The following is a 217,049-nucleotide window of genomic DNA, read 5'->3' on the forward strand; positions in this document are numbered from 1 at the left end:
ATTCTTGCCTCCTGATTGAATTTTCCAAAATCCAAGGATGCTCAAGCCCCTTAAATGTTGTAGGGAATTCCCTGGTGGTCCAGTGGTTAAGACTCTACACCTTCACTGCCATGGGCCAGGGTTCGATCCCTGGTTGGAGAGCTAAGATCCCACAAGGTGCACAATGCAGCCAAAAAGTAAAATGGTGGGGGAGGTGGACTCCTCATAACCCTGTTTCCCAGGAAGATGGCAGAAAGGCTTGAGATTTGCTAGCTTCAGCCAGCAAGAAGCAGAGAGCCTGACCTCTTGACACCCAGTCCAGCACATACTGCCTTTGAAGCAAGATGGGAGAAGGTATATGAAACCCACTTGGACCAGGCCTGGGAGAGAGGTGGGAAAGGCCTGACAACCATGCTCTTCACCTGTACCAGGTCCCCTGCTGGTAGCAGGTTCACTCTGCCAGGCTGCGGCAAAGGCATTTTTACATCCAACAGCTCCGTGCTTTTCAGACGAGGCATGAGGAACTAACTGTCCGAAGTCATTCACGTGTTAGGGGGATCCGGGATGTGAACCCAGGCAGCAAGGCCACGGCTGAGGCCCCAGGAGAGGTGGTGAATAGCCCGGGGTCACACAGCCACAGAGCTAGAAGCTGCTGGTCCCCTTCCAGCTCAGCAAAAGCAATGACACCTGACTCCTAGCAAATTGGGGGTGGAGCAGAGGTGGAGCTAGGGAGACCCAGGTGGCCTCTCTCGAGAACCAGAGCACAGGCGGCAGATTGACCTGGAGCAGCATGAAGCAGAGCTGGGGACTGAAGCTGCTCATCCTGGGAGCCGTGGTCCTCACAGAGGGTGAGCCACCCGGGTTGGGGTGGGGGGTTACAGTGATGGCTTGGGGGCTGTCCTCTGCCGGAGCAGCCCCTGAAGCTGGGTGTGTGGGAGGGAGCCTGCCTGGGGGGTGACAGTCAGCCTGTGGCAACGTAACTGTCCGGGTGTGTGTCGGGGGTGAGGTATATGTGGCCGCCTGTGTCCAGATGGGTGTGATTTCCTTGGACTGGATTATAATCTGTCTGCAGGAACTGTGATTATGCCTGTGTGTGTACCCTGTGCCCTCGTTGGCCTCTTTCCTTCCATAATGGCGTTAGGCAAGTTCTGGGGCCCTTTGGTTTCAGTCTCCCCGTCTTTACATACACCCCATCTCTCCCATGTTCAATGGGTGTGTTTGTGTGTGCCTGTGATGGGGAAGAGGCAGGGCAGGGGACCCTCTGGTAGAGTCTCTGGAGGTTTCTAAAAAGACGGGGGAGGCTGAGTCGTCAGAAGAGGGGTGGGGTGAGTCTCAACTCTTGATGCCCTCCCCAACTTGGACATGACGCAGGCCTCTAATCCTTCCTCTTAGGCCTCCACAGCCCAGGGCACAATTAAGTTAATGCTCTCCACAGGCACAGGCTGCTCCCTGACTCAGCGGTGGGGGCAGGAGTTGGGGGTTCTGAAGCCTGGAGGAGGGTTGGCCTAGTCCCAAGCTGAACCCCAGGCCCTGCCACTCAATGCCCAGGAGTGCTGAGCACAGCTGAGAAAGGAGAATTAATGACTGAGTGTACACTCCGAATAGCTTCCAATAAAAGCTGTTTCTTGACCTCATATAAATATTTTCGTTCTGGGAGGGGCCGGTGAGGTAGCCACAGACAGAGTCATAGCAAAGACCCAGGCCAGTCCCCCCCAGACTGTCCCCTCCTCCAAGGCTAGGCTGGGCAGGTCCCCTCCCCCAAGGCTCACCCGCGTCTCTCTCCCCACAGGTCTTCAAGCAGCTCAGCGTGGTAAGTTCTGGGACTGTGGGGCCTGGGCCTTACTTGGGTCTGGGTCATGCTGGGGGTGAGGGCAGGCCAGGGGCCTGCTGTCAGCCTAATTCATGCCTCTCCACAGCATGTGGGCAGCGAGGCCCTGGTCCCCCTGAACCTCAGGAGGGCAACACAGTGCCTGGCGAGTGGCCGTGGCAGGCCAGCGTGAGGAGGCAGGGCGTCCACATTTGCAGCGGGTCGCTGGTGGCGGACACCTGGGTCCTCACGGCGGCCCACTGCTTTGAAAAGTGAGTCATGGCTGCAGTCAAAAGATTTCTGGCTTTGAGGTGGGTGATTTGTCCCCAGGCCCTGCAAGACTGAGCCCTACCCCTAGAGTAACAACTTACCATTTATTTAAAACGTGCCACATGCCGGAACACACTATCAAGTTAATGTCCAACTTTCGTGGTAGAAGTCTTACAAATGTGACAGCTGAGGTTGGGAGAATGGCCCTTGTTCAAAGCCACAGTTTTGTCCATCTGTCACCTCCTTGTGCTATCTCCTATGGTGTCACTGTCTGTTGGCACTCAATGTTTGGGTCTTGTCCCCTCTCCCCATTCCAGGGAGGCAATGACAGAACTGAGCTCCTGGTCAGTTGTCCTGGGTTCTCTGCAGCATGAAGGTCTGAGCCCAGGGGCTGAGGGGGTGGGGGTAGTGGCTCTGCAGCTGCCCAGGGCCTACAACCACTACAGCCAGGGCTCAGACCTGGCCCTGCTCCGACTCGCCCACCCTGTGGCCCACACACCCCTCTGCTTGCCCCGACCTACCCATCGCTTCCCCTTTGGGACTTCCTGCTGGGCCACTGGCTGGGATCAGGACACCAGTGATGGTAAGTGCTGGCGTGAAGCCCAGAGAGGTACTTGGCTTGCCCAGGGTCACACAGCCTCAGCTGCTAACTGTTCCCATTCCCAGTCTCCCTTGCTCCTCTGGGCCCAGACTTCAGCCCCAACCCCCTCTCTTGCCAGCTCCCAGGACCCTACGGAATCTGCGCCTGCGTCTAATCAGCCGCCCCACGTGTAACTGCCTCTACAACCGCCTGCACCAGCGGTCACTGGCCAGTCCAGCCCGGCCCGGGATGCTGTGTGGGGGTCCCCAGCCTGGGATGCAGGGGCCCTGTCAGGTCTGAGGAGGAGGATAGGGGAAGGGGACAGAAGGAGAGGGGGCCTGCCATAGGCTGGACACTCAGTTCACAGGGATGGATGGAAGGGTGGCCCACAGAGGGTGTCCACCCAGGGCTGGGGCTCAGATGCCTGTCTCTGACAACACTGCCCGCTCCAGGGAGATTCCGGGGGTCCCGTGCTGTGCCGCGAACCCGATGGACACTGGGTTCAAGCTGGGATCATCAGTTTTGCATCAAGCTGTGCCCGAGAAGACACTCCTGTGTTGCTGACCGATATGGCTGCTCACAGCTCCTGGCTGCAGGCTCGCGCTCAGGGGGCAGCCTTCCTAACCCAGAACCCAGAGACCAAGGAGATCAGTGATGAGGACAGCTGTGTAGGTATGAGCAGTAGGTGTCAGGAGCAGGATGCGGGGGAACCTCCCCCTGGGCTGCATGAGGACTTCTGGGCAGCAGGTGGGAGCCACAGTGGAATAAATTTCAGTTCAGAATAGAAAACTGGTTAACGAGGCATCCACACACTGCCACGGGCTAACAAGGGGATTTAAAGGACCCTTTCAGACCAGGATGGGAACAGCTCCATTTATGTCTGAGAGACACAGACACTTCAGAACTTTCTGCATTTGGGTTCAGGTAAGAGGAATTTCTGGTACCTGGCTGAAGGTCTGGGGGGTAAGATGCAAATTTCCAAGCAGGGACTCCACAAGATTGGAGAGGGCAGGGTTCCCACTCAGTGGGGCGGAAATTTTAGCGTTAAGTGACTAACATGCAAATGGCATGCAAAATAATTCCTGGGACAGAAGCTCTATCCTGATGGTAAGAGAAGCATCAGTGAGCCAGGAGTTCTGGGGCCATTCCAAGCCCAGAGGGGTACAGACAGGCGGGGTACAGGAATGATGAGCGGGCCACTCCCATGATGCTGGACCATCAGGGTTAAAAGCTTAGGCCCTGCGTTTTGAATCCCAAGTTGGCTAATTGCCTGTGGTTACTGAGCTAGAAAGTCACTGAACCTCTGGAATGTTGGTTACTTCAGTAATGAAAATAACAAAAATTCAGCTTAAAAGGATAATGTGAGGATATTCGATAGCACCCGGGAAGCTCTTAGCTCACGGCCTGGCATGCAGTCAGCGTTTAGAGAGGGCAGATGATGTAATGCATCTGTTTCAGCCTGTGGATCTCTGAGGAGAGAAGGCCCTCAGGCAGGAGCTCCCTCCCCGTGGCCCTGGGACGCCAGGCTGAAGCACCAAGGGAAGCTGGCTTGCGGTGGAGCCCTGGTGTCAGAGGAGGTCGTGCTGACTGCAGCCCACTGCTTCATTGGGTGAGCCCTGACCCCCTCACCCTTGTGCCCCAACTTCTGATGGTGGCTCTGCTACCAGTGCTGTCAATGCTGTCCTTGCACAGGCGCCAGACCCCAGAGGAATGGACAGTAGGCCTGGGGGTCGGACCAGAGGAGTCGGGCCTGAAGCAAGTCATCCTGCATGGGGCATATACCCACCCGGAGGGGGGCTATGATGTGGCTCTCCTGCTGTTGGCCCAGCCTGTAACCCTGGGCCCCAGCCTGCGGCCCCTCTGCCTGCCCTACTCGGACCATCGCCTGCCTGATGGGGAACGTGGCTGGGTCCTAGGGCTGGCCCGCCAAGGAGCAGGTGTGTGGACAGGAAAGGGCGCCCAGCAGCTGGGCATGCAGCCTGGGGGCTGAGGTAGCAGCTGGGTCTTCTCCCTCACCCTGCAGATACCAGCTCCCCTCAGACAGTGCCTGTAACCCTCCTGGGGCCCAGGGCCTGTAGCCGCCTACACACAGCCCTCGGGAGCAACAGCATTCTGCCAGGGATGGTGTGTACCAGTGTTGTGGGCGAGCCACCCAGCTGTGAGGTGAGCCACACTCCCCCTAACGTCACCCCACAGACCCCTCGCCCTCTACTCACAGCCTGACCTCTCACCTGTACTCAGCCTTTCTGCCAACTGGCTCCCAAAGAGCTAGACCCCTAGCCCCGGCCCCTCCTGCCCCATGCAGCCGCCTAGAGAGAAGAGGGAGTCAAAAACCAGTGTCCCCCAACCTGATCCCTTTCAGGGCCTGTCAGGGGCACCGTTGGTGCACGAAGTGAGGGGCACATGGTTCCTGGCTGGGTTGCACAGCTTCGGAGATGCCTGCCAAGGCCCCGCAAGACCTGCCGTCTTTGCGGCACTCCCCACCTACGAGAACTGGGTCAGCAGTTTGGACTGGCAGGTCTATTTCGCTGAGGAGCCTGAGCCTGAGCCTGAGCCCGAGCCGGAGCCCGAGCGTGGAAGCTGCGCAGCAAACATCAGTACGTGGCCCTGGGGCCTCCTGCCAACACCTGTCTCAGCAGACCCCTTCTCTGCTGGCCTGGAGCGTCCCCAGCCACCTCCAGCTGCAGCAGGTGGAGCTGTGGACGGAGTCATGGGGATTCAAGTACTGGCTCTTGTCATTGACTGGTTAGGAGCACATCTCTCAACCTGTGCAGCCCTCACTTTTCAAATCTGTCATAGGGGCTCAGGGGCACCTCCTTCCTCTTCCTTTGAGGGAGGGAGGGAAGCTGTGAGCTCGAGACCAACCCCACCCTCCTTCCTTTCCCTGACAGGCCAGCCAGCCAACTGTTGACAGGTGACTCTGGGACGCTGCAGTCACAGCAAGGCAACTCCCACGTAATTGCCTCTCTCCCATCCAGCCCCCCGTCTTTCCCAGGCAGGTCCAACAGTGCAAAGGGCTCTGGGAAGGAACCTGCCCTGAAAGCTCCACCCTGCAGGACAGGGAGATGTCGCTCGTGGATGCCCCCCACCCAGCTCTGCGGTCCAACACAGGCATCCCAAGCTTTTCCTACTCTTCATCCCTTCAGATCCAGTGACAGCAGCCAAGTACTTTGAAAATTTCTTTTTTTGGGGGGAGCAATTTTCCTGTTTTTTTAAACTTAAATAAATTGTTACAAAATAGACTTTAGAAAATAAGTTACAAATTGTAGTAAAAGGCTCCCCTTCCACAGGCAACATTTCCACCTGTGGAGGCACTCTCTGAATCTGCCTCTCCCTGGTGTTGGAATCTGGCTGGTAAGGGTGGCCCAGCATCATGGCCAAGCCGGGCACTAGGTTTCTTGGTGGGGCTGGTTATAGGAAAGAACCTGGTGACAAAAGCTGGGGCAAAGGAGGTCCCTCAAGGACAGGACAGAAGGAACATCTCACCCCCTCCTTGGGAAAGAAGCCAGATCTGGGTCCTCTTCGAAGAAGGAGAGGAGAAAAGAGCTGGGGACACCCAAACTACTCCTGAGCAAAATAAGGAGATCAAGCCTTTCCCTGCAACTCGCCCTGACCCACCCACCCCCACCCCCCTGCCCCATATTCTGATCTTTGGAGACTGGAACTTCAGAGGGAGAAGCTGAGGTCTGCAGGCCACTGGGGTGAAGGGTCCAGGAGTGGGGCCGTGGGGGTGGCTGGAGGAGGCAATGACAAGTCCCCTCTGCCCTCCGCTGGTGCCTTTGGGGTTCCTGGGGAGAGAGAGAGGAGGTGACTGAGGGGGCAAACCCCACACAGCATGTACCCTGCTCCCTACCCCGCAGGCCATACCCCACAGTCCTGTATGCGAATTCCCATTTTCCCAGACCTGGCTAATTAGCTCCTTGTACATTCCCTTGGGGTCCCAAGAAATCTTATCCTAAAAGCCACCTTGTCAGCACTCTCAGGGGAATCTCACCGCTGTCCCCACCTGCCCTGATGACCTCTGGTCAAGGGGATCATCTACTCTCTCAGGGACACCCATGCACTAGATGGAAGGGGTCTTGGGATAAGGGCTACGGGCCCCTAGAGCAGGTGGAGAGTGAGCCTGCGACTTGCAGAGAGAACCGGTCCTCCCATTCCTCCACAAGTCTGGGCGGAGGTGACTTTCCATGAAGATTCCCCTGATAAGAGGACAGGAGATAGGGGCTAATGACTGTTGTTGCCACAGCTGGGCCTGGCTTCAAAGAAACAATTATCTGTGACTCAGTCCTCCAGTTAAAGGTGTGCTGGCGGGGACGGGGGTGTGCAGGTGGAAAGGGTGGTTTGGTTGGATCCCAAAAAGGAAATGCACAGCAGAGAGGAGAAGGATGAATAAAGGGAAGAAGAGATGTGGACCAACATGGGTGGGCAAGGGCCAAGGGTCTAGTTTCCAAGAAAAGAGGAGGGGGAGCAGAGACAAGATATGCAGAGAGGGACAGGGCGCCAAGTGACCTGGTTTCCCCAAACCAGTTGGCGTGGAAGCCACAAAGCAGTCCAGTCCGGGGGTGCCTCATATGCCCCGTTCTTCATTCCCGGGATCCTGGACTACTCTAAGAAAGAGCAGAACTGAGACCATCTTTTCTCCAAAAATCACTTAACTGGCTGGATCAGAAGGATTTCCAGAGCTATCTATAATAGCCAGATGGTAGCTGGCTACCAGTCCTCCCCAAACAGAAAGACCATTCCTCTTTGGCTCTGGCACGCAGGGGAGCCCTAGCAGCTGCCTTTCCGACCCTGCCACCCCCCCCCCACTGCACCAACCCATGATGCTCCCTATATACCTGACTCAGGGGGTCAGGTCTCAGCAGCTCAAAAGCCAGCATCCTTGACCTAGGTTTCTCCCTATCCCAGCCTGGGCCGCCTCCTGGAATCCCCATGATCTCACACTCCTTGCTTTCCTGCCCACCATGGGGCCAGTGTTTACCCTCTACTGTGTGCCCACCTCCTCCAAGACCCTTCAGCCCTCTGCCCAAGCCTGTTGGTGCCCCCGTACCGGAGCTGGCCACCGTCCACTCTTCCTGGTGCTGCTGCTCATGCTGCAGGAAGCTGATGCGACGGCGGAAGTGGCGGGGACAGTGGGGGCAGGAGAAGGGCCCTTCCTGGGGCGCATGGACCCGCCCATGGCCCTCCAGCCGGGCCGCAGTCCGAAAGGCCTTGCCACAGATGCTGCAGCGATGGCGCTTGGGGTCCGTGTGGGTCCTGCCATGGTTCTTAAGGGACAGCAGGTTGGGAAGAAGTTTGGGACAGAGGGAGCATGGGTAGAGTCCCGTAGTGTGAGCCTTCTGGTGGTTCAACAGACTACCGGCATGGCGATAGGAACGCCCACACTGGGCACAGCGGAAGGGCCGCTCCTCGTGCAGAGCCACCGCAGACTCAACACCCTGGCCTCCATTAGCTCTCCCCTCATTCTCACCTGGGGCCATGGGGGGTTCTGATGGGGCTTTCCCTTGACCAGGGAGTTCCACCTCCTCCTCTTCAGCCCCTGCTTTGGGGCTTCTGGCCTCCACCTGGGGTGACACCTGACTGAGGCCCCTGGCATGAGTCTGCAGGTGGCTAGCAAGTTCATGGTAGGACTCAAAGGCCTCGCGACAGTCAGGGCAGGAGAAGGTCTGGGCAGCTATGTGGTTGCGGCTGTGGCTCTTAGTGGCCTCAGGATTCAACAACTCCTTGGAGCAGAGCAGGCAATAGTGACGGTCAGTCTTGTGGATGCTGTGGTGGTTCAAGGGGCCCTCTGACTGGCAGGAGATCTTGCCACAATGGCTACAGGAAAAGGAGTGGCTCTCTGGCTGGGGCTGAGGGCCACAGTCTCCACTGTCCCAGCTTTCCACCGGAGTCAGACTAGGTCCATTGGGCTGGGTGTTGCCAAGGGGACAAGGACTTCTGGGGACAGTGTTCCCTGACTCGTCTTTGGGCTTGGTCAGTACGTGACCCCCAGGAACCCAATCTCCATCATGATTCACCAGTCCCCGGTCTCCTTGCCACCCATCTGCTTCCCCCATACCCCAAGACGCTGGCTCTGTGGCTTCTAAACCCCCTGCCCTGATGGGGCTCTGACGCGGCTCTGCTGGCCTTGTGGCTCCATCCTCCAGCTGAGGTACCGACTCAGTACCACCCAATCTGTCCTCCAGTCCCTGGTCATCAGCCAGGTTCCCATGACCACCCTCTGTAACGTCTGGGCCTCCCTGACCACCTCTGGTCTCTTTCTCGTGCTCTCGCAGGTGCCGTTCTAGGGACCCCCGGCCAGGGAAGCCCCGACCGCAGAGGGCGCAGCGCACAGCTGCCCGCCGGGACAGCCCGGCCCGCCGCCGCCGGCTCTCTGAGTGCAGCCTCTGGTGGTCCCTCAGGGCCATGCGGTTGGAGTAGGTCTTGGGGCAGGTGGGACAGCTGTACTGGCCTGTTTCATGGCTGCGCCGGTGGTTCAGGAGGCTGCCCGCGTGGCGGTAGGTCCGCCCACACTGCCCGCAGCGAAAGGGCCGATCTTCCCTGGACAGTTTCCGGGAGCCCCCACCCCCACTGCGCTCCAGGTGGACCCGCTGGTGGCTGGCCAGCTGCTTCCGCAGGCGGAAAGCCTTCCCGCACTCAGCACAGCGGAAACGCCGGGGATCGGCGTGGATGCGCCGGTGGTTCTTGAGGGACATGAGGTTGGAGAAGCCTTTGGAGCAGGCCTGACAGCCGAAATGGCCGGTCTGGTGGCTCTGCCGGTGATTGATGAGGCTGCCGGCGTGCTTGTAGGAGCGGCCGCACACCTCGCAGCTGAAGGGCCGCTCACAGCTGGCTTCTGTCTGGCAGCCCTTCTCCGCTGTCTCCAACCTCGGCTCCATCTCCTCCCCCTTCACAGTCGTCTCCTCCCCCTTCACAGTCGTCTCCTCCCCCTTCACGGTCGTCTCCTCCCAGGCCTCTTCTTTCACTCTCGTCCCCTCCTCCAGGGGCTCCACTTTAAGTTCTTTCTGGAACCTCTCCACTTCGGCCTGCTCGAGGCCCTCCTCTGCCAGAATCTGGGCTTCACAACTGCCTTTTGCCTCTAGAACGGGCCCCACCTGGGGCTCCGAGCCTTTGCAGCGCGGGTGGTTTCGCAGGTGATTGCGGTAGGCAGCCAGGTTGGGGTAGCAGCGGGAGCAGACTGGGCAGACAAAGTCCCCGGTCTGGTGGATCTTGCGGTGGTTCACCAGGCTGCCCCCATGCCGATAGGTCTTGCCGCACTGGTTGCAGCGGAAGGGGCGGGGCTGGGTCTCCAGAGAATTTTCCTCACCCTGCCGGCAAAGGCTGTCAGCAAGTGTGGCACCTACACCCTCACGGGGCTTTGTGTCCCCACCCTCTGCAGGGAGAGAGGTCACCGTGCCCTCAAAGACACCATCTGCCACCACCACCGTGGCATCACCTGACTCTGCTGGGTGATGCATGAGACTGGGAACCTCCTCAGTGGTGTTCCCGGAATTCCGGCTTTGGTGGTGACGCTCCAGGCTCCCCAGATCATCGTAGGTCTGACCGCAGCAGCCACAAATGTGGCCATACCCAGCGCCATCCAGCGCTTCCACCTCCCGCTGCAGCTGATTCAGCAGCTCGGCTTCTGAGAGCTGCAGTGGGGGGCTGTGGGTAGAGACTGCCCCTGCAGCTCCTTCTTCCTCCCCCTCCTCTTCTGAGCCCTCAGTCATGCCAGAGTTGTGAGCCTGGCGCCGGTGAAGCCTGTAGCCAGCCCGCCCAGGGAAGATCATGCCACAGAGGCAACAGAGGAAAGGCTGGGTTGAGACGGCCTCCCCGGGCCCATGGTTCTGGAAGTGGCTGCGCAGGGCAGGCAGGGAGTCAAATTCCTTTGGGCAGAGGGAGCACTGATAGATGCCCGGTGGGTGGCAGGGCCGGTGGCTCAGCAGGCCGGTGGCGTGGGGGAAAGAATGTCCACAGTCAGAACACATGTGGGAGACTTCAGCCGGCCAGCCCGCAGAGCTGGCAGAGCGGGAAGGGGAGCTGGGCTGGCCAGGGGCTGGTTTCTGGTCTTCTTCCACCCCAGGGAGGCTATCACAGAAGCGAGTCCCATTGCTTTCCTCAGCGCCTGGGATGTCCACGTTGTCAAGCAAACAGGCCTCCATCCTTTCCAGTCCTTCCTCGGTGCCTTGGCTCTCTTTATCACCCTGGAAACAGGCCTCATTCCTCTCAAGCCCACAGTTGTCCCTTTCGGCTGCAGGCTGCAAACAGCTCCCACTGCTTTCCATGTTGCCTTCAACTCCACTCGGACTTGCCCTGGAAGAGTCTTGGGGACAGCCCAGGCCCTCACTGTCCGCTGGCTCTGGGGCCCAGTTCCCGTCTGATGGGGGTTTGGCTTCTCCCCCACTGCCGGCACTGCCAGCCCGCCTCCGGTGCCGCCTGCTCCGCCGTCGACTGTGGCGACGCAAGTGGTTCTTCATGGCAGCCATGGTGTGGAAATGCTTGGCACAGGCCCCACAACTGAAGTCTCCCGTTTGGTGGGTCTGCCGGTGGTTGATAAGGCTGCCTGAGTGGCGATAGCTCTTGCCACAGTCTCGGCAAGCAAACACCCGAGGAGGTGACTCCCTGGCCTCGGTCCTGCTCTGTGCCCCTTCCCCGTGGGTCTGCCTGTGATGTTCAAGGCTCTCAGAGTCTTCAAAGAGCATCCCACACATGCTACATATCTGTGGTGCGGTCCTATCTGCTGCTGGGGGGACAGCAGGGGCCCCCTCTTCATGTTTGCACCCAGGCCCTTGATCCGAAAGTAGAGTTGTCTCTGGCCCCACTGGGTCAGGTGGGAACTCCACCTTGAGGTGGCTGGGGGGACCCTCGGCCCCAGGGCCTGTGCTGCGGCGAGCAGCCTTGCAGTGTACCCGCACATGGTTGCGCAGGGCCATGAGGTTGGGGTACTTGCGGGGACAGAGAGAGCACTGATACTCTCCTGTCCGATGGCTGTGGCGGTGGTTCACTAGGCTCCCCCGGTGCCGGTAAGCCCGACCACACTCATTGCACTTATAGGGGCGGTGGTCTAAGCTGGTGGTGGGGGCCTCTGTTTCTTTGTGGGTGGACTCAGCCAGAGGCAGGGGAGCTGGCAGCACTACTGGCTGCCCATCCTCTCCGGCTCCTTGCCGGGGCCTGTGATGAGCCCGCACATGGTTTTTGAGGGCAGCTGCATTGAACAGCTGTTTCGAACAGATGGAGCAGGGGTAGACACCTGTCTGGTGGCTCTTGCGGTGGTTGATGAGGCTCCCAGCGTGGCGGTAGGTACGGCCACAGTCCCCACAGCGGAAAGGCCGGTACTCCTCCAGGCCAATGTCTTCCAGCTCCCCAGACGTGCTCAGCTCCCCTGAGCCATTCAGCATCTGTGTTCCAGGGAGCTGGTCCTGGCTGCTCTCATCTGTGTGCCCATTGGTGGTGGGCATCCCTTTCTCTTCCCATGGCCGCTCCTGACTTTCACCCTCATGGGACTGCTGGTGTTCCAGCAGCTCTCGGGGGAGCCGGAAGGCACGCGGGCAGTGGGGACACTGGTAAGGCCGGTACTGGGCATGGAGTCTGGAGTGATTCTTCAGAGCCATGAGATTAGAGAACTCCTTGAAGCAGATGGCACAAGGGTAGATGCCCAGGGTGTGACTCTGGCGGTGGTTGGTGAGGCTCCCAGCATGCTTGTAGGTCTTGCCACATTGACTACATTTGTACCGCCGCTCCTCCTCAGCAGGAAGGGACTGGGTGGGCTCCTGGCCCCCGGTAAAATTCACTACTGATTCAGCCAGATATTGTTCCAAATTGCTAAGGAGACTGCTGGCTGGGGTGGGGAGTGGAGTGTCTCTGGCAGAGTTGGTAGTGGGACCCCAGCCCTCTACACCCTCCTCAGGATCAGGCTGGCTTTCCCAGCCTTCTCTTTGTCTGGTGGGTGGATCGTCCCATGTGCCCAGAGTTGCCTTAGGGTCTGGCCCAGACTCACAGCCAGATGTCTCTTCAATATGTTTTTTCTGGTTTTCCCAGCCTTCCCCAGGGCCAAGCCTCTGGGCCCAGGAGTCAGTGGACACTGTATCCCCCTGGAGACATGGAGTGGCTTCCTTGGGGCGGGGAGGCCTGCGCCTCCGACGGCCTTCAGGAGCATGAGTCCTCATGTGGCTCTTGAGCGCCATGGGGTTGGTGAAGTCCTTGCCACAGGTGGTACAGGGGAAAAGGCCAGTCTCGTGGGTCCGGCGGTGATTGACCAGGCTCCCTGGGTGACGATAGCCCCGCCCACACTGCTGACAGCGGTAGGGCCGAGGGATGCTGTCAGCCTCGCTGCCCTGGCTGGAAGATGGATGGAGCAGTTCTCGGTGCCGTGACAATTCTGGGAGGCTAGGAAAGTGGCGCTGACAGTCAGAGCAGCTGAGTGAGGTGGGCATGTCCTCCATGGGGCAGTGTGGCAGAAACCTGGAGGTTCAGGAAGAGCAGGCAAATGGCAGCAGCATCTTTCTCTGATGGAGGGTCCAAGGCCTAGGAAAAGGGGCAGTGGTCAGAAGGAAGGCCTGAATTAACTTTGCCTCTTGATTTTGTGAGCAATAAGTTCACCACAGGTCACAGAGTTACCCCCAAGTATCAATGCCCAGAGACCTGCTCTCTACTAGGTCTATTCCGGAAATACCATTTAAAATTTCTCTGAATACAGGTTCCCCAAATATGAAAGCTCTCCTAGGCCTAACTCATCTCTAGAAGTATATATAAGGAAACTAACATCTAAAGTATTGCACCCCATCTCTAATCACATATTATCCTGTTTTCAGACCAAGTCCCAAAAGTCTTACTGTCCCTAACCCTCTGCTCTCTATAATTCTGAAACAAACAACCTATCTTATGTGACATCTTCAAAGGAAACTTGTACCCCTCCTAGGACCTTCAATAAGATAAGTCCAATCCTCCATCTTTCACCCCTCAGCTAAATAGAGTAGCTTAGAGGCACTGAAAGGGGCTTCCCTGGTGGCTCAGACAGTAAAGAATCTGCCTGCAATGCAGGAGACCCAGGTTCAATTCCTAGGTCAGGAAGATCCTTGGAGAAGGGAATGGCAACCCACTCCAGTATTCTTGCCTAGAGAATCCCATGCAGAGAAGTATGGTTGGCTACAGTCCATGGAGTCACAAAGTCGGAGAAAACTGAGCAACTCTCATAGAGGCACTGAAAAAGCAACCTCTTTCTCCAATAGACAGCCTAGGACCAAGAAGTGAGGTTAGAGACCTCCTACGAGAAAAGGGCTGATTTGTTCCCCCTTCTGCCCTATTCCTTTCAGGGTCACAAAATCTCCTTCCTGAAAGACTCTCTTGGGTTCCCCGGATTCCAAACCATCTTCCATCTTGGAAATTCCATCTCCTTTCTGGTACTTCACCAACCTTTTTCTTTCCCACTATTCATCACTTTTCTCTCTCCGCCCCTTCTCGTTTTTCCTTCTACCGTCTCTCCTAATATTGATGACAACAGCCACCCATACTAAGCATTACCAAGTGCTAGGCCCTGTGCTAAATAAAGAAAATTCGTTGTGTCACCGAGTTCTCACAACTCATTGCAATGCCTCTATTATTCCAGTTGACACACAAGGAAGCCCATTCACTCAATCTTCTTTCCAAAGCCCTTACTCCATAGCAGGCCCCCATGCCTCCTACATCACCTTGGCCTTCTCTGACTCGGACTCTTTCCCCCCGGAGGCCCCAATACAACTCCTATCTCCGACTTTAAACCTCCTCGCTGAACCTGCTCCCAGAATTCTCACTTCTCACAAAGCCCCTTCGCTCAAGAGTCTCCTCTCCGAATCAACTACCAAAGAGGTCCTCTCGCCTCATTCATCTCCTCAGCCAGTTTTCTCTTAGGACCCCTACCTCACACCGGTGGCCCCTTCTCGTTCCCGCCGCGGGTGAGTCCGTTGGGGACCGCGAACGGGAGTGCGCCTGCGCAATGGGACCCTCACCCTAACTGCAGCCGCGCGCCCCAAAGGGTGGTTGTGCGGGGGCTCTCTCGCTCCCACACACGCACACTCTGCAAGGGCTCAAGGAAGTGGAAGAGGAGGGAAAAAGGGAAAGGAGAGGGGGAAAAGGGAAGAGGTAGAGGAAAAAGGGCGCCGCTGGCACAAACCAGCCGTCTATCGCCCAGCTCCGCGGACACTTCCTATTGTTACTAGGAAACAGGAAGTGTCCTAGCCTCAAAAGCTTCCCCGCGAAACTTCCGCCATAAAAATGCTTCTGTCCGGCCTCCAAGCAGCGGTTATACACAGACACATTTCCGGTGATAGGAGAGAAGCAACTAACGCGCGACTCCGACCCCGCCCACGCAGGTCAAAGAACTCGTTGTTCTGCACTAACCTTAGCCACACTTCCGGGTAGATCCGCTAAAATCGTTCCGGTGCATATTGACTGAGCGAAGAAGAGGGGAAAAAAGCGTTCTGCAGCCCTGGCCTCAGTACTTGGGCGACACTGGTCGTGGGGCTCCCTGAAAAACTTCTCAAGCCAGATGGAGGGAGCGTCACTTACTGCTTTCTATTAAGGGAAATGTTGTGGACTATAAGCGGATTTAGTTACTACAATCTTGGGCATGGCCTTTCTGTCCTCCCACCTTCTAGTTCACGGTGATCTAGCGCCACGCTAGCAATAGTAGGTGCATCCCGTAAACCTATTCCCGTATCCCTTGTCATTAGCACCCAGAGAGACCCCTTGCAAGGTGTTTCTCCGCCACCTTCTCTTGGGGCTGCTCCGGCGAACTTTGTCTTCCTCCCTTGACGGGAAAGCTCTCTTCCACTTCCGCTCGCTGGCCCCGCCTCCTGTCCCTCCCCTTCTTTCCTCCCTCCCACCCCCCCCCCCGCTGGGTCCTAGCGCCTGCCCCTCCCTGGCAGAGTCCCGGGCTCTGTCGGTGAGAGGAGCTGCAGCTGACGCCACGGAGCCAGCCCAACTCTCTTCAGGTAGGAAACGCCGGCGGGAAGATGCAGAGATCCCCAGGCAGCCCCAGTGCAGACGTAACCCGAGCAGGCCTCAGTTTCCCTTTGGGTGCCTAGGGCGGATGGGGTTGGCCTGGCGCGAGCGGTGCGGGCGGGGCGGGAAGAGTGCGGCCCCGGGAGGGCGCGGGCGGGCTCCAGGCCCAGCGGGTCCTAGAACCCGCCGGCTGTCCCGGCGGGCCGGCAGCGGCAGACGCCTGGGCTTAGGCGGCACGGCTGCCCGCGTAGTGCCGTGCGGACCCTAGGGTCCTAGAGCCCGCCATGTTGCGGGCTTTTGTCCCAGGCTCGCAGCCCGCCTAGCACGGTCCCTGGTGCCGGCGGCCCCCCCGCCCCGGTCGAGGTCCTGGCCGCCCCTCCCGCGGTCCTAGAGAACGCCATTTTGCAGGCCTTTGTCCAGGGTCTGGCCTTCGGTCCATTCATTTGTTCTTTCTTTCATTCTTCGTTGACCTTTTTGCTGTGTTCTCCGAGGCCACGTTTTCCGAGGGCATTTCCTGAGAAGAGCCAGCCCAGGGCCCTGCCATGTGGGGTTGTCTGTCTGGCAGAGGCGCCGACACGTAGACAGTTGCAGGGAGCAAGAAGCGCAGGGTTTCCGCAGCTCTTGGCTCTAACGCCCTTAAAACTCCCACATGCCTTAGAGACCCCATTTTACTGATGAGGAAACTGAGGCCCAGAGCGCCGTGGCGCTTTTACCTCTACTGCCTGTTAAGACTTCCTGAGGACATTGGGGAAGCAGATATTTGAAGAATGCAAAAAGAGTTTTCCCACTGGAGAAAGCAGAGGGAACTGCATATGGAGATGGATTTAGGTGGGGAAGTTTGAGAATTGAGGCTGGAGCTGAGGTCGCTGTCTGGAGGGGCACATTGCCGCTAGAGGTGAGGCCGGAAAAGTGGGTTGGGATTACGTTGTGGATTGACCAGATTGGATGCCTAGAAGATTAGCTCTCATCTCTGCGTGGTTCACAGTTCCCCATCTGCCATCTCACCGGATCCCTCGTGGCCTGTGAGGCCTTTTGGTGACTACTTGTTTAGACATGGGGAGACTGAGATCTGAGAACATTAAAAAAGTGGCTCTTCACTGTCCCTGCCCGCAGGGTTCTAGCTTAAACTCGGAATTAAATCTCTGGATCCCTGGCGATAAGAGTCTGTTCAGGCAGCAAGAAGTCATCCCCTCCTAAATCCAGTAGTAAACAAAGATAAGGCTCCCACACCAGAGCAGTGAATCCACTGGGATATTTGGAACTTGTGAACTTGGAAAAGCAGAGAAATTCAGTACAAACTCCTGTTATGGGGAGGTGGAAGCTAGAGACCTGGGTTCAGATACTGTCTCAGAGGTTGATCTGTTCAGTTTGTTTTGGGGCACCAAGTATGGTTCTATTTGTAGAGGGTACAAAATAAAGGTACCTGGCTCTGTGCCAGCCTAAACGCTTGCGCTGGAGACAGAGAATTAACAACTGAACCATAAGATGTGTAAGTGCTGCTGCTGCTGCTAAGTCACTTCAGTCGTGTCCGATGCAAAGCAATAATCAGGGGACAGAGCAGAAGTTTGGGAGGCAGACCACCTGGCTTTGAGTATGGGCTGTTACCATGACTTATTACTTCCCTTCTGTGTCTGTAAAATGGCATCCAATCCTTGTCTGTAAAATGAGGGAAAATGGGGAAAACACTACTTAACATAGTCTGTTCAGTCTATAATAAGTCTGTTATATAACAGACTCTACCAAGTCTGACTGTAACCAAAACAAACAAACAAATGATAGCAGACTGGGGGCACAATGGGAGTTTATTTCTCATGGTTCTGCAGGTTTAGGTGTCCAAGACCAAGGTGCTGGCTGATTCAGATCCTGGTGAGACCTCCTTTCTAGGATTATATATGTGACCACCTTCTAAGTTCTCACATGACCCTTTCTTCCATGCCTGCACATATTCATTCATAACAAACTCCTAGGCAGTCGTGAAGCTTTGCTTGAGTAATACATATTAAATGCTTAGAATGATACCTGGCCCTTGGTAAATTTGCAAGAAATGCTATCCAGATAAACAGCATGAAGGAGATTTAAAGAAGAGGGGAACAAAGAGTGATTAGGGGATGCAGATAGCACTAAGAAAGGTGGTCAGGGACTTCCCTGGTGGTCTAGTGGCTAAGACTGTCCTCCCAATGCAGGGTACCCAGGTTCGATCCTTGGTCGGGGAACTAGATTATACATGCTGCAGCTAAGAGTTTGAATGCCACAACTAAAGATCCTGCATGCCACATATATCACCTGGTGCAGCCAAATAAACTTAAAAAAATTTTTTTTAAGTGTCAGGAAAACCCTCTTTAAGGAGGTGACAGGGAATTGAGACCCAAATGGAATCAAAGAGATAGCTACACAAAGATCCTTGGGGAATAGTGTTTCTAGCAGCGGACATGGTTTGTGTGAAGTCCCTGATATTGGAAGGAATTTAGGTCCTTGAGGGTGGAAAAGGGGGAACCTGTGTGGGTGGAGTCTAATGAGCCAAGGAGAGGGGAGTGGGAGATGGGATAGGCAGGAGTTAGGTAGTTCAGGGCCTTGCTGGCCATGGTCTTTATCTTGGGAGCCCTGGAAGGTCTCATGATTTGGCTAATAAACCTTAAGTAAATGAAGAATAGAGAAAGAGCCCAGTTCATTTCAGTTCAGTCGCTCAGTCGTGTCCAACTCTTTGTAACCCCATGGACTAAAGCCCGCCAGGCATCCCTGTCCATCACCAACTCCTGGAGTTTACTCAAACTCATGTCCATTGAGTTGGTGATGCCATCCAACCATCTCATCCTCTGTCGTCCCCTTCTCCTGCCTTCAATCCTTCCCAGCATCAGGGTCTTTTCAAATGAGTCAGCTCTTCGCATCAGGTGCGAAGAACAGTAGAGAAAGAGCCCAGCCCAGGGACCTGCAGATTTGGGTTTGAGTCTGGGCTCCTTGACTAGCTATGTGTCCTTGGGTAAGTTTTTTCACGTATGGAGGCCTTAATCTCCACATCTGAAAAAAAAAAAAAAAAAGTTAAAAATGCCTCTCTCCTGGAAGCTTCTGAAGATCCTTGGATGTGTCTTTGGTTCTTAAATGTTAAATATTAGTTGGGATGACCCAGAAAACATGTTTAGAATAGGTTTATGAATCCTACCCCATGTTCCCTGGATAATTATTCTCATGCAGAGAGCTCATAGAGTCATCACTGAAGGGAGTGGTGGGTGGAAGAGTCCTCTGTGAACAGGGAAGTGAGGAGCTGATGGTGGGGTTTCAGACAGGGCCTAGCCTACCTGGCCCTCCACTGTTGCTGGAGCTGATGTCTTCTGGGACCAGCCTGGTGCTCCCCTTCCATTTTCCCTGGGAAATGCCTTAGGACAGGTTTACCCCTCCAGTTACCTGGTTTCTGGCTCAGAGGGAGAGATTGAGGCTCAAAGCTCAGAACCCCCGGGTCAGCCCTCTGAGAGGGAGACAGAAACATAATGGGGGCTGGCTCTGGTCTCCAGGCAATTCTACAGGGATGTGAAAAGACCAGGGTGTAACCTGAGCTCAGAGTTCTGATCCCCACTGGGCTGGCCCAAGCAGCAGACAAGTCTGGGAGGGCCCAACAACCCAAGGCAAATTAAACACCTGGATTTCAAGTCTGCTGCATGAGTTATTAGGTACGTGATCATGGGTTAATCACTAACCTTGGAACCTCAGTTTTGTTTTTAATAAATTTTATTTATTTATTATTTTTGGCTGTGCTGGGTCTTTGTTGCTGTGCACTGGCTTTCTCCAGTTGCTGCAACTGGGGGCTACTCTAGTTGCGGTGCTTGGGCTTCTCATTGAGGTGGCTTCTCTTGTTGCGGGGCACAAGCTCAATAGCTGTGGCGCATGGGCTTAGTTGATCTGAGCATGTGGGATCTTCCCAGGCTGGGGATTGAATCCATGTCCCCTGCATTGGCAGGTGGATTCTTAACCGCTGGACCACAGGGAAGTCTAGAACCTGTTTATTCATCTGTAAAATGAGAATAAATAATCCTGATCTCAAAAAGCTATGAGAGAATAAGGTAGCACATGCAGCAAAGTGTCTGGCTCTGATAAGATTCAGTAATTGAGGGCAGTAATTATTATCTCATTCAGCCTTGCCCAACCCTGTGAAATAAGTCCTGTTATTACCTCCCTTTTTTCAGATGAGAAAAATCGACATCCTGGAGCAGGAAGTACATTGCTCGGGGTCAATGTACAGCTAGGAAGCGAGCAAGCTAAGATTCAAAGCCAGGCAGTTTGACTTCAGAGACTGCACTTAACCACAAAGCTGCATTGTTTCTCTGGGCCTCAATCCCTTATCTGAGAAAGAAGGGTAATGATGGAACTTATCTCCTGGTGCCCATGTGAAGTTCAAGTGAGTTAATGCATGTAAAGAGCTTAGGATATTGTCTGTTATTTAGCAGGCACTCTGTACATGTGAGCTGTTATTTTTATTAAGGAGACTGTCAGACTGTCCAGAGATGATCTGGAAGGGAGGTTGTGAGAGCCTCATCCAGGGATAAGCAGATCCCCTGAAAACTGTAGGTGGAATTCAGCCCTGGGGAAGGTGGGGCCTCAAGCCCTTAACTCACCTTCCAGTCCTAGGATTTAGTGGGAAAAGTATGAAAACCAAACTGGGGGTGGAACAGAGCTGTGTAGGATGGGGGCCAAAAACCAAAGGGAGATTCAGGGTGAGCTTCCTTGGGGAAGTAAGGCTCCAAAAGGAAGGATTGGTGAGATCCGTAACGGCTAGGAAGGACCTGGGAACTTGTGTGGTGTGATAGAAGCCATGGGAAGTTCCTGAGTAGGGGACTGAGCATTACATGGCACCTTAGGGAGAAGACTCTGGCTGCCTGTGCACACTAGACTGTGTATGCAGGGGACAGGAACGGAGGCAGGGCCGCTAGGCAGAAGGATGCTGATTCTAAAGATGCACCCCTTGCCACTCACCCTCAGGGGCTCCTGCGTCCTCCCTGGGTCATAAATTAAAGCCACCAATCCCTGAGGTATACAGATGAGGAAACAGGCCCAGAAAGGAGAATCCTGACCTCCCACCTCCCAGTCCACCTTCTGGGCACACCTGGCTCCCCTCCCCTCTCCATAGGTTTGTCCTCCCCACCCCACCCCTGCACCCTGGCTGCCCCCAGCAGCTGCTGCAAGCACTCCTTAAGTGGATCTGCTATAATCCTCTTCCCTTCATCCCCCAGGGAGGATGAGCTGGTGTTAAGACTAATGTAGCCATTAATCCTATTTCCTCCCAGCCATGATCCCCAGGAGCAGCTGGGTGGAGGGTGTCTGGACTCTGAATGGAAAAAGAAGGGGCTGTGGCTACAGCCGGGTGTCCCAGGAGGCCAGGCCAGAGCAGATACATTGAGTAGGAGACAGAGGCTTCTAGGTTCTGCTAGCAATGGTTCAAGCCGCTTGGAGAGTGACTGAGCTCCCCATTACCAGAGTTATGGGAGCAAGAACCAAAGGGCCATTCCAGAACAGAGGGTGGACCAGGATTCCTGTCTGGGGTGGAGTATGTTACAGCTGTGCAAGGCCAGAATTCTGTGCGAACAGTTGTTGCCTCTGAGAGCTAACCAACCAGAAGGGAAAGACAAAATACACATGCTGGGGACCTACCCTTCCAGACAGATGATGCCAATCACCACATTTAGCCTGCTGGCTCTGCCCTCCTCTGGACCCATGTCTGTCTTTCCTGAGCACTTAGAGACCTTCAGGCCAGACTCATATCTGGGTAGCCTCCATGCCTGCAGCCTGGCACAGGTCTTGGACGCTGAGGTCAACAACGTGAAGATGGTGAGATGGACCAAGCCTGGACCTTCTGGGAATGCCACAGGGCTTGGAGAAGCCCAGAAGCTGGGGAGAGAAGTGCCAGTGAACATTTGGATGATCCAAGCTGCCCCTCTCAGCTCCTCTGAGGTCACCTAGTCCAGCCCCTTTCATCAGTGAATGGACCAGAGGGGCAACAGGAGCACAGAGAGACAGAAAGGACATGCACCCGGGTGGGACATGCAGATTAAGTTAAGAGTTCCTTCTGAGGCCTCTGAGCTTTGGTGAGGAGAGAGCCCTTGGAGAATTCGGAAAGGGGTGTGGCGCCTAACTTTGCTTCTCTTGCAGAGAAGATCCGCCCATCGAGGCCATGGAGGTAGAGTCTCCGGAGGACCGGTCCCCAGCCCCCGGCTACAAGCGCTCTGGCCGCCGCTATAAGTGCCTGTCCTGTACCAAGACGTTTCCAAATGCACCCCGGGCAGCACGCCATGCTGCCACGCACGGGCCTGCCGACTGTACTGAGGAGATGGCCGAGGCGAAGCTGAAGCCAGAGACAGACCCCAAAGCGGAAGATGCCAGCGGGGACAAGGTGTCAGGTGCAGCGGCCAAGCCTCGGCCCTATGCGTGCCCGCTGTGCCCCAAGGCCTACAAAACAGCACCAGAGCTGCGCAGCCACGGGCGTAGCCACACGGGCGAGAAGCCCTTCCCTTGCCCCGAGTGCGGCCGCCGCTTCATGCAACCGGTGTGCCTGCGCGTGCACCTGGCCTCCCACGCTGGCGAGCTGCCCTTCCGCTGTGCACACTGCCCCAAGGCCTACGGCGCACTCTCCAAGCTAAAGATCCACCAGCGCGGTCACACGGGCGAGAGGCCCTACACCTGCGCCGACTGTGGCAAGAGCTTCGCCGACCCCTCGGTGTTCCGCAAGCACCGGCGCACGCACGCAGGCCTGCGACCCTACAGCTGCGAGCGCTGTGGCAAGGCCTATGCAGAGCTCAAGGACCTTCGCAACCACGAAAGGTGAGGGAGGTGGATTGGGTGGGGGCGGCTGGGGGTTGGGAAGAGTGCACCAATAGGGTAAAGGCATTGGGTCCCAGAGAGCTGAAGGAACCAATGGGAAGGTGAGTGAGGCGGGTCTCTGGGAGCTGGAGGGTGAATCTGGGATCTGACTGGCCTGGGTTCCTAGCGTGCAGGGAAGGGGACAGGGGCTTGAAGTTGGGCTGCTCCTGGGGTGTTTGGTCCAGTGCAAGAGGTGCGAGTCGGGGCCGGGTATGTTGCATGCAGTGATGGATCTGGAACCTACACCTGTCCTGAAGGCTTTTTACTCTGGGGTACCGCGCTGTGGCCCGCAGACCAAGGCCCCAGAGAGGTTCAGTTCAGTTCAGTTCAGTCGCTCAGTCGTGTCCGACTCTTTGCGACCCCATGAATCACACCACGCCAGGCCTCCCTGTTAGGGGGCCCTAACTTCACAGTCCAGACAGGCAGCGGGGATTAGGCGATGGGCTGCCACCTTCACACTGAGTCTCCGCACTCCCACAGGTCCCACACCGGCGAGCGCCCCTTCCTCTGCTCAGAGTGCGGGAAGAGCTTCTCCCGCTCTTCCTCGCTGACTTGCCACCAGCGCATCCACGCGGCGCAGAAGCCCTACCGCTGTCCAGCCTGTGGCAAGGGCTTTACGCAGCTCAGTTCCTACCAGAGCCACGAGCGCACGCACTCGGGCGAGAAGCCCTTCCTGTGCCCGCGCTGTGGCCGCATGTTCTCCGACCCCTCAAGCTTCCGGCGCCACCAGCGGGCACACGAGGGCGTGAAGCCCTACCGCTGCGAGAAGTGCGGCAAGGACTTTCGGCAGCCAGCCGACCTGGCCATGCATCGGCGGGTGCACACAGGCGACCGGCCGTTCAAGTGCCTGCAGTGTGACAAGACATTTGTGGCGTCCTGGGACCTCAAGCGGCACGCGCTGGTGCACTCGGGCCAGCGGCCATTCCGCTGCGAGGAGTGCGGGCGAGCCTTCGCCGAGCGAGCCAGCCTTACTAAGCACAGCCGGGTGCACTCGGGTGAGCGCCCCTTCCACTGCAATGCCTGCGGAAAGTCCTTCGTGGTCTCGTCCAGCCTGAGGAAGCACGAGCGGACCCATCGAAGCAGCGAGGCCACAGGGGCTCCCCCGCAACAGGAGCTGGTGGTGGGGCTGGCACTACCGGTCAGCATGGCTGGCGAGGGCCCAGCTGCCCCGGCATCAGGGGCGGCACTCGGAGACCCTCCAGCTGGGCTGCTGGGGCTGCCCCCGGAATCGGGTGGTGTGATGGCTACCCAGTGGCAAGTGGTGGGCATGACGGTGGAGCATGTGGAGTGCCAAGATCCAGGGGTTGGGGAGGCTCCTGGCCCCTTGGGGGCGGCAGGTGAGGTGGGGGGTGAGGAGGTGGATGAGAAACCACCCCAGTTCGTGTGCCGGGAGTGCAAGGAAACGTTCTCCACGCTGACATTGCTGCGACGGCATGAGCGCTCACACCCAGAGCTCCGGCCCTTCCCCTGCACCCAGTGCGGCAAGAGCTTCTCAGACCGGGCTGGGCTGCGCAAGCACAGCCGCACCCACAGCTCTGTGCGCCCCTACACCTGCCCCCACTGCCCCAAGGCCTTCTTGAGTGCCAGCGACTTGCGCAAGCATGAACGCACCCACCCTGTGCCCATTGGAACCCCCACGCCCCTCGAGCCCCTTGTGGCTTTGCTAGGAATGCCTGAAGAGGGACCAGCCTGAGGTCCAGGTCCCCTCTGCCACACTCCTGGGAACCCTGCCCCTATGAGGTGCTTCCCAAACCCCTCTTTGCCCCAGCTCACTCTTAGACTTCAGAACCATCTCTGCGCCCAGGCAGCTAGCTCATCTTCCTGACAGAGCTGGGGACAGTGGTGGCTGGTAGCAGTTGGTGGGAGACCTGGCTCCCTCCGAGCACCACTCATTAAAGCATTCACTTGACACTGGGTTGTCTTCTGTGTTCTGGTTGGGGGTAAGTAACAGGAGTTTGGGCACCTGATAAGGTTTAGTGGAGATCGCTGGACTGACAGGTTAGAAACTAGAAGGGTCTTTGGGTGCACTCTTTTTCCTCTAAATATGTTTTCAGAATATCTTGTGATGAAGGGTTCCACGGTCAAGTAAGTACCGGGAATTCCTGTACCTTCTTGGGAATTCTTGGTGATCAAAGTACATTAAAGTCATTGATAAGTCCTGCAATGAACAAATCTTTTAGCTTTCTTTAGCCCATACTTATTTAACCTTTTATTGAGAGTTCTACTTCTGTCTTTTTACATATAATAAACTGAGGCCAAAGTTATTATAGTTCCTGTAAATTACAATAACAGACTAGAAAATATACTTGAAGTCCCATTCTCAATAACAACAAAACCCATAAACTACAAAGGAATAAAGCTCACACAAAAAAAGATACAAATCCTACATGAAGAAAATGGTATCTATCCTGAAGGATATGAGATCAAACTGAATGAAGACATACCATGTACCTGAATGGAAAGATACTATTAAAAGCTGTTGATTCTCAGTTTAATCTTTAAGTTCATTGCCATTCAAAAGGATATTTTTAACAGAACTTGAAAATCCTAAATTCCTATGCAGTATATATATTTAAAAACAGTGAAGGTGATGTATTTGATACTAAAGTAATTTTTCAATGACCAAAAATGGAAAAACAAAAATGAGGCCCTACAGTATAAATTGGTACAGCCTCTTGGAAAGATGATTTGATGTTTATCAAAAGTTAAATGCTTTGTGATGTATGTGATCATTATGCTGTACACCTTAAACACAGTGCTGTATGTCATATCTCAGTAAAACTGGAAGAAGAGAAAAGAAGCAAGCAAACACATTTTTTAAAAAGTAAAAGGACTTCCCTGGTGGTCCAGTGGTTAAGACCCCTCACTTCCAATGCAGAAGGCATAGGTTTGATCCCTGATTGGAGAACTAAGATCCCACAAGCCATGCAGCACAGCCAAATAAAGAAAAAATGCATACACTTTTCGACTTAGCAAATATACCTCAAAGAATTTACACCACAAATATCTTTTTCCAATTCTGTGACAAAACTGAAAATGAAAGATTGTTCAGTGCAGCAAAATGTGTGATGACTGGGAACACCCTCTATGTCCATTACAAAGGACTAAAAGCCACTGTAAAATATATTATGCAACAGTTTTCAAAAAAATTAGGCTTATCAATCTATGTTGTTGAATAATATCCAAAAAAATGTCAAATGAAAAAGTGCAAAGCAGTATGGTTAGTATCCTCCCATTTGGGCTGAATGACTCATAAGTGCTCACATTCAAGTGCTATAGAGTATTTCCAGAAGGATACTCAGGAACTGATTCTGAACTATAAATTCCAAGTACTAGGGCCTTTCACAATTATGAGACAAAACAAAGCCAAAGGTCACAGTGAACCAGATCCTCCTTTCCACACTGTCACCTATAAACTTGGGGGCTACCAAGTTGGCAGCCCTAGGCAGTGTCTGGTGTTCAGCACCCCTCCCATGTGCTAGTAGCACCTGAAGCAGAAGTAGTAGGTATCACCTTAGTGTCTGTGACCTCACGTCCATTCTCCATAGCAGAACAAGGGAGCCACATGGCAACAGCAGGGACCAGGGTGTAATGGCTACAGAAAGAGGGCACCAGTTTGACCAAGGACACTCACTGGCCGTACTCACAACCAGAGCAGGATAAGCACTGTCCCCAGGCCTCCTTCCAGTCCAGGCTGGGATCAAAGTCTAAGGGTCCAGGAAAGAAACAGACATCAGATTGGGAGATTGAAAGTAGGAGAACTTTTGTTTACAACTGACTTGATTTTTGACCTCGAGCAAGATGATTTATCTTGGGGGTTGGGGTGGCACCTTTTAAAAATATACTCGTGTAAAGATACCATATGGGCTTCCTAGGTGGCACAGTGGTAAAAAATCATCTGTCAAACAGGAGACTCAAGAGATGCAGTTTCCATCCCTGGGTGGGGAAGATCCCCTGGAGAAGGAAATGGCAACCCACTCGAGCGTTTGTGCCTGGAAAATCCTGTGGACAGAGGAGACTGGCAGGCTCCAGTTCATGGGGTCACAAAGAGTATTGGGCACAACTGAGCGTGTGTACGTACACACACACACACATAACAAAGATACCATATACACTATGTGTACACATGTACACACATACACAAAGATACCATATACACTAATTGATAGATCTACCTGGCTATCTATCTACAATGAAGGATGGAGTGGGTTCCCTGAATGTTCAGAAGAGATCCACAACTCCTGCTCCCTTTCTGGGCCCAGACAATCCACCCATCCCTTGGTCCCCCTTCTCTGACACACCCAGCATCCTATACCCAAGTTCCTGCTCCCTGAGGACTCAGTCTGACTTTCAAAGAAATTAACAGTGTTATTAAAATTCATGGAGAAGGAAATGGCAATCCACTCCAGTATTCTTGCCTGGAAAAGCCCATGGATAGAGGAGCCTGGGGGGCTGCAGTCTATGGGGTTACATGACTGAGCATGCACACACTTGAGGAGAGTTCAGGGAGATGGGTTGGTAGCAATAAACTGGCAAAACTAAAAAAAAATTAATATACCCTACAATTAACCTGCCTGAAGTATATAATTCAGGGGTTTTTAGTATATTCACAGAGTTACGCAATCATCATGATCTAATTTTAGAGTATTTTCATACCCCCTAAAAGAAACTCCATACTCCATAGCTGTCACTTCCTATTGATCCCAAGCCCCCATTCCCTGACAATCCTTTACCCTCAGCTCTAGGCAATGGATAATTTGCTTTCAGTCTCTCTAGATTTGCCTGTTGTGGACATTTCATGTAAATGGAGTCATACAATATGTGGTCTTTTGTGACCAGTTCTTTTACTTAGTATAACTTTCTCAAGGCTCATCCATGTTGTACTGCTAGTTTGATCAGTTCTTCTTTCCTTCTTATTGTCAAATAATATTCCATCGTATGGATATACTACTCTGTTTATCCATTCATCAGCCGAAGGACATTTGGGTTTCCATTTTGGTCTATTATGAGTAACACTGCTGTGAACATTCATGTACAAGTTTTTGTGTGGACATCTTTTAAAATTCTCTGTGTATATATCTAGGGATAGAATTGCTGGATCATATGGTAACTCAATGTTTAACCATTTGAGCAACTGTCAGGCAGTTTTCCAAAGCGACTGCACCATTTTACATTCCCACCAAGGTATGAATGTTCCAATTTCTCCACATCTTCATCAACAGTTGTTATTATCTGTCTTTTTTATTACAGCCATCCTAGTAGGTGTAAATTCATGGTTTTGATGTGTATTTTCCTGGTGGAAAATGATGTTGAGGATCTCTTCATGCACTTATGGGGCATCTGTATATCATCTTTGGATAAATGTCTGTTCAAGTCCTTGGCCCATTGTTTTCACTGGATTGACTCTGTTGAGTGGTAAGACTTATGTATTCCAGATACAAGTTCTTTATGATTTGCAAAAATTCCTTTCCATTGGGTGTGTTGTCTTTTTACTTTCTTGATGGTACCCTTTGAAGCACATTTTTTATTTTGATGATGTCCAAATTGTCTATTCTTTTTCGTATTGCTTGTGCTTTGAGAGGGACTTCCCATGTGTCATTAGTGGTAAAGAACCCGCTTGCCAATGCAGGAGACTTCAAAGACATGGGTTCGATCCCCAGGTCGGGAAGATCCCCCAGAGGAGGGCACGGCAACCCACTCCAGCATTCTTGCCTGGAGAATCCCATGGACAGAGGTTATTGTCCGTGGGGTCATAAAGAGTCAGAGATGACTAAAGCCACTTAGCACCACGCACTCACGCACGTGTTTTGAAAGCCATATCTAATAGCCCATTTTCTAATTCAAGGTCATGAAGATTTATGCCTTTGTTTTCATCTTAGAGTCTTATAAACATTTACAAAGTTTATAACTTAGTTATAAATTTAAAAGTTTAAAATGCATAAAAGTTTTTTAAAATAAATTTTAAGTTTTTATAGCTGAAAGTTCTTCTGTTCAGATTTTTTATCCACTTTGAGTTAATTTTTGTATATGGTTTGAAGTAAAGGTCCAACTTCATTCTTCTGCATATGGATATCCAACTATCCCAGTTCCATTTGCTGAAAAGACTATTCTTTCTCCATTGAGTTGTCTTGACTTCCTTGTTGAAAGTAAACTGACTATAAATATGAGGGTTTATTTCTAGACTCTCAATTTTATTCCCTGGGTATATATCATTCTTTATGCCAGTATCACAGTTTTGCTTACTGTAGCTTGGTAGTAAAATTTTAAATCAGGACATGTGAGTCCTCCAACTTGTTCTTTTTTCAAAATTATTTTTGTTTTTCTAGATCCCTTACCTTTCCATATGAATTTTAGGATCAACTTGTCAACTTTTGCAAAAAAGAAAAGGAAACTGGCTGGGATTCTGATAGGGATTACATTGCCTCTGTAAATCAATTAGAGGAATATTGTCATCTTGACAATATCAAATCTTTTGACCCATGAACATTTGGGTGTTATACATTTTATTTAGATTTTAATTTCTCTCAACAGTGTTTTATAGTTTTCAAGAGTATAAGTCTTACATTTCTTTTGTTAAATTTATATAGAAGTATTTTTTCCTTTTGTTGCTATTGTAAATGGAATTGTTTTCTTTCTTTTTTGGATGTTCATTGCTAGTGATGAGAAATACAATAGATTTCTATACACTGTTCTTATATTCTGCAACCTTGCTGAGCCGGTTTATTAGCTCTTATCTTTTTGTATATATGAATTCCTAAGGACTTTTTATATACAAAATCATGTCATCTGTAAAATGAGGTTGTTTAGTTCTTCTTTTCCAATCTGGATGCCTTTTATTTATTTTTATTGTGTTTATTTTTACAGTGTTAAACAGATGTGATGGGAGCAGATATCTTGGGTCTGAGGAGGGGAAAACATCCAGTCTATCATCATTGAAGTATGATGTTAGCTGTGACTTTTTCATAGATGCCTTTTGATAATTAGCAAGTTAAGGGAATTCTCTCTTATTCCTAGTTTAAGTTTTTTTAAAAATCACAGTTGCCAGGTTTTGTCAAATGTATTTTCTGTGTCTATTGAGATAATCAAAAGGTTTTTGTCCTTTATTCTATTAATAGTCTTTATTATTACTATATTAACTGATTTTCAGATGTTAAACCAACCTTGCATTCTTCAGATAAATCTCACTTGTAGAGTCATTTTTATATATTGCTGGATTTTGTTTGCCAGTATTTTGTTGAGGACTTTTACATCTATGTTCATAAGAAATAGTGAGCTGAAGTTTTCTTTTCTTGTGATGTCTTTGTCCCCATTCTGTTATCTGGATAATTCCAGACAGTCTGACTTCTGGCCCTCAGTTTTCTTCTGTCCCAACTTCCTTTAATTCCCTGACTCTGCCAGGACTGTTTCAGGTAATGAATGCATCTTGGGAATGCAAAATCATAGCCCCCACTGCTAGGGCAATAGCTGACATCACTCCTTATCATGGATTGCAGTTATCATCCCCTCCCCAGCAAGTGCCTGGATAAATTAGAATTCCTCACAGGAGAAAACTCTAGCACCAGGGCCGGAGCAGGGGTAAGGGAAGGCAGCAGTCTTTGTAGGTAGGGCAGTGATTCTGGATTCAACCAAGGAAATTTGGTGACTTGTTCTCAGTTACTTATGCATAGCCCACTCTCAGGCTTCCCAAATGGTGCTAGTGGTAAAGAACCCACCTGCTAATGCAGGAGACTGTAACAGTCTCAGGTTTGATCCCTGGAGGAGAGCATGGCAACCCACTCCAGTATTCTTGCCTGGAGAATCCCGTGGACAGAGCAGCCTGTCAGGCTACAGTTCATAGGGTCTCAAAGAATCGGACACAACTGAAGCAACTTAGCACAGACACAGACAGCCCACTTCAACAAAAATCCCTCTCCCTGGAGCCTGCCTTCCATTCAAGTCCTATCCCAGTTCTGACTAATCTCTTACCTGTTCCTTACACTCAGCAGGCTCCAGCCATGCTGGCCTTCTGTTGATTTGTTTCTTCTCTGTCTTGGAACCTTTGCACTTGCTCTTTCCTGAGGATGGAACCCATCACCCTAGATTTGCCCATGATGTTTTCTGTTCTTTCATGTCTCAGCTCAAATCTTGCTGTTTCTACTGCTGCATAATAAATGACGACAAACTTAACATCTTAAAAACAACATCTATTTCTTACACTATGGTTCTGTAGGTTCAGAAGTCCAGGCTCTGACTGGGCTTCGACTTAGTGTCTCACAAGGCTGAAGTCAAGGTCTTGCCCAATGTGAGCTTTTATCTGGAGGCTCTGGCATAAATCCACTTCCAGACTCACCTGGGGGTATTAACAGAATTCAGTTCCATTTGGCTGTGGTACTGAGGTCCCTGTTTCTTTGTAGGCTGTCAGCCAGAGGTTTGTTCTCAGTTTCTATAGGCTGTCTATATTCCCTGGCTAGGAGCTCCTCCTTCTTCAAGGTCAGCAATGGTGCATTGAGTCCTCCTGCTTCAAATTTCTCTGACTTCTGTCTTCCTCTTCTGTAGCTAGCTGGAGAAGCTTCTCAGCTTTTAAGAGCTCATATGATTACATTTGGCCCATATGAATAATTCAGGACAATCTCTCTGTCTCAACTGATTGGTGAACTTAATTACATCTGCAAAGTCCTTTTTGGCACATAACATTCATAGAGATTAGGGCATGGAATCTTTGGGGGCCATTATTCTCCTTACCACAGTTCACCCTCTAGGCCTCAAAGGTGCACATCTGTCCCACAAGCAAAATGTATTTACTTCCTCCCAAGGTCCCTAAAAGTCTCATCCTATGGCAGCATCAAAACCAAACCAAAAGTCCCAAATCTCATTATCTAAATTAGATACAGATGAGGCTCTGGGTATAATCCATTCTGGAGCACAATTCCTTCCATCTGTGGACCTATGAATCTAAAAAAAAAACAAGTCATGGGAACTTCCATGGCAGTCCAGTGCTTAAGACTCTGTGCTTCCAATGCAGGGGCCTTAGATTAAATCCCTGATTGGGGAATGAAGATCCCACATGCTGCACCATGCCACCAAAAAAGAAAAAGAATGAAACAAGTCATGTACTCCAACATGCAAAGCTGGGACATGCATTTTTTGTTGTTTAGTCTCTAAGTTGTGTCCCACTCTTTTTCAACCCCATGGACTGTAGCCCGCCAGGCTCCTGTCCGTGAGACTTCCCAGACAAGAGTACTGGAGTGTGCTGCCATTTCCTTCTCCAGGGGATCTTCCTGACCCAGGGATTGAACCTGTGTCTCCTTCACTGTCAGGCAAATTCTTTACCACTGAGCCACCAGGGAAGCCCGGGACATGCATCAGGTAATAGTAATAGACATTCTGGTTAAAAAAGAGGGGAAATGGAAAGCAAAAAGGAGTCACTGATCCAAAGCAATTTCAAAAACCAGCTGAGTAAATTTCTTTAGCATTCCAGGCCTAAAAACAATTCGCCATGGTTTTATTCTGCCTTCTGAGCTGTCAGTTCTGCTCTTTGAATTAGTCACCTTCCCTAAGAAGCCATTCCTGACTATCTTTTAGAACAGCCCCTAAGAAGCCATTCCTGACTATCTTTTAGACCAGCCCCTGTAATTTTTGTCACAACACACTGATTAATTTTTTAATAACACATATCCTGGTTTGGGGATGTCTTGGCTATTTGTTTATTTTTAATATTTATTTGTTCATTTTATTTATTTGGCTGAGCTGGGTCTTAGTTGTGGCCCGAGGGACCTTCCTTGCATCATGCGGAATCTTTCTTTGCTGGAGATTAGCTCCAGAGCACATGGGCAGAGTACTTGTGGCTTGCAGGCTTAGTTGCTCTCAGGCAGGTAGAATTCTAGTTCCTTGATCAGGGATTGAACTCATGCCCCCGGCCTTGGAATTGCAGACTTAACCACTGGACCACCCAGGAAGTCCCACAAAGATGAGTTTTAATGAAACTTTGTGGCTTAAGGGTCTTGTCAGTTGCATCTTTCACTGGTTAAAAATCTGGATCAGGGAATTCCCTGGGACTCTTCACTCACACTGCAGGGAGCACAGCTTCAATCCCTGGTAGGGGAACTAAGATCTTGTATGCTGCACAGCACAGCCAAAAATGCATTTTTTTTTTAACCATTTGCCTGGAGTTTCTATATTCTCTTCCATTTCTGCTTAAAAAGTGCCCAATTATTTTCTGAGTCATCTTTCTTACAGTAACTTGTCAGATGCACCCAACAGCAACCAGGGCATGCTACTAATATTCTCTTTCCCCAATTTTTTGCCTAAATCTCTAAACTCAGTTGGACATTATTTGTACTCCTAGTTCTATTTCCAGCCTACAGTTTAAACAAATGCTTCACTATTACATAACACACATCACCATCTTTCCAACTTCCAATGCTAGTTTCCTCACCAGCCACTGTCCAGATCCAAAGTTAATGACACACAACTCAGGTTTTTCTTTTTATTGTAGCAACACCTCACTTCTGGGTACTAGTTCTGTAACAGCTGAACTAGACTTATGATAATGTGGTAAAAACCAAGCTCCAAATATCAGTAGCTCCCAGCAGAAGAAGTTTCTCATTTACATTACACCTCATTTTACAGGTGGGCTACAGCTCAGCTTCATGTCCTGTTAATTCTGGGTTCCAGGCTGAAGAAGTCTTCATCTGGCAATTGACAGGTTCGTGGCAGAGGAAAAAAAGATGGGAAGCTGCCAGACTAGTCATTGGTGCTTAAAGCTTCTACTTGGAAGTGGTGTCTTAATATCTACTCAGATTCCAAAGCATGTTATATAGCTAAGCCTATTGTAAGTGGGCATGAATGTATGATCCTCCTCACGTGAGGGGCCCAATAGGAAGAACAGCATATATTTGGAACAACAATGTAATCTACTACAGGGCTGTACCAGAAACATCAGTCATTGGGTTCATCCATTCTTCCTTCATACACACTGTGCTGATGCATTTTGTACCTTGCAACATCTCTCATACGTCTTGCCTATGCGCTAAATCACTTCAGTCATGTTCAACTCTCTGCAACCCTATGAACTGTAGTCCACCAGGTTCCTCTGTCCCTGGGATTCTCCAGGCATACACCTTGGTCAAGGGTAAAATCTTGACTCAAGGTAGACAATTCCCAAGTAGGTCAATGTAGCCTGACCTAAACCAATCAGGTCCCTTTTCTTAAGAATCTGAGCCATGAAGTATTCCGTGGGTGAGGAATAAGTGGAAAAGGCTGCAGCTGAAAGGTTGTGATACAAGATGGATTTGGAAAAGCCACAACTCACGCAGACCGTGTTCCTTAAAAATTGGGCTGACAGCACCCAAGCCAGGATTTCAGTGAAAAAACCTTCCCATGGCCCCACACTCAGGTTGGTTTCTCTCACAGAAGGGGTATACACAAGGGAACTTGTAAAACCTCCTGGGTGCACTTGCCTACTAGGTCTGCTCCAAACCTGCCACTCACCTGTTCAGAAACCTTCCATGGGTCCCCACAGCCCACCGGAAAAGTTCAAATTACTGAACCCGCCATCCGAGCCCTTGCTTGGCCGTCTAGCCAACTCTTCTGGGAAGTTGTGGATGGCGTCCTGAGACAAGTAAGCAGCCTTTCGGGGGTGGCGCTGTCCAGCACTGCCAAGCAGAAGGCACATGCTCTACGTGGACACCCAGCTGCGTAGACGTGGCAATCTCCGCGTGGGTTTGACAGTCTCTGTCAGATTCCGGTAGGCGCCACGGGTTGTCAACTTCAGCTGATTCTGAAGGCAGAAAAGTGAGAAAGTGGATAAAGACGACCAACAGGACAGGATTCCGCTGAAGAAGCAGGCCATAGGGGAAGAGATGGAGAGTGGAGAATCATGGAAGCCCAGAGTCCAAATCAGTCTTCCAAGGGGTCAGCATCCATCCGGTCTCGCACTTTCCCCGTTGGGTGGACATCTAGAGTGTTTGCACGCTGCTAAAAACGAGGGGGCTCTTCCTGCAGGCGTCTAGTTTCTTCTGTACACGGGACACAGGACCTCAAGCAGGACTAAAGCGTGGGTCCACTCCGGGTCTCTCTAGCAGCCGTTAAGTTCCGGCTGCTAGGGGGCGGGACCTGGACACGCCTTCTCGCGTGAGGTCCTGACCCCTACCCTCACGGGTCTCTCCCAGGCCAGCCCCCTTCCGCCTTATTAGGCGTTTTGATCACGCCCCTTGCGCTCTGTGATCCAATCGCTTTTCGGTGCGACTGCGGTCTTGCTCTGAGGCCCCGCCTACATCTAATTGCAGTTTAATTCCGGATGCTCACTCCTTCAGGACGCCCTGCGGACCAATCCTGATGCTCTTCAGGAACATTTAGGTCCGATGGCCAATCCGAAAGGTCCGTTTTCCAAGTGTCGGCCCAGCCACCCCCCCCTCAGCCACGCCCCGTACGCTCGGTACCAAGTGTACCCCTTGGACCTGGCGCAGGCCCCGCGCAACCGCCGCTTCCGGGCCACAGGGAGGCGCTGCAGGCGGGCGCCCAGCCTCGGTTGGAGGCGGGGCAGGTCGATTGCACGTCACTGCGGCCCAATCCCGCTCCCTGGTCCCTCCCCCAGCCCCGGTCCAGGAGCGGGGTCCGAGTCTGCACCAACTTCCACTGGTCCATCCCTTCCTTGGCTCGCTTCGCCCCGGCGCCCACGTGTGTACCCCATACTTGGCGCCCGAAGCAAGCGGTACAGCTGGGGAGCCAGGAGCAGCAGCGGCGACCAGTGGGATCTGGGATGGGATGGGACAAGGTGGCTGAACCCTGCCCCCAGACCTTGGTCAGGGGTCAGGCCCTGCCCCATTCCTATCAGGCTTCGGAGGCAGGAACCCTGAAACCAAGTGTCTGGGGACAGGCGCTACATCCAGCTCCAGAAACCAGGCTTGGAACTCTTAGAAATTTTGAACTGGAGTCGAACTCAGGTGAGTCATAGAAACTCGGCTCCTCGGCCTCCTCTACCCGCTTTAGCCACAAGACATGTGAGAAACAAGGTGTGGGCTGATTCAGAGTGCCTCCCTCTCTAATCTGAACTCTTATATAAAAGGCAATGCCACGCCAGGTGGGGAGAGGGAGCGGTGGGCGGGTGACTGGGAGATTGGCATTGACATATATACACTATTGTTTTGGGGTTTTGTTCAGTTGTTCAGTCGTGTCTAACTCTGCACCCCGTGGACTGCAGCGCCAGGCTTCCCTGTCACTATTGTTACACTTTTGTTACTATGTATAAAATAACTAAGAGAACCCACTGCATGGCTCAGGAAACCCTATTCTTTGCTCTGTGGTGACCTTAAACGGGAAGGAAATCCAAAACAGAGGAGATAAATGTATACATACAGCTGATTCACTTTGCTGTACAGTAAAACATTGTAAAGCAACTATATTCCAATAAAAATTAATTTAAAAAAAAAAATAAATAGGGACTTCCCTTGGTCCAGTGGTTAAGAATCTGCCTGCCAATGCAGGAAACACGGGTTCGATCCCTGGTCTGGGAAGATCCCACATGCTTGGGGGCAACTAAGCCCCAGAACCCTGGAGGCTGTGCTCCACAACAAGAGAAGCCCCAGATAGGAGAAGCCGGTGCGCCACAACTAGAGAGGAGCCCCTGCTCACGGCAACTCAAGAAAGTCTGAGAGCAGCAACAAAGACCCAGCACGGTCAAAAATAAGTCAATTAAATAAACAAAGACAAAGAAAAGAAAAGGCAGTGCTTTTTTCTGAGCACAAGGCCTGGCCTGTTGAACCCTCTGCCTGGCAGTCTCTTCACTGATTCTTTCCGTAACCAGCCATTGGACTCCTCGCTTCCCATTGGACTCAAATATGGCCATTTCTGAGACAGGCCCTTCCTTGTCCACTGTATCTGAAGGAACAGACGCAGTTCCTTTTTCACAGTGTCCCTTCTTCTTGGCCTCAGGAATGCCCATAAGTGCCACACACACATCCCTCTGGGTCCCAGCCTGGCCTGGTCCAGCCTCACTGTTTTGGGCTTAGGTCCTCACAATGCTCTTTCCCCAGGGACAGTACCGAGCTACATGTGGGTGTCATCTCCTCCAGGCCCCACCCATTCTCATGGGAGAGTAGAAGCATGCTGCCAGCTGGTGTGGTCACCTGAGACAGTCTGATTTGAGTCTGCCTGGGCTGGGTCTGTCCCCCAGGGTGGCAGGGAGGTGGGGAGGCTGGATACCTGAAGGCCCTGGACCAGACTTTTCAAGGACACGCGTGCACAGGGGAATCTCCAAGCTTTTTTTTAATTTCTTACAAAACCACATGTCTCTGCCAAACAGGACACTGCAGGCCTGCCTCCAGGCACTGTGACCCAGGAGGGAAGCCCCCATGGATGAGTGGCTGCTGACCCCAGAAGAACTGTCTGCCCCTCTGCACAAGGCCACTGTGAGGAAGGGGTCTGGCTGGAGGCTTTGTCCTGCCCACCCCCAGCTGCTGGGAGAGAAGGCAGACCCTGGGTCCCTGGTGCTCTTAGTGTCTGCAAGGGAAGGCAGGAGAAGAAGGTCTGAGAGGAGGAGAAAAGGCTAGGGTCGGGTATGGGGCAGGCCAGGGGGCGGGCCCACGGTGTCTCACCAAGAATATGCGGCGCTGTCAAACCAACGTGGAGATGACAATGATGACCACCAGAATGAGGACAGTGATGGACACACAGATGGCAATAAAGACTTTCTTCTGTGGGGGAGGAAACGGGGTGGGGGTGGTGGGTGTCCGGGAAACTCAGGAGTGGAGGGAGGGCCACCCAAGGGGAAGGGGAGGCGGGGGGAAGGGCGGAGGCTCACCTTGCGTGCCTTCTTCTGGTTCTCCAGGGCCACCTTGACATGTTCCTGCCCACGTTCCACATAGTCGGCTGAGCTCAGAATGTTCTTCTCAATTCGGTTGATCATCTCCCCCTGCTCGGAAGAGGAGGCGGTTCAGGCAGGAAGGAATGACTGGGGGCGGAAGGCCCAGCAGCTCCTCTGCCCACCCCAACCACAGAGGACTAAGGGACACTCCTAGCAGAAAATGGTGCACTAAGGAAGTGGTGGGGACAGGACCGCATCTGACAGAAGTCCACACACCTGGGGATGGCTTCCAGGCTCCCTCCTACTATATGCTCCCTTCTGTCCTGTGCCCTCGCCCCATACGATTTCCACACGCAGTGCCGGCTGGGAGCGGAGCACCTTGAATGGCTCATATGTTTTCACAGAGGGTGAACTTTTGTCCCCTCGCAAATCTGTCTGAAGTCCTTTGTTCTTTAGGCCTGTCCCCCAGCTGCTGGGAAGCCCTCCCTGTCGCTGCCTGCTCACGGTACCACCAGCCTTCAGATCCTGGACTCCTACAGAGTGAAATCTCTCCCCCAGGACTCCCAGCTGCAAAAGGGCACTGGGGTCAGCTCCTCCCAGATGGGGCTGGAAGCTCCCCTTATCATGAGATAAGGGCCAGGGGAAGAATACCATCACCCACCCAATCCTTGTCTACATTTTAGGAGGCAGGCCCCTCTAGGGGGCAACTGAAGAGCTATGAGGAGTATAAGAATGGATTTTGTTGCTGGAGGAGGAGCCAGGGTTGGGGCCATACATGGTGTGGGCTCCAGCTCAAGGGATGGGGTACAAGGTATACAGCAGTAATCATCTGAGTAGCTACTGAGAAGGATGAAATCTGGGAACACAGCTAAGGATGGAAGTAAGGGCCAGACTGGAGGGTAACAAAAGCCTCAGTGAAAGAGGCTAAGGGTGGAATCAGGCTGACAGTCATGACATGCTCTCACATCTGGGGACTGGATCGAGCTCAGCCAGCAGCCTCAGGCACCCACCTGCATCTCCACTTCAGTGGCCAAAAAAGTGAAAATCTCATGAAGTTCACGGATACTGCGCTCCAGCTGCTGGATCTCGCTGTGCCGGGCCGAGATCTCATTTAGGGCCTGTCGAGTCACTTGTGTGTCTTTCAGTATCTGCAGAGTGGACAGAAGCGATGGGACAGGTCACAAGGAAATCAGCAGCACATTTAGAAGTTCCTGTTCAGCTTCGGGGCAGCCCTCAGGCCCAGAACTGGGGACCAGGCCCTAATGAGGGATGCCAGGCAGACTAATATGTTCCCTTCTGGGCCTCAGGATTCCCTCCATGAAAAAGGGCCAGGAGGGCTTCCCTGGTGGCTCAGTGGTAAAGACTCTGCCTGCTAATGCATGAGACACCAGTTCGATCCCTGATGAGAGATGATCACACCTGCTGCGGAACAACTAAGCCCGTGTGCCACAACTACTGAGCCTGTGCTCTAGAGCCCCAGAACCACAACTGTCTGAGCCCACGGGCTGTAGGGCCTGTGCTCCACAACAAGAGAAGCCACTGCAAGGAGAAGCCCACGCACCGCGACTAGAGAATAGCCCCTGCTCGCTGCAACTAGAGAAAAGCCTGCACAGCAATGAAAACCCAGCACAGCTAAAAATAAATAAATAATTTTTTTTAAAAAAAGGGGTCAGGACTCAGAGAGGATGGGGGGCCCAGCAGAGGGAGGCTGGCGGCGACCACTCACATTGGACACAAACACCTCGCTCTGCCCGCTGTCCAGCATCTGCTCCAGCTCCTCGTCAGACACCATTCCAGCATTTGCTGTAAAGGAAAAGGCCAGGCTCAGAGCCGGTTGGGTCAGCTGACCCTGTGTGCCGGGCACCACAACTCACTGATCTTCAGCTGCCTCCGAATCCGCTCCACGTTCTTCTCCCGGTATTCAGACTGCATTAAGTTGCACTTGTTGATGAGCTCCACGAATTGCTGGGACAGGACCCCGTGCTAAGGAAGGAGAAGAGAAGCTGGGGACCCCTGGGAGGATCCCTGCCTGGTCTGGGCCTCAGCATCCCCTTGGGTACAATGAGCAAAGAGCATGAGCTCAGAGGTGCCTGTGGCCTTGACCTCCTTGAAAGGCTCCCTTGGTCTCTCAAAATAAAAGCCAAAGCCCTTCCCAGGGCCTACAAGGCCCTACAGGACCCACCCCTTCCCATACTCACTCTCTCATTTTACCTCCCCACACTGTTTCCCTCACTCCTTCCTTCCAACCACAGTGGGCTCCTGACTCCTCCCTGATCAGAACACAGCCCCATGTCAGGCCTTTACAGTTGTCATTTCTTTAGCCCAGAATGCTCAGGCCCCACAGAAGCCTGGAAGTCTTTGTTCCAATGTCACCTTCAAAAGTTTTCTCCACCTAGTTGGAACCTGCCTTCTCCTGCTGTTCTCAATCCCTCTTCTCTTTTCCCTTAATACTTCTATGTTCTACAATAATTGACTGATTTATTATGGTGACTATCTCTCCCCACTGGAATAAAATCTCCATGAGGATAGAAATCATTTGTTGACGGCTGTTTCCTAAACAGCTAGAAAAGGGTCTGGCACACAGTAGGCCCTCAAAGGATATTAGTGGAATGCTTGCTGAACACCAGCCTCCCTGCTTAGACTAAAGGTGTGCCAGGATACCTGGGGGTCAGCTGATTGCCCAGATTTTGCACTCAGCCTCTCACACAATGACCACCACAAGCCCCCCACCCCCCACTCCCTGGAAATGCCTTCCCTGCTTGTCCATTTTCCTGATGTCTAAAATCTGCTCATTCCTTGGAGTTCCTTTCTCCAAGACACATCTGCTGTCCTGGGTTCAGCTGCACCCTTTCAAGATGCCCAAATTGTGGGGGTAGGGGGGAGGGCAGCAGTTCTTGAGGCACTAGCCTACTGTGTTCCCCACTTTGTTTGGCAAAGTAATAAAGCTACTCTTTCCTTCTCTTCCATTAAAAAAAAAAAAAAATGATGCCCAAATTGTTCAATCTTCAATCTGGGGTCTTTGCTGAGTTCTGGGCCCACCTACTCCAATTCTGATCTCCAAGAACTCCAAACCATGCCTCTCTGGGCACCCAGAGGACACTGCTCAGACCATCTCAAATCTCCTTATTAAGATGATGATTCAGTGACCTTCCCCCTCCCAACACCAGGGAAGTTCCTCTTCCTGACTTCTTGAATTCTGTCCCTGGGGCAGAGGATGTCCCCATCACATGGGTAGGGAACCACCCAGTCACTTGACTGCACCCTCTTTTTCCCTGGGCAGAGCCATTAACTACCAAGTCCTACCTGAGTAATGTCTTTGTCATCTATGCAAGCTTAACTCCCCATCTTGGCTTCTAGAAAGTATATCTCCTACAGCCAAGCCCAGATCATGTCTGGGGTCTCAGCAACTTCTCACTGAATGGAGAAGAAGAAGGCAAGGTGTTATAATGGATTGGAAGTCAGGAGACCCAGGTTCTTGACCTTGGGGTGAATCCTTTTTTATCTCAGAGCCTCAGTTTCCTCATTTGGAAAATCATCAGGTTGGATTTAATGATCTCTAAGAGCCCTGCCTTCTTACATCTGCCATCTCATGATCTATTGAACACTTGCTGAAATGTCCTACTTCTGAGAATAATGAACCCACCTGGGTTTTTCTCATTCTTGTGTTGACGGAGTTATAATTCTCATCAGCTTCCTCCTTCTGGGGCTCTATGGCTGTGGAAAGACACAAGAGTATTGGTAGAGGAGGGGGTTTGACCTCTGGCTTCTGAAATTCATTTGGGGACTGGGACCCAGCCACCCAGCCATACAATAGAGAGAGATACAATATCTCCACAGGGCTTTTTTTTGAAATAAAATTCATCATAAAATGACTACTTCTGAGCCTCTGACAGGCAAAAGTATATTTTTCTTTGCAATAAATACATCAGAGAATTCCCACGTTTGGAGAAGGTTTCTAACAAAACCCACATCTTCCTGCCCAAAGAATACACACTGGGCAGCAAGAATTGCAGGAGAACAGATGATCCTTGCACAAGGATCCACCCCTGTGTGGGTCCTCTTACACCTGAATTTTTAGAAAATAAATGCATACTACAGTACTACACAATCCACAGTGGCATGAATCCACCCATGCAGAACGTGGGATGTGGAAGGCAGACTATACAGTTATATGTAGATAATGACCTGAAGGTGGGGGTGGCAACGCTAACCTCTGCCTTGGACAAAGGTCAAATGGAAATGGTTTCATTATAAATAAGGGAACCTGAGAGGCAGGCATATGCTGTGGAAAGAACTTTGGACTGGAAGCCAGGAGATGGAGATTCTAGACGTTGGCCTGCTGTGTGACCTGGATACATATCACTGCCCTCTCTGGACCACACACTCCCCAGATATATCAGGAGTTGGGCAGGATCAGAGGAAAGTATCTGGCTGAGGTCCTAGGAGCTCACCCTTCAGCTGCGCGCGGATATCCCTCCCTAGCTGTTTGATCTCGTCGCGCAGGTTCTGCAGGTCCTGCTTCATGCCTAAACAAGAGAAAGCCATGATGCCTAAATAGCAACCTCTACCTCAACAAATCTCCCTGGCCACCACCTGTGTCGAACTACAACCCCCATAAGCCCTCCGGTTGAGCATGCGTTCTGCACCCGGAGTTTCACTCACTCTCCTCGGGAAGGGGCGTGGCCAGGATGGTGACCTGCTGCTTCTCCAACTCTCGGACTTTATTCTCTAGCTTGACAATAGTCTGCCGAATTGTCCGAACCTGGGGACGATGACCGAGAGGGCTGAGGAAGATATAGGGGGTGCTCCAGGCTGCTCTGCTCCTCGGGCCCTCCAGCCCCCTCGTGAATCCAGGCCGAGACTCCAGCCTCTTACCTTCTGGAAGAACTCATCGTCCGGGCTCCCCAGCCGTGCAGTACCCGGGTGTACCACCAGCGCGACTCGCTCCTTGTCTTCATCGTCCGAGCTGTCATCCCCCTGCCAGGGCCGGGGTCACTGGCATCACTTCCTTGCTACTGCTCTCAACTCACGGGCTTCCGGGACTTTCCTTCCTAGCCCACAGTCATCCCTCCCGGCCCCGAGGACCAGGAGTCCTGCATTCCGGCAGACCCCATCCCGTCCACCCGTCCCCAACCCTGCTGCGCCAAATTCTCACCTGCCTCAGCTCGTGGGTCCTGTCCCGCATGGCGGCCCGAGATCCCTCTCGCCGGCGCCGGAGCCCGGCGGGCCTCAAGATTCTAAGTTTGGAACACCCGTACCCGACTCACACTCTGACACTCCCCTCCGCCCTCACCCTGCAGACCACAAACCCTCCCCCAAGAGTCGCTAGAGGCTCTGTCCCTGGCACCATTCACAGTTTCAAAGGGAAGGAGCCGAGCTCGGGGACCCCCAAGATTCCACAGGTTGGAATTCCCTTTTCTTTCCCCCCCCCCGCCCTCTCCTGTAGCCTCGGCCCCGCCCCCTCTGGAAAGACTGGAGCATGCGCACGGGATCGCGTCCCTTCCCCACCCCAGGGAAAGGCCGAGGTCGGAAGCCGCAGCGCCCCGAACGGAAGCGAAATTGCCAGGACGTGAGAACCCGCCCCCTTTGCCGGAACTATCGCATCTTCCAGCGGAAATCTAGTTGCCAAAAGGGGTGGGAATGCGTCATTGGTACGTGATCTGTGAGGCCCCCTCATCGCGCATCACCCGATAGTGCAAACCCCCCCGCGCGCGTCATGTGACCGGCCTGGTCCTAGCCTCTCAGACCACAGAACGTGACGCTTCGACCGTCACATGTCTCGGCCCTGTCATCTCCATCTGTGGAACACCTATCTCCCCACGACGTCCTCGGCACCCCGCGCCCGAGTTACCTCCCTTCAGAACCCCCGCGAGGCGGGGAGGGGACGCTGACTATCCCCAGAGACAGTGGGTGGTAGGACCCAGGCTGAATCTGGCTTTCTTTCTTTTGGGTCCGCGAGTGTGGGCAGACTGACGACTTAGAATTTGGAGCCGTCAACATCATGAGACCTTGAAATTCAGAAAAGAATAAGATCCAGCGTCAGAGAATTGCAGGGTTTTGTAGGCAGAGCATCTGGGGGTGGGAAGTGACCTCACCCGAGGCGGAACTCTCTTCTCCCGCATACTCCTGGCACAGTTTCTGACAGGTGGGCGGCTGGCTGGCGCCCGGCTTGAACACTGCAGTCCCGCTGCACTCACCACCTTTGAGCAGGGCATTTCAGGGCATCTTGGGCTAAGAAAAGAGTCTGTTACATTGAGCAGCATGTCACTTAGATAACCCCTAGACCCCCCACCTTGCACTGGGGTCTACCTTCTGGAACCCACAAAAATATTCCATATTATCGTGGCCTGTGAGTTACTAAAGTGAGGGCATGATTGTGGAGAGAGCAGCCTGGAGGGTTACATGGGATCACAAAGAGTCGGACACGACTGAGTGACTAACACACACAAACTGTAGCCCACCAGGCTCCTCTGTCCATACAAATTTCCAGGCAAGAATACCAGAGCGGGTTGCCATTTCCTCCTCCAGAGGATCTTCCCAACCCAGGGATCGAACCAGCATCTCTTGTGTCTCCTTCATTGGCAGGCAGATTCTTTACCACTGAACCAACTGGGAAACCCAGCACATGTTAGACCCTCAGTAAATATTTGTTGATAGAGTCTTAGCCTCTCATATAACTGAAGATGAAGCTTATGGTTCCATGGTCTTCGCTTTTATGCTTCAGGCTGTTGGTGACACTTCCCTAACCCTAACCCTGTAGACATTCATTCATTCAGTGGATATTTATTGTATGGGCCAGACACTGTTTTAGGGCCAGAGATATATCAAGGCAGACAAGAATGCCTTGCCCTTTTGGAACCCACCTTCTATAGAAAGATGCCCAAAGTCACTCAGTGAGTCTCAGAATAGCTGAGAGGAATATTAGTTCTCCTGGATCCCAGGATGTCAACAGCCTGGGTGTCTCTGCCAGGAATTCCACGCTGCTACTCCTCCAAAGTCTTTATTCCCCTTTTCATCTCCTGAGCCCCATTGTGCACCAGATCCTTGCCAACTCCTGCCCATCTCTCATGTCTTCACTTGGATCTGACATACCATGTATTTTGCTAATTTGCGTTGTCTATTGTCTGCCTCCACCCCTCCTCTCCACCCTACTAGAATGTAAGCTCCAAGAGGACAGGGATTTTCACCTTAATTATTCACTACCATGTCCCCAGCACCTGCAACACTGCCTGGCACATAGTAGCTGATTAATAAATACTTGTGAAGGAATGAATTTTTTTTAGCCATACCATGCAGCTTGAGGTATCTTAGTTCCTCAACCAAGGATGGAACCCAGATCCTTGGCAATGAAGCACGAAGTCCTGACCACTGGACTGCCAGGGAATTCACAATTTCTTTTGTTTTTTTAATTAATTTATTTGACTGTATCAGGTATTAGTTGCAGCACTCGAGCTCTTCATTGTGTCATGGAGGACCTTCTGTTGTGGTGGATGGACTTTCTAGTTGTAGCGTTAGGGCTTCTCTTCTGGTTGTTTGGAGGGCTCCAGAGTTTGCAGGCTCAGGAGTTGCCCCATGCGGGCTTAGTTGCCCCACAGCATGTGGGTTCTTAAGTCCCCAATCAGGGTTCAAACCTGTGTCCCCTGCATGGTAGGTGGATTCTTAACCACTCGACCACCAGGGAAGTCTGCCCAATTTTTTTTTAATTGACATTTACTTAGCATTTACTGTGTGCCAGGCACCAATATAAGTACTTAATAAAGATTTACTCATTTCATCTTTATGTATATTCTGTGAGATGGTACTATATTACTGTCCTCATTTTACAGAGGAGGCTAAGACACAGAGACTGTAAGTAACTTGCCCAAAGTTGCTGCTGCTGCTGCTAAGTCACTTCAGTCGTGTCTGACTCTGTGTGACCCCATAGACGGCCTCCTACCAGGCTCCCCCATCCCTGGGATTCTCCTGGCAAGAACACTGGAGTGGGTTGCCATTTCCTTCTCCAATGCATCAAAGTGAAAAGTGAAAGTGAAGTCACTCAGTCGTGTCCAACTCTCAGTGACCTCATGGACTGCAGCCTTCCAGGCTCCTCCATCCATGGGATTTTCCAGGCAAGAGTACTGGAGTTGGGTGCCATTGCCCAAAGTTACACACTAGCAAATATGAGAGCCAGGATTTGGAACCAGAGAGGAAGCTCCAGACTGTATGCTCTTAACCAGTACACTATGATCCAAGAAAAACACCAGCCAGGAGTGGCTCCCTGTATCCCACCCACCCTTGGGGGACTTGCTGCCACCTATTAATGCTCTACTTTGGATCATCTGGTGGGGAGGTGGGGGTCAATGGCAAGCCGAGTCTCTTCCCTTCCCCCGTCATAGGGTCTCTCTTCCACATCTGTTGGGTGGGAACAGACTGCTGGGGAGGTTGTTGGTCCTCCTCTCATTCCCTGTTTGCTGTCTTCCCAAGAACCAAGGACTTTCCTGGTGGCTCAGACAGTAAAGAATCTGCCTGCAATGCAGGAGGCTTGGGTTCGATCCCTGGGTTGGGAAGATCCCCTGCAGAAGGATATACCCAGTTCAGTGTTCTTGCTGGGAATAGTCCATGGACAGAGGAGCCTGGCGGGCTACAGTCCATGGGGTTGCAAAAAGTTGGACATGACTAAAGGACTAAGCACACATACACACAGAGAACCAAAGATATCCATGCATGGGTCACATAAAGGGCTTCTGTGTGCCCTGAAATGTCTCTGAGGCTGGTTTTGTGCCGAAACCCCAAGGGCTACAGAGATGAAATCCCCACCACTCTCTCCTCAAGACGTGTCTTGAGCCTGACCTTAATCATGCCCTAGAGTGCCACCTGGGAACCTCTTATCTCTCTTGGCTTTAATTAACATCCATATTTGACTCCCAAATCCATATCTCCAGCCCCCAATTTTCTCCGAAGCTCTAGACCTCTGAATCCACTTGCCTTTTGGACATCCCCTCCTAGAGTTCCATGAATGTCTTAAACTCACTATGTTCCAAACACCATGCATCATCTCCCCTGAGAATCTCCTAAATTAACTTCTTGTTCCTCCTGTTTCCTTTCCATGTGGATGACACCAGGTCACCTGTGCCATAACCTTGGCCTGGAACTTCATTCTGAAGATGATGCATCACACAGCTGGTTAGGATAACCCCCATAATGATGCTAGAAAAAAAAATGGACAGAATTCTTTAGAACTCAGAATGAGGAAGGCCTTCTAACTAAAAACTACAACTAAACTAAAACTACAACTAAAACTAAAACTTCTTCTAAATTTAGAAACTACACTCAACAGTTTATAATAACCTATAAGGAAAGAGAATCTGGAAAAAACAGACATATATGTATAATTGAATCACTTTGTTGTACAGCTGAAACTAATACAACATCGTAAATCAAACTTCAATTAAAAAATAAAAACACATGTGAAAGTGAAAGTCGCTCAGTCATGTCCGACTTTTTTTGACCCCATGGACTACACAGTCCATGGAATTCTGCAGGCCAGAATACTGGAGTGGGCAGCCTTTCCCTTCTTCAGGGGATCTTCCCAACCCAGGAATCGAACCCAGGTCTCCTATGTTGCAGGCAGATTCTTTACCAGCTAAGCCACAATGGATATAAAAAATTCAGAAAATGTAAAATAGAAGATTAATATATTTATATACATGAAAAAGTTTTACATGGCAAAAAAATGAAAGCACAATCAAAAGACAAATTGGGAAAATAATATTTGCAATTCTTATCATACACAAAGGGCTAATCTCCCTACTATTTAAAGAGCTCCATGTAATGATAAGAAAGACCAACAGTTCAATAAAAAACAATGACCAGAGAACATGACAGATCACAAAAAACGACAATAAAGACTTAAATATGCAGATGTTCATTTTTGCATTAAGAGAAGTGAAAATTAAGATAATACTGAGATATATTGCATTAGCAACATTTTTTTTTTCTTTTTTGGCCGGAATGCCGAAGTTTGTGGGATCCCAGTTCCCTAACCAGGAATGGTACCCATGCCCCATGCAGAAGAAGCACAGAGTCTTAACCACTGGACCGCCAGAGAAATCTAACAAAATTCATGTTTGGCAACCCAGTCTTTTGGCAAAACTATGGGGAAACAGGGACTTTCACTTGTTGATGGGGCCTGCAAAATGATACAACCTAGACCATATTTGTCAAAATTCTGAGTGCATATACTGTTTCTTTTCTTTAATATTTGTTTATTTGGCTGTGGTGGGTCTTCATTGGGGCATGAAAAATCTTTTCTTTGTGTCATGTGGGGTATAATTCCCTGACCAGGGATCAAACCTGGGCCCACTGCATTGCAAGTGCAGAGTCTTAGCCACCAGACCACCAGGGAAGTCCCCACATACTGTTTCTGAATTCAGAATGCGTGTATTGTTTCTCTAGATTCTAAGGACAGCCGGGTGGTTTTTCTGCTGGTCTCATCTTAGATTTCTCAAGTAGCAACAATCAACTTGAACCTTGGCTGGAGTTAGGGGGCCCATGATGACCTTTCTCACATTTACATGTCTGGGACCTAAGCTCTGATGGTCCAGTTGACCAACATGGCTGAACCACACACTCTCTCTCTGTGGTATTTCAACCTGGGTTTCTTCAGAGTATAGAGGCCTCAGAATTCCAAGAGGGTGCGAGTAGAAGCTGCAAGGTCTCTTGAAGCCCTGCTCAGAAGTTGCACACTACTGGCGCCATATTCTATTAGTCAAAGCAGGTTATAAGTCCATAAGGGCTGCAAAGGGTGAGGAAATGGAATTTTAAGCCACCAGATCTGCATATGTGTGAAATGACACATACATACATCAATACTATTCATTGGGTATTGTTTGCAATACATCAGAAACTTGTCCGTCAGTGGGTATGCAGCCATCAAAAAGAATGAAGGCATTCATTATGCATAAATGTGAAAACATTTCAAAACATGTTTTTAGTTAAAATGTTAGAATGAATGTATCATGCTACTGTTGTATAAGAGAAAAAGCATATGTGTGAGTGTGTGTGTGTGCATGTGCCTGTAGGTATTTTTCCTGTAACCTCATAAAGAAATCTTGGAATGTTGCATAAACCTAAAAAGGTGGCTCCTATGGGTGGTGAGTACAATTTTTAGAGTAAGAATTTTTACAGTAAAACTTTAATATAATTTAGATTTTTGAACCATGTGAAAGTATCATTTATTTTAAATAACTATATCAAAGAAAGCATGGTAAAGGGGTTCAGTTCAGTTCAGTTCAGTCGCTCAGTCGTGTCTGACTCTCCGCGACCCCATGAATCACAGCACGCCAGGCCTCCCTGTCCATCACCAACCCCCGGAGTACACTCAAATTCATGTCCACAGAGTCGGTGATGCCATCCAGCCATCTCATTCTCCGTCGTCCCCTTCTCCTCCTGCCCCCAACCTTTCCCAGCATCACAGTCTTTTCCAGTGAGTCAACTCGTCGCATGAGGTGGCCAAAGTATTGCAGTTTCAGCTTTAGCATCAGTCCCTCCAATGAACATCCAGGGTTGATCTCCTTTAGAATGGACTGGTTGGATCTCCTTGCAGTATAAGGGACTCTCAAGAGTCTTCTCCAACACCACAGTTCAAAAGCATCGATTCTTCGGCGATCAGCCTTCTTCACAGTCCAACTCTCACATCCATACATGACCACGGGAAAAACCATTGCCTTGACTAGACGGACCTTGGTTGGCAAAGTAATGTCTCTGCTTTTTAATATACTATCAAGGTTGGTCATAACTTTCCTTCCAAGGAGCAAGTGTCTTTTAATTTCATGGCTGCAATCAGCATCTGCAGTGATTTTGGAGCCCAAAAAATAAAGTCTGACACTGTTTCCACTGTTTTTCCATCTATTTCCCATGAAGTGATGGGACCAGATGCCATGATCTTTGTTTTCTGAATGTTGAGCTTCAAGCCAACCTTTTCACTCTCCTCTTTCACTTTCATCAAGAGGTTTTTGAGTTCCTCTTCACTTTCTGCCATAAGGGTAGTGTCATCTGCATATCTGAGGTTACCTGTGAGTAATTTTAAGCAAAGGAATATGTCTTATTAGCTTGGGCTGCTCTAACAAAGTACCATGTACTCGGTGGCTTAAACAATAGATATTTCTCACAACTGTGGAGGCTGGAAAGTCCACGGTCAAGGTGCCAACAGATTAAGTCCTTGGTAAGGGCTCTCTTCCTGGCTTGTACTCACTGTGTCTTCACATGGCAGAAACAGAAAGTTCTGCTTTCTCTTCCTTTGCTTATAAGGTCACTAATCCTATCAGAGGCTCCACTCTCATGACCTGATCTAAATCTGCTTACCTCCAAAAGGCCTCACCTCTTGCTACCATTACACTAGGAATTAGGGCTTCAACATATGAATTTGGGGAGTGGGGGGACACAGACATGCAGCCCACAATAGAATACCATGATCAAACTTTCATTTTATGGAGATATCCTCTGGTGGCAAGGTGTAAGGCCGTCACAGATGACTGTGCCAGTACACACTACACAAGGCACCCCACAAAAGGGCTAGCAACATGCAGACACCATTTATTCAAGATTTGAATATTTATTACAACAATTATCTGACAGAAGGAGATAGAGTGTTGTGAGGAAGGGACACCTTTTTCTAACTGCACAAGGGTGCAGTAAGTGTTGACTATTGCCTTCCCTGTGTGAAGGTTGATTGGGAGATCAGTTATGAGTCAGGCCCCAAATAGTGAGGCCTACACTGAAGCCTGGAGATAGGGATGGAACATTTACTAAAGAGACAGAATCCAGAGGGATTTCCCTGGTGGTCCAGTGGCCAAGATTCCAGGTTCCCAGTGCAGCAGAGCTGGGTTTGATCCCTGATCAGGGAACTAGGTCTCACATGCTGCAACTAGGACCCCAGTGCAGCCAAATAAATAAATAAAAATAAATATTTAAAAAAGAGAGCGACAGAATCCATCAGATTGAAGGGAAGGTGAGAGAGGAGGAGGGTCCTACATCACTCCTGAGTCTCTGGCTCTGGCTGAATGTGGAGGCAAGTTGGAGGGAATAAGAGAAATACCTTAAAATAAACTGCCATTATAAATCATAGCAACAAACTGTTAGGAAATGTAAAAACACCATTTGCAGAAATATACGATGCCTAAAAATAATCTTTTAAAAATATATTAATGGCCTTGGAACTTCCCTGGTGGTTCAGTGGTTTAAAAATTTGCCTTTAACAGAGGATGTGGGTTCGATCCCTGGTCTTGGAGCTCAGAGTCTACATGCCTCGAAGCAAAAACCAAAACATGAAATAGAAGCAATATTGTAACAAATTCAATAAAGACTTTAAAAATGGTCCACATCAAAAAAAGTCTTTTAAAAAAGAATATATTAAGGGCCTTTATGAGAGAAAATGTTTTAATTTTATTGAAAGACTTTAAAGAAGTCCTAAACTAATGGCTAGATATACCATGTACCAGGATAGGAGGAGACTCAATATTGTAATGCCATCAGTTCTCCCAAAATACATCTACAAAGTCAGTACCACGCTCTAGTCTCTACGGCATGATGTTGACTCTGGTTTTGATGGAGAGAAGGGCTAGAAAGAGCCCCCTGGGAGGCATTTGCCAGTTGATTAGAAGAATGTTTCAATACTCCACAATTTCTGCCTGGATTGAATCCCCGCTCCTGTCTCGAGTAAGTTACTTAAATTTTTTACTTCAGTTTCCTTATCTGTAGAAACAATATTAACAGTAACTCCAGATGGTTATCGTGAAGATTAAATGAATTAACACAAATGAAACACTTAAACAGGGACTTTCCTGGTGGTACAGCAGTGGTTAACACTCCACACTTCCAATGCAGGGAGCATGAGTATGATCCTTGGTCAGGGATGCACAGTGCGCCGAAAAAATTTAAAAACAAAACCACTTAAACTTAGCTTGACACACAATAAGGACTATGTAAGTGATCAACATTGTATTCACTTTCAGATTCAGGATGATTTGAACAGGTAGTGTAAATAGCACGTAGAGGGATGTGGACCAAATTCAGAGGCCTAATGAACACAAGGGCTTCCCCGGTGGCTCAGCAGTAAAGAATCCACCTGCAATGCAGGAGGTGCAGGAAATGCAGGTTCGATCCCTGGATCGAGAAGTTCTCCCAGAGTAGAGCATGGCAACCCACTCCAGCATTCTTGCCTGGAGAATCCCGTGGACAGAGGAGCCTGGTGGGCTACAGTCTATAGGGTCGCAAAGAGTCAGACACGACTGAAGAGACAGCACGCAGGCAATGAATACAACCTGAGCTCTGGATCTGAAGGGTGGAGGACCAGGGCGGGGCATACACCAGAATAGCAGTGCGCTTCCGCATCTGCTTGAGTTGAGATCTTTCAAATTTACAAATGGCTTCCATGCTCATTTTCTCAGTAAATCCTCATGTTGTGCCCAAAGGGTGAGGATTGGAGCCCATTTTACAGATCTGGAAAATAGGGCTTAGAGAAATTTGGTAACCAGCTCCATGTGGACAGGTCGATGTTTGTTTTGCCCTCCTCTGTGTCTTCAGCCACAGGGCACAGTCCCGGCACAAACAGCACTGCAAGTGAAAGTCACCCAGTCGTGTCCAACTCTTTGCGACCCCATGGACTATACAGTCCCTGGAACTCTCCAGGCCAGAACACTGGAGTGGGTAGCTGTTCCCTTCTCCAGGGGATCTTCCCAACTCAGGGATCGAACCCAGGTCTCCCACATTGCAGGTGGATTCTCTACCAGCTGCGCCACAGGGAAACCCAAGAATACTGGAGTGGGTAGCCTATCTCTTCTGCAGCGGATTTTCCTGATCCAGGAATCGAACTGGGGTCTCCTGCATTGCAGGCGGATTCTTTACCAACTGAGCTATCAGGGAAGCTCTTGACACAAACAGCAGGGGCTCAATAAATACTGGTTAATGTATGAATAGGTCAAATGGGTATTTCTTCTTCTGTTTCTGAGCAAGCAAGTGCATTATGTCCTATGCCAGGTACCATGGGAGACAGAGATTAATTGGATGGATTCCTTCAATATGAGGTACCCAGAGCCCAATGGGCTGATAAGTCTCTGAGTCTCCCTTGAAGGACAGGTGCTCTGGGAAGTAACTCAGGCCCATGGCAGAAATAAACCTTTTTTGTATTACATCATTCAGATTTGGGAGATGTTTGTGGTGTAGCATAAACTAGCCTTAGCCTTGATTATCTGATATACCATGGTTCCCAAACTTGACTGAAAATAAGAATTGCCAGAGGTCCATGCTAAAAACCCAGATCTACTGACAGAATTTCCAAGGAAGAGACCTGGTCATCTGTATATGTAACAAGCTGCTCTCCAGCTTCAGGAGGGTCAAGAAAGACTCCTACAGTTAAACTTGGAAGGAAGAGTAGGAATTAGAACTGGGGATGGGAGAGGGAAGGGTATTCCAAGAGTCAGGAATAACACGAAGAAAGGCATAGAAGTGGGGAGACATGGGGACCAGCTTGGGACTGGAATCAGGTACATGGGGGATGCTAAAGTGGAAAGTAAGGTGAGGAAGCCTGGATTTTATCTCATCAGCAATGGGGAACAGGGGAGGTTTTCAGAGCAGGGGGTGACCTGGTGACACTGATGCTCTGGAAAGGCCACTTAGGCAGAGAGGCTGGTGTGTGGTCCAGGCAACGCACCTCACAGGGTAACTGAGTAGACTTCAAGTGATCATGGATATGTTGAGGTCACAATCACTGACCCATGACGGAGACTATCATTGTCATCACACTGTGTGTGCCTGTGTCCATCCTTAGAGCAATAGGTTTGAGCTGTGCATATTTCATGCATTCACTCATTTAATCAATATTTATTTCTTTTTAAAATTTTTGACTGCACCACACAGCATGTGAGATCTTAGTTCTCCAACCAGGAATCAAACCTGCATTGTACACACCATTGTAAGTGCAGAGTCTTAACCACTGGACTGCCAAGAAAGTCCCTGGTGGGTTTTTTTTAATTTAATGAATATTTATTGAGCACCTACTATGTGCCAGGTGCCATAGTGTCATTAGAGAACCAGCAATGGACAACACAAGCAAAAATCCCTGTTTTGAAGACCTAAATAGGTATTTTTCCAACAAGGATACATAAAGGCCAACAGATACATGAAAAGGTGCTCAATGCTGCTAATCATCAGGGCAAATGCAAATCAACACCACCATGAGAAATCATCTCACACCACTCAGAATGGCTATCATCAAAAAAAAAAAAAATGACAGCTGTTGGTGAGGATATGGAGAAAAGGGAATCCTCATACACCATTGATAGGAATGTAAATTGTTGCAGCCACTAAGAAAAACATTATGAAGGTTTCTCAAAAAACTAAAAATAGAACTACCTTATGACCCAGCAATTCCACTCCCTGGTATATATATTTTAAAAAAAAGAAAAACTAATTTAAAAAGATATATGCACCCCAATGTTAATAGCAGCATTTTTAAAGTTATAGTTATGTTATAGTTACAGTTATATAGAAGCAACCTTAGTGCACTTCAACAAATGAACAAATAAGGAAGGTGTGGTATACACACACACAGACACACACACACACACACACAATGGAATACTACTCAGCCATAAAAAAGAAAAAATTTGTCATCTGCAACAATATGGATGGACTTGGAGGGTATTAGGCTAAGTAAAATAAGTCAGACAAAGAAAGATAAATACTGTATGATGTCACTTGTATGTAGAATCCAGAAAATACCACAAACTAGTGAATATAACAAAAAAGAAGCAGACTCACAGATACAGAGAACAAACTAGTGGTTACCAGTGGGGAGAGGGTAGGAGAGAAGCAGTATAGGTAAGAGGATTAAAAGATACAAACTCTTACGCATAAAATGACTGATCTATGAACATATATACCATAGCGAATATAGCCAATGTTTTATAATGACTACAAAAGGAATATAACCTTTAAAAATTGTGAAACACTATAGTGTACACCTATAAATTATACTGTATATCAATTATATTTCAACTTTTTAAAATCCTTGCTCATGGAACTTATTTCCATTGTCTTTGTGCTGGGATAACGGTGTGAGGGAATACGCTATTCATTCATCTCTCCATTCAGATTTTTAGTGAACATGTATCTGGCGCCTCACCTTGTGTTGACTGCTGGGGAGAAGCAGAAATGAGTCAGGCCCAGGCTAGTCTAAGGTGGAAGCGGACCCGGTCCACACCTCGTGAGGCTGTCTGCCTGGATGGCTGGGAGAGGCTGGAACTGGGCCTTGAAGGATAAAAGTCTGACTGTCAATGAAGGGACAAAACAGCATACCTGGCGGGGGAAGCCACACAGCCCAAGACTCCAAGGTGTCTGGGGTCCTTGGTGTCATTAAGGCCGGGGGTCCATGCAGCGGGGAACGAAGTAGTAAGAGAGATCAGATTGTGGGGATGGGGACCAAATGAGAGAGCAGCTCATTTGAGATTGAATGTAATCCGGGAAGCTGTGGGGGCAGTGACTCTGTTGGTGTTGGGGATTGATATTATCTCATTTATTAGGGGAGCACTTGCATCTGAGGACATGAAGGGAAAGGGTTGCAGGTGGGAAGAGCAGAAAGAAGGGTGTTCTTTTTTTTGGTCATGCTGCATGGGTTTACACTTCCCTGGTAGCTCAGCCGGTGAAGAATTCTCCTGCAATGTGGGAGACCTGGGTTGGGAAGATTCCCTGGAGAAGGGAAAGGCTACCCCCTCCAGTATTCTGGCCTGGAGAATTCCATGGACTGTATAGTCCATGGGGTCGCAAAGAGTCGGGCACGGCTGAACGACTTTCACGTTCACTTTGCACAATTTCCACAATCTTAGTTCCCCAATGAGGGATTGAACCCTGGCCCCTGGAAGTGAAAGTGCTGATCCCAACTACTGGACCACCAGGCAAGTCCCCAAGAAGAGGCTGTTCTTATGATCTGGATAAAAACCAGTGAGTACCTAGACTGACAAGGGCGGTGGGGATGGACGGAACCCAGGAGACAGCTCTGGATTTGACAGTGGAGGGAGGGGCTGGAATCTCGTGGTTTTACAGGAATGGGCTTTGTCATCAAAAGGTGCAGGCAAGGACTTCCCTGATGGTCCAGCGGTTTAAACTTTGCACTTCCAAAGCAGGGGGTGGGGGTCCAATCCCTGGTTGGGGAGCTAAGATTCCACATGCGGCACGTAGACAGAAAATAAAAATTTAAAATAAAAAAGTTGCAGGTAAGAGCCCCAGCCCCGCCCTTTGCTGTTATTTAAGCATTTCAAGCCTGCTTCCTGATGTGGACACTTGGGATAATGGCAGTAGCTGTTATGAGTTTGGGAGAATTATGGGGGCTCCTCAGTGGAGCTCCAGGGACTTGACAGATGCTTGGAACATGGCAGCATTCTTTGGATGGGGGAGGGAGCCAAGAAGAGCTTTCTATCTGCTTTGAGGGACTGAGATGCCCTCTTTGATGGCGAGAACAGGAAGGGGCTCATTGGGAGAAGGGGAGGCCACCACAGTCTTAGTGGTCAGTGCCAAAGCCGTGGCCTCACTCACAATAGTTATGGATCCCCACTTCTGAGACTGCAGTTTTGGTTTCTGTTCTTGGTGCTCACTCAGTGCTCAAGCACATAGTAGGTGCTGCCCTGAGGACCTGGCATGCAGGTATAGAGTGGATATTGTAGTCATGTCGGCCTGGCTGAACCTGGGGAGGTGAGGGGGTAAAGAAAGAAGAGACCCTGGGATGAGGCCCAGGAAATCCTGCTGCGGAGGGGAGGTGGAAGAAGCTGGGGGTCTGGATGGAGGCTGGGAAACAACCTTCAGAGTTTGGAGGGGAAGGCGTGGAAGGCAAGAGGCAGGTGGGAGCCAAGGAGGGCAGGCTGTCAAGAAGAGAGGGGTCCTCCGGGTCATGCATCACTGAAAGATCATGGAGGATAAGGCCTGGTGAGCAATTGATGGATCTGGCATAGAGGAGGTCACTGGGGACCTTTGAAAAAAGCAGGTTTGAGGCCTTTTGGTGGCCAAGGCCCCATTGCAGGGGTAGAGAAGTTGACGTGATGTTAAGACATGAAGTTGGAGAGGAAAGGTGGCCATGAATGAACAGGACTGGGTTCTTGGGGTTACCAGAAATCCCCTCCCAACAAGGACCAATTTTGTTTTGACGGAGCCACCTAAAGATAGGCCAGGTCTTCGGAGGTGGTGAGCTCCCTGTCCCTGAAGGTAGACAAGCAGAGCTCTGAGACCCACGCTGTGCGGGGACTCTCACACTTAGAGTGGGGAAGGTCGTGCAAAAAAAGAAAAACAAGCCCCATGTCCTTCTCAGCTAGGCTTGGCTGATTCCTTGCATCACAAAAGCCACCTAGAGGGTCACTTCCGCTATTTCTAGTGTCCTGAAGCTCCCCGCAGGGACACACACACAGAGGTGGTCGTGCCCAGACTCACAGGGATACTCCCAAACATAAAATATAAAATCTATCTGCATCTCTTGGTGTAAAGAGATCCACAGCATCGCTCCCCAGGCTGCTCCCTTAATTCATTCCCTGACCCCTTCTTTCTGCCATTCCAACCGCCACCCCCACCCCACACCAGCATCTCTGCGCCTCCAGCCGCATCTCCTGCCTCTCCGCATCTCTCCCTGCTTCTGTGGCTCTGCCCTTCCCCACCCCCCTCTAGGCCTCTCCCGCCTCCCTCCTGGGTCCCCCTCCCCGGACTACAACCCCCAGGCGCCCCCAGCCCCCGGCGCTGCGCATGCCCCCTGCTCCCCGCCCCCTCCTGGTTCCCCCCTCCCTCCCTTCCTCCTTACCTCCCTCCGCCCCCCTCCCCCGCGCTCCAGCTCTCCCGCATCCCTCCATCCGAGCCTGTGCCGCAGCCGCATCGCCACCGCAGCCCCGGCAGAGCCGAGCCCGGCCCAGGCCCCTGCCCCTGCCCGGCCCTCAGCCCGCCGCCCCCGACTCCGCCCCCGCTCGCGGGCCCCAGCCAGTGGCCCCGGTGCCCCCCCGGCGCCCCCAGACTCCGGCCTCCCGAACCGAGGCAGGAGGCAGGGAGCAGAAGCAGAGACAGGAGAACGAGAAGGAGGAGGAGGAGGAGGAGGAGCCGTCGCAGGATGAAGGATCGGACTCAGGAGCTGCGGAGTGTAAGCCTGGGGGTGGGGAGAATTGGGGGGGCGGGACCCCAATATTGGGGGACGCGTGGGGGTGGAGTGGGGGAGGTGCTGGGACGTGGGGCAAATGATGAGGCGGGAGGTTGGTGGCAGGGGTGCCCCAAGATGTGAAGGCACCTGCTGTCTCCAATGAACCTGCATTTTAGGGCCAGTGGCTAGAAGGGGTTGAGGCCATTAAGACACGCTGGGGGCAGGAGAGGTCTCAGGGACCCTGGACACCCCACGTCCCCAGGAGGGCCCTGGGGTCTCATATGAGGATGGGAGAGAGTAAGTGTGGGGAGAGAATGGAGGGTGCTGTCATCTGCTGGGCCGATTTGCTGAATGAAAGGAGGTGGGCAGTTCCTGGGCCAGGCTGAGCCTAGCGGGACCCAGATTTGGGGGCGGCCAGAGGGGAAGGACACAGGTTGGGACTGAGATGCTAACTGAGCAGTGAATGAAATGTGTGTGTGTGTTGCTCTCCATGGAGAGGGGGCACCTCTCAGAGATGAGGAGGGAAGGGGTGGCCTCAGAAGATGGCCAGAGGCCAGGGCCGGACAGAGAGTGATCCCAGAGGTGGGAGAAGGGGCTGCAGGGGAGACCGGAAGGAGGTTCCGTGCACAGGGCCCTGGAACTGGGTTGTGTGCCATGGACTGTGCCCCACTGTGGGGAACTGGGGCATCCTGAACGGTCAGGGGTGACTGACCTGGGCCCCCGGTCTGCAGGCCTGAAGAGGCTCCGCTCCAGGAGTCCGGCCAGGCAGTGAGTTGGATTTGGGTGACGGGGGAGGAGGGTGGCACTGGTGTCTGCAGTGAAAACTGCCATTTGGAAGAGGCTGGGGAGTGGGGGCTTGATAAGAGTGGTTTCTGGGACTGGGAGGAGGCTAGGGGCATTGGAGAAATGACCTGGGGCCCAAGGAGGCAGAGCTGACAGCCTGTGGTGGGCTCAAGGCCCGGGGGTTTATGCTAATAAAGTACTAGACCCAACTGATGTAGCCTGATGCACTTGACTAGGAGCCTATTGGCTGTTCCCCCTGGGTTATTATCCCATTTGACAGATGAGGAGATCGAGGTTTGTGATGGGTAGGAATTTGCCCAAGGTCACCAAGCAAGTGGATGGGAAGATCAGACAGGAATCTGGGTTTTCCGTCTGCCAAGTTGACATGTGTTTCTGCTTTTTTAGCCTTTGAAAGAGAAGTCTCAACACCGGGGGTAAAAAGCTCTGTCTTCGGAGGGCCCCCTGGGTTTGGGGATGGGGAACCAGGTTACAGGAAGACAAAAGGAAGGAGCTTGGAGGCAAGTGACTGTTGCCTCTAGGAGAAAAGGGTTGGCAGGTGGGATGGAAGGAGAAACTGGTGGTTGAGAGAGGGAATTTTGAAGGTTTGTTTTTTTTTTTTCCAATTAAACTTTGAGTTATACACTCAGTCATCAGGAAAATGGGAGTGATAAAAATAACCAACATTCATGTGCCAGACACCGTTCTAAGTGTTATATACATATTAACTCATTTTGATCCTTGTAGCAGTCCTAGAGATTGGTGCTAGCATTATCCGATTTTACAGATGAGGAAACTGAGGCCCAGCGGGGTTAAGTTACTTGACCAAAGTCACACATCTATTTAAAGGCAGGCTGGCTCCAGCACTGATGCTCTTAATTCCCCTTCTCTCCCCATTTTCATCCAAAGCAGGTTGCCATCCATAATCTCATTAGACCCTCACCTCATGAGGGTAAGGTAGGCAGACTGAGAGACTGCTTCATTTTATGGTGAAAAAAACTGAGGCCTAGAGTGGTTAAAACTTGCCCAAGGTCACACCACTAGCAAGTGAGGAGTCTGGATTTGAACCCAGCTTTGCTGTTGCCAAGACTGTGCCATGACTCCAAAACCCAGAGAGATGGAAAGCTGGTGGAGGTGAGGTGATAGTGGGATCATGGTGTGATTAGAGACGGGGAGGGGAGAGGCAAAGCAGGATGCAGTGAAGGCAGTGATGAGAGTTCTCACTGAGTGGGTCAGGGACCGCCTGCCCCAAGGGGAGGCATCCAGTTTGCTGGGGCTGCTGGGGGCAGCCGGTGGCGGAGGTGGGACAGGGGTGGAAGGGTGAAGGGGGCTGACTGAATGCTGATGGCTCTGGTTAGTCATGGCTCCAGGAAACTGGAGATTCGGGAGGGCACATGTGGGGTGGGAAAAAGCTTCCAGATGCAAGGAGTGTGGGGGTCTCCCGACCAGAATTGAGAATGAGGAGGCTGGAAGCCTGGAGAAACCAGGCAGGGTGTGGGAGGCCTTGGAAAGGGACCTCTGAGAGGCTGAGAGGAATCAGAAAGTCAGTAATAAGAGGGGAGGTCGCCTGGGGGGCCCTGATTGTCTTTTTCAAATAGCACTTTAAGAGGTCCCAAGGGGTTTATCACATAGCACTCAAGGGCACAGGTTTGGGAGTCAGACTATCTGGGTTCAAATCCTAGCTTTGCTACTCCTGTGTGACCTTGGGTAAGTTGCTTAACCTCTCTGGTCCCCAATTCCTTCATGAATGAATTGGGAGTAGCAATGGAACCTGCTTCGGAAGGCTATCCTGAGGATTGAAATTATGCCAGAGGCTCCTAGAAGGAAGCCTAGGCTCAGCATTGCTCCACGAGTGTATGTTATTCTGCAGCTGGTCTTGAGTCTCCCATCAGCCCCCTGGGGTAGGCAAGATGTGGCCCCTAATTTATTTTGGAGTACATCGAGGGCTAGAGCAGTAACCTGACTTGCCCAAGGTCATACAGCTGTTGATGGCAGAGCCAGGGTTGAACTAGGGTTTTCTGTTTCCACATCACCAGGCACCTTTGGTTGGCAACTGGGAGGTGCTGGGCTGGAGTGGAGGCTGCAGGAGGGAGTCAGTTAACTGGATGGGTGTCCCAGGATCCAAGGAGTGGGTCCAGGGATGGGCTGAAAAGGAGAGGAAGAGAGCAAGTGAGGTGGAGAGAAAGGTTACCGAGCGAAGCCACAGGGGGATGTGTTGTGGGCAGAGCCTGCGGAGGCAGTTCTGGAGTGGGAAGGCAGGGGTGGGGGTGGTTGGGGAGACTGGGAAATGGGGAAGGGGAGCCTGCAGTGAGGAATTTGAGGGCCCTAAGGGTGGGATAGGCACAGTAGATGCTTTAGAAGTGCAGACCTGATGCAGCAGAAGGAAAGAGTGGCCCCACATTCTCGATCAGGGACCAGGAGAACCCTGGGTGATGGGTTGATAGCCCCCAGCAGCACAGGGCTTGTTTCTGCTGTTCAGACACACAAGCTCACCCGGCTTGAGGGCCTTTGCACCTGCTGGTCCTTCTGTGTGAATGCTGTTCCTTCTGCCTGAACACTGTTCCCTCTGCCTTGAATTCAGTGTCCTCCAGGTTGTGCTGCAGTTGACTCCCTGGGCCTTAGCTTGGATGTCAAACCTCCCCCACGGCCATTTCTATCATACCTCCCACTTTATCTCCTTCCTGCTATGTGCCGGAGCCCAGTCTGAAATTTATCGTCTTGCTCCTTTTGCACGATCTCCCTCCCCTGGAATGCCAGCTCCCTGCAGGCAGGCCCCCTTCCTGGCTTGTCCTCTGCAGCACCCAGGAGAGAAGTGGACACTGATCAGACACATTTGTTAGATAAATGACAACTCTGTGGGGCAGAGGGAGAATGAAGGAGTTGGTGGGGAAGGCAGAGGAGAGAGGTAGGGGTGGGAAGGCTGGACTAGATGCTGGGATCGAGCAGAGGCCCGGGTCAGGGAGACAGATGGACCGAAGCAGGGGGTGCAGTGGAGAAAGGCTGGTGCCTCTAGATCAAAGGATGCGTGTGCCCCTGAGAAGCAGGTGTGAGCACATGTGCATTGTGTGTGTGTGGGCATGCATACGTGTTTATCCAAACACATACCCACTCTATGACTTCTTTTTAAATTTTTTTGGCTGCATCATGCGGCATGCAGGAATCTTAGTTCCCCAACCAAGGATCGAACCCGTGGCCCCTATAGTAGAAGCTCAGAGTCTTAACCACTGGACTGCCAGGGAAGTCCCCACTCCTTGACTTCTGTCACCCAGTTCCAGTCTCTTTCCACCTCTGGTTTAGTCACCCTCTTGTCTGTCTCCGTGCTGGACTCGCTGGCTCACACTGCCCCACTCCCTCTATCCACGCATATATGTTGTCGCCATGTCACTGACACACCCATGAGGGGCCCAAGTGTCTCTGATCAGGAAGGACTGAACCCAGAGGCTTGGATCTGATGTCCCCTGTCCCCAGGACAGTTCCAGAACATGCCCAGGGCTTCCACACTCTCCCATTTCATCCTCCTGAGCGCTTGAAGAGTTGGCAGGCAGTAAACAGCAGACTGCCAGGGTTCCAATCCAGGCCCCACTCTGTCTACTCCCCATCAGCTGTATGATCTTAGGCAAATTACTTAATCTCTCTCTGCCTCATTGGTCAAATGGGAATAAAAACAGTATCTACTTCATGGAGTGGCTGTAAGGATCAAATTCATTCAGACAAAGGACCTGTAACTGAGCCCAACGCCTCATTATTGACACCTATGTGTCTGATGTATATAATTCTTATCTTCATTTCGCACATGAGGAAACTGAGGCCTCAGTTGTCCATAAGGTGGATAAGGGCATGTGTGATCATCTTTTCTGAGGTATTCCAATTTGCCTGCAGCCTGTTTTCTTTTAGGCTGGTTAGCTTCTTCCAGAAATGTAGGCTGTGGTTATGAAGTATGCACACCTCAGAGCCAGGAGGGCCCACCCATCTCACAGATAAGCTGAGGCCCAGAGAGAGGCCGCGAATTGCCTGGAGTCACACAGCAAATTGAATGGAGGCTAGAACACCTGGCTTCCTGTCTGGGCTCTTCCTGCAGCCTGGCACCTCTTCCTGGTTTTCTGTCCCAGCCAGGGGAGTTCAGCAGTGCTGAGGACACAGCAGAGACAACTCTTTAGGGGCCAGGAAGAAACAGAGGGACAGGAGGGAAAGAGCCTGAGATTAAGTACCAGACAGTTTAGGGGCTAAATTCACTTCCGTTCACCTCTGACCTTATTTGCTGTGAAGTCTTAGGCAGGGTCAGGCAACCTCTCTGAGCCTGTTTCCTCATCTGTAACAGGGGAAAGTCAGTGGGTACCAACCAGCCCTCCCTGAGCAGTAATTATTTCTGGCAGAATCTGGCATTTTTTCCTTCCTGGTGGTCGGTCTCACTGCCTCCTCCAGCCCACCATTAAGGGAGGACTTGGGCTTCCCCAGTGGCTCAGATGGTAAAGAATCTGCCTGTAGTGCAGGAGACCTGAGTTCCATCCCTGGGGTGGGAAGATCCCCTGGAGAAGGGAATGGCAACCCACTCTAGTATTCTTGCCTGGAGAATCCCCATGGACAGAGGAGCCTGACGGGCTACAGTCCATGGGGTCATAAAGAGTCGGGCACGACCAAGCAACTACCACTTTTACTTTCTTGACTTTATTGCCATTCAGCAAATGCAAAGACTGAAGCTCAGAGGGAAGAAAGCGTGCAGCCCTCCAGCTGCTGACCTGGGCAAGCTCGTTCGCCTCTCTATGACTCAGTTTCCCCACCTATAAAAGGGGGCTATTCTTGCCTAGAAAATCCCATGGATGGAGCAGCCTGGTGGGCTGCAGTCTGTGGGGTCGCTAGGAGTCGGACACGACTGAGCGACTTCACTTTCACTTTTCACTTTCACACGTTGGAGAAGGAAATGGCAACCCACTCCAGTGTTCTTGCCTGGAGAATCCCAGGGACGGGGGAGCCTGGTGGGCTTCCCTCTATGGGGTCACACAGAGTCGGACACAACTGAAGTGACTTAGCAGCAACTTAGCAGCATTGTGAGAATGAAATGGATAAATAAAGGCAGTGTGCTTAGAACAGCATTTAGCACATCATCAAATGCTGTGTAAACATTTGCCATAACTGGGCTTCCCTGGTGGCTCAGATGGTAAAGAATCTGCCTGAAATGCAGGAGACTTGGGTTCCATCAGGAAGAATCCCTGGAGAAGGGAATGGCTCCCCATTCCAGTATTCTTGCCTGGAGAATCCCATGGACAGAGGAGTCTGGCAGGCTATAGTCCATGGGGTTGCGAAGAGTCGGGCATGACTGAGCGACTAACACTTTCATGAGCTTTCACTGGCCAATGGTCAACTGAAGAGTTTCAGTGAAGATTAAATGAGATAACAAGAATGCAAGACCAAGGCCAAAGGCGCTCTCAGATGCTGGTATTTTGCTAGGCTTTCAGGGCACAGAGCTTTGCCCAGATCGGGCCTTGTCAGGAGGGGACCCGAGAAGGGAACCCTGTGGTGGTGGAGAGGCCGGTAGGAGGCAGCGTGGCCTTGAGCAACAGAAGAGGCTCTGGGAGGAGGCATGTCTTAGATTTTGCCTCTGGCTTCCCAGCCCTTCAACCTGGGTGCCCTTGAGCAAGTCCATTTCCTCTTCCCCCTCTGCCCTCCTGTTCCCTCATCTGTGAAATGGGGACAGCTTTTTCGAGGGCTGTGGTGGTAAGGATCAGACGAGATTATAGATGGAGAAGTGTCTGGAAACTGGAGAGGATTTTAGCTCTCAGTTGCCTGTAATTATTGCACCAACTAAGTCATCCTTGGGCCCTGTACCTTTCCTCCTCTCTCAAGGGCAAGTAAACAGGCAGCCAAGGATGCCCCAGGGCAGAATCAAGGACCTGGCCCTGGGGACCACAGGAGAGAGGGAGAGAGATGCGACTTGAGGAAGTCTAAAGTCAGCATTGGGCTTCCCTGGTGGGGAACTAAGATGCACAGAAAGCCAGCATGGGAGGGGAAAAAGACAGAACAGGAAAGTTTCCAGACACCTGGGCCAGTGAGAAGCCTCATGACTTGTGGGGAGCCAGGCTACAGGCCAAGTGCTTGAAGGCAAAGAAGGAACATGCCTTCATGGGGCAGCCGGCTTTTTGAGGCTAGCACCTCATGGGAGGCCAGTGAGTCCTCAGCGATGAGCCAAGCAGCCCAGAGCCTCTTGGGGCCAAGGTCTGTGGGTGTGGTTCTGGGTCAGCTGGAGGCTTGAAGAGCCAGAAGTCCCCTCAGGGTCCCCAAGCCCCACCGGGTACCACCCTTCCTTCTGGGGGCAGCTGTGGGCCAAGAAGAGGAGCCCCCTTTCCCAGGAGATATTTGGAGATGAAATGGAAGTGCCGAGCCCATTCTCTGACATGGCGTGGGGAGGATCCCTGGGGACCATCTGAGCCAGGCTTCGGTGGAAAGCTGGGGTGCCTTTGAGGGGGTCTAGCCGGACGTCTCCATCGGGCTTTTCCTTGTGCTATTGGGGCTCTCTGATTCCAAGTTAACCGGCTATCTAGATCACATCTAGCCCCCATCTGGCTCTGTCTAGGTTCGATCTCAGCTGTCTGCGATCTGTCTGCGTGAGTCTGGTTGGGTCTGAGCTGTCTGGTTTCTGTCGGGTCCTGTCTGCAGTCTGCTGGGACCCTGTTGAGGTTCTGGGCGAGCTCTCCTTTTTCGATCTCATCTGGCAACATCCCCTGCTAGACACTTTTGGCTCCTGTCTTGATTTCATTCAGGCTCTGGTCGTGAGATTCTGTCTGAGTCTTAGCTCGTTTTTTTTTTTTCTGGAAATCAGGGTGAACTCTGTTTAAATTTCCATGGAGGCTGATTAGGGCTCCAGATGTAATTAAGTTTAATGGGCTCAGCTTTGGCCCTCAGATTTTCCCCAGCAGGGTCTTGAGTCGGGAGTGTGGAGCACTGGGGAGCCCTCCCTGCCCCCATTTCCTCCTTCCTAGATCTGAATGAACATGTGAACCTGAGGCTCAGAGAGGCTGGGAGCATGGCCCCAGGGGCCCTCCCCAGTGTCCCAGGGGGCATGGGGGTGGTGAGCTCTGCACGTCTGTGTGTCCACACATTCGGAAGAAAGCTCTGCTGTGGGCCCGTGTGCGGGTGATCGTCAGCACATCAGTGCAGCTCTGTGTGGGTGTCAGGGGGCCTATTTCTGTGTGCCTTGTGTGTCAGCCCTTCTGTCTATGTCACTGGCCTGTCTGGTGGCCGCGGTGGCGGTGTGGGAGGGTGAATCCCTTTGTGTCTCTGAGCCCTGGGGGTGGAGGGCTGAGCAGCTGCAGGTTGCAACTGGGAAATCCAAGCAAGGGAGAGTAGGTGGGTGTGAAGTTGGAAGAGGCTGGATGAAAGCAAGTGACTGCATGGAGGAAAGTCGGGGAGGGGTGAGAGTGGGTGGCAGGAGGAAGGTCGGGGTGCTCTCTGTGTCTTGCATCCAGCCCTCCCCGGGCCTGACTGTGCTTGCTTAACTTGATGCCCGCCGCTGGCAGTGAAGCGACCTTGCATAGGGGACATGGCTGGTCGCATTGGAGGCTGGAGGGGAAGAGAGGGGAACAAAGTGAAGCCTGGCGGCAGCGGCTAGAAACATATTAGAGGGGGATCAGGCTCCCAGGACTCCACGTTGGACCCCTTCTCGCGGCCCAGAGCCAGTTACTGCCAGGCTGACATTTGGCCGGTTGTTACAATATGGAAATGCTTCCACACTGGTTGGATAAAGCATCTGTCCAGAGCGCCACCCGCCTCCAGGGTGACAGCGCTCCCAGGACCACTTCTACCCCATAAGGGTGCCTTTGGCTAATTCCCTCCAAGGTGTCCTTTGGGTTGTCAGCTACCCGGCCTCCGGGACCCGGTGCCACAAGACACTGAGTATTTGTTATGACTTCTGGGCCCCCTTCATGTGACCCTTCCCAGGACCCCCACTCTGAGCCTAGAGCTCGGAGCATCAGGACTGCTCACAGACTCTGCCTGTCTTTGCCTCCCAGGCGAAAGACAGCGATGATGAGGAAGAAGTGGTCCATGTGGATCGAGATCACTTCATGGATGAGTTCTTTGAACAGGTAACAGAAGCTGACCCCCAGCCCACAACTGTCTTCTTCCTGGCCCCCCGCACCCCCATCCCTCTCCTTACTCCTCTATCCCCTTGGCCTTTTACCAACCCCTCTGGGTCTGGCCCATTTCCCTGAACCCTGATTGAGCCACCCCCCTCCCCCAAATCCCTTTGTCTGGCCCGACGACTTGGCTGGGTATAGCCAATTTGCTGCCCCAGGTGGAAGAGATCCGGGGATGCATTGAGAAGCTGTCAGAGGATGTGGAACAAGTGAAAAAACAGCACAGTGCCATCCTGGCCGCCCCCAACCCAGATGAGAGTAAGTGCTACTGCTGGGTTGTTGGGAGCTGAGGGCAGAAGGAGGCTGGGGTCCCACCCAAACGTCTCACCCATCCCTCTCTTCCCCTCACCTCCCCCTCAGAGACCAAACAGGAGCTGGAAGACCTCACTACAGACATCAAGAAGACGGCCAACAAGGTCCGATCCAAGTTGAAAGGTGAGGAATGCCATCCCCTGACCAAGTCTGCCTTCCATTGGACTAAACCATGACAAATGTCTACAAACTTCCAGGAGTCAAATTCCTAAACAGTGAGAAGGCATAAAATTCCAGATTTTCCAATTTGCTCCAGATTCCACAGAGAAAGATACAGATAGGACAGGGAAATGAGAGAGAGGAGGGTTTCTGTCCAAATTGCATCGGAGCTCTGCTGGTTCCATCAGCAGGAAGGTCTGCTGAGAAAATACAATCTTCCAGGTGGCTTTCGTTACACAGAGGCCTCATTTCTCCCGAACAGGTGCCGGACATAGCACTCAGCACCCAGTAGGTGGGCTCAGCAAATGCTTCTGAATTGGTATCCTTAGCTCAGGACAGATTGGACTGTGTGGCTGACACCAGGGGGCTGGCAAGCTTGCAGGAGGGACTTGCCAAATGCTCATGTATTCACTCTAATTTAAGGACTTGGGTGCTGGTAATAACCACCTTCCCCCAAAGCATTGTGGGTTGGGAACCTCCTTGTCTGTTGGTGCCAGGGGAATTCAGCAGCGTTACCATGATGTTAATTTGTATGCTCCAGGTAATTCAGCATCAGAAAACACTTGCCAAGCACTCCTCTGTCTGAGGCACGTTGCTGGGCTCTGGGGGAAAGGAGTCATGTCAGATGTCTGGCCCTGAGCGCAATGACCTTGGTCCAGGGAGATGAAGACAGGGACTCCGTGCCTTCCTGGATTCAACAGGAGGTCATATGTGAGCCTCTAGTGCTGATCTGTAAGCCTTTGCACTCAGGAGAGTGTGCTGGAAAGCAGAATGATCCAAACTGGGAGCTCACTGATTGCAAATCCAGACAGAGGGAGCCCACTTCCATCATTAACTCATTCTGGACAAGTACCCTACCCTCAGCTTCCTCATCAGTACAGTAAGAACTACTGAAGCGATTTCAAAGCTGGGTGGGAGGAAAGTTTGTTCATTTTTCTTTCTTTTTTTTGGGGGGGGTGGGGGTGGTAGCAAAATCTTTTTTTCCTAAGTGAAATCTTACCCCAAATTCCATTATATACAACACATAAATATCAGACTGTTCTGGCTGACCTGGGGTTGGGAGTCCCAGAGCCCTATACACCTGGCTTCCCATCACTCCCGGCAACAGCCCCCTCTGAGGTTCCTTCTCAGAAGCAGGGATCCATGGAACACAATTTAAAAATCCCTGTGCTCAGCGATTTCATTGAGCCGATGGAACTCTGACATTAACACACTCTATAAGACTATGACACGGGTTCAATCCCTGGGTTGGGAAGATCCCCTGGAGAAGGGTGTGGCAGCCCACTCCAGTATTCTTGCTTGGAAAATCACATGGACAGAGGAGCCTGGCAGGCTACGGTCCATAGGGGCTGCAAAGAGCTGAACATGACTAAAGCGACCTAGCACACATGAGACCATGAGGAGGGCTGTATGGTTTAGGACTTCAGAAACAGCCAAGAAAGAAGGTAGGAAAAGTAGCAGTGCCTTAGAGAAACTGACCTTTCAGAGCTCCAGAAAAAGAGATAGTCTTCTCCATCTTTCTCCAGCCCTGTGGTGCCATGACCTCTGGCTTTGTCTGTGACCTCGAATGAGTTGTTTTCTCCATCTCAATCTCAGTTTCTAGTCTGAAATCTGGACTGCTATCACTGAACTCCCAGGATTGCTGGAAGAAGTCATTGAGACCTTATTAAAGGATCCCTTCCTCCGGGATTTGGCCCCAGCCCCAAGTCTGACAATAGGATCCCAGTCTAGGGCTAGTGATTCCAACATTCTTCGGTGTGTGTTTCTGGACTTTTCCCATAGCAGCTGGAACAGAGATGTCACTTATTCACTGGCCCGCCATGGCTGGCAGGGGAGCATTGGGTTGCCATCCAGCCTCATACCTCCACCGCTGCCAGGAACAGCAAAGCAATGTTCTTAGGAATGGCCTGGAGGCTTTTCCCCATTTGAGAGGGCCTGTGTTTCATTCAGGCTGCATTTCCAGAGCCCAGCCGATTTTACTCACAAGCTCCTTTATAGAAAATCTGAATAAGTGTGGGGAGTGCATGATCTAGAAGCAGCAATCCCAGTTAATCTGTGTGCTTTTCCAGAACATCCTTTAGCAGTGGGGATTCCTGGGACAAGGATCATTTTCTAAGGCAGTGTGTGTGTGTGCTCAGTCGTGTCCGTCTCTTCCATCATATCCAATTCTTTGTGACCCTATGGACTGTAGCCCACCAGGCTCCTCTGTCCATGGAATTCTCCAGGCAAGAATACTGGAGTGGGTTGCCACGTCCTCATCCAGGGGATCTTCCTGACCCAGGGATTGAACTCACATCTCTTATGTCTCCTACATCTATAGGTGGGTTCTTTACCATTAGTTCCACCTGGGAAGGAGGAGAGCTATTTTCTCTGTTGGAACATCCATCTGCTTACCCTGGAATTTTCCAAGGAAAGGGCGGCCACTAGAACCTGACCCGCCTGAATCTCCTTGCAGTCCACCGGAAAAGTCCAACGATGGGTTCCTGACCCTTTGCTGAGGTTGCAAAAAGTGGAGAGTACCCTCCACTCCCATTCATACAGAGGATGTCGACTGGGAGGCTGGGCAGGAGTTACAGACTTTCAAAGACCCAGTCTCTCCATCAGAACAAATAGCCTCCCTCTGTCGGGTGACCAACTGACGCTCAGTCTCCCCTCCTACTTGCCTTCCAGGCCCCCTCAAACCTTGGTCCCTTTATCCGCCGGCCTCCTGCCTCGCCACCCTGCAGTCTTTACTGCCTGCCCTCGCCTGGGTGTGACATCTGTTCACAGGCCTGCGGCCTGCCTCAGGATGTCGACCCCTTCATATGTCCCAAGCCTCCGCCCCACACGCCCCGGGTCTCCCGCCCGCCCGTCACTGCGTCTTCTCTCCCACAGCGATCGAGCAAAGCATTGAACAGGAGGAGGGACTGAATCGTTCCTCCGCGGACCTGCGCATCCGCAAGACCCAGGTAGGAGGCAGCGGCCAGGCACGGTCAGGGTCAGGGCCAGGACCAAAGCAGAAGGGACTTGGCAGGGGAGGAGTCCAGGCTGGAGCTCTGCCTGTTGGGGCTGGGGCGGCCCAGAGCAGGCACAGGTACGGGGCGTGGCCGAGGAGGCGACTGGGCGGGGCGGGGCTACGGCGGAGGGCGGGACGCGCTCGGACTCCGTGCCCTCGCCTGGCCGCTGTGGTCGGTTTGGGCGTAGGATGGAGGCACTGGGGCTAAGGGACTGCGCTCTCGTGAGGGGTTGGGATCGTGGCACGAGCTGAAGAAAGGGCCATAGGCCTATCCAGTCCCTCCTGCCCACTCCATCCCTCCGCGGTCTCTGCTCCCTGCTTCCTAATGTGTCTGTACCCCCACCCCAGCACTCCACACTCTCCCGGAAGTTCGTGGAAGTAATGACTGAATATAACGCGACCCAGTCCAAGTACCGGGACCGCTGCAAGGACCGGATCCAGAGGCAGCTGGAGATCAGTGCGTGTGGCACCCCTACCCCCACCCTCCCACCCCCGCCGTCGCGTCCTCCTTCCAGGCAGGCCCTTCCCCTCAGTGGGCCTTAGGCCAAGTGGGAGGGTGGACTCCGGGGCCCCATCACCTTAGGCCCCCCGGCTGGCCCAGTCTCTGAACAGAGAGCCCTTTCTCCCCACAGCCGGAAGGACCACAACCAACGAAGAACTGGAAGACATGCTGGAGAGTGGAAAGTTGGCCATCTTCACGGACGATGTGAGCCCCGCGTAGGGGTGGGGTCTGTACTTGCAGAGCATTCATCATTCCTCCCCGGGCTTAGGCTGAACTCAAAGTCCTAAGTCCGCCCTGAAATCGCAAGCGTCGGGAAGGGAACTGGGGAATTCCACGGGGGCTGAGCAGAAAGGCACCCTCATAAAAATGGCAGACGGGAGTGGGCACTGTTGTAGGCACTGTACATATTTACATTTACCTACTAAACTGCTTTATTCCTCACCACAAGCCTTTGAGGCAGCTGCATTTCACACATGAAGAAATCTGACCCAAATTTAAACAAAGAGCTTAAATGACTTGCCGAGGTCACACAACTAGCGGCAGAGCGAGGATGCAGCCCAGTCATGACTCTTCAGCACCAGGATACACTCCTCCCTCGTGACACAGGTCACTTCACCCAGTGACTAATTTGCCTACGTTTTGAAGATTAAAAAAAAAACACTAGTTTTAGTTTTGCTGAAGCTTTGCCCTTGTCATCTTATATGTGAAATAGATGGACTTTCCCCAGCTGTACTCCTGCCACTGTAGTTCTTTCTCTTTCTTGCCTTTTGCCCCGACTGACAGGTTCTGACTCTCTTTCTGCTTCTGGTGGGTGGCAGAATGACTCTGGTTTAGGTTTCTAGACCAGGATTAAAGTCTGTTCACGATCGTCTAGCAGTTTTCAGCAAATTGTTATTTAGAGAATTGACTTTGTTAAATTAGCTTTGAGAAAATCGCTCATGGGCCAGTTAGCCTGGAGCCCTCCCAAACAGTTCTGCCCAGGATGTCTGTCAGTCTGCCTGAGAGTAGAGGGGAAACTGATGAGTGGTTCTCAGGATATAGAGCTAATCCCTGCCAATTGGCCCACCACCATTGCAGTGCAGGGTTGTCGGTACCTTGCCTGAAGGCTGAAAGGATGCAAATGGGCCCTAAAATAGTATTCATTTCTAGGGTCAGGGAAGGCTTCCTGGGGGAAGCGGCATTGAGCTGTGTGCCTTAAGAGACAAGGAGCATTTAGACACGGGAAGATGGGCAAACGACATTCCAGACAAAGAGGAGACTGAACAAAGTCAGGGAGAGTGTTCCAGTTGCCAAAGAGCCATTGGATGATGTGGGCTCTTATGATGTGGGGAGATAAGGACAGAAAGGAAGATGGGATCTTGACTGCTAAAGTAAAAGGTGTGTAGACTGTGGGTAGTGGGAAGCCCTGGAGGGTTTTAGAGCAGAAGAGTGGCTTTCTAAACAGTGAGTGGTTTGGAAAATGAGTGATGAGTGGTCTGGCTTTTGTGGGGAGGCGGTATACCTGATTGTGTTACCATGTCCACCATTGACCAGACGGTGGCCCCCAATCCTGGTGGGGGTCCCGGACCCCCATCTCCCTTCCTGGTGTGTGCTAGAGACTTTTTGAAAATACATTCATTTATTTGGTTGCGCTGGGTCTTTAGTTGTGGCACACAATCTTTCAGTTATGGCCTGTGGGATCTAGTTCCCTGACCAGGGATCAAACCTGGGACCCCTGCATTGGGAGCACAAAATCTTAGCCACTGGACCACTAGGGGAGTCCCCAAGTTTTAGTTTTTGTAATTTAACACATGTCTCTTTAGTGCTTTCTGTGTGCCAGGTACTATTCTAGTCAATATACACTCAATCTTCACACAGCCATGTGAGGCAGGCGCTGTTAGTATCAGTTTTCTAGGTGAGGAAACTGAAACTCCATGAAATTAAGCAGTTTATCCACAGTTACAGCTAGTAAGCACCAACCAGATTTGAACCCAGATGCTCTGACCGCAGAATCCAAGCTCTTCTGGGAGTGAAGGGGTTGCAGCTCCCCTGCCACCCCCCAAACTCACCCTTCCCGCCCCCATCACCCTAGATCAAAATGGACTCGCAGATGACAAAGCAGGCGCTGAACGAAATCGAGACGAGGCACAACGAGATCATCAAACTGGAAACCAGCATCCGTGAGCTGCATGACATGTTTGTGGACATGGCCATGCTGGTGGAGAGCCAGGTACTGCCTCGGGGAGCCTCGCCCGGGTCCCCCGGGGGTCCCCTCTTCCAGCTCCAGTTCCCACCCCATCCCATGCATGTCTCCCCCGCAGGGCGAAATGATTGACCGCATTGAGTACAATGTGGAACATTCTGTGGACTACGTGGAGCGAGCCGTGTCTGACACCAAGAAAGCTGTGAAATATCAGAGCAAGGCCCGGAGGGTGAGCGGGGCGGGTGGGCCTGTGGAGCTGGTGGGCCTGTGGAGCTGGTGGGCGGGACTGGGCTCAGGCTGGGGATGAGGTGAGTGATGAAATCCCGCGAGAGGCCTTATCTCGGGTTCTGACCTCTTCCTTTTTTTCTGTTTTCTCTCCCCTCTTCTTTTCCCTCACACCGTCCTCTGCATCCGTCTGTCGGTTTGTCTGTCTCTTTATCTCTGGGTCTCCCTATCTCCTCTCTCCCCCTCGGCCTTCCTGCCTGCAGAAGAAAATCATGATAATCATTTGCTGTGTGGTGCTGGGGGTGGTCTTGGCGTCATCCATTGGGGGGACGCTGGGCTTGTAGGCCCCCCCAACCCCATCCCTCCCAGACCTTTCCCCCACCACATCGGGAGCAATACCCCCACCGCCCCTTCACTCCATCCCCTGCTCCAGGCTCACCCTCAACACAGGCAGCCCCCCTTAACCTTACCGCCCGTCAGACCCTGGAGTCCCTGGACCTCCCCCGACCATGGACCACCCTCGTCCCCGCACGTAGATAGCAGCAGGCGTGATTACACATGCACACCAACATGCATGCCGCCGGCACATGCTCGAGACGTGTGGACACCCCAGCGTGTGTGTGTGTGTGTGTACGTGTGTGGCTGCGTGTACAAGCGCCCAATCACCCTTCTTGCCCCCCCACCTCAAGTCTATGTGTTGTCGGAGCTTCCCCCTTCATCTGGGTTGTTGTGCGGACTGTGACCAGGGGTGACACAGCAGCCCACTGAGCCCCACTCTTCTGTCTTCTGTAAACAGGGTTTTGTGTGTGTGTGTGTGTGTGTGTGGTCACAGATCCATGGATACACAGTTTGTGTCCGTGGAATTTTGTGTTTGAGTGTTTCGATCCAATGTAACAGCACCGCCTCCCTTGACATGCCCCCTCCCCCTGAGTCTGCTACAAATGGGGCCGGTTGTATGTGTGCAGAGGTTCACACTCATTCCCTGAGGATCCAGGTTGGCCCAAGTACACACAGGTCGTGGCAGACACCCCAGCATGGTGTGGAGCCAACCCTCCTGGCTTAGTCAGCCCCGGGGCTGGCCTGTGTCCTAGGGAACACGTGTGTGCATATGGGGTTCAGCCAAGGCGAGCAAGTGGACGCATACACGTGTTAGTCTAGCTTATCCTGTATATCTGTGTGCGTTTCCCCCGGCAAGTGATGTGAGAGACGTGTATGTGTGTGTGTGTGTGTGTGCGCGTGCACGTGTGCATATCTAGGCTGTGTCTAAAGTGTCAGTAGGTGTTTTCTTGAGATAGAGCCCTCTACATTTTGCATGGGACACCTGTTTTGGGTGGGCACAGAAGTCTATATTTCTACGCTATCTAGAGTACGTCTGCAAGTGTGTGTGCGTATGTGTGTGCAGAGGATTTCCACATAGCGTGTTTCTGCCCCCCTGTGTATGATACCCACATCCGTTCACCTGCAGGGACCTGTGCCCCGTCCAGTTTGTTGATCCAAGTTATTTGCTCGCTCCCTCTCTCCCCAGAGCTGCTGGCCGCTGTTGGGTGTGGCCACACAACATAGTTCCATCGATGTTGTGCAATGGCCGCTTCCTGCCCTGCGTGGTCCCCCCTGTGCACACAACCCACATGCTTATCTTTCTGTGTCACGTAGGCTTGGACATGTAGAAGCTGGGACACCTCAGTGTTCTCCTGCCTGCCGTGGCGATGAGGCCACACCCAGGCACACACACATGCACACAGGAGCCCGGTGCATGCTGACACCAGCGCGAAGCCTGTAGAGGTTGGCACCGGGGCACACGAATGTCTCCTGGAAAGGCTGTTGGTGGGAAATGCTACTGATCAGGGGAATGGCAGGGGCTGCCCCAGGCTCTCAGAATGAGAACGTTCTTGAGATTACCTCAGAACCGAAAAGAGGCTGGTGATGGTCCCTACTGCCCTGTCTGATGCGCTGGCCTTTGGGGTTTAAGGAACTGCTTATTTCAGATGCACTGGAGTGGGCTGAGTCATGGGACCCATTCCCTGGACTTGACTCCTGCTGCAGAGTCACCAATAACTATTGCCCCACAGGGTGAGTCTGAGAGGGGAACACGGGTCCGGGTTTGTGATGGTGAGGAAGGGGCCAGCTCCTCCCTTGCTGCGTAGACAACACATGCATGGGTGGATTTGTGCATTGGGTAGCAGGTTGGGGAGGGGTGCATGGGCAGAGAACAGTGTTCGAAGCCTCCCACTCCATTGGCCCGGGAACTCAGACCCACATAGACGGGACTGAACACACAAGTACAGGAATGCGCCCTGCCTTGGGGTCCAGCCTACATGTGCACAGGACGGAGGACTTTGGCGTGTGTACACGTGGTTTCCTGGAGGCCTTCTTCACGTGAAGCGTGTGTGCGTGAGAGAGACAATGCAGTTGTGACCTTCTGGAACGTAATACCCCACCCTGCCCCAGCCCCAGCTCAGATAGCCAATCCCCTCCCTACCTGGCTGGGCCCTGCCTGTGGGTATGGCCCATAGATACAGGGGACCCCTAAGGTGGGCTGTCCCCAGGAGGGGCGCCGGCCTGTCCATTCTCACAGTGCCCTTCGTCAGGACAGGAAGTTTGCCCCCGGATCTGACCGTAGCCCCCTTGCTCCCACTCAGGCTTCTTTGGGGACGTCAGAGCAGGCCCCATCATCCCCCACCCACCCTTTTTCCTTCCGGCCGCCCAGCCAGGATACCCTCTCAGCCCAGGTGTTTCCGGAATTCCCACGGCCTTGGAGCCACAGGGAGAAGGGTGGAGCCATGGCTGGAGAGATGCTGCTGCCTCCTTGAGTGGCATTAGGTCTGTAACTGCCCATCTCTGGGCCTCAGATGGACCAAAGGATCCCTGAGGGTCTGCTTCTCTAAGTCCCACCCACCACAGGATGTGTTTGCTTGTTGGCTGCTGTGTCTGTGCGTGTCCTGGAATTGTTGTCTGGGGGCTGGTGTCTCTTGCATGTTCTCAGACGAGTGTGTGCTGCCCACCTGCCCGCCAAGCCCCTACCACCATCAAGCCCCTGTGTGCCCCGTGGGTGGTCCCGGGCCTGGCCAGGGCTCACTGCTTCCCCTCCCCGCTTCTCCCTAGCCCTGCCTTTCACGAAGCACACTGCGTGTCCATCCCATGTGCCTGTGGGTTGATGCACGCTCTTGCCACGCCTCGAGCGCGTGTACATGATGTGTTCTATGCATTCACCCTGCCCCACCCCCAGCCTGCCCCGCAGAGGACAAGATGGGTGGCCCCCGGCTCCCTCCTCCCCCACCCGCCCCCCTTGCCTGCTGTGCAACCGTGTGCGTTGGCGTGTGTTTCTGTGTCGCTGGCGTGTCACGTGATGTAGCCGTGTTTGCTGATATGAGCCCCTGCCCCTTCTGTTTCTCCGTTGGTTTCTAGAGCTCTTTCCCTCTCCTCCCTGGAGGGGACAGGACTCCTGGGGCCTGGCTGGGGGCCCAGAGCCAGGCCATCCTCTCCTGTTAGCCCTCAGAGTCCCATTTCTCTCTATTGGTGACCAAGTTGCAAATGGATAAAATACAGGAAAATTCTGCCCCCCACCCCCGCCCTGCATGTCCTGTCCCCAGAGCCCCCCCCCACCCCCACCCCGGGCCGGGTCGGGCCCCGTGGGACGGGAGAAATAGCAACCAATCCAACAGCGGGCGTGCTGTGTGCTCACTTCCTTCTGTCCCCATACGGGACGGGCGCCGTGGGGGCGGGAGAGACATGGTGGGAGGTGGGGGGTGGTGCTGGCCGGCGGATGGGCACAGGCTCAGAGGAGTTTTAATCCAGGGCTTGGACAGGTATGCATTACTGGGGCAATCTCAGGCAGAGTAGGGGGCAAGAAGGGAAAAATACACAGACTTCCTCAGCCTTTATTGACGAGTATTAAAAGATAAATGTCTAAAGGTAATAAATGTTTAAAATCATGGGACTGTGACCCCCAAGCAGGGACCAAGGTGGTGGGAAGAATTAAGAGAGTGTCTTCACTCTGAAACCAGGCCTGAGGATCACGAAAGACATCCAAGGGCCAGCAATGAGGGCCTGCGGGACTTCTGCCCACTTTCTGCTCAGAAAGCCAGAAATGGGATGGCGTCGTTGAGAACATCAGGGCGATCAGATCCTCACTAAGCAGCCATGAGACCTGAGTTGAGGGTTAAGACACAGGCAGCCTGCCCCCAAACCCTGCCCTAGAACTTAGGGACATTAAGACACAGGCTCAAGGCTCCTGGATTCCAAGGTGGAGGGCTCTGGGACCGCCAGTCTGGCTATCAGCCCCCTCCGCTGGCTCAGCCTGCCCTCCCCACCAGGGTCTGAGGGCTTTGGGACCCGACGATGCCATGACATGCCAGGCTTCGGGCCCAGCTGCACCGTCCCTAGGCTGAGCCCTCCACGGTCTGCACCCAGCGGATGGTGCGGGTCCGGCTCTCCTCCCAGGAGAAGAGGGGCTCGTAGCCGAAATGGCGCCGAGCCTTGTCGGTGCTGACGGTGAAGGTGGTGTTGGCCATGGCCAGTGTGTAGGGGTTGAGCAGGGGTGCGTAGAGCAGCAGCGGCCGCAGCAGCCACTGCAGCAGGGCGTTGAGGGCGGCCAGGAGCACCAGCAGCCAGTAGGGTATCAGTGGGCGGGTGCCCACCAGTCGCAGTCCGCAGGGGCCCAGGAACTCCATGTTGAAATCCTCGTAGCTCTTGTAGGGTGAGTTGTCATAGCAGAAGTACACCTGGCCGCCCATGAGGGCAGCTCGGTGTTCGAGCTCCCGAGCCACCAGCACGTGCATCCAGGCCACGTTACCTGTGGGGGTGGGGGCGGGGGTGCCGAGGAGAGAATGGGGTGGGGGGGAATACATCCTTGAGTGCCCTGGTAACCACATAGATGCTGCTGTCTCCTGGGCCAGCGCATGAACAAGCCACCCTCTCCTTGGGTGTGCGTAGATACTGCCCACGTAACCACAGCCCTGTTGAAGGCTTCTTTCTTGCAGGCACCTTAGCCAGGTGCTCCCCCAGGCCAGCCTGTGTGGATGCAGTTCCTTCTTCTCTTGGTTCTGGGGAGATGCTCCACCTTCTTCTCTCCTAAGGAGGTGCTACCCCCAAAACTGCAACACTTTCAGCCTATGACTTGGTGTTTATGTCAGCCTTCCCCACTCACAAGGATGCTGTTTCCTCTATGGCCCTTTGAAGATGATGCCCACATATCAGAGTCTGCTCTGGCCCATGTATAAACCGTCCATTTTTAGCTAGAGTATATAACACCCCCCACCCCCAAGAACCACACGAGTCCTGCCCTGTTTTTTTTTTTAGCCTCCCCCACCACCCAGCCCGGGCCTCACCCACGTAGACCCGGCCATGTTCCACGGAGGCTGGAATGGCTCGGAAGAGCCGGCCCCCCAGGCGCAGGCCCTGGTGGTAGAAGTCCCTCATGATCTGGTGGCCTTCGCCGTAGATGCCAGTGGGACGCAGGGCACATGTCACTAGGGGCAACCCCCCCAGGACCTGGGGGCAAAAAAGGCATGCCCAGCTCAGACCAAGGATCTGGTGGTTTGTCCTCTGCCCTGATCCCTTCGGGTTGGAGAGGAAAGGAAACCAGGGCAGGATACAAAGGAGCCCACAGTGAGAAAAACAAAAACCAAACCAAACAAAAAAACCCAGGGGTTTCCCTGGAGGTCTAGTGGTTAAGACTCCACCCTTCCACTGCAGGGGGTGAGGGTTCAATTCCCTGGCTGGGGAAATAAGATGCCACATGCCATGCAGCGTGGCCAGAAGGAAGAAAAAAAAGCCCACAGGCTCTGGTTCTGCCCCTGCCAGGCAGCCCCATCTCCCACGTCTCATCTTTTCGAGTCTCACCTCCCTTCCATTGGCTTCCAGGACGAGCCGCTCAGCTAGGGCCTTGCTGCAAGGATAGGGATGTCGGTGTACGGCTTCATAGTGGGTGTTCTCATTGCCCCTAGTAGGGGGAGAGGAGATTCTTAATGCTGCGGGGAGGTGGGGCCCTGGAAGGACTGGGGGGACTTCGGCTCACCTGTAGAAGGGCTGGCCTTTGATGTTGGGCCCCACAACCTCCATGCTGCTTGTGTAGATCAGGAAGCGAGTTCCAGTCTGCACACAAGCCTCGATCACATTCTGTGTGCCTGAGGGAGGTAGCGGGCTGTGTGTCCAAACTGAAGCTTCCTCCCCATCCGCCTCTTCCCCTCCCCATCCCAACACTGGACGAGGACACGTGCCCGCCTTCCCCAGGCCTGAGGAGAACCACAGAGGTCAGTGAGGACCGGCCTGCCACCACAGGGGCACAAGGGGCAGATGGTCACAGGGTGATCACAGAGGTCAGGGTCAAAAAGGGAGCAGGGAACAAACAGCCAAGATCAGGCCATGGGCCAGGGAGTACTGAGGACACGGTCAGAACAGGTAGGGAGCAGCTCACCCTGGACGTTGACCTCGTGGATGGTCTCAGGACTGGTTTTCCCAAACACATCCACCAGCCCAGCTGTGTGGATGACCACGTGGGCTCCGGCCACGGCTGCTGCCACCTCATGGGCCTGGGTCACGTCCCCCTGGATTGCAGTCACCTGCACGGGCCCTGGGAGTGGGTAGGGGCAGCCGGAGGCAATGTCAGAGCTGAGACCATCAGCCAGTTTCTGGGCTCGGCCCACACCCTCGGGAGCCACATTTTCCTAATGACTCATTCATCCTATCCGCTCCCGCTGGAGAGACATAACAGGCATCATCTTTTCCGCCACTCAGAAGGGAGTCCACACCCTCCCCACCCTCTGCTGCCTCTCCCCCACCCCTTCCCCCAGTCACCTGTCTTCAGCTCCTCCAGCCAAGGACCCAGGTGTAGGTCAAAGATGCGCAGCTCACGGAGCCGGGGTTCCTGCTGCAGCAGCATTCGGACCACATGTTCCCCCAGGAAGCCACAGCCACCTGTGACCAGGTACACCAGCTCCTGGGTTTGGGCAGAGTCGGCCATACCTGGCTGGGGAAAGACACCCTGCCTCACCTGGGTGGCCTGCCACCAACTGCCCTAGCACGGGCTGCGCCTTTCCTCCTAGAAGGGGCCTCTGGCTCAGTTGCCTGGAGCGGTGATCCAGGGGCCGGAGCGTTTTCTAGAGGCTGTGGCTGTGGGTGCAAGTGGCCAGGCTACCTGCCCTCTGACCCTGCCAGCTGCAGTTCCCGAGATAAGGGGGCGGGCTTGGCACGAAGGAAGGGGTCAGGGTTTGAGGGAGAGGGAGAAGTTCGGGAGGCCAAAAACGAAGGGTGGTTGGCAGGGAGCTGGGGCAGCAGGTAGAGGAGGGCGGGAAGGGCGGAGCTGGGGGAAGGGACCTACCTGCAGCCAGAGTCCTAGGGCGCCCAAGCTAGGCACTGAGGCGGTCTTGTGTCTCCTGGGCCAGCGCCACACGGTCCCCTTCCGCTTGCTCCTCCTCCCTCCTGGCCCATTCCAGGAACAGAGACCAGCCCAGCCTCCACCTCTCCGCCCCCCAGCCTTGCCACAGGGCACCCTCTGGTGGCCACTCTGTGCTGCACGGGCTTCTGGTTCTAGCAGAGAGCTTGTGGAATGGGAATGGGGGGAGCAGAACCTGCTGGGTGGGTGCTGAGTAGGGGTTTTGGCGGCTGCAGAACAGGGCAGGCACGGTGACCTCACTGCCGGTGCATGACATCAGTGTTTCCCTCTTGGTGGACCTCCCGGGAGACCCGGAGCCCAGCAGCAGCTGTGGTTCTGGGAAGGGAAGGGAGGCCTGACCTTGGCCTGGCTCTGGCTGGCCTTGGCGGGGATTTCTGGATGGTTGGTCCAGCCTGTCAGGGGACCCGAAGTGATGGGGGCTGAGTCTGCAGATCTGGGCTCTGGCCCCAAAGCCCCTCTAGCCACCCCAAAGTGCAGGCCACCTGTCCCCCCACCATCTTCATTTGTCCCGCCCTCTGTCCTCAATCCCCATCCCACCCTACTCTTTCCCAAAGATACTGACCAAGCACTTTTGTACAATAAAGTTTAATCACAATTATAAAAATGTGGCGTCGGGTTTGCGCTATTAACATATGTACAGTCCAGCCCAACAGGAAGGGTCTGCCCCCCACCATCCTGGCCTGGCAAAGCCAGAGCTTCCAGACACCAGGTGGGAGGGTGACCCACGGGTCTGGCAGGAACAGATGAGGCAGGGTTCCAGGCACGGAGTCCCCAGGACTGGGGGCGCAGGGCCCCCTCCAGGGGGAGAACATGGCCACTGCCCCCTAGAGACCCCTAAATTGGGGAGGGGTGCACGCAGGGCACAGAGGGGGAGTCCCCATTAACACAAAGCATGGGGGCTGGGCGGCCCCCCAAGAACAGGATCTGTACAGGCCGGCACCCCAGGTTTCCACAGGAAACAGCTGCTGGCAGCTACAAAACATTTACAGCTTCTTCTCCGCAAAGAAAAAAAAATTGGGGGGGATGGGAGGGAGGGCAGGGGCAAGAGGGGTCCTGCAGAAGGTGCCTCAAGGGACTCAGGCCCCCTCGCGGGGCTCAGGGCCTCCAAGCCCGCATTCCAAGAGGGGGCAGGTGGGCCCCACTGAGCCCACTAAGGCTGGGAGCGCTGGGAGCTCAGGGCGGCGGGGGGGAATAAATAGGGGTGAGGGCACCAGTCCTGCCCCACCTCAGTTGAGGGAGCCGCGGCAGCTCTCTGTGCCGCAGAGACACGGGATCTTGTTGTCTTCCAGCGGGAACTTGTAGTCGTAGGTGATCTCTTCATCCACGCCAATCGGCTGCTTTGAGTAGATCACGATCTTTTTCTGGGACTCGATGGTGATCACCTTGGCATAGCAGTTGGGCTGCAGGCCGAGGGCAGCGTCAGTGGCTGCCGCACCGGCCCCGCCCCCCAGCTCCCGCCCTGTCTCCTCCCGCCGCCCCCTGCCCGGCCCCTGTCTGCGCACCGTGCAGCAGTGGTTGATGAACCTGGCCAGGTTGCCGCACTTGGTGGCGTCGATGATGGTGTCGTGGTCTACCCGGAACAGGTAGCTGCTGCCAATGCCCTCCTGCACGTAGCGCTTCTCCCGCATGTCGGCCACCATCTAACGGGACACGGGGTGATGGTCAGGGGGCTTCCCCTCAGCTTCCTGCCATGCCAGGCTGGACTCCACTGGCCCCTGCGATCAGGGTTCTGGACAGTCCCCCAGCTGCCAGCCTGGGAGCCACGCCAGCCCGTCGTGAGTCCACAGATCTCCCTCCAGCACCCGCTACCCCAAAGCGCTGACTCCTGACTTTGCTTCCAGGACTTCCTCTGATGAACACCTCCCAGTACCTTTGGCTGCTGTTATCACAGAGGCACCCAGAGGAAGGACCCTAGGGAAGTCGTCACTGGCCACAGGGCAGGAGAAGCAGCCACTGGCTCTTCCCGAAGCGGGGCGGGGATGGTCCTGCCTGGCCCATGGGGGAGCCCCCACAAACTCTCGAGAGCTGGGACAGTTCCTGAGATGACAGTGGTTATTTCATGGACTGAACCCTACTCATCTCTTCTCCCAGGACCCTCTTTCCACGTCGGGACCTATGGCTGGCTGCTGCTGTCCGTGTCAGGGCCCACATTCTCATGTGAGGAGAACTCCTTTCCCAGTAAACAGCCCGATAAACCCTCTGCACTCTCCCCTTGGGCAAACTCACTCTCTTCCAGGCCTTCGACAGCCAGTTAAGTGGGGGGGACTCCTCCCAAACTCCTATCTCCAGCCAAAATCCACCTCAGTGGAACTGCTGGGCGTCACCCATGAGACATCCCCCGGGCACTGTCCTGACCGGAGGCCTCTGACCACACACCCGCTCCTCCTCCTCGCTGGCAGCCTTTCCTACTCCCAGCTGCTAAAGGCAGTGCCCGGAGAAACCGTCTTGCCTCAGCCCTTGCCCTCATCTTCAGAACCAACTGGTTGCCTGGTTCTGCCAGCTACCTGAAACCCACTGCCTGTCCAGGCCACCCCTACCTTTGGCCCGGATCCCTGCAACAGCCCCACCCAGTTCTCTCTTCACACAGCAGTCAGATGGAGCTTACTAACCTCCAGATCCTCTCCTGCTTACTGTTTCATGGCAACTTTTCTCACCATCGGTTCAATCTCATTAACATGGCTCCCAAGCTCTGTGGCGTCTGGCCTCCACTGGCACCTCGGCCTCACTTTGCTGCCACTGGTCTAAGTTTTCCAAGTGACCTCCTGTGCTCCTAAGACCACCCTGCCTCCCGGCCTTTGCACATGCCTCCCACATCGGGGTGCATCCTTTCCTCTTGCTCAGGCCTGGGAATGCCTCAGCATCACTCAGCTTCCGCTATAAACATCGCCCCCACTGCCCTCGCCTCCCTGGACGCCTCCTTTCGTGTCAACCAAGCGCCATTCTCCACTGGAGTTACTTGCTCAGCGCCTGTCCTGCCCACTAAACCGTGAGGGCTTTAAGGGAGACGTAATATTCATCTTATTTCTTACTGGGTCACTAACATCTAGTTTACTAGCTGTTGTTGTTTAACTGCTCAGTCGTGTCTGACTCTTTGTGACCCCAGCCTGCCAGGCTCCTCTGTCCATGAGATTTCCCAGGCAAGAATACTGGAGTGGGTTGCCATTTCCTTCTCCAGGGGATCTTCCCAGTTCAGGGATGGAACCTACGTTTCCTGCACTGCAGGCAGATTCATTACTGCTGAGCCACCAGGGAAGCTAGTTTACTAGTACCCGTGACTAGATGTTGAAGGAAGGAAGCGGAACAAAACAGGCAGGTGTCACTGGCTAAGTCTGGGAGCCAGGTGAGAGCATGGGCTTTCACCCAAAGGCTGGGTGGTTCTCGTGTCAGGTCAGGGGCTGGAGCCTCACCTGGCGAATGTTCTGACCCACGTATTCGATAACCATCTCGTCAGCAGCGATGGGTTCCATGGCAAACAGTCCCCACTCATGGATCCGGCTCCGGCCGAATCGGAGCTTCTTCTTCCGGAACTAGAGGGCAGAAGGCAGATTGTGCCACTGGGCATCCCCTTCAACCTAGTCGCTGGCTGCTCCTCAGATCTCCAGGGCAGAAGTGTTCTGGCCACTCGTGCCCGGACCACCCCTAGGGATCTCCGTGATGCCACCTTCCCACAGTGCCCCTGCCCTCATCTCCCACTCCTCCCTCACCTTGAGCTGGTTTAACTTCAGCAGATCACTGTCCATGATGGCAGAAGTGCCAATGGCACTCAGCAGCCGCCGCTGCTCCGACCGGCGCTCCGAAAGCACGCGGTTAGTCCCCTGTGAGGAGCAGGCCGGGAAGGAGGTAAGTGATATGAGAACTCATGGAAAGAAGATGCTGCCACTGGGCAGGTGCCTGGGCAGAGCCTCACCTGAGTATCCGCTCCTTCCAGCTGCCGGGCTGAGACGGGGCACACGTCCAGGTACCGATCCTTCTCCTTCTTGCTGATGGGGTAGTAGCCTTCACTGCGGGCGGAGCCTGTCTGGTGCTCCCGGGGCCCGTCCTGGGGCCGCCGCTTACGTTTTGGAGTGCTCAGGTTGGTGAGTGCGGGGTGTCAAGGAAGAGAACGGGGTGCTTCCCAGTCAGATCCCTGGGGCTCTGCTCCCCTCTGTTCCGCCCCGCCAAGTCCCAGCCCATGGAAAGGGTGACTGACTGGCCTTAGCTGGAGGTCCTGAGCTTACTGTTAAGACAGAAGGACAGACAGAAATGTCTTAGACTCCACCTTTTCTGCCACCAAAACTTCAGAAGGCAGAAAACGGGCATGAAGCAGAGATAAACGGTGACTTGGTAGCCAGAGGAGAAATACCCAAGCTCAACGTGGCAGAGAACGGGACAGGGAAGGAGGTAACACAGACCCAGGAATGATCGCAGGACAGTGCCTGGCCAGCGACCCCAGGGAGGTCCCCACCGCCACCCCCAGGCCCGTCTCCCTGTCCCCAGGAGGCCAGACTCGGGCTCAGGATATTGGTGTGCTGCACCCAGTGGGTGTCGTTCAGCCAGTCGGCCCCGCTGGTCTGCTGCAGAAGCCGCTCGTACGTCAGCCGCAGGTAGCTCATGTCCTCCAAGTCCAGGCCCGAGTTCCAAATGTCATAGAGGATGGTCATCTGCTCAAACTCGCTGCGGGGATCGAAGGTGGGGGGCGGCGGCGGCGGGGGCGGCGGGGGCGGCCGCCGGCGCCGGGCGTGGGAGCGGAGGCTGCGCCGCCGGGTGGCGCCGTCGCCGTCGCTGCTGCTGCTGCTGCTGCTCTCGGATGACTCCGACTCCTCCTCCTCCTCCTCCTCCTCCCCGTCCTCCTGCTGCTGTGGCGGCTGCTTTGGCTCTTCCACCTCGGCCACCACCACCTCTGGGGCCTCAAGGACCTCGTCTGCCGGGGAGCTGAAGAGGGCCGCGGGGGCCGGAACGGGGTCCGAGGGCCGAGGGGCAGGCGTGGAGGGTGGTGGCGGGGGCGGCGGCGGTGGCCTGACGGCCAGGGCGTAGTTGTGCTCCAGGAGGATGTGGCTGAGCACGGGGCCCGGGCGCTCCGCCTCGTCCAGTGTCTCCGCGGCCTCCGAGTCGTCGGCGGTGGGCAGGGCGGGCAGGCCGCGCCGTGCTGGGGTCAGGGCCAGGTCAGCCAGCACGGCCAGGTCCACTTCCGTGGCCGGTTCAGCCTCCTCTTCCTCGGCGGAGCGGCCCCGGCCTCCAGCCCGGTTCCGCCCTCCGCGGGACACCTCCTCCGGCCAACTCTTGACCAGAGAGGCGTGGTCGAGGGGCAGGTTGCGAATGGTCCGCTCCACAGCCCGGGGGGCTTTGCGGGAGGCAGGGCCCGGAGACTTGATCTGTGGCGGGGCGGCGGGGGGAGGCTCTGGGGCCGGTGCCTCCTCCACCGCAGAGAAAGAGACGGTTTTCCGGCGTTTCTTAGGTGGGGGCAGGAGAGGGATGGGAGAGGAGGGCCGCTCGTCAGGGCGGGGTGTGGGGGCCGGGGGTCCAGCTGGTGGCTCTGGGGTAGGCTGGGGCGCACTGGGAGGAGGCTCCTCGGTGGAACCTGGGGAGGGAAGCAGAAAGAAGGGCGAGGGTCAGCTTCTCGGCCAATGTGATCAGATGGATTTGATGATGGAAATTCGCTGGGGGCAGGCAACCGGCCAGCCTCCCCTGGGAGTCCACACCCCAGCCGCCCTGGCTCCTCACCTTCCACCACACTCCAGCCTCTCCCACCTGCCATATCCTCATTAGGAGGGGTTCCCCTGATGGGATGGGATTTTGCATCTGCTCATTCCTACCTTCTGCAAACACTTCCTGAGCACTAACTCTGGGAAAGCCTTTGACTGTGTGGATCACAACAAACTGGAACATTCTTAAGAGATGGGAATAACAGACCACCTGACTTGCATGGGGTCGCGAAGAGTCGGACAAGACTGAGCGACTGAACTGAGCTGAACTGACTTGCCTCCTGAGAAATCTGTATGCAGGTCAGGAAGCAACAGTTAGAACTGGACATGAAACAACAGACTGGTTCCAAATCGGGAAAGGAGTACATCAAAGCTGTATACTGTCACCCTGCTTATTGATCTTATATGCAGAGTACATCATGAGAAATGCTGGGCTGGATGAAGCACAAGCTGGAATCAAGAAAGCTGGGAGAAATATCAACAACCTCAGATATGCAGATGACACCACCTTCATAGCAGAAAGAGAAGAACTAAAGAGCCTCTTGATGAAAGTGAAAGAGGAGAGTGAAAAAGTTGGCTTAAAACTCAATATTCAAAAAACGAAGATCATGGCATCTGGTCCCATCACTTCATGGCAAATAAATGGGCAAACAATAGAAACAGTGACAGACTTTATTTTCTGGGGCTCCAAAATCATTTGTGGATGGTGACTGCAGCCATGAAATTAAAAGATGCTTGCTCCTTGGAAAAAAAGTTATGACCAACCCAGATAGCATACTGAAAAGCAGAGACATTACTTTGCCAACAAAGGTCTGTATAGTCAAGGCTATGATTTTTCCAGTGGTCATGTACGGATGTGAGAGTTGGGCTATAAAGAAAGATGAGCGCTGAAGAATTGATGCTTTTGAACTGTGGTGTTGGAGAAGACTCTTGAGAGTCCCCTGGACTGCAAGGAGATCCAACCAGTCCATCCTAAAGAAAATCAGTCCTGAATATTCATTGGAAGGACTGATGCTAAAGCTGAAAGTCCAATACTTTGGCCACCTGATGGGAAGAACCGACTCACTGGAAAAGACCCTGATGCTGGGAAAGATTGAAGGCGGGAGGAGAAGGGGATGACAGAGGATGAGATGGTTGGATGGCATTACCAACTCAATGGACATGAGTTTGAGTAAACTCCAGGAGTTGGTGATGGACAGGGAGGCCTGGTGTGCTGAAATCCATGGGGTCGCAGAGTCAGACACGACTGAGCTACTGAACTGAAATGAACTATGGGAGGGCTTCCCTGGTGACTCAGATGGTAAAGTATCTGTCTGCAATGTGGGAGACCCAGGTTCGATCCCTGGGTCAGGAGGATCCCCTGGAGAAGGAAATGACAACCCAGTGTTCTTGTCTGGAAAATCCCATGGACGGAGGAGCCTGGTAAGATATGACTGAGCGACTTCACTTTTAACTATGTCAGGTATGAGGAAAAACCTCTGAAGCCCTTCTAGAATTTCTAGTCGAAGGAGACAATCACATAAAACACAGGGCAGCCCAAACTCTGAAGTGCAGGGTTGGCGCTCTGAGGAAACTTAACACTTGGACTCTAGTCTTCTTTTTTTTAACCAAGACTGATGGTGACAGAACCTCGTCCAACAATCAGACAGACATCAGACAACTTTTTTTGCCAGCTGCATTTTGTAACCAGGATGCAACTGCCCAGATCTGCCCAGAATTCAAGTATCCATTATTCTGACTACAAACAATATTCTTTGTTCTGTGAGATTAAAATATATACAATGTAAGAAACTGAATCTTGTATTAAAAGGCTTTATCAAATTGCACTGGCGTCTTACCCAATGAGAAAGGGGTCAGGAAGACCCCCCTCAAAGAGCTGAGGTGATACTTTATTTGGGCTTTTCCTTCACGTCAATGAAATTACACTTTTTTGGCTTTGGAAACCTTTTCTAAATGTACATATACAAATGTGTCTGCCGTTGCAAAAGTCAGGAAGGGCACCTTCAGGACTGGTGGAAGTTCCCACTGGAGGACACTGGGACAGAGACTCGGGCAGGCAGGGGTGGTAGGGTTGTGCCAAATGGGGTGGGGTTTTTGCTTTCTCTGTATTCTGATTTTTTTTTAACATGAGAGCTCATGTATTACTTGTGCAGGTTTTTAAAATAAACAGGCATTAACCTTCTCCACCCTGCAACTTCTTTGTCTAAAATAAAAATAGTAATACAATGTCACATGTCAATTACATACGTATAAAATAGAAAAACAAAGTTATATCAAAGGGAATTACAGCCATTCTCTTGTAATAACTTTTAATAATCTGTGAAAATACTAAATCACTATGCTGTATACCTGAAACTAATATAATATTGTAAGTTAAGTATACTTAAATTAAAAAATAAATACATTAAAAAAAGAAAAGAGGCTGAGAGTGGACTAAGGTCCTCAGGATGAGGGGTGAGTGAACGAGCAGGTGGTCCCGTCTCTCCTGGCTAACGGGACAGGAAACACATCCTCCTTCGGTGGGGACGCCCTGAGCTGCTGCTGTTCAGGCACAGCCCTCTCTCGGGGCTGTCCTGCAGACCTGACCCATCCCTGTGAGGCCAGTCCATGGCCTCGCCCTTTCATCCTAGGCTGTAGCCACTCAAAGAGGTATGGTCTTTCAGGCCCCTGGCCCTTTGCTCACATGGTTCCCTTTTTCAGAATACCTCACTCCTTTCACCCATCCAGAAAGCCTGCACACAGCTTTTGAATCCAGCGCAAGGCCACCACCGTTGGGAAGACTTACCCAGTTTCCTTAGGCAGTGCTAGTATCTTCCTCTCAGAACCAGAAGGCTGGTGGCTCTCAATTGCCAGCTTCAAATTTGCAGCACCAGATTAATAGCTGGAATTTTGTGCCAAGCACTAATCCAAGCCTTTCACTATAGTAAATACTCACTTCATTCTCCCAACAACCCAATGATGTGAGTACTATTATTAACCCCATCTTATAGATACAAAGTCAAGGAAGAGAGAGGTTGATAATCTGCCCAATCACACAGCTAGCAAAGGGCAGCACAAAGCCTGTGCCCCAGGGCAGCCTGGGATCTGAGTTTGGGATCTCATCTCCTGCTCCATGCCGCTCTGCACCTCCTGGCCTGCAACTCTGTGGTTGCACATCTGGCTCTACCATCCACAGAGCTCAAGGGCAGCCGGCACCAGGTCTGGCCTGAGCAGGCAGTGATCAACATGCCTCCACTGCCTCAACCAACATGCCCCCAGCCTCCTGGCTCTCGAGGCTCCAGACACCCCCGGGCTGTCAGCCAGGAGCAACCCACGCTCTGCAGCTAGCGAGGCCCTGGGGGCTGGTCTCCAGTCCCCTAGTTCCTACAAGTCCTCTCCTGTCTAATCCTTTCCTGTGCTCCAGGTCAGCCCTCTCCTCTGCCCCAACCTCCCACCCTAGCCTACTGTGCCCCCTGGCAGCCTGGTTCTGGAGAAAACCCAATCCCTCCCCCAACACAGCTTCTTCCAGCGACTTCCCTTCTGCTCTCCGTTCTGAAGGAAAGCTGGCCATGCCTTTCATAATTCTAGGAGACAACTTTCGGGGTACCTGCCCACTCGATACAACTCCCAGAAGCCACTGTTTCTATTGTATGACCTACTCCACTTCCTGCCCCCAGGCCGTCATTAACTGATGGCTGTGTGACCCAAGCCATCCCAACGAGAAACTTCCCGGGGGATAAGGATTCAAGATAGGAGGGGGTCTGTCTATGGGGCAGGCACATTCTGCTGGAATGGAGACGCAGAGGACGACCATGTACAGCAGAGAAGAATGTACCAGATGGGAAGACAAAGTCGAGATTTAAAGGTGTTCAGGCCCCTGGGATCCACCAGACCGGTCCTCTCCAGGCTCCGGCCATCAGACCACACTGGTCTCTATCTAGTCGTGTTCTTGGTAGCTCAGATTCTCCTACCATTCTCTAAAGGCCTCATCATCCTCTCCTCTCTCTCCTCTGCCATCTACCTACCTTGAGGGCTCTGACAGCCCACCTATTCGCCAGATTCTCCTGGTACTCATCCTCAGTTACCCTCCACCAGGCATACACCTGACCTCATCCCCCCCCACCTCAGACTGTGACTCTGACCCCTACCCTCTGACCACAGTTCTCCAGGTCCTTTCAGCTCACCCCGTCATATACCTGTTCAATTTCCCATCCTCTGTCACCCTCCAGCCCATCGCCTTCCCCCTATTTAACTTCCCTCTTGCTCGTTTCAGATCACAGGGGCCCTCGCTTTGTCCTCTCCTTTCACACTACTTTCTGAAGCCTTCCACTACCTCTACCTAACCTGGAATCCACCCAACCCATCTCTCCTCCTTCACCCCAACAGTCCAGGCTCCACCTGTGCTCCCTCACTCTCAGAAATGTCCTGCCTGGGACTTCCCTGGTAGTCTGGTGGCTAAGACTCTGTGCTGCCCAGACAGGGGGCCTGGATTCGATCCCTGATCAGGGAACTAGATCCCACATGCTGTAACTGAGTTCACATGCCACAACTAAAGATCCCTAGTGCTGCAATTAAGACCCAGCAGAGCCAAATAAATATACACACACACACACAAAGTAAAAAGAAATGTCCTGTCTTCCTACTCAAGAGAGGAAAAGGTGTCCTTCTGGCAAAGACCCACAGCCTGTCTCCCTGTTTACAGACAGATCTGCATCTGACCTACAGAGTCCATCCTCCGCCTCCCCAGGTGTGCCGCTCCAGCAAGTATTCCTCTCTCGGTCCCTCCACTTGCTCTCTCTTCCCTTCAATGTATGAACACACTCAAGTCTCACCTACTTTGAAAAACTAACCCTCCATCAACCCTGCACCTTCTTGCCATCTCTCCAATCCCAGCTGGGAAACCCTGACCATCTGACTAAGCCTCACACTCCTCATCTGTAAAATGGGAGGAGCAGGGATGATATGAGTAAATGAGAAAGTGATATTTGCAATGCACTAGGCCTAAAGCCTGGCACATGGGACCTACTTAAGAAACGCTCACTAACATTAGGCACCACCCCCCTCAACTCTCTTCTTCCACAAGCATAGCTTACCCTTACCAAAGAATGGTTATCTGTCACTTGCCCTCACTCCTTAACACCCTCTAACTTGAGCCACACTACTGAAATTGATAAGGTAAGGTAACCTTATCAATTTCATAAGCTGGTGACCTCCTAACTGACAAATCTAACACTCGCTTTTCCTTTTGAGGCCTTTCAAAAATACAGGCCACACTCTCCTTTTGATACCCTGAGCTTTCAGGTTTCCTTCCCAGCTCTCTGGTCATTCCTTTTCAGTCTCCGCTGGCTCCACTCTGCCCACTATCTCTTATAAAACAGTTAGACTCTGGCCCCTTTCTCTCATTCCACACATCCTTCCAAGGTATACACATGTATTCACACCCATACTTAAAATACCTATCGCATTTCCCACCTACTGTTTTCTAGAGTTTCAGATCTATTCTTTTTTAACATTTTATTTTATACTGGAGTATAGTTGATTAACAAGGTTGTGACAGTTTCAGGTGTAGAGTTTCAGATCTAATGATCCAACTGCCCACTGAATGTTACTACCTGGAGGTCCCAGAGGCACATGAAACTTAACCCCAATTAAATGCATCAGACTTCTCCCTAGTTCTGGTTTTCCTTTAGTTTCCTTTCCTGGTAAGTACTTTAACCGAGAGGTTCTAGCTCCTAACTTTCTCTCAAACCCTCCTCCCCACTTCCGCTCCCTGCACCGTCCTCACTGTAACCACCATGCTCTGGTTCAGGCCCTTCGCTCACCCGCATCCCTTCAAACCTTCTCAGGAGCTGTCCCACTTCCTTCTTCACCTCTTAGAAATCCTCCCACTTCTGCCAAAATGATCCTTCTGACATGCAGATCTGATCACATCCCGCTTTTTCTTCCTACCCTCCCAAAGAGTACTGCAATTAATACCCCCTGACCTGCGACCCCATCGGCTCCTCTGCCACCCAAGGACTTCAAGAGGCTGAAAGGTGTCTTAGGGTTAATCAGTGCCTTGATTCCTCCTCTCACGGGATCTGGACAAGAACAGAGTGCACCAATGCTGAAAGGTCTTCCTGTGCTCACCGCCTGTCTCAGATCACAAATTCCCAACAAGGTTCCAACGAGATTTCTGGAAGGCCACACACATCTCTTAGGCGGAACTTGAAAACTGAGTTAATTCCATCATGTTCAGTTCAGTTCACTTCAGTCGCTCAGTCATGTCCGACTCTTTGAGACCCCATGAATCACAGCACGCCAAGCCTCCCTGTCCATCACCAACTCCCGGAGTTTACTCAGACTCATGTCCATCGAGTCGGTGATGCCATCCAGCCATCTCATTCTCTGTCGTCCCCGTCTCCTCCCACCCCCAAGCCCTCCCAGTATCAGAGTCTCTTCCAGGGAGTCAACTCGTCGCATGAGGTGGCCAAAGTATTGGAGTTTCAGCTTTAGCATTAGTCCTTCCAATGAACACCCAGGATTGATCTCCTTGGAGTACAAGGGACTCTCAAGAGTCTTCTCCAGCACCACAGTTCAAAAGCATCAATTCTTCGGCGATCAGCTTTCTTCACAGTCCAACTTTCATATCCATACATGACCATGGGAAAAACCACAGCCTTGACTAGACGGATCGTTGTTGGCAAAGTAATGTCCCTGCTTTTTAATATGCTATCTAGGTTGATCATAACTTTCCTTCCAAGGAGTAAGTGTCTTTTAATTTCATGGCTGCAATCAGCATCTGCAGTGATTTTGGAGCCCAAAAAAATAAAGTCTGACACTGTTTCCACTGTTTCCCCATCTATTTCCCATGAAGTGGGAGCAACCCAAATTACCACCACTGCTTGCCTTACTGCAACAACCTCCTAATCTCCCTGCATACATTCTGGCCGCTCTCCAAGTTTTCTCTGCACTGCCTCTTTTCAAAACATGGATATAATCACGTCAGTCTTCTGATGGCATTCCACTGCCCTCAACATCAACCCCAAATTCCCAGCAAGGCTTATTCATTTTCCATGATTCAGCCCTTGTTCATCTCTTCAGTTTAGGCCACCCTAGCTCCCCCTTACTCTCACTCCCCAGGTTAGCTTTCCTTTTTATCTTTGAGCACACCATTTCCTCTGCCTCAGGGCCTTTGCACACGTTCTCCTGCCTGCCTTGGCTTGATTCTAGCCCAGTGGTGCTTCAGCAGGGAGAGTTCCTCACAGATGTGCTCAGGTTCTCAAAGTACTCACACTTTTCTTTCACGACTCTTACAGTCTGTAGGCACAGAGTTTCTTAAGTATTTTTTTAAGGAGAGACTAAACTGTCTCTTCCTACAGATGGTAAGTTTCATGAGGGTGAAAACAGGGCCTATTGGGCACACTATCCTATCCCTCGCCCCCATTCAGATAATTATCTGCTGCCTGAAGCAACAATTCACTCAGCAAGATATATTACACGTGTGATATAAAATGACAACTGAATGTACAAATCCACAAAGAAAAGCAAAGATAGAATTATTTTCTCAGTTCACGTTGGTAACAGTTATCATCTATCCAATCTGTCCATTTAAACCCAGGTATATAATACACATTAAGAAAGAGGCTTAAGAAAACATGAGAAGGAGAAATTTACTAAATTGGGAATTCTCTCTTTAACTTATTTGAAAAGAGACCATTCTGTTTTTAGTAGCCAAACACCTGGTTCGTCTCAGAAAACTGTTTCTGGCAGTGTGATCAAGCGTGTCAGGCCATAAATGTCTCCAAGGGAGGAGTGACAGGAGAAGGTGACTCCTAGCCAACTTTGCATGTTTTCCAACAAAGTCACACATGTGCATATAATTAATAAATGTCAACCCCAAGTTCCCATGAACACAGACACACACATGCACAAGGACTTCGACAAAAGCTCCCCACCACCTACCTGCAGGTCTCACAGGAGACTTCTCCTGCTCGGGGAGAGGTGTGGCTGGGGACTCTTCAACCCTTTCTGGCTCGGGCTCCTCTGCAGGTGCTGACAGGGGCGTGGGGACATCTCTGGGGGGCGATGATGCTGCGGGTATGGTTGCTGGCTGCTCCTCTTCCTCTTCTTCTTCCGAGGAGGACTCAGATGAGGAGGAGGACGAGGATGAAGACGAAGAGGATGAAGAAGACGAGGAGCTGGAGGAACTGCTGCTCTCAGAGTCCGATGCGCTATCATTCTCACCATCTGAGTCAGCATACAGAGAACATTTGGAGGACGAATCGCTTTCCTCGTCCTCGCCTGGAAATCCAGAAGGGGGAGTCAGGCGAGGTGAGAAGACCCCTCACTTAGTCAAGCTGTGGGTTCATTCACTGAGTCACTAGTAGGGATATGTGAGGCTCCATGCTAGCTGCTGGGGACTCCTACCCACAAGGAGTTGGAGAGGCACACAATTTGCCTACAGTGTGATAAATTCCAGTATGAAGGGTTGGTGGCAGGGGCGGGGGCACGGGGCAGGCAATGGGAAGGCCCGGATTCTGCCTGGTGGATCAAATCAGGGAAGGCATCCTTGTGAAGGAAATGCTGACATCAAGAAGAACAAGAAGTTCGACCAGCAGACCCAGGGGCTGAGTGGGGACATCACAGGTAAGAGAAGATGGTGCCCTTGGAAGAGACACAGAAGCGGTAAGACTGACAGGAACTGGTAACCACGTGAATGTGAAGGGGTCTGCACCCCTCACTCTTAGCAGATGACTTTGCCCTCTGCTCTCCTGAGAGGGAGGCTTTCAGACCATCGTCCTTACAATTCTGGCCTTTGAAATGGCATCACTTGGAGGCATCTCTTCACCATCAGCTATAAAAGAGCCCATCTTTCCCCCATGTCCTAAGACTGTTCCTCCCGATCTCATTAAACTAGTTCATTTTCTTCAAAGCAAGTCTCTCCACTGGAAGTGCTGCTATTTGTCCATTTGTTTGTCAAGTGCCTGCCTCCCCTCTGGCTGATCGCCAGCTTCAGAAAAGCAGGAACCACCTCTGCCTTGGTCACTGCTATGTCCCTAATACCTAGAACGGTGCCTGGCTCAGAACAGGGGCTCAGTATCTATTTTCTGAAGAAAGCAATGAAGAGAGAGACTGAACCATGTACCCAGGCCTCAATAAATGTGGAAGAACAGACACATGTTCAACTGAGGCACAGAGCTGGGTTCAATGACAGCAGCTGCAGGCGGGGAAGAAGCTGATAGAGCTTGGTGGCCCGGCTTTAAGGGAAGAGCAGTGCCCAAAGCAGGAAAGGCACAGTGTGGCAGCAGCAGGGGTAGGAGGAAAAGGCAGCCCCCTTATCTTGGGAAGAGAAATAGGCTGTGCTAGGTTGTCTTCATGAGACGGCCTGTTTCAGAGGAAAGCAGGAGGGAGTATTCTGGGTGATGTTTGCAGTGGACCAGGGGTTCCAAAGAATGAGGCTAAAAGGCAGCTGTTGTGGGGGAAGGCAAAGATGGCCAGACGATCCAGCGGGCAGGTTACACGGGCACGGAAAGGACTGGACGGGTGGTTGAATCTCTCCCTCCCCAGAATCCAACTGCACACCCTGGGCACTTACCGTCTGATGCTTCTGTCTCCTTCTTTGCAGCATCCATGGCTTCCTCACGCTCTTCGTCTTCTTCATCTTCCTCTTCATCCTCCTCATCCTTAGGGAAAGGGAAAACTGAGAATTAATAGGAGAAGGACAACTGGTCCTCTATAAAGCGTGGCCACCGGGGCTCCAGCGCAGAGAGAAACTGGCTATGGCGGCAGGAACTCAGAGTGCAGGCTCCTCACCTTCTCTGAGGAGGACTCCTGGGATGCCTCCTCCCCCTCGCTGTCCAGAGCAAAGGACTTGCGGTGTTTGCCCTGGGTCTTGCTTCGCTCTTCATCTCGTTTCGGGGGCTTGGTCACCGGACGGCCTGACTCTCCAACCTCCTTCTCTCGCTCAGCATCTAGGTCCAGAAGAGGGGTAGGTAGTGCAATTTACCACCAGCAGTTAACAGCCCCGTCTGGTGAAAGGAGCTCTTCACACACCACCACTGGCCTTTCTACAGTCCCCTAAAACAGACCTTGTTTTACAGACAAGAGGCTGAGGTTCAGCAAACACACAAACTGCAGAGTTCCTTCACAATTTACACAGTTTTAAACACACTGGACCCATTTTATCTTTCATCTTTTTCTGGGCTGGGTGAAAGAGGGAGGTGATTTATTTTAATATCTGGCCCAAGAAAGTCATACTAAAGTCAACAGGGAAGCAGATCAGATTCAGTAAGGAAGTTTCCCAGCCATGGAAGCCGACAAGCTATATAGCTCAGACTTAGACAGGCTGGTAAGAAGGGTACAAGCATGCTTCAGCATTAGATGGTAACTTTGGGTGGATAACCTGTCTAACTTCACATCTTAAGGAGCTACGTTAACTTTGTTTCAAACCTTCACTTGGCTTCTTGCCCTCAAGACACCTTCACCTCTTCCCCCCTGCCTCTTGCTTTCCTAGCAGAATCTACAGCCTGCCAGGCTCCTCTGTCTATGGAATTCTTCAGGCAAGAATGCTGGACTGGGTAGCCATTCCCTTCTTCAGGGAATCTTCCCGATCCAGGGATCAAACCCAGGTCTCCCACATTGTAGGCAGATTCTTTACCATCTGAGCCACCAGGGAAGGCCATCAGAATCTAAGCAGACCGTTTCTCCCTTTTTCCTTCACCTGGCCTACTCACCATCTTCATCTTCCTCAGCCGGAGTAGAAGGCCGGGGCCTCTTTTCCTCACTGGCCTCTGAAATTTCCGAAGGCTCTTTTCGCTTTACCTACAAGATGAAGAGAGAAAACCCAAACACTCATGGTTGCCAACCACCCTTATTTAAGGAAGGGAACCCCGCTTTCAGCTCTCTCCCCACCCAATCAGGCAAGATCATAATTTTAGGTACCTTGAAAGAAGGCAGCCGCAGGGCCCCTCGCAGTCCTGATCCAAAGGCGAAGGCTTCGATGCCGGTGGTACCACCACTCTTGGCCCAGTCTACGAGGGACAGCAGGCCTGGCTCTTTGAGCTTTGTCTTCTCTTTATCCTCCTCCTTGGCTTGCTGTTTAGCTGCATTCTGGAATGGCTGCAGGCAGAGAGGGACTGAGCCGCAGAACCCAGGCACTCCCTCCTGCCTCCTGCCTGAGAAATACTCCCAGGCCCCAGGAATACAGAAAGGCATCCACTCACTCCTCCATTTGACACACATCTACGCCACACTGCCCTCCACCAGCCCCTGTACAGGCATCTTCTCAAAAGTCCGCTCACTCCGTCTATCGATCTTACAAAGCTGCTGCTATTACTCCCACTCTACAAATGGAGACACTGCAGAGTGAAGCCCAGAGATTTAAGGGCTTCATCTACCGCAACGCAGTGGTGGAACCAGGACAAGACTCTTCTGACTCTTAAGACTCCTCCCTTTTCTACTGTTCTGTGTACCCTCCAACTCCCCTGTGCTCTGCTGTATGGACCACTGAGCACCTAGTCTCTCCACTCACCCTGACCACCTCTCTCTTCTGAGCTGTGTAGCCTGAAGAAGCCAGAGGTCTATTTCCATCAATGGAGCCCTGGTCTCTCCAGTCCCAGGCACTGGCCCTCACCTTGGCCTTCTCTTCCTTGCTCTCCCACCACTGGTCAAAGGCTCCAAAGGCCACGTTCTCCACCATCTTGCGGTTGAGGTCTCGCTGCATGATGCTCTTCATCTCCTGGACCAGGGTGGCCAGTACACGGCCCACGGTGCCTGCCGATGGTAGGGCCTTGCCCTCAGCTAGCTCTGCTTCCTCCCGGGGGGGCAGCCGGGCCTCTTCTCCTGAGACTGAGGAGGGCAGGGGCTCGGCTGCCATGGGCAAAGGCAGGTGGTAGGCCTCCCGAGAGTATGCCCCTCGGCCTTCTTGCCCTTGAGCGTACAGAGCATATGGTAGGCCGTAGGCTGCCTCTTGGTGCGGTGGGAATGGGAGGAAGGCCTCCCCAAAGGCCCCACCGGGGGGACCAGCTGAGGCTGCAGTCAATCCTTTGCCCTGCCGCAGCTGGTGGAGCCGAGTTAACATCTGGGTCTGCATCTGGAAGGACATGGGCATTCCTCCCCACTGAGCCCCGAGTCGATCCATGAGCTCTAAGGAGTTCACAAAGTCATAGATGTGGGGGGGTGGGGGAGGAGGAGGCGGGTACTCGGGAGGAGGCGGGCCGTCAGGTCGTGGAGGGAGGAGGTAGGCGGGCTGGTGGGGAGGATAACCAAGGGGAAGGGAAGCCAGGTAAGGAGGGGGTGGGGGAGGTGGCGGCGGAGGGGGCGGAGGTTGCTGGGGGGGTGTTGGGGCCGGAGGGGGTGAGCCGCCCCTGTCGTCATCGGAGATTTCCATGTCCTCTCCAGAAGAGCATGGAGAAGCCTGTGGGGCACAGAGGACGGGCACAGGAGGCTACCACCGGCTCCATGGACTCTTCCCCAAATCTCTGTTCTCTCGCCCAGTTCCCTTCCTTCTCCCTCTGGGCCCAAGCCTGCTCTCCCAGATCCCAGGAACTTCTGTGGGCAGACCCCAAACTCACCTGGTTCTGTCCATTGGCCTTGGGCGACTCCCGGGTAGCTCCTGGTTCCCCACTCCCTGTAGGTGCCACATCCTCAAAACTCGCTGGGGCTGGAGGGGGTGTGCAGGGCCCGTGACCAGACCCAGAAGGGGCCTCACTCCCTGTGTCCCGAGCCCCCGGGCCCGTGCTGCTGTTCTCTTCCTCCTCCTCGGTGTCAGAGGCCAGGAAGGAAAACTTGGAACGTTGCTCCTTCAACAACATCTCAATGCGGGAATCCAGGCTGCTGTGCTGAGCGAAGGGCACGCTCTCGTTGGTGGTCTCTGGGGCTGGGGAGCCGGAGCGGGCAGGTGAGGCTGGGCGCGGGGAGGTTCCAGCTTCTTCTCTCTCGGGGCTGGGCCCCCCGCCACCCCCTCCTCCACCAGGTTCTGGCGGCTCTGGGGGCGGAGCTTCGGAGGCAGGAGGCCGGTAGTCCTGGTCAGCAGGCCGGCTGGGCTCCGGGGGCAAGTACGAGGTGTAGGACGGGGTGAAGCGCTCAGCGGTATTTTCAGCAAAAGAGGCCCCGGGGGGCTCGTCCCGAGTTGCCCGGCGGGGTGGGTAGGAAGCATGGCGTTGGTAGCGATTCCAGCTTTCGTAATAGGCTGGGTAGTTGGAGTCGGAACCGCGAAAGTGAGAGGATGAGGAAGAGGAGGACGACGAAGAGGACGAAGACAACGAGGAGGAAGAAGAGGAGGCGGCGGCTGCGGTGGCCGCGGTGGTGGCGGAGATGGTGGCAGAGGTGGTCGTGGGGACCGAAGAGGTGGAGAAATGGCGGCGGGAGAAGGAATCTTGGTAGCTGTTCTCTGACCGCCGGGGCTTGAAGGAGGTTGAAGTGGTGCTGGAGGAAACGTGCAGCGGTTAGCGGAGTGCAGCTCTGTATGACCAAACCCCACTGCCCCGGCCATCAGTACCCAAAGCCCTTCTACACTGCCCCCAAAGGGAGATCTAATGGCTGTTGGGTTCCTAGCCACAGAGTAAATTCCCCGAGGACAGGGGTGTGTTGGCTGAATCCGCAAGGAACCAAGACCAATTATTCCCAACTCCCTCTTTGAGACTTTGGGTTTCTTCTTCCCAGGCAGCTCCCTGCATCTGAGGGTCTCAGAGGGGCTTTCCGCTGCACCTGCTGGAGTAGGCAGAGTCCTGAGAGTATGGGGTGCTGCCCCGAGACGTGTAGGGGGTTCCTTGGGAGGACTGAGGGGTGAACTGGCCGAAGGAAGATGGGGTGTCCTGTCGGCTGCTGGAGAAGCTTGTGTCTTGGGAGCAGGGGGTGCCATTGCCGGGAGTGCCCACCACAGCCGAGCCCGCCGGGAAGGCAGCTGTGTCTGACGAGGAGCGGCGGCGGGAGTCGGTCTGGGGGTGGGCAGAGAGTGCAGCAGAGAGAAACGAGAAGAGATCAAGCACCATTTGACAACATGACCTTCACCAAACCAAGAACCCCGATCCCCTGCTTTTGGAAAGCAGTGAGGCGTCCTTTCTTTGGCTCTTCCTATACTTTTAAAAGTGAAGTCCAGAACTGCCCAAAGGTTGCCCTTGGCGTCTAAGTATGGAGCCCGTGGGGCGAGGGCGTCGCCAACTATGAGCTTCTCACCGTCTCCGTGGCTGCACCAGAGCCTTGAAACTTCTCACTCAGGGCCTTGCCCCCAGTGGGCACCGTCTGAGGGGTGTAGGAGCCGTTGACTATCAGTTCATAGTATTTCATTCGTTGTTGACCTGGAGGGAAGAGAATGGGAACCAACAGAGTCAGATGGAGGAAACAACTACTTTCAGATTTTGTATTCCCACTTTCTCAGGCGTCAATTTCCTAAGATTTCCTGGAGTCTAGGGGCTTTAAGTTCTGCTACCTAGTCTCTACTTGGTAACTACTACAAACAACGTATCAAATGACCCTTAATAGTTTACAAAAATACTTCTAATGTCTGTTACTATGTTCAACAATCACCAGCAGAGAAAAGCATCCATAACTCTATTGTACAGACTTAAAGAAAACTGACCTGCACAGAGTGGTGAAACCTGAATTTAAACCCAGTCATCTCAAGCTGGACCCCACCATCCTCTTCATCCTATTAACTACAGCAGTACTGGCAGCCTGAAGGTTAAACTCAGCCCATCATTGTGATTTATCTGCCCTACACAATCCCTTAAAGTACTGGGAAGAGTGAGGGAGAAACCCACTAGTTTGGGACTTCCCCAGTGGTCCAGTGGCTAAGACTATGCACTCCCAAGGCAGGGGGCCCGGGTTTGATCCCTGGTCAAGCAATTAGATCCCACATGCTGCAACTAAGAATTTGCATGCCATAACTAAAGATCCTGCATGCTGCAACTAAGACTCGGGTACAGCCAAATAAATAAATATTTTAAACAAAAACAAAACCCAGAAATTTCACAGAAAAAACTAGATTTTTGGCTTAAAAAAGAATCGGCTAGTCTTCATCCCTATGTACAAATTGGCTAGTGTCGGCTAATGGCTAGCACCTTCAGATGCCACTAGACAGTTGCCACAGTTCCCACCCCTCCCTACCGCTACTTAGCACAGAAGTCCAGACTGCTCCACTTACCTAAGCTGCTGCTTCTTAGTCCCTCAGTCATGTCTGACTCTTTGGGACCCTATAGACTATAGTCCACCAGGCTCCTTTGCCCATGGAATTCCCCAGGCAGAACGCTGGAGTGGGTTGCCATTCCCTTCTCCAGGGGATCTTCCCAATCCAGGGATCAAAACCAGATCTCCCACACTGCAAGCAGATTCTTTACCATATGAACTACCAAGGAAGCCCATCACTCACCTATATATATCCCTAATCATCCATCTAAAATTTCAAAACCAAAAAAACTCAAAACCCAGTGTTTTTTAGAACTTGGTGCCAAAACCTGACCCGAGGTTATTTACGATCGTTTTTATTCATCCCACCCAGTGTGACTCTTCAGATAGTTTCTCACAAAATACAGTGATTCACTAAACCAGAGGCTGCTACCCCAACCCTGCCAGAGACAACACGCAAAAACCCGTATCTGTACCATAATCTCTCTATAAAATTCTGATGTGAGAAACACATGACCCAAGAGTTTCAGAGGAGAAATCATGGACCTGACTACTTGCCGGGCCCCAAGAGGCATTTGCGTGTACCATCTCCATCAGAGCCCAACCCTGGGCAGCAGGCAAGGGAGCCCTCACCTTTGATGTCGAGTTGGGCATGGATGATGTTGCCCATGACGGAGGTAAGGTGGAGGTTTTTGACTGTTTCCTTGGCTCCCCGAGTGCTGGTGAAGAGCACGCGGGCCAGGCCCAGGTGCTTGCGAGTACGGGGGTGGAGAAGGATCTCCACCTCTTCCACCTCACCATACTTTCGGCACATGTCCTTCAGGAAGGTCTCCCGCACGTTGTCATTCAGCCTTGCAAATGTCACTTCTTTCAGTGGGATCTGTCCGATATAGAACTCATCCAGCTGTGGAGGGGACAGGAGTTAAGTCTGGAGTCTCATTACTGATCACCACGCCTTGCCCCATTGGGAAACTTTAGCGAGATCCTTGAGGATGAGAAGGAGAGAATGGGGAAATCAAGAGGCAAGGGGATGGGGAAGGGGGTCCCAACAAAGGAAACATCTGTCCTGACCCCTCTCTTCCCTGAATTCTCTGCACAGAATGATGGCAAGAACCAGAAAAAGAAATGTACAAAGTGAGAACTAAACATTCATAGAAGGAACCAGTTATATGAAAATAATTCACTAGCTCAGCTTTCACTAACTGATTCCCAAGAATGGGGCACAAGGAATGCAAGACAGAGAAAAGAGACAGCTCCATGCAGAAAAGTAGACAGGACAGACACGCACAATCACATGACACAAGTGTCAACAAAGGGGAAGACACAGTGTTTGGGAGCCCAGAGAACAAAACCTTTGCTCAGAGAGGAGGCAGGAAAAAATTCATAAAGGTGGTGTCATTCATACTGGACTTTTCGGATAAACAGGAGTTCGCCATAATGACAGGACCTGTAGGGCACACGACTATAAACTAACTTGGCATCGCCTAGAAACTGCAAAGCGCACAGCACGAGAGAACATAGGTACGCACTATCGAGGTAGGAGATGAGGCTGGCCAGACTAGTCACCATACATGCCAATGCACAAAAAATGTGAACTTGCCAACAAAAATAAAATAAGATGACAGGAAAACCAAAGAGACAAAGGACAGCAATAAACGAAGAGAACAGAGGCAGGAAAACCAGGGAAAATGAACATAAGGCTCTGTATTAAAGGAATGGCAAGAGAAATAGAAAAACTAATGTAAAAAAAAAAAAAAGAGAGAAAGAGAGATGTCTTTAGAAAAAGAGTCAGCACAACTTGGTGACAGATTAAGGACAGAAGAATCATAGGATGACACCCAGGTTTCTAGCTTGTGCAGCTGAGTACACGGTGTTGCCATTCATCAGCAAAAGGAAAATGGAAAGAAAAGCAGGACAAAGGGGGTGAAGATAATTGTTTTACATCTCCTGAGCTTGAGATTTCTGTGGGGCCTACAGATGGAGCTGTCCCTCCATCAGGCAAATAAGTCTGGAGTTTCAAGAGATCTGGAAGTCATCGACACTTCAGTAATAGTCAGTATTGTAGATGGGAAAGACACTGTCCAGGAAAAGTATACAATGTGAAAAAAGAGGGATGCGGGAACCCCACAAGTGACTTATTAAAAAGGAAGAATAAAGAGTTAACAAAGGAGATTAAGAACCACCAGTTATCTAGAGCCAGTCCTCCAAGGACTGATGAGTATCCTGCCTGGACAGAGACATGGGAATCTTCTGAGGAAAAAACACAGAGTAAGAGACAGGAACAGAGGACTCCAGCGATGGAGTCCCTGGCACTGTCACTCCCCTTAACTGAGAAACTGGGGTAACATACAGGGTACGGTTTTGCTATGCACGGTCTAGAAGTACACAGTGATAGGTGTAACAGCTGGACCTGTCTTCACCCTTCAAAAAGTTAACACCCTTTTTGAGACACCTAACCTATACCTTTCTAGAAAATAAACACACCTCCTGTCCACAACAACTCCATCTCATGGCCTCAGAGATTATTAAATCTGTTATTAGATTCTTTCACTAGGAAAACCCCCTTTCCCTATGCTACATTAAGACTACACTACTAGGATGGATTCTCCACACCCTCCAAGGGCCACCACACCAGGAGACTAGCAGAAACGTACCTTAAACTTAGGGACTGGGAGGGAAAAGTCTCTGTTTTTGGACCTGACGTGGCAACGGGGGTCTTGGAGGTCCTCCACTGGTATATACTTTGAGTCCTAGGAAAATAAGCAGGAACAGACAGCTCAAGGTGAAACCACAGTGTTGATCTCTAGAGGCCCTCTGGAGACCCACGAGCAAAAGAGCTGGGTTCTGCTTGCCCACTTTAAAGAAGGCAGGTTCTAGGTTATGAGCAGAAGGAACAGAGGAGATCGGGTTTGAGTTCCCTAGATCTGGGGAAGGCCTGGGACACTCACGTTGACACTAAAGTGGATTCCATCGTATCTGTACACCTTTTGAGAAGGCCTGCGTAGGGCAGGGTCCAAGGCAGGATCCACGATGAGCTTGTAGTTCCGCCACTGGAAGCTTGGGGCCTTCTGCCCATCTCCCCCACCTTCCTGATCCATCTTTGCTCATTTACACTGCGAGGAAAGAGGGATAAGCAAAGGGGTTCACGACTTAGGCCCAACTCCCTTGCTGCCCCTCACTGACTAGCCCCGACTCCAGGTAACTCTCATCACCTCAGTTTCCATACCTCACTCACCATGACCCGAGGCTCCCCCAGATTTTCTCCCAAGTACCTTCTTTCACCATAACACTCCATCCTCTCTCCACCTCCCAACTCTCCCCTCTGGCCCCCAGGCCCATCTCGCGCCCCCTTACCTTCCCGTTCTCCCTAGCGCGCGCCCCACTTGGCCTCGGCGCAAGACCCCTCCCCCGCCCCCTGCAGGCCCCGCCCCCTCCCGCCTCCTCACCGGCCAGCGGCCCAGGCCAAGCCCGGCTCCCGCTCCCACACACCCGCTCCCGTCCCCGCGCCCCGATCCTCCGGCCAAGAAGTGGCACCTCTTCGGGGCGTTGGAAACACCGCGAGACCGAGCCCGAGACCCGGCTTCGGCCCCGAATCCGGGCGGGGGGTGGGGGAAACGCGCGCCGCTGCCCTCTCCTCCCGCCCCGGCGCGTTCTGCCCCCCCATCTCCGCGCACGCGCGGCGCGGCCCCACTCACCCGCTCGCGGCGAGCGGCTCCCCCTCCCCCCACCCCGCGCGGCACCTCAGCGGCGCGAGGCGGCGGCGGCGGCGGCGACAGCGCGAGACCCGGCCCCGCAGCGGTGGCGGCGGCGGCGGCGCCCCCCCACCACCACCTCCCCGGCGCGCGCACCAAACACCACCGCCACCTGCGCGAGGCCCAGCGGGCACAGCTTCTACATTCGCACTTTCGCCACGGGCGCCTCCGGGAGACCCACGGGGCCGAGGATAGCGGCTTCGCCTCGGCCGGCGGCCTATGAAGCTCAAGAGTTGCGGCCCAGTGAGCCTGGAGTTTGGCCGCATCCCCCGAAGAATGGACTTCACCACGACTATCCAGCTGCTCTGGCCTGGGGTCCTTGACGAATCGGCGGCGTTGAAAGCAGCGACTAATCCCAGAGGAAAAGGGGGCGGGGCGAAGGGGAGGCGGCCAGCCAGAGCTGGGGAGATTTGAGTGGCGCGTTGAACAGGCGCAGATTCGTCAGGCGGGCGGGGCGAATAGGTAGACGGGATGCGCGCTCCTTTGCTCCTCTTTCCTGCCCCTTCCTTAAGCGATCAAAGGTCTGAAAGGCTGCAGATTCGCCACAAGTCTTGGCCTCAGCTGTTGCCTCCTTTCACCAGCCTTGGTGGAGTCAAGAAAATAATGCCTGGTTAGCCAAGCCCTGTTGGCAGACTCGGCCACTTTTCCTGGATCTTTCTTACTAGCATAGCTCAGAGGACTGCTCAGTTCCGACCTGGGGGAAATGGTTACGGAGTCCGATGAGAATTTTCAGCCGAGTATGGAGGGGCCCGAGAAATTCGGAGGAGGAGCCGGCCTAGCGAATCTGCGAATTGTTTAGTGGGCGGGGCCAAGGCTCCGCGCACAGAGGGCGTGGTCAGCGTGCGGAGCCCGGCGTCGCCCGGACGCTTCCTGTAGGACCCTCGGAAACCGGGGCGGGCTGGGAGGGGCGCCCAGGAGATGGAAAAATACCACCACCAGCGGTGACTCAGGCTGTTTGGCGCCGCACGTAATGCATCTTCTTTGGGCAGCTCTTTAAGATGCCCATTTGACAGATGGGGGACACTGAGGCCGGCAGAGGGTGCCGCACTGCCTGTACTGGCCCGCCATTAGTGATGAAATCTTAGTCTGTGTCAAAGTTATGTGATAAGGGTGGGCCCTAAAGGATCTTGAACCGGTCCTGTAAAAAACGATAAATTAGGTCGTACTTGAACTAGGATAGGCTGGTCGATTTCCCAGGTTATCATGGTCCCAGTGCCCGCCGTTTTCAGTAGTGCAACCCTCTGCCCCTGCTCGCTTACTCAGTCCCGCCGCTCGAGGGCAGCACCAGCCCAGGCTTAAACCTGAGACTTGGGCTGAGGTCGCCCTGATGCTCGGGCGACCTTTTTCTTAGGCTTGGAAGCAGGTATCTTGGTCTCAGGGTAATGGCACTCGCAGACACTGCCAGAGCTGAGGGGATGCCCTAAGTTCCAGACTTTTTGATGTATGACCTTGGGCAAGTCACTAACTTCATAAAGCTTCAGATTTATGAAGAGCTTCAGAGGAAGCTCTGAAAATAGATGTTAATTACTGTTATGCAGAACTATTGTAGGCATTAAAACAGTGCAGGAAAGGCCCCTGAAGCCTGGTTCATGTAAATTCACAATTTTAAGGAATAGGAAAAGCGATTTGTCTAAAATCTCAACACCAAAAGAATCCTGGGAGAGACTTAGGACCCTTCACAAATTTAAGGAAAATAAGGCTGAAGAAATAAATTTACAATGGAAACAGGGGTAATGAAATCAGATTCTTTCTCTGGTCCTAGTTGAAAGATACTCTTTTTATCAAGCGAAAGATTCCCTTTGTGATAGTAAAGGTGGTATAAGTTTTCCCTGACTGGCTGTGTGGCTTTCGGAAAGATCCTCAACCTTCTTAGGTTGAGGCTTCCTTATCTCTGAAATAGTAGTCATAAAGACTTGTCTCTTGAGGTGATTGTTAAATCAGTTAAATAGGCTAAATAAGGTGACCTATGAGAAGCCCCTAGTACGTAGCAGTTACTCAAGAAACTTACACTGAAAGAAACTTATGTTGTTCAGTTGCTAAGTCGTGTCCAACTCTTTGCAACCCCATGGACTCCAGCATGCCATGCTTCCCTGTCCTTCACTATCCTGGAGTTTGTTCAAATTCATAACCGTTGAGTTGGTGATGCTATCTAACCATCTCATCCTCTGCTGCCCCTTCTCCTCTTGCCTTCAGTCTTTCCCAGCATCACAGTCTTTTCCACTGCCCTTCATGTCAGGTGGCCAAGAATTGGAGCTTCAGCATCAGTCCTTCCAATAAATAAATATTCAGGGTTGATTTCCTTAGGACTGATTGATTTGATCTACTTGAAGTCCAAGGGATTCTCGGGAATCTTCAGCACCACAATTTGAAGGCATCAATTCTTCAGCACTTAGCCTTCAACTCTTGCATCCATACGTGGCAACTGGAAAAACCATAGCTTTGACTATACGGACCTCTGTTGAAAAACTGATGACTCTACTTTTTAATATGCTGTCTAGGTTTGTCATAGCTTTCCTTCTAAAGAGCAAGTTTCTTTTAATTTCGTGGCTGCAGTCACTGTCCGCAGTGATTTTGGAGCCCAAGGAAAGAAAATCTATCAGTGTTTCCACTTTTCCTCCGTTTGCCATGAAGTGATGGGGCTGGATGTCATGATCTTAGTTTTTTGAATGTTGAGTTTTAAAACAGCTTTTTTGCTCCCATGCTCAATGGAAGAGATAGAGACCCTGGACTCAGTAACAAGATTGCAAAACCCTTTAGCCTAGCTCATTCTCCACATTCAGAAGCTACTGGGCCCTGTCAGCACTAGAAGGGAGTCAAGCCTGGAACCTTCTCTCCTCTACCCCTACCCTGCCCCCAGGGATACTTGCCTCCACTTGGCTCTTAAGAACAAGTCCCTGTTCCCGAGGAGGCCTCCTCTTCACTCCATTCACAGCCACAGCGACATGTGTAAAACACAATTTATTATACAAAACTAGGTGCATCAAAAATTCAGTGTCAGAATAGTTCTGTATTCTAAGGGCTATGGCATGGACCTTCTCCCTTATCACCTCAATCCTTGCTAGGGAGTCAGGCTGGGTGCATGGCCCCCCGGCCTTGGACCAGGAGAGTAGGAATCAGTTATAGAAGCATGAGTGTGTGTCTAGGGCAGTGGGGCAGGCATGTGAACCTCCTCCAAATAGGGAGGCTCTCCCTTGGAAAGGCTGGACCTGTGCCTGGGGGAGAAACACTCAAATCCCTCTCTACCCAAATGCCAAAGCGAGAGTGTGGAAATCAAAATCTGAGGATGGGGGAAAAGCTTAAAAAAAAAAAGCCAACATAAAACAGATTCTACAAAAGTAAAATAAGGATTGGCTGCCTTCTGGGGCAACTGGGTGGGCGTGTATTCCTCTGATGTTCTCATTCTGTATGGGGGCAAGTGGCTAAGAGCACCGAAGGTCTGACCAGGGTCTCCCGGCCTCCCCTCTACCTACCGCAGGAGCTTGGACCGAGGGCCTTCCACTTAACCCTCATGCTCCTCCCAGCCCCCTGGGTGTAGAGTAGAGCTTCCAAAACCCATGGGACAGACTAGACAGGGAGAATCCCTGGGAATGTGGGAGCTGCCCCAAGGTCCAGCCCAAAGGACCCTGAGGGCAGGAATCTGTTCTCCACCTGAGAGTGGCCACAGGAAGTGGCCACAGGATGGGGTCGGTAGGTCTGGGGCCTCCGACTGACCCCTTGGGGAGGCAGTGCTCTCGGCCTCGGGCTAACCCCAGCCTCACACAGCCTGGAGCTCCCCCTGCAGGCGACTCAGCTCCTCTAGCTCTTGCTTGTGGCGGTCGGTCTTGTGAGCCACCAAGGAGCGGTAGAAATGCAGGGCGAAGGCCACAAAGACCAGCCCTACCGGCACCATGATTGCCGTGGAGGCCATGGCGGCTTGCCAGCCTGGCCCATGGGCCGCACCACTGCCACACGCTTGCCGTGGGGGGCAGGCCTCAGGGGGCTCAGCCTGTGATGGGGCTACAGAAGCGGAGGACGGCTTGGAAGCTGGACTAAGGGAGGTGGCCACTGGTGGCAGAGTCTCAGGCAGCTGGGAGGCAGGTCCCATTGAGCCTGATGTGCCCGAGGGGGCCCCGATGGGCACAAACTTGACCCAGCCAACCAGGACAACTTCAGCCAGAAAAAGGAAGGTGCCCAAGGCAGTGGAGAAGCCCCAGGCCAGCTCCACGTAGCGGTGGAGTCGCTGGTGTGGAGACTGGTGGACAGAGTTGAGGTTGTGGATGTTGCTAACGGCTTCTATGTGAGGCAGCAGACAGGTGGAGACCATGAGTGCAAAGAGGTGCACAGCCACCAGCACGGTGGTGCAGGCACTGAAGGCCACCAGCAGGCCCGGCGGGTATTCATGGTTGCTCTCCAGCTGTACCTCAACCATGGCCACCTGTGGAGACAAGAAGGGATGGGTTGAGTGTCAGTAACCTCAACAGTAGACGGTTTTTATGCCTGTACATCACTGATGTATCCCTAAGACCTAGAACAGTGCTTGGTAGAAAGAAGGCCCCCATGCTGTAAGTGAATAAATGGACAACCTTGGCAAGGCTCTGTCCTGTTCCAGACCTTGGTTTCCCCTCCTGGGGGGAAACTAGAGGGTTGGATGGCATGTTTCTGACCATCTTATAACAGAGGGGCCCGGGACTGCCCTGATGGTCCAGTGGTTAAGAATCTGCCTTGCAGTGCAGGGGACATGGTTTCAATCCCTGGAGGAAGAACTAAGATGCTACATGCCTTGGAGCAACTAAGCCCACGAGCTGCAAATGGAGAGTTTGTGGGCAGCAATATGTCCAATGTACTGTAACTAAGACCCAATCCAGCCAAATGAATAAGTTTAAGATAATTTTTTAAAAGATGCACATCATTTTCACTTTAAAAAAATAAGGGTTAAAAAAAGCACAGATTCTGGAGTGGGGCTGCCTGGGTAACTGAAAATGTTCAGTTGTACAAACTGTGTAATCTTGAGCAAGTGGTTTAGTTCTCTCTGGGCCTCCCTTTCCTCACCTGGAAAATAGGGATGGATAACAGCGCCTACCTGCCTTATAGGGTTGTTGTGAAAATTTAATGATACGTTTAGAGATAAAGTGATAGGAACAGTGTGAGGTACATAGTATGCTCAAGTAAATGTTTGCTGTTATTATTAGAGTTAACACTGAAGTCCAAGGCCAGAGTTTGCAAACTGGCACACCACAACTCAAGCCAGCTTGCAAACATGTTTTGCTTGGCTCAGACAGTGCATTTTTTTTTTTTAAGAATTGTTGCCAACTTCTAAAACTCAAGAGATTTCATGTAAATATCCCTATTTCCAGATCCTCCTGGAAATTTGGAAGATCTGATTATACCAGGCCCATATTCTTGCATGGCAACTATCAGTCAGAGTCGAGTCATGGCTGCTCCCTTGCACAGGTGATGAGGGGCTCTTGAAAACCACAGTCCCCACCCAGCCAACTTGACATCCATACCACCTGTGTGGTCTTTGCACATATTTGAGTTGATGATCTTATTCTGCTGCTAAGTCACCTCAGTCGCGTCCGACCCTGTGTGACCCCACGGACGGAAGCCCACCAGGCTCCCCCTTCCCCGGGATTCTCCAGGCAAGAACACTGGAGTGGGTTGCCAAGATCTTATTCTAGGGTTGTATAAATTTGAATTCTAGAGCTCAACTGACTAAATTCAAATCCTGCCACTTACTTGCTGTGGAACCGTAGGCGGGTGTCTTAATGTTTCTGAACCTCAGTTTTCTCATTTATAAAATAGTCGTAGTACCTACTTTGTAGGATAATAGGAAGATGAGGATGCACATTAAAGCCTTAAGCATAGTGCCTGGTACTTAGTGACGGTTCAATGAAATTTATATAATGTTATTCTAACCCAGGTCACCTGAATTCCAGGATCAGCTTCTTTCCCCATGCCTGGTTCTTGCAGGATCCATTAGATTGCTCTGGGCTGGGGCAAGGAGGAAAGTGCAGAGCCAGGACGGTGGTAGTAGGAAGGCAAGGCTGAGTATTTTGGGAAATTGGGCCATGGCGGATGTTAGCAGTTTCTACAGACAGCAATCTGGGCCAGGCCTGGTCTTGGTTTCTCCTGGAGCCTGATTCAACCCTGCTCATCCCTGACAGGATGGGCTAGTCTGGTCCCTAGAACCTACTCATCTGGCCTCTTGATCCTGCAGAGAAGGTCCTGGCCCTTAAGCTGTCACCTCAGCAACCTGCAAGTTCAGCAGCAGGCAGGATTGTCTCCTTGGGAACATGCTGGACCATGGGGGTGGGGCACCTCAGCTGGGTCCCCAGGGCTGCTCTCCCTTCTCTGCAGTCTGTAAAGGTGAAGGGGAGCATTCCCTGTCCCGAGATGGCCCCACATTGGGCAGGGTGAGCTGGCCTGTGGATCCAGGACCCTCACATAGAAAACCATAGATCTAAGGATGACCCTTAGGGATAGAAATGTTCCCGCCAGTCATCCAAATACAGAGGCTGTGACACAGAAAGGGGCAGGGACTAACTCAAATCACCCAGGGCTGTGGCCCTTTTTATCCCCATCTTGATACCCCCGTTTCCGTGAGGACCCCTCTCCAGCCCATTTTCTCCTTTTGTCGGTCATGATGGTGGGATATCCTGGACAAACAGTCCAGCGACCCTGGGTCTCAGTTCCTCCTGTACCCTTCAGCTGCTGAGCGCTCTGGCAGGGCGGCTGCCCCACTCTGGGCCTCGGTTTCCATCAACAGGGAGTCTCAGCCATTCTGATGCGAGTCTTGCTCTGAAGTGCCTGGATCCAGGATCTGATGACAAGAATCAGCTCATCTTGCTTGGGGTGGCTCCCTGGCCAGCTACAGAGGGCGCACCCTTCCATGATCTCACAATTTCCCACTGGCCAGCGATGGGGGGCGGAGGCCTGTCCAGGGTCACACAGCTGGCCACAGGCAGGAAGGAGCCAGGATGTGTCTGCTGATGTCTCCTCACCCTGGGACCTCCCTCAGCCTGCTTCCTGTGAGGCCTCTGCTGGACCGTTAGCTGATTAGCATCTGCCCACACTTGGAGTTTATCATCTCCAGAATCGTGCTTCCTAGACAGCTTCCTTCCCAGAGACTCCTTCACAGGTATCTTCTCTTCTCAGAGCTTTCCCAGGCCACCACTAAGCACTGGTCATATCTGCTAGGGCCTGGCCGCCCTTCTGTTGGGTGACCACTCCATCCACTTTATTCTCACCCCCTGCATCCTTGAGGTCATCCTTCAGCCCCCAACCAGCTCGGATTTGCTGTTGAGCCTGTGGTGGGGACCTAGAAACCGCTTCTGCCATGTTCTGTCCCTTCTGGAGCTCTGCGCTCTGTCCTTGCATACATATCCCCTGTGATGTGTGTCCCCAGTCACGCGTTTAGGATTTGCTTATCCTCCTCGGGCCCAGTTTATGCTAGGAGCCACCCCCACATCCATTAAGAGAGACTTGTGTAGTCCCTTGGGACCTTGTTTGCGCCCCCAACTTTTCCCTTTGAAAGACCGTCTTTCCCACTCCTCCACCCTGTCTCCCTCAGGTACCTGCTCACCTTGCCTCCGACCCCGTTCCCCCCATGGGCTTCACCCCCACCCGGTGCACCCCTTCCCTCCCCTCACCATGGCGAAGCCCGAGAGCAGGGCAGACGTGCGGCTGGAGGCTTTGAGCTTGGCCCGGCTGAGGTAGAGGCGGCGCCAGCTGAGCGCCCGCAGCGAATGCTGACTGGCCCCCATGAGGTCCAGGTAGCCGCGGTGCACGAACTCCCGGTACGTGGCCGAGCCCGCGGGGCTCTCGGCCTCCGGGTTCAGCGGGGCCTGTTCACCCGGGTCCCCCTCGCCGCCCTTCATCCTGGGACCGCGGCACCAAGCGGGCTGGTCCGTCAAGGCGGGGCCGAGTCGCCTCTGGGGCCCCAGCAGGGCGGGTCCAGGTCTGGGGAAGGCCCCATGCCCCGGCGGGAGGAGCGGGGATGCGGGCGGCGAGCTCCCAGGAAGACGTGGCCCGGGTGGAGCAGGAAAAGCAGGCGACTGCGGGGAGCCCTAGGGGCTGAAGCCGAGGCCGAAACAGGAACTGGGGCGGAGGCGGAGCTGAGGCGGCCACATGATGGGGTGGAGCCGGGGGACCGTGGACAGAGATCCCAAGGGACCCCGAGACCCCAGTCCGCCTAGGATGTCCTCTGGATGCCTCAAACCCGCTGTGATGAACGCCAAGCCCCAGTGACTGGGAGTTCCAGATCCTGAACCACTCCAGGTACACCTGTACACCTCGAACTCCAGACTCCTAACCCTCACCTGAACAGTGAACTCAGGGGATGTGACCCCATCTCACCCTGAAGACTGCAAGAGGCCCTGCAGCCTCAATTTCTGGAGGCCCACTTAGACCTTAGGTCCCCCAGACCCATCCAAAGAACCCCGTCCTCCCAGACCCGCAAAGAATACTCGGGCCATCCCCCCTAACTCCCACCCCCGGCCTCCCCAACGCCGCAGACAACCACAGGTGAACTCGGCGGCCCCGGCTGGAAGATTTTGAGTTTTATAGCAAACCATATTGTACAGACCCGGGGCCCAGGGGCCCAGCCCGGCTGGGTCCCCCACTTATCCCTCGCTGGGCTGCCTCCTCCCCCTCCCCCAAGCGGCCCCATCCTCAAGCCTTCTCCGAATCCCCAGGACCCCCTCCCCTCCGGCCTTTGGTCCACCCAGTCCCTCCCCCCCAACCCGCGCACCTCCCTGTTACCTGAGGTATGTGGATATTCCCCCCTCCCCAACACGGTCCAGTCTGGCTCCCCAGGGAGACCCGGGCTGAGGGGCGGGACCTGGCCCCTGCCCCTCAAAGCCCCGCCCCCGCAGAGGAAGGGGCAGGGGAGGGCCAAGAGTCGTTACTAAGTTCCCATGGCAACTAAGAGGGGCCATTTCCAGCCTTAGCACTGGCTTTGGGAGGTGTCCATTGGCTGCTAATTCCATGGCAACCAGGAGTGGCAGTTCCCTGGGCAAATGGGATATAAGTTTCCATGACGATGAAAGAGTGGGAAGAGCCAAGCTGGAGGAATCCCATCTTCCCCATCACTGGGCTGGCCCACCACCCCCCACCCCCACCTCAAGGTCGGGGGGGTGGAGCTGCTCAATACAGTAAAGCAAGAGAGCCTGGGGTGGTCCAGTCCGAACTGGGTGGTCCACCAGTCCAGTCTCAGTCCAAGCTGGTGCCTTCCCCTTAAGCTCTGGCTCCCCCAGGTCCGAGGTTCCCCCGGTTCAAGTAACACTTCAGTACAGATGAATGTTCAAGTATAGAGCGGGGAGGCAGGTAGGGGGCTGGGGTACCCCTCACCACTCCCCAGGGCGCGCTGAACAGCGGGCAGGCCCGCGGGCCCCACTCCTCAAGATAGCTGCCATTGTCAGTGAGTTCAAGGAGTCAGGGTTGGGGAGAAGGAACTGAAATCCGGGTAGGGAGGAAGGAGAGGGGTGACCTCGAGGGGCTACTACCGCCCCCCCTGCACCTGCTCTTGCCCCCCGCCCCTCACTCAGCCCTGTTGCTTTCCCCTGGTTCCCCAAGTCCCCTCATCTCTGACACCTGGATCCCCAATTGCTCCTCTGATTTCCCTTTGTGGCCCCCCCACCCTACCCCCCCAACTCCAAGTATCTGGTCTTTGTTCCCTGAACCCCTGATGGTCTGCTCTCTGCCCGCCCCCCACCCCCCAGCCCATCCTCCACCTCCCCCAGCCCCCTGCTCCCAGCATCCTGTGTGCAGATACTCTCCCCATTCGCCCCCCCTCAAACTGCACCTCAACCCCCCTCCCACCAGCCCTTTGGCTCAGCGCCCCCCAGTACCTCTGACCCGCTTCCCCCAGGGGATGGACGATGAAGCAGGTGGAAGGGGTAGGGGATGGGAAGAAGAGACCCCCAGAGATATCAGTGCAGGGGGTAGAGAGTGGGGGAGGCTGGCTCGAGTCCCTGGGCAGGAACCCCAAGTCGTAAAACTCAGGAATCCCAAGTCATGAGGTGGGTGACCTGGCCTCCTGGCAGGGGTGACATGAAGGCCTGAGGTCCAGGCTCCTGATGAGTCCTGGGGGAGGGTGGGGGGCACCCAACTAGCTGTCCTTGAGAAGCAGCTTCTCTTCTGGGCAGCGGAAGGGGCCAGGGGGCCCGGCGGCTGCCAGCCGGGCACAAGCTTCCGGGGAGAGCTGGCGGCAGGAGCGCAGGTCGAGGCGGCGGAGGCGCGGGCAGCGGCGGAACAGCGGGAGGCAGTGGTCCGTGAGGCGGTGACAACCTGAGGGTGGGGCGATCGCAGCTGAGACCAGGTGAGCAGGGGCTCCGCCCGGACCCCAGGGCCCAGGAGGCTGGGAGGATGGAGAGATGAGGGACGGCGCCTACCGGCCAGATTGAGGTGTACCAGGGTCTCTCGGAGCGGGGAGGTGGGGGCCGTGAGAAGGTGGACACTGGGATCCCCCACGTGGGCGCAGTGGCTCAAGTCCAGGGCGCTCAGCTGGGGTGCATGGCGCAGCAGGAGCCGCAAGGAGGCGTCCGTCAGCTCCAGGCCGGCCAGGCGCAGCTCTGCTACCCCCTGCAGCCGCCCTCGGCTCTCCGTTTGCCCTGCGGTAGGCACAGAAGAGCTCACCACTGCGGGCCGCTCCCATCCCCACACCCGCTATGTCTCCACCCTCCTTCCTCACCACCCCCTGACCTGCTCCCACTCTAAGGGAACCTCGACTTGCGTTTTCTGCGTGGCTCCTGGCTTGCTCTTCTCCCCCAAACCCACACAAGCGGCCATCATTTCACCTGTCCACTGCTCACACTGCCTCCTCGGGGAGGCCTTCCACGATTACGCCATTCGGAACTCTTAACATTCCACGTACTTCTTCCCTGCACTTTCTCCTTTTTTACTCACTGAAGTATTTTTTTCTCTCCCACTAGAACAGCAGTCCCCAACCTTTTTTCGCACCAGGGGCTGGTTTCATGGAAGACAATTTTTCCACTGACAGGGCTGGGGGCGGGGGTGGGTGGGTGGGGGACCGTTCAAGTGGTAATGGGAGCGATGGGGAGCCATGGGGAGTGATATTGGGGGTTGGGGACCCTTGCACCAGAATGCCACTTCCAGGAAGGCAGGCATTTTTGCCTGTCTTGTTCTTGATCTATGCACAGGACCTGGGACATAGATGCCTGTCGATATGTCACTCATCCAACAAATGACATCCCCAACAGGACAGCCTCCTGTCCCAGCTCCTCACTTATCAAAAGACAGTGATTCTCACAGGGAGAAAGGGGGGCGGGGTGACAACTGGGAGATGGGGCGGCTTGACACAGATATACTACTGATACTATGTATCAAATATGTAAGATGGGAACCTACTGTATAGCTCATGGAAGACAGCGCTCTCTTGCTGCCTAAATGGGAAGGAAATCCCCCAAAAAAGGGATATATATTTGTATACATATAGCTGATTTACTTTGCTGTACAGCAGAAACACAACATTAAAGAGTAACTATACTCCGATAAAAATTAATTTAAAAAAAGAGCTGTTCTCAAATATATGAGACCACATCCCGCTTCTGCTGAAAACTCTCCAAGGGCACCTCACAGAAGTCTAATCTACTTGGGAGAACATTCGAGTTGCTACAAGGTCTCACTCTTGACTCAGCTCCAAATTCCTCTCCCTCCTTCAGAAACACTTGAGCCAAACTCCACAGGGGACCCTGCCCAAGGCCACCTGTGTTCAGTCCCCTGCCTGGCCAGGGTCCCTGGCTTTCCCGTCTGACCTCAGAGACTTCCCCTTCCTCCATCTCTGAGGTAGAAGAGCTCCCACCGTGGCTTCATCTCTGCCCCCAAAGCTTTCCTTTACATTGTATCTACCACGATCCTGCATTTCCATTTTTGTAACTATGCTTGAGCACGCACTGTAGGCCAGGCAGCGGCTAAGTGGCAGCCTGCCCCTAGCCCAGTGGCTCTCCAATTAGAGCGAGAGAAAGAAAAAAATGAGAGAGAGAGACAGACAGAGACTGACTTCTATATCTCCCTGGGCTGCTGGGTGAAACCAATCGCTGGCCCCGCCCCCAGGCAGTCTATCAAGTTCTTCTGGGAATTCCCTGGAGGTCCAGGTTAAGACTCGGTGCTTCTACTGCATGGGGCATAGGTTCAATCTCTGGGAAACTAAGATCCTGCATGCCACATGGCATGGTCAAAAAAAAATCCAGACAAAGGAAAAACCAAGTTCTCCAGCAACGCCGAGCTGCTGGTCCCGAGACCACACTTTAAGAACCACAGCCTCGGGAGACAAGTTTTCTGATCATCATTCCTGTTTACAGATGAAACACTCAGGCTTACATTCCCAAGCCAGCTACTCAAGATCACATGACTATGGATGAACAGAGCCAAGACACCAGGCCTTGTGACTCGGGAGTCCTAACTCTTAACCACAATGCTATCAGCTTTCCAGGTCCCGGCCTCACCCTGAAATAAATAAACTAGAACATACGACACCAAGTTAGGGAACTAGCCTGCACGAGTGTTTTATGGATCTGCAAAATGTCAACATTTTTCTTAATGACTGCTGCTACATAAGACGTGTGTGTTAGTCGCTCATTCCTGTCCAACCCCATGGGTTGTAACCTACCAGGCTGCCCTGTCCATGGAATTTTTCAGGCAAGAATACTGGAGAGGGTAGCCATTCCCTTCTCCAGGGGATCCTCCTGACTCAGGGATCAAACTCGGGTCTCCCACATTACGGGCAGATTCTTTACTACCTGAGCCACCAAGGATGCTACATAAAAGGCCATTTTTATAAAGAAATTTTGATATGGAGCTTTTCCCTGAAAAATAGTAAGATCTAGCATTACTGGGCTACCCCATTCACCCCACGACGATGCTGAAGCTGGGTGGCAAGGGGTACTCCCTAACATCCTGCACCAAGCTCACCACTTTTGTAACCTGCCAGGCCACCTCTGGGCACTTACTTGGCAAGCACTGAATTCTTTCCTTCTCTTTGAGGAGCTGAGAGCCTGGAGAGGGGAGATACCTGCTGATGCCCTCAACCTCAGGCCACAGCTAAAGGCCAACAGAGGGAAGCGGAGGAAAGAGAGGTCTCGTGTGGCTGGGGCAAGGCAAGTGGGCTCAAGGAGCATTTCACTGAGGTGGGCCTTCAGGGATTTATTTGAATGAGAAGGAATGGGGGAGGGAAGGGTAGCCAGGCAGAGAACAGCAGGGGCAGAAGCAAGCAAGTAAGAAAACTTGCAGTGTTGATCCAGGGACGCCACACGAGGACAGGAAGCCAAGGGGATAGAGGTGGGCGTACAGGACGTCCATGGTGCTCCAGCAGTTAAGCATCCGCCTGCTGATACAGGGGACATGGATTCGATCCCTGGTGCAGAAAGATCCCACATGCCAAGGAGCAACTGAGCCTGTGAGCCACTACTGAGCCCAAGCACCAAAACTACTGAAGCCCATGTGCCCTAGAGCCCCTGCTCTGCAACCAGAGAAGCCACCGCAATGAGAAGCCTGTGCATTGCAACAAAGGGTAGCTCCCGCTTGCTGCAAACAGAGAAAGCCCGAGTGAAGCCAACAAAAACCTAGTGTAGCCAAGGGGGAAAAAAAAAGTGGGTAGAGTCTCAAGGAGCATATTTGGCTTGGGGGGGCCTGGATGGCTCACCTTTGCGAGCTCCTGATAAAGGGGCTTAGACTGAAATCAATTCAAGCAGGAGAAGATGGAGTTGGTCTGAAGGGCAACCGGCACGTTCTCACCTCACGGAACACACTGTTCTCAACACTCAGTCCAGCTCCAGGAAGAGAGGGCCACGGGTGGGTGCTCAAATTTGGCCTGGCCTGTGTGACTTGCAGCTGTCACTCAAGCCCTCTGGGGCCTCACCCAGAAATCCTAGTTCCTTCTCTACTCCCCTTCCAAGACTGCTGTGAGGGGGATGGGGTGGTAAGAAGGGAGCCATGAAAGAGAACTACCAAAGCAAGGTGCTGGGGTGAATTGACAGTCCTTGACCTCATGGAGTTTAGGAACCTTGTAGGAGGAGACAGATTTTAACCAAACCATTTCACCACTGTACAGTGATATGCTAGGAGGGGACTGCTTTGTGGAAGAGGGACTCTCATCTCAATGGAGGAGGAGATCTTGGAGGGCTTCTAGGAGGAAGTGACATTGATGCTGAGGCCTAAAAAGCGATTGGGTATCAGGTGAAGGATGATAGAGCATTCTAGGCAAAGAGGAGTGGGCAAAGGCCCTGGGGCCGGAGGAAACGTGGCAAGGAGGCTGAGGTGGCTGAAATGTAAGGATAGCATAGGTCAGTGGGAGCCAGACCAGTGGCCTTATCGCTGTGGTAAAATACTGATCTGCATCCAAAGAGCACCATGGAAAACAGGAACGAGTGGAGAGCATGGGGTGACCTGGACAGACCTGATCTTCTGGGTGGTTACCCTGGCCTCACTATGGAGAACAGACTGGTGGGGACCAGAGAAAATGCTGAGTATTCCAGCTCCTGGCTAGAACTAGACAAAGAACCCCAGGCCTCAGCACTCCCACCTCACACCTCAATAGAACCCCCAAAGTGACCAGGTTGGTGCTTACCAGACCAGCCCCAGTTCCCAGCACCCCCTCTTTGCCAATATGGTTCCCAGTCCTTACAAAACTGCTTATTCCTTCACACTCCCTGGGAAAACCCTGTCTCTTTCAGGACTCAATTCAAATAGCACCTCCTTAAGGAGGGCTTTTCTCATCACCCTCCTTCCCCCCCATCCCCGCACCAACCACAGCCGTTACCACATCATGCCCTTCTATTCTGCATGACTGGGATTCACCAGGGTGGGGAATGGGGCTCACTCAGTTTGAGGTCTCCAAGGCCCTACCCAGGACCGGGCCCAGAGGCTATGTGCCATGAGGCTGACTTTACCTGGGGGCGGGGGCCAGGGCCTGAGCAGGGTGAAGAGATGGCTGGGGCTGAGTCAGGAAATGAAACCACCGCCTTCACACAACCGTGCAAGTCAGCTGGCTCCCTCATTTCTGCTCTGCTCCCTCAGAAAAGGCCTCATCCTTTCACTTCAGGGCAAGAGGATCCAGGGGCCAAGTCTACTGCTCAATCATATCTTTGCTGGGCCCACACATGAATTTTAAAAAGAATCCAAATTACGTGCCATCGTTTAAAAACCAGGATATTTCACAGAAGATCCTTTGTCTGGCTCTTCTTGACAAACAGAACTGACCAGCCACCCCAAGCCTGCATTCTTCCACAGCAGTCCCCCTGCTCCCCTGGGAGAAGTCTCCCCCAACAGTGCCCACCACACTTAAGAGATTTCGCTCACAATCCCCTGGCTTCTCCTAGAATTCTGTGTCATCCTCACACTGCATTTCATCCCCTAATTATCTTCCCCTCTGGAAGTCAGGGGCTACATCTTCCTTATCCCATCCCCTCAGCTCTGATCACGGGGCCCAGCACACAGCAGGAAAGTGAACGAATAAACATGGGCCAAGCAGGGCCTGTCTCCTCAACCTCACAAGCTCTATCCGTTCTTCAAACCCTTAAACACCCAGCAGGAGTCGGAAGAGACCGTGCAGGCCTCATCCCCCAGCCTGTCCAACCCCTCTTACAAAGTAGCCAAGAGAGGCCACACCTGGCTTGGTGTCTGGCGGAGGCAGCAGCAGCTCGCGGAGCTGGGAGTCTTTAACATCCTCGATCCAGCGGAGGTCCAGGAGCCGCAGGGCCGGCAGTGGGGCTGAGCCCAGGGCAGAGACAGAGAGCCAGGAGCAGCCAGAGAGCACCAGCTCCTGCAGGCCTGGGGGAGGGGAGAAGTCCCCGGAAACAGGTGCTAGGAGGGCTCCATCCCAGGTCTGTTCCCTTCCCTCACCCCGCCCCACCTCACCACCCGGCACTACCTTGCAGTCGGTTCAGAAGCCACATAAGCTGCTTCTTGGAGACACCTGTCCAGCTGAGGTCCAGGGCTCGAGGCTGGCGGCGAACCACACCACTAAGCATGGGCGGGGTCAGTGACTTCCTCCTGCTCAGGTCCATTCGAGGCCACAGACGCTTGTCGTAGCACCTGTTGGCCACAAGGGGGAGACAGAGACATCAGTCCTCCCTCAGCTCACAGCTTCAGGGAACCCACAATCCCCACCCTGGTTCACCCCAGCTCTCTCCTGGTCCATACCAAACAGCAGGGGTGGGCAGGAAGCCCCAGGACTCAGGCCAAGAACACTGGGTTTGGGGTTCAATTCTATCACTAATTGGATGTGAGATCTTTGGCAAGCCCATCCCTCTCCCTGGGCCTCAGGCCTTGTTTTTAACACAAAAGATGATGATCAACAGGTGGGCCTTGCCCACGAGGTGGTTATAAGATCAAATGGGGTTACTACAGTTAGTGGACCTTACACGGACTTCCCTGGTGATCCAGTGGTTAAGAATCTGCCTTCCAACGCAGGGGACATGGGTTTGATCCTTGGTTGGGGCACTAAGATCCCACATGCCATGAGGCAACTAACCCCATGTACTGCCACTAGAGAGCTGGCACGGAGCACCTGGATAAGCTGCGTGCTGCGACTACTGAGGCTGTGTGCTCTAGAGTCTGAGCATCACAACTAAAGAAGGCCTCGCCCTGCAATGAAGATCTAGCCCAGCCAAAAAAAAAAAAAGAAAATCTGTAGTGAGTGGGCCTAAAGCTTCCAAAGCATTGTGTCAAAGACACACACACTCTACACACTGTATTTGATGGAGACGCAAAGAGATCCAGCAGCAGCCCCCATCCTCTGCCTTGGGCTTCTCACCAGTTATGGTGGCTGTGGGTACTTCTCAACCTCTACTACGTGATCTCTACGTGATCCGCGTCTGCTCATCCTGAGGACCAGCTGCCCAGGGCTTGACTTACTAGTCTGTGATTACTGTGAGCCTCCAGCCAGAATGGAGACTTCACAAAGGCAGCCCTGGCTTCTTCCCCTCCGCACCCCCCAGTGCCCAGCACTGGGCCAGGTGCATAGGTTACCTGCTGTACATCTGTTGCATGAATGGGTGATGCCAAGCCGAGTGTGAACCACCCAAAGCTCCCACGGAGCACCCCCACCACACATTTCATTTAGGGCTTCCCAGTGATTCACTCAATGTTTATGGAAGGCCTAGTAGGTCCCAGGTGTTGAAACTACAAAGATGAATGAGGCCTGCATAAAGTGAAACGGGCTGGTCTCCAGCAACTCTGACAGCCTGGATGAGACCAGCATGCAGGGAACTGGAGAAGGGCTTCCCAAACTGACGTTACCAGGGAACCCTTCCCCATCTCTGCCAAAGTCATCTACTAATACACTGTAGTATTGGGTTGGCCAAAAAGTTCATTCTGGTTTCCCCGCACCCGTAAGCTGTTATGGAAAATCGAACAAATTTTTTTTTGGCCAACCCCATACACTAAAGTTCCTCGAGATGCAGTTTGAAAAGTTTCTTTCAGGACAGTAGTTCAAAGCCATGTCAGAAAGTTCCCACTGGGCGAGATGAACTGTATCAGAAGCAGCAGGGGTGGGGAGGGGAACCAGGAAGCTGTCTCTTATCTCTCTCCCAGCCCCGCTTCTGGAGGCTTTCCCATCAGGAAGCCCTGGGCTGGGGCAGAGATGCCCAAACTCCTGTCATTCAGTATCCACTTATCTGCAGAACGTAAATTTAAATCCATTCTTAAAACCAGTATTTGCACTGAAAAACAGTATTGTTTCACATACATATGTTACACTTAGACATAAACATCATAAAACAGACCAGGATTATTAAATTCTAGCTAGGTGTTAGCAATGGCAAGCCACTCCAGTACTATTGCCTAGAAAATCCCATGGATGGAGGAGCCTGATAGGCTGCAGTCCGTGGGGTCGCTAAGGGTCGGACATGACTGAGCGATTTCACTTTCACTTTTCACTTTCACACATTGGAGAAGGAAATGGCAACCCACTCCAGTGTTCTTGCCTGGAGAATCCCAGGGATGGGGGAGCCTGGTGGGCTTCCGTCTATGGGGTCGCACAGAGTCGGACACGACTGAAGTGACTTAGCAGCAGCAGCAGCAGCTAGGTGTTACTATGGCTTTTGGCTGCCATCTAAAGACTATTTTTATTAAACAGGGAGATAAGTATTAGGAAGGTTGTCAACTGTTAAAGAATCCGCTGGCCAATGCAGGAGATGTATGAGACACAGGTTTGATGCCTGGGTCAGGAAGATGCCCTGGAGGAGGAAATGGCAACCCACTCCAGTATTCTTGCCTGGAGAATCCCATGGACCTTCCACTCAGTGAAATCACGTTCCATCCAAAATTTCTCTCTGCTGACTCTGACCCAGTCCTGAGTTCCAGTTCAACTGTCACCACCAACTTGAAGCCCTTCTGGATCTTACTTGGCTAGTAGGGAACCCTTCCCCCCCGGGGGCACACACAGGCCACCAGCTGTATCTGTATACTGCAATCCACAAGAGCCAGACCAAACCACCTGCTTACCAACAGGCACCTGCTATCTGGTGCCAACCCATTTTGGCACATGTTTGTCTTTGATGGAATTGCCAACCAATCCAGATCCCTCAGGGCTCAGCTCCAGTGCTTCCTCTTCCAGGAAGTCTCTCCTGATTTTTCTTGGCTGCAGTTAACTAGTCCCTTTGCCCTTGGATGACCAGAACACTGGGTTTAAATCTCAGAGCGGCAGCTAACAGTCACCGAGGGCCGCCTACTGATACTAAGTGTCGAGACACCAAACGGTGAGGAAACGGGGGAGGCAGCCGAGTCTTACAGTAACTGGGACAAGGGACATGATAAGAACCGGTGAGAAACTGGGACGGGGAGGTTCCCGGGGAGGCAATGCCAGATCTGAGACTTGAAGGAAGGCAACAGTTGGGGCTTCCCTAGCAGTCCAGTGGTTAGGACTGCGCTTTCACTGCAGAGGGCACAGGTTTGATACCTGGTCAGGGAACTAAGATCCTGCATGCTGCAGAGCAGTAGTTAATTCTATCGAGGGGAGGAGGAAGAAGATTTGAGTTCAGCTAAGGAAGAACCAGTGTCCTGGCCAAGAACACAGAAAAAAAAAAAAAAAACAGGAGAGCTCTGAGAACCTTAGGCAGTAGGAACAAAAGGCGATTCATCATCTCACCTGAACAATGAGGATGACGAAGATGATGACTCCAGCATGAATACCTCATGTTCACCCATGAAAACCCATGCTCACCCAGGGTTTACTATGATCTACGCATTACACACGTAACCTCACAACAGCCCTAGAAGGTGAATACTATAATCACCATCTCCTTTTGAGAGGTCAGGAAAATGAGGTCCAGGGAGGTTAGGAGACTGATTTCAAGGTCCCACTTCGATTACATGGTAGCAGAGCCAGGTGGCAGAGCAAGCTGGTCTGGATCGAGAGCTCCAACATGGAGAAGAGGCAGGGGTGAGGCTACGGAGGAGGGCCAGCCCAGGGAGGCTGGCATGCCAGGCTGGATTAACATGCGCACAGAGCTCCGAGGCGCGGAATGTGAGCAGTGGGGATTGAAGCCCCAGCTCTGCCGCCTCTGTGCTCGGAGTGACCTTAGGCAGTCACTTGCTCTCTCTGGGCCTTCATTTTCCAAACCATAAAATGGCATAAAAGCAGCACTGATTTCACAGGTTTGCTGCAAAAATGAAGGGAGAGTAAATTAACTCTAGTTTCATTTTTTTAAAACAGTGATTTAAAATAATTAAACGAAAGATGTTTAAAAAAAAAGGGAGACACGATGCAGAGGAAGTGTTTAGTGCAATCACTGTTCTTGTCCAAATGTCCAACAGGACCATGGAAGTTTATGGTGAGGGTGACAGGGGGCCATAGACAGGTTCTTCCTAGACTAGTGTATGCGTGCTTAGTCACGAAGTTGTGTCTGACTCTTTGCGACCCTATGAACCAGGTTCTTCTGTCCATGGAATTTTCCAGGGAAGAATACTGGAGCAGGCTGCCATTTCCTTCTCCTGGGGATCTTCCTGATCTAGGGAATCGAACCCACATCTCCTGCACTGGTAGGCACATTCTTTACCACTGAGTCACCTGGGAAGCCCTCTTCCTAGACTAGAGAATGACACTTAGGTAAGAGATTGAAAGAAGGCCAAGGCCAAGGCATCCATCCATCACCCAGGGGAGGCTGAGCCTGATGGCCAAATGCCCCACCCCACTCCCTTCCCTCTTGACTCCAAACACACCTGACCAACTCAGCCCACCTCCAAAGTTGAGTCCAAAACCTCCCAGAGTCTCCCTCTTGCAGAGGCCCCAGAGGGGCTCTTGCAGAGCTAGACCAGCCAAAACTGCTACCTGTAAGGACTTCACAGCTTCCCAGGCTCCAACCCAAGCCACTTCTTCCTTATCAGCTCTCTGGGCTCCTTGCTTGCACTGAGGTCCTTCCATCCATCCATCAGTGTTTAGTCCCAAGTCCAGTTGCCTTGACCAGGAAGTGTAGTCCCTTCTTTGCTCATTTCCAGCAAAGTCTCCACCCTCTTCCCTGGGACTCTGCAACTCCCCTAGGCCTCTCCTCCCCCACCATCCTCCCCTGACCTGGGCAGATCACTGTGCCTCCCATTTCCAAGAGAAGATGGAAGCCATCCTATGGGAAAGCCTGCAACTTCCTGCTCTCCCACCTATAAATTTCTATCCAGCTCCACCATCGCTGCCTCTTTTTCACACTCCATCTTGATTTCCTCACTTTCATACATTTGACAAGTGTTTTTTCAGGACCTCCTATATGCCGGGTATCCTTGAAACCAGGGACATGGCAGAGAACAAACAGATCAAGTCCAACCTCAATTCCAGGCGACCTGGCTCCAGTGCCCTCACCCCCACACAGCACAGCATAAGGTAGCCAGGCCTCCTTGCAGCAAAGTCCAACTGACACTTCTGGTCCTTGGTCTCCCGTGACCTCTCACCAACCCAACCCTGTTCTCTCCTCAATCTCCCCTTCGGGACACACTCCGTTCCCAATCCATCCCCTCCAAGTCTCTTGCTGTTCTTTCTCTAACTCACAAGTGCTGACAATCTTGATTTCTGCCCTCTTCCTTGAAGTTGCTATCTATAGGTTAAAAACTCCCGAACTTGGATCTTGCTTTTTAGCAACAGACCTGTACCTCCAGGTGCTCTCCTGTTAGTTCCTGATGGGCCCAAAGGCCTTTCAGACCAAACCTGGCAAATGTGAGCACTTGGCTTGACCCGGGAACCTGCCTCTGCTAAGTATTCCCAAGCCTGTGCCATGATCTTGCTGTCCATCCAGGCTCATGGACCAGAAACCCAGTTGCATGACACCCTACTGCCTCCACATCCATTTAGTCACCAAACCCAAGTCAGCCTGCTTCCTAAGAAGTTCTCAACTCCAGCCTCTCCTCTTCATCCCCACAGGCCCTGCCTCTGTGCCCAGGTTGACAGAGCCTCTGGACTAGTCCCACTGTGGCCCCCTCAGGCCCTACCCTCATTCTGCTCATCCAAAACCACCATTCTGTTGAGCATTTAGCACCCTTTACCGATTGTGCTAAGTATTTTCCAAGAATCACCTCATTTCATCCCTACTAAGTATTGACATGAACCCAGACTACAGATAAGAAAACTGAGGCCCTGATAGGTATAGCAATCCACCCATGGCCACTCATCCAAGAAGTACAGGAGTCACAGGTGAGAAACCCATGGGGACTAGACTCCTAGGCCCAAGCAGAAAACCACCATCCAGTCCAGCTTCTAGGCTTCGTTCACCTGCCGTCACGAGTCTTCCTTTGAGACAGAAACTGGGTCTTCATCAGTTCTGGGTCCCATGTACCAAGCACAAGGCTGGCCCTGACCAAGAGGCCTTGGCAAATGTTTCTCCAGTGACTACTAGAGGTGGAGGAGGTGATCCCAGCAACTGCTGTAACTACTTGTTTCTATTATGTTGCAGGTTGACTGAAAACTCTTCAAGGGCACAGCTCTGAGCTCCCAGAATGTTACAAGTCTGTGCTTTCAGTAAATATTTGTAGCTGAACCAGTGATAATGAGCTGCTGAGGTACTAAGATGTTTCCATTTCCTAGGTGCTGTCCTCAATTCTTTATTGTATCAGCTCACAAAAACACTCATGAAGCAAATGCCTTGGTTCCTGTTTTAACAGATGGAGAAACTGATGCACAGAGAAGGAACTAGCCTGAGAGCACACAGCTCAGCAGAGCAAGATTCGACTCTGAAGGACTTTTCCTGGGGGTCGAGGTTCAAACCCTGGTCAGAGAACTAGATCCCACATGCCCCAGATAAGAGCTCACAACTAAAATCTGGCGAAGCCAAACAAACAAACAAAAGCATTAAAAAAAAAAAAAAAAGATTCAACTATGGGTAATTTATCTCCAGAGCCTGCCTTCCCCTCCTCGTACCTCTGCAGCCTCCACAGACCAGCAAGTGTGAACAAGTACACTGGAATCCTAAGGAAAAGGACTGGGGTTTAAGGTCAGCCACTGATGGCACTGTGACTTCAAGTGTCCCTCACGACCTCCCCTCACAGGGCTGTTAGTATGCGGAACATATCAACTACTGTGTGGACATCCCAACAGGATGCCTGGACCACAGGAAGGGTCTGGGAAAAAACCTGGATTCATTCACTTAATAAAATGTGTTTTGAGCACCTACATTACCCTTTGGGCTTCCTTGGTAGCTCAGACAGGAAAGAATCTGCCTGCAATCTGAGACACGGGGGTTCAGTCACTGGGTTGGGAAGATCCCCTGGAGAATGAAATGGCAACCCACTCCAATTTTCTTGCCTGGAGAATTCTATGGACAGGAGCCTGGCGGGCTATAGTCCATCGGATTAGCAAAGAGTCGGACACAACTGAGCGACTAACACACATTCCTTTTTGTCCTGTGCTGAGAACATGAAGGTAAAACAGATACGGTATTTGCCCCAAATACTTACCTGGGAGCATGAAGACGAATGAAGGCTTGTCAACATGCAGAAAGCCTCTGTGTGCTCTTCTGGGGTGTGGGGGGAGTGTTGGAAGAGTTTAGTGGAGAGATGGGGGTGGGGATTGTCAGGGACAGGACCGAAGAGTAAGATGATCAGGAGTTGGAGAGGCTGACCCACATTCCTATAGAAACAAGACTCAGGAAGCAGTGGGGAGATGGGAGGAGGGTAAGTGGAGCAGGGGCTGCTCAGCAAAGGGCTTTCTGCTTTTTTGGTTGTGCCACATGGCTTGCAGAATCTTAGTTCCCCAACCAGGGATTGAACTCATGCCCTCTGCAGTGAGAAGTGAGGAAGCCCCATAAAGGGCTTCCTTAGGTGTGCATGCATGTGTGCTCAGTCGCTTCAGTCGTGTCCCACTCTCTGTGACCCCAGACTGTAGCCCACCAGGCTCCTCCATCCATGGGATTCTCCGGGCAAGAATACTGGAGTGGGTAGCCACGCCCTCTTCCAGGGGATCTTCCCCATCCAGGGATCTAACTTGAGTCTCCTTAGGCTCCTGCCCTGGCAGGCAGATTCTTTACTGCTGAGCCACCTGGGAAGCCCCTTCTTATGCGTTAGTGGGATCAGTAATGAGACTGTCCTCAGAGGAGACAGGTAAAAAGCAAGTGAGAGGATGTGGGTACCGCAGTCAGCACTACACTTGGCACATATTGAACACTCGTAAGTAACAATTTTAAGGAGAAAGGTTCTGGAGCGAGAAGGACTAGGTTCAAATTCCTGGTTCTACCGTTTCCTCTCCACATGACCTTGACCTCAGCTTCCTCTGAAGAGGAGGATAACAATACCCATCTCGCAGAGTTGTTGTGAGGGTTCAGTGAGCAAATAAATCACAAGCAGCCTGCGCACAGTCAATACAGAAGTACCAACTACAGTATGTGCATCCTACAGAAGCATCATCAGTGCAAGCACCCGGCCCAGACAGGCTCAGGGACCTGCTGCAGGTCACCCAGCAACCGAGGAGTATGTGAGCAATGGAACCCAGGCCTGTCCAGGCCACTCACCAGCGGCTCCAAGTCCGGCACACTCGCATGCAAATGCATAGCTCTCGGGGCCCAAGGTGCTGGAAGACACGAAGCCAGGCGGCGCGGGGCAGGGGGTGGTCGGATCCAGCAGCCAAAGGCAGCGTGTCGGGCTCCGGGCTTCGAGGCGGGGGCCGCACCACGTGCCGCTCCAGCTGCGGGGGCCGGGGCGGGGGCGCGGGGCCCAGGGGCCAGCTGAGGAGGGGCCCCCCACTGCCAGGGCGCACAGCCCGCCGCCCCCCGCGGTTCTCCTTCTCGCCCGAGCTGCCCCGGGCTGGCCGTCGCCCATTCCGGGCCTCTCCAGGAGCCTCATCCTCACTCAGCGATGTGCCTGACGAGTCGGAGTCCGAGTCGGAGTCCGAGGAGGAGGAGGATGTGTCGGGCACCCGCTCCAGCAGCTGGCACATCCGCTTGAAGCGCTCGAGCTTCTCCCGCTGGGGTGACGGGGAAGGCACCGCCGGGCCCTCAGCAGAGGCCAAAGGCGGCTTTGGTTTCTGCAGGGAGAGATGGAAGCTGTTCTAGGGCCTGGCACCTGCCTTCCCACCCCCCGACCCCCAAGGAGTCACGGGGGGGATGAATAGCTGGAGGGACGGTCCCGAGTTCCTGCCCTGGGGGGCCTCAGTCAAGTTATGCCCCTCTCTGGACTTATCACTTTCCTTATCTGTCACAGGAAGGTGCTGATGCAAAGAATTCAAAGACTTATGTGTCTCGACAGCTTATGAGTTTCCCAAAGCAGTGAGGTGTGGAGAACAGTTACAGATCTAGTTTTGCATATTGACCTGGCTATCAATTTTCTCTGTGACCTTGGGAAGCCCCTTTCTCATCATCTACAACACAGAAAGCTGGACCAAACAACTTCCAGCGTCTCTGCAATGAGATGAGAGTAACAAGGATCATCCAGCCCTGGGCGGAGCCTCCCACCCTCGCTGACTCATGACATCCTCACAGCTCCGGGATGCAGTGGCAACTTGGGCCACTCTTTCCAGATATGAGGAAACATAGGCTCTGAAAGATTATGGAACTTGCCCAAGGTGACAAACTGACAAATGGCAGAAGAAGAATTTGAACGCAGTCAAGCAGACTCTGGCATTTGATGTGTTAGTGCAAAGTGACAGCTAAATGCGAGCTTTGCTGTGTGACCTTGGACAAGTCTTCAAACCTCTCTGGGCCTTACTTCCCTCAAATCTACTTACATTGCAGTTTACAAAACTCATTTAATGTCATTAAACAGCTTTGTGGCATAGACCAGGTAAAGGAAGTGGTATCATTTCTATTTCACTGACGAGGAAACTCAAGCCCAGAGCAGCTGATAAGTCGCCAAGACCAATCAGCAAGTCAATAGTTGAACAGGGATTTGAACTCAGTTCTTTCCCCTTAAAGGTTTGGAAAGATGAGGCAAATGGGTCAAATGATACCCCAAGGTTTCCTGGCAAGTCCAGGGCTCTTGTGACCTGGCCCCAACCCACTCTTCCCCTCTACTCTTCCCAGGGGCCCAACTGCCTGCCCATTGTGGCCAAGTGGAGCTGGGTTAGGACAAGGTAGGCAGGAAAGGACAGATTTCTGTCTCCAGGATAGAGGGTGGGGCAAAGGAAAGTGGGAAGGGGAGGGAGGAGGTCCCCGGCACACCTCCCAGTTCTCGGGAGGGAGCCCAGGGTGGCAGGACGAGAAAGCCTGGCTCGGATTCAGAACCCTGGGGGGCAGAAGGCCGGGGCCGCCTGGGTCCGATCCTCGGAGGAGGCAGGCGTCTCCACCCACCTTCTTCAGGTGCCTCTCTCGGCCTCCTTTCACCTACCAGGGCAAGAAGGAGACAGGGGGCAAGGGAGAAACGCCATTAGCCCCTGGTTGTCCACAAAACTAAGATCTATGCTCGCCTCTTAAGACTACAAATCCCAGAAGCCCCCACCTCAGGGAGAACTCTGAGCATGCTCATCGGGTAACCAGTGTCTTGGCTCACTGAGCATGCTCTCATCTCCTCTTTCTTCCCCCTCAGGCCCTTTCCAGCCCCTCCTTCCTCCTCTGCAGCAGCTAATTTGAGCATGCTCTCTCCCTCCTCCCTAAAGCACCCAAAGCTTCCCAGTCCAGCGCCAGTAGCTTCTCACCTGTACCTGTCCTCCACACTGAACATGCGCCATCCTCCCACCTGAAACTCTGAACTACATCTGCCAACAACCCCTGGGGGAAACCCATGAAGCTGCATGTCCCAGGTTCCCCCCAAAAGAAACAGGACTACAGCTCCCCAAATCCCTTAGGCTGGATCGAGTGAGCATGCTCTCTGGCTCACCTTTTTCCTTGGGGTAGGGGGCTCATTCCCTGCCTCCCTCTCCTTTCTTTTGGGGGGCCCAGGAACGTCCTCTGGGGGGGGCCCAGCAGGTAAGGGACCTTTGCGCCTGGGTGGAGGTGGTGGAAGTGGCGGCTCCTCCGTCAGCTTCCATCCACTCCCCAGGCTGGCACCCTCCTCGCCGTTGTCAGCCCTGCGGCGGCCTGGTCCCTCACCTGAATCCTGGGGAGATGAAAGCTGGGGGTGAGGTTCTGCACCAACCCCCGACCTCCTGCCTACCCAGAGCCTGGCACCCACCCAAGCCTCTACCTTGCTGGTCCGGCCTTCCTGGGTGCAGCGAGGGCACTCCCAGCAGTTGGGGATCTCTGCATTGATGACACCCTCAGCCTTCCCCATCTGCAGACAGAGGCAGGGAGTGGATGTCAGGTGTCAAAAAACTCAAGAGGCATCCTACCCCAGCTCCTTACTCCCCGACAGTCCGAGCCCCACCCCGGCCTCCAGGGTCGCCAGGACCATCACCTTCAGGCAGCCAGGGTGGACGATCTCGTTGCAGATTGTACACTCCATGAGGCTCAAACCAAATTTCTCTTCCTCTCCCTCCACTGTGTCCTCCTTCCCAGCCTCCCCACATAAGAGGCATACAGCTGTGTGTGGGAGCACGGGCTGTCGGGAGAAAGGGGTTGTCAGGGACCCCAAAAGCAAGCCACAGGAGAAAGACCGTTCTTTCTGGGGACCCTGGCAAGCTGTTAGATAAGGTTTAGAACCCAGGGGGGCAAGCTGGGTCAAATCCTGAATTTGGTCCTTTTTGGCAGTATGACCTTGAATTGATTTTATGCCCTTATGTCTCAGTTTCTCCATCTGTCAAATGGGGCTAGGAAGTTTTTCCTTGCAGGACTGTCATAAAAATGAGGTAATGCAGAAAAGGTAATTGATACACAATTGTTACTGTTGATGGCTGCATCTGCATCCAGGGCCTGGGTGACCTGATGTAGCTGGCTTTGGGAAAGGAGAGAAGACTATAGGCCAAGGTGACAGTAATACTCAGAGAGAGCTGGAGGGAACATGGCAAGAGCTTGGGGTGAGTCTGAGTATGCTCAATGAGCCATACGGGGGTTGCCCAGGACCCCACAATGAACCTGGTTTTGGCAAGACACTGGGAACACTAAGGGCAGTTGGCTGATCTTAGGGAAGGGAGAGCAGCTCTCAGACAATATGACTTTAGGAAAAAGATCGGGGTAATACTGAGTCATATCAAGAAGGTTGTGAGGCAGGCTCAGGGAAGCAGCAGGTGGGGAAGGAGAAAAGTGAGGCAAGGGTCAGGGGACAAAGGAAAAACAGGGAGGGGCTGTGGGGCAAAGAGACCAACCAGGAAAGGGTGACTGCAGGGAAAAAGGGAGGTGGTGGCACAAGGGGAACACAGGACGCAGCTGATCCTACGGCTACTGGGAAAGGACCACTCTTGGGAGCCCTGGGGAGCACTAAGGATGAGGAAGGCGGGCACAACCCCACAGTTCTTGGATACCTACTGTGTGCTGTGCCTGGCAGCAGGTACATTCTTATCCATGCTGTTTGACCTTTACAACTCAGCAAAGGAAACATTTCACAGAGGAGGTACCTTGAGGGTCACAGTGATTTGCTCAAGGTCACACAGTGGGTAAGACTAGCTTCAAATCCGAGACCACTCTCACAGGTAAAAAGGAGGCCAAAGAAGGCAAAGACCCATTCCTGGCTCCGGGAAGGGGTCCAAGGGGACCCGAGCTTTCTGTGGGTCTCTGCCTCTGAAAGCTGGGAAAGAGCTGAAGGTAGGGAGTGGGAGGGATTCTTCTGTGTACCCTAACATTGGCCCCAGCTTGAAGCTGAGGACAGAAATGGGCCTGGAGGATGAGAACCAGCCAGTGAATGAATGAGCGAACCTATGCCAACTTTACAGGACCCTCGATGGAGTCACCCCCAGCCCCCCAGATAGGTGCTGAGGTCAGCTGGGGAAGGGTGCCCCCCTGCAGCGGGGGCAGAACTCACGGCAGTGCACTGCCGCAGCAGGCACGACTGCTTCATGCGCCCGGGCCCCCCGAACTTCTTCATGTCTCGGCAGAAGTGGCAGTCCCCGCACTCAGTTCGCACACAGGCCCGGCAGCGGCGGCAGCGGGTTCGGCGTCGGCGCGCTCCGGCCCCCGGCCCCCGGCTGCTCGACGACATTGGGGGCGTCAGCAACGCCGAGGGCTGTGGGTGGAGGGTGGCAAGGTCAGGAGGGCCCACAGGGACCCTGGCCGGCAGGACTCCTGGCAGCTTTTCCCCCACTCCTAGGCAGCCAGAGCTTGGCTTCCTACCCAAGGAGACAAGGAACAAGTAGGTGCCCCTCCTGCGGGGGATCAGGGGAACCCCACTCCCTCTAGGCAAGGCCACCCTCTTCCTGAAGCAGCTCACTTGGCTCCTCTGGGAGCCCTGAGAACTAGCTTCCTGACCTCACTCCTACTCTAACACTTCTTCCATACTCCCGCGGCCGACCCAGGGAGGACGAAGGGACACCGAGAGGGACAAGGGCCTTTCCACGGACACTCCACGGACATCCTTGTCTGTGGAGTCACCTGAGACAGGTCCCAACTCTTCCCCTGTTCTCCAAATGTGCTCCATCCCCGGCTCTCCCCAAGCTGAAACACCCCAAATTTACCTCCCAGATCCAACTCCCAGACCTCTCTCTTTTCTCTTAGAAGCTGCTAACTCCCAACTCCTCTTCCCCTAAAGCCTAGATTTCCTCCTCAGATTCAATGGGAACCTGCTCACCCAATCTAACCCCGAAAGATGCACCGCGTTGCCCAACTTTCCAGCGCTCACAGACCTTCTTTGAGACGCTGCTTCAGAACCCCTCTGTCGCCCCAAACTTCAACTCTGTTTCCCACAGAGCTCCCTCTGCTCCAACACAGCCTCCTTATGGGTCTCTCAGGTCAAGCTGGGCAATCTCCCAGATTCCCTGGGATTCTAGAATCTAGCCTGACATCTCCACAGAACTCAAGATGGGCTCATGTGCACCACCCCCCGCCTCCCAGCTTCCCAAGCTGCTTTCCATCCCTAATTGTCTGGAATCCCTTGGGCTCCTCTTCCCAGGCAAACCAGATCCTCCAAGATCCCACACAGATTCAGCAGGATTGGAGAGTCTCTTCATATCCAGAGTCTTACCCCAGCTTCCCCCTTTCCAGACCCATCCATGGGGGGAAAGGAGCGCTCCAGCGCTCCAGGGGAGGGGCCGTGGAGGGCTGCAACTGCAGGCGGGGATGGGGGTCTGCAAGGGGAAGCAAGGGCTACGAAGGAAGGCCAGTTCTCCACGATTGAGAGCTAACAGGAAAGAGGGCTGGAGATGAGGAGTTGGAGCAAAGAGGGGGAGGCTGGGGGCGGGCAAGGTAGAGAGAGGCCGGGCTGAGGATGAATGGGACTGGGAGCTGCCCAGGTCTGGGGGTGAGGAGGAGCCGCATGAACCCACCTCACACGTGTCCCGGGAGCCATCTCTCCCTTCTCGGCAGCTCCCGGCGGGTCGGCGGCCATCGGCGGCGGGGGGGCCGGGCGGCGCGGGGCGCGGAACGCTCAGAACGCCGGGGTCCACGGCCCCCCGAGGGCGCTCGGCCCCTCCCTCCGGCGGAGGCCGGGACGGCGGCGAGTGCAGATGGGGGGCGCCGGGGGCGAGGCCCTCCCACGGGCTGCGGCGCGGCCCTTCCAGGGGGAGGTCCTGCTCTGGGGGGCTCAGTCCCTCAGCCCCCCCAGGCCAACGGGGGCTCCTCGGGCGCAGGGTGCACAGCTTCTGCCCGGGCCCCACTCAGTCCGGGGGTCCGAGTCCCAGCTCCCCTCCCCCCACCCCACCCCGCCTCTCCCCAGCGCCCCCGGCCCTTTAACTGGCCCCTTCCCGATGCCCACTGCCCAGGGGTCCAGGGTCAGGCCTGGGACCCCCACCGTTTTCGGGATTCAAGCCCCGCCCACCGCCGGTTCCCGGGGAGGGGGGGGTCCCTGTAACCTTCCCCCCTCCCCTGGGCCTGCCCCTGGTCTGCGGCCCCCTGCGCTACCGCTACGGGGCGAGCAGAGGGGGGTGAAGGAAGCTGCTGGGCCCCGCCCCCCCAGCCTGCGCGCGCCCCCGCCCTCTCCCCCTCCCCCCAGCGCGCGACCCTCGGGAGATAGAGATTTAAATAAAATTTGAATAAATCCCCTTCCTCAAGCTGAAGGATGGAAGGAAAGGATAGAAGGGCACAGGAAAAGGGGGAGGGGGCAATAGGCGTGCCTCAGCCCCCCTGGTCCCCCGGCCCCGCGCTGCTTCGGCCCGGGGCCCTGGCCGCCTCTCTCATCCCTCCTGAGCTCCTTCCTCCTTCCTCCTCTCTTCCCCCTCCCCTCCCCTCCCCTCCCTCCTTCTTCCCTCCTCCTCCTCCTCTTTACTCCCTCCTTCTCCCAGAGGAACCCCGCCCCCTGCCCTCTCCTTCCCCCACCACCTCCACTTTTCAGGACTAACATGCGCAGGGCACGACGGACGTAGTAGTCCTGACGACCCGGGTACTACCATAGGATCAATGGGAAGCTGGGGTCAGCGAGAACTACAAAAAAGATGGCGGAGGACGTGCCCACCCGGGAGTGGAGGATGCCGGGAATTATAGTCCGGTTGCCCCAAGGCTCAGGGTTGCAGAGCCTAGAGGCGTGGGAACGATGACTACAAACAAGATGGCCTTCTACGCCGGCCCGACCTCCTTCCCAGGCACTCACACGCCCTCCTGTCCACAACCCTCCGCGTCTGTGGTACCTGACGGGAGTCGCAGTCCATCTGCTGCCTTCCCGCTGCCATTTCTACTCTTCAGGAACAATGGAAAGGTGAAAAGGAACAAGGACTACAAACAAGATGGTGGAAGAGGGGCGGACACCTGACTAGTAGTCCATCTTACGAGGTGCGATGGGAATAGTAGTTTCCTAGCCTTCTAGAGTTCCTTAAGAATGGTAGCACCAAGAGGATAAGGAGACTACCATAAAAATGGCAGGCAACCTATTTCTCGCGATCGCCTCACTCTACCACCTTGGCACTTCGCCCGCCTGTAATATCGAAATTCCCCTCCTGTTGGCGCAAAGCTTGACGGGAGTTGCAGTCTTCCCGGCTCCCTTCTATTATCTTCGATCAGACAATGGAAGGGGAAAGGGGCGGGGTCTACCAGCAAAGATGGCCGCTGGAGGAAAGGGGAGACAGTGACCTGGGACTTGTAGTTCATTCGCTAAGGCTACTCCTTGTGGAAACAGGAGAAAGGACTACAATAAGGATGGCGGCCTAGCGCATCCTCTGCGCCAGTGCCTGCTGGGGGATGTAGTCCCTTCCTTAGCTCAACAGAGAAAGGACGTGGGCTGTTGAAATGTGCATCACCGCCCACAGTCCAAATTGAGAGCGGACGGAAACGGAGAGTCTCTTTGCTTCTCTCCTCGCCACCCGCTTCTGACGACCTTCTCGGAAATGCAGTTTCATGCCTTCACTCGCTAGTGGAGGGGAAGAATTTCTGTTGCCAGTGGGGATCAATGCGGGTAAAGGAGAAAAGACGTACGAGAGATACAGGAATCTATAATATCCGCCTCCCCACCCCCGTGTGGCGAGGACTTCATCTTTCAGGGGAAGGCTCTTAACTGTCAGGCTGTTGTCCCTTGGAAAGCTTCGGCGCCTCACACCTGATGCTTGTTCCCCCGAATCTCAGAGAATCAGTAGCTTCCTAATCGGGAGAGCCCCAAGGAAAAGGCTCTGGAGTTATACAAAATCCCCACCTGTCCTTGGGAAGTCACCAAACCGCGATTTTTCTCATCTGAAAAATGGGGATAACGATACCTACCTCGAAGCAGAGTGTTATGACAATGTTCACGAAAATGCCCAGCTTCAGGGCCTGACACAGGGTACGTGTTGGTAGTTTCTTTCTCGAGGGCCCTTCCAGCCCAGCTGTTTTGGGATCCCAGGTGTCCGTCATGCCGGAAGGAGTTAGCTCCTGTGAGAAGAAAACTGTACCAGGGAGTCTACCCCATCTTGAGCTGCACCCCCTCCTCCCCCGCCCCACATCTGGGTCCTTCGGTGTCCACTACCGATTACTGCCTCCAGGGGGCGCCCATTCTGCGTTTGACTGAGGTCCGACAACCTGATCAGATTCCTCAACCTGAAGTTGTGGGCGCTGCCAATTGCCCAACCAGCCTTGGAGGCAACCCGCCCCCTTGCAGCGCCCCACTCCCCCTCCGCGCTGGACACGTCAGCTGCCAAGGCAAACGGGCCTGCTTCCTACCACTGCACCTTCTTACCTGCCTTCTTAATCTTCCTCCTCTGCCTGCAAAACTATTCACTTTTGACCCCTGTGGTTCCAGGGCCCTGCGGAAGATGAGGTGAGTGTGGTTTTTCTGGCAGGGAATTGAACGCAGGCTGGCTGGTGTGATGTGAAGTCCTAAATTTGCAGGGACTGGCCTCAGGCTGAACTGAGAGGCTGCTTCTAGCTCACAGGGTATTTAGGAAATCCTGCCTGCCGGAAGATTGTTTCCTCTTCGGCCTCACTGCTTGAGTTTGGGCTTGCATGATTCCCCAGGGATTTTTCTGGAGCCAGTCCCTCTACCGATTAGGTTCTTCCCTTCCACCCTCTCACCCCTGCACCCTGTTTACTGTTCCTCTGTCAGGTTTGTGTACCAAAGAAACCTTCATGTGTGTCATTCCCAGATGAGATTCATTGACTCTTCCCCTAGATACAAGCTTTAGGAAGAGTATGTCTCTTCTGTGCTTTCAGCATCTCATTTGATCCTCAAATAATCCTGTTTACAATCTCATTTTATCGATGAGGAAACTGGGAATAACAGTGATAAGGCTCGCCTTCAGTGCTTCTCTGGGGGTCTGTCTAGCGGTAAAGAATTTGCCTGCTAGTGCTAGAGACCCGGGTTTGAACCCTGGTGTGGGAAGATCCCACGTAATGCAGAGAAACAAAGCCCGAGGGCCACAACTACCGAGCCCAGGACCTAGAGCCTGTGCTCCCTTACCAAAAGAAGCTACCCCAACGAGAAGCCTGCACAGCCCAACAAAGAGTAGCCCGCACCACAACTGGAGAAACCCTGCATGCAGCAAAAAAGACCCAGCACAGCCAAAAATAAATAATACATAAAAAATGAATAAAGTTTAGAAAGGAATATAGGATTATAAAGAAAAATAGTATCATAAAATATATATATATTTAAAACAGCTAGGATTCCCAAGGCCTCAGAGCCCACCTTCAGAACTATAGCATCTACCAGTTGATCATGACCAGCCTTTGTGTGTTAAGTTTGGCAGAGCAACCACACATTTCTTTCACTTGGAATCCAGCAACACTGAGTGTGCATTCTTTGTTTCCTTGAACAAGTAACAGCTGGTGCAGAATTGTGGCAGCCCCTCTGGGATAAGACAAGTACTCGCTAGATCCACACCGTCTCCATCCAGCATGCTTCAGTCCTAGTAGACACACTACTGGCCCCACTTCATTAACTGAGACCCGAACATAAGTCTACTGAAGGTCAAGGCCATTTCTTACACTCTATAGAGCAGCTCAGGGTCAGATGGTGTGCCTGCACTTCTAGCTTGCTAGATAGAGTGATGGCTGAGTGTGACTGCATACAGAGATAGAGGAGAACTTTTGCTTTTCACTTTGTAACCTACTCTGCAGTTTGACATTTTTACCATGAGCAGATATTATTTGTATATACTTAAAACAGGCTTCCCCCATGGCTCAAGGGTAAAGAATCTGCCTATTATGCAGGAGACACGGGTTCGACCCCTGGTTGGGCATGATCTGCTGGAGGAGGGCATGACAACCCACTCCAGTATTCCTGCCTAGAGAATCCCAGGGACTGAGGAGCCTGGCAGGCTACAGTCCATATGGTCGAAAGGAGGCGGACACGATTGAAACCACTGAGCCGGCCTACTTAAAATATGAGTTGCAAATCCTATCATCCAGCCACGGTGACGTTAAAATATAAAAACAGCGGTCAGACCTTCTCAGCCATAAGTGAACTCAGGGTTTCCAGCATCCACAAGTCCCTTTCCATTTGCACAAAAAATTTCTGTCTCTGTCCACCTTATTTACACATTTTGTCTAAGAACAGCTGCTGAAAAGGGATGGAGGGCTCCTGCCGGCTCTCAGAACTATCCACAACCTTGGATTGAGCTCACTGAATTCAGGAGCTGGAGCATTCCATTGATCTTGAGGTTCCTTTTCAGCAGTGGGCACTCTTTTAGAAGGTCCAGATCTCTCCTGGATTCGTGGAGAAGGTCAAAGCATCTGTATCAATCAGAGTAGGTGAAATTAAGGTGCAGTGACAAAGAACACACAAGTTTGGGCGGCTTACAGCAACTAAGGTCTGTTTTGGGCTCAAGCTGTGTGTCTAGTGTTGGTCAGTGGGGAGAGGTCTGCTCATTCTAGTTACCCAGGGATAAAGGCCAAGAGAAGAGGCTCCCTCTGGATATGAGCTTCCATAATCACCATCCAATCACTGATGAATAGAGGGAGAAGGACTTGGTGAAACATGGCCTGGCTTCTATAGCTACTGCCCAGAAGTGACACAGGACAGTTGTGCTCACGTTGTATTGACTAATCCGTAGCTTTCCCTAATTTCAAAGTGGGCAGAGACAGGAACTCTTTCCACTTTCTTCTTTGAAGGGAAAGAACTAGAATGCCTGTGAGTGTGTGCTAAATCACTTCTGTCATGTCCGAGTCTTTGCAACCCTATGGACTTAGCCTGTCAGGCTCCTCTGTCCATGGGATTCTCCAGGCAAGAATGGAGAATGGGTTGCCATGTCCTCCTCCAGGGGATCTTTCCAACCCAGGGATCAAATCCACATCTCTTACGTCCCCTGCATTGGCAGTCGATTCTTTACCACTGGCACTCCCTGGCAATGCCTGTAACCTGCCCTAATGACAAACAGCTTTCTGTGGCTCCTAGTGGAAGGGACAGTCCTCATGTATAGGATTATCTGGGCAAGCGCCCACAATAAGACATGCCCTGAGGGAGCTCTTTTGTGGGTCACATGGGACACTACACAGAAGGCAGAGAGGAGGGCCCTTCCTGGTGGTCCATTGGTTAAGAATTGGCCTTCCCATGCAGGTGAAGTGGTTGGATTGGGATACTAAGATCCCATATGCCACAGGGCACTAAGTTCACACTCTAACTACTCAGCCCATGTGCTTCAGCTAGAGAGAAGCCCGAGCATTGCAATGCAAGAGCCTGCGTGTCACAACTAAGACCCCAAGCAGCCAAAAAATAAATAATTTTTTTTTTAAAGCAGAGCAGAGTTTAATTTACACTGAAATACGGTGGGCGAGTGAAGAAATTGCCTCTGCAAGAAGTTGACACTCACCCCTGCAATTAGTAATCACTGAAAACAAGGCTCCACAGAAGATGCCAGGGTCTGGTTAATGAAAGTTCGGGAAGTAACACACCCAACTGTGGGTGTGGCTTCAAATGGTCACAGAACACTTCAGTAGACCTCACTGTCCAGTGTCCCTGGAGGGTCTGATGTCAACAATAGCTGAGTTTCTACTGTCAGTGGGTGTTGCCAATATAAACTTCTCCCCAGACCTCTGCAAATTGATCCCATAGATACTATCACGTTTCTTTTCAGAGCTGTACCCTTCTAATCAGGCTTCCCAGAAGGCACTAGTGGTAAGGAACCCTCCTGCCAATGCAGGAGACTTTGGGTGCTCAGGTTCCATCTCTGGGTGGGCAGAATTCCCTGGAGGAGGGCATGGTAGTCCACTCTAGTATTTTTGCCTGGAGAATCCCATGGACAGAGGAGCCTGGTGGCCTGCAGTCCATAGGGTCACAAGGAGTCGGTCTACTGAAACAACTAAGCACGGACTGAAGGAACTCAGCACACTCGCGTGCACACTTCTCATTGGGAGCTGGGATGGATGCTCTAAGTGTGTTCCTGCAGCAGGGGCTTGGAACATTGTGAAAGCGTCTCTCTTTTCTAAAGGCATTTGAAATCGTCAATGCGGTGATTTTCTTTCTGACCGTGCTGGCTCTTTGTTGCTGCATGTGGGTTTTCCCAAGTTGGGCCACTCTTCCTTGAGGTGCTCTGGCTTCTCCTTGTGGTGGCTTCTCTTGTTGTGGAGCACAGGCTGTAGGGCCCATGGGCTTCAGCAGTGGTGGCACACAGGCTCAGTTGCCCCTCAACATGTGGGATCTTCCCGGGGCAGGAATTGAACCCATGTCTCCTGCATCGGCAGACAGTTTCTTAACCACTTGACCACCAAGGAAGTTCCCTTTTTGACCCTTCTGAACATAGAACCAGACAAATGACAGGGCTACCTTTGCAAAGAAACCCCACACTGTTATAAAGAAATGATCTTCAAAATCTTCTGGAAAATTTGGTTGAGGACCAGCACTGCTAGATCAAATAAATGGGTATTAAGCACCTCCTGTGTGTCAAACCCTATGGTAGGCAGCTGTGTTGTGCTGTGCTTAGTTGCTCAGTCCTGTTCAACTCCTTGAGACCCCACGGACTGTCGCCCACCAGACTGCTCTGCCGGTGGGTATTCTCCAGTCAAGACTACTAGAGTGGGTTGCTGTTTCCTCCTCCGGGGGATCTTCCCAACCTAGGGATGGAACCCAGGTCTCCCGAATCGCAGGCTGATTCTTTACTGTCTGAGCCACCAGGGAAGCCCCATGCTAGGCAGCTATGATGCAAAATTCCTGACCTAATCCAGAGTGAGCTGGGAGCCTCAGGCCTTTGTCCATTTAGAGATGAGCATTTGAGATTTAGTCTTCCAAAAATCTAGGATATGTAAAACCGTGGCCTCCTGCACACTGCATTCTTCCAAATTCTTCCAAATATTCCTCTTCCCAAGCTCCATGGAAAACTCAATCCTCATGGAATTCTTCCAGCAGCTGCTACTAGGCCTCCTGCCTTCATTCCCCACCTGGAATGTGCTTAGCTTCACCCCACCCCAGGCCCAGAATGCGTGAATGCTAAGTCACTTGAGTCATGTCAGACCCTTTGCGACTCTATGGACTGTAGCCCACCAGGCTCCTCTGTCTATAGGATTTTCCAGGCAAGAATACTGGAGTGGGTTGCCATGCCTTCCTCCAGGCGATCACCCCACCCAAGGATGGAAGCCACATCTCTCATATCTCCTGCGTTGGCAGGCGGGTTCTTCACCACTAGCACCATCTGGGGAGCCCAGGGCAGCCCCCTAAACTCTTACTGTTCATACACAGATAGTAGGAAGCCCTGAGGGCTTAGATTTCAGCTGCCTAAAGCTCTTTCTTCCATTAGAATGATATGAATTCCACTTGATTTGGTTAAGCAAGGGTCAGTCCAACTCTTACATCTGTACATAACTACTGGAAAAATGATAGCATTGACTATACTGACTAGTCAGCAAAGCGATGTCTTTGCTTTTTAATATGCTGCCTAGGATTGTCATAGTTTTCCTTCCAAGGAAGAGGCATCTTTTAATTTCATAGCTGCAGTCACCATCCACAGTGATTTTGGAGCCCGAGAAAATGAAATCTGTCACTGCTCCCACTTTTTCCCTTTCTACTTGCCATCAAGTGATGGGACCGTTCGCCTTGATCTTAGTGTCTTGAGTGTTGAGTTTTAAGCAAGTTTTTTCGCTGTCCACTTTCATCCTCATCAAGAGGCTCTTTAGTTCCTCTTCATTTTCTGCCAGTAGGGTGGTATTATCTGCTTATCTGAGGTTTGTGATATTTCTCCTGGCAATATTGATTCCAGCTTGGGGGTCATCCAGCCTGCGTTTTGCATGATGTACTCTGCATAAAGTTAAATAAACAGAGTAACAGTACGTAGCTTTATTGTGCTCCTTTCCCAATTTTGAACCAGTCGGTTGTTCCTTATTGAGCCTCATACAGGTTTCTCAGGAAACAGGTAACTTGGTCTGGTATTCCCATCTCTAAGAATTTTGCATGGTTTGCTGTGGTGCACACAGTCAAAGGCTCTCCAGTAATCAATGAAGCCAAAATAGATGTTTTTTCCTGGAATTCCCTTGCTTTCTCTATGATCCAGCTAATGTTGGCAATTTGATCTCTAGTTCCTCTGCCTTTTCTAAACCCAGCTTATACATCTGGAAGTTCTCAGTTCATATCCCGCTAAAGCCTTGCTTGAAGGATTTTGAGCATAACTTTGCTAGCACGTGAAATGAGTGCAATTGTGCTGTAATCTGAAAATTCTTTGGCACTGCCCTTCTTTGGGATGGGAATGAAAACTGACCCTTTCCAGTCCTGGGGCCACTGCTGAGTTTTCCAAATTTGCTGACGTATTGAGTGCAGCACTTTAACAGCATCATCTTTTAGGATTTTAAATAGCTCCAGCTAGAATTCTGTCACCTCCGCTGCTTTGTTCATAGGCATGCTTCCTAAGGCCCACTTGACTTCCCTCTTCAGGATGTCTGGCTCTAGGTTAGTGGCCACATGATGGTGGTTACCCGGGTCATTAAGACCTTTTCTGTAGTTCGTCCGTGTATTCTTGCCACCTCGTGTTAATCTCTTCTGCTTCTGTTAGGTCCTTACCATTTCTGTCCTTTCTCGTGCCCATCTTTGCATGAAATGTTCCCCTGATCTCTCCAGTTTTCTTGAAGAGGTCTCTATAGTCTTTCCTGTTCTATTGTTTTCTGATTTCTTTGCATTGTTCATTTGAGAAGGCCTTCTTTTCTCTTCTTACTGTCCTCTGGAACTCTGCAATCAGTTGGGCATATCTTTCCTTCTCTTCTCCCTTTGCTTTCCACCTCTCTTCTTTCCTCAGCTGTTTGTAAAGCCTCCTCAGACAAGCACTTTGCCTTATTGCATTTCTTTTTCTTTGGGATGGTTTTGGTCACTGCCTCTTGTACAATGTTAGAAAGCTCTGTCCATAGTTCTTCAGGCAGTCTGTCTACCGGATCTTAATTTCTTGAGTCTATTCATCACCTTCACTGTATAATCACTGATAGCTCAGTTGGTAAAGAATCTGCCTGCAGTGCGGGAGACCTGGGTTCAATCCCTGGGTTGCGAAATCCCTGGAGAAGGGAATGGCTACCCATTCCAGTATTATTCCATGGACTGTATAGTCTATGGGGTCACAAACAGTTGAACCCATTGAGAGACTTTGACTTTGACTGTGTGATCATAGGGATTTGATTTCGGTCACACCTGAATGGCCTAGTGGTTTCCCCTACTTTCTTTAAGTCTGCATTTTGCAATAAGGAGCCAATGATCTGAGCCACAGTCAGCTCTGGGACTTTTTTGACTGACTCTCTAGAGCACCTCCATTTTTGGCTGAGAAGAACACAATTGATCTCATTTCAGCATTGACCATCTGGTGATGTCCATGTGCAGAGTTGTCGCTTGTGTTGTTGGAAGAGATTGTTTGCTATGACCAGTGTGTTCTCTTGACAAAAGTCTGTTAGCTTTGCCCTGCTTCATTTTGTACTCCAAGGCCAAACTTGCCTGTTACTCCAGATATCTTTTGACTTCCTACTTTTCTTTCCAATTCCCCATGATGAAAATGATATCTTTACATCTGTTTTTTTTTCTCTTTTGGTGTTAGTCCTAGAAAGTCTTTCAGGCCTTTATAGAACAGTCAAGTTCACCTTCTTTGGCATTAGTGGTTGGGGCATCTTTGCTAAGTTGCTTCAGTGGTGTCCTACTGTTTTTGACCCTACGGATGGCAGCCTACTGGACTCCTCCATCCATGGGATTCTGCAGGCAAGAATACTGGAGAAGGTTGCTGTGCCTTACTCTCGGGGATCTTCCTGACCCAGGGATCAAATCCACATCTCTGAAGTTTCCTGCATTGGCAGGTGGGATCATTACCGCTAGTGGCTCCTTAGGACCTGTGGAATGTCTGAGTGGGAATCAGGAATCTATATTTGTAAGAGTAACCCAGGAGATTCTTTTTTCCACGGAAATCTGGAATGAGACTCAGTGTGGAGATCTGGCCTTACCTTGGTGCGGGGCCTTGTGGGGCTCCTGGACACAAGGTCTTTGTGTCTTGTGTCTTCCCTATTTTTGTTTGTTTTTTAAAATCTTTATTTACTTGGCTGCACTGGGATGAAGCATGTGGGATCTGGTTCCCTGACCAGGGATCAAACCCGGGCACCCTGCACTGGGACCATGGGGTCCCAGCCACTGGACCACGAGGGAAGTCCCCTCCTCTATTTCTTTGATTATAGGAAACAGCCTTCATTCAGGCTCCATGGCCTTCCCTGAGTTCTAATGGGCAGACTCAAGCAGTTGTTCATTAGGGAAAGACAGGGATGCAAAACCAGGGAGAAGCCAAGAAAATTAAGAGTAGCCTGGGGCCAAGAGCCTGATTCCCCATCAAGGGATGCACACAATATCTTTGAGCTATTGTGCAGATACCCAAAACCCCTCTAGGTGGGAGAATTTGATGGTTAACAATGGTATCCTGCCCACAAGCTTGTAATCACCTGACCAGTTGGACCTGAAGTTTGAGAACATGGACCCCTACTGACCTCACCACCAACCCATCAGAAGAACGTTCATGCTGTGGATGTCTGGCTAATAGAATATCATAAAAAATAAAAGAAATAAAGAAAAAGAATGTTACAAGTTGATCATGCCCTCTCTGAACAATTGCTATAAAACTTTTCACTATCTTTCCCAAATGGGGGACAGATGGTTTGGAGGGCATGAACCACTGTGCCTCGCTTTGCCTGGCAAAGCAATAAAGCCCTCCTTTTCTACTTTACCCAGAACTCTGTCTCTGAGAGTTTTTTCGGCACTGGTGTACAAAGAAGCTGAGCTTTCAGCATCCTCTCTAGCTTTGGGGCATTGTGTATCATCACCTCTTAGAAACTCAATTTTCTCACCTGTATGAGATGATTCTTACTGTATTTTTTAAATGGTGTTTATTTATTTATTTATTCATGGCTGTGAGAGCGTAGTTCCTCCTCAGCATGTGGAATCTTCCTGGACTAGGGATTGAACCCAAGTCCCCTGCACTGGCAGGTGGATTCTTATCCACTGCACCACCAGGAAGTCCCCTCCTTTTTATTTTTTCTTGTCTTTTTGTTGTTGCTATTAGGTTGACTAAGCTCATTACATTTTTAGATATTAATCCCCATGATATACGGTTTTCAAACTTTTCCCTTCCTTTCCACAGGCTGTCTTTTCATTTTGTGAATTGCTTCTTCTGCTGTGCGGAAGCTTTTGAGTTTAATGTCGTCCAAGATGGACATTCTGGATCAAGTGACTGGGGAAATGTTCTCAGAAGGAGAATAGGGTAATCAAGGTACGTCAGTGATAAAAAGATGGGCAAGAGTGTGGTCTCAACTGACCACATTGGATCTAGAGAAAGTTCTGGAGCCAAAATTGTATCACCAAGTTAATTTCACCACTGGGCAAATTCTTCCAGGAGGAGAGGTACTGGACAGTTCTCCAGAGGCGGGGGACATGGAGGATGGGTGTACTGTTGGGAAAGCATCTGGGAGGGGCCCCAACAATGTCCTACAGTCCACTTTGGCCCTGTTCAGATCGCCTTGCTTCTCTACTAAGTTCTCTTCGTCCCAGTACAACTTCCCCAGGATTCTGCTTGATGACAATTTCTGGGTAAACTTAGGAAAGGAGGATTAGTTCTAGAGACACAACTCATATCTCTCACCTCTCTCCTCTACAGCCACTCATTGTAGCCCAGCCCTTCCCCTCTGCTCCTGGCTTCAGCTAGTGTTTCTCTGTCTGGGGGACTGAGCCTGGCCCTTATTCCTGAATGGTCTGAGTCCCTAGTTAGCATGCTTTATGAGCCAGTGACAATGGTACTTACTCACTTACAAATAAAACTTAGCATGGGGGCTGCCCTTGTGGTCTAGTGGTTAAGAATCTATCTAGCAATGCAGGGGACACCAGTTCAATCCGTGGTCCAAAAAGATCCCACATGCCTCGGAGCACCTAAGTCCAAGAGCCACAACTCCTGAGTCCATGTGCAGCCACCACTGAAGCCTGCACTCCTAGAGCCTGTGCTCTTCAACAAGAGCAGCCACTGCGATGAGAGCCCACAAACCTCCACAGGAAAATAGCCCCCGCTCTCTGAAACTAGAGAAAGTCCCCCCACAGCAATGAAGACCTAGCACAGCCAAAAATAACAAATAATAATAAATAAATACCATTGTGAAAACAAAAACAACACCTCAGCATGGGGAGCGGGAGATATTGCAGGGGATCACCTGAATGCTAAGCATATGCCTGCTGTCCCCATTACATAGCGGTGGTCCACTTTCTGTTCTGACCATAGACTGTTACCCTCTGCCCATCCATGCTGTTAGGGAAGCACACTGACCGAAAACGCCTACCCTAGCCAGATACCACAGTAACCGTTTGCGTGAGTCATTTTACAACAGGAAGTCCTAGAAAGGAAGATGGAACTAACAAGCAGCCACCAACCGGAAGAGTTCAGGAAAGGTCAGAAGGAGATGCCATGCATTCTAGCACCTCCCAGAATCCTTCTTACTGGCATCCATCTTGGCTGAGCTGTGCATGCACCACCAGGAAGGGTTTTGAATCAGAGTCATTGGCCAAAGAAAATCTGGAAACTAATCCCATCACCACAAACCCGAGACTGGGAGCCACGAGGCAGATCATTTCTCCTGGGTTATATTTCACTTCTGCTCTCTGCCTGGGTGCCCCTTCCCAATACTGTCTATCGCTTCGTCAACTTGTGTGTCTCCTTGGATAAATCATTCCCGAATGTTAGACAAGAGCCACTCTTGTTCCTGGAAGGAGTCCCCCTTCCTGCGACAGTATGGCATGTCCTTGTGTTGCCCGCTGGTCTATTGGCAGGAGGAGACCCAAGTGACCAGGTGGCAGATGTACCTCAAAATTTGGTGGGATTCTGGCTGTGTTCCCTGGTAGAACGGTCCCTCCCCAATCTAGGAATTAAACTCTGTTGACTCACAGGACCTAAAGTAGGGAGACTGTGAGCACATATTCCCCAAGGAGGTCACTGGGGATAATGCAAAGTGGGTGTTTTTTTTGGTCTGAGCCTCATAACTTCTGGGATCTCAGTTCCCCGACCAGGGATTGAACCTGGGCCACAGTAACAAAAGCCCCAAATCCCAACTACTAGACCAGCAGGAAGCTTCCACTTCTCATTATGAAGCTGACACCCCAGTTTCCCATCTGTGCTCTTCCACTTCCTCTGGCCCTCCTCATCAAGCCCAGAGCTGCCCCGGAAGCAGAGGTGAAACTTAGCTGGATTCCAGGGGGTGCCACGCACCAGACTGGGACGGGTTAGAACCTGGACACCGAGCAGAGCTGACTCTGTGCCTCCCGTTCTCACTGTGGTGTCCAACAATGTGTCCTCCGAATGGGACACCAAAGGAATGATGGGGTGACAGGGACCAGCTCAGACATCGGAGCCTGTCCTGAGCCCAAGGCCTCTACAGTTTATCTGGTGTTATCTTGACAAGTCACTGAACCTCATCTGTAGAAGTGGGAATAACAACCATAAGACCTACTTCCCTGGGTCATGACAAGGGTTAAATGGGATAATATCTATGTATCAAGAGACCAGTGAGATAATAGAGGCTAAAATTTGGGAGTCCTTTCCTTCCTCCGCACCTCATCTATGAAATGTAGTCCCCTGTCAGTTTCCTGAAGCGAACCTGGGGGACAAGACTGTGGAAAGTCTCACAGATTGGAAAGTGTCAGGCCCGGAGGCTAGAGATGGTGATAAGTGCAAAGAGCTCTGACTTTGGAGACCAATTCAATCCTAGCTGTGTGACCCAGAACTAATCATGTAACCCTGCTGTGCCTCAGTTTTCCTCATCTGGGAAATGAGGAAACAGGGAGAGCCACTCCATGGGGTTTTGTAAAGGATATGTTATTTTATGGAAAGAGCTTAGACCAGGCCATCAGTCAGAGCTCAATGTTAGTGATGGGACTTCCCTGGTGGTCCAGTAATGAGGACTCCGTGCTCTCACTGCCGAGGTCCTGGGTTCAATCCCTGGTCAGAGAACTAAGATTCCATAAGCCATGTGGCACAGCTGGAGAAGAAAAAACAAGTATTAGAGATGATGATGATGAAAGTGGTTGAGCCACAAGACTGTGCCTTCCAGGAAGGCAGGATGCTATTGGGACTTGTTCACCCCCATCCAGTCTCTGTAACAGTGCTGCAAAGGCTCACAGATTCAGTGAATGGAGTAAACTCTGCTGCTCCTTCTGATGGTCCCTGCCTTGGGCCGCCATGCAGCACTGCTCGGTTGGCCCATCACTCTATCAAGACAAGGCACTGACAAAGGCATTCCTGGAAAGCAGGTGCAGACCAGACTCCTTGGCCTGGTTTTGCAGAGTCCCCCAGTTGGAACCAGTATGTTCCTGCCTTCCTTTCCCCATTGCTCTTGGAGGTGTTTCCTTTCCGGTTGGCCTGCCGCTGGAGCTATGGAGAACACCCTGCCTCCTGTCGTGGGGCGAGAGAGACCAAGAGGTGGAGAACGACAGTGCCTGGTGATCAGTGAGTGGACAAGGGGAGGTTGGGGCCTCTGGGAGCCCTGAAGGGGCAGAGGAGACAGAGAAAGCTTCCCTGAGAGGGGAAACCCAAGTTGAAGGTTAAAATATGAGAAGGACTGTCAAGTGATGGAGGAGCTGGCTCACTCTCTATGCAGGGAGAGTCACAAGTGAGGGTTGTGCTGAGCAGGCATGCAAAGTAGGACACAGGGGTGATGCAGAAGGTAGGGGAAAGCACGAAGCAAGGCTCAAGGCTGCACAGGGACTAGGGGACTAAGGCCTTAAAAGCCAGACTACAGAGTTGGGGTTCTGTTTGAGGGCGGTGGGGAGGCAAGGAAAGGTAAGGGGGTGGTGGGAGGGGGCAAGGTGACCCTTGCTCTTTCCTATCCTGTCATATGTCACCAACAAGTCATCTCTTTGCTCTATCTAACAGCTTTGTTTGTCCCTGAAACCTGCCAAGGATATTCCCAAACTCAGGGCCTTTGCACTGGCTTTTCTCTTTGCCTGGAGAGGTAGGCATGAAGATTTGCTTGACATGGGGCTTAACATTGCAGTCAGAGGCTCTGGCTTGAATTCCTGTTTATTTGTTCTAAATGGGCCTCATGATGGAACCTGCTCGCTGACATTGGGTCATGATTGAGCATCCTGGTGGACAGACAGAACAGACCTCTTGGGAACACTGTTGCCAAAATCTCAGCTCTCTGTGCACCAATCCCAAACAGAAATATGGAGACAGGCTGATGGAGGCGAAAGAAAGAGTGGCTTTATAACTGTGCCAGGCACAGCAGGCTAGTGCCTGAAGAGCTGTGCTGCATCCCCTCCCTGGAGAGTAGGGAAAGCGTCCATAGGCAGACAGGAGTATGTGATAAGGATCAAGGCAGTAACAGTCTTGTATTTGTTCTCCTGCAGTTTCAAAACGATGGGGACAAGATTAGGGTGTTTGCAGGTCCTAGAAGGTCTGTCTTCATCTTAATAAGCATCTGCCTCACCTGCTGCTTCTCCTTTGATAAACAACTGTCCTGCCTTTTGGGCTTCCCTCATAGCTCAGTTGGTAAAGAATCCGCCTGCAATGCAGGAGACCCTGTTTCAATTCCTGGGTTGGGAAGATCCCCTAAAGAAAGGATAGGACATCCACTCCAGTATTCTTGGGCTTCCCTGGTGGCTCAGCTGGTAAAGAATCCTCCTGCAATGTGGGAGACCTGGTTTGGATCCCTGGGTTGTGAAGATTCCCTGGAGAAGGGAAAGGCTACCCACTCCAGTATTCTGGCCTGGAGAATTCCATACACTGTATAGTCCATAGGGTCGAAATGAGTCAGACACGAGTGAGTGACTTTCACTTACTTACTCTGCCCTTTGGAACTCAGAGAAGGTCATGGAGGCCGGAGGCCTGCCTACAAGGAACGGTGGACAAAAAGATCTCTGCACCCTGGAGTCCCACAGGGCCCTGCTTGGCATTAACATTAGTGTGGTTGGTGGGAATTGGGCTCCAAGCCCGAGATAGTGGGACACTGAGGCTTAGGCCATTGGTTGGAGGCATTAGGTTGGAGGCAAGGAGCTCAAACGAGTCAAACCTAAAGGGGATCAGTCCTGAATACTCACTGGAAGGACTGATGCTGAAGCTGAAACTCCAATACTTTGGCCACCTGATGGGAAGAATGGACTCATTGGACAAGACCCTGATGCTGGGAAAGATTGAAGGCAGGAGGAGAATTGGATGATAGAGGATGAAATGCCTGGAAGGCATCACCAACTCAATGGGCATGAATTTGAGCAAGCTCTGGGAGCTGGTGATGAACAGGGAAGCCTGGTGTGCTGCAATCCATGGGGTCCCAAAGAGTCAGACATGAGTGAGTGACTGAACTGAACTGGAGGCATTACGTACCATTGCAGCAACTCTTGAGGGGCTCAGGAGGGGGTCTCATAGCAGAGGTCGAGGCAGTTGGTGGGTGAAGTCAGTGAGACCGTAAGACGCCAATACAATTTTTCTGGTCTTCAGACAAGGAAACAAACTGAGGCTCAGCGAGGTTTAAGTAACTTGCCTAAGCTACTGATGGACAAAGGTAGGATTTGTACCCAAGTCTGAAAGAAAAGTGAGTTCTAGTCGCTCAGTTGTGTCAGACTCTTTGGGACCCCATGGACTGTAGCCCCCCAGGCTCCACTGACCATGGAGTTCTCCAGACAAGAATACTGGAATGGGGTGCCAGGCCCTCCTCCAGGGGATCTTCTCCACCCAGGGACTGCTGACTCTTAAATTGCTAGGATTTCCCAGGCATCAGCTTCTGGTGAGACTGGAACAGAGATGGAGAAATGTGGGCTACAGGGCGGGGCAGGACAAGGCGGCAGAGCTTCTGACATCTGCCAAGACATGTGCCTTGGAAAAGCAGAACTGGGCCTGGAAGAGGCGTGAGTTGCTTCACTGTGAAGGGCCCCTGAAGGGTCCAGAGAGAAAGGGAAGTCCCCAAGAGGAGTAGGAGATGGTGGGGTTGGGTCAGGGTGAGCCTGCCCTCTGAGGTGAGGCTCAGCCCCACGTACACTGCCCACAAGTGAATAGCACGAGATCGCGTGTCTGGCTCCCTCCTCCCCTCCTGCCCTCCTCTTCTTCTTCCTCCTCCTCCTCCACTACCTGGCCTGGCCCACGGCTCAGTGCTCCCACTCAATGGGCCTAGTCTAATCCTCTGACATCACCGCCTGCCCAACACAGGCCCTCCCTGGCAGCCTTGACAGCCCCCAGGCTCAGGGACCCAATTTAGGACCTCCCACCTCAGAACTTTTTCTTCCCTCAACCTCTTCCCTCCTTCAGCTCACAGTTCAGATTGGGGACACCCTAGAGTCAGTCCCAAACTAGGGGGGCAGGAGCCTATGATCCCTCCTGGCCTTGCTGTGTGACTCCGGGTAAGTAGCTGCCCCTCTCTGGGCCTCAGTCTTCTTATCTAAATCTCCTCTACCCTCAGTTAATCACATCAACCTGATTTGGCTTCCTCTCAGCACCTTGTAGCTTTAGGAATTTTTTTTTTTTCATGAGCTCTCATGTTGGTTGTTGGGGAACCACTGGACTGTGTGGCCCTGATTATTCACATCAGTGCCAACTGGCAAGATAGGCTCCATCCACAGCTGCTGACTAAGGTCTCCATGGGTGAATGAATGGACAGATGTGGCTCCTGCCTTATGGTGGGGCTCTGGATATGACTGTGTGTTCATAAGCGCGGACACATGTGCACTCCTGTGTTTGGTGCTCCCTGGCAGGGTGTGTGGTGTAACACAGTGTGGGCATGTCCACTAGGGTGTCAGCTCCACAAGGGCAGGGATTTGGGTCTGACTTGTTCCCTGCTCTGTCCCAGCTCTATCTGGAACAGGGACAGCACATGGCTCGAGTCAATGCATCCTTGCCTGTACAAACGTATGAAATGCATGCACACATCGGGTGTGGATCCAAGTGCCAACCTGTGCGTAAGGCACAGTATAGTGTTAGTCACTTGGTCACGGCTATCTCCGAAACCCCATGGACTGTAACCCATCAGGCTCCTCTGTCCCTGGAATTTCCAGGCAAGAATACTGGAGTGAGTAGCCATTCTCTTCTCCAGGGGATCTTCCCCACCCAGGATCGAACCTGAGTTTCCTACATTGCAGGCAGATTCTTTACCGTCTGAGCCACCAGGGAAGCCCAAGACATGTAAATGGTGATGCCAAAAGCTCAGCTTCTCTGTACAGTCATGTCGGATCAAACCTCAGAGGCAAAGATTGGTGTGATGTAGAAAAGGAGAGCTTTATTGCCTTGCCAGGCAAAGGGGGATAAAGCAGGCTTATGCTCTCAAAACCATATCCCCCTTGGGGAAGATACTGAGAAGTTTTCTAGTACAAGAGGATATGATCGGCTCGTGAACATTTTCCTGATGCAATGGTGGTGTCAGGTAGAAAGTAACATATTCAACCTTCAGATCCAACTGGTCTGGGGTCTACATGTTTGAGGGCAGCATACCACAACTTCTACCTCCCCGGAGGGCATTTCAGTACCTGCAAAATGCTTCAAAGATATTGTTGTGTATATCTCTTGATCTGGGAATCAGCACCTTGCCCTAAGGCTGCTCTTGATGTTATTTCTCCCTGGTTTTGCAACCCCTCCCTTCCCTAATGAACAGCTAATTAACAGCTGCCCACATCAATTCAGGGAAGATCATGAAGGCTGAATGAAGGCTGCTACCCTCAATATCAAAGAGATGGATGGTGTGTGGGTGCTTCCCTGGTGGCTCAGTGGTAAAGAATCCACCTGCCAATGAGGGAGACATGGGTTCACTTCTTCATCTGGGAAGATCCCACATGCCCCAGAGCAACTAAGTCTGTGCCACAACTACTGAACCCTGACTCTAGAGCCCGAGTTCTAGAGGAACAAGAGAAGCCACCGCAATGAGAAGCCTGTGCCCTGCATGAAGAGTAGCCCCCACTCGCTGCAACTAGAGAAAATGCACTCACAGCCACAAAGATCCAACACAGACAAAAATAAAATTATATTAAAGATAAATTTTTAAAAACTCTTGAAAAAAAAGAAATGAAGGACATAAAGGCCTTGAGACAAGGAGCCCCACAGGGCACCGCACGGTATCACATGCTCCCGTGTCTTAAGGGTGTGGGTGATGTTTCTTACACACCACCCCCTGTCCCTTTTCCAAACTCCTCCAGAGCCAGGGCCCAATGCCTGGGTCCCGGTGGGGCGGAGCAGGGGGCCGCCTCCTTCGGGAAACTGGATCCCAGGACGTGCAGAACGGCAGGGAGCAGGGCGGCCCCTTTGTCCCCCCGGATAATCCCCTCCCTGACTGGCTCCATTTCTCCAAGCAGCCGGAGTTAAAGTCTGATTTGGGGGTCTGTAGGGGACTAGGGTGTCACCTCAATGCCCCCTTCCCTAGTTGTCGCCTGCCTCAGGGGCTTCTGCACCTCCCCCCACAACCCCCAAGGTATGACTTTCCCTCCCTCATGGGTGGCCCGAGGGCTCAGACCCAAGTATAAAGCCACCTGAGGGGCAAGAGGACAGGTGTCGCAGAACCACCGAGAAACTGCAGAGAGGAAGGATCCAGGAGAGACCATGGGTTATCATCTGTTGGGTGAGTGAGGGAGACAGGGCTGGATGGTCCTGAGACCAGGAGGGAGGGGGTACTGCCTGGGCCCTCTGGCCCATCTGACTCAGGTGCCTGGCTGCTCTTGCATCTGCTGGGAACCTCCAAAGTCCTACACACAGAAGACTTCATTCATCCTTCATTCATTCGAGACATACTTCTCGAGTGCCTATTAGGTGCATGGTAGTAGTCTAAGTGGGCTTCCCAGGTGGCGCTAGTGATAAAGAACCTGCCTGCAATGCAGGAACCTGAAGAGTCCTGGGTTTGATCTTTGAGTGGAAAGATCCCCTGGAGGAGGGGCAACCCACTCCAGTATTCTTGCCTGGAGAATCTCATGAACAGAGGCTCCTGGTCGGCTACAGTCCACGGGGTAGCAAAGAGTTGGACACAACTGAAGTGACTAAGCACACACTCGCAGTAGTAGTAGTGGGGTTATTGTTGCTGTTTAGTTGCTAAGTCGTGTCCAACTCTTTTGTGACCCCATGGACTGTAGACCTCCAGGGCCCTCTGTCCATGGTATTCCCAGACAAGAATACTGGAGTGGGTTGCCATTTCCATCTCCAGGTGAACTTCCCCATTCAGAGATCACAGCCACGTTTCCCGCATTGGCAGGCAGATTCTTTAGCACTGAGCTGTCAGGGAAACCCAAGCACTGGGGACACGGCAGTAAAGAAACAGACAAAAAATGAGATTTCTTTCTGCAGAAAGACAGTATATGCGATCATAAGTAAATTATCATGCCAGTATGACTTCCCAGGTAATGCTAGTGGTAAAGAATCTGCCTGCCAATGTAGAAGACATGAGAAATGGATTTGATCCCTGGGTCGGGAAGAACCCCTGGAGAAGGAAATGGCAACCCACTCCAATATTATTGCTTGGAAAATTCCATGGACAGAGGAGCCTGACGGGCTACAGTCCATGGGGTCGCAAAGAGTGGGACACGACTGAACACCCACATAGATGTGATAGAATTTGAATGCAGATCCAAGTTTGTTGAATGAATGAATGAACAGTGCTTCACCTCAGGCCTCCCTTAAGTTCTGAACTTCTAGGAGTTCATGTAGACAGGGGAGCTAAGGAAGCCATCCTGGTCTGCTTCTCATCTTCATCACTGCTGCTGGTCTTAATTTTCTTTGTTTTCTTTTTTAATTTGGCTATACCAGGTCTTAGTTGGGGCAGGTGGGATCTAGTTCCCTGACCAGAGATTGAACCTGAGTGCCCTACATTGGCAGTGCAGTCTTAGGCCTTGGACGTCCAGGGACAACCCCAGAGGGGCATTTGAGTTGAGCTCTGAAGAATCAGAAGGAGAAGCCCTGGGTGGGTTTGGAAGGTGGTCCTGGCAGCAAAGTCTGAGTAGGGGATGCTGCAGAAAAGAGGGGCCAAGCCTTGTAGCCCCAGTGAGGACTTTGATAGTCACTGTGTTAGGTGGGAGCCATGGGAAGGTTTGGACAAAGGAGGAATCCAGCTGGATTGAAGAGCTTCCAGGTGGCAGAGGGAGACAAGGGTGGAGGCAGAGACAGCAGCGGGGAGAGAAATAGCTTCTAGATACATCTTTCACTTATTTATGGCTGTGCTGGGTCTTCGTTTCTGTGCTCAAGTTTTCTCTAGTTGCAGTGAGTGGGGGATGCTTTCGAGCTGAGGTGCGTGGACTTCTCATTGCAGTGGTTTCTCCTGTTGCAGGCTCTAGGCACACAGGCTTCAGTAGTTGTGGCTCCAGAACTCTAGGGCACAGGCTCAGTGGTTGTGCAAGGGCTTAACGGTTGCTTCATACTGTGTGGGATCTTCCCAAACCAAGGATCAAACATGTGTCTCCTGCATTGGCAGGTGGATTCTTGACTGCTGACCCAGCAGGGAAATCCACATGTTTTAAAACTTTAAATTGAAAATATCAGATAGGTACAGGGAGATGTGCACAAGTCCTAAGTATATAGCTCAGTGAGCTTTCACAGAGGCTAGGTATACATGTCATGAGTGCTTGGATGCAGAAACACAGTCCGAGGGAGTTCCCTGGTGGTCTGGGGTTAGGATTTTAGGCTTTCACTGCCCAGGGTCAATCCCTGGTCAGGGAGCTGAGATCCTGCAAGCTTCACAGTGTGACCAAAAACAAACACAAAAACCCAGACCTCGTGGCCACCTTTAAGGTCAGAGCCAACAGGATTTAGTGTGGGCTGAACATAGGGAGAAGGAGAGAGTGAGACATACAAGAGGACCCCGTGACTTTGACGTGAGCACCTGGAAGAATGGACATGGACTTTTCTGAGATGGGGAAGGCCAGGGAAGGAGGGGAACGGGGCAACTAGGGCTGAGCAGTGGATGTTATGATTTGAGATGCTTATTAACATCCAAGGGAAAACGTCAAGTGGGAAGTTGAATACATGGGTCTGGAGGTGAGGGGAATTTTTTCTTTCTTTTTAATATTTATTTATATAAAATTACATTTAAAAAGAAATAAATAAAAATTTATCTTATTTGGCTGTGCTCGTTCTTAGTCTTTGTAGCATACAAATTCTCAGTTGTGGCATGTGGGATTAGTTCCCTGACCAGGGATTGAACCTGGGGCGTCCTGCATTGGGAACTCAGAGTCTTTAGCCACTGGACCGTCTGAGAAGTCCCAGGGGAATATTCTGGTCTAGAAGTACTCTGCTTACAGGGTGATTGTGCCCTGAGTTGCACACACAAGACCGTTGTGAGCCACAAGGGTTGTATCCATATGAGGGGCTGTTATGATGAATGAGTGAATCAGCAGTGAGGTCAGGGACTTGGTGCTGACCTCTGATTTCTTCCTGCCAGCCCCCCTCTGCCTGCTGGCCCTGCTGCTGCCACCTCTCAGTTTGGGAGCCCCCGTGTCCACAGCTGAGTCTATCAAGCAAGCCTATAACCTGGCGCTCGACATGCAGATGCAGACTTCAACCCTACTGCAGACTTACGTGAGTGACAGGGCATGAGCAGGGGCTGAGGGGAGGAGGCTGTCACCCTCCTGGCCCAGCCCTGGGGAAGGGAGGCAGAATGAGGCTGGAAGAAGGTTCCTCCATGGTCCTGGGGTACAGGGGCTCTGCCAGCTAGAGACACGCTCACAGGAATGATGTCACTGATGGCTGGGTGACCTTAGGCCGGTCATTCCTTCTCTCCCTGTCTTAGCTTCCTCATCTGCCAAATGGGATGGTGATGGTGCCTTGACTGACCTCTCAAGAACGTTAGAAAATTCAAAGGAAGCACCTAGGGGCAAGATTTTTACAGGCTCATGAGTCTTTCCATAATCACCTCTGCCCTCTGCTTTCCTGAGCCTGTGCCATGCTGGGAGATTTAGGCTCATTATATTAGTGGCTCCTCAGATAGCTCTGAGAGTGAGAATAATGACCCATTTTTACACATAAGAGAACTGAGGGGGCTTTTTCAAATTTTTTAAAATTTTTAAGTATTTTTATAATTGTATTTATTTTTGGCTGTGCTGGATCGTTTTTTTTTTTAGTTTGGGCTCTTCTCTAGTTTCGGAGAAGGAAATGGCAACCTATTCCCGTACTCCTGCCTGGAAATTCCCATGGAAGGAGGAGCCTGTTAGGTTATAGTCCATGGGGTTGCAAAGAGTTGGACACAACTGAGCGACTTCACTTCACTCACTTCAACTTGATCACTGGAGAAGGAAATGGCAACCCACTGCAGTATTCTTGCCTGGAGAATCCCATTGTCAGTGGAGCCTGGCGGGCCATGATCCATGGGGTCGCAGAGCCTCAGACACCACTAAAGTGACTGAGCACTGAGCACTTCTCGAGTTTTAGCGAGTGGAGGCTCTGTCTGGCTGTGGTGTGCAGGCTTCTCGTTGCGGCCACTTCCCAAGATGCTGAGCACAGGCTCAGGGCTCGCAAGGCTTCAGTAGCTGTGGCATGTGGGCTCTGTAGTTGCGACTCCCTGGCTCAGGAGCGCAAGCTCAGTAGTTGTGGCGCAAGGGCTTAGTTGATCTAGGGCATGTGGGACCTTCCTGGATCAGGAACCCGTGTCTCCTGCATTGGCAGGAGGATTCTTATCCACCGAGCCACCAGGGAAGCCCTCTCTTTGATTTTTTAATGTGGACCATGATTTAAAGTCCTTCTTGAGTTTGCTACCATACCGCTTCTCTTTTATCCTTTGGGATTTTGGGCTGCGAGGCATGTGAGATCTTAGCTCTTCAATCAGGGATTGAACCCGCACCCCCTGCATTGGAGGGCAGAGTCTTAACCACTGGACCATGAGGGAAAGGCCAGGAAAATGAGCTTTAGAGGGGGGAATAATTTACCTGAGGTCACAAAACTGTCTGCAAGTTCAAAGCAGCAGCCTGCTGGCTGGGTCTGACCCACAGATATTTTGTTTAGGCCATGAGATGCTTGTTCAAATTTTGAACATGAAAACCTGTCAAAAACAGGCACAGGGGTCCTGTTGGCCTCCACTCACTGTGTCCCAGCCCCAACCCATCTGCTTCTTCTCCAGGTGATGTGATCTCCCTGGCCTCTGGAGGCCCTGGAATTTGTGACTCTTCCACTGTACTATATTCTAGGTCCACGTGAAGTTACCTAACCTAGTTTCGTTTTTCTTCTTTAAAATCTAGTTTCTTTCTTTTGGACTGTGCTGGGTCCTTGTGGCTCTGCACAGGCTTTCTGTAATTGTAGCGAGCGGGGGTTCCTCTCCTTGCGGTGCTTGGGCTTCTCACTGCGGTGGCTCTAGGAGTGAGGGCTCAGGAGTTGTGGTCCCTGGGCTTCGCTGCCCCATGGAATGGGGGATCTTTCTGGAGCAGGGATCAAACCCACGTCCCCTGCTTTGGGAGGCAGATTCTTAACCACTGAACCCCCAGGGAAGTCCCTTCCTCTAATTTCTAGTCTCATATCTGCCACCATCCTCTGGGTAGCTTTGAGGACCCCGAGACTCCCCATTGGTGAAATCGGGAGGTAGGCCTAGGTCATCCATCAATGACAGAATTTAGCAGTGTGCACTAAACTTCTGTGGGTCTACGTTTGTGGAGGTGAGAAATTTAATGGAGAAGGCATTAACTAAATAATACTATAATTCAATTCAAAATTAATAATTGCATATTAATGATTATTTAAAAGTGAACAAATATTAACCACTGCAGAATGTGAATAAAAAGGAAATACGGCTTTAACCACATTGTCCATGATATATTTAGCTTGAAACTACTGTAATAAGAAACATCATCATTGTCTTCATGATATTAATATAAAGATGTCATTAGTGAATGATATTAATGCCCTAATCGTATGCCAAGTGCTAAGTGCTTTATGTCTATTACATCTTATCATCTTCACCATTACAGCGCCATGTGTTACTGAAGCTGTGATTCAAAGTTGCACAAGTTGTATGAGAAGGAGGCAGAACTGAAGCCTAACAGAAGTGGGGCTCTGTGCTAGAAGATCTCATCAACTCCCCGAGGCAGGGAATGGCCACTCCCCCTAGGAAGAGGCCAGGCTCCTGGAAGGCAGATGGGAATTCAGGGGCACCCTAGGGCAGCGTCTGGGTCCCCTCACGCTTATCTACCTCTGTCTCTCATGCAGCTCCAGCACCAAGGCTCTCCCTTTAATGATCCCAGATTCTCATCCTCTGGACTCTCGCTCACAACCCTGCCTCCAACCGACATGCCCTTCGAGATCTGGCATGGCCTGGAAGATGGAGTACGTCTGAGCCTCACCCAGGAGGCCTTCTGGTCCTTCAGCCAGCATCTCCAGCTTGCGGAGACTGACCAGATGGCCCTGCACCCTGACGATTTCATCTTGCTGTCTCAGCTTGAGGAAGCAAGACTCAAGGCCAAAGGCCTGGCGGGCAACTTGGCTGGCATCATGACTGCCCTGGACCTGCCCACCCCCCCAGCAAACAGCCCCCTTGGTACTGTCCCCTTAGGTGACTCGGCCTTCCAGAGGAAGTGTCGAGGGTATGTAATAATCCGGGACTACGGCTTTTGGACAGACCGAGCTGTGACTTTCTTGGGTGAGCTCAAGACCAAATACTCTGAATAGAGGAGGTGGGGACTTCTTGTTAGAGGCTGCAACCCTTTCCCTTTCACAGCTGATTCTTTCCTTTTTTTTTCCTCACAAGGGATTCTTTTTTGCCTTGCTTCTTGGCTAGAAAGGAGACATGATGTCTAGCAGGGCTTCTGTACCTCGTATTTGGGAACATTTCCTGGGGACCAGGCCTCTTGTCCTTATGCCTGGGTCTTCCTGCCCAGGGCCTGTGGCCTCCCTTCCAGATCTGGGTGGGACTCCATGGACAGCATCTCATGAATTCCCCTTCCAGTGGGACTGGTTGCTCACTTCCTGGGTGGAAAGAAATACCTCTTTGAAGAGGCTTCCCTTACAGTCCATGGGGTCACAAAGAGTCGGACGTGCTGAGTGACTAACACTTTCCACTTTCACTTCCCACTCTACAGAGGGAGTATAGTTGGTCCCCTTCCTGTCATTTAGGGGAGGTCCAGGGACTGCCTTCTTGTGTTTGTCTACCTCACTTCCTCTATGAAGATATGGACTTTCTGAGCAACGAGGCCTACCTTTTCCCTGGAGTTCATTTCCTCCTCTAGACTACCTCTCAGACTGTGGCCACTGCTCCAACTTCCCATCTTAAGGTGCTTCACTTCCTATTCAATGGATGTCTGACTCTTGAAAAGCTAAGGAGCCGAGTCACCTGTTTCTTGCTCAGGACACATCCAATTTGGGATGACAGATGGCATCCCTGGCCTGGGGCTCTCCTGAACCTTCTGTTTATAGTGTGGCTTTTGGGGATGGCTGGGGGGACCAGGCCATACCCCAAGGATCTTATTCTCCTTAAATGTGTCTCCCCATTTTCAATGACTATATATACTGGTAAATTCAATGTTCTTCTAAACATTTTATTTACAACAAATTAATTTATTTTCTTAAATAAAACTCTTCAAAGGGGTGAGATTTTGCTTTTTTTTGTCTCCATAAACCTGACTTGAGGAGAAGGGAGGGTGTAGGATTAGGGCAGAGGGAGGGGAAGGGGTGGAGGGCATCAAAGGGAGAGGGTGCAGGGCCACAAGGGGTGTGATGGGGGACGGGGAGAGCAGCATGTGAGTGACCCTGGGGGAAGGTGGCTGAAATTTGTCTGGAGCAGCCCTTCCACCACAGGGCCAACAGGCATGTTCCTGGCCAGGAACGACAGAGAGAAGGACAGAGGCAAACAGAGTGACAGCTGTCCCTTCCTTGAGATGAGGTGGAGATAAACACAGGCTCACAGGGGGCCAAGAGGAAACAAGAGACGGGAAGCCAAAGAGATGCTCAGAGAGGCAGACGCAAGCGATGGAGAAAACTCGGGGGAAGCAAGGACATGACAGATAAGGGAATTCGTAGAGGGAGACAAGGAGGACACAGAGAGAAAAGAGATGGAGAAGCATACAAAACAGTCGGAGGACGCAGAGACGCTGACAGAGATGGGGAGAGATGGAGACGGCCAGGGAGGAGAGCGCGAGCTGGGCCGCGCGCCCGGCGCTCAGGCCGGGCCCCCGGTCGCCAGCTGGCCCAGGTCGGCCTCCGTGCGGCTCACCCACTCGAGGTAGAGGCCGCACACACGGAACCCCAGCACCTTGGCCGGGAAGACGCCCGCGGAGGCAGTGGCGGCGGCGACGGCCGCGGCCGCGGGTTCGGGCCTTGGCCCGCGGCTCTCGGCCCCCAGCGCGGCCAGCACGGCCTCCACCGCAGCGCCCAGAGCCCGGCCCTGGCGCGCCGCGTCCTCCAAGCGCCGCAGCAGGCGCAGCGCGCGCGGGTTCAGCTCGGCCTGGAGGCGGCGCACGACGTCCAGCAGCGGCGGCAGCGTGGCCAGCGCCGCCGCGTCCAGCCGCAGGCGCTCGGGCACTGGCAGGCCAGCATGGCCTGGGGCCGGGTCGCTCAGATCGGCCACCGGCGGCCGCGGGGGCGAGAAGCCGGGCAGCCCGAAGGGGTCTCCCTGGTGCTGCACCTGCGGAGACGAGGCAGTCAGGGCGGCTCCTCGGCTGGGAACTCAGCCCTCCACCCCTCTCCTGGGGCCTCGTTGTCCCCTGCCTCACAAGTGATACACTGCCAACAGGACAGCTGTGTTTGAGAGAATACAAAACAACAAAACCACCGTGGACTTTACACAAGGGCCTGTTTTCTCATCTCCTCCATAGAGATTATAAACGTATCCACTTCTTAAGGTAGTTATATCCGTGCTGTGAGGCTTAAGGCAGGTCCTGACTCATTGGAAAAGCACACACAAAAAAATGTTACCTCTTTTATTAATGCTGTCTTACAGACCCAGGTTCAAATCCTGTTCTCCACCACTCACTAGCTGTGCAGTCGGATGCAAAACCCTTTCCTTCTCTGAGCCTCAATGGTCTCTTCTATAAGACGAGGGACAGTTCTCCATCCTTCCTTCCTACCAGAGACCTCTTGAGAATCACAGAAGATAGTGCAGGGGCCAAGGCCATTCCACTCCCTTCCCCATCTTCCCCCACTTCTCCACCTGCTTAACACACAGCCAGGACTCCATGAGTAACTGTCATGAGAATGAACAAACGAAACGATAAAGGTGTTCTGTAATTTGTAAAGATGCTATAACAATACCATTTATCCTTTGCTAACGTGTTGCTTCTGGTTCAGGCACTGTGTCTCCTGATTTAAACACACTATTCCTAATCTTCCCAATAATGGATGTATTGACAATGGTGATGATTTCATAAATGAGGATACTCAGGCTGACCTGTCCCAGGTCATGGATCTAGGAAGGGGCAGAAGCTGGAAGCTGAACCAAGGTTGGTAGGACTACAAACCTAGTTTTATTATCCTACTATTGTTGTCATAATTATTAAGTTATTATTTCTAATGTTATCATCACTGCCCAAGGTCACCAGTTGGCAGGCTTGTAGCCTATCTGATTCAAAACTATAGGCTCCCTCCACTACACCAGAGTAATCTGGGGAACCACCTTGTTTCCTTGGTCAGGGTTCTCTGGTCAACCAAAGGTGTTGGCAAACCCTCCTCCTCTATAAAGTGCCCTCTTGGAATGGCATTCCCCTGCCCTAGATTGAAATGGCCCGTCTGTATAACACAGATAGAAGAGTTCATCATTCCTCTTATTCAACTGCCTCCTTTGTCACCTGGGGAGATCCAGGCTTACAGAGGTGATATGACAAGATCACACAGAGCCTAGAACCTAGGTTTTCTGACTCTCAGGCCAAACTTCCCTTCACTCTCTCAGGTTGCCTCTGTCTTAAAGCACCAAGGAGGGACCTCTATGGAGGGACATTTGAGGCATAGAGAAAGTCCTTCCACAATTTGCTGGATGATGACCAATGGCCAGTTACTGACCCCTCTTGGGAGCCCCAATTTCTGCAGTTGTGAAGAGAGGTTGAGAAAATGAATGGTCAAGGGCCCCTTAACCTATTCTTCCCCATTTCCCAGGCCCCTGGTACCCGCACCCCCAATCCCACTCACATATTCCTGGAGAAGCTGCTCAGCATATTTGGTGAGGAGGCGGGCAAGGCTGTGTGTCTGTTGGATCTTGGCCTCCAAGTGGGGAAGGGGTGAGGCTGAGGAGTCAGCCTGGGGGTCCTCTGGTGGGAAAAGCAGGGGAGGAATGAGAGCACCCCAACCCCTTGCTTCTTGACCACTTCTTCCAGGCTTGCTCTTCCTGAACCCAGAGGCTCCACTCTGAATTCTCCAATTTTTAAGCCAGGCAGTCTCTGTCCCATTCCAACTGAGGGAGAATAGGGCACCAGACATTTGCCAAACGGTTGTTCCACCTGAAATGCACTCCCTGTCCCCAAACCATTGTTGAAATCCTATTAAAGCCAAATTCACTTACAGCTTCATCAGTGTAGCCTCCAGATACACTCCTTTAAATTAACTTTTTCTTTCTACTAAGGGCCATTAGTTCATACTTCCAAGGTTCTAATAATGGTTCCTTTATCTAGAAGAATCTGCCTCAGCCTGGGAGCCCTTGGAGGACAGGGCTCACATGTCTCTGTACCTCAGTGATTGTCGGTGGAATTCAGCATCATCAAAGCACAGAACTTCAAATTGAAACGAGACTTTAAGCCCATTTTACAGATTAGGAGACTGATGTCCCATTCCTTCCCGGACGGCCCTACAGTGCAAGACCGTGGGCGGGGCACTGGGCCCCATCAGTGAATCAGTAACCCGCCTTAACCATCACAAATTAGAGGTTGGCGCTCCGGGAGGAAGACTACATTTCCCGAGATGCCTAGCGCGCATGCCCAGGGCATACTGGGGAGTGTAGTCCTGGCCCGGCAACTTCCGCTCCGCCCCCGCCAGAGTTTGCCCCGCGGGTCCCTATCCTTAACAGACTCAACTTTCGTCTCTTGTTGTCACTCACCGACCCCTGTGGCCCAAAGACTTCCTCCCCTAACTTTACCCCTCTCTGTGGCTCCCAGTTCTGATTCTTTGCCGATACTCAGGATCCCGGCGTCCTGCTCCAGCCACGACCCCAGTCCTCCCCCAGGGTGTACTCGAACCGGTGATCTATCTCCTGAGCCCAAGTCTCTGAAGGCACAGCCCCAAGCCTCCTCTAAACTCTGGCCCTTGCCCCTTCCCACAGCTCACCCACAACTCACCCGCTCGTTACCTGACACCGCTGCCCTGTTCTCCCCCGCTCAGGCCGCTCCCTTCCCCGACTTAGGGGTGGCGGTGACCCGGACCCCAGCTTCCAGCCCTTCTGACCCCTGATCCCCGCGGGCGCTCAGCATCCGACCCTTCAGCCCCTTACCCAGACTGCCCTCCCTCCGGCTCATGCTGGCCCCTGGCTGATCCTGGTTGCCTCCACGCCCCCCTTACGAGGGGGGAGAAGGGGGAAAAGAGTAGGGGCGTGGCCCGGGCGTAGCCAATCAGGGCTCAGACCCCAACAATCTACCCCCCCCACACACACCCCCTACCCCACCCCCGCCGTCCCAGGCCGGATTCCTTGGCCCTTAGCTCACCTCTCTGCTCACTCGGCCTAGTCGCGAAGGGGACCTGAGGAGGGCAGCAGGTTGTCTGAAGGGTGGACTCGGGACCTCAAGCTTGGGGTGCCCGGGTCTTGGAGGCAGCCCTGAGGTCCGATGGGAGGAGAAGGCTCAGGCTCCGATCTTCGGCCCAGGCTGCTTTTTGGAGAAATCTTGTTGGAGGGGGGAGGCGAGGGAGAGGGTAGGAGAGGGCGCAGCTGGCAGGACAGGAATGTGCTGGCCCTTCCTCTTGTCTGGGGGAGGGGATAGCCTGGTGCTTGAGAGGCCAAGGTGGGGGCCCTCAGGCTTAGACCACACCTGCCAGGACATACACTCCTGGCCTGTTTCAGATGCCTTCTGCCCTTGCTTTCACAGTCACACCTACTAGGGGAACACTTGTCGCACTTGACCAGACCCAGTAAGAGAACTTCTGACATAGCCGCATCTCCTGAAGGGTTCTCAAACAGAAACAAGCTTAAAAAGACAGGTACAGGGAGTCATACCCAAAGGTCAACCCACTAACCTGATGCAGAAAAATGCTATAGGGTCGTCTTTATACATTTACTTATCCCCACACGTGGTTCCCAAGAACCCACTCTGTCTGATGATCCATTCTTGGTCTCTGGGCCCCTAAGGAGCTCACAATCTGATGGGGTGTAGGGTTTGTGAATGAAGAAATTGGGAAGGAGACCTGTGAGTGTGGGAGTATATTGCCATGAGGAGACAATTACCAGAATAAAGGAAGAAAGGGATGAACTGGCAGAGGACATAGCAGGTGAGGCCATCACACTTATTAACAGAGACTGTTATTGGGTATTTACTGTGTGCAAGGCATTGTTCTAAGAGTTATACACATATTAACTCATTCCCATGTTGTAGTTGAGGAAATAGAGATATGACTTCTCCAAGGTCACTGGACAAGCAGAAGTAGAATTTTACCCCAGCAGTTTGGCTCCAGAAATGTTGACATAACCACCTTCCTATACCTTAATCCCTCTGAACATAGTCACTGGAAAACACACACAGTAGCCACACCCTTGAAATACACACACATAGCAACACAAATTTAGCATGTCTGCTGATAAACACAGCTTCAAACAAAATCAACTAAGACATACTCATATTAAGTAAACTTTTCATTCAAGTAGGGAAAAGTGCACATCATCATAAGGGTACAGCTCAACGAATTTTCCAAGAGTAAACATGCCCTGGGAATCAGCACCAGATTAAGAAACAGAGCATGACCCGTTCCCAGAACCCCCGCTCTTAGCCCCTCCCAGTCCCATGGGTGACCGCCCTCCTGATTTCTCACGCCATTAATTAATGTTGTCGGTTCTGAACTTTATGTAAACGAAATCATACAAAGTGTACTTCTGTATCCTACTCCTTTCATGAGACTTGTCTCTGTTGTTGGGGGTAGCAGGACCTCAGCCTTCTTGCAGGGTCCTCCATGGTGTAAACAGGCTACAATTCACTTTCCACTCCCCTGTCGATGGGTTGTTTCCAGTCTGAGGCTATTACAAAGATATGAACATTCCAGTACCGGCCCCTTGGTGCTCATACCCACGCATTTCTGTTGGCTGTTAACGACCTAGGAGTGGAACTGTTGGATCATAGTTTCGCTGAAAAACCGCCAGCTTTTCGAAGTAGTATCTCTACCAATTTACACTCCCCCGGAAATATGAGGGATCTAGTTGCTCTGCTTCCTCGCCTCCGCTTGGTAGGTTTCGTCGTTTTCATTTTAGCTGTTCTGGTGGGTGAAGAATCAGTTATATGCAATGTCAGGCACGCAATTGGCACTCAGTTAATAGACTGTTGAATGAATGGATGAAGGGGTAGTAGAACAGTGTAGAACCTGATAGTCTGGCGAGGGAGAGAGACAAACACACACAGCGTCCCAGGGACGTCCCCACGCGCAGCGGTCTCACACGGGACACTGACCCTCTCGCGCCCCCTGGCGCCCACGTGGCTTGAACGCACTGCCGCAGCCCCGCCGCGCGCGTCCAGTCGCCCAGCTCCCCCCAACCTGCCTCTCGGCGGCGGGCAGGGGGCGCTGCGCGTCCGGGTGCCCCGAGGGGGCGGGCCCGGTTGGGGCGGGGCCGACTTCCAGGCCTGGGCTCTGGCCGCCCGCGCCGCCCGGCCGCTCCGGGGACTGGCCGGGGCGGGGCGCGGCGGCAGGAAGCGGGGCGGGGACTCGCGGAGGCGTTGGGGGAGCGAGGGAGGGCGCGACCAACTCCCGGAGGGACGACGGGCCGAGAGAGCGGCGCCCCGGCCTGGCGCCGAGCCTGAGCCCGCCGGACGGGAGGCGGCCCAGCCGCGGGCTCGGCCTGGGCCCCAGCCCCGCCAGCATGGCCGGCCGGACCGTGCGGGCCGAGACCCGGAGCCGGGCCAAGGATGACATCAAGAAGGTGATGGCGACCATCGAGAAGGTCCGGAGATGGTGAGCGCTGCCCCGGGGCCAGGGACGGGACCCGGTGGGCCACTCCTCCCCCAGATAAGTCTACCCCCGCTTCGCCAGCTGTGGCCCCCAGCTGTTAGGTGTGCCGCCCAGCTGCGCGCCGGAGCTGCGGGGCTCTATCTGCCTTCTGGCTACACCCTGGGGTCTACAAAGCGTGTTCCCCAGTTCTGCCCTCCCGAAGCTGGAGCCCCCGTTTATGCCCCGCCCCCTGAAGCTTTGACACTCCTCCCGCGAGTGTGCCCGGGGATCTTCATTGCTAAGGTCCCCAGCCGGCCTCAGAGTCCGAGCTCTCCATGTGTATACCCCAGGGGTCTGCAGAACCGCGACCCCAAGTCACACTCTCTCTAGAAGCATCCATCCCACCCCCATCTGTGCTCTCGGGTCTGCAGGGTTTCTCTGTGTCCTCTTAGCAAAAGTGTCCCTCCCATCAGGGCATCACCCCCACATCTCGGGGTATCCCCAGATGTGTCCCGCTCCCGGGATGGCCCTCCGCTCAGGCCTCTCTGACCCAATCCTCCCACCGTCCCACAGGGAGAAGCGCTGGGTGACTGTGGGCGACACTTCCCTTCGTATCTTCAAGTGGGTGCCAGTGGTGGACCCGCAGGAGGAGGTGAGCAAGTTCCCCGCTCCCCCCAACCCACCCGCGTCCCAGGCCCTTCTTCTGTGTAACCTCAGGCAAGCCCCTCCCCACCCTGGCCTCCACCTCCAGTCTCCACTCTGAGCTGAAATGCAGGAGCACAGACAGATGTTAACAATTAATAGCAACTCCGCCTCTTCCCCTCCCCCCCACCAGACCTCGGTCCCCCGCCGCCCCCACCTCCCCTGTTCAAAACCTAACCCAGCAAGCACAACCTGTCATCTCATGCAGGGCCTTCCGCTTTCTCTCTGCCTCAGTTTCTTTATTTGCACAGTGGGGGCTTGGCCAGTGCTAACCAGAAAGCTGCCCCTCTGACCCTAAGCCCTCTAACCCCCAGGAGCGCCGGAGGGCAGGTGGAGGGGCAGAGAGATCCCGAGGCCGGGAGCGGAGGGGCAGGGGCGCCAGTCCCCGAGGGGGCGGCCCTCTCATCCTGCTGGATCTCAATGGTAGGTAGGGATGCCGGGATGTGGAGGGCTGTGGGCATTAAGGGAAGGGACTGGGGCCTCAGGCCCAACCCTTTCGGCTTTTTTCCCCCACAGATGAGAACAGTAACCAGAGTTTCCATTCGGAAGGCTCCCTGCAGAAGGGCACGGAGCCCAGCCCTGGAGGCACCCCCCAGCCCAGCCGCCCTGTGTCACCTGCTGGACCACCGGAAGGGGTCCCAGAGGATGCTCAGCCCCCACAGCTGGGCCAGGAGAGAGGTAGGACCAGGTGCCTCCCAGGAGCCCTGTCTTCTGAGCCTTCTCCCCTCCAAAGTGGAAGCCACCATCTTGCCCCTCTGCCAGCCCTTCCTCCTAAGTTGCCTCCCTGAGTTCTGTGGAGTCACCACCCTTCCTCTAGGGACTGTCTGTCTCCTTCTCTGGCTTGTTAGCTTCTGTGGATAGCTTATCACTGTCTGAGATTTTCATGTAGATTTAGCTTTGTACTAGTTAGATAGCTTTCTTTCCCACCTCATGTCAGCTTCCTGACTGTTGGGCCCGTGTTGACCTTGTTCACTGGTATTATCCTTAGAACACCATGGAACACATAGAAGGTGCTCAATAAGTATTTGCTGGACCTTCCCTGGTGGCTCAGTCCATTGGGTCTCAAAGAGTCAGACATGACCGGGTGACTGAACAACAACAGCCCTGGTAGCTCAGCTGGTGAAGAATCCGTCTCCAATGCAGGAGACCCTGGTTCGATTCCTGGGTTGGGAAGATCCCCTGGAGGAGGAAATGACAACCCACTCCAGTATTCTTGCCAGGATAATCTCCTGGACAGACCGGTGGGCTACAGTCCATGGGATCCCAAAGAATTGGACATGACTGAACATGCATGCATGATAAAATAATTGTGATAATCATGAGTGATTAATAATAAGTGATAATATAACTGCTAATATTTACTGAGCTAAGCACTTTCCATGTTTTATCTCATTTAATCCTCACTACAACCCTATGAGGGTTATGATCTCTATTTATAGATGAGAAACCAAAACTCAGAGAGGTTAAGTAAGTTACCTAAGCACACACAGCCAATGAGCTAGGATCTTGGGCATGAGTCCTCCTTATGTATCTTCCCCTAGAGTCAGTCTCCTGTCTGGTCAGATTCACTTCCCCCGTGTGTTTCCCTTCCCCTGCCTCCCCAGCCCTGTCATCTCTCCCACCCATACCTGACTCCAGCCTCTGGGATCTCCCCTCCTCCAGTTGTACCCCACTGAGCACAAGTTTGACAAGGTTCTTTTCCTGCTGCAAAGCCTTCAGTGACTCCCTATGACCGTTGACTCCTCAACCTGGCACTCTGGGCCCTTCATGAACTGTCCCCCTGCTGACCTCATTGTTCCCATCCAAGAACACCCTGATTTGGGCCCATGTTCCATGTCTAGATCATACCACACACTTGTACCTTTACTAATATAAAAACAATAATTCGCATTTATCGAGCACTCGCTATGTGCCAGGCCCTGTGCTAATGGCTTTTCCCGTCTCATTTAATCCTTACAACAGTCTTGTGTGGTAATTGCTACGCATGTGGTGTAGTCACTCAGTTGTGTCTAACTCATTTCGACCCTTTAGACTTTAGCCCACCAGGCTCCTCTGTCCATGGGGATTCTCCAGGCAAGAATACTGGAATGGGTTGCCATGTCCTCCTCCAGGGGATCTTCCCCACCCAGGAATTGAACCAGCATCTCCTGTGCCTCCTGCTTTACAAGCAGATTATTTACCCGCTAAGCCATCAGGGAACCCAGTCATTACTATAATCATCCCCATTTTACAGACAGGAAAACAGGCTTAGAGAAATAAAGTTATTTGTCCAAGGTCAGAATTTGAACCCAGACAGTCCAACCCCGGGATTCCCAGGTGGTTCAGTGGTAAAGAACCTACCTGCCAATGCAGGAGACATAAAGAGACGTGGGTTTGATCCCTGAGTCAGGAAGATCCCCTGGATAGGGGCATGGCAGCCCACTCCAGTATTCTTGCCTGGAGAATCCCGTGGACAGAGGAACCTGGCGGGCTACAGTCCATAGGGTTGCACTAAGTCAGACACGAGTAAAGTGACTTAGCACCCACGAACACACGCATGGAGTCCAACACCCAGATCTGTGCTTGCCAAGCTTCTGTTGCCTCTACCTGAAATGTACTCCAGCTCCCCATTTGTCTACCTGATCAAATCTACTCACCTGTCAAGATCCCACCTACATGTCCTTCCTGTGTTTTCTTTCTGGGTTGCAGCCAGGGATCTGGCTCCCCACTCAGTGCTCCCACAGCCCACAGGGTTATGTGACTCGTGGGTTTCCCTCCTGGTCTCTGCAGTGGCTCAGGGAACATCTGTTAATTTCATGTTTCAGATCCTGGGGGCATACCTGCGGGCAGCACGGATGAACCCCCCATGTTGACCAAGGAGGAGCCTGTTCCAGAATTGTTGGAGGCTGAGGTGAGACTGGCCACCTGGACTCCCAGGTCGTGGAGGGAATGGGGAGCTGTGGGGTTGCTAAAAGCTTGAGGGCTGCACTCTTGAGGTCAAGGTGGGAAATGTAGGCCTTGGATACAGCTAAAGGCTGGGTTCTTGGGACTGAAAAGAAAAGGGTGTTTTAGAAACAAAATCCTGCAGGCTGGATGGGGGCTGACTTGAGACCATTAAAAACCTGAAAAGATCGTGGTGCACCTTCAAGTTTTTTTTTTTAATCCTAAGTATGTAATTTAGCTTTAAAAAGTCTCCCGCGAACTTCTGACTTTTCCTCCAGGGACTACTGTGTGATACGTTTTCCAGAATTACCAACTTCTTTCCCTCAAACAGTGTTGTTGTTTCCGGCGCCTTACTTAGTCTACTTCCCACGTGGCGCTAGCGGTAAGGAACCCACCTGCGAATGCAGGAGACATAAGAGATGTGGGTTCGATCCCTGAGTCGGGAAGATCCCCTGGAGGAGGGCATGGCAACCCACTCCAGTATTCCTGCCTGGAGAACCCCATGGACAGAGGAGCCTGGTGGGCTATATAGTCCATAGGGTTGCACAGAGTCGGACACAACTGAAGTGACTTAGCACACACAAACTTTGCGTCCTGGGGCCCCAGCCCTGGGCTATACTCCTGAGTCCGGGAAGGTAGTGGAGTGGAGGCTTTGGAGAAGGCAGGGCTAGGAGCCTGCACTCCTGGGTTGGGGTGGAGCTCACGCCTGTCCACCCTTCCTCTCCAGGCCCCTGAAGCTTACCCCGTCTTTGAGCCCGTGCCATCTGTCCCCGAGGCAGCCCAGGGTGATCCCGAGGACTCGGAGGGCGCCCCCCCACTCAAGCGCATCTACCCAAATGCCCCAGACCCCTGAGAAGCCGGCCTGCCTGTCCTGTTGCCCCCGGGGTCCCTTTGGCTTTTTACAAATAAAGACCCTTTTGTAATTTTGTGTCATGTCGTTTCCCCGTCAGGGCTGGGGAGGGTCTTTGAAGACAGTTTTGTCTCACGCTCCAATTCTCAGAGGGAGTCACTGAGGCTCTAAGGGGATCTACCTATAGCTACACCCTGAGTCAGACATGGAAGGGGGGTTCGAGCCAGGACCCTGCCTCCCCCACCCTCTCTCCACTCTGTCTTGTCCCTCTTACCTTTGACCCTGCCTTTGGCTGTACCACTCTTGGGAATTCCCAGGACCCCTTTTCTTCCTGCTCAGTCCTTCGCGGGCCCAGCAATTACTAAAGCTCTGGGCTGCTAGGCCTGTGATTCCCATTCACACACAGGAACGTGGAGGCCCAGCGGGATTTTGGGGCCTGCGATGACCCAACCTGTTCCCTGCCCCCAGGAAGCTACAGTCTGGTGCCTCCCTGCTTCTGGTCAGCCATTCCTCCAGTGGACCCCTGCCCACACTCCTAGTGGAATCTTCCTTATCCTCATCTCAACTGCCACCTCTTCCAGGAAGCCTTCTCTGACTGCAGGCTTAGTGAGTTTCTCCCACCGTTTGGGCCCCCACACCACCACCCCGTGTGTTTCTCTCCCTTTGTCTCAGTATTGATCAGGGTGTTGGGGGATGGTGGGTTTGTGCATCTGTCTCATCCACTAGGCTGTGGGCTGCTGAGAGCAGAACTTGGTCCCAGCCATGCCTAGCAGCACACTTGGCATAGAACAGTCATAGTAGCTATTTGATGAATGAATGAGCTGAGGCTCTCCAGGAAGACTTCTCTGAGGAGGTGGCACGTGAGCTGGACTCTGAGCCATGCACCTCAGCATGGTATATCTGAAGTCAGAAGTCCTGGCTCTGTTACTCACTAGACCTATGGTTCTATGCTGGGCTCCTTTCCCTCTCTGAGCTGTACTTTGTTCATCTGAGCAATGGGGACAATAGCTAGGACTCATCTGCTGCAGTAGTTTGTGGAAACCTTCAGATAACATAAGAAACCTTCACTCTATGCCTGCCAAAGAGTCAAGAGTCCTATTTTTAACAAAGGAAGAGACTGAGGTTCAGAGAAGACCACATTGAAACTTTAAAGAACTTTTTAAAAACTTTAGGGGTATTTCCTGATAGCAGCTGCAGTAGTAATAATATTTGAGCCCGGCTGGCCAGGGGAGCCAGGTGTGCAGTGATGTAGTATATTCATTTTTTGTTGTTGCCTAACAAATTATCACAATTTTAGTGGCTTAAAACAACACAGATTTATTACCTTAGCATTCTGGAGGACAGATTTCCAAAATTACTCTCAGTGGGTTAAAATAAAAGTGTCAGCAGGGGCTCGTTCCTTCCAGGGCCTGTAGGGGGGAATGTGTGTGCTTGCCTTTTCCGGCTTCTGCAGTCCACCTGCAAGTCTTGTGGCCCCTGCCTCCATCTTCAAATCCATCAGCAAGAGTAGCATCCTCCAAACTCCCTTTCTCTCTCTGCTTCCATTGTCACCTTTTCTTCTCTGACTCTCCTGCCTCCCTCTATTAAAGACTCTGGTGATTACTTTGAACCTACTGGATAATCTAGGATAATCTTCCCATCTCAAGATTCTTAATTTAATCACATCAGCAGAATCTTATTTGCCATGTAAAGTAACACCGTCACAGGTTCCAGAGATAGGGCATGGATATCTTCGGAGGGCCATGATTCAGCCCAGCACACGTGGTAATAATCTCAACCGTTTTGGGGGTGTGTGAGTCATCTCATGTATCACCCCATGGGGTAACGAGACTGCTCTGTAAAGTGCTTTGTATGGATTAGTACAGTATTAAGGCCCAGAATTCAGGCTCTGGGTTTGAATCTCAGCCTTTCCATTCATTCTCTCTGTGACCTTGAGCAAGCGACTTAACCTCTCTGTGCCTCAGTTGTTCTATCTGTACAATGGAGATAATGGTAACAGCAGCCTGGTGAGATGATTGTGAGGATTAAATGAAGGGGTACCTGGAGAGAGAGAGTTCTTGGCTTGGTCCACAGTAAGTGCTCAACAAATGGCTTTTAGTTTTCCCTGTTACCCCGTTCTATAGATGAGGATGCTCAGCAGTAGGGGTAGAGGGCAGAGACTCACTTACCAGTGAGACTGGGAAAGAAGTTACTTCCAAGTAGCCTGGAAAGGCTAAAGTTTGAGTCTCCCCCATTCCTATCGCTCTCCTGGCCCAAGGCCTCAGGCTCTGGGCATCTGTCGCTTGGCCCAAGCCTGCCCACACCCTTTCTGTAGTCTACTCTGTAACTACTCTGTAACTTTAAAAGCCACCTCTTCCATAGCCACACCCCTGCCCATCACCTTGCCATGCCCTCCCTGCCCCCTCCCCACATCCAAACTCTCTTTTTGGAAATTCTTCACCCTTGGCTCTTGGGCCCTAGCCTCCAGTGCCCCACCATTCTTTTCCTCTGTATCATTCTCTCCTTTTCTGAACCCCTAAAATATCCCTCATGAACATTTTCTGACCTAGCTCTTTTCTTCATGAAAACTCTCCTTGCTAGGTTCTACCTACTCCTTGAATTAAGGTTCCCAAGTTTCTGTCTTCAAGTTGTGCCCCCACCTCCAGACTCAGGGCCACATGCCTTCAAGGCATCTCCCCTGGGATGCCCCGCAGGTCCTCAGCCTCATCCTCCTCCCAACCTGATCCCAGCATGCCCCACTGGGATTCCCCAGAAATGGCCCACAATCCCAGGAGCTGGCTAAGGTGGGAGCACCCAGAAGTCAGAGTCAGCATTCGATGAGGCCCTCTGTCTCATGAAGTCCCTGTTCTAAATGATCTTCCCACCTTCTGGCCCTTTCTTTGGGGTCCCGGTGTTTTGCTGGTGCTTCTCAGTGAGTTTCTCTGCTTTGCTCTTGCCCATCACCCATCCGTTGTCCACCCAGCTGCTAATTATAGCAACATGTATTTATTGTGCACTTACTGTTTGCCTGGCACTATTCTAGGCCCTGGGGATACAGCATAGACTTAATGGAAAATAAATCTTTGCCTTCATGGACCTAATCTTCAGTAAATTAGATCTTATGTAGAAAATTATAAGTACTTTAGAAAAAATAGAGTAAGGGAGGCGGGGAAAGAGGAGACTGCAATTGTGAAATCGGAAATTCAGGGGAGGCCTTATGGAGGAGATATTTGATGAAAAGTTTGAAGGAAGGAAGGGGGAGAGCTTTGTGCTTACCTGGGTGAAGAATATTCCAGAAAGAGGGAATAGCCAGTACAAAGGCCCTGAGGGGGCACATGGCTATAAATAAGATCAGTGCGTCTGGGGTAGAGGGATGGGAGGAGAGGGGGTGGGAAGTGAGGTCAAGTCAGGTAGGGCCACAGAGGCAAGTCAGGCACATAACGTGTCATTCAAACTTTGAGGATAAAAGGAGATGTATTGAGTTTGACAAAAAGTTTGTTTGAGTTTTTCCATAATGTTACAGATTATGAACCTTACCCAAATGAATTTTTTGGCCAACCCAGTATTAACCAGTTATACCCAGATAACAGATGAAATCTGGGATAACTAGAGTGTAAGGTCATCCTCTTTGGAGGCCATTGTGAGGACCTGGCTTTCACTGTCGGTAAGATGAAAAACCATTGAAGGGGTGTGAGCAGGGCAGTAACATGATCAGATTTAGACGATTTTTTCTTCCTCAATATTTTATTGTATAGAGTTTTAAAGTTTACAGCACAATTGGAAGAATTGTACAGGTAACACTGATAACACCTGCCACCTAGATGCTCTTACATTTTACTGTTTGCTGAACCACATATCCTTAGCCACCCATCCATCCATCTTTCTTATTTTCTTTATACATTTCAAAATAAGCTGCACAAAATGGTATACCTCCCTCTCAACACTTCAGCATATATGTCAATTAGAGTCCAGTGTTGACTAGAGTCCAGGTTTTGCTTTTCCTTTGAGGCAAGCTGTCCATATAGCAAAATGCACAGGTGTTAACTGTGTTTCAGTGTGTTTCAACAAATATATAATCTGCAAGCCCTTATCAACGACATCACTGTCTCCCCCTGGAAAGAAAGTTGGCTCTTCCTTGTCCCCAACTCCCTAGAGGCAGCACTGTTCTAATTTTGTTTTTGATTAGGTTAACCTGTTCTTGAACTTCACATGCATGGAATCTTATAGTAGTCACTCCTTGGTGTCTGTTTTCTTTCATTCAGCATAATGTTTTTGAGAGTCGTCCACACTGTTGCTTGGATCAGTGGTTTATTCCTTCCTATTGCTGGGTTATAGGCTGTACACTTGGCTTTGACCGGGAGTACCCTGCCAGGTAGAGAGCAGATGGTTCCAAGTCCTCTCGCTGTTTCTAGCTCCCTGTACAAGTATGTCAAGGCTGGTGCTCAGAGCCCTGGATAAGGGCATCACAGAAAGATGGATAGCCTTTCCTCAGGGCCCTTTCTAGAATATCTGGGGGCATCAGTCCCCAGATAGAACTATATCAGAGGTAGAATCTAGGGTGACCAAGCATTCTGGTTTGCCCAGGACTTTCCCCTATGTTAGCCCTTCAAGTGCCATTCCCAGGAATCCCTCAGTACTTGGCAAGCTGGGATGGTTGGTCACCCTAGCAGGATCCCACCACTGCCCCTTGAGCCCCTGGCCCTTTGTCACTACACACTACACGTCCTTCCTTCTAAGGACTTATTTTCATTATACTCCAAACTGTTCTGTTGCTCCCTAGCTCTAAAACTTCACATGGCTCCCCATGGCTTTGTCTGGCAACCCAAAGGATATCCTCAGCCTACACCAGTGGTTCTCAAACTTTATTGCACATTGGAACCACCTGGGAACTTTTGATGCCTAGCTTCTAGCTCCAGGCATTTTCAGTGGTATAGGGCACGACTTGGGCATCAGCTCCTCAGGTGATGCTAATATCCTGCAAAGTTTGGGAACCAGTGGCCTGTGGCTAGGACTTCCTTGACTTACATGGTATTGAATGTGTTGCCAGCACTTAAAATCAAGTGATTTCATATAAAAATCTGGACTCCCGGCCTCCTTTGACAAAGCAGATGCTCCGAGACTTAGAGTCTGCTGACAGGGTCATCACCCAGGGGAAGAGGGCTGGCTGCCCATGGAGGCAGAGCATGTGTTCTTTAGTCTCTGCAGCCCACATCACCCTTCCACGCCTTGCTCTGCTTGTTCATGTTCACTTGCATGGCCAGCAGGCCAGTCTGAACTCTTCAGCCTGGTCCGTGCTCACCTCCTAGCCTCTTCATTTCTTCTTCCAGGGTGCTTACCTCATTCCTGACCTGCCACATGGGCCTCGTGGTGCTCTTTCCCACCTACCTTTGCCCATGCAGTTCTCCCACCAAACTCCTTATCGTGGCAGACCAGGCCCTGCTCAATTTGGCCCCAGCCCATCTCTCTCGCTTGGGCTTCCCTGGTGGCTCAGCTGGTAAAGAATCCACCTGCAATGTGGAAGACCTGGGTTCGATCCCTGGGTTGGGGCGATCCCCTGGAGAAGGAACGGCTACCCATTCCAGTATTCTGGCCTGGAGAATTCCATGGACTCTATAGTCCATGGGGTCCCAAAGAGCTGGACACAACTGAGCGACTTTCACTCACTCACCTCTCTCACCCCTCTGCCTGAGCTCTCTACCATCTGACCCATAAACACAGAGAAGATGACCAAGCTAGTTCCCATCTTAGCCCTTGCTCTTCCCTCTGCCAGAGAAACCCTTCTCTTCCTCCTCTTCTCTTTCTTTCTGGCCAATACCTACCTATCTTTCAGGCCTTGGCTTAGCACTCACCTCCTTCAGGGAGGTTCTTTGATCCTCAGACTAGGTCAGGTTCTGGGTTAGTCACCATACTTCCTCTTTGGCTTGACATCTCACTTCCTGTGCTAAGTAAGGCCATGTTGTTCCTTTCTGTTCAGGGCCTTCTGTAGTGATTGGTAAGTAGTAGCGTTTGTTAGTGATCAGTGAATGAAAGACCATCTCCCTTTCTCCATTGGCAAATCCTATTCCTTTTCCTGTTACATTTCTACTACAGCATTCAACTCTGTTCTCTTGGAGACCCATAACTTTACTGAGATCAAATGATCCATTGAGTTTTAGCTCAAGTCCTTCTCACAGTGGGCTCAGAGGGTCCCAAACTCATCCTGTGGTTGTTTGCCCAGTTTCAGAATGCATATCTGGAATTGGCATACTCAGCCATGAGTGGACTCTCCATGTCAGTTGAAGGCAGGGCTGTAACTGGTTGGTGACCCCCAGGTCCCAGCACAGGGCAGGTGCAAGGGCAGAGCACAGTAACTTACTCTGTTCTCTTGTATTTGTCTGTTGGCAATGACTTTTCTGCCTGTCCCCTCCTCCGTTGCTCCAGTCAGCTCTGGGATGCAGCTGTGGTGATGTGAAGGGTTCAGGACACAGAATAGGAATGGAGGTATTCCAGATTCAGGTGATTTGTACCGTGTGATCTTGGGCAAGTCATTTCCCTATCTAGACCTTAGTTGTCTCATCTGAAACGTGGAGCCAATGTCATCTTTTCCATATACAGTAAGTCCCCTACATGAGAACCTTCAAGTTGCGAACTTTCTACAGTGCAAACGTGTTCGTACGTCCAGTCACGTAAGTTAGTTCACGTGTCTGGTTGTACACTGTCACGTGCATCTTCTACAAGTGGTTGTGCTTTTGTGTACTTTACTGTACAGTACTATACAGAGTACAGTAGAACAGAATCTTTATTCCAAGCCCAGGAGGCCCAGAAGCAAGTGTAAAAGCAGCAGCAGTGTAGCTGCTAAGAAGCACCAAGTGATAACAATGGAAACAACAGTGAAAATAATTGAGAGAGTGGAGCGAAGTGAAAACATGGTAGATGTCACTCATTCTTGAAACATGAATCATTCAACCGTCAGCAGGATTCCAAAGAACAAGGACAAGATCATGGAACGTGTGAAGTGAAGTCTGCTGTGCCGATGATGTCAACAATAATGTCGAAGAAGCCTGGACAATTGATGGGGGAGATGGAGAAACTTCTCAGAGTGTGGATGCAGGATCAGCATCAGTGTCAAATCCCGCTCAGCTTAATGCTGATTCAAGAGAAAGCTAAAAAGCCTTTATGAAGCCTTGAAGAAGAAACAGGGCGAAGAATCAGAGGGTGCATCTTTAATGCCAGCCATGGTTCAAGGCTGCAGTCAACCTTCACAACAGAAAAGTGACGAGGCCACGAGTGCAGATAGGGTAGCTGCCTGGGAACTTCCTGGAACCCTTTGAGAAATTATTGTATTGTACTGTACTGTACTAATGAAGACCTGATGGAATTGAAGGCCCAGAGGAAGGACGAAGAGAGACAAGAGGAAGAAGAAATAACAGAAGAACTGAAGCTATTCACGATGCTGGAAATGACAAGATGATTTTATTTGAGGAGGCAGTTTTAGTTTTTGAGGCATAGGACCTGAACGTAGAATGGTACATGAATGTTGTTCAGGATGCTATCCAGCACTACTGGATCATCTATAATGAGAGAAAAAGAGCTACTACCCAGTCCATCACTGGATTGTTTTTTTTTCAAGAGGGTAGATAGAATTGAATCCAGCAAGGAACCAGAACCTGTGCCATCAGCATCAGGCGTGAGTGGAACTGCAGCTTGCTCTCCGTCTCCTGTTGCTGACGATCCTTCAGTTCCACCATCTCCCACCTCGTCTCCTTCCTCCAGTCAGTAACTCTTCCTGCCTGTTCACTGGATGCCACCCCTGGATGCCAGCTGCTGTACTGTACTTTTCAAGGTACTGTACTCTAAGATTAAAAATGTTTTGTTTACTTTATTGTATTTGTTTTTTATGTATTATGTGTGTGAAAAGTATAAAAAAACCTGTTACAGTACAGTACTACTGTAGCTGATTGTGTTAGTTGGGTTCCTAGGCTAACTTTGTTGGACTTAGGAACAAATTGGAGTTATGAATGAGCTCTCCTAAGGAACTGGTTGGTATGTAGGGGACTTACTATATATATACCAGGAGCAGAATGAACCAAGTGCAGATCATGTACCCTGAGAATCTATATAGAAACCAAATTTTTGTAAAGTGAATATTTCGAACCTTTAAGTTTTAAAATCACTGGAAGGATTGCGAGCACTCTAGGAAATTTAAGAAATGCAATGTCAAAGAAAAGAAAGTGAAAGTCTGCTGTATCGATAATAACCTCAGCTGAGGTTTTACTGCACCTATTTTAAGATATGGTGAGGGAACTGGAGCGAGGCGGTTGGAATCAATGAACATAGCCCTAAATGGGGCACCGGGGCTCTGGTTCAGCTGCCGGGTGACTTCAGTCGCCTTGTCTGTAGAATTGGATCCACAGGCCGTGCTCCCCTCACTGCCTTTGGTGAAGCTTCCTGGAAACAAAGGAGGGCAGCATGCCTTCCAAACGGCCGACAGCCAGGAAAGCGCGCCGCGGCGTCGCAAGGGTTAAGGGCACAGAGCGCAGAGCCCGGCATCCTAGAGAGGCCGCGGGCGGACTTCCGGCGCCGGCGCGCTGGGCGCGGTTTCTCCCTGGGTTGCGAGGAACCAGCGAAGGTGTGTGTGTGGCCGGTGCTCTGTCCAAGCTGCGGCAGATCATGGTCACCGAGGCCAAACCGTGCCGATGTGTCCCCTTCCTCCGAGTTCCTGACCAGCATCTTCTCCCGGGGGCAGCATGTGAGGCACTCTGGGCCTTTAGTCTCAATGGCTGTAATGCCGGCATGAGGATCCCGGGACTAGCCGATCACAGTCGGTTTTTTCTAATTACTTACCCCCAGAGAAACTACTTTGGAGAAGGAAATGGCAACCCACCCCAGTGTTCTTGCCTTAAGAATCCCAGGGACAGGGGAGCCTGGTAGGAGGCCGTCTATGGGGTCGCACAGAGTCGGACACGACTGAAGTGACTTAGCAGCAGCAGGAAAACTACTATATCCCCATTATCCTCAGCCCAGCATATTTCCCCTTCTTACTACAACTTTGGGAACATGTTCTCATTTTACAAGTAAGAAAAGTGAGGTTCAGGGCGATTTTCTCCACAGTCATGATGCACGACGGTGGCGGAGTAGGGAGGATATAAACCAGTCAGCTTTAGAACATTTTTATCACCCTCAAACCATACCCATTAGCAATCATCCCATTCTCCTTCAGCCCTAGACTATCACTAATCTATTATATGTTCTGTTTATATAGATTTGCCTATTCTGGACATTTCATATAAGGCCTTTTATGACTGGGATAATCCCCTTTCTTTTTACGACTTGACTGGCAGATCTGTTTGGGGAAATATTAACTAATATTGAGTGTTTACAACTAGAATCTTTTCATAAAGGGGCAAAAGCTTACCACAGGGAGATGATGGGGGGTGGTACTCACAGATCTGTCTGAGTTAAGTAATAGCGAGTTATAATAGTGGTCCTGGTTTAGGTATCTTTGCATCCTTTACCTCATGGAGAAAAAATAAAATTTAGCAGCTTTCTCTCTTAAAAAAAAATGTATATACACACACACACACACACATATATATATTTACTTATTTGGCTGCTCCAGGTCTTAATTGTGGCACTTGGGATCTTAGGTCTTCGTTGCCACATGTAGGACCTTTAGTTGTAGCATGTGGGCTCTAGTTCCCTGACCAGGGATCAAACCCCAGCCCCCTGCATTGGGATTGCGGAGTCTTAGCCACTGGACTGCCAGGGAAGTCCCACAGCATATACCATACAATCTGCACACTTAAAATAGACAGTTCAGTGGTTCTTTATGTTCAGAGTTGTGCAGTTCTCACCACAGTCAGCTTTAGAACATTTTTATCACCCTCAAACCATACCCATTAGCAATCATCCCATTCTCCTTCAGCCCTAGACTATCACTAATCTATTATATGTTCTGTTTATATAGATTTGCCTATTCTGGACATTTCATATAAGGCCTTTTATGACTGGGATAATCCCCTTTCTTAAAGTCCAGGCCTTGAGCTCAGAGCTTTGGCCTATAACCATAGCCAGTGAGAATTAGATACCATCATTTTGACATTGTTGTATTTATTTTTTACCACCTTAGGGTAAGTTCCTGTTTGTGGTAGTGTCCTTCTTGAATAAATGTGTTTTCATTTTGAAAGTTATTTTTAAATGACAAGATTAAGCAAATAGTAGAAATGGTGTATGAATGTCTGAAGGTTGGGAAGATGGGATGTGAATGAAGTTTGGAAAACACTAGATTATCTGATTTGAGGCTTTCCAGGATATAGTTGGAAAACCACCCTATTATTCCATTTCACTCTCCTAACAATTTCTCAGAAGAAGTGCATCATTTTACTGATGAAACAGGTATAGCAAAGTTAACTATGGTAACTTGTCCAAGGTCACACAGCTAGTGACAGAACCTAGATTTAACCCACAGTCTAATTCCAACCAGCTTTTAACCAAATTTGAAAGTAAAACTGGGGGTGAGAAATGGACTAGCAGACTTGAGAGAGGACCCTAGCCACTAGACCAAAACGTGGGGACCAGGCTGGTTAAGTTGTTTTGGGTACACCTTCAAAGTACGTGTGTACTCAGTCGTGTCTGACTCTTTGGGGCTGCATGGATGGTAGCTTGTCAGGCTCCTCTGTCCATGGAGTTTTCCAGGCAAGAATACTGGAGTGGGTTGCCATTTCCTACTCCAGGGGATCTTTCCAACCCAGGGAGTAAACCCACATCTCTTGCATATCCTGCATTGGCAGGCAGATTCTTTACCACTGCACCAGCTGGGAAGCCCCTTCAAACAAATAATCAATTATTAAAACACACACACACTGTAATTTTTGACTCTAAGCAGAAATTCCATCTGAGGCAATGTTGGGATTTTGTTCCTCTCTCAAGGGCACACAAGAATCCAAGAAGTGTTGCCTGGAGAACTAGAGTGGCATGTGTGTTTTGGTGCCAGGGAGAGTCTAATTCCATGGTGGGATAAATTCCAGTTAAGGAATTCAAGACCTTGTACTAGAGAGGTGTCCCCCTAATTCACATGGCAGCTGCATCTGCAGTTTCTTCTAAGTAAAGTCCCTTCTGTGCAAATGCTGTGACAGCCCACTTTCCTCTCTAATCCCTGATGGGCCCAGGAGTTAGCATCTGAACCCAACTTGCCATAGCAGTGCAGGAGACATGGGTTCAATCCCTGGTTATGGGAACTAAGATCCTGCAAACCACGTGGCACAGCCAATATAATAGAAAAATAAAAACTTTTTTAAAAAGAGAAGCTGAACCGGAAAAGTTCAAAAGGAAAAACCAGGGAATGAAATATTCATAGAGGGCTTTGAAAAGCTCTGACACATTCGTGGGTATCCCTAGAAGGTCACAAGCATGTATAGAAAAGACCTGAGAAGACCCTAAACTCTCACCTCTAGCTGACTTTAATGCTCTGTGCAAGCAAGAAGTGGAAGTTAAAGCAGTGTTGCACACATACACACAGTCCCTCAGAAAAGACTAGGAAATTTACTAGTTGAAGGCATTAGTTGTCCAATCATTAGCTGACCACTAAGCAAGTTAATTGAGCACAGACTTTAGTGACCATGCACAAAGAGTACAGTCTTTACAGAATTAACCTAGAAAAGTTCATAAATAGCAGCAAGAGCAACAACAAACCCTGAGGAGGGGTAGAATCTGACTTTTGGAGTTGCCACATTATAATATTTAAGATGTCACTGTTGGGAATTCTCTGACAGTCAGTGGTTAGGATTTCATGCTTTCACTGCTGAGGGCCTGGGTTCAATCTCTGGTTGAAGAGTTAAAATCCCACAAGACACATAGTGCAGCCAAAAAAAGAGATGTCAGTTTCAAAAACAACAAAATAATTATGAGACACATACATACATACACAGCAAATAGAAATAGAAGTTCTGGAGCTTAACAATACAAAAATACAACTGAAATGAAAGATTCAGTGAACAGGGCTCTGTAGCAGATTTGACTTGGCAGAAGAATCAACACAATTGAAGACAGGTCAATTGAGGTTACTCAGTCTGAGGAACAGAAAGAAAAAAGAATGAAAAAAAAAATAGTGTCCCCAGAGACCTATGGGATATCATCAGGTGTACTAATAAACACATAATGAGAGTCCTAGAAGGAGAGACGAGAACTGTGTAGAAAGAGTATTTGAAGAAATAATTTTCCCAAATTTGATTTTTTAAAAAATTAATCTACACAGCCACAAAGCTCAAAGTAGGATAAACTGAAAGAGACTCACATCTAGACACATCATAATCAAACTATCAAAAGACAGAATACTAAAAGCAGCAAGAGAAAAAGCAAATTATCATGCACAAGGAATCTTCCATAAGATTAACAGCTAACTTCCTATCAGAAACTATGGAGGCCAGAAAACAGTGAGATAACATATGCAAAGTGCTGAAAGAATAAAACTGTCAACCAAGAAATCTATACCCAGCAAAACAATCCTTAAAAAAAAAAATGAAATTAAGACATTCCCAGATCAACAAAAATGGAGAGAATCTGTTCCTAGCAGAGTTACCCTACAAGAAATAGAGAGGCAATCCTTTAGGCTGAAATGGAAGGACTAGACAGTAACTCAAATCCACATGAGAAAATAAAGAATATCAGTAAAGGAAACTATGTAAGTACATGAAAAAGATAGTATAAATACATTTTGTTTATAATTTTATATGTTTTAAAGACAACTGCAAAATGCAATAATTGTAAAGTGGGGTTTATGGGCTTATAATAAATAAAGATGTAATCTGTTTGGCGATAATAGCACAAAGTAGGCATAAGAGAAGGGAGCTATAGAGGAGCAGCTTTTTACATACTACTGAAATTAAGTTGGCATTACCGTGAAATAGATTGCTTTAAGTAGAGATGTTAATTGTAATCCTCAAGGAAACCACTGAAAAAGTAACTCAAAAGAATAGACTAAAAAAAACAAGGGAATTAAAATGGAATACTAGAAAATATTTAACACAAAAAGAAAGCAGCAGTGGAAAAACAAGAACAAAAAGTGAAAGGCATATAGATAACAAGTAGCAAAATGACATGTAAATCCTATCTATGAACAATTACATTAAGTTTAAATAAACGCTGCAGTCAAAGAGATTTGGCAGATTTTTTAAAATCTTAAAAAGCCCAATATGATCCAACTATATGATGTCTTTATAATCAATGACATAAATAGGTTGAAACTAAAAAGAAAAAGATATACAAGAGTAACTATAAGAGATGTGGAGTGGCTATGCTAATTACTAGACAAAACAGAATTCAAAACAAAACTTGTTACTAGAGACAAGATATTTTATTATAATAAAAAGGTTGACCTATCTAGAAGACATAATAATTATAAATATATAGGTGCCAAAAAACAGAACCCCAAAATACCTGAAACAAAAACTGACAAAACTGAGGGAAGAAATAGACAATTCAATAATAATTGAAGACTTCAATACTGTAGTTTTGACAATGGATAAAATAACTAGACAGAAGATCAGAAAGGAAACAAATCCAACAATAGTGGAGTAGGCTTCCTATCTATTTCATTCCTAGGAACTATGATCAAGTACCATTGCCAAAGACCTCTGCTAGCCAAGAAATCAGATTGCCTGGTAGTCCCCACTGCCCTTTACAATTGATGTGTCTACCTTGTCTGGATCCCCTCATGTGTGTATTAGTTGCTCAATCGTATCTGACTCTTTGCAACCCCATGGACTGTAGCCCAACAGGCTCCTCTATCCATGGAATTCTCCAGGCAAGAATACTGGAGTGGGTAGCCATTTCCTTCTGCAACAGATCTTCCTGACTCAGGGTTCGAACCCAGGTTTTCTGTATTGCTGGCAGGTTCTTTATGGTCTGAGCCACAGAAAAGCCCAGATCCCATCATACCCACTGATATTAGGGAGCCACTCCTCAAATAGTGATATCCTCTATAGTCATACCTGGCCTACAAAAGAGAATAATCACGTAAAGCATGGAGGTGCTCCCTTCAATGTTTTAGCAAAGAAATTGTCTTCTGGGTCCTCTCACTGAATACAGTTGACAGATTGCACATGATTAGTCGGTCACACTAAGCCTTCCCTGGTGGCTCAGAGGTTAAAGCATCTGCCCCCAATGTGGGAGACCCGGGTTCGATCCCTGGGTCGGGAAGATACCCTGGAGAAGGAAATGGTAACCCACTCCAGTATTCTTGCCTGGAGAATCCCATGGACGGAGAAACCTGGTAGGCTACAGTCCACGGGGTCTCAAAGAGTCGGACACGACTGAGCGATGGAACGGAACGGAAGCCTTTAGATTCTCTCTTCTATGTGATACCAGGAACACTGTAGCATCTTGACCTCACTAAGTGTAGACTGCTATTAGGTCCAAAATTCAGTTAGCTAACTAACTAATTTCTTAGTGCCAACTTCTTAGCACATTAAATCTTTAGTAAATATACCCATAAATGAATGTGGCTCTAGCTAGATTTATAATCTACCCTCATTGCTCTAACACCCTTAAAACCCATTCTCACACACTTCTTAGGTTTCTGTCAACATATTAGCAATGTATTACAATTCTTCCAATGTATAAGATGTTCCTTCCTGTATCATAATGTGTACCTGTTTCCCTGGAATATGTTGAGATTTTACCCTAGTTAAAGGCTTAAAACTCAACATTCAAAAAACAAAGATCATGGCATCTGGTCCCATCAATTCATGACAAATAGTTGGGGAAACAATGAGAGACTTTATTTCGGGGGGGCTCCAAAATCACTGCAGATGGTGACTGCAGCCATGCAATTTAAAAGATGCTTCCCCCTTGGAAGAAAAGCTATGACCAACCTAGACAGCAGAAACATTACTTTGCCAACAAAGGTCCATCTAGTCAAAGCTATGGTTTTTCCAGTAGTCATGTGTGGATGTGAAAGTTGAACTATAAAGAAAGCTGAGTGCTGAAGAATTAATGCTTTTGAACTGTAGTGTTGGAGAAGACTCTTAAGAGTCCCTTGGACTGCAAGGAGATCAAACCAGTCAATCCTAAAGGAAATCAATCCTGAATATTCACTGGAAGGACTGATGCTGAAGCTCCAATACTTTGGCCACCAGATGCAAAGAACTGACTCCTTGGAAAAGACCACGATGCTGGGAAAGATTGAAGGCAGGAGAAGGAGATGACGGAGGATGAGATGGTTGAATGGCCTCATCAACTCGATGGACATGAGTTTGAGCAAGTTCTGGGAGATGGTGATGGACGGGGAAGCCTGGCATGCTGCAGTCCATGGGGTTGCAACGAGTCGGACATGACTGAACGACTGAGCTGAACTGAAAGACTTATAGGCAGCAGGGGAGATGAATTTTGAGTGGAATGAGCACCCCTTTTCAAGGCATTTGCCCCAGGTAAAGTTATCACAGGGTTTTCAAACAGAAAAGTTAGTTTCATCAGACACAGGAGAGCAAGCTACTTCCAATGGCCAAAGAGACTCAGAATGACTTGGGAGTTCAATATTGTTTCCTTTGTCTGATTCTAACCAGATGCACTCTAAAGGAGATAATCCTGGGTGTTCATTGGAAGGACTGATGCTAAAGCTGAAACTGCAATACTTTGGCCACCTCATGCGACGAGTTGACTCACTGGAAAAGACTCTGATGCTGGGAAAGGTTGGGGGCGGGAGGAGAAGGGGACAACAGAGAATGAGATGGCTGGATGGCATCACCAACTCTGTGGACATGAGTTTTGAGTGAACTCCAGGAGTTGGTGATGGACAGGGAGGCCTGGCGTGCTGTGATTCATGGGGTCGCGGAGAGTCGGACACGACTGGGCGACTGAACTGAACTGAACTGAACCAGATGCACCCTTCCAAATTTCTGCACCCTATTCTTTTCTGATTGATGCCCTAGATTTCCCATAACAAATTTTTTAAGACAGTGAATTCAGTTGTCATTTTCTGTCTCTAATCACTCAAGTGAACTGCAAAGAATCCATCTTACCACAAGGTTGAGAGTTATTACAACTGCCATCGGAGCCAGAAGCAGCAGCCAGTTGAACTCCCAAGGCATATGCTTTAGTTGGCACCCCATCACAGTCAGCCACAGGTGATAGTTTGATTAACTGTGATGCAACAGCCTAGTGTGGTTTATTAGCATCCCATTTCCCACTGACTAGAGCTCAGCACTCAAGGTTGTGACCATATCACTGCAAAATCCCATCTCTATGGGTCTTTCTCCTAGGAGCACTCCCAAAACCAATTTTTGTATCAGTCAGGGTCCAACCAGGAGGCAGAAGCCACCATGGGAAATTTTAACATAAAGAACTATTGATAGGAATAATAGCTAACAAGGGCTAAAGAGAATTCTAAAGAATACAGAATTAGATACTAAGATCAGCTACTATCCCCAGGACTGATGTAGAGAACCCGAGAAAGATCCCTTTCCCACCAGGCTGAGATCAAAAATTGAAAGGACCTGGCAGACAAATTGCTGACAGCCTTACCTATGTGACTTCCTGGAAATCGGCCCTCTGGGGTGTCAGGTGAAGCTGCTAATCATGAAGTATTGCTAGAACCAAGATCGCAGGAGGTGTTCTCTACAGGAGCCTGGTGCTGTAAAGCTTTATCAGTACAGGGATCAGCACACTGGAAAGTCACACCACTGTGGAGTCACATGGTAGAGAATATACACTCAGTGAGAGCCAGGTGCTAGAGAGAGCAGCACTGATAAAGGAATAAGCACCGTCAACATTAGAGAAAGTGAGCTTGGTAAGAACACAGTGCTGGAGGAAATCAGACTGCTCCCGTTGTCGTGTTGGAAGAAGCATTCTCTGCAGATCAGTGTGAGAGAAAGCTGTGTCAGGGTCAGGACTGGTGGTGTACAAAAGTAGTCCAAGCGCTGAGTCCAGTCACTGCAAAGGCAGCATGTGGTCTGGGGTCAGTGGTGTCCGCACGGGGGTAGAGAGGTAAGGCAATGTGGTTGCAAGTTGGGAGCTGTGAGCTCATCAAAGGACTCCTCACTGTCACCTCTAAGGCAGGGAACCCCTGGATGTGCCCATGCAAAACTGTGCAACAGGAGCAAGAAAAAACCCTCAACAGTACCAGAATCAGGAAAAGCATCTCCTTCCTCTTTCAATGTCCCTCCAGCGCCCTCTACTGACAAAGCTTAATATCGTGTTCACTGCAAGGAGAACCGCGTACATAGTCCAGTTCAGTATCTCAGAGCAAATACTAAAGCGTGAATTTGGAGCTGAGAGGCAGTAACTTGAAAACTGTTCATAATGGCAGAATCCCCACATAGTCTCTCTGAACCACAGACTGGGGACCAATATAGCAAGACAGGCTAAGTGAAAGTCCCACTTGCTACAAAGACAACAAACCAGTAAAAACACCACATCCCTGGCAGAAGTGCAGAGATTCATGCCAAAGAATTGAAAGAAGCAGGGGTAGTGAGACATATCACATACCCATTTAACCTGCCAGTCTGGCCTGTTCAGAAGTCAGATGGAGAATAACTGTGGACCAGCATGAACTGAATCAGGTGATGATTCCAATTGCAGCTGCTGTCCCAGATTTAGCACTTTCCCCCTGGTATTTGGTAATTGACTAGTGACTTGGCTTTTTCTCCATACCAAGATGCAAGGTCCATCAGAGCAGTTTCCTTTTTAGCTGGCAACGCCACTGTATATCTTCAGGATTCTCTAGGGATCTGTCAATTCTGATCTGCGGTAATATAGTCTACAAAGATCTCAATAATCTTAACATCCCACAGACCACCACACTGGCCCACTATATTGAGAACATTATTGGATCTGATGAGCAGCAAGTAACAAGTACCTTAATTGTCCTAATAAGACATATGCCGACTAGAAGGTGGGAGATAAATGCCCTCGAAAGACTCGGGGTACTTCCCTGGTGGTTCAGTGGTTGAGAATCCACCTGCTAATGCAGGGGACATGAGTTCAATCCCTGGTCCGGGCAAATTCGACATGCTGCAGGGCAACTAGGCCCCTGTACCACAAGCAGTGAAGGCTGTGCTCTGGAGTCCATGCTCAAAACGAGAAGCCACTACAGTGAGGAGCCCTTGCACCACAACTAGAGGGTAGCCCCCGCTCGTCACAACTAGAGAACGCCCATGTGCAGTAACGAAGGCCCAGCACAGCCAAAAAAAAAGATTCAGGGGACTGTCACTCCAGTGAAGTTTCTGGAGATTCAGTGGCCTAGAGTATGTAAAGATATCTCCTCCAAGGTGACAGACCAGTTGCTCCTCACACAACCTGTTCCCCTTCAAAGAGGAACAGTGCTTGGTAGGCATGTATGGATTTTGGAGGCAATGTAGCTCGTCAGTAAAGCCCCCTGGGAGGTGCCAGTTTTGAGTAGAGAGCAGGGCAAGAGAAGGTTCTGTAACACTTTCAAGGCGCCCTATCTCTGTACCTATGATCCAGCAAAGCCGGTGACATTCCAGCAAGCACCAAGAACAGAATCAAAGCACAGACTCCCAGGATTTTCGATAAGTTGTAGGCTCTTTCCTATAGACAACTGTTCTATTTTTCAGAAACAGTCTCTGAGGAGTTCTTTGGTGCTCCAGTGGTTGAGAATCAGCCTTGCTATGAGGGGGTGCAGGTTCAATCCCTGGTCAAGGTAACTAAGATCCCACATGCAGCAGAGCTACTGAGCCCACGCACTCTGGAGCCCATGTGCCATAACTCAAGAGTCTGTTGCACAGCACCTGATGCAGACAAATAAATATCTTTAAAAATCTGTAGCTTAAGGGACTTCCAGGTGGTCCAGTGGTAAGACTCCAAGCTCCCAATGCAGGGGACCTAGGCTCGATCCCTGGTCAGGGAACTAGATCTAAAACCCAGAGCAAATAAATAACTATTTTTTTTAAATCTATAACTTAAAAAAGAAACAGTCTCTGGCTTGCTCTTGGGACATGATAGGAACTAAACACGTAGCCAGCAGATATTGGGTGACCAAGCAACCTGAGCTACTCATCCGGAAAAGGTGTTGTCTGACCAACCCAACTGTGAGGTTGGGTGTACACAGCAGCAATCTCTCATCACCTGAGGTAAGAGACCAAGCTTGGAAAGGTCCAGAAGTTACGAGCCATTTACAGGAGCAGGTGGTTTCTGTTGCATGGTCTTCTCTCCCTCCATCACTGGCTGTGCCTTTCTGGGGTGTCCCTTACACCCAGCTGACTGAGGAAGAAAAGACTCAAGCCTGTTTACAGGTGACCCTCACTGATAGGCTGTTATGAGCTGTCAGACAGCCACAGCTCTCGCCACCAACTGGGTGAACCTGAAGGACGCTGGTGAAGAAAAATCCTCACAGTGGACAGAACTTTGAGCAGTGTCTTTGGTTCTTCACTATGTCTGGTGGGTGAAATGACCACAAGTAGGGACCTGTATTAATTGATGGACGGTTGCTAAAGTTTGGCTTGTCAGGAACTTGAACAGAATTGGAAGATGGGTGACAAGAAATTTGAGTCCTTATAGCCCTTCTATTTTTTGCATCGGGTTTTAATTTGCAGCATGTGGGTGCTTTGTTGCAGCATGGGGAATCTAGTTCCCTGACCAGGGATTGAACCTGGGACCCCTTCATTGGGAGCATGAGTCTTAACTATTGGACCACCAGAGAAGTCCATTATAGCCCTTCTTTTAACAATCTTCCTCAGTTTTACTTCAGTTGGAGCCATTTCATTCAGGGGTCCTGCTTTGTCTTCTCTCGTCTGGTTTCTTAGTCCTCCTCAATGGGTTGTTAGCTTCTTTTTAGTTGTTCATGAGTTTATTTTCTTTGACCACTCAGAACAACATTTTAGCTTCTCTCAAACAGCTGCTGCTGCTAAGTCCCTCCAGTCGTGTCCGACTCTGTGCGACCCCATAGATGGCAGCCCAGGAGGCTCCCCCGTCCCTGGGATTCTCCAGGCAAGAACACTGGAGTGGGTTGCCATTTCCTTCTCCAAGGCATGAAAGTGAAAAGTGAAAGTGAAGTCGCTCAGTCGTGTCCCACTCTTCGCGACCCCATGGACTGCAGCCCACCAGGCTCCTCCATCCATGGGATTTTCCAGGCAAGAGTCTTGGAGTGGGGTGCCATTGCCTTCTCCGCTCTCCAACAGAGGCAAGGAGTATATAGAAGAGAGCAGTGTTCTCCTGAATAGGCCAGGATATTAGTTTGCTTGGGCTGCCATAACAAAGTACCACAGACTGGTGACTGAAACCACAGAAATTTGTTTTCTCACAGCTTTATGTATTTATTGGTGATGCAGCAAGGCATGTGGGATCTTAGTTCCCCAACCAGGCATCAAACCCGTGCCCCATGCAGTAGAGACTTATCCACTGGACTACCAGGGAAGTCTCCAATTTTCTCACAATTCTAGGGGCCAGAAGCTGGAGATCTAAGTGTCAGCAGGGTTGGTTTCTCCTAAGCCCCTCTTCTTGTAGATGGCCACCTTCTCCCTGTGTCCTTGCATGACCTTCCTTCTGTGTGTCTGTGTCTTAATCTCCTCTTTAAAAAAGATGAATTTGTTTGGTTTATTTATTATTTGGCCATACCATGTGCATGTGGGATCTTAGTTCCCTGATCCGGGATCAAACCCATGGCCCCTGCAGTGAAAACAGGGAGTCTTAAAACCACTGGACCACCAGGGAAGTCACTTAATCTCCTCTTCTCATAAGGATACCAGTCATGTTGGATTAGGGCCCTCCTTAATGACCTTATTTTAACTTCATTACCTCTTAAAAGACCCTATCTCCCAACAGATTCACATTCTGAAGTAGCAGGTGTTAGGATTTCAGCACATGAATTTGAGGGGGGGGTGCACAATTCAGCCCTTAGGAACCAGTACTGAACACATTTGAAGACCCTTATCCTGCTGCTAAGACATAAAGAGGAAACCTCACTGACAGGGCTCCTCGAGTGCCGGCAGCCATCTTGTCCAGTCAGTCTACCTCTACAGCTCCCTTCCAGGTCCTCAGAGGTGAGCAGACTAGAGAGGCTCTTCCGGGGCTGTATGTCAGGTGGAAAAGAAGGACCCCCCTATGACGCCCCTCTTCCTGAGTTCTAGGCCATGTTACTAAACCCCAGAATTCATGATTTATCCATCAACCGTCACTGGTAGCACAGGACAATGACAGGCCTTCCCTTGTAAAACCTGGTATGTAGAGGAGTAAAGCAGAACTCCCAAGTGGAAAAACATCAAGAAACTGGAATATAGATACATTTCTCTTTCCTAAAGTGAAAGTGGCTCAGTCACGTCTGACTCTTTGCAACCCCATGGACTCAGGCCAGAATACTGGAGTGGGTAGCCTTTCCCTTCTCCAGGAGATCTTCCCAACCCAGGGATCAAACCCAGGTCTCCCACGTTGCAGGTGGATTCTTTACCAGCTGAGCCACAAGGGAAGCTCTTTCCTAAGAAAGGTGGGAAAGAGGGAGTCCTTGAAAGGATTCCCACCTCTTTAGTCAGGCTCTTTTTTTATTTTAAGATTTTTGTTTGTTTGTTTTATGTGGAGCATTTTTCAAGTCTTCATTGAATTTATTACAATACTGCTTCTGGTTTATGTTTTGGTTTCTTGGCCTCCAGGCTTGTGGGATCTTAGCTTCCCCACTAGGGATTGAACTGCACCCCCTGCGTTGGAAGGCAAAGTCTTAACCACTAGGCCACCAGGGAAGTCCCTCTGGCCAGGTTCTTTCATGAAACCAAGTGTATTCATTTTCCCTTGCTCTGTAACAAATGAGCCCAAACTTAGAGTTTAAAGTGAGACTCATTTATTATCTCACATTTTTGTTGATCAGAGACTATGGGCTTGGCTGGGTTATCAGCTTAGGGTTTCATAAAGTGAAAGTGGCTCAGTCGTGTCCGACTCTTTGCGACCCCATGGACTATACAGTCCATGGAATTCTCCAGGCCAGAATATTAGAGTGGATAGCCTTTACCCTTCTCCAGGAGATCTTCCCGACCCAGGGATCAAACCAGGGTCTCCTGCATTGCAGGCAGATTCTTTACCAACTGAACTATCAGGGAAGCCTAGGGTCTCATAAGGCCCAAGTCAAGTTGCTGATTGAGGTGGGCTCTTACCTAGAAGCTGTGGGGACAAATCCACTTGCATGTGAGTTCCATTTGTTGGCCAAATTCAGTTCCTTACAGTATAGGATGTCTCCATGCTGGCTGTTGGAGTGGAGGGTGGGTGTCAGCTCTTTCAGAGGCCACCACAGGGAATTCCTTGGTGGTCCAATGGTTAGGACTCCGTGCTTCCATTGTATGGGGCCTAGGTTGGATCCTTGGGCAGGGAGCTAAGATCCCACAGGGACAAAAAAAGGCCACTGCATTCCTCATCACACAGGCCCCTTTGTCAGCAAGCCAGCAAGGGTTCCAGTTCTCCTAATGCTTCACATCTCAGACTTCCTCTTCCGCCACCTGCTGGAGAAAACTCTCTTAAACAGCTACCTGATTGGTTGATAATCTCCATATCTTAACCTCAGCTGACTTGGATCTTTAATTACACCTCCAAAAAATCCCTTCACAGCAGTACCTAGATTAGCGTTTGATTGAAGAACCAAGGGGCAGGAATTTTAGAGGCTTATCTTTAGAATTCTGCCTACCAGACAGGAATCCCCATCTTGGCCTTGAGAGAAAACCGTCCCCCTCTGCCAGGGGCTTCTTCGACCCTTGTTGTTTAGTCGCTAAGTAGGCATATTCTTTACCACTGAGCCACCTGGGAAGCCCTCTTAGATCCTAGCCTGGCACCAAAGATAAGAAATTGTGGGCCATGTGCTCCTCTGGAGAGACCAGTCAGCTCCTCAGCTGGTTCATAAATTCTTAGCAACTTGGTGTGAATTAGAAAAAGGTGCCCTTTCCTTATACAGATCTCTGTTCATCACAATGTGAGTGGCACCCCGCAAGAGTTACGCAGTGCGCAACATGTCCTGCTATGAGCAGTGGCCCTAATCCCAGGGGGATCAGATACACTGCACTTCCCAACCACTTGCCCACACTAGCTGTTGTCTATAGAGATATTTTTTCCCCGGAACACTTCTTTCTGACATTCTTCATTGTTTTTTTTTTTTTTAATTTTTATTTATTTAATTTTTGGCTGCACTGGGTCTTTGTAGTTGTTCGAGGACTTTCTCTAGTTGTGGTGCATGGGCTTCTCGTTGCGGTAATTTCTCTTGTTGCAGAACACAGGCTCTAGGGCACACAGGCTTAGTTGCTCTGCGGCAGGTGGGATCTTCCCGGACCAGAGATCAAACCTGTGTCCCCTGCATCTGCAGGCAGATTCCCAACAACCAGGGAAGTTCCACTGGCTTATTTTTTATCTGTTGATGATTTGGGGAAAATACAAAATAAAATGGTCATCAGTTGACCTGAATAGGGTGATGAATTAGTACTCAGGAAAAAAAAAGTGTTATCCACTGGTTGGATCTAAACTGTTTGGTCATATCTAAGTAAATAGCCAAGAACTTCCAAGGAACAAACCCTGAAGTCAGCAAATATTAAGGTAAAAACAGAAGCCACTGTTACTCAGAGCCCATATCTATATACATATATATAAATATAGATTGGATATATAAACACAACATGCACACACACACACACACTCATATATACACATAACCTCATTTAACCTTCACAGGAACCCTATCAGTTAGGCATTACATTATTATCCCCACCAGACAGACAAGAAAACTGAGGCCTGGTTACTTGCCCAAGATTAAGGATGAAAAGAAGCTGAGTCAGAACTCAGATCTATGCCATCTGATTGATGCAAAGCCCATGCTCCTAACCACTTAGTGGAAATTAGCTGAGTGTCTGTGCCCTGGATTGAGGCCTTTGCTCTCTGCCTCTTGCATCAAAGCCAGGGTTACTCTCTGGTGAGCCCAGTGGCCCAATCTGGGACAGGGAAGAGGCCAGGCGGAATGTCTTAGTTATATTCATAGGAAGGGTTTCCTAGGTGACTCAGTGGTAAAAAAAAATTCCTGCTGCTAACTCAGGAGATGTGGGTTCAATTCCTGCATCAGGAAGATTCCCTGGAGAAGGAAATGGCAACCCATTCCAGTATTCTTGCCTAGAGAATCCCATGGACAGAGGATCATGGCAGGCTGCCATCCACGGGGTGGCAAAAAGTCAGACACAACTGAAGCAACTTAGCATGCATGCACATATGTATTCATAGGGATGACCTATATGGAAAAGGGTGGTAGTGAGTAGTTTGTGGCTACAAGAGGGAGATGGCCAGTGGGGCTTGGAAGGAGGAAAGTTTGTCTTGTTCACCAGGGTATCTCCCACGCCTGACACCTTGTTGGCCCACAGTTCGTGTTTGCTGAATGACTGAATAGCCACCTGTAACAGCGTGCCTGTGATAGATCCTCGTTGTGCTCTGTCTCTGGCGTCTGCTCCTGCTACCAACCTCTTCCCTTTCCAATAAATTAGCACCTGAACTGGATCTGAAAGGATCCTAGATTGCAGGCCCATGGCAAGTGTTTTATCTACATTTTCTCCTTTAAAGTGAAGTAAGAACCAGGAAGTTCCCTGGTGCCCTAGTAGTTAGGATTCCAGGCTTTCACTGGTGTGGCCCAGGGTTCAGTCCCTGGTTGGGGAACAAGCTGCGTGATGAGATTACTTCATATTTCAGGAGGCTTCTGGGCTGGCAGAAATATTTTAATGCTTTAATGCTCAATTTTAAAGTATATTAAATACTTTAATGCTCAATTTATTAGACTCCATTAAACAAAAAAGGAAAAAACTGAAAGCCATTTTTTATGGGGGATTTAGGCTTTGATTATAAATTTAACCAATTAAATTATCTTAGCTAATTTAAACTGCAAATACAAATTCAGTAGTCAAAAGATTCTTTTGATTACTTCATATGCTTTCAGTTCAGTTCAGTTCAGTCGCTCAGTCGTGTCCGACTCTTTGCGACCCCATGAATCACAGCACGCCAGGCCTCCCTGTCCATCGCCAACTCCTGGAGTTCATTCAAACTCATGTCCATCGAGTCAGTGATGCCATCCAGCCATCTCATTCTCTGTCGTCTCCTTCTCCTCCTGCCCCCAATCCTTCCCAGCATCAGAGTCTTTTCCAGTGAGTCAACTCTTTGCATGCTTTAAGGATACACAAATACAATAACAACAGAATTTATTAAAACCCATCATCAGGGCTTCCCTGGTGGTCCAGTGGTTAGGAGTCTGCCAGCCAATGCAGGGGTCATGGGTTTGATCTCTGGTCCAGAAGGATCTCACATGCCACTTGCCTAAAAATTCCACCATCAAATCGGGTTATAAAAGGGCTAAGACTATGGATTTAACTTTTTCTTGTCCTTATTCTGACACCTTCTTGAGGTTCCAGTTTTATACCTTTCTAGAGTTTCAGTAATTCTATCAGTTATTATTTTTATACCTTCTTGGAGTTTGGGTAATCCTACTTGATCCAAAAGAAAAAGGCAACTGTCTCAGAATCAGCTAAGGCTGCAAGTTCCAGTCAGACATAGGACCAGGCTACACTGTTCTAAAGAGGCAAACCTGAGCTGACCATTCATTAGCCCCAGCACCTGTTCACGGTAAAGATTTTCCTGTTACTTGTGGAGCTTCTTGGGCTTCCCTGATGGCTCAGACAGTAAAGAATCCGTCTGCAGTATAGGAGACCCAGGTTCCATCTCTGGGCCAGAAGATCCCCTGGAGAAGGGAATGGCAATCCATTCCAGTATTCTTGCCTGGAAAGTTCCATAGATAGAGGAGCCTGGCAGGCTACAGTCCATGGGGTCCTGAAGAGTCAGACATGACTGAGCGATTAAGCAAGCAACCATGTACAGGGAGCTTTTAAGTCCCTCCTTTCCTCCATCCCTCTCTTCTTCCCTCCCTTTCTATCTTCCTTCCTCTCTGTTTTGTATGCTTAAAAAAAAAAAAAAAAACTTTTCATATGGAGATTTTTTTTTTTTTTCTTTTTGGAGATTTGTGTAGAATCTTACTTCCCTGACCAGGACTCGAACCCAGGCCCTTGGCAGTGAAATTGCAGAGTGCTAACCATTGGACAAACAGGGAATTACCCTTTACAGGTTTATATTGATCTTTCCAGTTTAACAAAGGGGTGCCAGGCCCTGCCTTTCTGAAGGCCTGTGATTCCCAAGATGCTTCCCAAACTATTATCCCCACCTGATTGCTGGACAAACTGAGGCTTTGTAAAAAGTTATGTAACTTGCCTAAAATCACACTGCAAATAAGTGTAGAGCTGCCCAGTTCTATCCGATTTTAGAAACAGCTCCCACAGGACCTGGCCTCACCTTCTGCCCGCTGTCAGAAATGGGTCATTTACAGACTGTCCACCAAGTTACCCGATTTAGGGCTCCCAAGGCAGGGTCTTCCTAGTCTCAGGTGGGCTGCGGAGAAAACAACAGATTCTTCTTTCCTCCCTGCAGGATTCGGGAGTGAGGGTGACCAGGAGAGCCCTTCAGGAGAAAGGCCTGAAAACAGAGCCTCTCAGGCGGCTTCTTCCCAGGAGAGGCCTCCGGACAAACGCCCGGCCCAGTTCTGCGGGGCCGCCGCAGCCGCCGCCGGAGCCCAGAGCTCCGGGGGGAGGAAGCAAGGCCCCGAGGGCACCCCGGACGATCCCCCAAGGGAAGGGGAGGTGAGCCGGCTCCCCAGGCAAGGCGAGGCCCTGAGGCTTCCCTTGGCCGCCCCAAGATCCAGCCACCCACCCGCTCCCCACGAGGGTGCAGAGAGCTTCCCAGCTCCACAGCCACCGTGGGATCATCGGGGGCGCGCGGCCCCAGCCTGCCCCGAACCTAAGGTCACAGCACCCATCTGGCTCGCCACCGACACCCGCACAGAGCAGGATCAACGGCCCCCCAAGTGCGGGAAAGGCTCCGGGCACAATCTGACCCCGTCGAGCGCCTGAGGACACATCGCAGCAGCCGGAGTGCAAGCGGGGCGCCGGGCCTCCACCCGGGGAAGGGCAGCCCGGGACATGGCCCCTCTGCCCCCGAGGCCGCGTGCGGAGACCCTGCGCCACATGCGCTCCCCACTCGCTCCCTCCGGCTTCCCCGGAGGCCAAGCTACCGGGTGGGTTCATCCATCACCTGACGACCTGCAGCAAGACCTCCCCGCAGGGCCAGCCTCCCCGCAGGCCCGTGTGGATAGGAGGAAACCGACCTGGGCGGGCGGGGAGCGCCCAAAGCTTCTGGCACAGTCCCAGCGGACCAGAAAATCCCCACCTGGAGAAGGCCCAGGGCGAGGGAGCCCTTGGAGAGGCTCGCTCGCTGCACTGCTGGGCCTGTACTAGGCAATGTCAACATCTCCGGTTGATTGAGGGCTTACCCCGTGCCAGGCCTTGCGATTTATGGGAATTATCTCATTCAATCCTCACCACATCCCTGGGCCATTGGTGTTCTCATTATCAGCATTTTACAGAAGGAGAAACTGAGTCTCAGAGAGGTTAAAGCACCAGCTCAAAGTCACACAGCCAGAATGTGGCCTAACCAGCATTCGGACCCAGGTCTGCCTGCCTGACCGCACAGCCAGACTGAGGGCACCGCTTCTCCTGCTGGCACATGAGTGAGGGGTGCCGGTTTGACAGGACATCTGCTTGTGAAGCATCCATTTTTCTCCTGGTGATTATATAAAACACTTTTTATACTAAAGTGAGGAGATGCTCACCGGAATAGAAGTGAACATTTGCACCAGCAATTGAGATGCAACTTGTGACATCATGGGAATTTTATGCCAAGTCCAACGCTTCAAGCTCAGCCCCTGGCTACCTGAGGTGCCCTCTTCTCAGATCTCCGCCTTCAGAGGGATGGTGATCAGGGAAGCTCTGCCCCTGCACCAGCTCCTGGATGGAACCTTCCTGGAGGCCAAGGAAGATGGCCTTTCCCCAGTTTTTCATCCCATTGAGTTGCTTAAGGACATTTCATCCAGTTTCTCTGGCCTAAAGTTTCCAAATTCCTGACAGATACCAATCTAGGATTGGGGATTGGAAACCTGGAAAGCTTAGGAACTCCTGAAATCATATCATTCTGTGTATTTCCTAACTTTCTATATCTTTTTTTAATAAATAAGAAATATACTTTTAGTAGCAGTTCCAAAGAATTATAGGCTATAGCAAATATTCAAAACCAGGAAAGTACCAGGGAACATTATGGGTAGGGTTAGGATAACAAAATGTTTTAAACCTTCAACAAGATCAACTGCACTACACAGAATCATGTGTTGAAATTGCCAATTTAAAGACTCGTGTCTAAAACTTTTTCTCAGCACATCATTCATAGGATTTGTATAGGATATACAATACATTTAAACACTTTAAATATTTACTTTAATTTGTGAGAATGTCTCACTGATAACAACAGATGGGCCATGAATACCTTTTTTGGTTTGTTTGTTTGTTTTTAGTGACTTGTGGGATCCTACTTCCCTTGCCAGAGATCAAACCCAGACCCACGGCAGTGAATGCGTGGAGTCCTAACTACTGGGCTGCCAGGGAATTCTGACAAATATGTTTTAATATGGCAACAGCTACCAAAAAAAAAAAGTCATTAGACTGTGACCCGTTCTCTCCTATGTACTCCCATCCTAAGTTCCAGATGTCTACCTTAACCTTGGACTCTGTCAGAGTTTCCTTCTCATGCTTTCTCCTTGACATCAGTGGAGTTCTTCAAACCAGGAATGCCTCAATGTTTATTGTTAAGCATTTGTTCTCACGTGATTGGGAAGGACTTCGGCATCAAAATACTCTTCTAAGCTGAGCGGGACTGGCAAGGCAGATCTGCTGCAGAAATAATTATCTCGTATACGGTAAAGTCCACTCATGAAGCTTCACCCTTTCAGGAGCCTTAGGGCCAGAAAAGCCAGTTATGGATTCCAGCTCTGCCTGTTCCTGGCTGTGAGACCTTGGACAAGTCACTTTACCTCTCTGAACTTTGATCTAATGGATAGAACGATACCTGGGAGATAATGCACTTGCTTTGTGAGGCAGTACTGAAGATGGAGGGTTATCAATGTGGCTTTGGAGTCAAACAGGCTGAGGTTTGAATCCATTATTTACTACCTCTTTGATCCGGGGCAAGGTCTAACCACTCTGAGCCCCATTTTTTCTCTTCTGTAAAATGGCAAAAAAAAAAACTGATGGAGCCCATTTCATAGGATTTTGGTGAGTTTCAATGAGATCATCTAAGAAAACACTTCACACAGAGCATGGTATGCTGTGAATGCTTGATACGTGTGGATCGGTGTAGTTATTATCTGCTGTATCTACCTCACAGGGCAGTTGTGAGGATGAAAGGGAGGTTATGGTGTGGAAGTGCTTTCTAAGCTGTGAAATGGTCATCCACTTGCCTTTCCTTCAGAGCTGAGATGACCAGAAGCTACTGGCAGACCTCAGTGGTTTCTCCCAGGAAGTAGCCTGAGAATATCTACCTGTACCCACAGAAGGTAGCTGTGTTGAGGAGGCAGTATCACCATGGTTACCTGAAAAAGAAAGTTTAGTTGCAATCAGGTAGGCAAACTCCAGCGTCATCTGATAGGGATTTGGAGGGAAAGCCAGTTTTCAGAAGGAGGCTTTGGAAAGAGGACAGTATTAAACAGAGCCTACCCACCTTAGGTTTGTTTAATAGGGATCAAATCAAGAGATGGGGACATGTAATAGAAAGTGGTGAGGGGGCTATTTGACCATTGTCTGAAGCCCTATTATTGGCTGAACTTAAGAAACAATCCTATTAGCCAGAACCAGCCACCCGCTCCTGCTGTGTCTGTACTTTCATTCATTCCTAGACAGTAGAACAAACATGGATCAAAGGGCTCTCCAAAGATGATCTTGGGAAATTCTGAGGGCAGCCCCATAAAGTAAATACTAGCATGAGTCCTGTTCTGAAGCTGAGGGCCCGGAGTCTGGGAAAGTTAAGTCTGTCGCCCAAAGTCACACAGCCATTGTGGAGTCAGGATTCAGACAGTCCGAACCCCTAGCCTCCACCAGGCTTCCTCAGCTCACCAGGTGCCAGATGCTGAACTTGAACACGAAGAAGGAAACACAGATGTATGGGATTCAGTGCCTCAAGGGGCCTCCTCTCGCCTTCTGTGACTACTCTCACGATATTATGCCTATTTTTCTGGACACTGTTTCTTTGTTTCCAGAGATGTTTTCCTCTGCTTAGCCCTTAAGTCCAGGTTCTCTGGGCCTCATCCTTGGACTCTTTTTCTTTTGTACAGAACTGTGAGAGATCTTAAAGTCCACAGCTTCAACTGCCAATCATATCTTCTATTTTTTTTTTTTAATTCTTTGGCTTTTCCCTGACCAAGGATCGAACCTGGGCCCTCGGCAATGAAAGCGCAGAGTCCTAACCACTGGACCACCAGGGAATTCCTCATCTCTCCTTCTACTCTAGACTGCCCCTCTGAGCACCAGCCCAATGTAGCCAACTGCCTCCTTGATATCCTCTCTGATGTTCCAGGCTCCCAACTGAATTACCATGTCGCTCCTCCTGAGTTCCCCTTCCTTCTTACCATGGCCTCCTAATCTCAAACACTGTTGTGGGGGTGAAGAACCCCAGAAGCCTTCCCAGACAAAGCCTCTTGAGTCAGTTCTTGGGGCTAGAGAGAGACTGTGAGGTATGTTCTCTGAGAGCTGCCAATGGTTTGGGGGTGAACTCAGAGGGTGGATTGCATCATTTAATCAACTGTCTGCTAGTGCCCGGCAGTTGGCAGGGTCTAGTAATGGAAGTGAGGATACATTCATGAATGAAACAGACAGGATCCCTAGCTTCAGGGAACTCTCAGGCCACTAGAGAAGATGGACCTCACGCAATCCTCCCCAAATACAGACTCTTACAAACTGTGGCAATTATCATGAAGAAAACGTTCAGTGTGCTATGAAAGAACTTGGTAACTCTGTACTGGGTTGGAGGGTGGGGAGCTCAAAGGCCATTTTGAGAAAGGGACAATTACCGTATTCCTGAGAATTGAGTTGAGGGAACAGAATTCCATTTAGAAGTAACAGTAGGGCGCTGTACACAGACCCAGAGGTGGGCACGAATTTGATGCATTGGGAAAACTGAAAGGCAACTCACGTCTGTGGGGCTGAGTATGCTGGGACATGGGGCCAACACAAGACTGGCCTGGCTGACTGGGGATGGTGGCAGGTGCCTTGTGGGCCATGCAAGGAGGCTGGATGTCTTGGTTTAACTTTTTATTTGGAAATAATTTTGAAGTTACAGAAAAGTACGAAGCGCATCTGTATGTCCTTTACTCCAAACTTCTGTTAAAATTACTGGCTCTCTATATACAGTATATACGTGGGACTCTTATTCGGAACTAGTTGAGAATCAGTTGCATACACCTTGTTCCTTTACCCTGGTTGTTGTTGTTGTTTAGTCACTAAGTCTCGTCCGACTCTTTTGTGACCCCATGGACTGTAGCCCACCAGGCTTCTCTGTCCATGGGATTTCCCAGGCAAGAATACTGGAGTGGGTTGCTGTTTCCTTCTCCAGGGGATCTTCCCAACCCAGGGATGGAACCCAAGTTTCCTGCACTGCAGGCGGATTCTTTACCTCTGAGCCACCAGGGAAGCCCTCCTTTACCCTTAAATACTTAGTGTTTCCTGCCTCCATGCAGTCAAGTTATCCACTTCACTAAATTTCACATCGATGCAATATGGAATCTCATTTACCATCCACTTTGTCGATGGTCTCAATACTGTCTTTGATGTAGAATTTTCCCCTGTAGTCCAGAATCCAGGTTAGAAACGATGTATTAAATTGTCATCTCTCTTTAGTCTCCTTTAATCTGGAATAGTAGCCTTTGTCTTTTTTTTACCTTTAAAAATTCTTTTTTATTTAATTGAAGGATAATTGCTTTACAATATTGTGTTGGTTTCGGCCATATAGCAACATGAATCAGCCATAGGTATGTATATGTTCCCTCCCTCTTGAACCTCCCTCCCACCTCTAAGCCTTGTCTTTTATGACATTGACATAGTAGTGGAAAAATGCAGTCTTCCCTTTTAAGAGAATGTTCCTCATTTGAGCGTTGTCTACTGTTTCTTCATGATCATACATGGGTTAAGAATTCCTGGCTGGAAGACTGCATAAATGTTGTTGTTTCCTTCTCGGTGCAACAACAAGAAGTATACAATGTCTGTCTGCTCCTCCTTAGTGATTTTAATTTTGTCCTATTTCTCCAATCTCTAGTTGAAAAAATTTCCCTTGTAACTGATAAGCCGTCAGGGAGATACATGACTACCATATTGTTGTTGTTTTAGTTGCTAAGTCGTGTCCAACTCTTGCGACCCCATGGACCAGGCTCCTCTGTCCATGGGATTTCCCAAGCAAGAATACTGGAATGGGTTGCCATTCTCCAGGGGATCTTCCTGACCCAGGGATCAAACTCATGTCTCCTTCACTGGCAGGCAGATTCCTTATGACTGAGCCACTTGGGAAGCCTACATGACTACCACGCTGATGTCCTATTCCCTGGATTATTAAATAGTTGAAATTGACTATCTCTTTCTGATTCTTACCTGAATCAGATCAATCTTTATCACGATGGTTACAAAATGGTAATGTCAACTCCAGGGCTCCTTTCACTTGACATTTCTCTGCCTGCTTATTTAATATTTATTGTCAGTAAGGACTTTAAGATTTATCTTATTTTCCAATAATGTTACAGTTATAAGCCTTACTTATCTTGGTGCTCAGATTGCCCCAGATTTGGCCTGTGGGAGCCCCTTAAAACTAGAAGCCTGGTTGTTATCTCCACTTCACTGGGGTAGCGTGCTTCTGTTTACACAGATGACCACCTTTGAGTGTGTGACTGTGTGTTGTATGGGCTCAGACGTAGGGAGACCCTGTGGAGGAGTTCTTGTGTGATCCAGGAGGGAGATATGGCTTAGACTGGGGCGGTAACATACCAGATGGATAGAAAGAATAGAAGGATGTTTGAGAAACTTCGGTGGTAGAATCCACAGGACTTAGTGGGGTGGGGGTGGGGTGAATGTGTGAGCCATCAGAGAAAGAGGAGTCAGGAGTGACCGAAGCAGCTGAGTGGATGGTGGAGTTTACTGATGCGGGGAAGACAAGCTGCGTAAGGGGGTCAGGTGGGAAGGGTGTTTTAGACAGTCGAGTTTGAGATGTGCTTGACATCTAAGTGAGGATGTCAGTAGACGATGGCTTATACTGTTCTGAAGCTGACATGAGCAGTCCAGACCAGAAGAAAATCTGGCACTGCTACAGATGGATGATCTCTGAATCCATGGTCCTGGATGAAATGCTGTGAGAGGGAAACGTGGAGGAGAGAGAGGGGCCAGCCCAGGGAATCCTGAGGGAGTTTGCTGTTGGGGGGCCTGGAGGGGTGCACAGCTGGAGATGGCAGTGGACGAGTCCGTGGCATCAGATCCCATGGAGGCTGGAATGTGAGGCCATATCCTGAAGGTTCCTGGGAAGCATTGAAAGGTTCCAAGTAGGGGATTGAGTGTTCCAAGAGCCAAGTGAGGGTGAGGGAGGGTCGTGACTGTAGCTAACACTGTGGTTCTTTCTGAAGTTAATCGGCTTCTCTTTTGCCCCTGGAGCTCACTCATATGGAGACCTGTGCCTGAAGGCCCTCTCCTTGTCCATCTGGGCACAAACAAGATGATCAAAACATCTGCCCAGCTGCTCTGAGCAACCCCCGGGTAACGTGACGGCAAACTCCCATCTCCTTGCCTCATTTTGGCTGGAGAGTTTCTTGCTGGGGGTTGAGGGTGGGGGTGAACCTTTTGAGCCAGGCGCAGCGTAAAATGTGCAGGGGATGGTCTCCGAGGTTTGTGGGAGTCTGCTTTGAGCTTAGTATGGTCTCTGTCACCTAGTCAAGCTGCCCATTTAAACCGATGTGTTGTCCCCTCCCCACCCCCGCACATGCAGGGGAAGGTGGGTTGGGCCAGGAAGAACATCTCAGTGCATCGTCTTCTTACCAGGGGTGGTGCTGTGAGGAGGACCTGCAGTTCTGCCTAGATGGTGTTGGCTGCCCATTTGGATGGAGACACAGACAACCAAAGGTGGACATTTCAAGAGACCAGAGGGAGGGGCAGGTGCCCTGGAAGCCCAGAAATGGCAAGATTGTTTCTGGTTGGAGAAGTCAGGAAAGGTCCGCCTGGGGATGATGGTGTTTTGAATTGGGCCTTGAGGATAGAGGATTATGCAGTGAAAAAGAGGAAATAAGAAAAAAAAAGTCCCACATCCTCATGTTTTATTGACATTGTCAGTACAGTCATTATTGGTTGCCTAAATATCCCAGCAGGCAGATCCTCCTTTGTTAGTTCTCTGACCATGGGAATAATTCATTCCAGGCCTCATGACATAGACTTGGGGCCTGTGATGGGGCAACGAGGGAAGCAGAAGCACCTTGGGACCAAATGCAACTCGGGAATCCGTGCTTGAGCCCCCCTGCTCACGCTTCCATTCAGCCAAGGACCCACCACATCCCAGGCCCTGAGGATATGACGATGAGGAGGACATGCTCCTGTTCTGAAGATCTCACATCTGCTAGAAAGGGGGTCTCAGGTGGAGAGAATTTACTGTAGAGCATGTGTAGATGCCACCAGAGAGGCACAGCACGTAGGAGCTGCAGTGCTGACACAGGAGCTGAGACCTTGGGAGTATATGAGCATGCCAGGTGGAGCAGGAAGGGGGATGTTCAAGGGCACAGGTCAGAGGACCAAGTTCATGTGGAGCACCAAGGTGCTTCCCTGTCCACAGGCCAGAAGGTACATCTCTCCTCCTCTTAGGCTTCTGGGCATTCTTTTTTTTCTATTTCAAATATTTCCCATTTGGAGAGTAGGGGAGTATTTTATACTCTTCAGAGATCTCAACTTGCATGCTTAATTCATTCGTTATTTCTCTTTTTTTGACACTAAAAGCATTGACTGCTACTAATTTCGCCTCTGCAGGTAGCTTTGACTGTATCCTTTTATTATGATTATCATTATCCCAAAATAGTTTGCTTTTTATCTTTGATTTACTTCTTGTCCTAAGGGTAATTTGAGATGTTATTTATGGTTTTCAGTTTCTGAGTGGTGTGTTTTATATTACTGTTAGTTGTACTGCATTTTGATCCAAGACTGACTTCTAGAATTTCCACTTTTCAAAATTCACCAAAATATTCTCTGTAGTTTAATATTTATTGAAGTTTGTCACTGTCCATAATACTTGAAGGTACACTATTTGTTTTCAAGGTCAAAATTTCATATGTTCCTATCTTTTTATGTCCTTATTTATTTTTTGATTATTTGTTCAGAAAACGTGTTAGACTATTTCCAATAAAATCATTTTTCATGTTTCTTCTTGTATTACTAAATATTTTATTGAATGGATCTTTGTTGTTATTTAAACACAGAAGAAATTGAGCCCCTTCACTGTGAAATACACCTTATATTTTTAAATTTTTTATTGAAGTATAGTTGATTTACTATGTTGTAGAACTATACCTTTTAAAAAGTTATTTATTTCTTTCTGGCTGTTCTGAGTCTTTGCTGCTGCACTCAGGCCTTCTCTAGTTGCAGTGAGCAGGGGCTACTCTAATTGTGGTGTGTTGGTTTCTTGTCTTAGCGGCTTCTCTTTTTGTGGAACAGAGGCTCTAGGGCTCACGGGCTTCAGTAGTTGCAACATATGGGCTTAGTTGCTCCTCTGCATGGGGGATCAGGGATGGAACCTGTGTCCTCTGCCTTGGCAGGCAGATTCTTAACCACCTGACCACCAGGGTAGTCTGAAACCATGGTTTTCAGAGAGTGACGTTGAGCGCTTACATTCTGGAGTCCAGACAACCTGGATTCACACCCCAACCAACATCTCTCAGCTTAGATTCCAAACACGCAAAATGGAACTAATAATGGTATCTTCAAGTTCAGGTTTTTTAAGCAAAAGCTGCCTGTTCTCTTTGGTTGGCCCTTCAGTAAATCTTTAAAGAAAAAAAAAAAAAAAGGATTTCCCTTGTCCCTTGTATAGCTGTTGGCTTAAATGAGTTGATGAATAGAAAGCATTCCAAATGCTGCTTAGAAAAAGGTAAGTGCTCAATAAAGCCAGAATTCAGTGTTATAATCATTGTTATGTTGCCTGGCTGACCATTCCTGGCATTGGAGTCTTCTCTTGTGGAGAAAAGGTCTCTACGAACCTCTTTTTCTCTGTCCAGTAAACATTTGGTAAACAGGATGCTTCTTCATGCAGAACATTAGAAGGCATTGTGGGGAATTCCTTGGTGGTCCAGTGGTTAGGGCTCCTATCCCCTGATGGCCAAATTCCAACCTGAGGGAAGGAAATAGTTGTTCCACAAGACGAGCTCTTTACTAGAGAGTAGATACCCACCCCTCCTTCTGTCTTATGAGCCTCAGTCTTTCCTTGCTGGACTGACTGGTAGCCACCATTCCTTCCCCTGCCCTTCATCATATTCAAGATTTGGTGGAGTAGATTGCCTTGGTGGTTTAAAGCGAAAAGATTTCCCAAGTGATCCTAATATGACCTCATCGTTCATTAGAGAATCACTGGGTGAGAGGAAGCTTTTTTTTTCCCATAGGACATTCTTTAAATATATATATTTTATTGAAGTATAGTTGACTTACAATGTTTCAGGTGCATGGCAAGGTGATTTAGTTATACAAATACACACATATTATTTTAAAAATTATTTTCCGTCATAGGTTATGAGAGGAAGTTTTTTTGACCCTTGACTGAGTTAAGGAACTCTGTTATGTGTTTTGGTCACACCTGTTTCTCTGACTGATAAACCCCATCTGTAAATACTGATTTATCCAAGACCCCAGATCTGTTCCATCCCAGGCTTTTTCTATGTAAACTGATGGCAAGTCCTCCTTCAGTCATTCAGTCCAAACTCCTTAGAGTGATTCTTAATTCCTGTCTTTATCTCATATTCCATTTCTAGTCTTTAGGGAAATCATTTGGGCTCTACCTTCAAAATACATCCAGAATCTGACCACTAGTCACCTCTTATGCCACCACCACCCTGGTCCAGACCAAACGGTCATCATCTCCTTCACACAAACATGCATTATTGCAGTTACCTTCTAGCAGATCTCCTTGCTTCCATCCTTGCCCCTTCAATTGGTTACCAATACTTAAGCCAAAACTGTTTGGTTTTAAGTTTTTTTGGCCTCTCGCTTAAGGGATCTTAGGAATCTTATTTTCCCAACCAGGTATTGAACACTTGCCCTCAGCAGTGAAAGCTCAGGACCCTAACCACTGGACCACCAGCAAATTCCCCAGAAGGGTTATTTTAAATATAAGCCATGTAATGGTACTCTTCTGCTAGAAACCCTGCTGCTGCTGCTAGTCACCTCAGTTGTGTCCGACTCTGTGCGACCCCATAGATGACAGCCCACCAGACTCCCCCGTCCCTGGGATTCTCCAGGCAAGAACACTGGAGTGGGTTGCCATTTCCTTCTCCAATGCATGAAACTGAAAAGTGAAAGTGAAGTCGCTCAGTCGTGTCCCACTCTTCGTGACCCCATGGACTGCAGCCTACCAGGCTCCTCCATCCATGGGAGTTTCCAGCAAGAGTACTGGAGTGGGGTGCCATTGCCTTCTCCAAGAAACCCTGCAGTGGCTCTCTATTTCAAAACAAAAGCCAAGCACACAAGACCCTGTAAGATCTGCACTCCCTTGCCCCTCAATCTTTTCCCCCTACTCTCCTGCCACTTACTCCAGCAACACTCTTCTGGCTATTTTTCAGTAACACCAGTCAGATGTTCCCTCTTGCCTTCGATGCTCTCCTAGATAGCCCACTGACTAACCTTCTTGCTTCCTTCAGTTCATTGTTCAGATCTCACTTTGGCACCGGTGTCCAAACTGGTCACCTATTTAACGATGTAATCTGCTCCCTCTTTTTTAACAATATAATTTTATTTAATTTTGGCTGTGCTGGGTCTTTGTTGCTGCCAGGGCTTTTCTCTAGTTGCAGTGTGTGGGCTTCTCACTGCGGTGACTTATCTAGCTGCAGAGTACGGGCTCTAGGGCGCAGGGGCTTCAGTAGTTGCTGAGTCACCAGGGAAGCCCCAGCCTGCTCCCTCTTAACTTGCTCTACTTTCCCCCCACATTGCCTTGCGTTATCTCCGTTAGAATACAAGCTCCAAGAAGGCAGGAGACTGATTTGTTCATTTAGACCAGTGTCTGGCACCCGGCAGGTGCTCAATAAATGTTAAATTTAAACAGTAAATCCCTATATTCCTCGCAATACTACCAAGAAGTATAACTAACAATACGGGGTGGCTGTTGGACTCCCACCACCTTCTCCTACACCTAGGAGAGAAGCTACCTCGAACTGGAAACACCGAATTTTCAGTTCTCCAAAGCTCATTCTCTGCTGGCTCAAAAGTGTATGTCCCTAGCTCACCTTTTCCAAATTGAGCGAGATCCCGGAGCCTCAGCCCCAGGGTCACGCCGGAGAGTGTACTTGACTCTTCCAACCAGCCAATCAAAATCGCCGTCCTTTTTCTTCTTTTGCCCCTTAAAGGACTTCGCTTTCCGACTGGTTGTCCCAAGAGGGGCGGGACGAAGCGGATTTGGCAGGTGGGCGCCAAGCTAATGCGGTTGCCTAGGTCACCACCCTGCATTCCTCCAGCTAAGAGGAAAATGGGCGGGGTGGGGAGCGGACCTCCCGCCCCTACCTACAGTGGGGCCTGGGATTGGTTCGCAGCTGTCGGGCCACGCCCCCAACCCAACTATGCCGCACCCCAAGCTGGGGTTACGCGGGGACCTAGAAGAAGCCTGCCTGGGAAGGGGACCTCAAAGGCCAGGACACCTAATCCTGCCTCGAAGTAATCGCCCGGGCCTGACGCAGGGAGAGGTGCCTCTGCTGGCAGAACCACTATGATCACATTCTTTCATGTTACAGTGCAAGCCCGGAGTTCTGGATCCAGATCCAGTAAATTTCGAGAAAACTGGCCGGGGCTGCACCTCTTCTAAACCGCTGTTAAAAGAGGGAGTGGACTCTAGGTGATCTCTATTGATAGGCCCTGTTCTTCATGGAAGTCCCTGGGCTTCGACTTCCTCTAATGTAACTGAATAGGCATCGGGAAGTTACAGAACTGGGCCCCGCTCTGGCATTCACTAGTTATATCCTATTTCTAGACCTGTTTCCGTATACTGAAGTGAAGGGATTAAACTAGATGTTCTCTAAGGTCCCTTCAGTGTATCTTACTAGCTGTGAAACAGCCCAAGTAGCACGGGTGAAGTTCTTCATAAAGGTTTGACCTAGTATATAAATTTTAAGCAAGTTACATTGCTATCTTCTCATCCTCCTCACATTCTGTACCTAGAAATTCCAGGAGTGCAGGAAAAGTCTATGATGGCACCTAAAAAGAAAATAGGGACTGTCAACAGATACCGCAAAGGCTGATTGCCTGCCACTCAGGAGATGATGCTGGAGAAAAGCGTGAGATAATCTTTAATCCCCTCATTTTACAGAAGCGAGAACTGCAGAGTAGCTGAGTCAGGCTGCTAAGAGGAGGAACCAGGTTTCCTGACTCGACTCCATGATTGGTCTCTTTATATGTTACAGTATTGGCAAAGGGAAGGCATAACTGCAAAAACAGGTAAAGAAATTGTTCACAGAAATAAAAGCAGACAATTTGTAGCATTCCTCACTTTCATTTACTTAGGTTTTCTCTCTTCCCGACATTTGAGGTGACTTTAAAAAAACAGAAATAGAGCAATAAAAAATAAAACAGGGCTTCTCTGGTGGCTCAACGGTAGAGTCCGGTTGCCAATGCAGGAGACACAGGTTCAATCCCTGATCCTGGAAGATCCCACATGCCGAGGAGCAACTAAGCCCATGTGTCACAACTACTGAGCCTGTGCTGTGGGGTCCAGTAACCCAACTATTGAGCCTACGTGCTGCAACTACTGAAGCCCATGGACCCTAGAGCCTTTGCTCTTCAAGAGAAGTCACTATAATGAGAAGCCGTTGCACCAAACAACGAAAAGTAGCCCCCGCTCACTGCAACTAGAGAAAAGCCAGCGCAGCAACGAATATTCAGCACAAAAATAAATAAAATTTAAAAAATAAAACAGATGCAAGTTATTTCTCTCTTCTGCTTTTTCTTTCTGTCACCTTCATCTCCCCAAAAGAGCTTCTCAACTTCTAATGTTCCAAACCCACCTTTATAAGACTCTTCAGTGGTCACCTACCCATCTTCCAATAAAAAAAAAAAGGTGGGAAAAAAAGCCAACTAAAACTAAAACCAAAGTGGGCCATTTACATAAAATGTCCAGACCAGGCAAATCTACAGAGACAGAAAGGACATGAGTGAGTGTCTAGAGTGGAAGGGGTTAGGGTGTGAGGGGTGGGAGTGAAAGGGCAGGGTGGGAGATTTACCGGGGGCTCAAGAAGTGACTATTAATAGATATGAAGTTGATTTGAGGAGTGATGAAAATGTTCTAAACTTAAGGTGATGGTTGCTCAACTTTGTGTTTAGACTAAAAATCACAGAACGGTCCACTTTCAGTAAGTGAAGTATACAGTATGTGAATTGTATCTCAATTCAGCTGTCAGAAGAGACATACCAAGAAAGAAACCAAAACAAACCAACATGTGCCTCTGCTTCTTCTCTAGGTCTGTGTGCTTAATCCTCTCCCTCTGAGGGGATCTAGGCCACTGTCCCGGGCCATCTGCCCTTGCAGATGTTTCCTGAGTCTCCAAGTGTGTCACCTCCAGGGTTGCCCACCTCCTGCCCCCACCTCCTCTTCACACTTTGCATGGCTCCCTATCATGGAAGGAAGCAGGCTAGTTCCCCTGACCACTTGCTCACCCACTGCCTCTACCATCTCATTTCATGGCCACTCTGGACGGAGTTGGCCAGACAAGGGAAGGGCAGACAAGGCAGAATAGAGGTGAATCTTGCAGGAGATTGGAGAAGTGAGCTAGGGCAAAATCAGAAAGAACAAGGGAAGGTTGAGAAGGAAAGCAATCAACTTTGGGACTTCCCTGGTGGTCCACTGGCTAAGAATCCACACTCCCAATGCAGGGGCCCTGGGTTCGATCCCTAGTCAGGGATTTAGATCCCACATGCCACAGCGAAGACCCAGCACAGTCAAATAAATGTTGTTTTTTTTTAAAAAAACAATCAACCTCACCCATCCTGAAAGTTGTTTTTTCTCCCCTCCTGGAATGCTTGAAGAATTAGCAAATAGCATCTGAGTCGATTTCCTCAGTCTAGACTGTCTTCTTTCTGGAGTTTTTGGAGGGAGCCGAAGATGGCAGTTTTACACATTTGCTTCCTGTCAGTTTTTTACATAAAAGCTCAACTTCTCAGAGAAATACCCCTGGCCTCCCTCTACACCAGCAACATGTTCCCTGATGAGAACGCTTCCTAGTTTCCCTTCCCCACTTTATTGTTTCTTCATGTCTTCCTTAGATTTTAACTTCTGTGAGGGCAGGTTTTAATAAAAAATTTTCTTTGGTTGCACTGTGCAGCATGTGGGATCCTAGTTCCCCGAAGTGTGGAGTCCTAACCACTAGGGATGTGGTTAGTGACCTAGTGGTCCCTAACCACTAGGGACTCCTAGGCATGTCCCTGGTGTTCTTTTCCATCCGTTTAAGTCCCTGGGTTCCTCAATTAAAAATTCAAATAAATACATATAAAATAAAATTTAGCATTTTAACTATACTGAAGTGTAAAGTTCTGTGGTATTAAATAAAGCCTCAGATGTTTGGAAGGAGCAGAGTGCTAAGCTCAGAAGCCCTGGAATCAGCTCACATGGACTTAGCTCCTGGCTCAGCCTGTTACCCTGTGGCTTCAGGCGAGTTAAACAGGCATTAGAGCCTCTGCATCTTTTTGTAAAGAGGAGATACAGTATTGATGCCATGACCCTAGTGGGGCTGGAAGGCCATGGGTGTGAAGCACAAGGCAGGGCTTGACTCATGGGAAGCTACAGTCCATGTGAACCATTGTTGTTAATTCTAGAGCTTAGAATTCAGAATCAGAATCAGGTTGAGTTTCACTCACAAGGTCACATGGATACAGCTTGGTTAGAGATGTAACTCTAGCTGAATTTCGAGCAAAGCCTCCTGGTCCAGGGGTCTGTGACGCGCTCCTGGCTGTCAGGACTGAGTAAGCCTCTTCTCTCTTTCCTGGGGCTGCCTCTTCATTTTTCTGCAGCACTAGGACACGGGGAGTAGGGGGTGCTGCTTCCAGCCTTGGGACTGGGCTGAAACTTGGTATTTTTTATCTGGGGCATCTCCTTATGGCACTTATTTCCTTAGCCATAACCACGTGTCTGCTGTGTGCCAAGAACAGTAATAGTTGCTAGGGCAGTGAAGATAGATCCCATTTGGACCCCATCCTCAAAGATCTTACAGTTCAACCAGGGGAATAAGACATATATGCCTGGGCCATCTATTAGCTTGTAATTACTTATTGGGGCTTCCCTGATGGCTCAGCAGGTAAAGAATCCACCTGCAATGCAGGAGACACTGGAGACTCAGGTTTGATCCCTGGGTTGGGAAGATCCCCTGGAGGAAGAAATGGCAACCCCCTCCAGTATTCTTTCCTGGAAAATCCCATGGACAGAGGAACCTGGTGGGCTACAGTCCATGGGGTCGCAAAGAGTCAGACACAATTAAGCACAAGCACAGTCATTTATTGACCGCCTACCATGTGTGAGATGCTGTCTAAGACACTGATTCAGGAGCAGCCATAGAAATCTAGAGGAGAGGAGAAACGGTGGTAGCTTAGTCACACTCATCTAACCCGGTGCCCGGCCTCCAGAAATACTGCTGAGATGGATGGAGGTGGTTGGATGTTTGGTTGTTGGGGAAGGTTTCATGGAATAGGGCTGTGGACACTGCTAAACAGAATTTACTCACTGGAAAAGATACTGCAAAGACATGGTTCGTTTGAGAGGCTATGAGGCAATCTAGCTGGATATGAGTGTTTCTGTAGGGCAAGTGGAAAATTTAAATGGAATGGAGTCCAAGAAAGAAAAGGAAAAGTGTGAAGGAGGCTGGGCACATACTTCCTGTTGTCTTTATTATTTTTTGGCTGCGCCATGTGGCATGTAGGACCATAGTTCCCCAACCAGGGACTGAACCCATGCCCCCTGTATTGGAGCAGGGAGTCTTACCCACCAGACCACCAGGGAAGTCCCTCTCTGTGTTCTTTGCACATGGGTCCCTCTGGATTTACTTTCTATTTGAGTCCTTTTGATAGAGACCCTGACTTCCCTGGTAGCTCAGCTGTAAAGAATCTGGCTGCAATGCTGGAGACCTGGGTTCGATCCCTGGGTTGGGAAGATCCCTGGAGAAGGGAACAGCTACCTACTCCAGTATTCTTGCCTGGAGAATTCCATGGACAGAGGAGCCTGGCAGGAGACAGTCCATGGGGGTTGCAAAGAATCAGTGGCTTTAGGTGCTATACAGTGGAAGTGACAAACAGATTTGAGGTATTAGATCTGATAGACAGAATGCCTGATGAACTGTGGACAGAGGTCCCTGACATTGTACATGGGGCGGTGATCAAGACCATCCCCAAGAAAAACAAATGCAAAAAGCCAAAATGGTTGTCTGAGGAGGCCTTACAAAGAGCTGAGAAAAGAAGAGAAGCTAAAGGCAAATGAGAAAAGGAAAGATATACCCATTTGAATGCAAGCTCCAAAGAATAGCAAGGAGAGATAAGAAAGCCTTCCTCAGCGATCAATGCAAAGAAATAGAGAAAAACAATAGAATGGGAAAGAAGAGAGATCTCCTCAAGAAAATTAGAGATACCAAGGGAATATTTCATGCAAAGATGAACACAATAAAGGACAGAAATGGTATGGACCTAAAAGAAGCAGAAAATACTAAGAAGAGGTGGCAAGAATACACAGAAGAACTGTACAAAAAAGATCTTGACGACCAAGATAATCACAATGGTGTGATCACTCACGTAGAGCCAGACATCTTGGAATGTGAAGTCAAGTGGGCCTTAGAAAGCATCACTACGAACAAAGCTAGTGGAGGTGATGGAATTCCAGTTGAGCTATTTCAAATCCTGAAAGATGATGCTGTGAAAGCGCTGCACTCAATATGCCAGCAAATTTGGAAAACTCAGCAATGGCCACAGGACTGGAAAAGGTCAGTTTTCATTCCAATCCCAAAGAAAGGCAATGCCAAAAAATGTTCAAACTGCCACATAATTGCACTCATCTCACATGCTAGCAAAATAATGGTCAAAATTCTCCAAGCCAGGCTTTAAGAGTATGTGAACTGTGAACTTCCAGATGTTCAAGCTGGATTTAGAAAAGGCAGAAGAACCAGAGATCAAATTGCCAACATCCCTTGGATCATTAAAAAAGCAAAACAGTTCCAGAAAAATGTCTATTTCTGCTTTATAGACTATGCCAAAGCCTTTGACTGTGTGTATCACAGCAAAGTGAAAAATTCTTAAAACAGATGGGAATACCAGACTACCTTACCTGCCTTCTGAGAAATCTGTACGCAGGTCAAGAAGCAACAGTTAGAACTGGACATGGAACAACAGACTGGTTCAAAATTGGGAAAGGAGTACGTCAAGGCTGTATATTGAAACCCTGCTTATTTAACTTCTATGCAGAGTACATCATGTGAGATGCTGGATTGGATGAAGCACAAGCTGGAATCAAGATTGCCGGGAGAAATATCAATAACCTCAGATACGCAGATGACACCACCCTTATGGCAGAAAGCCAAGAACTAAAGAGCCTCTTGATGAAAGTGAAAGAGGAGAGTGAAAAAGTTGGCTTAAAGCTCAACATTCAGAAAACTAAGATCATGGCATCCAGTCCCATCACTTCGTGGCAAATAGATGGGGAAACAATGGAAACAGTGACAGACTTTATTTTCTTTGGCTCCAAAATCACTGCAGATGGTGACTACAGCCATGAAATTAAAAGATACTTGCTCCCTGGAAAAAAAGCTATGATCAACCTAGACAGC

The 217,049-nt window shown here is 51.1% G+C and overlaps 12 protein-coding genes, 1 long non-coding RNA gene and 2 other non-coding genes across 27 annotated transcripts; 5 read left to right on the forward strand and 10 right to left on the reverse strand.

Annotated features, from left to right (window-relative positions):
• The first annotated feature begins 376 nt into the window (after window positions 1-376).
• PRSS53 (serine protease 53) lies at window positions 377-5,660 on the forward strand. The gene is made up of 11 exons (XM_088833238.1): window positions 377-827; window positions 1,769-1,789; window positions 1,896-2,058; window positions 2,374-2,639; window positions 2,776-2,930; window positions 3,089-3,308; window positions 4,095-4,245; window positions 4,329-4,573; window positions 4,660-4,799; window positions 4,999-5,233; window positions 5,528-5,660. The coding sequence occupies exons 1-11, from the start codon at window positions 770-772 to the stop codon at window positions 5,545-5,547; spliced, it is 1,674 nt and encodes a 557-aa protein (XP_088689364.1). The 5' UTR covers window positions 377-769; the 3' UTR covers window positions 5,548-5,660.
• A 142-nt stretch (window positions 5,661-5,802) lies between these two features.
• Window positions 5,803-15,434, reverse strand: ZNF646 (zinc finger protein 646). Of its 2 annotated transcripts, none has more exons than XM_055409904.2 (3): window positions 14,991-15,434; window positions 7,687-13,139; window positions 5,803-6,424 (listed from the first exon to the last, which is right to left on the reverse strand). In XM_055409904.2, exons 2-3 carry the CDS (start codon window positions 13,055-13,057, stop codon window positions 6,303-6,305), a joined length of 5,493 nt encoding a protein of 1,830 aa, XP_055265879.2. In that variant the 5' UTR covers window positions 13,058-13,139; window positions 14,991-15,434; the 3' UTR covers window positions 5,803-6,302. The 2 variants fall into 2 exon arrangements, with proteins under 2 accessions (XP_055265879.2, XP_055265881.2); XM_055409906.2 differs by lacking the exon at window positions 14,991-15,434 and adding an exon at window positions 14,511-14,804.
• A 5-nt stretch (window positions 15,435-15,439) lies between these two features.
• On the forward strand, window positions 15,440-24,627 carry ZNF668 (zinc finger protein 668). Of its 2 annotated transcripts, none has more exons than XM_055409907.2 (3): window positions 15,440-15,583; window positions 21,729-22,397; window positions 22,917-24,627. In XM_055409907.2, the coding sequence occupies exons 2-3, from the start codon at window positions 21,751-21,753 to the stop codon at window positions 24,127-24,129; spliced, it is 1,860 nt and encodes a 619-aa protein (XP_055265882.1). In that variant the 5' UTR covers window positions 15,440-15,583; window positions 21,729-21,750; the 3' UTR covers window positions 24,130-24,627. The 2 variants fall into 2 exon arrangements, with proteins under 2 accessions (XP_055265882.1, XP_055265886.1); XM_055409911.2 differs by lacking the exon at window positions 15,440-15,583 and adding an exon at window positions 15,841-16,488.
• A 5-nt stretch (window positions 24,628-24,632) lies between these two features.
• LOC148773646 (uncharacterized) lies at window positions 24,633-34,595 on the reverse strand. The gene is made up of 2 exons (XR_016036640.1): window positions 33,906-34,595; window positions 24,633-26,143 (listed from the first exon to the last, which is right to left on the reverse strand). It is a non-coding gene; the product is annotated as an uncharacterized LOC148773646 (long non-coding RNA).
• Window positions 34,596-36,662: 2,067 nt separating this feature from the next.
• Window positions 36,663-42,647, reverse strand: STX4 (syntaxin 4). Its single transcript, XM_055409903.2, has 11 exons — window positions 42,374-42,647; window positions 42,094-42,195; window positions 41,881-41,980; window positions 41,670-41,744; window positions 40,862-40,932; window positions 39,093-39,201; window positions 38,945-39,021; window positions 38,229-38,366; window positions 37,216-37,326; window positions 37,010-37,108; window positions 36,663-36,914 (listed from the first exon to the last, which is right to left on the reverse strand). Exons 1-10 carry the CDS (start codon window positions 42,401-42,403, stop codon window positions 37,028-37,030), a joined length of 894 nt encoding a protein of 297 aa, XP_055265878.1. The 5' UTR covers window positions 42,404-42,647; the 3' UTR covers window positions 36,663-36,914; window positions 37,010-37,027.
• Window positions 42,648-47,529: 4,882 nt separating this feature from the next.
• Window positions 47,530-47,602, reverse strand: TRNAA-UGC (transfer RNA alanine (anticodon UGC)). The gene has a single exon. It is a non-coding gene; the product is annotated as a tRNA-Ala (tRNA).
• An 18,549-nt stretch (window positions 47,603-66,151) lies between these two features.
• Window positions 66,152-76,275, forward strand: STX1B (syntaxin 1B). Its single transcript, XM_088833304.1, has 9 exons — window positions 66,152-66,216; window positions 66,426-66,525; window positions 66,628-66,702; window positions 69,613-69,686; window positions 70,082-70,190; window positions 70,366-70,439; window positions 72,307-72,444; window positions 72,536-72,646; window positions 72,906-76,275. The coding sequence occupies exons 1-9, from the start codon at window positions 66,196-66,198 to the stop codon at window positions 72,984-72,986; spliced, it is 783 nt and encodes a 260-aa protein (XP_088689430.1). The 5' UTR covers window positions 66,152-66,195; the 3' UTR covers window positions 72,987-76,275.
• Window positions 76,276-76,505: 230 nt separating this feature from the next.
• Window positions 76,506-80,431, reverse strand: HSD3B7 (hydroxy-delta-5-steroid dehydrogenase, 3 beta- and steroid delta-isomerase 7). 2 transcript variants are annotated; one of them, XM_055409902.2, is made up of 7 exons: window positions 79,961-80,431; window positions 79,438-79,605; window positions 79,058-79,213; window positions 78,659-78,767; window positions 78,484-78,583; window positions 77,970-78,132; window positions 76,506-77,434 (listed from the first exon to the last, which is right to left on the reverse strand). In XM_055409902.2, the coding sequence occupies exons 2-7, from the start codon at window positions 79,601-79,603 to the stop codon at window positions 77,022-77,024; spliced, it is 1,107 nt and encodes a 368-aa protein (XP_055265877.1). In that variant the 5' UTR covers window positions 79,604-79,605; window positions 79,961-80,431; the 3' UTR covers window positions 76,506-77,021. The 2 variants fall into 2 exon arrangements, with proteins under 2 accessions (XP_055265877.1, XP_055265876.2); XM_055409901.2 differs by having other exon boundaries at window positions 79,438-79,609; window positions 79,961-80,428.
• A 173-nt stretch (window positions 80,432-80,604) lies between these two features.
• On the reverse strand, window positions 80,605-105,355 carry SETD1A (SET domain containing 1A, histone lysine methyltransferase). 5 transcript variants are annotated; one of them, XM_055409889.2, is made up of 20 exons: window positions 105,247-105,355; window positions 104,665-105,134; window positions 103,749-103,913; window positions 103,455-103,550; window positions 101,434-101,704; window positions 99,853-99,974; window positions 99,385-99,614; window positions 98,250-99,102; window positions 97,310-98,092; window positions 96,619-96,795; window positions 96,411-96,498; window positions 95,491-95,648; window positions 95,273-95,360; window positions 93,640-93,978; window positions 84,537-85,592; window positions 83,943-84,115; window positions 83,740-83,850; window positions 83,443-83,562; window positions 81,538-81,675; window positions 80,605-81,435 (listed from the first exon to the last, which is right to left on the reverse strand). In XM_055409889.2, the coding sequence occupies exons 3-20, from the start codon at window positions 103,896-103,898 to the stop codon at window positions 81,262-81,264; spliced, it is 5,127 nt and encodes a 1,708-aa protein (XP_055265864.2). In that variant the 5' UTR covers window positions 103,899-103,913; window positions 104,665-105,134; window positions 105,247-105,355; the 3' UTR covers window positions 80,605-81,261. The 5 variants fall into 5 exon arrangements, with proteins under 5 accessions (XP_055265864.2, XP_055265867.2, XP_055265862.2 ...); XM_055409892.2 differs by having other exon boundaries at window positions 93,640-93,924; window positions 104,665-105,355; XM_055409887.2 differs by having other exon boundaries at window positions 104,704-105,354.
• A 2,140-nt stretch (window positions 105,356-107,495) lies between these two features.
• ORAI3 (ORAI calcium release-activated calcium modulator 3) lies at window positions 107,496-112,950 on the reverse strand. The gene is made up of 2 exons (XM_055409896.2): window positions 112,181-112,950; window positions 107,496-108,966 (listed from the first exon to the last, which is right to left on the reverse strand). The coding sequence occupies exons 1-2, from the start codon at window positions 112,406-112,408 to the stop codon at window positions 108,307-108,309; spliced, it is 888 nt and encodes a 295-aa protein (XP_055265871.1). The 5' UTR covers window positions 112,409-112,950; the 3' UTR covers window positions 107,496-108,306.
• A 1,689-nt stretch (window positions 112,951-114,639) lies between these two features.
• Window positions 114,640-134,565, reverse strand: FBXL19 (F-box and leucine rich repeat protein 19). 2 transcript variants are annotated; one of them, XM_055409895.2, is made up of 11 exons: window positions 134,242-134,565; window positions 132,786-132,986; window positions 131,286-131,429; window positions 131,076-131,162; window positions 130,770-130,988; window positions 130,244-130,276; window positions 128,471-128,982; window positions 120,418-120,581; window positions 120,156-120,317; window positions 114,923-115,141; window positions 114,640-114,818 (listed from the first exon to the last, which is right to left on the reverse strand). In XM_055409895.2, exons 2-11 carry the CDS (start codon window positions 132,960-132,962, stop codon window positions 114,640-114,642), a joined length of 1,896 nt encoding a protein of 631 aa, XP_055265870.1. In that variant the 5' UTR covers window positions 132,963-132,986; window positions 134,242-134,565. The 2 variants fall into 2 exon arrangements, with proteins under 2 accessions (XP_055265870.1, XP_055265869.1); XM_055409894.2 differs by having other exon boundaries at window positions 130,115-130,276.
• A 2,008-nt stretch (window positions 134,566-136,573) lies between these two features.
• On the forward strand, window positions 136,574-160,369 carry LOC129545552 (cardiotrophin-2-like). Of its 3 annotated transcripts, XM_055409900.2 has the most exons (3): window positions 136,574-137,132; window positions 157,115-157,251; window positions 159,865-160,369. In XM_055409900.2, exons 2-3 carry the CDS (start codon window positions 157,216-157,218, stop codon window positions 160,321-160,323), a joined length of 495 nt encoding a protein of 164 aa, XP_055265875.1. In that variant the 5' UTR covers window positions 136,574-137,132; window positions 157,115-157,215; the 3' UTR covers window positions 160,324-160,369. The 3 variants fall into 3 exon arrangements, 2 of the variants coding, with proteins under 2 accessions (XP_055265875.1, XP_088689394.1); XR_016036645.1 differs by lacking the exons at window positions 157,115-157,251; window positions 159,865-160,369 and adding an exon at window positions 145,885-149,528; XM_088833268.1 differs by lacking the exon at window positions 136,574-137,132 and having other exon boundaries at window positions 157,096-157,251.
• CTF1 (cardiotrophin 1) lies at window positions 160,257-165,142 on the reverse strand. Of its 2 annotated transcripts, XM_055409898.2 has the most exons (3): window positions 165,062-165,142; window positions 163,771-163,889; window positions 160,257-162,274 (listed from the first exon to the last, which is right to left on the reverse strand). In XM_055409898.2, the coding sequence occupies exons 1-3, from the start codon at window positions 165,084-165,086 to the stop codon at window positions 161,810-161,812; spliced, it is 609 nt and encodes a 202-aa protein (XP_055265873.1). In that variant the 5' UTR covers window positions 165,087-165,142; the 3' UTR covers window positions 160,257-161,809. The 2 variants fall into 2 exon arrangements, with proteins under 2 accessions (XP_055265873.1, XP_055265872.1); XM_055409897.2 differs by lacking the exon at window positions 165,062-165,142 and having other exon boundaries at window positions 163,771-164,863.
• Window positions 165,143-167,365: 2,223 nt separating this feature from the next.
• On the forward strand, window positions 167,366-205,085 carry BCL7C (BAF chromatin remodeling complex subunit BCL7C). Of its 2 annotated transcripts, none has more exons than XM_088833254.1 (6): window positions 167,366-167,715; window positions 168,265-168,343; window positions 168,708-168,816; window positions 168,910-169,071; window positions 171,198-171,283; window positions 198,548-205,085. In XM_088833254.1, the coding sequence occupies exons 1-6, from the start codon at window positions 167,624-167,626 to the stop codon at window positions 198,758-198,760; spliced, it is 741 nt and encodes a 246-aa protein (XP_088689380.1). In that variant the 5' UTR covers window positions 167,366-167,623; the 3' UTR covers window positions 198,761-205,085. The 2 variants fall into 2 exon arrangements, with proteins under 2 accessions (XP_088689380.1, XP_055265860.1); XM_055409885.2 differs by lacking the exon at window positions 198,548-205,085 and adding an exon at window positions 172,043-172,243 and having other exon boundaries at window positions 167,372-167,715.
• TRNAE-UUC (transfer RNA glutamic acid (anticodon UUC)) lies at window positions 202,409-202,481 on the reverse strand. Its single transcript has one exon. It is a non-coding gene; the product is annotated as a tRNA-Glu (tRNA).
• Window positions 205,086-217,049: the final 11,964 nt, after the last annotated feature.

This window comes from Moschus berezovskii, chromosome 27, assembly GCF_049115385.1.
Source record: "Moschus berezovskii isolate FMDL1 chromosome 27, NW_MosBer_1.0, whole genome shotgun sequence".
NCBI lineage: Eukaryota > Metazoa > Chordata > Mammalia > Artiodactyla > Moschidae > Moschus > Moschus berezovskii.

Excerpts from the sequence above, each read along its gene's own strand:
- PRSS53 (XM_088833238.1), top strand. The coding sequence starts at position 770 with ATGAAGCAGAGCTGGGGACTGAAGCTGCTCATCCTGGGAGCCGTGGTC. Across the intron at positions 2,931-3,088 it reads GGATGCAGGGGCCCTGTCAG|GGAGATTCCGGGGGTCCCGT; the intron begins GTCTGAGGAGGA and ends TGCCCGCTCCAG. Across the intron at positions 4,800-4,998 it reads GCGAGCCACCCAGCTGTGAG|GGCCTGTCAGGGGCACCGTT; the intron begins GTGAGCCACACT and ends GATCCCTTTCAG.
- ZNF646 (XM_055409904.2), bottom strand. The coding sequence starts at position 13,057 with ATGGAGGACATGCCCACCTCACTCAGCTGCTCTGACTGTCAGCGCCAC. Across the intron at positions 6,425-7,686 it reads GTGGACGGTGGCCAGCTCCG|GAACCCCAAAGGCACCAGCG; the intron begins GTACGGGGGCAC and ends CTCTCTCCCCAG.
- ZNF668 (XM_055409907.2), top strand. The coding sequence starts at position 21,751 with ATGGAGGTAGAGTCTCCGGAGGACCGGTCCCCAGCCCCCGGCTACAAG. Across the intron at positions 22,398-22,916 it reads GACCTTCGCAACCACGAAAG|GTCCCACACCGGCGAGCGCC; the intron begins GTGAGGGAGGTG and ends GCACTCCCACAG.
- STX4 (XM_055409903.2), bottom strand. The coding sequence starts at position 42,403 with ATGCGGGACAGGACCCACGAGCTGAGGCAG. Across the intron at positions 41,981-42,093 it reads ACGATGAGTTCTTCCAGAAG|GTTCGGACAATTCGGCAGAC; the intron begins GTAAGAGGCTGG and ends CATCGTCCCCAG. Across the intron at positions 41,745-41,880 it reads CACGCCCCTTCCCGAGGAGA|GCATGAAGCAGGACCTGCAG; the intron begins GTGAGTGAAACT and ends TCTCTTGTTTAG.
- STX1B (XM_088833304.1), top strand. The coding sequence starts at position 66,196 with ATGGATGAGTTCTTTGAACAG. Across the intron at positions 70,440-72,306 it reads TGGCCATCTTCACGGACGAT|ATCAAAATGGACTCGCAGAT; the intron begins GTGAGCCCCGCG and ends CCATCACCCTAG. Across the intron at positions 72,647-72,905 it reads ATCAGAGCAAGGCCCGGAGG|AAGAAAATCATGATAATCAT; the intron begins GTGAGCGGGGCG and ends TCCTGCCTGCAG.
- HSD3B7 (XM_055409902.2), bottom strand. The coding sequence starts at position 79,603 with ATGGCCGACTCTGCCCAAACCCAGGAGCTGGTGTACCTGGTCACAGGT. Across the intron at positions 78,584-78,658 it reads AAAGGCCAGCCCTTCTACAG|GGGCAATGAGAACACCCACT; the intron begins GTGAGCCGAAGT and ends TCCCCCTACTAG. Across the intron at positions 77,435-77,969 it reads ACATGGCCGGGTCTACGTGG|GTAACGTGGCCTGGATGCAC; the intron begins GTGAGGCCCGGG and ends CCACCCCCACAG.
- SETD1A (XM_055409889.2), bottom strand. The coding sequence starts at position 103,898 with ATGGATCAGGAAGGTGGGGGAGATGGGCAGAAGGCCCCAAGCTTCCAG. Across the intron at positions 101,705-103,454 it reads TCCCAGTCCCTAAGTTTAAG|CTGGATGAGTTCTATATCGG; the intron begins GTACGTTTCTGC and ends TCCCCTCCACAG. Across the intron at positions 99,615-99,852 it reads CTGGTGCAGCCACGGAGACG|ACCGACTCCCGCCGCCGCTC; the intron begins GTGAGAAGCTCA and ends GCCCACCCCCAG.
- ORAI3 (XM_055409896.2), bottom strand. The coding sequence starts at position 112,408 with ATGAAGGGCGGCGAGGGGGACCCGGGTGAACAGGCCCCGCTGAACCCG. Across the intron at positions 108,967-112,180 it reads TGCTCTCGGGCTTCGCCATG|GTGGCCATGGTTGAGGTACA; the intron begins GTGAGGGGAGGG and ends TTGTCTCCACAG.
- FBXL19 (XM_055409894.2), bottom strand. The coding sequence starts at position 132,962 with ATGTCGTCGAGCAGCCGGGGGCCGGGGGCCGGAGCGCGCCGACGCCGA. Across the intron at positions 131,430-132,785 it reads TGCTGCGGCAGTGCACTGCC|CCCGTGCTCCCACACACAGC; the intron begins GTGAGTTCTGCC and ends TTCTCCCGACAG. Across the intron at positions 120,318-120,417 it reads GCTTCTGAACCGACTGCAAG|GCCTGCAGGAGCTGGTGCTC; the intron begins GTAGTGCCGGGT and ends CCCCTCCCCCAG.
- LOC129545552 (XM_055409900.2), top strand. The coding sequence starts at position 157,216 with ATGCAGATGCAGACTTCAACCCTACTGCAGACTTAC. Across the intron at positions 157,252-159,864 it reads CAACCCTACTGCAGACTTAC|CTCCAGCACCAAGGCTCTCC; the intron begins GTGAGTGACAGG and ends TCTCTCATGCAG.
- CTF1 (XM_055409897.2), bottom strand. The coding sequence starts at position 164,058 with ATGTCTGGTGCCCTATTCTCCCTCAGTTGGAATGGGACAGAGACTGCC. Across the intron at positions 162,275-163,770 it reads AGCAGCTTCTCCAGGAATAT|GTGCAGCACCAGGGAGACCC; the intron begins GTGAGTGGGATT and ends TCGTCTCCGCAG.
- BCL7C (XM_088833254.1), top strand. The coding sequence starts at position 167,624 with ATGGCCGGCCGGACCGTGCGGGCCGAGACCCGGAGCCGGGCCAAGGAT. Across the intron at positions 168,344-168,707 it reads TGGTGGACCCGCAGGAGGAG|GAGCGCCGGAGGGCAGGTGG; the intron begins GTGAGCAAGTTC and ends TCTAACCCCCAG. Across the intron at positions 168,817-168,909 it reads CATCCTGCTGGATCTCAATG|ATGAGAACAGTAACCAGAGT; the intron begins GTAGGTAGGGAT and ends TTTCCCCCACAG.